We start from the raw sequence: 288,358 nt of genomic DNA, 5'->3' as shown, positions 1-288,358 counted from the left end.
CAACAAGCAGTCCTTTAACAGAGTTTCTAGAATGGAACAGATACATGCCACCCATTAGCTGTTAGTTCTATGGATCATTTTCACCATTTAATGGGATCCAATGGGGTGGATGAGGGAGCAGCTGGCTTTGATCTCCAGGCAGCCATGAAGTTCACTAGATGGCCTGGAATATTCTGTCCAGACTAAGCTATTCTTTAGAATTATTTTGAAGATCACAAGTATGAAATCTTAAGATTCTTTTTCCTTTACAAATCATGGAAGAAAAATTTAATATTCAGAAAAAGAATTTCCTATTTATAGACATTAGCAACTGCATGTCTGCATTTCCCAATTTCTTTATTTCTGAAAAAAAAACCTTCAGAAATTGCTAAGTTGTTTATATTTTTAGCTATTTTAAAACAAACTTCTTCATTTAGAACACAAAATCTAAGAAGGAAGAAAGACAGAAATTTTCATCAAGATTTGGGAAAGTGCCTTTATGGAATGCAATCTTTATTCCATTTTTCTTATAAACTGCATCAGAAATGGAGAAGGTGAATCTCCAGAATCAGCAGAAGTCCTGAAGGCCTTGAATGGAACCTCTAAGATTTTTTAAAGTTGTTGCTTCATCTTTAATTAAACAAAAGGGAAAAATAACATTAAAAATAAAGGACAAGATCAGATTAACTTTGTTAAGGAATTTGTTGTGCAGACGTCTCCTTGTGCTACCAAAGAGTTGCACAGACAAGGAAGGGTACTGAGAGTAGTAAAAGGCACACAAGAGTACACTGAGTTGCAAAAGCAAAAAGTAGTTTACTTGAAGGTGGTGTAAAAACAAAAATGCACAGTCAAAAATAAACAGTCCAGGTCATACACAATAGTAACAGTCCACGGAGTAATCCAAAATACAAAGTCTTCTTACCGGTCCAGAGGTCAATACACAGTTCACAGTAACAGAGCAAAAACAGTAATAGTAGAGAGCAGTGAATTCAGAGAGAGAAAGAAGCTACGTTACTAGCTCCCTCTTATGGCCATGAGAACACTTACACACCCATTGGCCAATTAACATCTTAAAGACATAGCATCATGGTTAATATATTTTCAACCTAACATTGTAGGCTAACACCATATGCCTAACATTCTCCCCTTTGTGTAGAATAATATATAACTCTTACAATCTTATGCACATTCTTTCACAATTAGCATTGTGTTTCACAGCACTTTGTACCTTCATAAAATGGTCTGCAATATTTACATCAGATGACCAATACTCTAGCTGTATTAATTTATCTTTGACACATTGTCTGACATTTAAATAACGAAGATCAGTATGTTTGGATCTTGTTCTTACTGCAGCATTGTTTGCCATCTTTATCGCAGCTTGATTGTCCTCATATACAATGAACGGATCATTTACATTTAAACCCATATCTAACAATAATTGTTTGTACACTAGCAGTTCTGTACATAACACTGATAGACATGAAAATTCAGCCTCCATTGTAAATAAGCTTATGTGTTTTTGTCTAATGGACTTCCATCCAATTAAAGAATCACCCAACATTACAGCCAACCCTGAAGTAGATTTACGAGTGCTTGTATCAGAGGCAAAACTCGCATCTGCATATGCAGTGAGGATTAACTCACGATTTGGCTCTAAATATAACGAGTAGTGAATAGTCTGCTTCAGATACCTTAATACTCATTTAGCTGATTGCCAGTGTCTAACAGTAGGTTCATTGTTGTACCTAGCTAATTGGTTTACACAGTAAGAAATATCAGGTCTAGTCCAAATACTCAGATACATAAGACTTCCTATCAAAGATTGGTACATAGTCTTATCAAATACAGGACTCTCAATATTAGTGTCCTTAAAATCCATAGCCATTGGAATTTTTGCTGGTTTACACATTTCCATATTGTATCTCTTTAATAACTGAGATATTTTACTGGCTTGCGACACCTTAAAACCCCTATTTGTTTTCACAATATCTAACCCCAAATAGTGGCTTATTTCTCCAAGATTCCTAATTGTGAATTTATTTTGCAATCTTGAAATGATGGTTCGTGCTTCTAACTCAGTTTTTGTTATTATTGCAATATCATCTGTGAATAATAAAAGAACAGATAATGCTCCGATGTGTTCTCTTCTAAACAAACAAGTGTCAGCATTACTGGCTACAAAACCTAATGCACTCAACTCATTAACTATACATGTATTCCACTCATAGCCTGATTGTTTCAGTCCATAGAGGCTTTTCTTTAATTCCCAACAATCACGGTCTCTATCATTGGTCAATCCTGGTGGTATTCTTAAATAAATAGTATGTTGCAATGGAGCATGTAAGTATGCAGTTTCCACATCTACATGGTTAACCATATATTGGTTTTTAGCCACCCATACTAAAGCTGCTCTTAAAGTAGTTGCCCTCAGACTGGGTGCAAACACCTCATCATAATCCTCAGTAGTTTGGGCAAAACCTTGTGCAACCAAACGTGCCTTATGGGTTACGGTCCCATCTACACCCTTCTTTATTTTATAAATCCATTTACAAACTATAGCTTGCTCACCAGGTGGCAGTTTTGCTTTCTCATAAACCTTAAGATCCTGCAAAGACTTCAACTCCCTGTTCATTGCAGCTTTCCATGATGCCTGTTCCTTTTCAGGATACATCCTGATCTCATCATAGTTAGAAGGTACTGAACTAACTTGACATATTATACTAGCTTCATAGCAATCAGGTGGACGTCTGATGCACGTTGAACGCCAAGGAATTACAGGGCTTTGAATGTCTGACTCCTTTCCTTCCTCTGATTCCTCTTTTATCTCCCCTATCTCCTTTTCATCTTTTATATTTACAGGAGATGTATTATCGTTACTAGTTACGTTAGCAGAGGAGTCCTCAAACACTAGAGGGTCAGTATTAACAGTTTCTTGCTCTAACCTATCCCAACCAACGTGCTCAAGGAATTTGGCACTTACACTGTTATATACATTGGTTGTGCCCTGTTCCCAAAAAGGATAGGATCTGTGATTAGCTTCGTAACCTACGAAGTATAATTGCCTAGCTCTATGTTGGCCTTTACTCCTGAGTTGTGCAGGAATGTGGACCCCAACTGAGGTGCCAAATGTGTGCAGGTAATCAAGGTTTGGTCTTCTACCATGCCATATAGTATCTGGTATTTTACCAGTAGAAGTATTAACAACTATATTCAGAACATGGTTTGCACATTTTGCTGCCTCCCCCCACAGTCTATCTGTTAAGCCAGAATCTTTTAACATGGTTCTCATCATGGCTTGTAACATTTGCCCACGTCTCTCAACAAATGCATTATGTTGAGGCCTATAAGGGGCTGAACGTTTATGCTCAATGCCAGCTGATTCTAGCATATCAACAAAGCGCTTGTTTGTAAATTCAGTGCCATTATCAGTAATTATGCACTGAACCTTTCTCTTTGTTTTTCTCTCCACAAACTTCAGCCAGTTTGCAAATTGTTGGAAAGTATCTGCCTTTGACTTAAGCAGATAACAAAAACCATATCGAGAGTAATGGTCAATGATACTCAAAATATAACATGACCCTCCTAAACTTGGTTTCATGGGTCCAATTAAATCTGCAAACACAACCTCCAAAGGTACAGTTGTTTTGAAGCCGTTTAACCTGTTTGCAGGAGTTGCCTTACTCTTTTCCTGATTACAGGCATTGCAATTCAAATACTTACTACATGGCTTCAGTTTAATTCCTTGTACTAACTCAACTGTTTTACGTTGTGAGTTAAAGTTCACATGCCCTAACCTCCTATGCAATAAATGTATACATTCGTCATGTGGCTTCTTGTTTTCACATATCAAGTTAGCTTTAACTGTACTAACCTGGTTACTTGTGAGAACAAAGAAACCATTTTTCAAATTAGCAGTTACACAGGTTCCATTCCTCTCAATAGTGCATTGCTCCCCTCTGAATGTTACCACAAACCCAACTTTAACCAATTCCCTTACAGATAACAGGTTGAATCTTAGTTTAGGTATAAATAACATAGGTAACTGTTCATTAATGCATGGACAATAGGAATTACCTTCACCAGAAACCTTCATCCTCCAACCGTTTGCCAGTGAAACATGTTGGTTGCTGTTTTTCAAAGTAACAAACCTCTTTTTCTCTTTAGTAATGCATTGTGAAGCCCCACTATCAACAACCCACAATTCATTATTCCTGGATGTTGGTTCACCAGAAGCAGCCAAACCAATGTTCTTCTTAGCCTTCCCACTGCTATTTACATTCTGTTTTTTACCCTTTCTACAGAATTTGGCTATATGCCCTCTAGCCACACAAGAATAACATTTCTTGACATTGTAAGCAGTGGTAAATGGCTGCTCCTCTAGTGGCTGTGTCTCTCTCAGCTGGTCTCTGTCATGCCTTCTTCTGTACTCTTCAAGCAGTCTCCCAGTAATGTTAGTCAATGTCAGTTCCTCTCTGGTCAGGACTTCCAAAGAAGAAACATACCCATCATAACTCTCATCCAAAGATGACAGAATAATGTAGACCTGATGCAACTCTGAAAAATCAGCTCCTTTTCATGAAGCTCTTGAAAAGTTGCTTTCATGTAGTTTAAATGGGTCAGCATATCACCATTCTTCTGCAGACGAGCCCTAAACAGCTTACGTGTACGGTGTATATTTGCACCCACACTGTCACAAACATAAAGCCTTCGCAAAATGCCCCAACACCTAGCAGCAGACTCCTCACCACGAATATGGACAAGCTGCTGGTCATTCAGTGTTAGCCCAATAATGCAAAGAGCTTTCTCATTGTTTCGTTTAAAGTCATCTATTTTCTTTGCATCCTCTTCATTATTTGCATCCCAAGCAGTAGTATCTGGTGGGTTATTTACAACAGTCCATAGTCCTTCCTTGCGCAAAAGCAAGCAGCATTTTGTGGACCAGGAAACATAGTTTGTCCCATTCATCCTGGGTTATCCAGGAGATGCCTGACAACAGTTCTTGTGCCATTTTAGACCAAATAGCTAACACAAACTCAGCTAGGAATACTGTGTGTACTTACTCTCAGTACAGTCCTGGGCCCATAACCAGTGTTAAGGAATTTGTTGTGCAGAGGTCTCCTTGTGCTACCAAAGAGTTGCACAGACAAGGAAGGGTACTGAGAGTAGTAAAAGGCACACAAGAGTACACTGAGTTGTAAAAGCAAAAAGTAGTTTACTTGAAGGTGGTGTAAAAACAAAAATGCACAGTCAAAAATAAACAGTCCAGATCATACACAATAGTAACAGTCCACGGAGTAATCCAAAATACAAAGTCTTCTTACCGGTCCAGAGGTCAATACACAGTTCACAGTAACAGAGCAAAAACAGTAATAATAGAGAGCAGTGGATTCAGAGAGAGAAAGAAGCTACATTACTAGCTCCCTCTTATGGCCATGAGAACACTTACACACCCACTGGCCAATTAACATCTTAAAGACATAGCATCATGGTTAATATATTTTCAACCCAACATTGTAGGCTAACACCATATGCCTAACAAACTTTTAAAAACTAATTTGAGTCCAGGAAAAGGATGTGCAGAGCTACTCTTAAAAAAAACCACAAGAGTTTGCACGGAAAAACAGGATTGTGAGAGTAATGAATTGTGTACAGCAACCACACAGATACACTGAGTTGTGTAAAGAGTTTACTTGTAGGATAAAGTAATAGCACAGTCCAAGAAACAGTCCAGGTCATACACAGATACTTAAAGTATAGCCGATAGCAACAGTCCAAGGATTATCCACTACAGAGTCGTCTTACCAGGCAGTAAGTCAAAACACATTAATCACAGTTCTTCAGGTTCTGCATACAGTAGCAAAGCAAACCACAAACCGCGACAAACAGTAATCAATAGCAGAGAGACATGAATTGTAACAGAGAGAGAGAAGCCGTGTCTCTAGCTCCCTCTTATAGCCATTAGGGACATTGCTGACCAATCAGCAGAAAGTATAGCGCAGTGCATTCACTATTAAAGGTATACATTACAGCTCTAACTGCAACCATACAGCCTTGGTTTATATATTGCCAACCCAACCAGTTAGGCAATAGACATAGTCCTAACATTCTCCCCTTTGGGTAGGACAATATATTGAGCCTTTACATTCTTAATCCATAGCACTCACAACAAGCTTTGTGCTTAACCGCACACTGAGCTTTAGTAAAATGTTCTGCAATATTATCATCAGTTGCACAGTATTTCAATTGAATTAATTTATCTTTTATACATTGTCTAACATTTAGATATCTCAGGTCAGTATGGTTAGACCGTGTTCTGATGGCTATATTCATTGCCATTTTGATTGCAGATTGTGTTATGTATGCAGGCATCTGCATAGCAACAGCCCTCAGGGGGCATTGGCCTGGACAGTTTCAGCGGGAAACCTAGGGCCAACCCCATTGGCTGTTAGCTTACCTGGACAGGTATATAAGGAGGCCAGGTAGCCCTCATTCCTCAGTTCACTTCCCCTTCCAATAAAGAGCTGAACTCACACACCGGCTGGCATCTCTCTTGCGTCGGACCCACTACACAATAGTGGCGACGAGGATGGGATTGCTGCCGACCAAGAGCTGAAGTCACTGGGGAAACGCTCCGCGAGCTGAAGGGAAAGGCATTTTCCTTCTTCCCCCCACGACCGCCAGCCGAACCGGCAACGCCAAGCACCACATCCACGACCAACTGCCGCCATGACTAGAGCCGGACAACCCCGCGAATTCGAGACCCGCTGCCCCGAAACCTGGACCCGTTACCTGGCTCACGTTGAACTGTACATGCGGTTCAATCAGATATCGGAGGACGGTGCAAAGGCGGCCGCCCTGCTCTGCCTTGGGGGACCAGCGCTGCTGGAAGTCGCCGCGAACCTGTTCCCCCAGGAGGCCATCAACACCGTCGCGTACCGAGACCTCGTGGCCAGGCTCAATGCACATTTCAGGCCCCAGCGCTCCAAGGTGGCCGCACGGTCACAATTCGAGAAAAGGGACCAGCGCCCCGACGAGACCGGCGCTGACTTCCTCGCTGCCCTACGGGAAGCTGCCATCACTTGCAGGTTCACAAATTTGGAGGAGCGACTACGGGACCGGCTGATTTGCGGCCTATGCGACAGGCGGTTGCAGGAGCACCTGTTCGAAAGAGAGGAGGTCTCTCTCCAGGAAGCCGAGGACGTCATCCTAGCCCACGAAGCGGCCTGCGGGGCCGTCCAAGCCTGCCAGGGAACCCGGCCCGGCAACCAGGCAACCAGCGTCCACCGGCAAGGGGCCACAGAGGAGGACGACCTGAGCATCGACCTCCTCCAGCGGAAGTCAACCCCCGACCAGCGAGCCAGACGCCCAGACAGGCCCAGGCCTCCCAGCAACACTGCCATTCCCCAGAGGTGCACAGGGTGTGGTGGGAACCACATGCACAGCCTCTGCAAGTTCCGGTCTGCCACGTGCCGGGCCTGCAAGAAAACAGGCCACATAGCCGCCGTCTGCCATAGCCGCCGCCCCCGAGAGGAGATCCACGAGCTGCAGCCGGAGGAACCGCCATTCGAAGGTACTGGGGCCCCCACCAAAACAAAAATTGGCTATGTCGAGAGCCGGCTGGCCATTAACCATACAGGTAGCCGCCGGCTGCTCAAACCCAAAATTAGATTAACAATCCGTTTGCAAGGTGTCCCTGTCAAGGTAAAAAAACCTTTGTAGAGGGCGAAGGACCGTGCTTCAGAGAATGCATGATACACTTGCAGGAAGGCAAGAAAAACACGATGCATAATCTTATTAAATACCTTTTACTAAATATATAATATACAGAGCTAGCTCACTACATCCTAACGTAACAGACAGTAACAGCAAAGAGAAAAAGACAATACAGATAAACACTGTGTGAACCTCTTCTAGACATGCGCACTAAACAGACTGAAACCATAACATAACTAGTCATATGGGATTCACTATGGTTACCAGATAAGTTATCACAACAGGTGCAGAGAGCAGGGGAAATGTACAGTTAGAAATGAATTTTTCTGACGAACAAAAAAAAACGTGCAGTGACATGCCCCTTCTTTCGTCAGCAAAGTGAAGATTCAAGTAAGGCACATCTTCTCACGCAGATACTCATGCTGGGCTGTAGGAAGTGGTTTGTTCAGCATGTCAGCAATTTGATCACGTGTAGGCACATACTGTAACGTCACAAAACCTTGTTTAACCAGTTGCCTTATGTTTTGATATCGGATGTCAATGTGTCTGGACCTTGAACCTGTAAAACGTGTTTTAGAAATATAAACCACAGATTCATTATCTTCCATTATTGTGATCGGTTGAATCGGATGTGTCCAGATATCTGTGACCAAAGCATCAAACCAGGTTAAAGAATTGCATGCATCAGACACACAAGCATACTCAGCTTCTGTAGAGGAACAAGAAACAAAAGTCTGTTTACTCACATGCCAGTAAACAGGACATCCATTTAAGAACATCATGTAACCTGATGTACTTTTCCGTGACTTCTTATCACTCGCCCAATCTGAATCTGCAAAACAACATAACTCTGCATAGTCAGTATGTGTTGGTTCCAACAACAACTTCATGTCTTTGGTGTGTTTTAGATACCTCAATAACTTTTTAACACATGTCCAATGAAACTGTTTTGCCTTGCCTACGTGTCGTGATAAAAGATTAACACTAAGTGCAATGTCGGGTCTAGTCCAACTACTAATATACAGCAGCGACCCAATGACTGAGCGATAGAGTGTTTGATCTTCGAATTCAGGACTTGGTTCATGTGCCAAAATGTGAAAGTCAGTTTGCATGGGTATACTCACAGGCTTAGCGTCCTCCATGTTACAGTGATGTAACAGTTGTTCAATCTTCTCTTCTTGTGTGAGACTAAACCCCTTCTGAGTCTTGGCAATTTGAACACCTAAATAAGTGTTAATACACCCTAAAAACTTCAACGTGAAAAACTTTTGTAAAGCTTTAGCAAAAACCTCACTCATCTGCTTATTTGGACCAATATAAACAATGTCATCGACATAAACAAGAATTATCTCATACCTATTACCGGATCTTTTAGTAAACACGCATTCATCTGTTTCGGACTTAATAAACCCCATTGAATTTAGTTTGTCAGAAAGACATAAGTACCACATCAAACCAGACTGTTTCAGACCATAAAGACTTTTGTGTAGAAACCAGGTATCCCCTTCTTGCTGTCTGAAACCTGGAGGACCTTTGACGTAGATGTCCTCGTCAAGATCAGCGTGTAGATAAGCCGTTTCAACGTCGAACTGGAAAACTTCCAGGCCAAGGATAGTTGCAGTGGCTAATGCAATTTTCACACTTTCAGTCCGCACCGTGGGTGAGTATGTATTTGTATAGTCCTCAGGATAACGTTGAGCGAAACCCTGGGCTACAAGTCTGGCCTTGTACAACGACTCACCATTCGGCTTCTTTTTGATCCTGTAGACCCATCGAGTACCAATAACTTTCTTGTTTGCTGGAGGGCTTACAGGCGTAAACACTTGGAGCTTCTTTAGACTGTCCATTTCAGCCTGCATTGCCTCAAACCATTTATCTTGTTCTGATTCAGGAAGATGTTTGATCTGTGTGAACTTCTCAGGTGGAAGTGTAACATTACAAATCAAAGGTACAGGTGTTTTTGTTACTTGCCACGAATACCGTTTTGGAGGGATTCCCTTTGTGGTCCTCTTGGAACGTCTCGGGCCAACCATCCATTCTTCTTCCGTGTCGTCCTCATCTTCATTGTCGCCAGCAGCAACATCAGCAGTTTGTGAAGACGGAACAGTAGGTTGAGAAGAACTCGTGGAAGGAACATTATCCTGTGAATCTTGATCATCAGGTTGCGTGGCATCAGCAACATCGTCTCTAGGAAAATAAACTCCAGGATCGTTAGAATGAATCCTGGACCAGTCAGCATCTTCCTCAAAAGTAGCAGATTGTGAAACCACAATAACATGATGAGAGTCAATGTATTTGCTCCATTTTGAATTATCATCAATGCCCATAAATCTCATCCTTTTTGCTGCAGGACCCCCTTTCTTTCTTTGGGCTAAAGGAATATTCACCATAGCATAGGAACCAAAAATCTGGAGATGTGAGAGATCAGGCTTGTGTCCATACAACATGAAATAAGGGGTCTGATTTATCACACTACTCCAAGTGTGGTTGATGATATGGTTAGCATATTTGATAGCTTCACCCCAGTATGGAAGACTGAGGTTAGCATCTTCAAGGAGGCAACGCATCATGGTTTGCAGAACTCCATTTCTGCGTTCTGCCACTCCATTCTGAGCTGGAGTGTAAGGAGCTGAGGTCTGGTGTAGTATCCCACTCTTACGCATCCAGTCCTGGAAACGCTGAGACATGAATTCAGCACCGCGATCACTCTGGATTCTGGCAATGTTGACCTCGAATTGGGTATAGACAAGACTAGCAAAGTCTTTAAAGATCTGAAAGGTCTCAGATTTTTCTTTCATAGGATATACATATCCATATCTAGAATAATTGTCAACGATTGTCAAGAAATATCTTTTACCACCAAGTGTTGGTGCAAAAGGACCAACTATGTCAGTGTGTACCAAATAAAAAATGCGTGTTGACAGGCGTGTAGCGCGTTTTGGAATTGCTGCTGCTTTGGATTTGGCTTTCTTGCAGACAGCACAGTCCAAGAACACCTTACACCCCTTTAGATCCAAACCTCTTGCGAACTCTGGCATCTTCTTCAGAACACGGAAACTGGCATGACCCAATCTTCTGTGCCACTTATGGATACACCTGGAATGCAAAGGTTTACCTGTTAGTGAATTCTCAACATTAGCATTTTTATTAGGAACCCCAGGCTTGCTGTGAGCAACCTGTGTCTTTTTTGTATTTTTATCATTATTAGGAACCTTTGGAGTAGCAACAGGATCTCTCTCTGGGACGTCTCTCTCTGGGCCTGTGCTTTTTGGAACGTGTATACTTGCCTGCTCTTGCTGCTTAGGCTTTGGTTTTAAGTAATAAACACCACCAATCAACATGGTTTCAGCAACAATATCTCCGTCTTTGACTATATAACTTGCTTTTTCAAGATGGTGGACCTGAAAATGAGAAAACCTAGACAAATGACTCTGACTAAGCAAATTACTACTGGCAGACGGAACGTAGTAAACATTTGGAATGAGAGCACCGAGCTCTTCAATGTAGACAGTTCCTTTTCCCATGACCTGAACAGGATGATTGGAAAAAGAGTAAAGTTCACGAAGTTCAGGTTCAGGCTCGTGCATCTCAGTGTAAAGCTCTTTTCTGTAGGTAACATGTAATGCTGCTCCACTGTCCAAAGTCCAAAGAAGTCGTCTGTCATACTCTGGTTGAGGCTGTGGATCGTTGGTCTCAACCAATGTGACAAGTGGAGCTTGTGGATCACGCCTGGAACCACGACCACGACCTTGTCGTCCGCCTCTACCTCTGCCTCCTCTGGAATCTGTTCCTCTGGGCTGGTACGTGACGGGCGCTGGAACTCGTTGGGGACAATCCCGGGTGGCATGTCCCACACGATTGCAGATGTAGCATCTTGGCATTCTTGGAACGTAGGTCCTTCCACGGAAGGCACGCCTCGCTGAAGCTCTTGATGCAGGTGGTTCCCTTAAATGTGGCGCAGCTTGCATAAGTGCCTCTTCTTCGGCTAAGATTCTGCATACATGATCCACTGTGCGTTGAGCAATAGGCACTTGATTGATCTTGGAAATAGCATCTTTCCACTCATGATTCAAAGAGTTAATGATAATGCTGATCATTTGAAAATCATCAATAGGATAGCCTTGTTCACCCAGTTCTTTTCTAATACCTTTCATTTTAGTCAAATGTGCTCCAATATGTTCACCAGGTTTTAATCTGGAACCATGGAACTCAGACAAAAGTAAACATGTAGACTCAATTGATGTAGGCCGATAACATGCCTCTAACTGAGTCCAAATTTGTTGAGCAGTTGCATCTTGTGAAAACGTGAGCTGCAATTCAGTGTCCATTGACATCAATAATGTTGTGCATGCTCTATTATCCAAGTCCCATATGTCAGGAGTCCATGGCTGGGCAGGAGGATTAAACACCATCATGTGAGTACCTTCTCTGCGTAGCAAAAGTCCAACCTCACTGACCCATGCCCTGTAATTCTGTCCTGACTTCTTTAATTTTGAATCACCAGCCAGTGGTACAATGGAAGGTGTTTGATGAGGAATATACAATTGAGGTACTGGCTGTGCAGGTTGTGCAATCCGACCATAACCTGCAGGGGGCACCAGTGGCGTCTGTGCCTGGACATGCGGCAGTTGCATTGAAGCTGCCGGTAGTCTTGGTGCTGGCTGTGACTGTCTTTGAGCTGCTATTCCACCCTGGCCAGCAGGAGGCGCTGGTGCTGGGGCTGGTGCAGTAGCATAACCTGCAGATGACACTGGCCTTCGCATATAAGAACCCGGTGGCAATTGCATGTGGGTTAAATATGGCTGTGCTCTGCCAGGTAGAGGGACTTGCATAGAAGCAATATTAACAGGAGAAGCAATAGTAACAGGAATCCTAGCACCATCAGGGACTGGAGCCTCAGATAACGGCAGAAATCTTGTATCTCTGAGCAAAGACTCCTCCATAGACAATTGCAAGAGTGAGAGCTCCAATGCATGTCTTAATGCAGCTTCACCAGTAGATGGTGCTATAACATTTGCTTCAGGCATCACTGTGGCTCTGTATGTCCTTTGGGACAGCCCATAATCATGTGACATAGGAGCCTCCGGTTCCCATTCGTCATGCATGACACTCAATGATGGGCGTGACTTTGGCTTTGGGGAAGAAGGAGGCAATATGGCTTCTCCTTGTGGGTGTGGCAATATGGCCGGTTCATGCTCATAATTCCTCTCATATTGCTGAACCATTGACACATATTCCTTTGCCTGCTGCAAACGCCTTTCAAAAACCCCAATTTGTTCACAGTAGCCTTGCATAGCCCTATCTCGCATAGTTTGCTTGGGGCTTGAGGGAGCAGAAGGAATTTTCTTCGGCTGGACTTTAAGTTTCGCTCCAAGCCTTTGAAATTCATCTTGAGCCCCTGGAGTGTGAACATTTCCAAAAACAGCTGCCAGGGAGCTTGGAAAAGTAGAAAAAGGAGTGACTGACCTTGCATCGTCGACAGGAGCAGGTGCGTCTTCTCCAAGGCGTGTGGCCGAAGCTATCGGAGTTTTTAAAGCGGAAGGGAGCTGCCCCACAGAAAGACTCCTTTCCAGCCGTGGCTTCCTTCCTGACATGTTTCAGCAGTTAATCACCGCTGCCTCGCTAGCACTAACTAACTGATAACAGCCGCAGAAACATGCATCTCCAAAAACATAAATCAAACCATTCTCTGCTACCAAAATGTCAAGGTAAAAAAACCTTTGTAGAGGGCGAAGGACCGTGCTTCAGAGAATGCATGATACACTTGCAGGAAGGCAAGAAAAACACGACGCATAATCTTATTAAATACCTTTTACTAAATATATACAAATATATACAGAGCTAGCTCACTACATCCTAACGTAACAGACAGTAACAGCAAAGAGAAAAAGACAATACAGATAAACACTGTGTGAACCTCTTCTAGACATGCGCACTAAACAGACTGAAACCATAACATAGCTAGTCATATGGGATTCACTATGGTTACCAGATAAGTTATCACAACAGGTGCAGAGAGCAGGGGAAATGTACAGTTAGAAATGAACTTTTCTGACGAACAAAAAAAAACGTGCAGTGACAGTCCCTTGCAGCATGGAGCTTGACTCCGGATCAGCAGTCTCAATTATTTCAGACGAGACCCTTAACCACATAATTAGCCGGAGCAAGCAAAGGATTAAATTACAGCCTACTAAATTAACCCTGACCGATTTTCAGAATTCGCCGGTCAAGGTGAAGGGGGAGGCCACCATTTCAGTGCGTTTAAGGGTCGCGAAGGGCACCTGGATGTTGTAGTGGTAGAGGGCCACAGAGCCAGCCTGGTCGGGCTGGACTGGTTTGAGGCCCTGGGAATCTCAGTATCCGGGATCCATCGGATCCAGGGGGACTCCGTTGAGGCTGTTTGCCGGGAGTTCGCCGACGTCTTCGACGGGTCATTAGGCAAGTACACCGGGGCCCCCATATCGTTCAAGCTTAACTCGAACGTCTCCCCCATTAGGGTCTGGCCGCGGCGAGTCCTGTTTGCGCTCAAACACAAAATCGAGCGCGAACTAGACAAGTTGGTGGCCCAGGGAACCTTAGAGCCTGTAGATGGAGGGGAGTGGGAAACCCCCATTGTGACCCCCCTCAAATCCAATGGGGAAATAAGGATCTGCGCTGACTATAAGTGCTCGGTGAACCGCGCCCTAAACCCGCACGCTTACCCAGTTCCCGCAGTCAGCCACATTCTCGCTTCCCTCCAAGGCGGCGCCATTTTTGCAAGGCTCGATCTTGCACAGGCGTACCAGCAACTCACGGTCACTAGGGAAACAGCTGACATCCAAACCATAGTAACCCATAGGGGGGTGTTCCGGGTGAACAGGCTGCAGTTTGGAGTCAGCGTTGCTCCCGGCATTTTCCAGGAGGTTATGGAAAAGACACTCAAGGGCATTCCAGGAGTCTGCCCCTATTTTGATGACATCCTGATCGCAGGAGCATCAGCAGAGGAACTGGCAGGGAGGCTTAGGGAAGTGCTGGCAAGGCTGCGCACAGCTGGCCTCAAACTCAAAAAGGAAAAATGCAGCATAGGCGTTCCTTCCACAGAATTTTTGGGGTTCAGAGTAGACGCCAGAGGAATCCACCACACAGAATCCAAGGTGAGGGCCATCAAACTAGCACCCACACCCAAGAACAAAGCAGAGCTTCAGGCATTCCTGGGTCTGCTGAATTTCTACCATACATTCCTCCCACACAAGGCAGCCATCGCTGAACCGCTCCACAGGCTGCTAGACAAACAGGCAACATGGGCCTGGACGGCCACCCATGATCAGAGCTTCAAGGCCCTGAAGGCATTGCTGTCGGACAAGTCCACAGTAACCCATTTCATCGAGTCCAAGCCCATTTGTATCGCCTGCGATGCATCCCCTTATGGTGTGGGCGCTGTCCTAAGCCACCTTGAGCCCAACGGGGCACAAGTCCCCATAGCATACTATTCTAGGACACTGTCTGGAGCAGAAAGAAACTACGCCCAAATAGACAAAGAAGCCCTGGCAATCGTGGCAGGAATCAAGAAATTCCACAATTACTTATATGGCAGGGAGTTCACTGTCTTCACAGACCACAAACCACTCCTGGGCCTGTTCACCACAGACAGGCAAACCCCCCAGATTCTGTCCCCCAGGATGCTCCGGTGGTCCATCTTCCTTGCAGCATACAATTGCAAGCTGGTACACAAGCCAGGGAAGGAGATGGGCCACGCAGACGGTCTAAGTAGGCTCCCCCTAGACACACACGACCCAGACCCAGCACCAGCCACACAGATCCTAGCCCTGCAGGAACTACCCGAGTGCCCAGTTCTTGCTAAGGACATTGCCAGCCACACAGCCACAGACAACATCATGGGCAGGGTGCACTCATGGGTTTGCACAGGGTGGCAGGACAAATCCCCGGGACCAGAGTTTCAGGCCTATTTCATTAGACGCGATGAAATCTCCACACACAAAGGGTGCCTCCTTTGGGGTAGCAGGGTCATCATTCCACCCACACTACGCGCCAGGGTATTGGACTCCTTACACGAAGGGCACCCGGGGGTGGTCAGGATGAAGGCACTGGCTAGGAGCTACCTCTGGTGGCCCGGGTTGGACAAGGAGATTGAGGATCGGGTCAAGGCCTGTTATACGTGCCAGAGATCCAGGCCAGAAGTGCCACATGCACCAGTACACCGGTGGGAGGCCACACACACGACATGGTCCCGCATTCACATTGACTATGCGGGGCCATTCCAGGGTCAACTATTTTTAATAGTAGTGGACAGTCACTCCAAGTGGTTAGAGGTAGTCCCTGTCCCCAACATGACCTCGGGGAGGACAATCCAGGTGCTCAGAGCTCTCTTTGCCACACACGGCCTCCCTGACGTAATTGTGTCTGATAATGGGCCTCAGTTTACTGCTGCGGATTTCCAGGCGTTCTTGAAGGCGAACTGGATTAGGCACGCCACCTCTGCGCCTTTCCATCCATCTACCAACGGGCAGGCCAAACGGATGGTAAGGACGACCAAAGACGCACTCCGGCGCATCATCAGCGGGGACTGGCACCACAGACTGGCCAAATTTTTACTAGCCCAACACACAACACCATGCGTAGCTACCGGCAAGAGCCCAGCAGAACTGCGATGGGGACGGCGCCTCATCACCAAGCTGGACCGCCTACACCCAGACCGGGTAGCAGCCGAAACCGGTAGGGCAACATCACCATCATCACCATCACCACCATCATCACTACCATCACCATTGCCATCATCATCCACACACAGGGTCCTCAACCTGGGGGACCTGGTCTGGGCAAGGAACTATGGGGCTGGACATCCTTGGGTTCCGGGGACAGTGGTCGGGAAAACAGGACCCCTTTCGTACATTGTAGGGGTAGAGGGGGACAGACGCATAAGGCGACACATCGATCAGCTCAGAGGAAGAGTCCCTGAGCACGTCACACACGCCCCTGAGCGCGTCACACACGTCCCTGAACTCAACGCACAAGATCAACAGGAGGACCACACTCCAGGAGGGGTCAACCCAGCTGAGGACGTCACAGGGCAGGGACCAGAGGAGGAGGACTTCTTGATGCCGGCTCCTTGCAGCCCTGCACAAAGGCCTCAGGAACCCACGGTCCAAGCCCAGGGGCCAAGCACACCCAGACGATCCACCCGTCCACACAGGACACCAGCCTACCTGTCGGACTATGTGTGCAAGTGATCCTCACACAAGGACACCACTGTTTTTTTATATATATACTCATAGTTATAGTAGTTGCATGTTGTTGTTGTTATGTGGGTCTTCTCTAAGGGGGGAGGGGTGTTATGTATGCAGGCATCTGCATAGCAACAGCCCTCAGGGGGCGTTGGCCTGGACAGTTTCGGCGGGAAACCTAGGGCCAACCCCATTGGCTGTTAGCTTACCTGGCCAGGTATATAAGGAGGCCAGGTAGCCCTCATTCCTCAGTTCACTTCCCCTTCCAATAAAGAGCTGAACTCACACACCGGCTGGCGTCTCTCTTGCGTCGGACCCACTACACAATAGATTGATTATCCTCAAAGACAATACATGGGTTATCTACGTTTATTCCCATATCAAGTAATAATTGTTTATACCACACTAGTTCAGTACATAACAATGACAAACTAGAAAATTCAGCTTCCATTGTGGACAGACTAATATGTTTCTGCCTAATGGACCATGGTATCTTACTGCGTCGTCTTGAGGGGCTGGGAGTGGGAGGCACCGTTCTGCGTTGGTTCTCCTCCTACCTCTCGGACCGTTCGCAGACGGTGTTGGCAGGAGGGCAGAGGTCAAGCCCTAGGCCTCTTAATTGTGGAGTGCCTCAGGGTTCGGTGCTCTCGCCCCTCCTGTTCAACATCTATATGAAGCCGCTGGGAGAGATCATCCGTAGCTTCGGGGTGAAATATCATCAATATGCTGATGATACCCAGCTATTCATCTCCACCCCGAACCAACCCAGTGATGCCCTTGATGTGATGTCCCGTTGTCTGGAAGCGGTACAGATTTGGATGGGAGAAAACAGGCTTCGACTCAACCCGGCCAAGACTGAGTGGCTGTATATACCGTCATCTCGTTTAGTCCAAGAGGTTCCATCTCTGACTATAGGAGGAGAGATGTTACCTCCCATTGATAAAGCACGCAATCTGGGCGTCCTCCTAGATTCACGACTCAGTTTTGAAGATCACATTGGAACCGTGGCTAGGGGGGCATTTGCCCAGATTCGTCTTATATACCAATTGCGCCCCTTTTTGGACCGAGATGCCCTACGTACAGTCACCCACGCACTCGTTACCTCCCGTATTGATTACTGTAATGCTCTCTACATGGGGCTGCCCTTGAAGACCACCCGGAGGCTTCAGCTGGTGCAGAATGCAGCTGCACGGGTTGTGATGGGAGCTTCCCGATACTCCCATATTACACCCCTCCTGCGTGAGCTGCATTGGCTACCAGTTGCCCTCCGGGTGAGATTTAAGGTGCTGGTACTTACCTTTAAAGCCCTACATGGCTTAGGTCCGGGATACTTGCAGGACCATCTGCTGCCGGGAACAAATTCCCATCGTCCAGTACGCTCACACAGAGAAGGCCTCCTCAGGGTACCGTCAGCAAGGCAATGTCGGCTGGCGACCCCCAGGGGGAGGGCCTTCTCTGTGGGAGCACCAACCCTATGGAATCAGCTCCCCCCTGAGCTTCGGATAGCCCAAAACCTCCAATCCTTTCGCCGCGGCCTCAAAACACACCTGTTCCACCAAGCTGACCTAGACTGACAGGCATTTCAATTAATTTATATTTAGTATTTTTAATTCATTTTAAAATTCTCTAATTTTTATTGCACTGATGTTCTCAATTTTCATTTTATCTTGATTTATGTACTTATTATATGTTGTATTGTGAGCCGCCCTGAGTCCTTCAGGAGATAGGGCGGGATATAAATCCCATCAATAAATAAATAAATAAATAATGTATTTCCTAACATTGCCACTATTCCTGATGTAGATTTCCGAGTAGTTACCTCAGTAGCAAAACTCGCATCCGCATAAGCAGTTAAGACCAGATCACGATCAGGTTCTAAATACAACGAATAATGTATTGTTTGTTTCAGATATCTTAACACCTGCTTCGCTGCCTGCCAGTGCCTCATAGTAGGCTCAGCATCACATCTAGCTAACTGGTTAACACTATATGAAATATCTGGCCTTGACCAATTACTCAAATACGACAGACTACCAATCAAAGACTGATAAACCACTTTATCAAATGCAGGACTTTCTATGTTTTCATTTTTAAAATCCTGTGCCATTGGAGTCTTTGCAGGCTTACAGAGCTCCATATTATATCGTTTAAGCAATTGGCTAATTTCCAGCTTGCGATATCTTTCCAGCTTGCGATATCACGTAACCTTTATTGGATTTAACGATGTCTAGACCTAAATAATGGTTAATTTCACCTAAATGTCTAATCTTGAATTTCTTCTGCAGTCAGGAGACAATGTTAAGTGCTTCTTGTTCAGTTTTAGTGACAATTGCTATATCGTCTATGAATAGCAACAACAAAGAAACTAAACCATCTTTTTCTTTTTTTGAATATACATGGATCTGCTATACTGGCAACAAAGCCCATTGCAACTAGCTCGTTTACAATACATTTGTTCCATTCATATCCTGATTGTTTCAAGCCATAAAGACTCTTCTTCAGTTTCCAATAATCAGTTTGTCCATCTGTTTCTAGACCTAATGGTTTTTTTCATATAGATAGTGTGTTGTAAAGACGCATGCGGATATGCTGTTTCAACATCTATATGGTTAATCATGTACTGATTCTTGGCTGCCCAAACTAATGCTGCTCTCAATGTAGTAGCCCTCAGACTAGGTGCAAACACTTCATCATAGTCCTTGTCTGACTGAGCAAATCCTAGAGCAACTAAATGTGCTTTATGGGTAACAGTCCCATCTACACTAGTTTTAAGTTTATAGACCCACTTGCAACCAATTGCATGCTCACCTGGTGGAAGTCTACAATTCTCATAAACATCCAAATCACGTAACGATTAAAATTCTCTATCCATTGCTGCCTTCCATGCATTTTGATCCTTTGCAGGATACAGTTTGATTTCATCAAAAGTAGAAGGCTCTATATTCACCTGACACACAATACTAGCCTCATACCTATCAGGTGGACGCCTATCATGAGTCGAACATCTAGGCAATACAGGACTTGGTGTTGGACTCTCTTCTTCTACCTCTTCTACCTCCCCTATCGAGTCCTCCTCTTTAACAGTTACAGAAGGTTCATCATCACGTCTGTTTTCAGTATCAGGGGTGTCACCAACACTTTCAGTATTTTTATTTGATTCCTGTTCAAGTTTATTCCAACATGTTCCAAGAACTTGGCTTTAGCACTGCAGTACACTCTAGTGGTACCAGGCTCCCAAAATCTAAACAATCTATGGTTAGACTCATAGCCAACAAAAAACAATTTCCTTGCTCTATGTCACAGGTCGGAAACCTGTGGCTCCGGAGCCGCATGTGGCTCTTTGAGCTGTCCCGTGCAGCTCCCAGTCCTCCTCCGCCATGTTTACTCCTGAAAAAAAATGGCACTAAAAAGTTTAATTTAAACTTCTCACAAAAAAACTTGCAAAGTTTAAATTGATTGGTTCAACTTTGGTTTGTAGGACCGCCCACAAGCCATTTGTGGGACTGCCCACAAACCTCTTTGTTTGTTCTAACTGCACTTGGCGGCAGTGGAGGAAGAGATGGGAGGACTAGAAAGGTGAGTAGGGGGGGTGGAGGCTTGCAGATCTGCTGCCTTTGCCACCTCTTCATTTGTGGGGGGGTTAGAGTTAGGGTTGCCTCCCCCTTCTCTCTGCCGAGGCTTGAAGCAGCCCTGCAAGCCCTCGCAGAGAAAACGGGTGGTTTGCCTCTCCCTCCTGTCTGCCGAGGCTTCAGCAGAGAGAACGGGTGGTTTGCCTCCCCCTTCTCTCTGCCGAGGCTTGAAGCAGCCCTGCAAGCCTCCGCAGAGAGAACGGGCGGTTTGCCTCCCCCTTCTCTCTGCCGAGGCTTGAAGCAGCCCTGCAAGCCTCCGCAGAGAGAACGGGCGGTTTGCCTCCCCCTTCTCTCTGCCGAGGCTTGAAGCAGCCCTGCAAGCCCCCGCAGAGAGAACGGGCGGTTTGCCTCCCCCTTCTCTCTGCCGAGGCTTGAAGCAGCCCTGCAAGCCCCCGCAGAGAGAACGGGTGGTTTGCCTCTCCCTCCTGTCTGCCAAGGCTTCAGCAGAGAGAACGGGTGGTTTGCCTCTCCCTTCTCTCTGCCGAGGCTTGAAACAGTCCTGCAAGCCCCCGCAGAGAGAACGGGCGGTTTGCCTCCTCCTTCTCTCTGCCAAGGCTTGAAGCAGCCCTGCAAGCCCCCACAGAAAGAATAGGCAGTTTGCCTACCCCTTCTCTCTGCCGAGGCTGGAAGCAGCCCTGCAAGCCTCCACAGAGAAAACAGGCGGTTTGCCTCTCCCTTCTCTCTGCCGAGGCTGTGGCAGAAAGAATGGTTTGCCTCCCCCTTCTCTCTGCCAAGGCTTGAAGCAGCCCTGCAAGCCTCTGCAGAGAGAATTGGGCGGTGGAGGCTTGCCGCACATTCTCTCAGCGGAGACTTCTTTCGGGGGATCCAGCCTCTGCTGCCCCTTCCCTCAGCTGGGAGAAGGGGTGGCAGAGGCTGGATCTCCTGAAAGAAGTCTTCACCGAGAGAAGGGGACGGCAAGCTGCCGAGAGAATTGGGCTGTGGAGTGCTCCGCCGAGAGAATCAGGTGGTGGAGGCTTGCCGCTCATTCTCTTGGTAGAAACTTCTTTCGGGGGATCCAGCCTCTGCCGCCCCTTCTCTCAGCTGAGAGAAGGGGCGGCAGAGGCTGGATCCCGCAAAAGAAGTCTCCACTGAAAGAATCGGGCAGTGGAGCACTCCGCCGAGAGAATCGGGTGGTGGAGGCTTGCTGCGCATTCTCTCGGCGAAGACTTCTTTCGGGGGATCCAGCCTCTTCCACCCCTTTGAAGGGGCAGCATAGGCTGGATCCCCCAAAAGAAGTCACCGAGAGAATCAGGCGGTGGAGACGAGGCGTCAGCGTAAGTCTGTGCACATGCACAGATTTAAACAGAGGCTTTCAAACCTGACAAGCATACATATGTGGATATCTGCAACTGGTTGTTGCAAAAAATAGGATAAAAAGGGGGGAAAGTGGCTGTGACTATTTAAAGACCCCTCCGCACTTTTCCTTTCCTTCCTCCTCTTTGGCACTGTTGACTTCTTCTCCTCCAATCCTGGCTGCTCCTAGCGGTCCCTGCCTGACAGCCGCTGCATTCAACTTTTATATCGAGAACTACCAGAAGTACAGGCAGGATTTCGAAGAGGCAGAGGAACTAGAGATCAAATTGCCAACATACGCTGGATCATGGAGAAAGCTAGGGAATTCCAGAAAAACATCTACTTCTGCTTCATTGACTATGCTAAAACCTTTGATTGTGTGGATCATAACAAACTGTGGCAAGTTCTTAAAGAGATGGGAGTACCAGACCATCTTATTTGTCTCTTGAGAAACCTATATGCGGGTCAAGAAGCAACAGTGAGAACTGGACATGGAACCACTGATTGGTTCAAAATTGGGAAAGGAGTCCGGCAAGGCTGTATACTGTCGCCCTGCCTATTTAACTTATATGCAGAGCACATCATGAGAAAGGCAGGGCTAGATGAATCAAAAGTTGGAATTAAGATTGCCGGAAGAAATATCAACAACCTAAGATACGCAGATGATACCACTCTAATGGCAGAAAGTGAAGAAGAACTAAAGAGCCTCTTGTTGCGGGTGAAGAAGGAGAGTGCAAAACTTGGGTTGAAACTTAACATTAAGAAAACCAAGATCATGGCATCTGGCCCTCTCGATTCCTGGCAAATAGATGGGGAAGAAATGGAGGTAGTGACAGATTTTATTTTCCTGGGCTCCAAGATCACTGCAGATGGGGACTGTAGCCAAGAAATTAAAAGACGCTTGCTCCTGGGGAGGAAAGCCATGGCAAATCTAGACAGCACACTAAAAAGCAGAGACATCACCCTGTCGACAAAAGTGCATATAGTCAAGGCTATGGTCTTTCCAGTTGCAATGTATGGCAGTGAAAGTTGGACCATAAGAAAGGCTGAGCGCCAAAGAATTGAGGCCTTTGAACTATGGTGCTGGAGAAGACTCCTGCGAGTCCCTTGGACTGCAAGGCGATCAAACCGGTCAGTCCTAGAGGAGATCAATCCCGACTGCTCTTTAGAAGGCCAGATCCTGAAGCTAAAACTCAAATACTTTGGCCACCTAATGAGAAGGAAGGACTCACTGGAGAAAAGCCTAATGCTGGGAAAGATCGAGGGCAATAGAAGAAGGGGACGACAGAGAATGAGGTGGCTGGATGGAGTCACTGAAGCAGTAGGCGTGAGCTTAAATGGACTCCAGAAGATGGTAGAGGACAGGAAGGCCTGGAGGAATGTTGTCCATAGGGTCACGATGGGTCGGACACGACTTCGCAGCTAACAACAACAAGACTGGGGAGAGAGGCGCTCCCCCACTTCTTTTCACTCCTGCCATGGCGATTTCCTCAGAGCGGGGAGCAGCTGCTTGCTGGGTAATTCCCGAAAGCTTTCTTCCTCTCCCCGATCTTGCCTTACTTGCTCGTCCTCTGATGTAGGCTTCTGCTGGGTTTCCTCAACCTCCCCCCGCCTGTTTTATTTTAACCCCACCCTGCCTCCCTCTTTTGCAAAGCCTCGGAAGATTCTTCTCCCCGTCAGCCTGCTCCTCCGCTTCTTTGGAACCTTCACAATAGGCGGAAAGAAGTCCCAGAGAGAGACACAGAGCACAGGGCAGAGGGAGAGCAGTCTTTTCTGAGGGAGGAAAAGCCAGGACGGCAGAGCCATCCATACCAGAGGTGGACGGGGGCGGGGCTGGTGCATGTTTTGCCTTGTTCTGTGCATGCATGTGCATGTGCACATGCGCACACACATTTTGCGGCTCCCAGGTTTTTGTGTGTGTGACGGAACCGGTTCCGAGTGGCTCTTTTGCTGTTTCAGGTTGCCGACCCCTGCTCTATGTTGTCCCTTTCGGCTCAGTTGTGACGGAATATGAACCCATGCTGGGGCTCCAAATGCATATAAGTAACTTAATTCAGGTTTCCTAGCATGCCAGCATGTAAATGGTAATTCACCAGTTGTTGAATTAACCACAATGTTTAAAACATGGTTAGCACACATTATTGCCTCATCCCAAAGTTTTTCACATAAACCAGAATCGGATATCATTGTTCTAGCCATAGCCTGCAGCATTTGCCCTCGTCGTTCAATAAAAGTGTTATGTTGTGGTCTGTAAGGGGCTGAGCGCTTATGTTTTTTATTTTTTTTATTTTAATTCCATTTATATCCCGCCCTTCTCCGAAGACTCAGGGCGGCTTACAAGCTTAGCAGTAGCCTTCATTCTATGTATATGCCTGCTTATTAGGGCTTTCATACACCCCCCAAACGGCATTATTACAAAGTCAGCTTAATTGCCCCCAACAATCTGGGTCCTCATTTTACCTACCTCGGAAGGATGGAAGGCTGAGTCAACCTTGAGCCTGGTGGGATGCGAACCTGCACTAATTGCAGGCAGATGGTGTTACTTAAGGAGGCATTAGCCCACTGCTCCACCAAGGCTGTTCAATGCCAGCTTCCTGTAACATAGTTACAAAGTACCATTATCGGTCACTAGGCAAAGAACTTTGTGTTTCTGTTTCCTTTCAGCAAACTTCAGCCAGTTTGCAAAATGCTGGAATGTTTCTGCCTTGGTTTTCATTAGATAACAGAAACCATACTGGGAGAAATGATCCATCATACTTAATATATAGCAGGCTCCACCAAAACTTGGTTTCATAGGGCCAATTATGTCCGCAAACACTACCTCTAAAGGCTCAGTGGTTTTGAAACCATTGGTTCTGTTTGCAGGGGTTACCTTGCTTTTCTCTTGGCTACACGCATTACAATTCCGATATTTTGAACAAGGTTTCAATTTTATCCCTTCAGACAATTCAACTGTTTTCCTTAACATCTTGAAATTCACATGTCCTAAACGCCTATGAAGCAGATGAATACATTCATCATGTGGCTTTTTGTTATCATAGACAGAACTTGTATTAGCCATAATTACTGGCTTGTCAGGAAGAACAAATAAATTGTTCTCCAATCTAGCGGTAACACTAGTACCATCTTTTTCTATAAGACATGTTTCTCCCCTAAATGTTACTATGAACCCAGCCTTTAACAATACTTTAACAGATAGCAAGTTATACCTTAGTTTAGGCACATATAACATCGGTACATGCTCGTTGATATATGAACAGTATGCAGGACCTTCTCCAGATGCTTTCATTTTCCATCCGTTGGCCAATGACGACATACTGTTTGCTATTAGTCATATTGACAAACCGTTCCTTGGTCCTGGTTATACAATGAGAGGCCCCACTATCAACCACCCACAAATCATAGTTTACAGTTGTTGGTGACCTAGATATGGCTAAACTAACATCTTTTCCTGCTCTCCTATTGCTGGCAGTATTCTGTTTCTTACCCTTTTTACAGAATTTAGCAATATGCCCTTTAGCCCCACAAGAATAACATTTTCTAACGGTATAGGCAATTATAGACAGTTTTTCTTCTTGTGGTTGTGTCTCTCTCAGCTGGTCTCTGTCTTGCCTTCTTCTGGACTCTTCCAGTAGTCTTCCAGTTATGCCGGTCAGTGTCAGGTCATCTCTGGTCAGGACTTCCAATGAAGAAACAAAAACATCATAGCTTTCATCCAGAGACGAAAGAATAATGTAGACCTGATGCAATTCTGGAAAAATCAGCTCCTTTTCATGTAGCTCTTGCAGAGTTTTCTTCATTAATGTTAAATGAGCTAACATATCTCCACCTTTCAGAAGACGAGCTCTAAACTACGTGTAAGGTGTATATGTGCACCCACACTATCACAAACATAGATACGTCTTAAAGTGTCCCAACACCTAGCAGCAGACTCCTCACTACGAATATGGACAAGCTGCTGGTCATTCAGTGTTAGTCCAATTATGCAAAGAGCTCCTTCGTTATCCCGGGTAAATTTTGCTATCTCCTTTGCGTCTTCATCATCTGCTGGATCCCAAGCAGTCACATCTGGCGGATCATGAACTACAGCCCATAGCCCTTCCTTTCGCAGAAGTAAGCAACATTTCATAGACCAGAAAACATAGTTTGTTCTGTCTAACCAGGTAATCATGGAGATACTGGTTGACTGTTCTTGTGCCATTTTCAGTTGAACAGATAACACAAACCCAGCTATCTGAATATGGTACTGTGTACACTAACTCTCAGTATGTCCTGGGCCCATAACCAATGAAAAGGATGTGCAGAGCTACTCTTGAAAAAAACATAAGAGTTTGCACGGAAAAAGGATTGTGAGAGTAATGAATTGTGTACAGCAACCACACAGATATACTGAGTTGTGCAAAGAGTTTACTTGTAGGATAAAGTAATAGCACAGTCCAAGAAACAGTCCAGGTCATACACAGATACTTAAAGTATAGCCGATAGCAACAGTCCAAGGATTATCCACTACAGAGTCGTCTTACCAGGCAGTAAATCAAAACACATTAATCACAGTTCTTCAGGTTCTGCATACAGTAGCAAAGCAAACCACAAACCGCGACAAACAGTAATCAATAGCAGAGAGACATGAATTGTAACAGAGAGAGAGAAGCCGTGTCTCTAGCTCCCTCTTATAGCCATTAGGGACATTGCTGACCAATCAGCAGAAAGTATAGCGCAGTGCATTCACTATTAAAGGTATACATTACAGCTCTAACTGCAACCATACAGCCTTGGTTTATAGAGCCTTGGTGGAGCAGTGGGCTAATGCCTCCTTAAGTAACACCAGCTGCCTGCAATTAGTGCAGGTTCGCGTCCCACCAGGCTCAAGGTTGACTCAGCCTTCCATCCTTCCGAGGTAGGTAAAATGAGGACCCAGATTGTTGGGGGCAATTAAGCTGACTTTGTAATAATGCCGCTTGGGGGGGTGAAAGCCCTAATAAGCAGGCATATACATAGAATGAAGGCTACTGCTAAGCTTGTAAGCCGCCCTGAGTCTTCGGAGAAGGGCGGGATATAAATGGAATTAAAATAAATAAATAAAATAAATATATTGCCAACCCAACCAGTTAGGCAATAGACATAGTCCTAACAGTCCACATCTGTTTTGTCCTGGCCCTGTGACTTATTTTTCTTTGCTCCACCTACATAACTGAATATATTATGCCAAGCAAAGACCAAGTATTCATGTTCACATTTCACCTCACTGCAGCACAAACATGTCCCTGCTTAAATGTCTATGTCGTCTCATCCTCAGCTCATAGCCGACATGGCTTTAACTCATTCTTAATTTTTCTGGGTTTAAGGTAATTCTTTTCCTCTGCTCCCAAAATGACCCCTTATCCTTCCAGGAACTGTAAACCATCCTATCTCCTGTTTGGCTTGAGAGAGATTGTTGACTCTTGCAGACTTTTGCCCACTAATATTTCAACATAATGTGTCAGGACCCACCCCAATCCACATCTTAAGAAAAAAGAACTCATGGAGACAGGATTGTCCAAACAGGAACTTTTACTAAAACAGGGTTGACAGTGGATAATCTAGACAGGATCTGGAAACTGTGTCACAGATTGATACTTTTAAAGTGTCCCCAAGTAAAAACCCCTCCCCTCAGTCCATTTGGTCAGTCCAGGATCAGTTAAGTTTCATGTGTCAAAACCCTTCGTGGGAAAAGGAATCTTCCATGCATTTACAACATTTGCTTCCTCCCCTTCAAATTCCAATCGGAGATACAAACCAGAATCTCTCCCTCCCCACCTCTTTCTTTGTTTTTCTCAGTTCAAAGGTTCTTCCCCTGGTCTTTGATGATGGCCTCCAGGCAGGCTGAATAAACAACCTTGCATCTAATGGATAGGGATGGCCTATTAACATCTTCTCTTCCCCTCCTTGGGAATGGCAGAATCCAGTAAGGGGGTGAGATTTAGGTTTGCACAGATAGGGGTTTAGGAATGGAATATAAATGGATTCTGACATAATGCTTCATTTGGAAGTATACTTCAGTTTTTAAAACAGTAAAAGCAGGGAAGTTGGCAGGCATTAGCAAACATTACCTCTGTGGATGCAAAATTGGAGTCACTTATCATTTACTCATTTGATATTTAAGCAGGTTACTTGTGCACAGTCTTTTTGTTCCTCTTTTCCGGTTGCTGCTATATGCTGTGGTATGCTGTAGCATTCTTGGTTGTAATTTACTGCTTGACACTGAGCCATTTGTAGTGGGATGTGCCACAAACTGGCATTCCTTCTGGTGTATGGATTTAGGCACTCAGAATTACCCAGACATTAAGGCCACAGTTGACGATTCTGAACAATTAAGCCTAACTCATTTTGCAGCACTGAAGCTGACGATGTGTGCCACAAATGCACTCATCATAATAAGTGCATTGCAATATCCAGACACTGCTAATGCAGGCTATTGGACACTATTACAGCCAAACCTAATTTAAATTTACCTAATGTAATTCATTATTTTGACTGAAGAAAAAGTAGATAGGGATGGAAGGGTTAGTACAGGTAATCCCCAAGTTATGAGCGTTCACTTAATGCTTCTGCGAACTTACGTGATGAGTGCCCCCTAGTGCTTATGAGCAAGTTCCGAAATTACAAATATTGCAGCACCACAGCAGTTGTTCGCCCTTATACATGACCACAGTGGCTCTGCAAATTTATCCTGGTTATTCCCTCCCTCCGAACCCTTGTTCTGGATCTCCCTAGGCAACAGGATTAGGGAGCAAATCCTTCACTTTCTTGGCTGCTCCAGACCTTTGGTGCGTTCGCAGAGAATGGAGACCTAAAGTAACACAAGATCACATGAGATCAGTAGGGTGAGATCTCACACTACTGATCTTGCGTGGCCTCATGATACTTTAGGCCTCTGTTTTCTACAACAGAGAACCGAAGTGAAGTCGGAGACGCTTCCACGTGCCTCTGGAGGCTGGATCAGGGCATCGGAGGACTTTTCCAGGCTGTTGCCACCCAGATCTGAGGCCAGGGAATGCTTATGTAGCCTTCTGATGGCCTGTTTCTAGGAGGCAATGGCCTGAAAAAGGCTTCTGGAGCTCTTATCAGGCAACCATGGGGGGGGGGCACGGAAGCATTCCCCGGGCTCAGATCTGGGTATTAACAGCCTGAATAAAGGCCTCCGATGTCCGGATCAGGCATCTGGTGGGCCGCGGAAGCATTCCCTGACCTCAGATCTGGGCAGCAGCAGCCTGGAAAAGGCCTCTGGAGCCCAGAACAGGTCACAGAGGAGCTGTAGAAGCATCCCCTGGCCTAAGATCCAGGCGGCAGCAGGAAACGTGGCAGAGAGGAGATGGATCTTTTCCAGGTGAGTCCGGTGTGGCAGGAAGGGAGGGGGAAGCATGAGGTATCGTAGTGGGTCAGGTAGGCCTTGGGGGCCTGTTCCATCACTAGGCCCTCCATGGCCTTCCCCACCCTTAGATACCTCAAGTTCACTTTATGAACCACATGCATTTTAACCAGCAAGGGAGTGATCTCATTCAAGGTACGAGATTCACTCTATGAGTTTTCGAGTTATGGAGTGGAAGGGCAGGCTCCATTCCACTCGTAACTTAAGGACTACCTGTAAAGGCTGAAGGGGGAAAAACCACCAACATTAGCTTCCACATAGGTTTGGATTGCTTTCGAAGAGATTGCATGTATACTGTATACTTCAATTCTTATTTTTTAAAAATTGCTGTGTCTGAAATTCTGCTTGACTAATGATTCCTGGCTTAGCAAAATTATATCTCTTCCAACTAATTTATTTGCTCCTCTTTCTAGCTGCTGTTTCCCCCCCATTTTTAACAGCTTTTAATTTCACAATATTAAGAGGACTTCATAAAAATATTTCTCCCTAGTATTTGAAACATTTAATTCACATATAAAAAGTTTGAGCGAACTAAAGCAAGGGAAATTCTGCTAGAGATTTTCATTGCTAGAAAGTAATTTATTATGAGCCATCCAAACTTCATCTGAATATCTCTCTCTTTTATTTTGATAGGTTCTCCTTTGTGGAGTAAGTATATCAAGGAGGATTTTTTAAAACACTTGGGATTCTTTTCTAACATGTTAATCCCCTAAAAAGCATTAAAGTCATTCAACTAGAAATCTATTATCACGTTCAGCTCTGCAAGAGATTCCCTTCTTTTAATATCAATAAGCTTGTTTATTATTCTTAGTAGTGCTGTATATTTAATGACTCAGATACTTTATAAAATATTAAGGAAGGATATACGCTTTGAAATTAAAGTTTTATTCATTTTAGCCAGTTTTTAAAAATGTACCTTCAAATTAATTGTAGGGCTCTATCCAATATCAGGATTTGTTTTGCTTACCAAATGGAAGCTCCTATTAAAATAAAAACACCAGATAATCACAAATGAATTTGAATCAAATAATAATAAATGTTAACTACTGACTTCAGAAGTTCTCAACTTCTATGAGAACTCATGTGAAAAAATACATTAATAATTTTAAATAATTCACACTTCTAGCATAAATTCTATTTTAAGTACTATAACACAAGATACCAAAATGAATGAAAATAGAAAGATGTTAAAATTTCATTGAATACAATGGATTTACATTCAGCCAACAAAAGCTAGAATTACATTGCACGTGCATCCAGTATCTTTGAATAGTTTTAGCATATTAGCAAATTCAGTGTTGAGTATGCAATGTGGTTTTATAGGCACTGAAGAAGAGGATATAGGTTCAGTTTGGCTATCTCTTGCTTAAGATTCCAGGATTTAATCCAGAGCAAATTTATGTCAAATGGAGAAAAGCCCTATGATTCTACGACTTGAAGTTCCTACCTTTCAAAACAGGTTGTTGGAAGGAAGAGAAATATTGCTGATGAAAAGTAGGGACTGGATGAATATAAATGCATATTATAAAGGCCAATGGCTTCTTTACTGAAGAAAAACTGCATCAGGAATAGGGAATCTGGTACTTCATCATTCCTTCTTACCTTTGGCCTTGCTGAAGTTCTATGAGAATTGTAATTCACTAAGGTTGAAGGGGCACAGATGTCTGCACTATGGCAACAGTAATCAATGAACTTATCACTATGCAATTAGATGAGCATACTGTGATGCTCTCTGTATAAGCCTGACTCTGGAAAAGATCTTAAGCTACCTTTGGGACAAAACATAGCAGCCAAGATGTTAGTAGGTGATATTCCTATTCAAAATGACTATTTAATTATTAATAGTGCTGCTTTTGAACATAAAATCCTATCTGGCTCAGTTCCAGGATAACTTAAAGAAATCCCCTCCAATTTATGTAGGAGAATAGGAAAAATAACACTTTGGATCCAGTGCCTGCAAGAAAACTAAATGAGGAAAGGACCTGAAGTTCTTTTTATCATTAATAGTGCATACTTACAGACATAATTGGAAAATGAATTAGAAACAGACATAATTGGACAAGTGGTCTTCTATGTATTAAGTACACATCTGTTTTTCTTTTTCCTTTTTTCCTTTATATTTATAAGGATTACAGTCTTTAAAAACTAAATACAAATTTTTGTATAAATTGGATTTCCTGAGAAAACTGAGCGATCATTTTTAAAAGTTGTTACAACTATCACTGGAAGATTTAAACTTTTACTGCCTAGATCAGGGGTGTCAAACTCAATTTCATTGAGGGCCGCATCAGCATTGCAGTTGCCCTCAGGGGGCCAGGTGGGTATGGCCAGGGTGGGCGTGGCCTACTGGGTGGGCGTGGCTAGAGTGCGTATGGCCTACTGGGTGGGCGTAGCCAGCTCTACAACGTTCGCATGAAGGGTGCCTATGGGTGCTTGGGCAGGAGTGGGACAGATCTGAGGGAGGGTCTCTGGGCTAGGGCCAAGGCAGTGGGGGCCATTCCCTCACTGTTTCCAGGATGGCTTCACGGGCCGCATGAAATCACTTCGTGGGCCGGATCTGGCCCCCGGGCCTTGTGTTTGACATGTCTGGCCTAGATTGTAAAGTTTATTGCCTTGATAATAAATGTTGCCCTGGGCTGCAATTATCACTCTACCCTCTTTTGTGAATTACAAATGATCGGAGACTGCAATATGTTTTGACTGGTAAACCGAACAGCATCGAAAGGTATAGAAATAGGAGGAGGAGGAGGAGGAGGAGGAGGAGAAGAAGAAGAAGAAGAAGAAGAAGAAGAAGAAGAAGAAGAAAAAGAAGAAGAAGAAAAAATAGTAGTAGTACTAGTGATGGAAAGGATGGAAAACCAGATACAAAGTAGGAGATATAAGAAACATACCCAAGACCCATAAAGAACTGAAATCCTATATATACCAGCGGTTCCCTTTATACCCCGCAACCATAGAACACTTCTGATATACCGTATTTTTCGGACCATAAGACGCACCTGACCATAAGACGCACCCAGTTTTTAGAGCAGGAAAACAATAAAAAAATATTCTGAACCAAATAGTACCGGTATACTAAAACAGGGCTTTTCAACCTTTTCATCCATTGTACCACTTTTAGGACAAGGCAATGTCCGAGTACCACCAGTCGCCCAGCAAGGTGTCAAAAACTTGACCCCCCCCAAAAAAGGAAAAAAATGATAAAGTACAGGTAGTCCTCGACTTACAACAATTCACTTAGTGACTGTTCAAAGTTATGACGGCACTGGAAAAAGTGACTTATGACCATTTTTCACACTTATGACCGTTGCAGCATCTGCAGGGTCATGTGATTTACATTCGGATGCTTGGCAATCGATTCATATTTATGATGGTCACATTGTTCCAGGGTCATGTGATCACCTTTTGCAACCTTCTGACAAGCAAAGTTGTGGAGAAACCAGATTCACTTAACAATCATGTTACTAATTTAATTTCTCTCTCTCCTTCTCTTTCTCTCCCTCTCTCCCCCTCCCTCTTTCTTTCTCTCTCCTCTCTCTCCCTCTTTCTCTCTTTCCCTCTCCCTCTTTCTCTCCCTATTTTTCTCTTTCCCTCTATTTCTCCCTCTTTCTCCCTCTATTTCCCTCCCTTTCGTTCTCCTTCTCTCTCTCCCTCTTTCTCTGCCTCTCTATTTTTCTATCTCCCTCTCTTTCTCCCTTTCTCTCTCTCCCTCTATTTCCATCCCTATTTCTTTCTTCTTGTCTCTCTCTCCCTCTTTCCCTCTCTCCCTTTCTCTCTTCCTCTCTTTCCCTCTCCCTCTTTCTCCCTCTATTTATCTCCCTTTCTTTCTCCTTCTCTCTCCCTCCCTATTTCTTTCTCCTCTCTCTCTCTCCCTCTCTTTTTCTCTCTCTCTTTCTCTCCCTCCCTCCCTCTCCCATTGTCCCTTCCTTCTTTCCTTCCTTCCTTTCTTCCTTCCCTCCCTCTTTGTCCTTCCCTCTCCACGTTAGAGCAGTACCCGCGGAGGCGGCCCTGTGGCCCGGCTTTCTCTTGCAGAAAGCAAGCTGAAACGGAGCGAGGGAGATTGCCAGGAACACGAATTGGCCGATCTCACGCTCCTGCAATCTCCCTCGCTCAGTTTCAGCTTCCCTTGCTACAAGAGAAAGCAGGCTGAAACAGAGCGAGGGAGATTGCAGCAGCGTGACATTCGCATTCCTGGCAATCTCCCTCGCTTCATTTCAGCCTGCTTTCTCTTGTAGCAAGGGAAGCTGAAACTGAGCGAGGGAGATTGCAGGAGCGTGAGATCAGCGTTTCTCAGCACGTGCCAATTCGTGCTCCTGGCAATCTCCCTTACTTTCCACTTGCAGAGGTTGGGGCTGGCCATACGGATCACCTTCGGACCATAAGATGCACCCTCATTTTCCCCCCCACTGTTTTTGGAAAAAAGTGCATCTTATGGTTCGAAAAATACGGTATTCTCGCACTCCTTACAAAAGTTTGAAATAACAGCAATGAATTATGAACATACACTATAATTTTGGAAACCCAAGTTTTTGTACCCCCTGGAATATCATCTTGCAACCCCAGTTTAGAGGACAAACAGAGTGAAGTTGAAGTACTAGTACATTAAGGTAAATATGATATTGTTGCCATTACTGAAACATAGTGGGATGTACTGATGGAAGGATACAAACTATTCAAAAGAAACAGACCTAACCAAAGAAGAGATGGAATTGCATTATATATAAAAGATCACTACATCTCTACAGAAATCTACAAAACCAAGGATGAAAACCTCCTAGAATCCATATGGATCAATATAAAATGAAAAAAGAACAACATTTCTATAGGAGTATACTACAGGCCACCCAATGAAGCAGAAGGAATAGATGAACTTTTTGCTAAACAATTAACAAATATATGTAGGAAATATACTACAGTAGTAATGACGCGGTGGCTCAGTGGGTTAGGACGCTGAGCTTGTCGATCGGAAGGTCGGCAGTTTGGCGGGTCGAATCCCGAGTGCCGCATAACAGAGTGAGCGCCTGTTACTCGTCCCAGCTTCTGCCAACCTAGCAGTTCAAAAGCACGTAAAAATGCAAGTAGAAAAATAGGGACCACTACGGTGGGAAGGTAACAGCGTTCCGTGCACCTTTGGTGTCTAGTCATGCCGGCCACATGACCACGGAGACGTCCTCGGACAAGCGCTGGCTCTTCGGCTTTGAAACGGAGATGAGCACCGGCCCCTAGAGTCGGAAACGACTAGCACGCATGTGCGGGGGAACCTTTACCTTTACCTTTAGTAATGAGAGTCTTTAACTACCCTGATATCAACTGGAAGGCAAACTCTGCAGCAAGTGGGAGCTCAAGCAAATTCCTAACCAGCCTACGGTAGCTGACAAGTTTTGTCATTCAAAAGGTAGAGGAAGGAACTAGAGGAAAAACTATACTGGATCTAATTCTTACCAATAAAGAAGAAGTGGTAGAGGGAGTTGAAGTTATCAGAACTTTGGATGAGAGTGACCACGTCATACTGGAATTCAATATAATGCAAGCACAAGCAATAGAACATAATTCAGCCAGTGTCTTAAACTTCAAAAGAGCTGATTTTAACAAACTCAAGAAAGTCTAAGAAAAATTCCATGGATGAAAATCCCAAAGGGGAAAACAACTCACAAAGCATGGGAAACTCTGAAAAATATGATCATAAAAGCAGAGTCCAACAGAAAAGGAAAAACAAGAAATCCAAGAAGACACAAGCTTGGTTGCACAAAGATCTCTCGGATAAACTGAAAAACAAAAAAGGACAAGTACAAAACATGGAAAAAGGGACACATAACTAAGGCCCAGTACTCTTCACTATCTTCCTTCACTTAGATGAGGGAATAAAGGGGAACTCATCAATTTTGTAGGAAAAGTCAACACCACAGAAGACAAGCTCCAAGACAAGTGTCATCGAATGTTATTGCTTGACAACAAGATCTTGACAGACTTGAATAATGGGCCCTATCCAACAAAATGAAATTTAATATGAAGAAAATAGGTTTTACACATAGGCAAGAAAAAGCAAAAGTACAAGTACAGATTAGGCAAAACTTGGCTCAAAAATAGTAACTGTAAGAAGGACCTTGGAGTCCTAATAGACAATCACTTAAAGATGAGCCAGCAGTGTGTAGCAGCAGCCAAAAAAGCTAATACAATCCTTGGTTGTATAAACAGAGGGATAGAATCAGATCATGTGAAGTGTTAATACTACTTTATAATGCCTTGGTAAGGCCACACTTGGAATACTGCATCCAGTTTTGGTCACTACATTACAAAAAAATGTTGATATTTTGGAAAAAGTGCAAAGAGCAACTAAGATTATTAAAATATATGAAGAACAGTTTCAGGATTTGGGTTTGTCTAGTCTAGAGAAAAGGAGGAGTGGGGGAGTTAGGGTTAGGGGAGACGTGATAGCAGTATTTCAGTATTTGAGAGGTTGCCACAAAGAGGAGGGGGTCAACTTATTTTCCAAACCACCAGAGGGCAGGATAAGAAACAATGGACGGATACTAATAAAGGAGAAAAGCAATCTGGAAATAAGGAGAAATTTCACAACAGTGAGAACAATTAAACACTGGAACAGCTTGCCGTTAGAAGTTGTGGGTGCTTCATCACTGGAGGTTTTTAACACTAGACAGTCACTTGTCTGAAATAGTATAGGGTTTCCTGGTTACTGTAAGCATGCATTGGACTAGAAGACCTCAAAGGTCCCTTTCAGCTCTATTCTGATTCTGATTCAATTATTTTTCTAACACTCACTGAATTTGGGAAGTTCTACCTGACCCCTCCCCCAGTACCTCTGGAAGTCTTCTTATTGATTTATAAAGACTATTATTTAGTTAGACATTTGGAAGATAACTTTTGAATTTTAGTTTTGACTGAGCTGTGAAGTTCAATGCTTTATGTTTTTTTGCTTGTATAATTTTTCTAATTAAATTATTGTGAACCAGACTTCCTGTTTGGCAGCCGTCAGGACAACTGGGAAAAGCCAGTTCTCGGCTTTCCAGCTTGGTTTTTCTTTGTCTAGTGACCCTTAAAGGGTCAGAAAGTTGCCCTGGAGGGCAATGAAGGAGGAGGGATACTTCAGGAGCTCAGATCAGGGGACACCCAATCGGAGCGAACTGTAGGACTCTCTGGAAAAATGAAGGAAAAGGCTGTTAAGATCTACCAGCCATAGTCGTCTCCAATAGGAAGAAAAAGGACTATAACTCAGCAGAATTTCAACTGCGTGCTGAAGCTCGGTGAGCAGGATTTTCTCTTTCCTTCTACTTGAGGATTATAAATATTGAGCCCCTGATGGGAAAGGGCTGAAAAGTAAAGACCCCCAGAAGGTTTAAAAGCGGCGAGTAATTATAAAGGGGGGAAAGATTCGGATTTGACCCAGATTAAGAACTATAGACCAATTTCATTGCTCAATGTGGATTGTAAAATTTTTACTTCAATAATGGCGGGGAGATTGAAAAAAATATTTGGTTGAATTTATACACCCAGATCAAAATGGCTTGTTACCAAAGAGACAAATTAAAAATAACTTAAGAGTGATAATAGATGCATTGGAATACTATGAGCTACATCCAGGGAAACAAATGGCATTAATATTTTTAGATGCTCAAAAGGCATTTGATAATCTTTCATGGCAATTTATGATTCATCAATTACAAACAATGGACTTTGGACAGAATTTTATAAATATTTGGTAAAAGGTAAAATATTTGGGTATATATTTATCAGCCAAGTGCTCAACAATAAAAGAAGATAATTATACAAGGTTATTGAAACAAATAAAGCTAGACTTGGAAAAGTGGAAGAATTTACAATTGTCATTATTAGGAAGAATTGCTACAGTTAAAATGAATATATTGCCTAAGATTTTATTTTTATTTCAAACAATTCCGATAAAACTTGGGAAAAAATCCTTTCAACAGTTGAATTCATTAATTTTGAAGTTTAATGGCAAGGAAAGAAAGCTAGAATAAAGATGAAAACCTTGCAAGATGCTAAGGAAAATGGAGGCTTTGGATTACCCGAGTGGGCTTTGTATTATCAAGCATCTGTATTAACATGGGTGAAAGAATACATAATGCTTAGGAATAAAAGGTTGTTATATTTGGAGGGACATGACTTACAATTGGGGTGGCATGCTTTTTTGTGGTATGGGACAAACAAAATCCATAAGTATTTTCAAAATAACTGTATTAGAAATAGTTTGATAACAGTATGGGAAAAAATTAAAACGGAAATATATGTAAAACTTCCAGGGTGGTTATCAACAACCAAAGCTTTCTCACACACAAATTTGTTAGATTTTGAAAAAACTTGGACAAATAGATATATTTTGAATACTGATGGGACATTAAAATCGAAACAATAGCTGGAAAATCAGGGCATCAACATGTCATGGTGGGTACTCTTACAAGTACAAAATAGATATGGAAAAGATATGAAACTATGGATTTTATAAAGAACAAACTGTATTTGATAAGATATTATTAACATCTGATGAGAAATTAAGAAAATGTATAGATTATATTCAGAACAAATATGGGACTAAAAAGTTCCATTTAGCTTATGAGTAGATTTTAGTGGGATACTGTTATTGGTACTTTGTAGGTAGTTATGTTAAAGGGGAGTTAAAGCACATTATGAATTTGGTTAATTCTATATTATGCATAATTTTTATTTAGAATATGATTATTATAACTATAATCCTGTATTTAGCTCTGGGAAGTGGGGGGGGAAAGTGGGGGGAAAGTGGGGGGGGGGTTGGGGTGGGGGGATTTGGGGATATATTGTAAAATCTTGTTTTTGTAAAACTCTTTAATAAAAAAAGAGAAATTAAGAAAATGTATAATTTTTGTTAATTTTGTTAATGGTTTGGGATTGACTCTTTTTGTTGTCTGCCTGTGTCTTGTATGCTTGTCTAGCTTCATCTAAAGCTTTCCTAACAATTGGCCAGGTGTTTTGTAATTGTGCAATCCATTCCTTCAGTGCTGGGATTATCGGTTCATTTGGGGTTAATTCTGGCATGGGGTTGAAACTTTGACTGGTAGCTACTTGAAAAGGAGTGTAACCTGTGCTGGAGTGGACTGCCTTATTATATGCCACTTCTGCAAAAGGTCCGTCCAGTTTGTTTGCTGGAAATTAATAAAGCATCTTAAATATTGCTCAAGTACTGAGTTAGATTTTTCACATTGACCGTTCGATTGAGGATGATGACTAGATGTCAGTCCTTTGGTGATTCCTAAAAGAGATAAAAATTCTTTCCAAAATGCCGACGTAAATTGCACCCCCGTATCAGATATGATGTGTTGTGGTGCCCCATGCAATCTGTAAATATGCTGCATGAAAAGTTTTGCTAAGGCTTTTGCGGTGGGGATCTTTTGGCAAGGGATGAAGTGCACTTGTTTGGAAAACAAGTCTGTGACCATCCAGACTACAGTGTTCCTGTTGCTTTCTGGTAATTTCACTATAAAATCCATGGCTATTTCTTTCCATGGGGCTGAGGGGTTCGCCACTCGTTGTAACAGTCCTGGTGATTTCCCTTGCAGCCTCTTAGCCATTGCACAAATTTGGCAGCTGCCCACGTAGCTTTCTATGTCCTTTTTCGTGGATGGCCACCAAAATTGCCTTTTAGTTAAGTGTAAGGATTTTACAAACCTGAAATGTCCTGCTGAAATTGACCCTCTGGGTGGCAGGTATGTATACTGTCTCACCCACCCAGGGTAGTCCATCTTTAATTGTGCACACATGTCTATTTTTTCTGGAACCATTCATCAGTTTCCAAAGACTTTCAGAATTCTATTCCAGTTTGGCTATCCACCCTTGGCTTCATTTTAGCTTGGGTCCTGGTGGTGACTGGTGCTGCCAGTTGTTGTTCAGGCATAAGTAGTTTAGAGTCAGTGACCCTATATTGGGGCATGTGAGATAATGCATCCGCCAAGAAATCCCCCTCGGTAAGTGTGAGTGAAATTGAATCAGTGAAAATGTTGGGACCAATGGGCTTGCTTAGGAGTGAGTTTCCTGGGTGTTTTTAGTGCTTCCAAATTTTTGCAGTCTGTCCAGACCTGGAAGGGGATTTTATTTCCTTCAAGGAACTGGCACCATGTAAGTAATGACCACCACACAGAGTACGCCTCTGTTTCCCACATGGGCCAACGTTGCTCTTTCTCAGACACAAATTTGTTAGATTTTGAAAAAAATTGGACAAATAGATATATTTTGAATACTGATGGGACATTAAAATCGAAATAAGAGCTGGAAAATCAGGGCATCAACATCAAAATAGATATGAAACTGTATGGATTTTATAAAGAACAAACTGTATTTGATAAGATATTATTAACTTTTGATGAGAAATTAATTAAGAAAATGTATAAGTTTTTGTTAATTTTAGAGATGGAAAGTGAACAAACTAAAGAGACAATGATAAGGTGGGAGAAAAACTTTGGTTATAATATAGAATTAGAAAAATGGCAAAAGTTATGGGAGAGAAATTATAAATTGACAATGTCAACTGCGTATAAAGAAAATCTGTATAAAATGTTTTATAGATGGCACTTGCCTCCAGCAAGATAGCAAAAATGTTTAAAAATGTGTCAGGTAAATGTTCGAAATGTAAACGTAATTTAGGTACGTATTATCTTTATACATACATACATACACACACACACACACACACACACACACACACACATATATAATTTTTATTCTTTACATACATATGTTAATTTTCCAAACAACGTGTGAACTGAGTTTATAATTCATTAATACCTATAGAAATCTCACTCTCTGGTTCTTTTTTCCAACCATTTATAAAATAAATTCCAGCTTTCATAATATTCTGTTTCTTCTTTGTCTTTTAGTCTCATAGTTAGTCTGTCCATCTCTGCGTATTCCAATATCTTCTTTATTAGCTCTTATTCTGATAGTACTTGTTCATTTTTCCAGCATTGTGCATAGCTTATTCTTGCTGCATTTATGATATGTAGAACGAAGTATGTATTTTGTTTATCAGTCTTTTCTGGTAATATACCTAATAAAAATAATTTGGGATTAAATGCTACATGTTCTCCTAATATATTTTCTAGCCAAACATGTATTTTTCTCCAATAGGCTTTTACTTTATCACATGTCCACCAAATATGGTAATATGTACCTATATTATGTTTACATTTTCAACATTTGCCTGATACATTTTTAAACATTTTTGCTAATCTAGCTGGAGGTAAATGCCATCTATAAAACATTTTATACAGATTTTCTTTATATGCAGTTGACATTGTCAATTTATAATTTCTCTCCCATAGTTTTTGCCATTCTTCTAACTTTATAGTATAACCAAAGTTCTCCGCCAATCTTGTCATTGTCCCTTTAATTTGTACACTTTTCATCTCTAAAGTTACCAAAAAGTTATACAATTTTTTAATTAATTTCTCATCAGACGTTAATAATATCTTATCAAACACATTTTGTTCTTTATAAAATCCATACATTTTCATATCTTTTTCATATCTATTTTTTATTTGTAAACTTACCCACCATGACATGTTGATACCGATATTTCAGTTCTTGCTTCGATTTCAATGTCCCATCAATATTTAAAATATCTTTATATGTCCATGTTTTTTAAAAATCTAACAAGCTTACATGTGAAAAAGCTTCAATTGTTGATAACCACCCTGGAATTTTTACATATATTTTCATTTTGATTTTTTCCCATACAGTTATCAAAGCATTTCTAATACAGTGTTTTGAAAATATCTATGAATTTTGTTTTTCCCATACCATAAAAAGGCATGCCATCCCAATTGTAAATCATGTCCCTCCAAGCATAACAACCTTTTATTCCTAAGCATTATCCATTCTTTCACCCATGTCAATACTGATGCTTGATAATACAAAGTCCACTCAGGTAAACCAAAAACCCCATTTTCTTTAGTATCTTGCAAAGTTTTCTTTTTTATTCTAGCTTTTTTCCACTGCCATATAAATTTCAAAACTAAAGAATCCAACTCTTTAAAAAAAAGTCCCCCAAGTTTTATCGGGATTGTCTGGAACAAAAATAAAATCTTAGGCAATATATTCATCTTAATTGTAGCTATCCTTCCTAGTAAAGACAATTTTAAATTCTTCCACTTTTCCAGATCTAACTTTGTTTCAATAGTGTTATATAGTTGTCTTCTTTTAATGTTGAACATTTAGCATATAAATATATACCCAAATATTTTACCTTTTGCACTATCTGTACCTCTATCACCTCTGATATTCAATTTTTTTGCTTATACGTAACATTTTTCACTATTATTTTAGCTTTTTCCTTATTAATTTTTAATCCCGCTACTTCACCATATTGTTCCAGTTTCTTCCACAATTTTGGAATCATCTTCAAAGGATCTTCCAAAATGAATACCAAATCATCAGCAAATGCTTGTAATTTATGTTTCACCTTTTAACTCCAAACCTCTAATTTCTGCATCTTGTCTTATATTTTGATTTAAAACTTCCAAAGTAAAAATGAATAGCAGAGGAGACAGAGGACATCCTTGCCTTCTGCCTTTCCTTATTTCAAAACTTTCAGTACAATCTCCATTCACAATTACTTTGGGAATTTGTTTGCTATATATTGTTTTTACCATATTTACAAAGTTCTGTCCGAAATCCATTGCTTGTAATTGATAAATTAAAAACTGTCATGAAAGATTATCAAATGCCTTTTGAGCATCTAAAAATACTAATGCCATTTGTTTCCCTGGATGTAATTAGTAGTATTCCAGTATAACTGTTATCATTCTTAAATTGTTTTTAATTTGTCTCTTTGGTAAAAAGAGACAAATTTGGTCCGGATGTATAAATTCAACCAAATATTTCTTCAATCTCTCCGCCATTATTGAAGTAAAAATTTTATAATCCACATTAAGTAGTGAAATCGGTCTGTAATTCTTGATCTGGGTCAGATCTGAATCATCTTTTGGTATTAAAGAAATATTTGCTTCAATCCATGTCCCTGGCATTTTAGCTTCTATTAAAAGTCCATTACAAACATCTTTCAACGGATCACTTAGTATCTCTTGCAAACTTTTATATAGTTCTGCCGGAAGTCCATCTGGGCCAGGAGCTTTACCATTTTTTTGTCTCTTTATAACCTCTGTTATTTCCATCATTGTAACTCCTTCAACTAACATATTTTTAAATGTCTCTGAAATCTTCAGAAGATTACTATTTCCTAAATATGTTACAATCTTCTCTCTCGGAATCTCCTTGTTATCATATGTCTTTATAAAATTCTTTAACTATATTTTTTATTTCTTCATTTTTATATTGTAAATAACCTTTCTCATCCAGCAAATTGTATATCATTTTTTCTTTCTTTCTGTTTTTTTAACTTTATAAGCTAACCATCTTCCCAGTTTGTTGGCGTTTTCAAAAAAAATTTTGCTTCGCTCTTTTAATCTGTTCTGCCATTTTTTCTAACAAGTTTAGTTTATATTTTACCATGTCCATATCTCTTTTTAACGTCTTTCTTTGCGGATTTTTTTGCAATTCTAATTCTAATTTTCCAAATTCCTCTCTTAGTAATGTATATTGCTGTTTTCTCTGTTTATTTTTCTTTACCATGTACGATATTGATATACCTCTGAAATATGCTTTAGCTGTGTCCCATAAATTTTGTATCTTAGTATCTTTTTTTTCTTTATAAAAAAAATTCCATTTCTTTTTTTAATTCTATAAATTCTTTTTCTTTTAATATAGAATGGTTTAAAGTCCATCTTAGCCTTTTTTGTATCTCTTTCCAAGTCATTTTCAAAGGGTTATGATCTGCCCATGTACCTATTTCTATTTCAATGTCCTGCACATTCATTCTCAGATCCGCGGTCATCCAAATCATATCAATTCTTGACCACGATTTCTGGCTATTTGAGTAAAAAATATATTGTAATTTTTGTGGGTTTATTTCCCTCCAAACATCTTGAATTCCAATGTCCTCTGCCATATCAAAAAATGTCTTAGGTAGTCTTCCTCTACCATTTTTCTTTATTTTGTTACTTTTGTAGTCAATTTTTCCATCTATTATTGCATTAAAAGTCTCCTAGTAAACAAATATTTTGATACTCCATTTCTATTATTTTTTATGTAGATTTTTATAAAATTTGTCCTGATTGTTATTCGGTGCGTATATTGCCACTAATAATATTTGTTTTTGATGCAAATAAATCTCTACCATTAATATTCTTCCTTCTTCATCTGAATACACCATTTTTGAATTTATTGTCTCTTTAATATATAGAGCTACTCCTCTTTTTTTGTGTCGATGCGTAATAAAGTTTTCCAATTTTTGGATATTCCAATAGTTTATAATGTTGTGCTTTTATATGAGTTTCTTGCAAACAAATTATGTCCAAATTTAGTTTCCATAATTTCCTAAAAATCTTGTTTCTTTTAATTGGAGAATTCAATCCATTTATATTTACTGAAAACAAACCACTTTCTTTATCCATTTCCATTACTTATATTTTGGTCTAACCGATCTGGTAGTTCTTTGTTCTCTAACAAGTCTTTCATCTTCCCCCTTTTGGAGACCTTCCTCTTTCTCTTCTTTTGTTTGTGTGGTTGCTCCTTGGATCTCCTCCTCTGTTTGTTTCTGTTCTTTACTTTCTTCTTGACCTCTTTTTACTCCTTCATCCAGAGTTGATCTATTCTTCTCTTCAAAGTCTTCTGCTTTCCAAATTGAATCAAGTCTGTATCTTGTATTGTTCCAATTTATTAAGATGCCTTCTGGTATCAGTCATCTAAAATTTATGCCATTAGCCATAAGTTTCGTGGTCAAGAAATAGTATTGTCTTCAAGAATCTCTAACTCTCTTGGGTATCTGTTTTAAAACCACAATTTCTTTATTTTTATATTGTATTGGTTCATCTCTTACTTTTCATAATATTTCATCTCTTACTGACTTCCTTACATGTACATGTACTTCTCTTGGTAATTTATTTTTTCTTGCATAACTTGAATTGAAACGAAAAGCCCTATCGAGCTCAAGTTGAATTTCCGATCTGTCTATTTTCAGAGCGTCCTCCAGGATATCAATAATGACCTCTTCTGTGTTTTCTGCTCTGTCCTCAGGAATATTTTGGAATCTCAAATAATGCTCCGCATTTGCGATCTCCAAGATCTTAATTTCATTGTCTAATTTTTCATTTTCTTGCAATAAAATTTCTATCTTTTTGTCATTATCACCTGTTTTTTCTTCAATCTTATTTATTTTCTGTTGGTTTTGTAATATCATTTGATTGTGAGATTCCAATTTCCCCTTTATATCTATCATTTCATTTAACTTCTCCAATGTTGCTTGTGTAATTTTATGATTCCCTTGTGTCTCCAAGCGATTTTTCTCCACCATCTCTTGATTCTTCAACATAAGATCCTGAATAAATTTTAATGAGGTCTGTGTTTCACTTTGAACTGTAGTCTTTTCCCTTTGCAACATAGCTTCAATGGATCCCTGTGTTGTAGGGCTGGATTGACCAACTGAGGGTGCAGAGGAAGTTTTTTTTGTAAGTCTAGTAATATTAGATGAAGTCATTTTGAGGTTTACAGTCTGTAGCAAAAACAATGTCTGTTTAAACTTATTCAAGTTCAACAAAAGTAGCTTAAAGTCTCAGTCTCATAACAAAGCAACTTTATCTTATTGCAGGTGTTCTTTCCAAGGTCACGCAACCAACAGAGGGAATTACAAAGTTTCATTCTTCTTCTCTTTTTTCCACCACTAGATGTCCTCCTTAGCTTATTTATCAATGTCCACTATTTTAAACGAAGAATCAATGTCCAATATTTTAAACAGAGAATCTCTTTTACCCCAGGTAATTACCCGCCGCTCAATGCCGAAGACGGCATTGGTCGTGCTGGTGAATGATCTCTGGCAGGCTCGGGACAGGGGTTGTCCCTCTGTCCTAGTCCTATTAGACCTCTCAGTGGCTTTCGATACCATCAACCATGGTATCTTGCTGCGGCGTCTGAGGGGTTTGGGAGTGGGGGGCACTGTTTTACAGTGGTTCTCCTCCTACCTCCTGGGCTGCTCGCAGTCGTTGTTGGCAGGAGGGCAGAGGTTGGCCCCGAGGCCTCTCATTTGTGGAGTTCCTCAGGGGTCGGTCCTCTCTCCCCCCTTGTTCAACATCTATATGAAGCTGCTGGGTGAGATCATTTGTGGTTTTGGGGTGAGGTATCATCAGTATGCTGATACCCAGATTTTTCTCTCCACCCCAGTGATGCCCTCAACATGATGTCCCATTGCCTGGAGGCGGTCCAGGTCTCTATGGAGAGAAACAGGCTTCGTCTTAATTCCACCAAGACTGAGTGGCTGTGCATACCGGCATCTCAGATTAACCAGTCTATTCCATCGTTAAGTATGGGGGGGTGAGGTGTCCTCCCCCGTAGATAATGCCCGCAACTTGGACGTCCTCCTGGATTCATGGCTCAGTTTGGAAGATCATATAGGAGCCATGGCCAGGGGGGCTTTTGCCCAGATTCGCCTGGTGCGCCAGTTGCGGCCCTATCTCGACCGAGACGCCCTACGTACAGTCACCCATGCGCTTGTGACCTCCCAGATAGACTACTGCAACGCCCTCTACATGGGGCTGCCCTTGAGGACCACTCGGAGGCTTCAGCTGTTGCAGAATGTGGCCGCACGAGTTGTGATGGGGGTTTCCCGATACTCCCACGTAACGCCTCTTCTCCACGAGCTGCATTGGCTTCCAGTTGCCCTCTGGGTGAGATTCAAGGGGCTGGTGATGACAAAGTAAAGGCCTATTTGAAAAGCCCTGCATTAGATTATGTTTTACATTGCCATCCTGTACGTCTTAAGTAGACCTTTGTGAAATTCTATTTCTTCTGAATATACTGTAGATTCATACTCAAATCTCATATCAAAGTCAGAACTGACCATTCCTATTGTATTAGCACCCATCATGATTAGAGAACAGAATCTTAAAATATTTTCAGTATGAACAATTTAATATGTATGTTTACTCTGGAGAAAAAATAGTTTTATAAGGAAAAAAAACAAAATATCTTAAGTATTTTAAAAAGCTTTATGAAGTCATTTTTCAAAATAGAAGTCATTAGTTCTGGCACTATATATTATGTTTGGATACTAGTCCATCAATATAGTTGAGTTCATCTGAAATGTTATATCCACTGTAGGTCTAATGAACATTCATGAAACAGAAAGCAAGAATGTACTGGAGTAGACATCATTATTTCTACATGCATGTAGGAAAGTTCTGAAGGAAGGCTGCAATGACAATTCTTAATTCTTGTCTTTTGAATGCCCACATGGAACATCCTAATTCCTATTGATATTTCAAGATTATTTCTGTTCAATAGGATTTCAAAAATTATTGCCATCAAAAAAATCTTGAGACTGCTAACATGACAAATTCTAACAGTAGTTTGACAGTTGAAGATATTCATGCAAAGCAGCTTTCGTTCACTGTATCTTTTTAGCTGCTAAAATGTTTTTATTGTATTTGTTTTTAAGTCAAGTAGGAATGTAACATGCAGTCTGCTTAGCTTTTTAGCATGGAATAGGAAGACTACTATAGGCAGGTGTCTTGTTAAAAACATGCTGTTGGGAAATCATATGCATGCTTATGTAAAGTAAGTCCTACTGGGTTGAGTAGGAACCACTGGCAGAATCAGCTGAGTTGGGTGGCCTTATAAATGCATGTCAAAAAAATAAATATCTGCAATTAATTCCCTAAACACAAATCTTGTCCCAGCTCTGATGCACATTCCTGAAATATATTGCCCTGCAATGTTTGACAACGTAAAAGTCAACTGGCAAACTGTTGCGGCAATCACTTGTTTATTTCTGATTGTCTATTCTCTGCTTAGCAACAGAAATTTTGAGCTCAATTGTGGTCGAACATTGAAGACTATCTACAGTTGCAAGAAAAAGTATGTGAACCCTTTGGGATTATGTGGAGTTTTGCATGAATTGGCCATAAAATGCACTCTAAATGTCATGTAAGTCACAATAAAAAAACACAGTCTGCTTAAAATAATACTACACAAACATTAGCTGTTGTCATGTTTTAATTGAACATAAGATGGAAACATTCACAGTGCAGGGTGGAAAAAGTACGTGAACCCCTAGCCTAATGACTTCTCCAAGAGATAATTGGAACCAAGAGTGAGCCAACCTTGACTCCAACCAGTGTGATGTTATTGGATGTGTTGCTGACAGCTGTCCTGCCCTTTAAAAACACACACCTGTTTTGGGTTTACTGGTCTCAAGAAGCACTGTCTGATGTGAACCATGCCTTGCAGAAGAGCTCTCAGAAGACCTACGATCAAGAATTGTTGACTTGCATGAAGCTGGAAAGGGTTACAAAAGTATCTCCAAAAGCCTTGATGTTTATGTGTCCACGGTAAGACAGACTGCCTACAAATGGAGAAAGCTTAGCACTGTTGCTACTCTCCCTAGGCGTGGTCGTCCTGTAAAAATCACTGCAAGAGCACAGCACATAATGCTTAATGAGGTAAAGAAGAATCCTAGAGTGTCAGCTAAAGACCTACAGAAATCTCTGGCACTTGCTAACATTTTTGTAGACACATCTACAATAAGGAAAACATTAAACAAGAATGGAGTACATGGGAGGACACCACGGAGGAAGTCATTGCTGTCCAAAAAAAATATTGCAGCACGTTTGAAGTTTGCAAAAGAGCACCTGGATGTTCCACAGCGCTACTGGCAAAATATACTGTCGACAGATGAAACCAAAATTGAGTTGTTTGGGAAAAACACACAATACTATGTGTGGAGAAAAAAAGGCACAGCACACCAACATCAAAACCTCATCCCCACTGTAAAACATGGCGGAGGGAGCATCATGGTTTGGGGCTGCTTTGCTGCCTCAGGGCCTGGACGGATTGTTGTCATTGATGGGAAAATGAATTCCAGAGTTTATCAGGACATTTTGCAGGAAAACGTATGACCATCTGTCCGCCAACTGAAGCTCCGCAGAGGATGGGTGATGCAACAGGACAATGACCCAAAGCATACAAGTAATTCAACAAAACAATGGCTTCAACAGAACAGAATACGCCTTCTGGAGTGGCCCAGTCAGAGTCCTGACCTCAACCCGATTGAAATGCTGTGGCATGACCTTAAGAGAGCGATTCACACCAGACATCCCAAGAATATTGCTACACTGAATCAGTTTTGTGCAGAGGAGTGGTCCAAAATTACTCCAGATCGTTGTGCAGGTCTGATCTGCAACTACAGGAAACGTTTGGTTGAGGTTATTGCTGCCAAAGGAGGGTCAACCAGTTATTAAGTCCAAAGGTTCACATACTTTTTCCACCCTGCACTGTGAATGTTTCCATCTTATGTTCAATTAAAACATGACAACAGCTAATGTTTGTGTAGTATTATTTTAAGCAGACTGTGTTTTTCTATTGTTGTGACTTACATGACGTTTAGAGTGCATTTTATGGCCAATTCATGCAAAACTCCACATAATCCCAAAGGGTTCACATACTTTTTCTTGCAACTGTATATTGCTTGTCTGCTACTGAAGAAAATAAATCAGTTATACAATGTGTAGCAGTTAGTACAGTAATATAAGGCGTCCCCAATAAAAGTATAGTTTAGTTTCTGACCACAAAAATCAAATGGTTTATTATAGACTGTAACATAATATGTAAGTAGACTTCCAGCATTTGATGTGAAAATAAAGGTGCTGCATGACTGAAGAAATACCAAGCATGACTATGCTTCTTGCTATTTCTTAAAAAAAGCTGCATAGCAGCCACCTGATTTCAGGAAAATATATATGTCTTTGAGGTATAATGCCATGCTTATCAATACCAGTTCCTCCTTAGTTAAATATGATTCTTTTTCTGAATCTTTACAGACCCTGAACAAGCCCAGAAAACAAATGCAGCATCATTAAGAAATGCTCAGATTCAGAATGTATGATCACGTCTCAAAAATACCATTTTTGCATCCCATCCAGAGCTGCATACCCTAATAATGAATCTATTTAAAATTAAAAAAATTGGTTCCTTAATGCCACAACTGAGCATTAAGGCTCAACAATGTCATTTAAATCATGATTCAGAGTAGGCATGACACAGAAGGCAAATCATGCTTGGAGTATTCAAACAAGTCTACATCAGTTTTAAATGCATACAGACTTTACACACAATAAAAAAATTGAGATGAAAAAACAAGCATTGTCTTTTATCATTACTTTCATCATACAACATAAAGGACAAATGGTGCAACCAAGAGCATCTGAGGTCATTCAGATCTGAAATCAAATATTCAAAATCATACAAAGACATCAAGGAATATTATAGTTAAATGTACTTATCCTTGATCAAACACTTTCATTATAAAATCTGTATGTATTTAAAAAGCATAAGCAACATTCAAATGGGTGAAGTGTGCTTTGAAAAACAAAAGTAGTTCTATTATTTACTTCAAAGTTCTTCCATTCCAAGGTAATAATCCTCTGCAGTTGCAATGCAGATGCAATAATCAATGAATTCAGACATCATACAAAACTACTTAGCATGAAACAGTTTGCAAACCAATGTTTCTCAGCCTTATGCACAAACAGGTATTAATTTAGTCAAGGGACAAATCTCTAGAATGGTAGTGTGGCCTTACATAATCTTTAAATTTTGCTTAGGAAGTTACTAAGGGTTTTAAAAAAATATACCTGAGAAAATATAAGAGCTCTAATGCATAAAGGCCTTAAAATATTCTTTGGATATAATTATTTCAATAAATGAAATGGAGATTTAATATTAAAGCTTACACAAATGTCAGATATTATTCAGATATAGGCACAGGAACATCAACAGTATTTATTTAAAATACTTTCATCATGGAAACCTAATTTATCAGAATAGCATTTTTCCCAAGAAAAATAACATCAGAATACTTTGAATACTAATACAAAGAAAGCTCAGCATATCCAAACCAGTGTTTAGGTTTGTGAGTCTTAATTTTGTTTATTTAGTGTACACTACTATCCATTTTTAGATCAGATTTGTTCTTGTCATTCTTCACTGAATAGATGAAATAGGTTAAGGTATCCTTTTCATTCACAGGAATAGTCCGAAAATGACATCCAATTATCTGGAGGGGGAAAAAAAGTATTTGTCTATATATTGAAAAAAAATTGGTCAAGGGTCTTGGAAGTAAGCCATTAAAATAAGAACAATTTATTAATATTTTAAGGAATTCATGCAACAATGGAAGCATTAATATACCAGTCTACTTGAAAAGTACATTCAAAATTAAAAACATAATTATCATGCTTTGATTAAGGAATAATAAAAAACTAAGATACCCATTATGCTATCTTAAATGAAATGGTGTAATATATTAAAAATGACCTAAGTAATCTGTAAAAATAAGCTTAATACATTATCAAATATGGATTTATTTCTCTATAATATTTTGGAACACTTGAAAATTCAACTACTCATAAATGCCATCTTTTTTAGTTAAAAAAAACTTTTCTTAGTTTTATATACGGTAGTTAAGGATCTAATATTAATTTATTTGTATCCCACCTTTATTATATACTATTCTTTTGCACAAATTTAAAAAAACATACACTGACATTCCAAGGGTCCATTTTGGGACAATTATGCGTTGATAAGGTAACCAAATTTTCAACTTATACCTATAGGACAAGTTTATGCTAAACAGAACGAAGAACTGGAGAAGTTTTCTAAATTTTTGAAATATCCTCAAGATACACAAAAAGTGAGCTTGATTCAATCAACCATTACTTGATGAAAACCAGAAGTATTGCTTCATATTAGAAGTACTGCTTCATCTGTGCATAAATTACAATTTATCAGTTTTCTTAAGAGGCACGGTGGCTGAGTGGCTTAATGTCATTGTTGATATTCTCTGCCAGTGGTTTGAATCCTAGCACTGCGTATGGGGTAAGCTCCCGTCATTCACTTCAGCTTCTGTTCACCTAAAAGTTCAAAAGCATGTTCTATGCAAGTAGATAAAATAGGCACCACTTTGGTAAGAGAATGAGCTGGTGCTCCATGCAGGCAGTCAGATTTCCACCCTCTGAATCTTCCCAGTTGCTGTGCCCTTTGGCGTGGCAGCTCTGGGGAGGGAGGAGACCTTGATGACACTGCAGGAAGAACCACTTGTCCTTCTTTCTAGTACGAAGCCAGCTTGCCTCTTGTGGCACGCCATGGGAAGTGTACAAGCATTTCCTGCAACAGAGCTGGTAGCTTGGCAGCCAAACTACTGTTATAGTATTGTTAGTATTGTGGTCTCCTGGCAATAATAATAATAATAATAATAATAATAATAATAATAATAATAATAATAATAATAATAATAATAATAATAATAATAATAATAATAATAAGAAGAAGAAGAAGAAGAAGAAGAAGAAGAAGAAGAAGAAGAAGAAGAAGAAGAAGAAGAAGAAGAAGAAGAAGAAGAAGAAGAAGAAGAAGAAGAAGTAATAGTAGTTTCTTTGGTAATACCCCTGGTTAAATTTTTTTTTTTTTTTTAATTCCATTTATATCCCGCCCTTCTCCGAAGACTCAGGGCGGCTTACAAGCTTAGCAGTAGCCTTCATTCTATGTATATGCCTGCTTATTAGGGCTTTCATACACCCCCCAAGCGGCATTATTACAAAGTCAGCTTAATTGCCCCCAACAATCTGGGTCCTCATTTTACCTACCTCGGAAGGATGGAAGGCTGAGTCAACCTTGAGCCTGGTGGGACGCGAACCTGCACTAATTGCAGGCAGCTGGTGTTACTTAAGGAGGCATTAGCCCACTGCTCCACCAAGGCTCTTTGGTGATATAATCTACTCTACTAATTATACTTAACCTATTAACCTATTTTAATATTTTTATTTCTACCAATTCTCTATATGCATTATTTATTTATATATTCCATTTACATAGCTACCCATACATATCTCCATTATGATGTCTAGGTGGATAACAGCATAAAAATATTTTTAAAAAATTAAACAAAAGATAATTGGCAATATACAGTTAATATAAGCAAACTTGACTAATTCTGTTTTATTTCTCCTTAATTCAGTTTTAAGGCATCTGAGAATGGACAGCCAATTCAATACTCTCCAAATGTCAGTGGCTAATACCTGCAGCTTTTTTTTCCAAATCTCTTTTCTGATAATTTCGAAGCCTAGGTTTGCTTTTCCACTGTTTTCCACTGTTTCTACAATTCTCATTTTTCACTGTTGTAACATTGTAAGCCAAAATTTATCAAGGAATTCTACTATGTCTTCAAGTTGTCTTTCTAGGAGTTAAATCCAATTCAGATTGTAGCCATTATGTATTTATGACAAGTTATAGTTGCTTGCCTCCATGCTTTTCATTTTGCAATTTTACAAGCAGATGAAGACATGTTTTTAACTTAGAATCCACCTCTTAAGTTCTTCATAATCTGCATAGTATTTCATTCAATTTTATGTATAAAACTATTTCTTATATATTAATTTGAGCTTCATTTAAAACTAAACTAAACTAAACTTTAAAGTTTAAAACAAAACTAAAGGTCTTTTGAAATGGCCAGTCTTGAACTACATTCTAAAGATCAAAGGAAAGTTATAATATAAGTGAGGATGTTACCCAAAGGACATTTTCTTGCACCTGCACATGATGCATAATTTCCAAAAGTGGAAACTTAGAGGAGAGCCTCTTCTACAGATTTCAACACCCAAGCAGGTACAGAGGAGGAAGATGTGGTACCGATATATGTCAAAGCTATAGACTCTTCTCCCACCCATATAGATCTTAACATGAAAGAATAGCAAAGATTTGCAGAAATATACTTGGAGAGAGACATAAGCAATCATCAGGACAAAAAGAAGCCCACAGAACTAAAACATTTAAAAGCTACAATTCAGAAAAAATATATGTATTATGGCACATTTAATTTTTTGTACTCAAAAGAAAAAATAAAGTTCCACTTACTTCAACAAGTTGTGCTTTATTAAGTCCTGGTCTGGTCTGTAATTTGAAGTGCCTTTTGTATCTTCTTAATGTGTTTACTTGCAGCTGAAACAGATCAACCTAGAAAGAAACATGATTCTTTAAGCTACAGTTAATTGTCAACCTGTTTTATCTTGCAAATATTGTATACAATTTTGAGCTAGGTGCTCATCATTTTGTAATGTGTAGCAAAATAGTGCCACTGTAACTCTTTGATTAAGGATGGTACATATTTTACACCAATGAAAGGTCCCAATTTCTGTCTGCAGAAACTGTTTTAAAATATTTCAAGTGAGAGGCACTGGTGGGGTGGGTGGGTAGTGCCACAAATCCAGAAAGCAGCTATTAGAATAGGCTACAAGACAATGAGTTTCTTGCGGTAAAATTAACTATGTCATTCAAGTAATGAACTTAAAATACAAAACTCTTTAACAATTCTTTATCATATAATCTGAAATGGATAAATGTGTTCTAGATATTATTGAAATACAGCTCTGTTCACCTCAAAAGTCATAATTCATATTTTACTGGCATTTATATTTTCTTACCTCAAATCATTCATTCTTAAAAGTAAACCTTATATTTGGAGTATATGACATGTCTGGAATCACAATTAGGCAAAAATTGGGATGGCTATATAAAACTAATAATACATGATATTTAGCACTAAATGAGATGCAACAAATATCTAAGCCACCAAGTTTTAGAACAAAGTACTGCTTTTGTATCACATACAAATTATGCAGATATTAATTCTGAGGAAAAAATGAATCTACCTCTGGAGTGTCAATGTCTTGCACTGGTGAATCAACATCATCATCACTGCCTTTTCTCTTTCTTCTGTTTCTGACACTCTGAATTAGGTTTTTGTGGAAATCACAAATATAAAGATGTCTTGCCTGAAAGTTTAGAGAGATAGTTTAACATGCCTCTCTGTAACATTTTCTGTAGTCACAATTCACATGCACATGATTTTATTAATATATAGTAAGCAAGGCAATGATATTAATCTGATTGTACAAGTTCATGTAAGAGGAAATTTGGTACCTTAGTTACTGCAGTATATCATGGCTTAACAAATGCCTTTTAACCCTAATTTAATCCTACTAGCTAGGTAAACTGCAAAGAAAATGAATACTGTTTATGTATATACAAAATGAATAGACAGAAAAATGACAATTGTTCAAAAAAAAGAAATGTTCATTTCTCAAACAACTTAGCAATTTTATTTTGCTTCTAATATGTTTTAGAATATTAAATTGCAAGTAAAATTCCTAACTGTATTCTATGCAAAATAGATACTTTGGTTTGAAAACAGTAACAAAAAAGTTATAAAGTGGTAATGGCCACTTAAGAAAAAAAATGTATGGGTAATTTAATGATGTATATACAATATTAGAATTATTTTTACCACAGAAACAAGTTGTTTCAGGAAAAAATGCTCACTTCAGTAAAGAACTAAAGAGTTTGGCAATAGATGCAACAAACTATATTCTATTGGCACTCACAACTATAGGGATCAATAGGATATTTACCTAAAGAATACTGAAGAGCCTCAAATCCCACAAGATTACAGTTTATATATTCTCTGAAATAATACAAAGGACTTTCAAAAGCTGAGTAAATGATAACATGATTTTATAGCAAGAATATAGAATCTGATAACATGGCTTGACCTCACAAGACCCAGACTCTTAGGTTTTGTTCTTCTAAGGAAGCTCTCACCCTTTCTACTGATATTAGCACCTCTACATGGGGCTGCCCCTGAGGACCACTCGGAGGCTTCAGCTGGTGCAGAATGCAGCCGCGCGAGTTGTGATGGGAGTCTCCCGATACTCCCATGTAACACCTCTTCTCCGCGAGCTGCATTGGCTTCCAGTTGCCCTCCAGGTGAGATTCAAGGTGCTGGTGATGACCTATAAAGCCCTAAATGGCATGGGCCCGGATTATCTAAGGGAGCACCTGCTGCCAGCGTCAATTTCCCATCGTCCTGTGCGCTCCCACAGGGAGGGCCTCCTCAGGGTACCATTGGTCAAGGATTGCCGATGAGCGATCCCCAGGGGGAGGGCGTTCTCTGTGGGCGCGCCTGCCCTATGGAATCAACTGCCAACGGAACTCCGGACTGCCCTCGACCTTCGTTCATTTCGCCGGGACCTAAAAACCTGGCTCTTTGAGCTATCTGGTCTGGACTGAGGGGTTTAATGTTTTTAAATTGTGATTTTAATTTTTGCGGCTAGACTTAATTTAATTTAATTTTAATTTTATATTGTATTGTTTTTAAATTTTGCCTTGTAAACCGCCCTGAGTCCTTTGGGAGTAGGGCGGTATATAAACCCAATAAATAAATAAATAAATAAATAAATAAATAAATAAATAAATAAAATAGACAGTGTCATTTAATGTTTGACTTCCTTCATTCCATGCAAAAGACAATAAGTTGATTTTGGTTTTTGTTATCTACTTCTGTTCAATAGTTACCAGACAATTTCAGTTTGCTTGCTTTCATATACATTTTAGGATCATATGTACAGATAGATAATTTATCACTCACATTCCTCAATTTTCCTTTCCCTCTTTTGGTGGACAATGCAGTGGATGGAGATCAGAATGACAATAGGCAGACCATCCTGGAGTCTTATAGTTGACATCAGGATTACAAATCATACAAAAAAGTTCCACAAGACTCCACACATTATGCATGCACGCACACACACACACACACACATCCTAACAGAAAGAAGAAAAATCCAATAAAGAAATATGCTTTCTCCACTAGGTATATATGACAGTCATTTATGCTTTAGGACCTGGGCTTTACTTATTTCTTCCAGAATGTGCACCTAATTTGTAGATCAACACAATGTTAGTTTGCCTATAGATATCCTGATTAATGCAAAGCAACATGAAAAATGCACTAATTTTCATACAGCACTCCCAGTATGGTATGAAAGCCGCCACAAAGTTCTAGAACAGATAAGAATTACACATCTAACTATATTTATTTGTTGTATTGAGCCTAACAATGCTTCCTGTCCAGAAAGTATTTAGCAGTGTACCATAAAGTAACAATTCTAAATCCATTTCCTAAAGACAGAATATCTCACTGAATTCTAATTTTCTAGTAAAAATAAATGTTCTAGTTGGGCTATTAACCTGAATCACACTGGAAGAGTTTATTATCACTGCTTTTGTTTTGGTTTAGGAATAAGTAGCATGCTTAACAAGCAATAAGATCACCCCTCCTTTTCAAAATGCGAATCTTCATGCGATTTCTCCAATTAACCATTGCATACACTGCCAACTTTTAACAACACTCTTTAATTGCATCAATACTGATAACGAAACATATTCCAGGCTTGTTCTTTCTGGTGAAAAAAATCACAATTATCCGCTCTACATTAGGGAGCTAGAAGCTGACAGACATCTGGATTAAGTTCTTAGGAATGTCTTGCACTAAAGGGATTTTTCTGGTTCTTTTGTTTAACAAGGTATGCAGAAGCGAGGAATATATTTTGGGGCATTTTGTATTTTAAAAATAAAGCTTTTCTAAAAGCTTGATGGCTGCCAAAAGGAAGACGACAGAATGGCAAAATGGGATGTACAACGCTGCAGCATGAGGCAGAGCAGTCAAGTACTGTCCTCTCCAGTGGGAAACAAATAGTGCTCCATGAAACACATATGCACACCAACAGTCGGTAGGAACAGTGATAAACAATATTTGCAATTTCTTGCTAGAACCATTCACAAGACTTTATGATAAATTCCACCACCATGTTCAAGGGGAAAAGAAGAAGATGAAGACAGACAAAAGCATAAAAGAGCAACAAGAGAAGCTACTTCCAACCACCCACAAAGGCCAGTACCTGGCCTTTGGCTCGGCTTTTCCAGCTTCAGCCCACAGCCAAACTACACAAACTACACAGCAAGAGCAAACAAAAACCAACAAAAATCTCTGTAACAGCTAACCCTTAAAAGATATGCAAGGAGGAAGACAAAAATCAGGGAAATCGCCACTGTCTTTTAGAGGTCTAAAGCCTTCTACATGCAAAGAAATATTTAATGCATACCCCTAACATGGACAAAACACAAGTGCCACAAAAAGCTAGAATGAGCTGTAAGAAAAGGACAATTTTCCTTCATTCAATAAAGCTGTTTTTCAGAGTGAAAACCAGCCAAATCATGCTAAAATTAAAGAAACTAGAAATGAACACAAGCAAAGCATAAAACGTTCGGTTTATCCGGAAAAGCATCTTTCCCATTTCATTTCCTGTAGTCGGTTCGCTTTTGTCTCCTTTACCGTGACCACCACTCCTGAGGGTTATATGGGGCTGGCGATGGCGGCTTTTAAAAGGGTCAAGGGATAACCCCAGGTCAACCAAAGCCAGGAGCCCCCCGCAGATTAAAGACACTTACACTTTTGTCCAGCTCGATCTTCACCTTCTTCTGCGAGATGCTCTTCTGGATCCGCTTGCTGAAGCTAGCGTTGCCCGCAGCTCGGCTACACCTCTCGCCCTCCTCCCGTAAGCAGCATAACTGCCCAGCACCGGGTCCTGCAGACCCAAGGGGACCGGCTGAGCCTGCGGCTGTCGCGGCAGCAGCCGACGAAGTCGCTCCCAGCCCGGCCGTCGGCTGCGGAAGGGGCGGCGGGGGCGGCAGGACTTCCACCGCGGCAGCGGCGTTAGCTACAACGGCCGGGACGGCGGCGGCTTCTCCCCCGCCGCGGGTCACTTCCTCGGGGCCAAAACCGTTCATTGCCCGCCTGCTTAAGCTGCGGGCTAGCTCCGGTAGGGCTGCCCGCTAAAGTGAAGTAACTCAACTGGGCGGCGTTCCTGCTACTGACGCTCCCCGCCCCGCTACCGGACACCGCCTCCGTCTCCTTTTGTGAGGAGGTGATCGGAAGACGGCCGCTCGGCCTCTTGCAGTCCTTTGGGCTCTTGCAGTCCTCTTGCAATGGCAAGGGCTACACTGCAATGTGGGAAAAACAAACCGAGTCCGACACGCCCCGAATCCTATAGATGAGAGTAGTAAAAAATGCCCGTTCCTCTTGGTCCCAAGACTGACACTGAGGGGAGAACGAGAAACGCCACCCTCCCGCCTCCTTTCTCTCTGTAAAAAGCAAAGCCGCGGCTCAGAATCTTGCCTCCCCGAAATAATCAAAAATCGTCTCCTTCCTTAGTAAAGCTGCGCACAGCTCAACTCTCTTTGCTCCTTTCCGCACTCTTTTCAACGTGCTGAATACTTTTCGGATGTTTCCAGATTGCAATAGCAACAACCTGCCCCAATGCTGTTTTTCTCCTTCGCCTTTCCTCATCTTCCCTGGGGCTTCACGGGAAAAGTAGTTTTCCCGTCTCGCATTCTATTAAAGGAGCGAGGGTACAGACTACAAATCCCAAAATGCATCTCTGGTGTTAAACAGGACTGTATTTACAAAGCGATCGAACCGGCGGCTTAGCGGTGTTCGCTTGGACGCGCGTGCGCAAACCAATTTACTGGCTGTGGGGAATAGCCTTCGGAAAAGCGCCGAATGCTCTTTTCTCTCCTGTCGCCTTACTAGGCTGAAGCAAGAAAACAAGATCTCCTTCGAGATCTTGGGATGGGTATGAAAAGATCTTACGCTGCTATACGCGCATTACCACGTGCTATGTCTATCCAACTGACGCTTGTTAGAGGACACCTGGTTAGAAGAGGCGGCGCTTCGTGCAGCAGTTGATTTTTGAAATCTGTACTGCCAGTTGGGGAGGGAGGGAGGAAAATAGAGCAGTTGCTTCGTCGTCTTTTGCTGCAGTCTGTCTCCTGGAAGCAATAAAGTGCGGAACTTGCCCTTGCTGTTGCTTTTCAACTTGCTGCATTGAAGCACCTTTAAAAGCGTGGCTCTTTAAGCTTGGTTATAGACTTCGCTCAAGACAGTTTTTGTGAAGCCTTTTCGCGGTTCAAGAGGAGGTAGTCTTGTAGAAAATGGGGCAAAACAAAAGTCAAATTTAGTATAATATTTCCTCCGTGCAGGCAAAATACTAATCATTTGGATAAAATCATTAGTCAACTAAATAACTTTAAAGGTAGTTCATAAATTTGAATAATTGTATTATTAACACTAATTTTAATATAGTGCAGTACATTCTTTCTAAAATATATTTTCTAATAGCTATACTAAAGCCATATGAAATAAGTATGTAGAATAAAAAAAGAAAAACTTAAAACATAATCTTATTGCTGCCTCATGATGACTATTCAGTCTTGTGTGACTTGGCTATTCAAAAGGCAAGTCTCTCCACATTTAGCGATCTTGCACTGCTTCTTTGAGTTTTTCTATTCTCTGGCTAGTGGCAGCTTTGACGATGTCCAGACACCATGTACTCTGATGGCCTGTTTTCCTTTTATTGCTAACTCTTCCAATCATAATTGATTTCTCCAGTGAATTCCCCCATATGACATGTCCATTGTTGCCTAGCAGTGTTAATTTGAAATACTTGTAACCTGGAACTTTAGGTTTCATTATTAGCTTTTCAGTAAAGGTGATGTTAGCATTTTAGCATGACATCCATGAATTCTTTTGAAACTTGTTTTCTTTTTAGCCAGCACCATTTATTTTTGTATGTGCAAAAACTAATCTTTTCAGATACTAAACAATAGGGAGCATACCTATTAGATTTGAGCCTCATTAATAAACTTTAATTTTGCTAATAATAATAATATTGGAAGGGACCTTGGAGGTCATCTCCTGCCCAGGGAGGGAAACCCTATACCTGTGGTGAACCTATGGCACGTGTGCCACAGGTGGCACACACAGAGCTCTCTGTGGGCACACGCGCCATCGCCCCAGTCCTAGGCCTTCAGTCCCATCCATGAGCAACCTGCAACAATACCCGCACAGGGTAAGGTTGCTGCGCCCGCCCCCCCCTCCCCAAGCATTTTTTTTACTAACCTGCCTTTCAGCTGCATTCTCTTTCTCCGCTTCTCAGCCTTCCCTGTATGTGGGACTTATCAGTTTAAAAAAAAAAGTTCCATCAGACTTTCTCGTGAGATCTCAAGAAGTTAGAAAGTCTGATGGAACTTTTTTTTTTACCAATAGTCCCACAAAAATGCGACGAAGGCTGAGAAGCAAACGGAGAAATGGAATGCAGCTGAAAGGCAGGTTAGTAAAAAGCTTGGGGGAGGTGAAGGCATCTGAGTGGGGGCGGGCATGGCAACCTTACCCTGCATGGTGATGGAAGGTATTTGTGAAAAAGGCAGTTCCAACTTCTTGTGAAAGATCACAAAGTTGGAATTGATTGACCTTTTTTTCCCCAAAAAATCCTTTCTTTGTTTCCCTGCATGCAGCGGTGGTGGATTGCGAAGGAGAAAAGGTACAGGGCTGGAAGTCAGGTAAGGAAAGAGGCAATTTCTGGGTGGAGCGAGGATTTCTTTCCTTTCCTGCCCCACTTGTTCCAAGGCCGCTTTCCGCTCAGACGCATTGCTCTTGCCAATGGTCTGACCACCCACTTTAGCACCCTCCCTCCCCGAGCCTCCGGTGCTCCACCTGTTGCTTTGGTGGCTCATAGGCAGAGCTGCGAAGTTCTCTGTCAGAGAAGAGAACTACGTAGCTCTGCCTACAGAGCCACCAAAGCTGAATGGGCAGGTGAGGGAGAAACCTGCCCCACTTGTTCCACGGCTAATTTCAGCTGAGCCGCATTGCAGCAGCATTGGGCGCAATATGTGATACACGCAATACGCCCAGTGCTGCCATGACACTGCTGAACAAGCCAGGCAGCTGTAAGAAACTGGTATACCAGTTCCTTACCTCCACCCGGCTTGTTCTGTGGCCTCATGGCAGCTGCATTGGGTGTGATATGCAAGGCAGCAAATGGCCACGACCAGAGACAAACTGCCATGTTGCGCCAAAACTGGCCGTTTGCCACCTCCTACCCAGTACCGCAGCTATGAGGCCATGAAACAAGCCAGGCAGCAGTAAGAAACTGGTATTCCAGTTCTTTACCTCTGCCCTGCTTGTTTCACGGCCCCATGGCAGCCTCATTGCGTGCGGCGCAGCAAATGGCCTCAGCTGGAGGCAAACAGCCACATCATGCTGAATTCGAGGGCCCAGCAAGCTGTGGCTGCTGATGGACACAGTTGGCCCCCATGCGCTCGCTGTGTGCGGGGGCCGATGGTGTCAGGCAGCAGCCGCCCCAGCCCCTGCCTTGTCTTGCCCACAGCAATGGCACTCCTGCCCTGCCCCCTGCCTTGCCTCTCCTCACCCTGCAGGACGAGCCTCCTGCCCACCGTCCCACCCACCCGAGACCCCCTGAATCTCCCCCAACCCTGCCTGGTCCCCACAGGTGTCCCTCCTCACGAGCAACATCAAGGTGGCCATGTCAACCCCACCCATGACCACCCAGCCTGCCATAACCCCCCAGCCATGCCCACCCAATGTGCCACACCCACTCACTTTTTTCATCATTGAATTTCATTTTGTTAGATAGTGCCCAATGTTCACTTCTGTCAAGGTCCTTCTGTATCTTAAGCCTTTCTTCTGGAGTGTTGGCTATTCCTGCCAGCTTGGTGTCATCTGCAAACTTGATGAATTTCCTATCTATCCCCTCATCCAAATCATTGGTGAAGTTGTTGAAGAGCACTGGGCCCATAACAGAGCCCTGGAGAACCCCACTATTCACTTCCCTCCATGTAGATGCAGTTCCATTGAGGACTACACACTGAGTACAGCAGGTCAGCCAGCTGTGAATCCACCTAATGGTGATGCTGTCTAACCCACATTTTTCTATCTTATCAAGTAGTAGGTGTGATCTATTTTATCAAATGCCTTGTTGTTGTTAGTTGCGAAGTCGATATTTACATCAGATGAACAATATTCCAATTGTATTAATTTGTCTTTGACACATTGTCTTACATTCAAGTAACGAAGATCAGTATGTTTGGATCTTGTTCTGACTGCAGCATTGTTTGCCATCTTTATCGCAGCTTGATTGTCCTCATATACAATAAATGGATCTTTTACAGTTAAACCCATATCCAACAATAATTGTTTGTACACTAGCAGTTCTGTACATAACACTGATAGACATGAAAATTCAGCCTACATTGTAGACAGGCTTATGTGCTTTTGCCTGATAGACTTCCATCCAATTAAAGAATCACCCAACATTATAGCCAACCCTGAAGTTGATTTACTAGTGCTATCAGAAGCAAAACTCGCATCTGCATATGCTGTAAGCATTAACTCATGATTTGGCTCTACATATAACAAGTAGTGAATAGACTGCTTCAAATATCTCAATACCTTTTTAGCTGCTTTCCAGTGTCTAACAGTTGGTTCATTATTGTATCTGGCTAATTGGTTGACACTAAAAGATATCAGGTCTAGTCCAATTACTCAGATACATAAGACTAACTATTAAAGATTGGTACATAGTCTTATCAGATACAGGACTCTCAACATAAGTGTCCTTAAAATCCATAGCCATCGGAGTTTTTGCTGGTTTGCAAAGTTCCATATTATATCTCTTTAATAACTGAGATATTTTACTGGCTTGCGACACCTTAAAACCTCTATTTGTTTTCACAATATCTAGCCCCAAATAGTGGCTTATTTCCCCAAGGTTCCTAATTGTAAATTTGTTTTGCAACCTTGAAATAATGTTCTGTGCTTCTAGCTCAGTTTTTGTTGTGATTGCAATATCATCTGTGAATAATAGAAGCAAAGATAACACTCCATTGTGTTCTCTCCTAAACAAACATGGATCAGCATCACTGGCTACAAAACCTATTGCACTGAACTCGTTGACTATACATTTATTCCATTCGTAACCTGATTGTTTTAATCCATACAGGCTTTTGTTTAATTTCCAACAATCATGGTCTCTATCATTGGTCAATCCTGGTGGTGTTTTTAAATAAATAGTGTGTTGCAATGGAGCATGTAGGTATGCAGTTTCCACATCCACATGGTTAACTATATATTGGTTTTTAGCCACCCACACTAAAGCTGCTCTTAAAGTAGTTGCCCTTAGACTGGGTGCAAATACCTCATCAAAATCCTCAGTAGTTTGGGCAAAACCTTGCGCAACCAAACGCGCCTTATGGGTTACAGTTCCATCTACACCCTTCTTTATCTTATATATCCATTTGCAACCAATAGCTTGCTCACCAGGTGGCAGTTTTGCTTTTTCATAGAACTTAAGATCCTGCAAAGACTTTAACTCCCTGTTCATTGCAACTTTCCATGATTTTGTTCTTTTTCAGGGTACATCCTGATTTCATCATAGTTAGAAGGCTCTAACTCAACTTGGCATATTACACTGGCTTCATAACGATCTGGTGGCCGTCTTTTGCGCATTGAATGCCTAGGTAGTACAGGGCTTTGTACTGGTATTTCCTGTTTCCTCCTTTTTCTCCCCTATCGCATCTTCATCTTTTAAAGGTACAGAAGATGTCTTATTATTTCTAGCTATGTCATCAGAGGAGTCCTCAAATACTAGAGGATCTGTGTTAACTGTTTCTTGTTCTAATCTATCCCAACCAACGTGCTCAAGGAATTCGGCACTTGCACTACTATATACATTGGTGGTACCTTGTTCCCAGAAACAAGAGGATCTATGATTAGATTCATAACCCACAAAGTATAATTGCATAGCCCTATGTTGGCCTTTACTCCTGAGTTGTGCAAGAATGTGGACCCATGCTGGGGTGCCAAACGTGTGCAGTTAATCAAGGTTTGGTTTATTACCATGCCATAACGTATATGCTATTTTACCAGTAGAAGAATTAACCACTACATTTAGAACATGGTTTGCACATTTTGCTGCCTCCCCCCACAGTCTATCTGTTAAGCCAGAATCTTTTAACATGGTTCTCATCATGGCTTGTAACATTTGCCCACGTCTCTCAACAAATGCATTATGTTGAGGCCTATAAGGGGCTGAACGTTTATGCTCAATGCCAGCTGATTCTAGCATATCAACAAAGCGCTTGTTTGTAAATTCAGTGCCATTATCAGTAATTATGCACTGAACCTTTCTCTTTGTTTTTCTCTCCACAAACTTCAGCCTGTTTGCAAATTGTTGGAAAATATCTGCCTTTGACTTAAGCAGATAACAAAAACCATATCGAGAGTAATGGTCAAGGATACTCAAAATATAACATGACCCTCCTAAACTTGGTTTCATGGGTCCAATTAAATCTGCAAACACAACCTCCAAAGGTACAGTTGTTTTGAAGCCGTTTAACCTGTTTGCAGGAGTTGCCTTACTCTTTTCCTGATTACAGGCATTGCAATTCAAATACTTACTACATGGCTTCAGTTTAATTCCTTGTACTAACTCAACTGTTCTACGTTGTGAGTTAAAGTTCACATGCCCTAACCTCCTATGCAATAAATGTATACATTCGTCATGTGGCTTCTTGTTTTCACATATCAAGTTAGCTTTAACTGTACTAACCTGGTTACTTGTGAGAACAAAGAAACCATTTTTCAAATTAGCAGTTACACAGGTTCCATTCCTCTCAATAGTGCATCGCTCCCCTCTGAATGTTACCACAAACCCAACTTTAACCAATTCCCTTACAGATAAAAGGTTAAATCTTAGCTTAGGTATATACAACATAGGTAACTGTTCATCAATGTATGGACAATAGGAATTACCTTCACCAGAGGCCTTCATCCTCCAACCATTGGCCAGTGAAACATGTTGATTGCTGTTTTTCATATGAACAAACCTCTCTTTAACTTTGGTGATACATTGTGAAGCCCCACTATAAACCACCCATAGCTCATTATTTCTGGATGTTGGTTCACCAAAAGCAGCCAAACCAATGCCCTTCTTTGCCTTCCAACTGCTATTCACATTCTGTTTTCTACCCTTTCTACAGAATTTGGCTATATGCCCTCTAGCCCCACAAGAATAACATTTCTTGACATTGTAAGCAGTGGTAAATTGCTGCTCCTCTAGTGGCTGTGTCTCTCTCAGCTGGTCTCTGTCACGCCTTCTTCTGGACTCTTCCAGCAGTCTCCCAGTTATGTTAGTCAATGTCAGTTCCTCTCTGGTCAGGACTTCCAAAGAAGAAACATACTCGTCATAACTTTCATCCAAAGAGGACAGAATAATGTAGACCTGATGCAACTCAGAAAAAATCAGCTCTTTTTCATGAAGCTCTTGAAGAGTTGTCTTCATGTAGTTCAAATGGCTCAACATATCTCCATTCTTTTGCAGATGAACCCTAAACAGCTTACGTGTAAGGTGTATATGTGCACCCACACTGTCACAAACATAAAGCCTTCGCAAAATGTCCCAACACTTAGCAGCAGACTCCTCACCATGAATATGGACAAGCTGCTGGTCATTCAGTGTTAGTCCAATAATGCAAAGTGCCTTTTTGTTGTTACGTTTGAAGCTGTCTATCTTCTTTGCATCATCCTGATTGTCTGGATTCCAAGCAGTACTATCTGGTGGGTTATTAACTACAGTCCATAGTCCTTCCTTGCGCAAAAGCAAGCAACATTTTGTGGACCAGGAAACATAGTTTGTCCCATCCAACCGGGTTATCCAGGAGATGCCAGTTGACTGTTCTTGTGCCATTATTACACCAGATAGCTAACACAAACTCAGCTACAGTACTGTGTGTACTAACTCTCAGTATAGGCCTGGGCCCATAACCAGTGTTATGGATTATTGTGCATAGGGCTCCTTGTGCTACCAAGGAGTTGCACAGACAAGGAAGGGTACTGAGAGCAGTCAGAGTCACACAGTAACCACAAGAGTACACTGAGTTGTGAAAACAGTACTTTACTTTTGAGGTGGTGTAAAAACAAAAATGTACAGTCAAAAATTAACAGTCCAGGTCATACTCAATAGTAACAGTCCAAGGAGAATTCCAAATACAAAGTCTTCTTACTGGTCTGGTGATTTGAACTTGTCTAGGCTGGACAGGTGCTCACTTATCATTTTCTTGCCTATCTTAAGTTGTTGTCAGAACCCACTCCAATCCACATCTTAGGAAAGAAGAACTGTTGGAGACAGGATTGTCCAAACAGGAACTTTCATTAAAACATGGTTGACAGTGGATAATCTAGACAGGATCTGGAAACTGTCTCACAGGTTGATACTTTTAAATTGTCCCCAAGTAAAACCCCTCCCCTCAGTCCATTTGGTCAGTACCAGATCATTTGAGTTTCAGGTGTCAAACTCCTTGTGGGAAAGGAGAGCCCCAGTACATTTGTAACATATTACTTCCTCCCTTTCACATTCCAGTTGGAGATACAAACCAGAATTGTCGGATTCAGAGACCAGTCATAGCAGGGTGTCCCAAAATGTCTGTCTGCCTACACAGAGTTTATTGTATTTATACAGTTTTAACAAGCAGGAAAGAATGCACAGCAAAACCATTGTTTATTGGTGTACTCCCTTGTCAGTCTTTAAGAACATCCAAGCCAGGGTAGAGTCCCACATATCTTTATGGTTCCTGGCAGTCCTTGGCAGTGCTAATTGTAGTGTGCTCATAGACATGCAATAAACAAGATACTAAGGCAGGCAGTTTGCTGCACACGGTCCCTTCATATTCTTTACCTCCATCTCTACATCTCACTCTTTTCTTTTTTGTTAGCCAAGGTTTTGTAAAAAGGGTTAATGGATGGGTCATAATCAGGAGAGGAATATCCTTGCAATTGCTTATACAAGGCATATACCTGACCTTGAGGCAGTGTGGGAGGGGGTTTAGGGCAAAAAGCTGTGATACATATGTTGCAAAAGTAAGGGAGACACTGAACAAAACAGCACCCACCAATCAAAATAGTACAAATAATGACTAAATAGCGTAGGACATTTCCCAATAAACCTGTGGGTAGCCAAGCCCAAAGGCTTTCCCACCAAGATCCTAAAGTATCAATTTTCAAATCAAATTGTGTAAAATATTGAGCTGGTGCTAGATGGTTTGTGATTCATCTGAAAGGTTGAAACAACACATTCCTTCAAAACTTTCACAACCCAAATGTTGACGCAGAAGCAAATAATCAATAGCAACACGATTTTGTAAAATACCTTTACGCAAAGCTTGCAGCTTGTAGTTGATTGCTGAAATAGCTATAGAAGTAGCATTAATTGTTTTTGCCCAATTACACGGAACAGCGTTAATGTTAAGATGAGCACGAGCAGCATGCACTGGCACACCTACAATAGATATAGTCAAAGCTACGTATTCTGCTTTATTAAGTAAAGCTGTTTCAGAGTCACAAGTGCTATCTAGTGTGACTCCACGTCGAGAATGGTTTGAGTGAATTTGCTGTTTGGAAAGCAAAACAGGAATCAACCAGCTGAGACAACACTGTGCTTCACTAATATTAGCAGGAATGTAATTAAAGGTTTCTTGATCACATGTAAAATCCATCCTTGCGGGAGCCAAACATGAGCAAAATTAAAGCAAGTTTCCTCAAAAGCTGTACAATTTAAAACAGGTGAACTAATACGAAAACAGTGAGGTTTTTTACTTGAAGATGTACAATTAACTATTTTAGCTCATGTTATATTCTCAGGGACTGCTACTATCGGGGTGTGCAATGCAATTACATCAGGGAGTAGATCATAGGCAGTCAACCCCCAACTAGATATAGTCCCATAGTTAAAGTTTTTATTCAATAAAAATTTGCTCAAGCCAGTGAAGTTTTGAATTGTTGCAGAAGTGGTACAAACAGAGATCAGACATGTAGAAAGCAAATTTTCCATGTCATACAATTCAGATAAACAAAAGACTTCATTTTGTGTGATGTTAGCTAGCTGAACCCATAGGTTTTGCTTCATTCGCTGCTTAAGTGGATGTTTGGGTGAGATGACAGCTGCTGTCACTAAAGGGCAACTACTAATCAAGCATAAACAAATAATGGCTAAGGAATTGGCAGTTAAAACCGCAAAAATGACAGCACATAAATTCTCGGGGGTTTGCGCCACATGCTGCTGTTGCAGCACTGCCTGCGCTTTAGTGGTCAGGCTTTTCACATCTCCCCACGTTACTGGATGGCTGGTCTGGTGAGATATTGGCTGCTGTGCTATCTGTAGAGTCATTTTGGCCATTTCTGGAACCAGACTCGGGGATTGGTGCCACGACATCCTTAGCTGGGCGGACGCAATGTGCTGGAATCCACAAAGATCCTGTAGGAGCAAGCACAGCAGCATATCCTCCTCCCCAAGTAATCAGAGGGACTGGCCCTAACCATATTTTGTCTGGTAATGCCCAATAATATACTAGAGGGGGAGGCAAACTTGTTTTCTGTTGAAAGTGTCTCTGATAAGCGGTCGAATTTTGAATAGAAACATTCAATTGTTTTAAGGTAAATAATTTTTTAATCTGTTGTGTTACCCACGTCATCCCTCCTTTTTTATTTGTTTGTGAAAACAGTCCTTAAAGGACCGATTAGCACGTTTCACAATGGCTTGACCTGTGGAATTGTAGGGTAACCTATGAGTAAGAACAATATTCCAGGTGGTACAAAATTGCAAAAAGGCCAATGAAGAATAGGCCGGGCTGTTATCAGTTTTTAAAGAGGAGGGTTTGCCCAAAGCAGTAATGGCTGAAAAAAGATGAGAAATAACATGATTAGCTGTTTCCCCTTGTTGAGGTGTGGCCCAAAGTGCTCCTGAATAGGTATCAATAGATAAATGAATATACTTCCAGGGAGCCAAGGAGGGAACATGGGTGACATCCATTTGCCATAGTTGATTAGAGGCAAAACCATGGGGATTAACTCCCGTGTCCCCCGAGGGGGATGGCCCAGAACATTGGGGACAGGAGGAAACAATTTGCTTGGCTTGGTTAAGTGGAATATGGCAAGCTTGTGCCAGCCCCCTGGCATTTTGATGGGAAAAAGAGTGAATGCGTATGTGAGAAACAAAATAAATATAAATGCTTTCGGTCTTGTAGTAGTTGTTGCAAAGTTAAAAACAGAGCCATGAGATTGGAGTCAATCCTGGGTGTAATGTAAGCACCTGGAAGATTAAAAATTAGTTGACACACATAATGAGAGTCAGAGATTAAATTAAAAGGCTGTTGAGAAAAGGTATGAAAAGCTAAAATAGCAGCAGAGAATTCTGAGCGTTGCAGGGACGACTGTATTGCAGTGTAGGACACCTTCCATGTATCATCATGAGAATCCTTGTAAGCAATCGCTCCTCTCATTCGCCCTCCATCTGAAAAAACAGTCGGAGCTTGCAAAAGTGAAGAAGACGAAAGCAATGGGCAGATAGGAAAAGAAGAAGTCATTAAACATGCAAGCTGAGGATCTTTAGGCAAATGATATGAAATACAGCCCATGTAGTCAGTTAAAGCACACTGAAGAGATAGGTTATTCTGAAAATAAAATTGAAAATCAGATTTCGGAATAGGAAAAACAATATTAATCAAATCAGTCCCATTTCTGCGGCAAGCTCGAGTGCATCCTAAAGTTATTAATTCAGCAACTGCCTGGATAAAAGGCAAAACATTTTGAGATGGGGTATGAGGTAAATAAAGCCATTCAATACAATATACTTTTTTGTCTTCTATTATAGCTAATACTCCCGTAGGCAGCTTGCTAGTAGGAAACACCAAGAGTTAACTGACAGTCTTTATAAGGAATACGATCCACAAACTGAACGCTCAAGATATTGTTAATTTTCTCAACTGTGGCGAGCGCTGCAGAGGGAACTGCAATGAGATCTCCAGGTTGTTTTCCTTTGGTTAATAAATCAAATAAGGGGCTAAGTGTGTAGGCAAGGAAAAATATGGGCGAACCCAATTAAGAGTACACAGCAATTGCTGTAAATCTACCAACAAAATAACTTTGGATAAGTTCAAGCGAGGAAAAGCTGGAGCAGAATAAGATTGCAACATTTTATACCCCAAATAAAGATAGTACTGTATTTTTTCCGGGGCAATCTGCAATCCATAGATACCTAAATCATTTTGTAGTTCTGAAAGCCAATTAGGTTGTATCTTTGGGGCTCCAATTAAAATATCATCCATCAATGTGTTCTGCACAGACACAAAAACACAAAAACAAAAAACAACACAAAAAAACCCTGAATGAGATATTCTGAGTTACTGAAACAGTTTTACCGTATTTTCTGGCGTATAAGACAACTGGGCGTATAAGACGACCCCCTACATTTCCTGTTAAATTATAGGGTTTGGGCTATACTCGCCATATAAGACTACCCCTCTTCCAATGCACACCAAATAAAAATTAAAAAACATCAGATTTGATTTTAATATGGTAATTTTAATTCAAATGCTTATGACATGCAGGTACTTAGTAGGAAAACTGTCACTTATAAACATAAGGCTGTTTGTCATCAAACATGTAAACATAAAAAAGTGCAAGTGGATTAAACATAATAATAATAATAATAATAATAATAATAATAATAATAATAATAATAATAAATAATAATAATAAAGTTGGAAGGGACCTTGGAGGTCATCTAGTCCAACCCCCTGCTCAGGCAGGAAACCCTATACCACTTCAGACAAATGGCTGTCCAGTCTCTTCTTAAAAACTTCCAGTGTTGGAGCATTCACCACTTCTGGAGGCAGGTTGTTCCACTGGTTAATCGTTCTAACTGCCAGGAAGTTTCTCCTTAGATCTAGGTTGCTTCTCTCCTTGACTAGTTTCCATCCATTGCTTCTTGTCCTGCTTTCAGGTGCTTTGGAGAATAGCTTGGCTCCCTCTTCTTTGTGGCAGCCCCTGAGATATTGGATCACTGCTATCATGTCACCCCTCACCCTTCTCTTCGTTAAACTACACATACCCAATTCCAGCAACCGTTTCCTATTTTCCTAATTCACTTTTTCACTTTTTGTAATTCACTCTAAAGCTTTCCCTGCGCAGAGCCTTAAGTAACACCAGCTCCCTGCAATTAGTGCAGGTTCGCATCCCACCAGGCTCAAGGTTGACTCAGCCTTCCATCCTTCCGAGGTAGGTAAAATGAGGACCCAGATTGTTGGGAGCAATAAGCTGACTTTGTAATAATGCTGCTTGTGGGGGGTGGTGAAAGCTCTAATAAGCAGGCATAAACACAGAATGAAGGCTATTGCTAAGCACATTGATTTGTGCTTTATTTGTAAGCCGCCCTGAGTCTTTGGAGAAGGGCGGGATATAAATGAGATTAAAAAAAAAGGCCAAATGGGAGATCCGCTCCAGGTTTTCCAGCCAGCCTGCCCAGTTCCTGAGTCAAATGTGTCCTTAGAGCTAAGCAGCTGCTCTGGCTGTGGCATTCCCCACCTGCCTTTCAAGTTGGGATAGACTACAGCTGCTCTTCAACTTTAGAAGGAAAGACGCCCAGACCCCAGCCTGTAAAAAATCACAGACTGCAGCTTCTACTCCAATTGGTCCCACTTTCCCTGCGCAGACTAAATGGGAGATCCGCTCCAGGTTTTCCAGCCAGCCCTGTCCCTAAAGTTTCAGCACCCGGCGTATAAGATGACCCCTGACTTTTGAGAAGATTTTCATGGGTTAAAAAGTCGTCTTATACGCCGGAAAATACGGTATATTAAACTTTAGTATTGCTTTCAATATAGTTAGTCAAATTCCAATTTACTCTTAAAGTAACACAGCAGGGGGGGGGAGAAAGAGACTGGAGGGGGAAAAGAAAAGGTAAAAGGAATTTTACAAAAATCTCACTACTAAAAAAAATAACTTGCTCTCCTTCACATGCCTTTTCCATAAATTCACTGACAGATCCCCCATAAAATTTTTCTCATGCAAACACAACAATAAAATCAGCAATTTACTGTTCCTTTCACAGCCTTGGACGGAGGGTGGGGGTGGTAGGTGGGTTTGAGGGCTAACACACACACATTTACACATCAGCAAATTAACTCATTCACGTCCATTCCAACTGCCTGCATAAACAAATTCACATACAAAAATTTCATTTCATACTTTCTCCAGGCAAACGAATCACTATTATTATAATTTCAGGGAGCTGTTCACAAGCCAATGAGCTCCTTGTTCCAAATCTTTTTGTTTGTTTGTTTTTAAATAAGGCCTTTTTGTTTATTGTTATTAGAGGGGGTTTAGACCCTCTTCCAAGTCTTGGAATAACACAGAACAACATAGACAGATATATATACACGAATACTAGTAAAACAACATTCATTTAGACATATGGCTTGTCCTGCAAGAAGCGAGAAAAATCAGGTGGTGATTCCAACCAAACATGGTTTTATAGGGTCCTTTAACCATCTCTCATTTATATATATATATATATATATATATATATATATATATATATATATATATATATATATATATATATATATATATATATATATATATATATATATATATATATATAAATACATGAAATTGATTTTAAAAAAACCAAAACTATCGCCAAAATTGAACATTTTAACAACAGAATAATCAGAGAAGCCATTGAGATAGAAAAACGCCCCCACAGCATAAACAAACGAGATGATACCTCTCGCCTACCAACCATTTGGAAACCCGCCTTGATTGACAGACGAGTCCCAACCACCAAGAATGATAGACCCAAACTCATGATAACACCACATGACATCACCACCACACAACCATTCAAAAAGCAAATCCGAACCCACAATGATAACGAGGCACAACCACAAAACAGAAACCTAACTACAGCTGCAACATCAGCCACTTTAAACCCCTCCAAACCACACAATAAGCAAACTGACACCCACTATAAAAACATGGCACCACCACAAACACGAAGCCGAACAAAAGCAGCACAACTCACCAGCTCAGGTCTAAGGCTGGCAGCTGAGACCAGCCCATCCACTCAAAACACCCCCCCACCCAATCAGAACACATCCACCATTCAAAACACACTCCCACCCAATCAGAACACACTTACTCCCCCACCCAATCAGAGCACACCTCCACCCACAGAACACACCCCCTCTGGCAGTTTAAAAAAGAGGAACAAACAGCCACATGCTTCTCCCAGAAGAAGGAAGCAGAAGCCACTAGCCTGATGATGACGGATGGGATTCCGTTGAAACGTCGCCCCTACACCTTTAGTTCTACGCGGGGAAAAACCCGTATAACCAAAGATCCACATACGAACACCCGCGAAAACCTCAGAAAACAAATATCTTACCTCTACGGGGAGGAAATCCACCAGCTAACTAGGACCTATGAAAAACTCGAAGTACGAAGAGCTTCCATTCTGTGTGACCTCACATTCCTACGCAACTGCCGAGATCAAAATTTAATCCCCACATCCTTCCAATTGAAATTCCACTCCAACTCTGCAGCCATCAAACGCATCCTGATAAGAACTGAACTGGCCCTAATCAGAAATGAACTCCACACAAAAAGATTCCTCCTGGACCGAATCAACAGAGACCTCCTCACACTTCACCTCAAACTCAGCAACAAGATCCACCCCACACTTTGGGACAAATTCAAACAAATTGCTGTCTGGAGAGCTGAAACAGAGACTGCCTACAAAACAGACACACACACCAATAAATTCCGAAGACTAAAGGAACGCCAGAAACAAACCCCTCCTCTCTCACTGCAACACATGAAACAAACTGTGCACAACATCTCAGATAGGATTCTCACCAAAGCCGAAACCAACGTCCTGTCTAAAGGATTTAATTTTGCAGTCGCTCCCAAACACATTCCCACGGAAACCATTATATGCGGAGTCGAATCCAGCCTGACCAAAATTAACCCTGATGACGCCAACAAAATCAGACTCGAAGTTACCAACATCCTCTGCACCAGCAAACCACCCGAAAGCAACTTACCCAAAGAGGAACAGACAGCACTACTTAACCTAAAAAATGACACCAGCATAATCATTCTGCCAGCAGACAAAGGCAACGCCACGGTGGTAATGAACTCATCTGACTACCATACCAAATTATCCAACCTACTCCGAAACTCCACATACAAACTCCTCAAGACAGATCCCACCACCTACCTGGAAAAAAACCACAAAATCCAAAATAAAAGCCATGCCCATCAGTGAAGAGATCCAGAAAACAATCATTCCCAGAGAAAAATCATCCAGATGTCCTAAGCTCTATGGTCTGCCCAAGATACACAAAGAAGGAACCCCACTCAGACCCATAGTCAGCTCCATAGGCTCACCTCTACAAAATCTAGCCAAATTTCTTGCCAAACAACTACAGCCGTACGCAAATTCCATCACCTCACACGTACAAGATTCATTCCAATTCATAGAGATCATAAGTAAACTAAACTTACAGCCCTGTGACCTACTTGTGAGCTTCGATGTCGTATCCCTCTTCACCCAATTGCCAATCAAAGAAGCCTTGACAGCTATCCTAAATAAATACAACCCCCCAAAACACATCCTAGATCTGACCAACCACTGCCTATCTAACACATACTTCATCTACAATGGACAAAGATACAAACAAATGGAAGGAGCACCCATGGGATCACCCCTTTCACCTGTCATCGCAAACCTCTACATGGAACACTTTGAAACCCTCGCTCTAGAAAAATCCAACCACAAACCCAAACTCTGGCTCAGATATGTAGATGACACCTTCGTAATCTGGCCACACGGCAAAGAAAAACTGGATGACTTCCTCACACACCTCAATAGCCTACACCCCAAAATACAATTCACCATGGAAACAGAAGCTAACAATCAACTTCCCTTCCTTGATGTCTTAGTCTACAAGAAATCCAACGGCTCCCTAGGACACACTATCTACCATAAAAAAACACACACAAACCGCTATCTGAACGCACTCTCACACCACCACCCAGCACAGATCAACTCCGTAGCCAAGACACTCATCTCCAGAACAAAACACCTAGCTGATGAACAACACCAAAAAACCGAACTACACACTCTCACTAATGTACTAACAGCCAATGGATTCCAAAGAAACACGATTACCAACTTAATCTGAAGAGAGACACCCACAAAAACCCAAGACAGAGAACAAGAAAATGGCAAAGCCCTCCTCCCATACTTAAAAGGGACCACAGACAGAATCAGCAAGGTCCTCCAAAAACACAACATCAAAACAGCATTCTACACAGACAGAAAAATATCCACCATCCTAAGAAACCCCAAGGACATAATTGGCTTAGAAAACCAAGGAGTATACGAAATCCCATGCACCACCTGCCCCACCACATACATCGGACAGACCAACAGAAGAATAAGTGCACGCATTGAAGAGCACAAAAACTCACTCAGAAAAGGAGAACAAACTTCATCCCTGGTCCAACACTTTGAAGCCACGGGACATGAAATTGATTTTAAAAAAACCAAAACTATCGCCAAAATTGAACATTTTAACAACAGAATAATCAGAGAAGCCATTGAGATAGAAAAACGCCCCCACAGCATAAACAAATGAGATGATACCTCTCGCCTACCAACCATTTGGAAACCCGCCTTGATTGACAGACGAGTCCCAACCACCAAGAATGATAGACCCAAACTCATGATAACACCACATGACATCACCACCACACAACCATTCAAAAAGCAAATCCGAACCCACAATGATAATGAGGCACAACCACAAAACAGAAACCTAACTACAGCTGCAACATCAGCCACTTTAAACCCCTCCAAACCACACAATAAGCAAACTGACACCCACTATAAAAACATGGCACCACCACAAACACGAAGCCGAACAAAAGCAGCACAACTCACCAGCTCAGGTCTAAGGCTGGCAGCTGAGACCAGCCCATCCACTCAAAACACCCCCCCACCCAATCAGAACACACCCACCATTCAAAACACACTCCCACCCAATCAGAACACACTTACTCCCCCACCCAATCAGAGCACACCTCCACCCACAGAACACACCCCCTCTGGCAGTTTAAAAAAGAGGAACAAACAGCCACATGCTTCTCCCAGAAGAAGGAAGCAGAAGCCACTAGCCTGATGATGACGGATGGGATTCCGTCGAAACGTCGCCCCTACACCTTTAGTTCTACGCGGGGAAAAACCCGAATAACCAAAGATCCACATACGAACACCCGCGAAAACCTCAGAAAACAAATACACACACACACACACACACACACACACACACACACACACACACACACATATATATATATATATATATATATATATATATATATATATATATATATATATATACACACAAAACACACATCAATTTGGAGTTTGAGGCCAAAACAGGCCTCCCCTTTTAATTAAAAGGAGAGGAACATTTATGGTTACTTACAATTTATCCCACCAACTTCAAAAGACAGTGGGGAAAGAGTAAAAGGAATATTGAACCTGTGATCTTTTGTAGGTGTGAAGTGGGAGGTGTCCTCACCTCCGACAAAAGGAATCAAATAGTCCAAAGAGCCAGATTAAAAGAAAAAGACAGGAAAAAAACTTGTTTTTGGTTTCAACCTCTGATACAAAGGGCTGTGAGATGCTGCAAACATGTCCCACCCCAGATCTTGACATTCCCTTTTAAAATGACCGGGTTTACCACAGTTATAACACTTTCCTTGAGGCTTGCTACCTTGCAATAAAGCGGCTGCCAATAAATTGGTTTGATAAGAGGCTGTTCCTATATCCTGTAATCTGTTAACAAAATCAGGATACGGCTCAGTAGCCTTCTGCCTGATGTTAGAGAAGGCTTGATGAGGCTTGCCAGAAACAGGCACTTTTCCAAATGCTCAATAAGAGACTTGTAAAGTTGCAGCTGGTAAAACAATCTGAGCATCAACTGGAGCAAAGGGACCAGACCCATCAGCAATTTCTTCTACATTTCCCCCTTCTTTTGCTAATTGTTCCTCTAAAATTTGCCCCATGGAGGTATACAATGGCCATGAAGAAGCGGAAGAATTAACCTCTTCAAGAGGAGCTGAAGGTCCAATTAAAGATGATTTAGGGGGAAAAAATTATTTTATCATCAGGTGGAGGTTTTGTGGTCAATTGTTGCCAGTTATAAAGTTTTTTATTATTATTTTTTAACCTCTACATACATATGTTAAGTTTTTCAAACAGCATGCGATCTGGATTTGTAAAACGCTAATATATAATCAAGTCCTATTCTTTGGTTCTCTCTTCTAACTATTTGTAGAATAAATTCCAGCTTTGGTAATATTCTGTTTTTTCTTTATCTTTCAGTCTCATAGTTAATCTGTCCATCTCTGCGCATTCCAGTATCTTTTTTATTACCTCTTCTTCTGAAGGTATTTGTTCATTTTTCCAACATTGCGCATAGCTTATTCTTGCTGCAGTTACAATATGTAAAACCAAGTATAAATTTTGCTTATTGATATTTTCTGGTACTATACCTAATAAAAAAAATTCAGGATTAAATACTACATGTTCTCCTAATATTTTTTCTAGACAAGCATGTATTTTTTTCCAATAGGCCTTTAACTTGTCACATGTCCACCAGATATGATAATATGTACCTAAGTTATGTTTACATTTCCAACATTTACCTGATACATTTTTAAACATTTTTGCTAGTCTAGCTGGAGGTAAGTGTCATCTATAAAACATTTTATACAAATTTTCTTTATACACAGTTGACATTGTCAATTTATGATTTCTCTCCCACAATTTTTGCCATTTTTCTAATTCTATATTATAACCAAAGTTTTCTGCCCACCTTATCATTGTCCCTTTAATTTGTTCACTTTCCATCTCTAAAGTTAAAAAAAGTTATACAATTTCTTAATTAATTTCTCATCAGAAGTTAATAATACACATTTTGTTCTTTATAAAATCCATACATTTTCATATCTTTTTCATATCTATTTTGTATTTGTAAGTGTACCCATCATGACATGTTGATGCCCTGATTTTCCAGCTCTTGTTTTGATTTTAATGTCCCATCAGTATTTAAAATATCTCTATATGTCCATTTTTTTTCAAAATCTAACAAATTTGTATGTGAAAAAGCTTCAATTGTTGATAACCACCCTGGAAGTTTTACATATATTTTCATTTTAATTTTTCCCATACTGTTATCAATGCATTTCTAATACAGTGATTTTGAAAATACTTATGGATTTTGTTTTTCCCATACCACAAAAAAGCATGCCACCCCAGCTGTAAGTCATGTCCCTCCAAATATAACAACCTTTTATTCCTAAGCATTATCCATTCCTTCACCCATGTTAATACAGATGCTTGATAATACAAAGCCCACTCAGGTAGGCCAAAGCCTCCATTTTCCTTAGCATCTTGCAAGGTTTTCATCTTTATTCTAGCTTCCTTTCCTTGCCATATAAACTTCAAAACTAATGAATTCAACTCTTGAAAAAAAATTCCCCAAAGTTTTATCGGAATTGTCTGAAACAGAAATAAAATCTTAGGCAATATATTTATTTTAACTGTAGCTATTCTTCCTAATAATGACAATTTTAAGTTCTTCCACTTTTCCAGGTCTAACTTTATTTGTTTCAATAACCTTGAGTAGTTATCTTCTTTTAATGTTGAGCACTTAGCTTATAAATATATACCCAAGTATTTTACCTTTTTCACTATCTGTACCTCTGTCACTTCTGACATTCTGCTTTTTTGCTTATCCGTAAGATTCTTAACTATTATCTTAGTTTTTTCTTTATTAATTTTTAGCCCCGCTATTTCACCATATTGTTCTAATTTCCCCCACAGTTCTGGAATCATCTCCAAGGGATCTTCCAAAATAAATACTAAATCATCAGCAAATGCTTGTAATTTATAGGTTTCACCCTTTATTCCCAACCTTCTAATTTCTGTATCTTGTCTTATATTTTGATTTAAAACTTCCAAAGTGAAAAGGAATAACAGAGGGAATCGAGGGCATCCTTGCCTTGTGCCTTTTCTTATTTCAAAGCTCTCAGTACAATCTCCATTCACAATCATATTGGCTGTTTGTTTATTGTATATTGTTTTTACCATATTTATAAAATTCTGTCCAAATCCATTGTTTGTAATTGATGAATCATAAATTGCCATGAAAGATTATCAAATGCCTTTTGAGCATCTAAAAATATTAATGTCATTTGTTCCCTAGATGTAGCTCGTAGTATTCCAATACATCTATCATCACCCTTAAATTATTTTTAATTTGTCTCTTTGGTAAAAAGCCATTTTGATCTGGGTGTATAAATTCAACCAAATATTTTTTCAATCTCTCTGCCATTATTGAAGTAAACATTTTGTAATCCACATTGAGCAATGAAATCGGTCTATAATTCTTAATCCGGGTCAAATCCGAATCATCTTTTGGTATTAAAGTAATATTTGCTTCAATCCACGTCATCAGCATTTTAGCTTTTAATAAAAGTCCATTACAAACTTCTTTCAACAGTTCACTTAATATGTCTTGTAAGTTCTTATATAACTCTGCCGGAAGTCCATCTGGGCCAGAAGTTTTACCATTTTTTGTCTCTTTATGGCCTCTGTTATTTCCATCATTGTAATTCCTTCGTCTAACATATTTTTAAATGTCTCTGAAATCTTTGGAAGATTACTTTCTTCCAAGTATTTTACAGTTTTCTTTCTTGAAGTCTCCTCTTTATCATACAGTTCCTTATAAAATTCTTTAACTATCTTTTTATTTCTTCATTTTTATATTCTAAATAACCTTTCCCATCAAGTAAATTATATATCATTTTTTTTCTTTCTGTTTTTTAAGTTTATAAGCTAGCCATCTTCCCGGCTTATTGGCATTTTTAAAAAAAATTTGCTTTGCTCTTTTTATCTGTTCTGCCACTTTTTCTGAATCTAACAGATTTAATTTATTTTTATTATATCCATATCTCTTTTTAAAGTTTTTTTTGTTGATTTCTTTGCAGTTCTGATTCTAACTTTCCAAATTCTTTTTTAATAATACATATTGCTTTTTTCTCTGTTTATTTTTCCTTGCCATATACGATATAGCTATACCTCTGAAATATGCTTTGGCTGTATCCCATAGATTTTGTATTGTAGTATCTTCTTTTTTATTTTCTTTAAAGAAGAATTCCATTTCTTTTTTTTGTTAACTCTATAAATTCTTTTTCATTTAATATGGAACGATTTAAAGTCCATCTTAGCTTTTTTTGTATTCCTTTCCACGTCATTTTCAAGGGATTATGATTTGCCCATATCCCTATTTCTATTTATTTTCTTTTTATTGAAAAGTTTTACAAAATTTTAATAATAACCCCCCCTCCCCATCAACCCTCCCCCCCGGACTTCCCAAAGCAGAATACAGGGTATTACATATAGCAATCTTATGCAAACATATGCTACATATCTATTACAACATTAACAAACCTTCCACCCTTTAACTCCCTTATAACAAAACTAAAGTAATTATAATTTCTATTTCTATTTCAATGTCCTGAACATTCATTCTCAAATCAGCAGTCATCCAAATCATATCAATTCTTGACCAAGATTCCTGACTATTTGAGTAAAAGTATATTGCAATTTTTGTGGATTCACTTCCCTCTAAACATCTTGAATTCCAATTTCCTCCGCCATATCAAAGAATGTCTTAGGTAATCTTCCTCTACCATTTTCCCATTTTGTTACTTTTATAATCAATTTTTCCGTCTGTTATTGCATTGAAATCTCCTAGTAAGCAAACATTTTGATACTCCATTTCTATTATTTTTCTATGTAGGTTTTTGTAAAATTTTTCTTGATTATTATTTGGTGCATAAATTGCCACTAATATTTGCTTTTGATGTAGATAAATTTCTACCATTAAAATTCTTCCTTCCTCATCTGAATAAACCATTTTTGAATTTATTGTCTCTTTAATATATAAAGCTACTCTTTTTTTCTGTTGTGCTGATGCATAATAGAGTTTTCCAATTTTTGAATATTCCAATAATTTATGATGCTGTACTTTTATATGTGTTTCTTGCAAACAAATTATATCCAAATTCAATCCTAAAAATCTTATTTCTCTTAATTGGAGAATTTAGTCCATTTATGTTTACTGAGAAGATTCCATTTTCTTTATCCATTTCCATTTATTTATATTTTGGTCTAATAGATCTAGTAGTCCTTTGTTCTCTGGCAAGTCCTTCATCCTTGCCCTTTTGGTCATCTTCCTCTTTCTGTTCTTCTGTTTGTGCAGTTGCTCCTTGAGTCCTCTTTTCTGTTTGTTTCTGCTCCTTACTCTTTTTACTCCTTCATCCAAAATTGACCTATTCTTCACTTCAAAATCTGCTTTCCAAATTGAGTCCAGTCTATACCTTGTATTGTTCCAGTTTATTAAGATACCTTCTGGCATCAACCATCTAAAGTTTATGCCATTGGCAATCAATTTCGTAGTCAAAAAATGGTACTGTCTTCATGAATCTCTAACTCTCAGATATCTGTTTTAACACCACAATTTCTTTATTTTTATATTGCATTGGTTCATCTCTAACTTTCAGTAGTATTTCATCTCTTGTTGTCTTCTTTGTAAACTGTACATGTACTTCTCTTGGCAACTTATTTCTTCTTGCATAGCTTGAATTGAAGCGAAATATCTCATCTAATTCAAGTTGAATATCTCCTCTATCTGCCTTCAGAACCTCCTCCAAGATGTCAATAATCACCTCCTCTATATTGTCCTCTCTATCCTCAGGAATATTTTGAAATCTTAAATAATGTTCCGCTTTTTCCATCTCTAGAATCTTAAATGCGTTCTCTAATTTTTCATTTTCTTGTAGTAACATTTCTATCTTTTTATCATTCTCATCTGTTTTTTCTTCAATCTTGTGTATCTTCTGTTGATTTTTTATTATTTGATTTTGAGTTTCAAATTTTCCCTTTATATCCAAAATTTCTTCATTTAACTTCTCCCGTTTTGTTTGTGTGCTTTTATAATTCTCTTGCATCTCTAAATGATCCCTCTCCAAAGTTTCTTGATTCTTTAACATAAGATCCTAAAGAAATTTTAATGAAGTCTGTGTTTCACTTTGAGCAGTATTTATCTTTTCCCTTTGCAACAGTGCTTCAATAGATCCCTGTGTTGTAGGACTGGATTGTCCTACTGAGGGTGCAGAAGAAGTTTTCTTCATAAGTCTAGTAATATTTGATGAAGTCATTTTATAGCTTACAGTCTATAGCCAAAACAATGTCTGTTTAAATTTAGCCAAATTCAATAGAAGTAGCTGTTTGGCAGCTGTCGGGACAAGTTGGAAAAGTCAGTGCTCGGCTTTCCAGCTTGGTTTTTCTTCATCTAGCGACCCTTAAAGGGTTGGAAAGTTGCCCTGGAGGGGCAATGAAGGAGGAGGGATACTTCAGAAGCTCAGATCAGGGGGCACCCGATTGGAGCGTATTGTAGGACCCTCTGGAAAAGTGAAGCAAAAGGCTGTTAAAATCTTCCAGCCATAGCCGTCTCCGGCAGGAGCAGAAGGACCATAAATCAGCTGAATTTCAACTGTGTGCTGAAGCTGGGTGAGCAAGCTTTTCTCTTTTCTTCTCTTTGAGGATTATAAATGTTGAGTCCTGATGGGAAAGGGCTGGAAAGTAAAGACCCCCAGAAGATTTAAGAGCAGCGAGGAAATATAAAAGGGGGAAAAGACTTTTTGTTAAAAATATTGGACATTGATAAATAAGCCAAGGAGGACATCTAGTGGTGAAAGAAGAATGAAATTTCTGATATACTGTTGTTGACTAAAGTTTAACCTTGAAGAACACCTGCAGACGATAAGACTGCTTTGTTGTGGTTTTGTGGTCAATTGTTGTCCTGCCAAAGCATCAGAGCCAAATTTTTCCACTCCTTGACAGCATTGAAACCATAGATGAACTGTAGCCTGGGGTTCAAGATGTAAAGTATGCCCTATGTTTACCCAGTCCTGTAAATGGAGCATGCCGCGCTCCGGATACCAAGGACAATGTTTCCCTATCTCTCCAACAAGCTTCCTTATCTCTGCCTCAGGTGCTGTAAGCTCTGACTTTTGTAACAGGAAGTGAAGCTCCTCTACATGCTGCTGCTGTTGGTGAGATAGATTGCAACCCATACTTACCTCTGAGGGGTCCCGTAGGATGAAGGTGCACCTTGGGGTCTATTCCAGATGAAGGTAATTTATGTTGGAATTTGCTCTCCCGGAGGAAAGTCCCTGCTTGTTTGTTTGTTATTAAAGATTTGTAGTCCCTGTTCGGGTGCCAGCTGTCGGATTCAGAGACCAGTCATAGCAGGGTGTCCCAAAATGTCTGTCTGCCTACGCAGAGTTTATTGTATTTATACAGTTTTTAACAAGCAGGAAAGAGTGCACAGCAAAAGCATTGTTTATTGGTGTACTGCCTTGTCAGTCTTTAAGAACATCCAAGCCAGAGTAGAGTCTGACATATCTTGATGGTTCCTGGCAGCCCGTGGCAATGCTAATTGGAGTGAGCTCATAGACATATGGTAAACAAGATACTAAGGCAGGCAGTTTGCTGCACACGGTCCCTTCATATCCTTGACTTCCATCTCTACATAGAATTCCCCCCTCTCCCTCTTTCTTTGTTCTTCTTAGTTCAAAGGGTTTCTTCCCTGGTCTTTTGTGATGGCCTCCAGGCAGGCTAAATAAACAAACCTTGCACCTAAGAGATAGAGATGGCTCTTAACAACCCTGCCTTCTCTTTCCCTCCTTGGAAATGGCAGAATCCAGTAAGGGGGTGAGATTTAAATTTGCACATATAGGGAGTTAGAAATGAAATATAAATGGATTCTGATATTCTGCCCTCCTTTCCCCCCCCAAAAAAAGATAGGCCCACCTGTGGAAGAAACAAAATATAATGTTAGCCTGGTTTGTTAGGATATTCTGTATGAAACTTAAGCAACTTGGGTGCTCTAATGTGATGTTTATTGACCCACTCATTTTCTGAGGAGGGGAGATGTTTCCAAGCTACTAAGTATTGAGTTGCTACATGGTGTTTCCTAGAATCCAGGATTTCTTTTACCTCGAAGTGTTGTTCTCCTTCCACCATGATAGGAGGTGGTGGTGGTGTTTTTGTTCATAAGGGTGACTGTTGTTCTCTTTTTAGTAAACTGCAGTGAAAAATGGAGTGTATCTGCCTAAGATTTTAGGGTAATTCTACTGTTACTGGGTTTATGATTCTTTTATTTGGAAAAGGTCCAATATTTTTTGGTCAGTTTTTTTACAGGGTTGTAGGGATTTAAGGTATTTTGTGGATAAATATACCATCTCTCCCACCCTGAAGGGTTTGGGATTGACTCTTTTTTTGTCTGTTTGTGTTTTGTATGCTTGTCCAGCTTCGTCTAAAGCTTTCCTAATGATTGGCCAGATGTTTTGTAATTGTGCAATCCATTCCTTCAGTGCTGGGATTACCGGTTCGTTTGGGGGTACATTGACTCTTATCTTAATACCTTAAGTAATACCTTACTGCTTTTAAAACACGTGTGAATACTTAAAAGTTATGAGTACTCTTCTACTAACAGACATAATAGTGTGCACACCAGCACAAATAGCAACTATTTTCAAGTGCAAATTGATGCAAGATTTGCCTTCATACAACAAACTTTTATTGACTTTCAGAATAAGATTTGATGCTATGTCTGGACATTTTTAATTCTACTTTAATGTTCTTGTCTTAGAAATAAACAAATTAGTCCATGTATGGATCAGATACTATAAGGAAACTTCTGCATGGATCAAAGCTTGTGTGCTTTGCTGGTTCAGAGCTGGATATTCTGCCAAAGGCATTGCAGGATGGGAGTACCAAGGAAAATGCCAGTGGTGATAGAAAGGCATGGGAAGTAAATGCAGGATGGTGAGGGTAAAAATATAGGGTGGAAGTGCAGTTAAGTAGAAGTTATGGGGAAACAAGGTGCTGGGAAGATAGGCAGCATAGGTATCCAGTGCAAAGGATAGAGGAAAATCAGTGGGCAGGATGCTGTACAAACCACATGCAAAAGGAAAGCATAAGTGTCCCAGCAATGCCCTATTTGCATGTAATATTGTTCCAAATTTGCCTCAGTTGAATCCTGGATTATTTGAATTTTGCATTAGCTGGGCCTGGGTTGACCACTGGAGTAACCACCAGCTCCACGTAAATTGGCCCAGCCAAATTCTAAGGCATGTTTTATTTCTATCCATAGGCCAAAACTCTTTTTTCACTTCATCTATGTTGTTGTTGTTAGTTGCAAAGTCGTGTCAGACCCATCACGACCCCATAGACAACGTACCTCCAGGCCTTCCTGTCCTCTGCCATCTTCTGGAGTCCATTTAAGCTCATACCTACTGCTTCAGTGACTCCATCCAGCCATCTCATTCTCTGTTGTCCCATTCTTCTCAATCTTTCCCAGCATTAGGCTCTTCTCCAGTGAGTCCTTCCTTCTCATTAGGTGGCCAAAGTATTTGAGTTTCAACTTCATCTATATCTCTCACATTATGTACTTTTCTTGGTAAAAATATGGAGTGATCACTGACTTCTCATGTGTAATATGAATTGATGCCTTTAGTATGATAATATGATATATTGCTTATGGCCAAGATTTAACTGTTAACTTGCTTTAACTCAGCAGCTAGGATGACCTTCATAAGTTGGGTAACCCTGTTGGAAATATATACTTTTGGCACACATTCCTGTTATTGTTTGTTCATCCCATCCAGAAACAACATCCACCACCATAATGAGGCAGCACAACAATCTATCCATTCATCTATGAATCCTTCTTTCATGTATGCATTACACACACACACACACACACACACACACACACACACTCACACACTTTTTCAAAGTATTTTGATGAATGATGAACATGATTAAGGGAAAATCAATTACTGGTGCAAATATATTATAAACCCACAAGTTAAAATTTATTTCACCTAAAAATAAGCAGCCCAGAAGATATACAGAAAAAACCCCAGATTATTCCCTGTAAAACGTTTGAAGATTTATACAATCTTTACAGAAACATACAGTGTATCAAAATCTGCATAAATCAAATTTATAAAATGAGTAGGAATGCATAGTGAACAACTTACAGAGCAAGGATATGGGATCTACTTAAAAAGCAGGTTACAGTATGAAAAGTCATTAGAAGTAACGGCTTATAAGAGTTATGTTTAAAAATACAGATCCATTCTCACATGTATTATTATTTTAAATGGATTGCACACAATACCCATTTAGCACATACACACTTGCACAACGTGCAATCTCAGTTATGCATAGTAATATGATTAATATATATTCCAAAAAAATGAAATACTCAAAGAAATATTAAATGTGCCCAGAAATTTTATCACCCTTTCCCCAACTTCTTCCACAAGTTATTAACACTTTTTTAATGGAATACCCACAGATGCCTCAAAAATAAAATCACCCTAAAACTAAATTATATGTATCTGGTCTTAAGGTCAGCATTTATCCTTTTAAATAAAGAATCTCCATCACTCTCTTTTAGGGATAGATAAAATCAGTGCCAACAATTTGCACTACTGAAATTATTTTTGTAATTTAATAAACTCCCTTTTTACGACCCTGTAATCCTTGAATTCGGGTTAGGATCAGGGCGACTGGATGGAACAGTGTTTACTGGCAGGATGCCCTTCCTGACACTACTTGGAGTTTGCAGCATATATTTTTTTTCTTTGCGCTGTAGGAAACATCTGCTGCTACGTAGGATTGAACTCTCAACCTTCTGAATGAGAGGTAAGCGTCTTTACCACTAGGCCACTTATTTTGTAATTCAAGAAAACCATTTTAAAAAAATAATTTTAAAATGAATCTGAATTCATTGATTCTATGCATAAAGTATTTCAGTAGAATATACGTGTGCACTACTTCACACTAGACCCACAATGTAATTATTGAAATCACACTTTAAGACTGAATATTTAATTTGGACATTTTTTTATTCTCTCCAAAATGCATTTTATTAACCACACATTTTTAAAAAAATATTCTTTACTTTTTTAATTAGTTAGGGCTGAGCAGTGCTTCCAAAATAGTTTGGGAAGGTGATTCAGGAAGTACAGGAGTGTGATTATAGAACCTACGTGCAACTCTAAAGCAGTTTTAGATTGCACAGCTTCCCTCTACAGCTCTTTTTTCCCTCAGGAAAAAAAATGCCTTAAAAAAGTGAAGACAGATATGTTTATATCACTGAATTCTCTCAAGTACACTTTTGAAATTGAAACGGTCACAGCACAATCCTAATGTGCTGTATATATTTAATTTTCTATGTTTGATTTTGTTTTCATGCTATATCAAATCCAATTGTTCAAAACATCTGTTAAACTATTTGGAAGAATGAAATTCTCAAGTTTACCAAAGAAACAAAGACCTACTCCCCAATTCTAGTGTACATGGATAGATTTACCAAATACTTCCTATAAAATAATTCAGAAATTGTTAAGAAATTTGATTCAATTTTATGAACTGAACTAGATAAATTTTGCTATTCCATATTAGGCAGATGTAGACACATTTTTCATTTCTGACCTATCTTGTTATGTAAGGGTTCCACAGCAGGGAAATCAGTGTATCTTTATGCAATTCAGTGCAACAAATTCCACTTGAGGCATCAAATTAGAGAAGTCTTAATCTGTTTCAATGCTACTTCACACAAATGGTTTATAGATTTATGTGCCACCCTTTACACCAATTTAATCCTTCAAAATGTTCAAGATGTTTTAACATTACTATTTTGGACACTCATGTTGCATTATTGGTATGCTTTATGCACCAATTATTTAATGTACTAATTAGGAGTGAAGAGTATACTAGTAAAGTTAGAACATTATTTAAACATAATGAGTGCATTGCACATTTTTTCCTGTTCCTAGCAAGAAAAGAGAGATTTCAATATATTCATGCTGTAAGAAATTTTCTCTGATTAGTTAAGGAAAAAAAATTAAGGAGGCACTAAATATACTGAGGATTTTTTTCTCAAAAAAGCAGCATGACTGTGAAAGAAGGCCACCTTGGCTATAAACCTGTGGCAGTGCTTGGTAAAATGTAAAAACAAAACAATATATAACAAGTCAATAATCCCCATATTATACTCCAAGTTTTTCAAGTGTTAATGTTGGAATTTAAAACAAAAACTGCCTGCAAACCCCTGAGTGTAATCCCAAAGAAGACAACAAATACTTGGATCCAATTCTTTTGCTTGTGCCCAAGTGAAAGGCACTTATACACACCTGGGAAGTTGCCCATTTTCAGCCCTTTACACCATACAGAAAGTTTACAAAAGGTCCCTAAGGAGGGCTCTTGGGATAGGGTTGTCACCATAAGAGGAAAAGGAATGACCCATGTAGAAACAATCTCCTACTTCTTTGGATCCAAGCTTGTGCTTCTAACTTTGTTCCAGTGAAACAAGTCAAAGCACTTTAAATGATAAGCCAGAGCATCTTAAAACAACACCCTAAAAGAAAGCAAAGAGATGTAAACATCTATTGACATTTAAGGTAAGAGCAGTTTTTGTAAACATTAACTGCAGATGATAAATCTATCACAGTTCATATAAATCCTTCATCCAGCTCAGGACATTCCAGGCTCCCAGCTATACAAGTTAACAGTTGCAGCAGTTTTCAGGTTATTTTCAGTTCTTTAAAAATTACATTTGTCAGTAGGTAGATGCAGCTATTTTGTCTACACACTTAGGATATTGTTCATTTCCCATTTTTGTGTTGCTTTATTTGAGTCACAATCTGAAATAAATACTTGATGTAGAACCTCTGAACGGTCCAAGCATTTCCCTGATGAAATGTGAGTAAATCTATGGAGATTCTGAAAAGCAAAAGCAATAAGCTATTAGTTTCCAATTAAAAACAACAAAACTAATTTATTTTTTCCTTAAGTTCTCAATAGCAGAGTAGGAATATAGCTTAGGAACTATTTGTTAGATCAACCTGCCTAAGTCTAACAATTCTATGGATCTTCCATTTTTGGCAGGCATCTGCTATTTACTATTAGATTTACAAGAAAAAATATACAAAGGAATATAATAATAAACCTTTATTGTCAAAGTACAACATGTGTACATTGAGCTTAGCTGAGCCTCCCCCCCGTGCTCTCTCCCCCCAACACACAACAAACCCTCCATCCCACCATACTATGTGAACCAACTACACCACACACCGGCCTCCCAAGTCAATTCTGCATAAGATTATGTCCCATTTAAAAGCCTAACAGCCACGGATAAAAGCTATTTTTCAGCCTATTGGTACAGCTGGCTATATTCCTATATCTCCTACCGGATGGTAGGAGAGTAAAGAGATACCATCCAGAGTGTGAGTCATCCCTGAGAATCTTCCTCACTCTTCCAAGGCAACGAGCCCTGGCGATGTCATCCAGTGGTGTCAGGGAACAGCCCACAATGTCTTGTGCTGTGCTCACTACCCTCTGTAATACTTTCCTATCTGCAGCTGTCAGACCAGCATACTAAACCACAATACCATACGAGAGGACGCTCTCTATAGTAGACCGGTAAAAGAGGGTCATTAGCTGTTGTTCTACCTTGTTCTTCCGCGAGACCCTAAGAAAGTGAAGCCTCTGTTGGGCCTTTCTAGCCACCTGAGTTGTGTTAACTTTCCAGGTCAGATCTTCACAGAGGTAGACTCCCAGAAATTTAAAGGAGGACACTCTCTCTACACAGTTCTCTCCGATGTAAAGTGGGGCAGGTTCCTCCTTTTTTCTCCGGAAGTCTAACACCATCTCTTTCGTCTTGCTGATGTTTAGGTGTAAGTTGTTACTACACCATATGGATAGTTTTTGTACCTCCGCCCTATATGCTGTCTCATCCCCACCTGTAATAAGACCCACCACAGTTGTATCATCTGCGAACTTGATTATCGCAGTGGATGGGTCAGATGACACACAATCATAAGTGTATAAAGAGTACAGGTAGGGGCTAAGCACACAGCCCTGTGGTGTGCCGGTGCAAAGCTTCAGGGGGGTGGACAAAGCAGAGCCGATCCTCACTGTTTGTAACCGATCCCTAAGAAAGTCTTGAATCCAATCGCAGATGGCGGGGGAGAATTTCAAGTCAGTCAGCTTCTCGATGAGAATGCTCAGCAAAATGGTGTTGAAAGCCGAGCTGTAGTCAACAAAAAGTATCCTGACGTAACTTCCAGGCTTCTCGAGATGACTTGCTACAGAGTGTAAAGCAGTAGCTATGGCATCATCTGTCGACCTATTTCCCCTGTAGGCAAATTGATGTTTATCAAAGTCCAGTGGGAGGCATGTCCTAAGATGTTGGAGAACCAATCTTTCGAAGCATTTTATGACTACAGATGTTAATGCAATAGGTCTGTAGTCATTCAGGCACTCAACTGCAGTTTTCTTGGGGACTGGGACAATGGTAGCTGCTTTCAAGCATGATGGTACACATGCCGTTTGCAAGGAGATGTTAAAAATCCTTGTCACGACCCCTGCTAATTGATCAGCACAATTCCTGACCACTATCCCCAGCACCCCATCTGGGCCTGCGGCTTTGCTGGGATTCACAGCTCTCCCTTGGTGTTCACACAGGGTGAGTGGCTGAGAGTCAGAAGGCCGGCCAGCAAAGGCTACGGGGTCTGGTCTTTTAACCTCATTGCGGGCGAAGAAGATATTCAGCTCCTCAGCCAACGAGGCATTGGTGTTTGCCATGTTCCTCGTGCTGCCCTTATAGTTGGTTAAGTGCTGCAGTCCCTGCAATACTTGCCTTGGATCGTTGTTCGCTAAATGGTTCTCCACCTTTTGTTTGTATTGTATTGAATATATTGTAGTAGCAATATATACACAAAAGAAAAAACAGACCCAATAAAAATATTCCTTTTTGAGCAACAAAATAAAATTGTGTGACTAAAACTTTGGGACTTAGGTAGGTGAGCACCTAAGTAAGAGTTGTCTGTTGGAAGATTCGGTTAGGAATAATGTGACCCTCCTGGTCCTCAAATGACTTTTGATGCCATCTATCACAATGTCCTTCTGGACCAGCTCTGAAGGGTAGAAGCATAAAGCTCAATTTTATAATGGTATTTTATCTTCTGGAGGGGTTGGTCTCAAATGACCATGGTGGAGGCTGAGGCATCAGATATGTAGGAGCTCTAATATGAGTCTTGCAGGAGCCAGCCTTTTGTCCCACTATTCAGCTTCTAAATGTACATTTTTTGGAAGATCATAAGTAGGCATAGGTAATGTATCACCAATATGCAAGTCATACTCAATTATACATCTCCACTTCTGATTGAATGACAGAATGCGCCCAGAGTCATTTCAAAATGAAATGGGTGGCAAATAAAGTTTAATAAATAAATGTGTGATACAGTGGAAGTCCTGATCTAGTAACTTGAAGAAAAATAAGCTCAGTATGAATCTTACCAAGAAAAACTTCTATAATTCCAAAGCCTATTCAATCAGGAAATATTTAATCTTTAACTCGAGAAGGTCACACTTACCAAATGAAGTTGGCTCACAATTTGGGGCTTTTAGAATCAAAGTTTCTGCCAGAACAGTAAGTAAAGGCTGTGGCTGGGACAGCCTTTGGTATCTTGTGTGCCAATTTTATGCTGCCCATCACTATTGTTATTCCCTCTATTTTTACTCATCGGCAATCAAATTCCCCATCCCTGAGAGGCTCTGTGAATCATAATCAAGCCAGTACAGGTACTCTTATGACTACAATTAATCCTGAAATTACAATTTTAAGTTGAGGCATCATGTGACTGGACTCAAGTCATGACTGGTTTTTTTATGACATCATTAATATAATGTGGCAGTCAATAGCTAACATAGCAATTGTTAAGTGAATTCATTTTCTCTAAAGGGTGGGTTTTTTGCTAGAAACTGGAAGTAAATGCGGAAACCAGCTAAAAATGTCACAAATGACATTTATGTGACTGTGGGACATTACAAACAGTAAAGTTAGCTGGCTATCAAAACTCCAAAACATGACCACAGCATTTTTCATCTGTATGTATAGGGAGGGAGAGATCCATTACATGTTGCAGTCATTACACGTTGCAAGTTAACACTGGGAAAATCTACTGGAACTTCAAGCAGTCATTAAGTTGAAGACTATTTTTAATTAATAATGCTCCTCTTCCTAATTCTAGATACACAACAATACATAACATATAAAACAAGATAAACAAAGCAGTGAACACTAACAAAATAACCCTGCCCATTTTATTCATCCACACAATCGATCCCACCACATACTGACTCAACCCTGTGAGATCAACTCTCCCCTCTACTCCAAAGAGAGAGTGCACGATGTCCTTTGTATTCTTGACTCTCTCATTTGCAGACTGAACTGGACTATGGAAAGAACTATGAGCTGGTTCAGGACTGTCGTCAATACCTTTTTGAAAGGAAATGCCAGAGGTCCTTAACGAGACACTAGTTTGCTGACTCAAGAGGCCAAGTCTGATACATTTTTTATTTATTTTATTTATTTTATTAGATTTATATACCGCCCTTTCCCGAAGGACTCAGGGCGGTTTACAGGGCATTTTAAAATCACATCAATACAAAATACAAAAGTTAAAAAACAATTAAAAAGATTAAATTATCCCTGCAAATAGAACAGTTAAAATTCTCATCCTGGGCCAGAGAGCTCAAAGAGCCAAGTCTTCAGGTCCCGGCGGAATGAACGCAGGTCAGGGGCAGTCCTGAGCTCCACGGGCAGCTGGTTCCAGAGGTCAGGCGCACCCACAGAGAAGGCCCTCCCCCTGGGTGTTATCCGCCGGCAATCTTTTACCGGCGGCACCCTGAGAAGATCCTCCCTGTGCGAGCGCACTGGACGAAGGGAACTTGATGCTGGCAGCAGGTGTTCCCTCAAATATCCCGGACCCAAGCCATTTAGGGCTTTATAGGTCATCATCAGCACCTTGAATCTCACCCGGAGGGCAACTGGAAGCCAATGCAGCTCACGGAGTAGAGGTGTTACATGGGAGTATCGGGAAACCCCCATCACAACTCGTGTGGCCGCATTCTGCACCAGCTGAAGCCTCTGAGTGGTCCTCAAGGGCAGCCCCATGTAGAGAGCGTTGCAGTAGTCTAAACGGGAGGTCACGAGCGCATGAGTGACTGTGCGTAGGGCATCTCGGTCCAGATAGGGTCGTAACTGGCGCACCAGGCGAACCTGGGCAAAAGCCCCCCTCGTCACGGCTCCTATATGATCTTCAAAATTGAGCCGTGAGTCCAGGAGGACGCCCAAGTTGTGAGCCCTATCAACAGGGGGTAACACCTCACCCCCCATCATTAAAGGTGGAATAGTTTGGTTATCCCGTGATGCCGATACGAAAAGCCACTCAGTCTTGGCAGGATTGAGATGAAGCCTGTTTCTCCCCATCCAGACCCGGACCGCCTCCAGGCATTGGGACATCACGGCGAGGGCATCGCTGGGTTGGTTCGGGGTGGAGAAAAAAAGTTGGGTATCATCAGCGTACTGATGATACCCCACCCCGAAACCACGAATGACCTCGCCCAGCGGCTTCATATAGATGTTGAACAGGAGGGGCGAGAGAACTGACCCCTGAGGGACTCCACAAGTGAGAGGCCTCGGGGTGGATCTCTGCCCTCCCGTCAACACTGATTGCGAGCGGCCCAGGAGATAGGAGAACCACCGTAAAACGGTGCCTCCCACTCCCAGCCCCCTGAGATGCCGCAGTAGGATACCATGGTCGATGGTATCGAAAGCCACTGAGAGATCTAATAGGACTAGGACAGAGGAGCAACCCCTGCCCCGAGCCTGCCAGAGATCATTCACCAGCGTGACCAATGCCGTCTCCGTGCTGTGCCCGGGCCTGAAACCCGATTGGTACGGGTCCAGATAATCAGTTTCCTCCAGGAACAGAGGAAGCTGATGCGCCACCACGCTCTCAACAACCTTCGCCAGAAAGCGAAGGTTGGAGACTGGACGATAGTTATTTAAAACAGCCGGGTCCAGGGCAGGCTTTTTGAGGAGGGGTCTCACCACCGCCTCCTTCAAGGCGGCGGGGAAGACACCCTCCTTCAAAGAAGCAGTTATTACTGCCTGGAACCAGCCTCGTGTCCCCTCCCGAGCCGCATAAACCAGCCAGGAGGGGCACGGATCCAACAAACAAGTGGTAGAGCTCAGCCTCCCCATGATCCTGTCCACATCATCAGGGGAAACAGGATCGAACTCAGTCCAGATAACATGATCAAGACCGTCCGATTCCTCCACATCAGACTCCACCCAGTCAGAGTCCAAACCAGCCTGGATCTGAGCGATTTTGTCTGTCAGATGATGACTAAACTCCTCGGCCCGTCCCTGCAAGGGATCCTCCCTCACCTCCTGGTTAAGAAGGGAGCGAGTCACCCTAAACAACGTGAATTAAACAACTTTCTATGTTTAACTTTTCTTTTTGGGTAGGCTACTGAACTGAAATGAAATTGTAGAAAATTCTAGAAGATGAAGATTATCTAGACTAGAGCCTTGGCAGTATAGGCAGCTGAGCCCAGGGATGGTATTAAAACAGGATTTTTGCTCTCTTATCCAGTTAGGAAGCCCTTGCTAAAAGATCCATAAGATTCATTTACCAGTACATATAGCAGAGTGAGCATCCTCTGTCACAGTTTCCTTCCTCTGAAGTAGCTTGTCCTGGAAACAAAGATCATCCCAACCCTCAAGGCTTTCCAATCCCTTTGGAGAATTAAATGCAACCACTGGTGCCAACATTCTATGAATGTGGTATTATTACTTTTACTGCTTAATTGCCAATTGCATTATTTAATTATTATAGTGATTTTGCATTGCATTGTATATTGGAAGCTCAGTAAGTCATGTAGAGGGCAGTAAGATTTCAGATAGTAAAAAATCTTATAAATAAATAAGTACAAAAGAACGAAATAAGTAGTTGAAGACATCACACTCCTGGTGTGCCTGCAAGCTCTTTACCCTTCCCTCTTGCCTTTTACATCACAAAATAATACATACATGCATATATTCATACATAGATAATTAGAATATGGTGGATAAATTCATTAAATCTTGTTCATAAACAGTAATGATTTCTATGATGGACAAAGGGTGAAACCATCATAATATTAATGTCTAGTTCAACCTGTTTTATGCTATTATTTAAATCTCTCTAAAATTCATAAACAGAATTAATCATTGTTATCCTAATGGGACTCTCAGCACTAATCAGGTACCTTGAAGTATTGCCACTCCTTGTATTCATTTAAATTGCAATGTGTAATCATAACTTTGGATCCATCAGGTCCTTTAATCAAGCATTGGTCATACTGCATGAGTTGGTTAGCTTCATTAATTCTGAAGAGCTAAAATAAATATTAAAAACAATGCATATTTTGTTCTAATAACTAAAAAATGTTAACATATAAAAGCTTATAAATATAATTAAATACGCATTGGCAAAAATAATTATAACAAAAAATTTAGAAAGCTATATGCTAAATATTACCAATTGAGGATAGATTTGAAAGTGTATCTATCTATTCCTAGCTAAGAACCTTAACTACTATAGTACACATATACTACACATTTCATGCGTATTTAGAATGCATGAAACAAGCACAATTGCAATACTTAGAATCTATAATTTGATACACACAATTGAAATAACTTGGATATGCATTGATCAATATATTTTATGGATCAACATTTTATTAATATTCAGAAAACCTTTGCATTCTTCTGAATATTAAACTGCAACTTCTGCATTTCAGCTTCTGCATTCAGAAACTTTCAGAATGAAAATTTGTTTGAAAGACTAAAAGAGAAGGGTACATAGAAACTGAACTGTTAAATCTTAAGTGCACCCAAATATAGAGTGAGAATATTATTCCTGTTTTCATGGCATGAAAATAAAAATATCAACTGCTTTAGTTTATTTGTCAAAATCATATAAACTGAAGCAGAATTACAGCCATAATCCCTTTACATATAGACAGCTTTTCTGTATATATTACATTCAAAGCAGATTTTTTTTAAAGAAACAATTTCAAATAAATAAAAAAGAGATTACAGTATATATAGTATTTATTGGGGCAAGGCATATGGAAGAGTAATAACTTTTATGATACACACATATACACACACAAGTAAGAAAATAAATCTGTGATATGATGTTTATATCACAAAAATGTCTCTTGGATTGGGAAGGAAGGCAGTTCCAATCTAAAAATCATAAGCAATTTATTTAATATTTTGGCTCACAACTGAAAACATTATCTGAGTCTACTTACTTGATTTCCTCCCATTCTATGGCATGGACCAAGTTCCACAAAGCCTCCATTGGTATGACCCATGCTATCTATGCAGTATGCTGTTTCAAAACCTCTAATCTGAAACATATTTATGATTTGTACTACTGTTACAATATAGTAAATTAATAATAAATAGAAATAATATGGAAAACTATTATTTGTAATCCACAACAAAACAGCTTAATATAACCCATGCATATATAAAGGTAAATAGCATATGAAATAACAAAATATTCAAAGTAAACCCTATAAATCTTCTTATAATTAATGCATGTTGTGTTCACTCTCAAAGGAACTTCAGATATGAGGAACCTAAGGATCTCCAGATATTGGTGAACTATAGCCACATTTTTTCTTTGTGGAGCCCAGTAGAAGCTGCTGAACTGTAGTTTACCAATATCTAGAGATCACAAGTTCTTTAGCCCTGAATTGTGGAACACTAAAATGAAAAACAAAGAGAATTTGTGCATATACCTAATCTTGTTTTCAACTCAATTATCAGCACAGAGAATCTTCCCTTTATGAATTCCACTGATTGTTTAAAGCATGATTTCCCAATAAATGGGATACATAAATGAATCTGTCCTAATATTCTCTACCATTGCCACAAACTGTATTATATATTAAAGATTATTTCACAACAGCAGCCACAATAATGAATGAAAGGTAATGAAATATATTGAAAATATCTGTTCCATGAGAATAAGAATTCTTTTTGTTAGAGGCAAAGAACAAGGAGGTTTTTTTCAAATAAGTAATCTACAGGCAATATGTTAATGATATGTGATATCATACTATTTAAGTAAAGCAAAAATGTAATTCCCCTAAATCATTTTCAGTAACTATTGCTAATTCTCTATACTTGGCAGTTGTCAGTGGCCAATTATTTGAATGGCAGTGAATGGCAAAATAGCCTTGGCAATAATTGCAATAACTTTACTTTTATTTATTTTTATTTATTTTAATCCCATTTTTATCCCGCCCTTCTCCGAAGACTCAGGGCAGCTTACAATCTAAGCACAAATTAAATGTGCTTAGCAATAGCCTTCATTCTATGTATATGCCTGCTTATTAGGGCTTTCGCCCCCCCCCCCAGCGGCATTATTACAAAGTCAGCTTATTGCCCCCAACAATCTGGGTCCTCATTTTACCTACCTCGGAAGGATGGAAGGCTGAGTCAACCTTGAACCTGGTGGGATGCGAACCTGCAATAATTGCAGGCAGCTGGTGTTACTTACCCAATGCTCCACCAAGGCTTTAAAATCTTCCAGATTTTTATCGTTTTTTCCTATTTTTTTTAAGAAACAGCATTTTGCTCTATTTGTCTCAATCTTTATCAATCTCATAAATGAGTATCATTATGAATAAACCACTGCTTTACGTACCCTTCTCTTTGCCATCTAAATTCAATTTCATAAAGACAATACTTACTTTAACTGCCGTTGGCTTATTTATTACACATGCTGATCACAAAACTGTCCTTTGGAAAAAACACAAGGGCCATTCTATCTGTAACAATTAGTTTAAAATGTAGGTGTTTTCATTTTTATAGTACCTAACCCTAGGAAACAATTTTCTATTCATACAATTAATACTAACATTTTGATTCTCTTCCAGATCATAATGCCTAAACTCTGATGTTAATATATGAATATCTGCTACTTTTTGCAATGGTTTACAAAAAAAATCTAAATTTTCAGTTTCAGCTCAGACAACAATATGGCATATGTATCGCTAGTTGGTTGGCAACTACTACCTGGAAAACTAGCCCTATTTTCTGAAAAACTGGTTTTGTTCAGAAGGCCTTAATTTAATTAAATATGGTTTAATATATGATCTAATATGGTTCCAACAGTTTAAATACTTTTTACATATAAGACACCTATTTCTTACAGGATTCCCCTATGCTCCTAATCCAATATACATTCTTAGACAAGGCTAGCTCAGGAGATTATTAAATATTGACTTAGTTGAAAGAACAGTTACCTCTCCCCACTCCACATTTCTAGGTGGTAGAGGATAATGAGAAGTTATATCATAGGCTATTTCTTCCATAAACCATTTAAAGCTTTTGCATTTGTGATCTTCACGAAAATTCTTCAGGTCTGATATGTCCCCATAAGCTAGTGCTTTTGTTTCAGGACGACTAGCATAGAAATAATCTTTGAATTCATCCCACCAGACCTCAACAACACGGACATAGTTCTGTAAAACACACAAAATTAATGCATACATTTTAAAAAATGGAAAGCAACTACAGATAGTCCTCAACATACAACAGTTCATTTAGTGAACTGTTCATCTGAAGTTACAACAGCGCCAATAAAAATGACTTATGGCAGTTTTTCACACTTACAACCATTGCAGCATCCCCATGGTCATGTGATCAAAATTCAGACACTTGGCAACTGACTCATATTTATGACAGTTGCAGTGTCTCCTGGGTACAGGTAACTCCCCTTTTGCCACCTTCTGACAAGTGGAGAGTTAGATTCTCTTAACAACTGTGTTACTAATTTAACACCCTGTAGTGATTTACTTAACTGTGGCAAGAAAAGGAATAAAATGGAGGAAAATTCACTTTAAAAATGTCTCACTTAGGAACAGAAATTTTGGGCTCAATTGTGGTCATATCTTTCTTGAATAATTTTATTCTTCTCTCTCATTCAGGAAAGGATATTATGAATGAAAAGAATGTCAATTTATATCTCCAGTGGCTCAAAGTGGATTTAAAGTAGTTCGCTCTATGAACTTAGGACTGGTATAAAGAAGGTTTAATCCAGTTACGTCTACTGTAACAATGTGAAAGTTGCAATCAAAAAAATATTGTCCTATTATCAATTTACAGTAAGGAATTATATCGAAAACTTTTTATGTATCTTTGTTTAATAAACTAGGGTTGGTGAAGCTTTTTACAGTTTAAAGACTGCATTTAGAACTTCACTGTCAAGTCAGCAGTACAATTTAGGTGGATTTCCAGAGAATGCAAAAAAAATGCCTGGGATCACTGAATGCTCACCTATTAACTAAATAGGGATAGATAATTAGAAAACATTTACAAGGATGTGCAAAATTGTCCAATTGCAGGATTCAAATTAGGTTTAATTTAATTTGATCTTACGGTCAGAGGCTGTCTATTCAATCTAGATCTGTTTAGCAATATATCTGAATAGTCAAATAGGAATTTTTGCATTCCTATTCATTTCTGGGGTGGAGGGGATGCAGTGCGTGGTCTGCACTCTGGTGGTTTGAGCCCGGCTCTGTGAGATGGAATTTGCTCCTGTAGCTTGATCCCTAGTTCCTGCCCACCCAGCAGTTCAAAACATGCAATATTGCAAGTAGATAAATGGTAGGAATTTATCTACTTGGGAAAAACTTAGCTGAGTTCACGTGTGCAGAGAGTGGAAGCCATGCTGGACCTGGCCAGATGTAAGGAATTGTGACCCAAGGCAAAACTGGTGGAGGAACCTGGAAAAGCTATCAGCCCATGTACTGCTAACTAATTGGTGTAAAGCCCCCAGCGGTGCACCAAGGATAGACACGCAAGTGCCAAACAGAATCAACTAGCAGTCTAGACTGTCAGGACTGCATTGTGTGTCTAGCATGTGTCAATTGTATGCAATACATTAAATAAGTAAATAAATCTAATGGGAACCTATAGAGCTTTAATTTAATTCAATTATTAATATGAAATGATATAAAATATTTACATTTATTAATATTTTAGGGACATAAGTATTACCTTTAAAGTAGGAGATGATCCAACATAAGCTGGAGGTGGATTCCCTTGCCATCCCTGGAGACGATATATGTGGCCAACACGAGAACAAGGCACAAACAGTAGCTGTCCTCCACACTGCCAAATCTGAATATACAAGGAGATTTTACCAAGTTAACATTATATAGAAAGAATTTAATTGAAATGCACTTTCAGCATTACTACCAAAATGACCAAAGAAATATGTCTTCCATAGTTAAATCTAACGAGCAGTTACATTTTATCTGGAAGAAAAAATATATAATAGTGTTCAATATTAATAAAATAGTCAACACTATAACAACTGGATTTATGCCAAATTATGAAGTAATGTCTAGAAGTTATTTTAGAGACTCACTTCATTTTGTAGTCTTATATTAAACCCCAAAACTAATGTAAATCTGAACCATATTATTTTTTCAGACCATAGTAAAATGCTCATTAGGTTTCAAATTGATGTATTCATTTTTAGCATACTAAAGAAATACAATTTGTGATTTTATTATTAGGATTTTGTTGGATTCTTTTACTGAAATAAACCTAGATGTGGCTAGAGACTTGGAAGATATTATATCAGTACTGTTTTTTGTTACTAAAATCTTGATATTATTCTGAACAGCTTAATAGAATAGATAATTTTACATTTTTAATATTTTTGTATCTGTGTAGGCTTACTCAGAAATATTGTTCCACTTCATATATGGATTTCTGCTTTTATGCATTTTGGTATTATTTCATCAAAAAGATTACCTAATAACAAACTACAACAGTTGTGTTGAAATTGAAAGCCTTCTATCTAGCAAACAATTGTAATTCACTTTGTAAAAATCTAGGTACAACTTTCAGGGCCACAGAAGTGGTTCAATTTGACTCCTGATTTGGTTAAATCAAATATATATACAATGCACAGCATTATTCAACCTGACCTTGTTCAAACTTCAAAATTACAAAGTGGTTATTGAAAAAAGGTGCCATATTTTAAGTCTCTTATTATATATGAGTTCTCCAACTTCATCTACTATAAGGTTCTGCCTTAGCTAGCACTCCCAAGGAAGCAGAACTCCTGAAACTGGCATCATTTCAAAAGGAATTTTTATTATTATTATTATTATTATTATTATTATTATTATTATTATTATTATTATTATTATTATTATTATTATTTTATTTATTTATTAAATTTATATACCGCCCTTCTCCCCAGGGACTCAGGGCGGTGAACAGGGCACATATAAATAACAAATACAAAAATTAAAAAGAGAATTAAATAATCGCCCAATAAAACAATACAGTATAAAAACCAATTAAAAACCCTAAAATCCCCCCATCAGGCCAGGCCAGCTTGTTCGAATAAGTGGGTCTTCAGACCGCGTCGGAAGGAGCGAAGGTCCGGTGCCGTCCGGAGCTCAACCGGCAGCTGGTTCCATAAGGCCGGAGTGCCCACAGAGAAGGCCCTCCCCCTGGGGGCCGCCAGCCTACATTCTCTGACCGGAGGCACCCTGAGGAGGCCCACTCTGTGGGAACGCACAGGGCGGAGGGAAGTTGACGCCGGCAGCAGGTGGTCCCCAAGGTACTCCGGACCCATGCCATGTAAAGACCATAACTAGAACCTTGAACCTCACCCGGAAGACAACTGGTAACCAATGTAGCTCACGGAGCAAAGGTGTAACATGGGAGTGTACCGGGAAACTCCCAAGACAACTCTCGCAGCCGCATTCTGTACCAGTTGGAGCCTCCGAGTGGTCTTCAAGGGAAGCCCCATGTAAAGAGCATTGCAGTAGTCCAGACGAGAGGTCCTGAGCGCATGAGTGACCGTACACAGGGCATCCTGGTCTAGATAGGGCCGCAACTGGTGCACCAGGCGAACCTGGGCGAAAGCCCCCCTAGTCACGGCCACTATATGGTCTTCCAGAGTAAGCCGTGAATCTAGGAGGACTCCCAAGTTGCGAGCCCTATCTACGGGGGATAAAAGCTCACCCCCCATAGAAAGAGATGGAATATTTTGAATGTCCCGGGATGCCGGAATGCACAGCCACTCAGTCTTGTCAGGGTTGAGCTGAAGGCTGTTCCTCCCCATCCAGACCCGAACCGCCTCCAGGCAACGGGACATCACGTCGAGGGCATCACTGGGGTGGTTTGGGGTCGAAATAAAAAGCTGGGTATCATCGGCGTACTGATGATACCCAACTCCAAAACCACGAATGATCTCACCCAGCGGTTTCATATAGATGTTGAACAGAAGAGGCGAGAGGACCGACCCCTGAGGAACTCCACAAACGAGAGCCCTTGGGGTCGACCTTTGCCCCCCCTGCCAACACCGACTGCGAGCGTCCCAGGAGATAGGAGAACCACCGAAGAACTGTGCCTCCCACTCCCAATACCCTGAGACGCCGCAGCAGGATACCATGGTTGATGGTATCGAAAGCCGCTGAGAGGTCTAATAGGACTAAGACAGAGAAATATCCCCTGTCCCGGGCCCTCCAGAGATCATTCACCAGAGCGACCAATGCCGTCTCTGTGCTGTACCCGGGCCTGAAACCCGATTGGGACGGGTCTAGATAATCCGCTTCATCCAGGACCAGGGGGAGCTGATGCGCCACCACACTCTCAACAACCTTCGCAAGAAAGCGAAGGTTGGACACCGGACGAAAGTTATTCAATACAGCTGGGTCCAGGGTGGGCTTCTTGAGGAGAGGTCTCACCACCGCCTCCTTCAAGACGGTGGGGAAATTACCCTCACTCAGAGAAGCCGATATAACCGCCTGGAACCAGCCTCGTGTCCCCTCCCGAGCTGCATAGACCAGCCAAGAAGGGCACGGGTCCAATAAACATGTGGTGGAGCTCAACCTCCCCATAATCCTGTCCACTTCCTCAGGGGTCACAGAATCAAACTCCTCCCAGATAACATCGACAAGACCGCCCGTGTCCTGATCATCGGACTCTGCCCAGTTGGAGTCCACACCGGTCGGAATCCGAGCATCCAACAGATGTTGACCAAACTCCTCGGCACAACCCTGCAAGGGTTCCTCCCTCACCTCCTGATTAAGGAGGGAGCGGGTCACCCTGAACAGGGCGGCCGGGCGATTATCTGCGGACGCGATGAGGGCAGACAAGTAATTACACCTCGCCACCCTCATCGCTGCGAGATAAGACCTAATATGGGTTCTTAGTCGCAACCGGTCAGATTCGGATCAGCTGGACCTCCAACAGCTCTCTAGGCCCCGTCTCCGGCGCTTCATCTCCCGGAGCTGCGCAGTGAACCATGGAGCTCGATGGGATCTGCACCGGGTCAGGGGCCGCAAGGGTACAACTTGGTCAAGTGCCTCAGTGGCCGCCCTTTCCCAGGCTTCCACTAGGGCATCCGCTGAGTTGTGAGCAACGGAGGCAGGTGGGGACCCCAGCGCTGCCTGGAACCTATCCAGTAAGCGCCTGGGGTGGTACCATCTAATTGGCTCCGTACCCCCACGGCAGGGGGTGGCAAAGCGGAAGACCAGCCGCAGGAGGTGGTGATCAGTCCATGACAGGGGCATGATAATTGGAGAGCCCCCACCAAGATCATCAAACCACCGTCCAGATAAAAAAACCAAGTCAAGGGTGTGGCCTCCCTCATGAGTTGGTTCAGAAATTACCTGCGTCAGGTCCATGGCCGTCATGGAAGCCATGAACTCCCGAGCTAACTCAGATGAACCTCCAAGGGATGGTAGATTGAAGTCTCTCAAGATTATGAGCTTGGGGAACTCAACCACCAGCCCAGAGAGGACATCGAGTAGCTCAGGCAGGGCTGCCGCTGCGCGACTAGGCGAAAGGTACACCAGCAAGCCCAACTGCGCCCCTGGACCAAATCTCAAAAAGAGCGACTCACACCCGACTATCTGGGGAACGGTGGTCTCCCGCGGACATAAGGTCTCCCTAATAACTACCGCCACTCCCCCGCCCCTACCATGAGCCCGAGGCCGGTGTAGCACCCGGAAGCCTGGTGGGCAAAGATCGACCAAAGGAACACCAGCCTCTGGGCCCAACCAAGTCTCTGTGATGCAAGCCAGGTCCGCATGCTCACCCTCAACTAAATCCCGAACGAGGGGAGCTTTATTAACCATGGACCTGGCATTCAGGTACACCAGCCGGAGCTCAGGAGGCTGCACATCCTCGCTCCCGGGACCCTGGGGAAGAAACAGAGGGTCGGAGCGCCTCACCGCTTGTAAGTAGCGGAGACGACCCTCCCGGTAACGATATGGCCCTCTGTTCATGCGCCTGCTGCCATTCCCCAACGTCGTGGGAATAGGTAGTCCCACGACCCGCTCATGAGCCCCGGAGGCAACCACACCCCGCTCTCCCCCCACGCGATCAGATCCAGGCCTGGCCTGAGCAGCGGTTGATAGACCACCCCCCATAGCCGAACAACCACAACCCACTCCCACCCCCCTCCCTAATCCCTTAAAAAATTTTACTAACAAATTAACCAGGGGCCTCTTATTAAATTTATATTGGAGGCCCCTGCCCCTACCCAGCCATCTCTCAGGGTCCCAATAATTGGGCCCTTCATCGAGGTTGGAGGTGGTAAAAAAGGCGGGTCGCACCCAGGAGAGGGCGAACAAGTCCATGCCGGTATACCGATACATGTTAGTCCTAGAGAGTCCAGAGAGGCAGTCTCGTAATTGATGAATTCAAAAGGAGGATCGAATCATAGGAGGTGAATATCTGGACCATCACCCAGCTTCACTGCCACTCAGCTGGGTGCCCCCAGGAACAGGCCACACCCATCCTCTCACGACGGGTTACAACTCTGTTCCCGGGGGTGGTCCAAGATATGCACCCTGGGTGAAGCACACCTCATAGAGCTCCCACCTTTATGGGGGTGCAGATGTAAATACAAGCCACTATCCCACCATGGCTATACCCAGGTCCATCCTATGGGGGAAGGGGAGGCAGGCAAAAAGTCAGTAAACAGGAAGACAAATATCCAGGCAGAGGGGCTGGTCAAGCCAAGATGGTAAATCATAGTCTGATAGAGGCTGACCACTCCAGTTGTCCCCATAGTTCCCTCGCACACTGTCATTTTGGAATCATTCCTGGCTGTAACTCCATAGGCCCCCAAATTGGGCCATCCAGAGCGCAGCCCCCAGGTCTTCAAGGAGGGAGGGAGAAAGAGCAAGGAGCCAGGGCAAATGGCGGGCCCCACCTTCACAGGACCCGCTGCCCAAACTGCTGCCGCTGCCAGCCACAATGCTGCTGTCGCCGTCGCCGGAGACGCCCTTGCTGCTGGTAGAACGGGCGAAAGGGTCCAAAAAAACGCCGTCAATCACCAGCGGCCCAACAGGTAGCGAGGACGCCATCGTCGCCGCCGCCGAAAGCGGCTCGAAAAACACCACCATCGCCATCGCCTCCGCCGAGATGAACCGCGGACACCCTCTCCGTCGCCGAAAATGGCCCGGAGACACCGCCGCCGCCGAGAGTAGTCCGAGGCGGCCCGAAGCGACATGAGAACGCCGCCGCTGCCGTCGCCACCGCAGCCAGGATGATCCGCGGACGTCCCCTTCACCGTAGAACGGCCCAAAGACGCCGCCACAAACGGCCCGGAGACGCCGCCGTTGCACCGCTGCCAAAGCGGCCCAGGCAACCCAAAAAGGCAGAAAACACCGGCGCCGGCAACAAACGGCCCAAGAACGACCGAAAACGGCACGGAGACCCGGAGACGCCGAAAAGCAGCAGACAGGAAGGCAAAGACGAGCGAGGAAAACAGACGAGCGAGGGAAACAGATGGAGACAGCAACCAGCAAATGGAAACAGCCGGCATGGTATAAACTCCTCTGTCTACCTAATTGTCTGCCTTAGAGCCTAGTAACCCTAACCCTCCACATGGAGGGCCCAAAGGGACCCCCGAGGGGCTCCTAAGGAACGCCTAACAGCTGGGACTCACGGAGCTCAGCCCAACACGTCCGCCATCTTGAAGAGCAGGAAATGCTCAATCTATTCTCCAAACTAGGATAGTTTGATAGTAATAACAGAATAGCAAGACAAGATATAACAGAATAGCAAGACAAGATATAAATAATTCCAGTGCAAAATGGTACATTAAAACTCTCCTTTCAAACCCCTCTCCAGTGCCGAACTGTACAGTTTGATTTCAGCCAATCCATAGGTACAACGTTTTTATGAGAACCAGAGTGATAAACCGTAGTTCACAGGCGTTTCACTTTCTTCCCGGCCTCTTCCCAGTGGAGTAGAGTTAAGACATATGGCCCAGGCACTTTTCTCTTCTCTTTCACACCCAGAGAGATGCATCAAAGGTGAAAAGAACAAAACAAAGGAAATACATCCCAGAGCCCACAGAGCTTCACCTCCCCGAAGAGCGAAACCTAACCCTCCTTAAAAGGAGAGGTCCACCTGGAGAAATAGAAAAGAATAAAATGGGGAGAAAAAGAAATGAGAAGTGAATCAGGCTTGTCCGGATAACATGCATGAAAGAGTTTGAGCAATCTTGGAGCTCTAGCATGCTTTTTATAGACCTACTCATTCTGGGGTGCTGGGAGATCCTTCCAAGCGTAGCTAGATACTGGGGCCTCCATGGTGTCTTCAAAATATTGCTCACCTGTCATAGGCTATAGAGGCGAGGTATCTTAGGTTGTAGCAAACTGCAATGAAATACAGGGTGGATCTGCCTTAATGCCTTGGGAAGTTCCAGTTCTACTGTAACTGGGTTTATGACGCATTTGATGGGGAAGGGACGCACAAATTTTGGTCCTAACTTTTTGGAGGGTTATAGTGACTGCAGAAATCTAGTAGACAGGTATACCCTGTTCCCAATGTGGAAAGGTTTAGGTTCCATTCTCTTTTTATCTGCCTGAGTCTTATAGGCTTCTCTGGGCTCACTGAGAGCCTTTCTGACCTTTCTGTTCTGCAGTTGATTCATCATTTCTTAAGGGAACGGATGGTGAGTTCATTGCCTGGCAGTTCAGGCACTGACCACTTGAAAAGGGGTGTACCCCGTGCTAAAGTATACAGCATTGTTATATGCCACTTCAGCAAATGACAAGAGGTCAGTCCAATTGTTTTGTTGGTAGTTGATGAAACATCTTAAGGACTGAGTTCGTTCATTCTGTCCCCCCATTCGAGGATGGTGACTAGAACTCAAGCCCTGTTCCGTGCCTAAGAGGTCCAAGAACACCTTCCAGAAATTTGAGGTGAATTGGACCCCTCTATATGATATTGTATTGTGAGGTAAAGGTAAAGGTTCCCCCGCACATGCATGCTAGTCGTTTCCAAATCTTTTCAAAGCCGAAGAGCCAGTGCTTGTCCGAGGACGTCTCCGTGGTCATGTGGCCGGCATGACTAGACGCCAAAGGCGCACAGAATGCTGTTACCTTCCCACCACAGTGGTCCCTATTTTTCTACTTGCATTTTTACGTGCTTTCGAACTGCTAGGTTGGCAGAAGCTGGGACAAATAACAGGTGCTCACCCCATGCAATTGATAGATATGTTGGAGGAACAGTTTTATTAAGAGTTTTGGCAGTTGGGATCTTCTGGTATGGGATAAAGTGGACCTGCTTTGAAAACATGTCAGTCACTGTCTAAATGAGTGTTTTCTGCTCTTTCTGGCAGTTCTATGATGAAATCCATAGAGATCCCTCTCAGAGTGCTGAAGGATTTGCTACCAACTGCAAAAGGCCAGGAGTTTTTTGTTGTCTTCATTTTGCTGCTGCACAAGTGGTGCAGCTGGCCACATAGCTTTCAATGTCCTTTTTTAAAGATGGCCACCAGAATTGCCTCCTCAATAAATGTAGGGTTTTTACAAATTCGAAGTGTCCCGCAAGTTTTGAATCAAGGGAAACTTGCATTGTTTTCAGTCTTTTGGTGGTGGGAATGTACAGCTTCCCACCTATCCATGCTAATCCATCCCACATCAAGCAGAGGTTTTTGTGGCTTAGGAACCACTTGTCTTTTTCTAGGGCTTGTTTAAGCGCAATCATAGTGGCGTTGTCTAGCGGTGAGGTGTCTTTTGCCTGTGCCCTGGTAATTACTGAAGATGCTATTTGCTATGCAGAGAGTAGAGGCTTAATTACTCTGCTTTTATGCTGTTATATTGTGGCATCCTTGATAAAGCGTAGCCAGAAAGCTTTTTCCTAATGGCAAGTAGTGGAGAGTAAAATTGTACTGATGAAAATGTTGGGCACACCGTGCTTGTTTGGGAGACAATTTTCTGGGGTCTTGGGAGCCTCTAAGTTTTTATGATCAGTCCAAACTTGGAAAGTGATTTTGCTCCCTTCCAGGAGCAAAATCTCCAGGTGAAGAAAGCCCACTGCACTGCATAAGCTTCCTTCTCCCAGACCGCCCAGCAGGTTCAGTCTCTAACAACGTTTTTGAAGTGTAAGTGCAGGGCTGTAATTGGTCCTTTACATTCTCTTAGATAAGTACTTCACCCACTGCTACATCGCTGGTATTGGTCTGAATTATGAATGGTTTCTCTGGATTGGGTGTCTTAGCACTGGCTCTCCTGAGAAGTTTCTTTAGCTTTTCAAAGGCAGCTTGGCATAGTACATTTCAGGGGCTGGCTGGGCTTTGGCTTATCCACTCCCTTAGTCTTTAATAGATTTGTGATAGGGAGCGCAATCTTGTGTGAAGGAGGGGATAAATTGCCGATAGAAATTCACAAAGCTCAGGAAGCTCTGTAATTGCTTTCTGGTGCAGGGGGAACCCACTCCAAGATGGCCCACACTTTTTCCGGATCCATCTCTACCCTCTCGTGCGAGATCTGGTAGCCTAGGTAGTGGATTTTTTCCTTGTGAACCCGCACTTTGACAATTTTGCATATACCATAGCTACACGGGGTTTGTTTAGGACTGCCCTGACTGGTTTCATATGTCAGTTTTCATTTTGGTATAAATTAATATATTGTCCAGGTACACCAAAACTCCCTTATATCCTCATGGAGCACTTCATTGATCAGTTGCATGAATACAGGGGGGGGGGAGAACCTAGACCAAATGGGAGAACCTTAGATTGGAAGCAACCAAAGAGGGAAGTTGAAAGCAGTTTTTCACTCATCCCCTTCCTTGATTCTGACTCAGTAGTACGCTTCTTGCAGGTCTAACTTAGAAAATATTCTTCCGTTTGAGAGATTGGCCAGAATATCTTTCATGAGGGGCAAGGGATATACATTTTCCACGCACATCATGTTTAAACCCCTATAATCCATGCAGAGATGAAGAGACCCATCTTTCTTCTCTTGAAACAATACGGGTGCAGCCTTCCAGGGTCTGGCCAACTGGATGAAGCCACAGGCCAGATTTTTATCTATGAACCGGTGCAGTTCGTCTAATTCCCTGGGAGTCATCGAATATAGCCTTGGTTTTGGCAGTTTAGCTCCCAGGACGATTTCAATGGCACAGTCTGTGGGTTGTTGGTGGTGGGGAATCCATCCCTACTCCTCTTGCTGAAAACCTCAGCTAGATTGTATACTCTCTAGGTATGTTGTCCAAGGTTTCACCGCTCAATGCAGTCATTACCTCTCAGGCTGGTTCCTTCTTTGGGCGGTTGTGCTTATTTGGTAAGGGAGTTTTCCCTTTAGGGAATTTCAAGCATCCTTCTCTCTAATACATTAGCGGGTTCTATTTCTTCAGCCAGGTCAACCTCAAGATGAGAGGCCATTCCATGTCAGGTGCCACTATGAAGGTTAGAGTCTCTGAGTGGCCTCCCATGACTAGTCCGAGTGGTTTTGTGGCAAAATTCGTTGGGATGCTCCCTGCAATGGACCCATAGAATTGGCAACATGCAATTTTCCTACCAAGGTTGGGCTGATTAGGCACCTGGTGCAACCCAAGTAGGACATTTAGAGCCACCTTTTCTTTCTTGTCCAGGATTAACAGATCTATGGGCATTGTCTCACTTACCAAGGCATCATCATCGTAGTTGCTTTCGGACATCCCCGGTCCGTCCTCTGGCAGGGTCAGAGTCCCCCTCCTTATTTTGGGGTTGGACAGAACTCTACAATTTCCGTGATCTCCAGGGCCATGTCCTTTTGTAGTTTTCATTTGGCTTCCCTCCAGACAGTTGGTCTCCCTTCTTGGCAGGGGTTTTCATGCAGCACTCCAGAGCAAGATGGCTTTCCTTGCCACATTTGAAGAAAGCAATTGAACGCAGTTGAGCTGCCATGGATTTGGTTGCCACTCCTTTCTTTTCCAGTGGAGATCGCTTCCAAACCCTGCCTGACCAGTACTTGCTGCGATTCTGGTTGATCTACACTTCTTCAGCCAGGATGTACCAGTCATGTAGGCAGGCTGGGGCTCTAGAACATGGGCAAGGAAGAATCCCAATTGCTGGGGATCCCCGTCAAATTTCATCCCAAGAGGACCAATTTTGGCTCGGGATGTGGGGTTCTTTTGCTGGCTGCTTGTGGGACATTCATCCCAAGGGGGGCAGCTTGCTGCAGAGCAGCTGGGGTGGTTACTGCTGTCTCGGTACAGCCACTCTCCCCCACTGCGGCTTCAATAGCTACAGACTTGCTCTTATCACATGTAGCTTCTTCAAGTTGTTCCTTACTTCTCCCTCTGCGCTGCCCAGATTTTACTTTCAGGTCCTGAAAAGCTTCCACCATGAAGTGTATTCCTTGTTTCAGGATCTGGTCAGTTGGATTCTGCTCTCCCTCGGTCTCCTTGTTGTCATAGAGCAGTTCCATTTTGCACCTCCAGCCCTGCTTTTGGCTACCCCAGGTGAAAGTTATCTGTTAGGTCCTTCTGTCTCAGTCTTCCCTTTTTCCCCACACTGACCATCTCGGCTTCGTAGATTCCTCCATGGCAGCTGTCTCCTCCATCCATCTCTTCAGGGTGTTTTGGTGGTGGACTCTTCCCACCATTCAGTCTTGTCCTGCTCACTGCCATGGAGAGACATAGTGTGCACAGTGCCCATGGTAGGATGCCTCTCCAGGTTGATCACTTTGCAGATCTTGCCTAATATAAGGTCCTGCCTCAGCTAGCACTCCCAAGGAAGCAGAACTCCTGAAACTGGCATTGTTTCAAAAGGAACTTTTATTGAGAGATAGGGATAGCAGTATAGCAAGAGAAGGTCTGAATAATTTCCATGCAAAATGGTACATTAAAACTTTCCTTTCAAACCCCTCTCCAGTACCCAACTGTCCAGTTCCATTTTAGCCAATCCACAGGTGCAAAGTTGTTATGAGAACCAGTGATAAACTGCAGTTGACAGGCAGTTCATTTTCTTCCTGGTCTCTTCCCAGCAATGTAGAGATAAGACAGATGGCCCCAGGCACATTCCTCCTCTCTCACATCCAGAGATGCATCAAAGGTGAAAAGAACAAAACAAAGGAAATACATCCCAGAGCCCACAGAGCTTCTCCTTCCCCAAAGAGTGAATCCCCCCTCCTAACAGAATGGCAGTACCCAAAAAATAAAATGAAATGAACAAATAGGTTGAGGGTATGACACTTATGCAAATTTCCTTTTAAGTCAATCTCCCAAAATATTAGGCAAATAAGGCACAAATTCAAGATCAATAAATGTACTATTTTTAAAACTCTTATAGAAAAACAGCTACACTTGGCTTAGAGACCCCCCAAAACCCCAAAACACTTGCTTTACACTATAAAACAAAGCAAAAATAAATTTAAGATTATTCACAATGAAGGATTACATGTGAAAGAGTATTACATAATTGTCTATATAACCTTAAGCAGGTTGCTAGAAAGGAGACTGCATTTAGTTCTTTTATCAATAAAGGTGAATGTGAAAAATGACCTGAAAAATGACCACACATTTACTTGAACAATGGTAATAGACTCTCTGGAATGACTGTTTACCTTGTAGGATATTTCAAAATTTTCACCACCCCAGATTTGTAGACCTGGATCATAGAGACCTAACTCAAAAAAGAAATCACGTTCAATGGCAAATAATCCACCAGCCATCGCAGGCGATCTAGAAGATAAACAAAAAGGGTTTGTATGCAGCATGGCATAAATGGTTATTTTATTAAAGAAACAAGGAATAATTTAGATATGCAGAAATTATAAAGCATTGATTCTGAAGTCACAATAAAATAATTAGAATTTAGGAATACTGAAACAGATTAAATGTTTAATTCTTTCAAGAATTTTAAACAATAACATATGGGGGAAATGCTAGAATGGAACAGTTCCTTTTCAAAGCTTAAAAGGAAAAAAGTATTAGTTTGCTTTATTTTTTACATATGGAGGCGTTATTCACAATGCCAATAGTTTTATCAATTCAAAATAGATTATAAACATGTAAAGGTTAAAAAAAGACCAAGTGACTGGAATGCTTAGCTACTGAAGTTTTTGCTATAAACTATTGAATATAGTGGGATTTGAGAATGGGCAAAAACATTTTTCTGCTAGAGAACCAAAATGTTTAATTAATTAATCAAAGCTTCATAATTTCAATAAAATATTTCAAACTTAATAAATCACAAAGTAAAAAAAACACATCCATTTTTTAAAACTGCGGAAATGATAAAAAAAATTCTTTAGCTAAAAGAAAAGTATCTTTCAGAATAAGCCTGGTTGCATTATTAGTGAAGAATAATTGAATTAAATCAGAACTATAGGCCTATTAATATGGGGACAGGAAAAAGGGACATTCCTTATTCCTTTCCAGGTAGGTATATTTTCTTTTTGAACTTTCATTTTATTGGTGAAAACAAATTAAAAAGAATTGTAAAAATCAACAAAATCAAAATATTTACACCTAATGTATCATGCATTTTGTTGTCATCAGTGTTAATAATTTATCGGGTCAATTTTTCTCCTGACACAAAGCTTGAGAGAGCTCTGGCCAAGGTGTTCTCCTGCCACAGAGCTGTTCTGCAGGAGTAACTTTGTCAAAACTCTTGGCCTTGGAAGTTTTGTCTACATTCTTTTGGGGGTAGCCCCAACACTGAATAGAAAAACTGGGCAATAGCTGCAAGCATTTAGAATTTATATTTCCCTTTCAGCATAGCATAACATTATATTTTTATAGCATAACTACTAAGTTATTGAAACTAATCTCAGTGTCATTCAAACCTGTTAAAATATACAACACAAAATAAAATAATATATAAGGCAATTCAGTACACTGGAAACAGGCCCAAGATGTCAGAAGGGCAGTAAGTTTACACTGATATCAACATGCTCTGTTATTTCCCATTTTGATCATTACTTTTCTAGTGAACAAGAATAACCATGCATTGAAATAGCAGACATTAATAATCTGAAGGATGTGCAAATTGCAACATCCATTCTAAGCAATTTGTAAAGCAGCAATTATTTATTATATAGTTTGCTTAGAAAATAGAGTAAATAAGCATGCTATTGACAAGTTGCAAAAGTTAATTTAGTTATATAAGAAATGCTTGATCACAGGTTAGTGAAAAATAAGATAGGGCTTATTTTAAAGCATTATTTTTAAGAATAAAATGATCATGCAAGTATTTAATAGGTCAGTACATCATTAAGAAAAAGAAAAACATTTAAGCCATTTAGTGATTACCGATACGGCTCAGTTTTTGTCTTTCTCATTGCCTTCTCACGTTTGGTCAGGGGAACCCTCTTCCAGAGCATGCTCCAATCCCATGCTCCTCTAGCAAACCCATCTTCGTCACCACCCCCTTGGGGTACAATATTATAAGTGTTGCCATCTATGACATCTATAAGCGGCACAGTACACGAGGTTCTGCAGGATTTTGGATGATGATGGTGAGGATGAAGGAAGGCATATGGTACATTTAAACGAACCATGGTTCATGGAAAAGAGGGGGGGAAAAATGAAAGGATTTAGGTAAGCATGAATTAATAAAGATCAGTATAACAAAACAGTGTTTTTTACCGATATGGCTCAGTTTTATATTTTCTTTTTGCCTTTTCCTTGTGGCTTAATGGAATACGTTTCCATAGCAAGCTCCAGTCCCAGGCCCCTCTGGCAAAGCCATCTTCATCCCCGCCTTGCTGTGGTTCAATGGAATAGTCATTTCCATCTATGTAATCTATTAGAGGCACAGTGCATGTAGTTCTGAAATATTTATGGAAGGGGAAGAGACAAGGTTAAGCTGTCTAATCTAATAGATTACACGCTATCTTTAATGCCTTATCCAAATATAGTTTGAATAACTACAATACACAGATACAGTACTTTTCCTGTAAAAGAAAAATGAGGAACAGAGATTATGAATTAACAGAATGAATTCAAATTAATGTTAAGAATATGTTTATTTTTTCCTGCACAGATTCTTGAAAATTAATTGTAAAAGGGAATGATGTAAGTTGCATGTTCTGCATTTGGACAATGTGGCATTCTGCTGTTAAATGCATTTGTCTTGTTTGGTTTCATGAGGCAGAGAGACTGTCAAGTGGTTTTGCCAGTTTTTTTTAAAAAATGTGTCTTCAATTTTGTAAAAAAAATGTAAAGCTTGCAAATATATTATTTTAATAGATACATTTTTAAACATGTCATAGATTTTTTTTAAACTTTAGGTCTGATTTAAAGCTAGCAAATATACTATTTTAACAGGTACATTTATGAATACTGGAACACTTTGAAACCAAAACTAGTGCTCTGCTGTAATTACCCAAACTCATTATTGAAAAGAAAGGAGGGAAACAATTTAAAGCAATATCTTTTATTTCTGACTATTCATATGCAATTCTGCTTTGCACACTGAGGACTACTTTCTCAGATTTTTATTCATTTTAATGTAGCCTTCATTTGTGTAAATATGGATGTTAACTTGCCAACTGTTTGCATTACAAGTGAAATCAATTATGCAATTAATGTCTTTAGGTAGTAACAGAACTTCAAACTATTTACAGTGCTAAGTATACTTCAGATAAAAACTGTTAATTTAAGTATTTTTCCTAGTTTTGTAGAGAAAACAGTTTTATCAGCCAACCTGCAAACTCCTATTTGAGCAGCTGATAAAATGTGTTAGAAAATTACCTATTAAAAATGATTATCTGTCTTGAATACTACAAAAGTACAATGTTTAAAGGATTCCTGAGGGATATAAATAAGCAAATTATTACCTGTCTTTAGATATAGGAGCTATTAGTGACGCATACCAGTTTACTGCCACCTCACAGTGGGCATCAAGGTAAATTAAAACCTTTAAAAAACAAAGAGGAAAGGAGATTTCAATTTAGTTTTTATTTTCTTATAAAAATACATGTTGTTTATTTTTAAAAATGTAATTTTGCAATTAAAGAACCGTGGTTACAATAATAATGTGGTTTAGGATCTATTAAAAGTAAAATTGAGATTATATGGAAAGAAGGATTTTATTTAGCAAACAGTATTCTACCTTTCCAAGTTTAGCCTTCTGGGCTCCAATGCTTCTAGCTTGAATTAAACCTTCTCTCCTTTCATTTCGAAAAATCTTTACAAGGCCATTCCACTGCTTAATATAATCCTCTAGTCTTTCTTTTAAGTGTTCTATCAAATAATAAAAAGAGGTATCCATGTATGTTATAAATATTTAAGGTTGAGCTGACAATACAAACTAAATCTATATTAAGAACAGACATATATTTGATTAAATATGTACATTCTCCAAAAATCAAGGATGTCAGATTCAATGTGTAATTTAGGTATATTTACTGATAAGTGCACACTTATTTAAGATTTCTTGATTATTCTCCAAAGTTATCGATGTCAAATTCATTATATAAATTTGGTATAGCTGCAAGCTCACTTAAGAATTATTTCTTGATTATTTCACAAGCATAAAACAAAACAGAAAGGTAACATTGTAACATTCAACAATTAACCTGTATTATATCACGGGCACAGATAATCTTTATATTTTAAACTCTTTTGCCAACAGAAAGGCAAAAGAAATATTAACCAATTTTCCAGCCATGTCCCAAATGAATATATGCCATTCTAAAACAATGATTTTAGGAGATTTCATTTTTAAATTAGGCTTCTTACCAGTGTAAAATAGACTCAATTGACAGAAGAAGAGTGATAAAATACTACAGCTGCTCTGACATACATCACTCCTCTCAAATCATCAAGACTTTAACTAACAAAATAAAAAGCTTCATTTATTAGCAATCAAGATGTGATGAAACGATATATGTATTAGTACCTACAATTCATTAGTACACCTGAGCCTGAAAACAAAAGATTCTAAGTTCTTTAAAATATCTTTAATACATAGAGACATGTAAAAAATTAAGAAGACACTATTAACATTTTTACTTCTTTCATCATATAGATATTTGATCCTTATTTCACTTATATTGATAAAGGGATATAACAAATGTAATGCACCATTTACACAATGTGTATGTGTCACTTAAATATTTGCATGTGGAAAAAGTAAGTACACCTTGCATGAGGAAAAGTATACTTTACAAAGTAAAGATATTCATCACTACCTCAAATTACCTAAAATTAGAATCAACTGCACCAGATGAGGTATAAATGTTTAGAACAGTGTTAGAGAGGATTTGCAGGAAGCTAAAACATCAGACATTTGGTTTCATTTGTTCTTTGTCACTGACATTTCTCTAATATCTTCAGAAAGATTATAGATGACTATGAGTCTAGGACAGGGCTTTTCAACCTTTTCACAGATTGTACCACTTTTACGACATGACAATATTTGAGTACTACCAGTGCTTAGCAAGGTATCAAAAACTTGATGACAAAAAAGGGGGGGAGATTTTGGGTTTTACTGATTAGATTCACTTGTTGTTATAGAAATGGCTAGTTTATAATATTATGGAAAAGTAAAAAGTTGAGGTTCAATGTTAATGCTTCCTTCCTACTACAACAGAGGAACTCTGTTCTTTTTCCCTGCTCCCCCTCACTTCCCCCCCCCCCGTTTTCCTTCCCACTGTGTCCTATTTGCTTTTGTATTTTATTCTATAATCTAATAAACTATTACAAACTGTAGAAAAAAGCCGAAGAGCCTTCAAAGAAAACTTTCTAAAAGCCACAGACTCAGTTAAAGGGGGTAAAACTAATTACATGTGTTTAAAAGGATTAAAGCTTTCCTGTTGTCTTTTTTCCCCTTCCCCCACCCAAACCATGTTCTTTTATAGCCTCTCCTCTCTCCCCACCTTTTTCTTCAGTTCACCCTCAGCTCCGAGCTCCTTCTGGAAACGCCAATCAGCTGGAGCCCTGCTGGCTTCTGGAGCTTCTGCCGAGCTCAGACAGTGCTGCAGCTGCAGCTGCCTCTCCCTCAGGCTTGGCTGCTTAGGCTCATTCTCCTCATCTGCTACACTTGGCTAGCAGTCATGTACCACCTGCCACATGGCAAAGTACCACAGGTGGTATGCATACCACCAGTTGAAAAGCCCTGGTCTAGGAAAGGATTTTAAAAGATTACCAAACAACTGGACAGCAATTGGTGAAAAACAAAGACAACACTCCACTATAAGAAATTGATACAACTGTAAAACAGGGGTGATTTAAAAAGAATTGGACCTCAACTAGAACTTTATTCCTTTTGAGAGAAAAAAAACCTTGTGGACTAAAAGCTTTTGAATATCTACTCTTTACTTTCTATCCTTATTTGAAAACCTGGCTCTGTTCTTCTAAAACAGAAGAAACAATTGAAATGAATTTTCTAAGCACTTGGGGGACACCTTGTGGCTAAACCTGAAATTGCAATCTGTGTGAGAGAGAGAGACTTGGCTGACATTTTAGACAAGGTAAGACTAACCTTGAACACCAGATGTGAGAGTACACCATGGAAGAAATACAAAAACAAATCTATGCTATGATGAAAATAACCTGCTAAACTTATCAGTTCCTTTCTTCAGCCAGTGACGAAATAAGAGCTTTTGGAAAAAAACTAGAAAGCATCTTGGATAAGCAAACTCAAATTGTGACTACAACTAATAATTTAGCGGGACAGAACATAACAGAAGAAATTGAACAATCAAATATTCTGACAGAAGATTTAACTACTCAACAAGCAGATAAAACTTTGAGAAAAACCTGACAAAATGGATGGAGGAAAAAATCTGTTACATAAAACAGAAGGAATTTGAAGATCAAAATGAGAAACAGATGGAAGAAAAAACAGATGGTCCAGGACAACAACGCCAAGAGGAGAAAAAAATGAGAAGATTTGGTACCTCTATCAGACCCCTCAACCCTTCAAAAATGGAGATTGGAGCGTCACTTCAATATGATACAACAACACAAGAACTCTTTGATGACCCTGAAGCAAAGAAACGGAAAATGATATGGCAAAGGAAAAAAGCTAGAATAAGATTGAAGAAGAATGGACATATTTAAGAGGCCTGAAACAGAAAATATCTAAATAGACAGGATTGTATTTGGATTATGAATTGTTTTGATGTGAAGATAAAAATATTGGCTAATTAAAAAACTTAGATGTGTGAATATCAACAGTTAAATTGAAATATTGAGCCGTTTAAATGAAATTGACTAAGATGTTTATATGTTAAGAGTGATGTAACGTAACTAATATATTTGGATGTAGTGATAAAAATAAAAATTATAAGTCTAAGCATGAGAAAGCAAATACAAAGGAAAAGGGAAAGGATGTATTAAATGTTGAAATGGGAGAAATTTTGGTTATTGAATTTACAGTATGTGGAAATTATAATGAAAACAAGAATATTATATTGAATTATTAACCTGTTGATATGGAAATAAGATAGATAAGATGTTTATCTAGATTATTAGGTATTGGAGAGAACTGTGATAAAGGGAAGTGGGGTCACTTAGAAATATGAAAATGAGAAACTTCAAACATTTAACTTTAATATTAATGTAAAATCAAAGCTGGGAAATTTATGTGATTGATGCTTTAAAGATGGAATGTTAAAATAAATAAAATATATAAAGGTACTGACAAATGTAAGAAAACCACTAAATAACTGACAAATTGTTAGATGTTTAGTGCCAGCCATTGGCAGTTCCCCAAAAGGGTCATCAGATGGAGGCAAAGAGGTTTCTTTGCTTCCACTGATGAGCCAAGGGTCTCAGACCCACAGCCCCATTGGTGAGAGTGTTTTATGGTCAATGAGGGGCCAAGACCCCCCATAAATACCTCTGCACGAGGGGCTGCTCTTTGTTCTTTCTCCAGTTCTAGTTTCTACTTCTAGTTCTATCTCTACTCCTAACCTCTATTTTAGTCATGTAATACTAGCTTGTTTTGTTTTATTTTATTTCTCTCTTACATGCAGGCATGAATGCTTTCATGCCAAGTATTTCTTTCTCTTTGATCTATCTTGAATAAAGCTAAATATGATTGCATCTCTGCGTGATGCCTTTGCTTGGAAGCTCCTTTAACGATTCATCGTGAGAAAACCTCACAAGTTGGTAGCAGAGGATGGTTTAAAGGAAAGCTTCCAAGCTTGCAGAAAATTTGAAACTGAAATGGATGGCCGGAGATCCCAGATCGTTACCAGAAGTCATCGATCGAAGACAGCCTCCCCGCCTACATCCAAGACTTCAGTTCCTGAGGCAACCTCAGCTGCAGATGAAAGCGCAAATGACCTTCATCCCGTCAGAGGATCCAGCAGAGCGTCCAGGACCCCTTCACATGCCTCTCTACAACTGAACGCCACAGAGGAGAGCATACAAGGTTTGCAAACTGTCCAAGGCTGCTCAGATGCTGCAGAGACGGACCTGGCTGAGACCAAACGCCGCGTGAGTAAACTGACTGCACAGGAACGTGAAGAGCTGCTTAAAGAGATCCTTGCAATGCAGGGGAAAGGGAGGGGGAAGGCAGCCCAGGAAACCGAAGAGACCACGAGGCTCCCAAATATGGTGCCCGCCACCCTTAGTGACCCCGGGACCCCAGGGCTTTTGGCGGGAACCCCCCCTCCCAGCCGTGAGCTACAGCTTCCGGGGGCAAGCGGAAACAAGATGGCTCCGCCCACGTGGTCTGGCACAGGAAACAAGATGGCGGCCCCCACACGGTCTAACAAAGACTTGACTTCTTTAAGTCTGGAAAGCCAGCAATCTCTGGCTTCCAACCAAAATAGCCTGCAGTCACTGGCATCCAGCCTGAATGACATGCAATTCCTGGCATCCGAGCAAGACAGCATGCATATTCCTGATTTCTCCCCCCCACAAAGCCTTAAATGCTATGATAGCAATGAGATCTGCCCAGCCAAAACTGTTACAACGGCTCTCCAGACAGCCATGCAAGCTCTGGCCACTGCCTTAGAGGCTAGCAAGACAGCGGCCACACAGACATCGGGGGTGCCCACCCCCCCTCCAAGGCCTCCCATCCTCTCCCCAGAGCCCAACTGCCGGGGGGAATCCAGCCTGCAGCCTTCCAACAATCAACCCCTGCGGCCTCCCACCTTCTCTTCAGGTCTTCAGAACCAGCAATGGGCTCCTCAAGGCAAGCCAGGCAATGATGAAAATCCATGTGGTTTTAATTCTCGGGAGGATCCATTCAAACAACCCCGGGCTGGTAAATCTGGGCTCCGCCCCCCCAATGCCTCATGGGAAGAAGGGAGAAACCCTGAACAACGCCCTCCCCCTGATCACATGGTCTCCGGGCACGCCCATATGGAATTGCTAAATAAGCAACAAGAAAAAAGAGTGTCCCCTTTCAATGCAGAAACAGCTTCAGGAGTAAGCGTTTTTCCGCTTCCTTTTACATCAATGCCCATCTCAGAATTCTTTAAATATGGGTCTGAGTTCCTGGTCACAGACCTACCTAGTGATTTTAAAAAACTGCAAATAGCAGGAGAAAATTATAGCAGTTGGAGTAAAGATATACAGCTATATCTCTTAAAGCATGGGATTCTACAGATGGTTCGAAAACCACCCCCTTCCCCATGGGGACGTCAAGAAGAGCTGCTACACTTGCAGGCTTATTCTGCTCTACTCAGTTCCCTGGATAATAACTTGTTCCCTAGTATCCCAGCTGGTCTCAGAGCTGCTCAGGTCTGGGATCTGTTATTCAAATTATTCAACAGCGATACCATTGGTTCCATCACCAGATATACAACTGAGCTTTATACAACCAAACTGAAATTTGGTGCCAGCATGCCTGAACATCTTGCAAAATTAAAGGCACTCAGGGCAGAATTGATTTCCAGAGATTTTCCTGTGTCTGATGTGAGCATGCTCTCCATAATTTTTACTTCCCTAGACAGGAGTTGGAGCAATTTCATTGTTTCACTCGAAGCGGTCAAGAGGGAAGACATAAATCTGTCCTACCTCACAGGGAGACTGATTGAAGAAGATCGGAGAAGGAGAAATGCTGGAGAATACGCTAGAGTCACCACTCAGCAAGCCAGAAGGGGCGCCACAACTCAGAGCAAGTTAATGCTCTGCTTAAATGTTTCATCTGTGGCTCTGAGGAGCACCTCAAGAAAGACTGCCCCCATCAACATCAAGCCCCTAAACGTGGTCCCAATCAAGTAAGAGGGAAGGGGCAAGTAAGGGGGCGTGGCAGGGGCAAAGGACATTCACTGCATACTTGTTCCCTCACCCCCACAACAAAGGCTGATAGCTCCACTGACTTATGGTTACTGGACTCTGGAGCTTCTTCTCACATTACTAATATGAGTCAAGGTTTTAAAAGGTTAAAGAAAATTACCTCATCTGTCAAGGTTGCAAACGGTGATACTGCCTCAGTTGTTGGGGAGGGTTTCGTTTCTCTACCTGGACTTGGGAAAGTAGAGGGTGTCCTGCACGCGCCTTCTATAGCCAACAACCTTTTGAGCATCACCAAATTGTGTGACGATGACAAAGTGGAAGTCCTATTTCGCAAGGGGGGAGGTCATGTCACCCGAGACCAGAAGGTCATTGGAGATATTACAATAATAAATGGCTTGCCATATTTTTCTCCCAAGCCACCACAACCTGCCCCAAGGCTTTCCAAGGGCAGTGTGGGCAAGGAGCCTGAATCTCAGCAGGCACCTACACCACCACTCAAAGCAATAAGAGCCAAGAGAGTGTCCATGGGAAAGCCAATGCACAATAAGTGCGTCCACCTCATGCACAGAAGGCTAGGACATGCAAGCTTCCCTGTAGTTAAAAAGATGGGAGAGTTTGCTGAGGGAGTCCAGCTCAAGGACTGTGACGTGTTTCTGGACTGTGCTGTTTGCAAGAAAACAAAGAGGAAAGCTGCTCCAATACCAAAGGTGTCATCCCGTAAGACTCAAGACCCTTACCAACTAGTACATATTGATTTGGTTGGGCCTTTTACACCATCCCTAGGAAAGAAAAGGTATTTTCTCACTGCCGTTGATGATTTTTCACGTTACGGTCATGTGTATACTCTCACAGAGAAATCTGAAGCCTTTGACGCCATAAAGTCGCTGTACAACTTCGTAGAGACCCAGTACAAGACCAAGATCGCACAATTGCAGAGCGATCGCGGGGCTGAGTTCATGTCTCAGAAGTTCCAGGACTGGGTAAGGCATAAGGGCATCCGCCATTTCCTAACTGCACCGTTCACCCCGTCGCAAAATGGTGTAGCTGAGAAAAGGAATGGAATCCTGCAAACCATGATGCGTAGTCTGATTGCAGACACGGGTGTCACAGAATCATACTGGGGGGAGGCAATTCATTATGCCAATTACACTTTAAACCGCACCTGGAGCAGTGTTGTGAACCAGACCCCATATTTCCTGGTTCACGGTAGGAAACCAAATCTGGCACATTTGCGTGTGTTTGGTTCCTATGCATGGGTGCATATCCCCAAGCAGCTACGGAAGAAGGGGAAACCTGTTTCTCAGAGACTAAGGTTCTTGGGCTATGCTCCTGGCTCCAAGGCCTATCGTTTCCTGGGAGAAGGGGGCAGGCCTGTGACTTCCCAATCTGCCTCTTTCGAAGAGGATTCCAATTGGACCCAGATCCACTCAAATGATCTGAGCCCATATGCCAACCGACCCAGCAAGGACACACCGACCGCGACATCACCAGAGGCGACCTCATACCCTGCCACCGACGAAAGTGAGGAACAAGATGAAGATGCGTCCAGTCCCACGGAGGAAGACACGCCATCTTCACCCCCAGCGACACCTCAGAGACCCGCGGAAGAAAAGAGCGGTGAGTGGCAGAAGGTAAGGAGGTCAAAGCGGTCCAACAAGGGGGTCCCGCCAAAGAAAATTGACATTGGCCACATAGCGTCTGTCAACAGCGTTGTGGTCACCCCAAAATCCTTCTCTGACATCCAGGAGCTGCCCATCGAAGAGCAAGAGAAATGGCAGCTCGCGATGGAGAAGGAAATGCAGAGCCTGAAACAACTTAAGGTCTTCATCCCCCAGCAACCTCCAAAGGAGAGGAAAGTCATTGGCACAAGGTGGGTTTACAAGGCAAAACCACTTGCCAATGGCCTCTACCTGTATAAGGCCCGTTTGGTAGCCCAGGGCTTCGCTCAGCGTTATATGGAAGACTACTCGGAGACTTACTCTCCAACCGTCCAGGCAGAGAGCGTCAAGGCCGCCCTCGTGACTGCAGCCGCTCTGGGAGAAGAAGTCTTTCAATTCGACATCCAGACGGCTTACCTCCACGCCAACCTGGACCGACAGATCTACGTGAGGGCCCCACCTGGCTACCAGCAAGAAGGGGGAAATACATGGTTGCTTCACAAAGGGTTATATGGTCTTAAGCAGTCAGGGAAATTATGGTATGACTGTCTTAGAAAGAGTTTAGAACGAGTTGGTTTTCATACATCTAATGCAGATCAATGTGTTTTCACACGCAATTCCAAGGGTACCACAGAACGGGTGTTAGTTTATGTGGACGATCTATTATATGTAGGGCCAAACAAGAAAGGGTGTGATGAATTTGCCAAGGCCCTGGAAGAAAAATTTACTCTGAAGTCTTTGGGGCGGATTGACAAGTACTTGGGTGTGCATATTTTGGCCACTAAAGGGGGGTTCGCTCTATCTCAAAAAGAAAAGATAGAGGAATTACTGGCCAAATGCAAAATGACAGAATCTAATCCTACGCATAGCCCAATGCAAACCGATTTTTACAACCACACCCATAAGGACGGTCCTGAGTTCACAGATAACACGCTTTACAGATCTGTGATTGGCTCCTTGCTATACATCAGCAATTGGAGCAGACCTGACATAGCTTTAGCTGTGAATCTATTGTCCAGGCATGTGGAACACCCAAAGCAATTCCACTGGACTGCTGTTAAAAGGGTGCTTAGATACCTAAAGGGCACAGCTGATGCCCTCCTTATGCTAGAACCAGAGAAGGGGAAGACGGCCCAGCTCTCCGCTTACTCAGACGCAGACTGGGCTGGCGACACCAAAACTAGACGGAGCACTTCCGGTTTCCTCATATTGCTAAATGGCTGCCCAGTACATTGGAATGTTAGGCAGCAAAAATTTATTTCTTGCTCCACGGCCGAGGCTGAATATGCCAGCCTGTCAGACACGGCCAATGATTTGACTTGGTTCAATGAGCTGATAACAAGCATCTGGGCATCTCCCCCTCTGCCCATCCAAATTCTAGAGGACAACACAGCTGCCATTGCAATCTCGGAGGCTTATGCAGTAGGATCTAGATCTCGCCATATAGACATACGCTACAAAAATGTCAGGCAGCTTACCAAAAAGGGGTTTATACATGTTGAGCACTGTAATACAGCTGACCAGATAGCTGATCTGTTTACCAAACCTGTTCCCATTGACCGGCACAACCTTCTGTGTAAGCGTTTGTGTTTGGCCTTCTGAATGTTTTCATACATGTCTATGACACCTGCTCGCCCCTTACATACATTCACTGGTCCCTGTCATTGGCTGGCAAGAAGGGGAATTGTTAGATGTTTAGTGCCAGCCATTGGCAGTTCCCCAAAAGGGTCATCAGATGGAGGCAAAGAGGTTTCTTTGCTTCCACTGATGAGCCAAGGGTCTCAGACCCACAGCCCCATTGGTGAGAGTGTTTTATGGTCAAGGAGGGGCCAAGACCCCCCATAAATACCTCTGCACGAGGGGCTGCTCTTTGTTCTTTCTCCAGTTCTAGTTTCTACTTCTAGTTCTATCTCTACTCCTAACCTCTATTTTAGTCATGTAATACTAGCTTGTTTTGTTTTATTTTATTTCTCTCTTACATGCAGGCATGAATGCTTTCATGCCAAGTATTTCTTTCTCTTTGATCTATCTTGAATAAAGCTAAATATGATTGCATCTCTGCGTGATGCCTTTGCTTGGAAGCTCCTTTAACGATTCATCGTGAGAAAACCTCACACAGATAAAATAAGAAGTATGTTAATTTAGATAAGAGACAATATGTATTAAAGGAAAAAAGAGAGGAAATACTGGCTACAACAAATTGGAGATTTGTAATAACATGTATTTGTATGAAATGGAACTATTGTAACCCAGACACCACGTTGCTTTTCAAAGATACAATTGTAATACTGGAAAATCAATTAAAAAATTATATATAAAAAGGAAATGTTATGCCTTGGAGCTGCTTTGCTGCATCATAGCCTGGGCATTCACACCACAGAATCAACTATAAATTCTTCATAGTACCAGAGGATACTTGAACATAATGTCAGACTATCTGTCAGAAAATTATTTTTAAATTCAAAGATAAAAGTGACATACAGTAAAACTCTGAAAGCTGACCACCTAAGGGACTGAACAAAAGTGGTTAACATATGAACCAACTGTACTGATATGTACACGTGCCTAATTTTATTGTACATTTTTTATTAGAGAATGTCATTTAGAAACACATATAGCGAAAACACATGAAAATCATTCATACAATACTGTATCATACAAAATCAATACATTTATGTACTGTTTTTTCTTGGTTTGATCATTCTTTCTGGAAAAAAAGAGTCAGTTTTAGTCTGTTTATTATTCTTTTTATGAAGGTAAGCAGAGAAAGCACTCTTAATACTGGCTTTACTGCTCAGTATACCTAGGCATTTTTCCATGGCAAATAACTTTAACTGCATTATCAAATGACTGACATCCTCTTTTGGAATATTTACCATTTCTCTGTCCTCCTCACTTAATTCACTTAAGTTTTGGTTAGGGTTAGGATTTTTCTTCTCTAGATGGACCATAGGTTTGCATTTTAGCAATGACCCATTGCAGAAGCTGGGCTCAATAGTGCCTTTTGAATGTTTTGATTATGCCTTGATTGAGAGGTTGAATTTTTGATGTAGTATTGGGAGGTAAAAAATTCAGTTTCACTTTTGTAAGATGATTCACAATTGTCCACTACAAGAATGGACTGTTTCTTCTTCTTCATTTCTCAGTGAATACCTGCTACCTATTCCTCAAATAGGGCACCAGTCACCCATGCAGATTTGTTAGATTTCCAGGTGATGGGAAGGTCTTTGTGCTTCAAGATCTTGAATAAGCATGGCTTTACTGATTTACCAATCACCAAAGGTTTTAGCTTCTCTCTGGTTAAGCTAGCATACAGCAGAACTATGAAATGGTCTTTAGAAAGTTTTCCACTCTTACATTTGTCACCCCTTATAACAAGGCTACTGCCAGGCATCACTTTGAAAAAGAGTTAACACTTGTCAGTGTTAAAGATGTCATCTTTACTGCTGAATCAAAGTAAAAAATATTGTATTCTTTTTGAAAGGAATTCATTTCACTTTTCTGGCCATTGTGCAGACTGGACTCAACTGGTCAAGTTATACAAATTAATACCAGGTGGTCAAGATACTACAGAGGTGGTCCATATAGAGAGGTTGGCTTTCTATTGTGTACATATAGTGTATGTCCAGTCTTCAAAAACAACTTAGGGTTTGGTAAATGTAGGGAGGTGGTCAACTATGGAGACACTATGAAAACTGACTTTGCAAAAAATATTCAAAATAATGATCAGATAAGCTATTTCTATGGAAAAGTAAGTATATTCTTGGTTCTAATATTTGGTATTCTCCTTCCTCAGATACTAAGAAAAATAGGTATTTCTTGTAACTGTCTACCAGTCTCTGACATTGAAGCTTTGGTTAGCAATGAATATGGCTGTGTGGACAGTTATGTGTATCTCTTCCATGGGCTGCATTGATTGCCAGTTTGCTTCCAAGTGCTAGGTTATTTGCATTTGCATTTAATCAATTACATGTATCCAACCCATCAGCAGAAGAACTAAGCTCTGGATTCTGTGCAAACGATTTCCATCTGGTGGGACCCAGGAAGTTTCAGCTATCATTTCCCTGTGATGAGGTTTGCCTTCCAGAAAGCCTTGAAAACCTGGTTCTTCCATCACCCTTAGAACCCCTGCTGTGTTTGCAAAATGCTTGAATCAGGCTAAATTATGATTGTCCTCCAGCTATCCTGGGATCCATTTATGTTTTATTCCTTTATGTTTTTATTTTTGTTGTTCTTTATTTCTGATGTTTTTTATATTGTAATATGATTTGGTATTTTGCTTTTAAGCCCCCAGAATCACTTCTTATGAGACGGGCAGCAATATAAACTTGCTAAATAAGATAATCAAAAATGCCAGCAAGGAGTGTGATGTGGATGCTATTGTACATCTTGGCACTAACGATCAGTCCCAAAAAGATGTACTCTCTGCGCAGAATGATTTCCAGAACTTGGGGCAGGAACTTAGCAGGATAGGCTGTAGGCTTACTTTTTCAGAGGTTTTACCAGTGCATAAGGAGCAAAATGGAAAAGGTAGCAGAATTCAATATGTGGCTAAAGGAGTGGTGTAAAGGGGAAGGCTTTGGTTATATTAGTCATGAATTGTCCAGTTGGTCCAATGAAAAAGTATACAAAAGAGATGGTTTGCATCCATCAAAGAAAGGGACTGAGTTACTTGGCAATAAATTCACATATTTTTTTGAGAAATATTTAAATTGAACAGTGAGTTGATACAGAACATTCCTGTTCCCGGCAATCTAGGGTTATGTACAGATGTGTGTGTGGACAAGAATATCAACCTTGCTGTCAAGAAAAATCAAGCTTTTAATAGCGAGTTCCACACAAAGTGTACAAATCAAACAGGCGGTAAGAAAATAGGAGAACTCAGGCACCACAAAGATTATGTAGAAAGTAAACACAGGGTTAATCATAAGGGACTCAAATGTTTATACACCAACACACAGAGCATGAGCAACAAACAGGGTGAATTAGAAATTCAGGTAAATGAGGGCAGATATGCTATTGTTGCCACTACGGAAATTTGGTGGGATGAAACCACAAATGGAAAACACAGCTAGAGGGATTTAAATTATTTAAAAAAAACAGACCAAATAAAAGAGGAAGTGGAGTTGCTCTTTATATAAGAAATAACTACATCTCTACAGAAATAGAGCAGAACAATGATGAAAACTGTTTTGAATGCATTTGGGTCAATATAAAAGGGGGGAAATGACATTGCCATGGGTGTATACTACAATCCACCAAACCAAACAGAGGTAATAGATGAACTTTTTGCTAGTCAGTTAACTAAGATATGTAGGAAGCACATCAAAATAGTAACAGGGGACTTTAATTACCCTGACGTCAACTGGGAGACAAACTCTGCACCAAATGGAAGCTCAGATTACCTGACAAACCTAGCAGACAACTTTGTCTCCCAAAAAGTAAAGGGAACTAGTGGATCAGCCATATTGGACTTAATTCTCACTATCAGAGATGAAATGATAGGTGTTGAAACCACAGGGACCTTGGGGGGGAATAACCATGCATTATGCAAGCACAAGCAATAGAACACAGTCAAACTAGAGTCTTGGACTTTAAGTGAGCTAATTTTAACAAACTTAGAGCTTGGGAAGGATTCCATGGATGAGAATTCTCAAAGAGAAACAACTCAAGAAGTTTGGGAAATTTTGAAAAGTGAGATCGTAAAAGCCATCTAGCTCAATATCAACGAAGAAGAAAAATAATAGCTCTCAAAAGCAACCAGCATGGTTGCATAAAGAACTCTCTGATAATTTGAAAGACAAAAAAGAAACATAACTAAGGCAGAATATCAGCAAATAGGCCGAGCCAGCAAAGATGAAGTTAGGAAAGCTAAGGCTCAAAATGAACTTGCAACAAGACTTGTAATAAAAGTCAAAAAATAACAAAAAAGCTTCTTTCAACATTTAAAAAAAGAGAAAAAAGTGAAGGAAATGATTGGTCTATTAGTGGGAGAAAGTAGCAAGAAGGTGACAAGCAACAGGAAGAAAGCAGAACTGCTCATCTCTTTTTTTGCATCCGTATTTACACAAAGGGAAAAAACAGTCCAACCTATCAAAAACAGTACCGTAAAAAACAGATTAGAAAAACAAGTTAAGATAGTCAAGAAAATGGTAAGTGAGCACCTGTCTACCCTAGATGACTTCAAGTCACCAGGACCAGATGGACTACACCCCATGGTTCTCAAGGAACTGGCAGATGTGATCTGAGAACCACTAGCTATATCTTTCAAAGATCCTGGAGCACCAGGGAACTACTAGAGGACTGGAAATGAGTTGGTGTAATTCCCATCTTCAAAAAAGGGAAAAAAATGGATCCAGGAAACTACAGACCTATCAGCCTGATCTCAATACCTGGGAAGATCTTTGAAAAAAAATCAAGCAATGAATCAACGGACACCTAGAGGCAAACAAAATCATTACCAAACAGACAAATCTTATTGCATTCTTTGACCAGGTGACAAAATTAGTGGACCAGAGGAATGTTGTGATATAATTTACTTGGACTTCAGTAAGGCATTTGATAAAGTAGACCACAACCTACTACTTGATAAGACAGAAAAATGTGGGTTAGACAGCATCACCACCAGATGGATTCGTAGCTGGCTGACCAGCCATACTCAGTGTGTACTCCTCAATGGAACTGCATCTACATGGAAGGAAGTATGTAGTGGGATGCCCCAGGGCTCTGTTCTGGGCCCAGTGCTCTTCAACATCTTCATCAACGATTTGGATGAGGGAACAGATGGGGAACTCATCAAATTTGCAGACGACACCAAGCTGGCAGGAATAGCCAACACTAGGGTTTCCTGCGTGAGCAGGGGGTTGGACTAGATCAGGGCTTTTCAACCAGTGGTACGGGTACTACCTGTGGTACATTGGCACCTAGCAGGTGGTACGCGACCATCCTAGAAAAGTGGTAGCGGGGGAGGGGAATGAGCTGAACCAGTGGCAGCATCGCACAAGCCTGAGCGAGAGACGGCTGGAGCTGCAGGGCTGTCAGGGCTCAGTGGAAGTGCCAGGATCAGTGCCAGGCTACAGCTGGAGCTCGGTGCTGATCCTGGTGCTTCTGACCCCAGAAGAAGCTCCAATCAGCTGGAATGTTGCAGCATCTCCATGGTCTTGTGATTTACATTCAGATGCTTAGCCACTGATTCGTATTTATGACTTTCACAGTGCCCCAGGTATCTTGCTCGGCGGGGCACTTTTTTCAGTGCCATTGTAACTTCGAACAGTCACCAAGCGAACTGTTGTAAGTCGAGGACTACCTGTACTTCACTTTTTTCCTTTTTTTTTTTGGTCATCAAGTTTTTGACACCTTGCTAGGCGACTGGTGGTATTTGGATGTTGCCATATCCTAAAAGTGGTACAATGGGTGAAAAGGTTGAAAAGCCCTGGACTAGATGACCTCCAAGGTCCCTTCCAACTTTATTATATATATATATATATATATATATATATATATATATATATATATATATATATATATATATATATATATATATATATATATATACACACTGTATATACAATATATATATATATATATATATATATATATATATATATATATATATATATATATATATATATACACATACACACACATATATATATATATATATATACACAATATATATATATATACACAATATATATATATATATATATATATATATATATATATATATATATATATATATATATATATATATATGCAAATTATTCAAATTGCTAATAAAGAATTTGGGAGGCCTCCCAAATTCTTTATTAGCAATTTGAATAATTTGCACAAATAATGAGCTGTCATAAGTTGACTAGTTCCTGTGGATAAGCCCTGAGCCGGGCCAAAACAGGAATGAAAGAGTTAATTAGCAAGGTCCATTCAAAAATACAGGAAAATATTTGCACTGATTACTATTTTTACTGGAATGCTGTGTTTAAAAAACAGCTAATCCCCTAGGTATGAAAGTTTATTTAGCGAATTTTTACAAAAGCAAATTAATTCAGAAAGGGTACTTACATTACAAATTCAAAACTGCGAGCAAAAAGAGGCCTGTGTAGCCATGTGACTTGAATTCAGTCCCTGCTGCAGCTGTGGCCATTTTGAACTCTGTGACTTGCCTGGGCAACAAAACAATTTAAAATATTTATAGAAGCAGTTCTAGTCTTGAACCCCAAGCAGCAGCAGATTTTCCACCAGCACCAACAAAAAGACTCGGTGACTGCTCTTGTTTAGCTGTGTGACCAGGGACCAAAGGCAGCGCTTTGTTTTTTGTCTCTGGTCACATGGCCAAACAAGAACCAAGCCGGCGCTGTTTTTTTGTTGGTGTGGGTGGAGAATCTGCTATTGCTTGGGTTTCAGGAGTAGAACTGTTTCTGTAAGTATTTTAAATTCTTCTTTTTATGTACTTACTTACTATTGTGTTTCTAACTATAGTACTTGTAGAAATGCTAGCCAGCCTCCTCACAAAGTATTCTATAATGTTGTGTTTTCCTACTTTTATTTTGCAGATTAGCATATATTACTGCCTCCAGAAGTTGTGGGGGCCCATTACTGAAAGCTTTTAATAAGAGACTGGATAGGCATTTATCAGAAATACAGTAGTCTCATGGGAAAGCCGTGGGTTAGACTAGATCAGAGGTCTCCAACCTTTCTCAGTTGGCGGACTGGAGGAAAAGGGAGGGGGGAGCATTTCATGCATGTGTGTGTGCACACACAAATGGAGCCACGAGCACACATGACGCAAATGAGGCAATGCTAGCGCCTGCATGACTTGCTAGCACTGCCCCATTTTTGCCATGCGGCACCCTGATTGCATAGTGGCAGCGGCTCCAGAACAAGTGGGGGTGAGCGCATGCACACACGTGTGTGCACTGTCCTGCCTGTTCCGTCGCCTGCTGGCCAGCAGGCCACAGCCCGGTAGTGGGCCGCAGCCCTCAGGTTGGGGACCCCTGGACTACATAATCTCAAGGTCCCGTCCATATGTGTTACTGTTGCAAGCCATCTCCCTCTGAGTGCCTGGCTGGAGACTTAAGCTAATTAGTGGCAACTGCAAAAATCTTTGCAAAAGGGGATGCAGCCTGCTTGCAGGCATTTAGTTCTTGAGCGGAAGCAAACAACTGATGGGCGGCCGGCAGCAGTGGGAAGGCCTCTCAGTTCAAGCAGAGATCAATTAACAAAGCAGAGGAAATAATAAATCATATCTTCATTCATTTAACGATCCATTTGATTTAATCAATGGAATTTGATTTTAAAAAATTGTAAAATTGAATCTGATTCATTTGATGAATTTTTTGACTTATGAACCTTAACTCCATTAGGTTCATACTTCAAGTACTACCTGTACTATATTAAAATGATCATTCACAATTCTGCATAGACTCCTTACAAGGAATTATGAATTATGATTTTGAAGGAGATAAGCATATCTTCCCAAATGCAATAGGCAGTATTTCATCAAAAGGCAATGACTAAAATATGTATGGTATTATTTAAATTGCTAGAGCCATATTCACTTTAGTTATCTACTTGGTTTAACTGTAATAATCTTCCCAAATTCTTCATACTATAGCTTTAACAGATCTAATGAAATATGTCTGTACATACAGCTATCTACAGGTAGTTCTCAATTTACAATCATTTAGTGAATGTTTGAAGTTACAATAGCACTGAAAAAAGTCACTTATGACCGTTTTTTTATACGTATGATCATTACAGCATCCCCATTTTCACATGATCAAAATTTGCATACTTGGCAACTGATTCATATTTATGATGGTTACAGTGTGCTGGGGTCATGTGATCACCATCAATGGGAAAGATGGATTCACTTAACAACTGTGTTACTAACTTAAGAACTACAGTGATTCACAGAACAACTCTGACAAGACAGGTCATAAAATGGGCAAAACTCACAACAACTGTTTCACTTAGCAACATAAATTTTGGGTTCAACTGTGGTTGTAAGTCAAGGACTACTTGTATTAACTGTTCCTGAAAAGTTTATTAACTTTGATTTAGGCTATCCACTGAATCCACTATTACTAATCCATTAACCATGCTCCTTATCCAATTCAAGGTCTTCAATTCAATTCAGTCACATAATACAACTCAAAACTGAAAATAATACCTAATTATCTCATTATTTATCAAATTACACCCTTATGTAAAAGTTCACAATAGTAGCAACATATAATGCAGTGCTAAATGAATTGAGTAAAGATATATTTATAAAGACCTAGTATTTAACTTATTTCATCTAAATGATATTTATGGGCAATACAAAGTACATAAATTTATAGTTACAGTGACAAGCATTCTATGATGTCTACAGATTAAGAGCCCAATACTTCTCAAGTTGCTTTCTAAATAGGAACAGAAAGAGCTGGATATCATCTCAGTATTTCTGCTACCTCAAGTTTGCTAGATCCAACCTTGGTTTCATACTGATGTTAAATGCATTTACCTTTATTACTAAAATCATCAATTAAAACAATTTCAGCCAGATATTTTCTTGGAGTTCTCTTAATGACACTATGAACTGTCCGCATGAGTGTAGACCACCCTTCATTATGGAAGACAATGATAACGCTGGAGGTGAGAAGGTTTACATCATAGTGCCAGTATTTGCACCTGCAAAAGACAATTTTGTTATTTATTTTTTTATGAATACTTACGTATTTTTTATGAATACCAAGGTTTCCAATATTAATTTCAATAAAACTAGTTTCAATGAAGAATATATGAATAGAAATACAAATTCAGAAATTTTTTTTAGCATCCATCAGTTGGAAAGTCTTATTCATGTCTATGCATATGATCTATTAAATAGATCAAAGCTCCATTCCCCCCTTGTAGCAGTTATCCATTAAGAGAAAAACCTGTTTTTATTTACAGCATAAAATTATACACCAATTAATGTAATATTGTGAATCAACTGAAATTTCAAAAAGCAGCACGTCTTCTTTCAATCAATTTCCACTGGTAAGTATATGGCAATAATATAGAATGATTTGTGATTGCCTTTCCAGTATATCCTGCAGCTCTGGTATTCTCTGGTGACTAAGTACTGATTAGGTCTGACATTACCTTCTAAGCCAAGACAAGATCCAACAGAATTTTCCAAAAATATTATCAAGGACTTCAAACTAGTTCAGCTTTGCTTTTGTTTAACTGACCTAAAGCTATCACTGTTTTAGTTCCATGCTAATATACAGTATTCCTATCTTTAATTCAATTCAATTCAGAAATGCTACTAAAAACACTAATTCTATCAACTTCTGCATTTTGATATGAAATTGGTACACTCAAATAATGACTTGACTTCTAGGTTATTATTTTAAAAAATCTGTAGTTTTAACATAAGCAGATGTGCTACTGATACCCAAATTTGCTGTGTCTGTATATTCTTTATGAATACTCTTTTTTTTATAAACAAAGAAATGTGCATTCTTCCATTCAACTGATGACAGAATTTTAAATTCAAAAGTCTGAAAGTTCAAGTTTATTATTCAGGGTGAATATTCCACTGTTTTATATTTTTTACATTCTACTAACAATGTATTTACAGTATTTTTAATACTGAACACAAAGCAAACAGCTATTTTTTGCAATACTGAAACTGATTATGTATACTCTTAACGAAGAGAAGAACTATGGGTGAAATGGTAGCAGTCTGCCAGTATTTCAGGGGCATAGAGAAGAGAGAGTCGACCTATCCTCCAAAGCACCTGAGGGCAGGACAAAAAGTAACTGACAGAAACTTATCAAAGAGAGATCCAACCTAGAATTAAGGAGAAATTTCCTGATAATGAGAACAATTAATCATCATCCCTGGAGGAGTTTAAGAAGGGACCGGACAACTATTTGTCTGAAATGATAGAGTCTCCTGCTTCAGCAGTGGTTGGACTAGAAGATCTCCAAGGCCCCTTCAAACTCTGTTATTCTATATTCTGATTTTTCTCTTTTCCATTATTCACAATATCCAGAATTTTAAAAATAAGGTATTAAAAGAAAAAAAATTAAGATTAACATCTATATCAGGCAAGTATTTTCTTTTAAATAAATCGTAAGCATACCTTTCTAAAAAAATCTGGTTAATAAACTGAGATGTCTGCTACTATTAAAACAAGTTCTCAAGCAGTTTAGAGTTTAATACAGTAAAAAACCCAACTGCTATTTCACAGAATAAAAGTGACATCTAGTGGCAAGTAAACTACCATCAAAAAGCATGTTATTGTATTTTCCATCACCACATTTACAAATATATTTATAAAAAGCCACAATGTCATTGCCAATTATCATTTTATGAATATTATATTAAAATGAGCAAGGTAGATAGCAACTATTTCACATTTAAGACTGAATACTAATATTGGTAGTTATCATATAAATCGCACTTCCGTGCATGTTTTGTATTAAACCTAGAATCATTCTGCCACCTAGTGTTAAATATTTTATGAGAACAAAGATTCTATTTTAACAGTACTTTAGTTACTACAACAAAGGCAGTGGGTGTGTTATTCCACTGTGGGGCAACCTGTGGGCCCCGGCCCACTACTGGGCTGTGGCCTGCTGGCCAGTGGGCCGTGGAACAGGCTGGCCAGTGTGCGCACATGTGTGCACATGCTCACCCCCATTAACGCTAGCGCCTCTGCTGCTACACAAACGGAGGGCTGCGTGGTGAAAATAGAGTGCCACGTGACAAAAATGGGACAGTGCTAGCACCCACGCAGCAAAAACTGTACAGAGGTAGTGTCATTCGGGCGCTAGCACCGCCCTGTTTGTGTGCACACATGTGTGCACGTAAAATGCTTCCCCCTCTCTTTCCCTCCGGTCTGCCAACCAAGAAAGGTTGGAGACCTCTGTGTTATTCAATTTTATTTATTTATTTATTTGTATCACGTCCCCCCCCTTTTTTTTTTACAAATATTCTTATCTTCATTCCATGTCTGCATACTTGGAGGCATTTTTAAGCCAGAAAATTGTGTATATCACATGTTCTGTTTATGTGCCTTTTTTACATACCAGAATGACTTGCCACAGGGAGAATTCCAAATGCTTTCACCTATACAATATTCAATCCTAATGTAAGGATTTTTTTTAAAAAAAGTTTACTGACAGATGATAAAAGCTATATACTATAGTATTTGTCAAGCTCCTCAATAGTGAAGCTAATCTGCATACCAGTAAAATACATTTCTATCCTAGAAAGACAGCATTTATTGAATTAAAGTATTTGCTTATCTAATACAATACTGTCCATCTTGGGTCACTGCAATTTCAGAATTTCTCACAGGTCTATTTCAGGATTGAATCCATGCTCTCTGAATGTCTATTTATGAATTTGTGGCAGTAGAAGAATTTGAAATGTTTCTCGTTATTTATGTTTATTATGTTAATGTATTGTAACAGGTATGGCATTCCAAACCAGACTGAATCTCAGAAAGAGGCCAAGTTTTAAAGACTTCTATACTGTATTCTAAGAAAGAGAAAGAGAAAAAGAAAAAAGTTACTTGTAAAGTTAATCTTGTAACAGAATAAGAGACAGTATTGTGATATGCTCAGTAGAACATTTTTTGCCAGGATCATTTGGCTTCTTTAAGGAACTACAAACAGGAGCTACACTATCTGCTCCTCACTTCAAAAGTACATTTTTGTCTTTGAATGTAAAGCACTGCAGAGCCATAATAAAAAGCACACTGCAGAAAAGATTTAGTTTGCTAATAGCACAATCAGGAAGTTGACAACTGCTTTATATTAATTAAATGTTTGATGAAAGGAAAAAAAGATTGTTTTATCTACTTAGAGAAAATGACAACATAATTTTCTCTATGAAAATGCGATGCTGATGTCATTGTCACATTAATACATTGCGTGAATACTGTAACTATGAAAGCTTTATAGAAAAGGTTTGTAAAAAATTGTTAAATATTTAAGCTGAATATTCCTAAACAATTCTCTAAGTAAGAAAATAGGTAAAGGTAAAGGTAAATGTTCCCCCGCACGTGCGTGCTAGTCGTTTCCAACTCTAGAGGCCGGTGCTCATCTCTGTTTCAAAGCCAAAGAGCCAGCGCTTGTCCGAGGACGTCTCCGTGGTCATGTGGCCAGCATGACTAGACACCAAAGGCGCACGGAACGCTGTTACCTTCCCACTGTAGTGGTCCCTATTTTTCTACTTGCATTTTTTACGTGCTTTCGAACTGCTAGGTTGGCAGAAGCTGGGACAACAAACAGGCACTCACTCTGTTAGGCGGCACTCGGGATTCGACCCGCCAAACTGCTGACCATTTGATCAACAAGTTCAGTGTCCTAACCCACTGAGCCACCATGTCCCTTAAGTAAGAAAATAGCATGTCATAAAATTATCAACAAAACATATATTGTAACAATTCCATGTTACACTATAGTCTTACCCTTTTTTTGTTAATATGTACTATGGATTCTACTTGTTTTCTCCTCCCAGCAATAATATATTCTAAAGCCACTTTTATTTATAATACTAATGGACCATCTAATATTTTTAACAATTTAACTATAGTACAAGAGAGGCCTTCACAATTCAATTGTCACAATGCAAAAATAAAGTATTATACAGAAATAAATATGTTAAATACAGAAAATGAAAAACAAACATTTAGCTGGTAACTTTGTCTTATTTCTAACAAGTGCGCTTAATAGAAAAGTTTAAGCAAGACCCTTTAGCTGATCATTCTCTGGTTAATGCAAATGTCCAAATTGGTTTAGTCCATGCCACAATATCCTCTGTAGGAGAAAAAGGATGCAACTTTCTATCCCCTGACAATATACTCTTCAATTGTCTGAAAATTATGGCCAAAATAAAAGGAACAGATCTTTACCAATTCCTCCCTTCTGCTGAGTGCATTTTTCCTTTGCAGTTCTCAATTCCAATTGCAGATGGCTGAATAGTGAAAGAATCTTCTATTGTTTTGACAATGGAAAAGCAAATGGACTGAAAACTTTATATGGACATAAGGAACTTCCACTACAAGAGGACAATACTAAGTTCAGCTAATCTGTCTTTGGTTTCGTGATAGATACAAAGAAATTCTTGTATTAAAGCTCCCAGCTAATAAGATGAAAAGAAGCCACTATTTCAGACTGAAAACCTACCAAAACAAGATGGCTATTAAAGATCCTTATACAACACAAATTAGCAGATCCCAAAGACCCTTGAAAGCTGATCCTCAAATTTAACGAGTATCTTGTTTGCCATATTAGGATGTCTTGAAACTTGATAGTCATAATCATCCATACACTAACTAACGGCTCGGGATGGGACACGAGGCTGGATCCGTGCAGTGGTAACTGCTTCATTGAAAGAGGGCAGTTTCCCCGCAGCCTTGAAAGAAGCGGTGGTGAGACCCCTCCTCAAAAAGCCTTCCCTGGACCCAGCTGTTTTAAACAACTTTCGCCTGGTCTCCAACCTCGCTTTCTTGCGAAGGTTGTTGAGAGCGTAGTGGCGCATCAGCTTCCTCTGTTCCTTGAAGATACTGATTATCTAGACCCGTACCAATCGGGTTTCAGGCCCGGACACAGCACGGAGACGGCATTGGTCGCTCTGATGAATGATCTCTGGTGGGCTCGGGACAGGGGTTATTCCTCTATCCTGGTCCTATTAGACCTCTCTGCGGCTTTTGATACCATCGACCATGGTATCTTACTGCGGCGTCTCAGGAGATTGGGAGTGGGAGGCACTGTCCTTCAGTGGTTCTCCTCCTACGTTCTGGAACGTTCACAGTGGGTGTTGGCGGGTGGGCAGAGATCGACCCCGAGGCCTCTCATTTATGGAGTTCCTCAGGGGTCGGTCCTCTCACTTCTCCTGTTTAACATCTATATGAAGCCGCTAGGTGAGATCATCCGTGGTTTTGGAGTGGGTTATCATCAGTATGCTGATGACACCCAGCTTTTCATCTCGACCCCAAACCACATCAGTGATGCCCTCGACGTGATGTCCCGTTGCCTGGAAGCGGTCCGGGAATGGATGGGGAGGAACAGGCTTCAACTCAACCCGGACAAGACTGAATGGCTGTACATACCGGCATGTCAGGTAATCAGATTATTCCATCTCTTAATATTGGAGGCGAGTTATTACCCCCCGTAGATAAGGCTCGCAATCTGGGTGTCCTCTTAGATTCACAGCTCTCCTTAGAAGATCATATAGGAGCTGTGACTAGAGGGGCCTTCGCCCAGGTTCGTCTGGTGCGCCAGTTGCGACCCTATCTGGACATGGATGCCTTGCGTACAGTCACCCATGCACTTGTGACCTCTCGTCTAGACTACTGCAACGCTCTTTACATGGGGCTGCCCTTGAGAACCACTCAGAAGCTTCAGCTGGTGCAGAGTGCAGCTGCACGAGTTCTTTTGGGGGTCTCCCGATACTCCCATATTACACCTCTGCTCCGTGAGCTGCACTGGCTTCCAGTTGCCTTCCGAGTGAAATTCAAGGTGCTAGTGATGACATACAAAGCCCTACATGGCGTGGGTCCGGATTACCTACGGGAGCACCTACTGCCAGCGTCAACATCCCTCCGTCCTGTACGCTCCCACAGAGAGGGCCTCCTCTGGGTACCACCGGTCAGAGAATGTCGGCTGGTGACCCCCATGGGGAGAGCATTCTCAGTGGGTGCACCAATCCTTTGGAACCGCTTACCAGCTGAACTCCGGATGGCCCCCGACCTTCGCTCCTTCCGGCGTGATCTAAAAACTTATCTATTCGAACAAGCCGGCCTGGCCTGATGGATTTGGGTTTTAAAATTATTTATCTAATGTATTCTTATTTTATTGCTCTGTACACCGCCCTGAGTCCTCCGGGAGAAGGGCGGTATATAAATCAAATAAATAAATAAAATAAATAAACTTAGTTGTACTCCTCTATACCTATCTAATGCTCCTTACCATCATTTGAAAGCTAGCACGTGTATTACTTCACTAGATTTTTATCCTGCCTTTATTACTTAAGGTGGCAAACATACTTAACACGCTTTTCCCCTATTTTCTCCACAATAACAATATGATGGCTTGGGCTGGGAGAGTGACCTCTCCATAGTCACCCAGCCAGCTTTCACGTCTAAGGCAGGATTAGAACTCACATGTTCCTGTTTTCTAGGTCAGCACCTTAACCACCAGATCAAACTGGCTATTGCTATTTTAAATCACATAATTTTAACATATGATTATACATTTTTAATAGAATAGTAGCTTTGTAAATACTGAACTATGAATAGATTATTATTTTTACTGAAATTAGAACCCACGTGACTTTTAAATAACATTTTAGAAATATATTTTTGTGAGGCTACTTTGTATACCTGCCATAACCAAATTATATTTTTAGCTTCTTATTAAGCCAAAAATAAAGCAATGTAAAAAAGTATTGGATATGACAAAGGCATATATCTACATCAGATAAAGAAAAAAAAATTACAGCAAAATCTCGTGAAAGACAAATTATCAAATTATATGCTTTAAGGCATGGAATTCATTACATAGAAGAGATAAAAGATAAATTCTGAAATTCTAACTAAAACTGTATAATGTCCAGGGATTTTGAAGCAAAGATTTTGTTTCATTTATTCAATAAAAAAATGAAAATTTGGGAAAAATTAATGTACAGGTCATCTTTATTTTTAAAATATTATTTACATGTACTTTGTTACTTCATAAAATCATAAAGTATGAAGGGATTATTTAGATGTCAAGTCCTACTCTCTGCTCAGTGTAGGAATTCAAAGCCATTCAAAACATATAGTTGTGTAGGCTTTGCAAAGAATGTTATAGTTTATTCAGAAAATAGTTTGAGTTTTTTAAGTCTTTTCAAATGATACACCTTCCAGTCAACTTCAGGTTTTGAACTGAAGGTTCTATTTAACAGTATTTTTTTTTCTTATATGCTCTTATCATTTTATTACTGCATATGCTTCTGAAGTTTGAATTTTGTCAACACTGAGGCAAGTTTCTGAATTCTTTCACAAGTCTATTTTATAATTTAATGGGAGTATTCTAAAAACAGATTTGTTTTGTATAATTTCTCTTTATCACTCTCTCATTTATTAAATTTATGTGACGCCTATCTCATCTACATAGCACCATGTATTATTTAAGATCCAGATGGCCCCCACGTCTATTGTTTAAGTCATAAAAAGCTGGCACTTCACCAGACTTTTGATGAAGAAAAATGAGCCCTCACTTCATTTCTTTTGTTCAGCTGTGCTTGCCATCTTTTATATTTTTCTTTTATTTCTTTTATTATTTCTTTGGTGGCTGTTAAATTACCAGATTTGTTAAGAGTCAGGGGTGTACTAGTTTTAAAAATCATTATTATTAGCAGAAGTGGTAGGAAGTATTTAGTTCTCTATTTTTTTCTATTTGGGGGGGAAGGATGCCTTGCAAAAACTGTTACATCCTTATCACAGTAAATACAATATAAGAATGGTGTCATCAGTTTTACTGAAATTATATTACTCTTGAATAAGTATAAAATAGAAGCAGAACTAAAACTTACTCTTCTTGACGTAAATCATTAATGCTCCGATCTAATGAGATCATATCACTTGCTACCATGTTGAACCCAAATTCTTTAATGCTGGTTTGAATAGATTCTTTATATTCTGGTCCTAAAACAAATGGCTTAGCTTCCTCACCAGGACCACCTACAACTCCATGGGATTCAGGTTCTTTGGGTTCAAAATTACCAAGAATTCCAGGTCGCAATACAGGGTCATGGTAGATATGTGTCTGTGGCTTAAAAGTAAGATACTGTCTCTGCATAATATTTTGCTGATCATTCTTTCCACCAGCATGAGGAAATCTCTCATTTTTTGCCTTATTCCTTCGTCGAATTGATTCCAAGTCTACTTCCACACCTTCAACATGAGGCCAGGGTAACACTGGCTTAAATTTGTCGTTTCCAGGAATTAGACCATTATCTCTGTTGTTTGGCATTAGATTGATGGCTTCTTTGTAGTCCTACAAACACACAAAAATAATAAACATAAAACAACATGAATTAGTTACATGGCAAGTTCAATTTCATTTTTCCACATTCTTTTCACTTTCAATTTATCACTATGAATATTTATAAAAATTGTTAAGATCAATCTATATTACAAGCAAGCAATTACAGAAATTACTTTCTCACAGTCATGTTTTATATTACAAATGAAGGTAAATATACATGTCCCAGAATAATGTTGAAGAAACCAGTCTGGGTCAGTCACCAAGACCAGAGGTTTACTTCTTCCAATCTTTCAGACTTGTGCTGGAGCCAATCTTCTGGGAATTCCTCTCTAGGAGAGTGTGGGCTTTGGGCTATTCTCTGTGTGCTATTCTTTGTAATATTCCGTTATATGGTGCCTGGATGTGTGAGGCTTTTTAGTAGCTGATTGGAATGTTGATGGCGGGCTATTACATCATCGTTGGTTGATATTTCCGTGTGCTGCCAAGCCCTCACCTCCTAAATACTTGATAAACTGATGGTAAATCAGCACTCCTGTGGACTGAGGAGGGACTTGTTTCCCAGGTTTCAATCACTTCCCTGGCTCTTTTGTGCCTGAACAGCCTTATCATCCAACTATCTTGGTACCCGCAAAATTGAATGTCTGTCCTTGTACATTGCAATGTGAGGCTACTAATGAGTTCACATTTCCTCATCTTACTGCTCATTTGTGTTTTGCAATCTGTTCTACATAGTCACAGGGGCAATCCATGCAGGTGATCCAGTAGATTATACTGGAAGTATCTCCCACCTCCAAGTGATCTTTGCAATGTATAATTGGTCATCGTATGGTAGCCTCAGGGTGGTGTGCGATGCCCACTTGCAGATCTTGGAAGCTGCATCCTACTGTTTCTCAACTGTTTTTGATGTATGGCAGGGTGTGCCATGTAGTTGGTTTTGTATCATGTTTCTTCCTTTCTCTCCCCACGTTGAAAAAGACATCTTGTAACAAATGCTTGTGGGTACCTATTCTGGCTGAATTGTTAACGTAGGTACCTGCTCAGTCTCCCACCAAACTAAAGAGAAGCTTTATCAGGAGCCTCGTTGATCTCAATCAATAAATCAGAATAGAGCTGGAAGGGACCTTGAAGGTCTTCTAATCCAGCCCCCTTCCAAGCAGGAGACCCTATACTATTTTAGACAAGTGACTGTCCAGTCCCTTCTTTAAAAACCCGTGATGAACCACCCACAACTTCTGAAGGCAAGCTGTTCCACTGGTTAATTGTCCTCGCTGTTAAGAAGTTTCTCCCTAATTCCAGGTTTTTTTTAATTTATTTTAATTCCATTTATATCCTGCCCTTCTCCGAAGACTCAGGGTGGCTTACAAGCTTAGCAGTAGCCTTCATTCTATGTATATGCCTGTTTATTAGGGCTTTCACACACACCCCAAGCAGCATTATTACAAAGTCAGCTTATTGCCCCCAACAATCTGGGTCCTCATTTTACCTACCTCGGAAGGATGGAAGGCTGAGTCAACCTTGAGCCTGGTGGGATGTGAACCTGCACTAATTGCAGGCAGCTGGTGTTACTTAAGGAGGCATTAGCCCACTGCTCCACCAAGGTTGCTTCTCTCCTTGATTAGTTTCCATCCATTGTTTCTTGTCCTGCCCTCTGGTGCTTTGGCAGCCTCTCAAATACTGGAATACTGCTATCACGTCCCACCCCTAGTCTTTTTTCCCCTCTAACTGGCCAAACCCAAATTCTGCAGCCATTCTTCATATGTTTTAGTCTCCAGGCCTTTAATCATCTTAGTTGCTCTTCTTTGCATTTCTCCAAAAGCGCAACATCTTTTAATGTGGTGACCAAAACTTGATGCAGTATTCTAGGTGAGGCCTTACTAAGGCTTTATAAAGCAGTACTACTTTTCTCCACATAAAGCAGTACATTTCTCCACATTAAATTTCATGTTATTGGATAGGGCTCATTGTTCAAGTCTGTCAAAATCTTTTTTGGATCCTGAGCTTGTCTTCTGGGGTATTGGCTATTCCTGCCAGCTTAGTATCATCTGCAAATTTGATAAGTTTCTCTTCTATTCCTTCATCTAATTCATTTATGGAGATATTGAAGAGTATTGGGCCCAAGACGAAACCACGTGTTACCCCACTGCTTACTTTACTCCATGTAGATGTAATACCATTAAAGACTACTTGTTGAGTATGTTTACTACTTGTTGAGTATGTCAGCCAGTTACAAATCCATCTGGTGGTAATGCTGTCTATCCCACATTTTTCTAGCTTACCAAGAAGTAGGTTGTGGTCTACTTTGTCAAATGCCTTGCTGAAGTCTAAGTATACTATGTCCACAGCATTTCGCTGATCTATTAATTTAGTTACTTTGTCAAGGAATAAAATAAGATTGGTTTGCATGATCTGTTTTTAACAAACCCATGCTGTTTTTTAATTATAACTTTATTTGTTTCTATATGTTTTTTGATTATCTTTTCCAGTATCTTCTCAGGTATTAATGTTAGGCTGATTGGCCTGTAGTTTCCTGGATCGTTTTATTTTTTCTCCTTTTTTGAAGATGGGAACCACTTCAGCTTCAGGTTGTAAAAATCAAACTGGGGCTGTGCCTGGTAATGTAAATAATGGCTTTGGTAATTAAACATTCCTCCAATTGTATCCCATTCAACTTATCATGCTACAATAAAGGTAGTCCTTGAGAAATGACAGGTCACTTAATGATGGTAAAATATGACTGTCGAAATCCATTCCTATTTCATTTCATTTCATTTCTATTTCATTCCATCTCTCCTGGGTTTTGCCATGTCTCCAAGGGGGAGGCGGGATGTACTTGTAGGGCTATTGCTATTGCTTTCGCTTCCTCCCTTCACTACAATGTAATCCCTTATTTTGTTTATTGGGTCTGTATCCTGTTTCCTGCTTATCTCTCTCTCTGAACTCTATTATTTAAACTGTCAATTAAGAACAAAGGAGAATAAAGAATATAAATTCAGTGCCTAGATTATGTCCACGCTTCCAGAGAAAGGTGTGAAGAAGCCGCCAACTCTCGCTGTGCGAACTGGAGACAGGGTGATGTTATCTCCCCGGTTCCCACAACGGACTTAACACTTGAGGATTGGCTATCCCACATTGGGCGGTTGATCCATGGGGTGGGGTCCTGGTTGGGGACACTATAATCTACTGCATTGCATGGGAAATCTCAGATCCTGTCTATTATGCCTGCTATCTCCTATTTTTAATAAAAGTCCCTGCTTGGAAGAAATTGTTTCCTAGAATTCTGTTTTCTTAAGATGTGGGCTTGAAGTAGGTCCTGACATTAGACAGGATCTGCAGTAATAGTCAACCTGGAAGGAAGACTTTTACCAGGGGACTTCGCAAAAACTACAATGTCAAACACTGAGTCAGAGAAAAAGGAACCCACCGCGAAGGGAGAGCCCTCCCTCCAGCCGGGACCCTGCCAGTTGTTGGGATCCAAGACGTCCTACTCCTCGGAAGAAGTGAGAGATATGCGCAACCACAAACCTTGGTGGTCAATGGGTGTTGGGAAAAAAGACAAGTGGGAGAATTGATCAAGGAAGGTGACCCTGAGATGTGGCAGCCACCAACACGGATGGCAGCAAGAAATGAAGATATCTTTTCACCTTAGCAAAAAGGAAAGAGATCGCGTGCAGCACTCAAATTGGATCCTAGAGAAAGCTATTGACCTGCGTTCTTGGGGATAAGAAACCTGAACCCCGTGGCCCCTCCACTACCTTCGACTGCAGAGAGACACTGAGGGGGAATCGGATGCTGAAGTCGTGGGGACATCCGCAAAGGCAGCAGCCACATCGGCAACCCCCCACTCCCTGCCGGCCCGCAACTGTTGATTGGGATGGGAGAAAACACCATCGGCAGCGAAGGTACCGATCCATCCAAAGATTCCCATTGCTGGATGCAAAATTCAGGGGGGAGTCGCAGCATTTGTGGTTCTTCCTAACCCAATTCCTGAGCTACATCCCCAGCGACAAAGGCTATTGTGCAATCCACTCTGGATGGGCTGGCTGCAGACTGGATGGTGAACCTGCATGATTCTGATGCCCCAGAGCTCCACAACTTCAACCACTTCATGTCCTCTCTGAGAAGGTCATTTGAGGACCCCCTGGCTGACCGGAAAGCCCACAAGAGAATCAAAATGGTGAGGCAGGGCAGATGCCCAGTGGCCAAATACACACAAGAATTCCAGGCCATCACCAACAAGCTGAACAGACCGGAAGATATCCTCCTTAGCCATTTCAAAGATGGGCTAAAATTCCTCTATGATGCTTGCCTGCCTACAGGTGACCCAAGCCGACTCAACAAATGGTATGTCCTAGTGGAGGAAGCAGAAATTGATCTACTGAAGAGACACCACTGAGGAAAACCGTGGGGCTGCTCACCTCCTGAGCTGTCGCATGAAACAGCAAAACCACTGGCCACAACCAAGAAATCAACAGACTGGTTTAAATGAGAGAGGGACAGTACTGCTCGAAAGTTTCTTCATGCAACCCAGACCGATCACTAGCCAGGAAGTCAGGGAAATCCCCAGCTAAGCCACAAGAGCCCACCATGAGGGCAACAGAAGCTGTACAGCCCCCACCATCTGCCACACATGGGCAGGGAACTCTGGCCTACATCGCAGGGGTGGCGGATACCTTTGACAACAACTCAAAAGATGAACCCCTGGTAAGTGGACCCATCGCTCCTATCCTCAAGACAGTGACTATATTAGCCCCCTCCATGCCCAAAGCTGTCAAAGTAAAAGCCTTAATAGACTCCAGCTGCACACGCTGCCTCATTAGCCCAATGCTAGTGGGGAACTTGGGCATCCCGGTGAGGAGGCTGAAACAACTGATCTCATTTGGCCAGTTAGATGGGTCCATAGCAGGGGGAGAATGCCAGCTACCCTAGCCACTTTACCAATACATCTATCCCTGGGGGACCACGAAGAAGACATAATATTTGTAGTGACCCCAGGCATGGAATGCCCAATGATCCTGGGGTTGGAGTGGCTAAAGAGATGGAACCCCTGGGTAAATTGGAGAATGGCAGAGCTCAATTTCCCAGAGGGGGATCATGCAAACTTAACACCCCAAAGGCCCCCACCAACCCTAGGAGAGGAGAAAGCATCAGTGGGAGAAAAGAAATGGTTACCAGAAATACTGGAAGAATACCGGGACCTTGCTGAAGTATTCAGAGAGGAACGGGTGGATGAGCTCCCTCCTCACCAACCCACGGACTGTGCTATAAAAATCAAACCCGGGGCAAAACTCCCGAAGCCCAGACTGTACTCCATGAGCCCTAAAGAGATGGAGGAGATGGAAAGATTCATAAATAAAAATCTAAAAAGGAGATTTATCAAAACTGCCAAACCCAAAGTTGCCGCCCCAGTCCTCTTTAGGGAGAAGGACGGCACTTTGCGTTTGTGGGTGGATTACCGCACCCTGAATGCAATCAGTGAAAGTAACCTGTATCCCCTACCCCTCACGAAGGACATGTTATCTCACCGATGAAAAGGAAAGATTTTTACGAAACTAGAAGTAAAAGAAGTGTGCTACCCCATTAGGATCAAGGAAGGGGATGAATGGAAGACCACGTTTAATTGTCCAAAGGGATGCTACCAATTCAAAGTTTTGCCATTCGGACTACAAGGACCCCCTGCAGTATTTATACAATTAATCAATGAAGTGCTAAGGGAGCACCTATTTAAGGGGATCCTGGTTTATTTAGATGACATCCTTATCTTCACCGAGTCCAAAGAGGAGCATGTCAACCTAGTCAGAGCGGTTTTTAAAAAAACTGCGAGCTGCCCACCTATATGCCAAGTTAGTGAAATGCGAATTCCACCAGGAAAGAATAGACTAACTGGAGTATTGCATATCCCTACAGGGCATCGAAATGGACCCCAAGAAGGTCAGGGCAATACTAGAATTGACACCACCCTGCACAAGAAAGCATTACAAAATTTCCTGGGTTTTGCAAATTTCTACCGCCAGTTCATCTCTTCGTTCGCCAAATAGCCCTGCCCCTCATGAACATGTTAAAAATGAAGGGGGGGGTTGTCCCTCAGTGAAACCCAGCCAGCTACTGAATTGCACAATTCAATGCCAAGCGGCATTTGAGAGGTTAAAGAGACTTTTTGCCAAACCTGTACTGAGACACCCGGACCTGGATAAACCTTTTGTAATAAAGGCGGATGCAAGCGATGTGGCGGTGGTGGCTGTATTATTACAGGAAAACGACGATGGGGCACTGCAACCATGTGCGTAAATGTCCAGGAAACTCGTTGAGAAAAACAATGCTGGGCTGTATGGGAGAAGGAAGCGTATGCTGTGAGGTGGTCATTAATTACATGGTGTCATTTCCTTTAAGGGAATAAAATCCCCTTCAAGGTCTGGACAGATCACAAAAACTTGGAAGCACTCAAAACACCCAGAAAACTCATTCTTAAACAAACCCGCTGGTCTCAGCACTTTCACCAATCCTGTTTGACGCTCAAACACTTGCTGGGGGGGGGAGAAGAACTTCCTGGAAGATACACTGTCTCGCATGCCCCAATATAACAGCATGCGAGCCGATTCTAACCCACTCATGCCCGAACCACAACTGGCAGCGCCAGTAACTACCAGGGCCCAAGCCAAAATAAAGCCGCAGCTGAATAGCCAAACCAGAATCGAATTCTGGAAGACTTCAGAAACAAACGAATGGTTCCAGAAAAATAGACATGTGTGCACCATCAAGGATGGGCTGCCATGGGTGGGGGAGAAGTTATATATTGGGAAATTGGCTGTGCCATGATACAAAATCAGCTGGGCATTTTGGATTTGTAAAAACTTTACATTTAATTAAAAGACAATTTTGGTGGCCATCCATGAAAAAGGACATAGAAAGCTACGTGGCCAGCTGCCCAACTTGCGCAGTTGCCAAGAGGTTGCAAGGGAAATCGCCCAGACTGCTACAACCAGTGGTGAATCCCTCAGCTCCATGGAAGGAAATATCCATGGATTTTATAGTGGAATTACCAGAAAGCAATGGAAACACTGTCATCTGGGTGGTTACAGACTGTTCTCAAAACAAGTGCATTTTATCCCTTGCCAAAAGATCACCACCGCAAAAACTTCAGCGAAACTATTCATGCAGCACATCTACAGTTTGCATGGGGCACCCCAACACATCATATCAGATAGGGGAGTGCAATTTACATCAGAATTCTGGAAAGAGTTTTTATCCCTCTTAGGAACCACTCAGGGACTGTCATCTAGTCATCATCCTCAATGTAATGGCCAAAGTGAACTGTCCAACTCAGTACTCAAACAATATTTAAGATGCTTTATTACTTTCCAGGAAATGAACTGGACAGACCTACTCCCTTTTGCAGAAGTTGCCCACAATAACGCAGTCTAGTCTAGCACAGGATACACTCCCCTTCAGGTAGCCACTGGTTAAAGTTTCAACCCTATGCCAGAACTAACCCCAAATGAACCAGAAATCCGATCACTTAAAGAATGGAAAGCACAATTACAAAACACCTGGCCAGTAGTTAGGAAAGCACTGGACGAAGCTAGACAAGCATACAAAACACAAGCGGATAAAAGGAGAGTCGAACCTAAACCATTCATTGTAGGAGAAATTTGTCTACAAAATACCTAAAATCTCTACAGCCCTGTAAAAAACTTGGTCCAAAATACATAGGATCTTTCCCAATAAAAAGAATCATAAACCCAGTAATGGTAGAATTAGAACTACCCAAAACCCTCAAGCAAATACACCCAATTTTTCATTGCAGCTTGCTGAAGAGAGAGCCACAGTCGCCCTTAAGACCAAAACTCCCCCCTACCTCCAATCATGGTTGAAGGGGAACAACACTTTGAGATAAAAGAAATCTTAGATTCTAGGAAGTGTCATGGGGCAACACAATACCCAGTAGCCTGGAAACACCTTCCCTCCTCACAAAATGAGTGGGTCCTCAAACGTCATGTCACAGCACCCTAACTGTTAAAGAAGTTCTATACAGAATATCCCAACAAGCCAGAATAACCTCTATAACTCTATATATGTTTTTGTTTCACTACAGGTGGATCTCTCCTATTTTTAAGGGGGGCAGGATGTCAAAACCCATTCCTATTTTATTTCATTTCATTTCTATTTCATTCCACCTCTCCTGGGTTTTGCCATGTCTCCAAGGGGGAGGGGGGATGTATCTGCAGGGATATTGCTATTGCTTTCGCTTCCTCCCTTCACTACAATGTAATCCCTTATTTTGTTTATTGGGTCTGTATCCTGTTTCCTGCTTATCTCTCTCTGAACTCTATCTTTTAAACCGTCAAGAACAAAGGAGAATAAGGAATATAACTGAGGGGTGACATGATAGCAGTGTTCCAATATCTCAGGGGCCGCCACAAAGAAGAGGGAGCCAAGCTATTCTCCAAAGCACCTGAAAGCAGGAAAAGAAGCAATGGATGGAAACTAGTCAAGGAGAGAAGCAACCTAGAACTAAGGAGAAACTTCCTGACAGTTAGAACAACTAACCAGTGGAACAACCTGCCTCCAGAAGTGGTGAATGCTCCAACACTGGAAGTTTTTAAGAAGAGACTGGACAGCCATTTGTCTGAAATGGTATAGGGTTTCCTGCCTTAGCAGGGGGTTGGACTAGATGACCTCCAAGGTCCCTTCCAACTTCTTCTTCTTCTTCTTCTTCTTCTTATTATTATTATTATTAATTATTATTATTATTAATATTATTATTATTAATATTATTATTATTATTATTATTATTACTTCAGTGCCCAGTTTATGTCCACGCACCCAGAGAAAGGTGTGAAGAAGCCACTGACCCTCACTGTACAAACTGGAGACAGGACGATGTTATCTCCCTGGTTCCCACAACGGACTTAACACTTGGGGATTGGCTATCCCACATCGGGCAGTTGATCCATGGGGTGGGGTCCTGGTTGGGGACACTATAATCTACTGTGTGGCGCGGGAAATCTCAGATCATGTCTATTATGCCTGCTATCTCCTATTCTTAATAAAAGTTCCTGCTTGCAAGAGTTCTGCTTTCTTAAGATGTGGGTTTGAAGTAGGTCCTGACAACAATCGACACCCCAAAAACTGCTTACGATCATGTTTCAAAGTTAAGATGTATGCCATATCCTTATGACAGACCACTGGGATCAGTAGTGTCCCTGGCTCTCTTCTCACCCATCATCTCCTGATAGGACCCACAGTGCTCAGGCCTGCTTCCCATGCCTCCTGAAAGCAGTCACCATTTCTGGAGTCCCAACAAGTCCTTGTGTGAATGGTAGTTCCTTTCAGAGTTTTCTGTAGAGGAAGTTACAGTCTAGCCTTTAAATCCTAGCAGTCAGTCAGAAGGACATCTAAAGCTTGCAGAGACCCAGTATCCTTAATTTTGCTGTACAAGTCTCTAGTCTATAGTTTTGGAGATTAACATTTTTTTCTCCAGTTCAAGGGAAAAGGCTGCATAAAAATTCTTTCCTTGCTTACTTCATTGCCCTATTCTTCAGCCTTTTTTTAAAAGGAATAGAGACTGGAAAGCAAAGTTTAGTTTTAGCACATAATTGGGATGGTTGAGAGTTCAATAAGTCTGTTCCTCCCAGCTTTTGTTGTTTTGTTTATTAAAGAAATGTTGCTTTCTGGGAGAGGGAGGGAGAGGTTAAGCAAAGGGAAAGTTTTGGGATGCTCACCCTGAAGCTACTGCCTTTTATGCAGGGTCTTGCTTCTAGCAGGAGTTAGGTAAGCTTTCCTGCCTCCTGATGGCCAGCTCATTGTGCAGAAAGCTCTGAAAAGCTAGAGAACTGGTCTTTTATTTTTGCCCAGAAAGTTGGGACATCTTGGCAGGAGGAAGGACTGAGAAAAGTTAGGAAAGGCAGGCATGCCCAGTGTATCTTTCCCCATTGTTTCTCACAAGACAGTCAGCTATGTGGTAGCCTGGCATGTGAGGCACTCAAGGGGTAGGTAGCGGAGCATGGCATATCTTGGAGTGGGAGAGGCCTTGAGAGGTCTGAAGCAGGCACACTTGTACCTGCACTAGGCCTCCAGGGTTTTCCCCATCCCCAAGCTCCATTTAATGATCTGTACATTTGTTTAACAAATGCACTGGGGGAAAAGCAGGGATGACTGGTCATTTCACTGTCTACCAAAATTCTAGAAAATGCATTACATTATACAGACCTGTCTGGGTAAGGAAAGGGAAGGGAAGAATAAAGAAGGAATGGGAAGAAGGAAGAGGGGAGGATGGGAAGGGAAGGGGAGAAGACAAGGGACAAGGGAGAAGAAAAGAGGTGAGAGAAGAGAGAAAAGAAAGAAAAGATAGAAGAAAGAGGAGAAAGCTGAGGGAAGAATGGAAGAGAGAAAATCCAATTTGTCATTTTATACTGAAAAGCAAAATTAGAAGGAATGAAATCCATAGAAAGCAAGAGGCAACATGGTTTTTGATGTACAAGGTTGGTGGTTTTCAGTTTCATACCTAAGGTGTTGACATTCACTCTACTTTAAAACCTGCATGAATGCATTTACTAAAAGGTAATTTTGAATATATACCACTTTGAGATTCAGCGCAATTTTCTTCAGTCTCATATGACAAATGGATTGTTATGGATGATATTCACTGAAGTAAATAGTAAAACATTATGTGGACTGGAGAACATGGTTCTGTTGACAGGAAATCTACAGTGGGTGCAGATTGTAATAGCTGTCTGTTGGAATGGTAATATATGGTAGAAGAGTTTCAGGTATATACTGAAGAACTTAATAACATTTTTCTTCAGGTACATAGACAATATCAAAAATGGAATGTTAGATGTGCTGTATTTAACCAAGCGTCCTAAGGATTTTAATTCTATATATGTGTAGGAAAAGAAAAAAATAAACTTAGCCTTTACTGCAAGGACATATGCTTCAACCACAGTGAATATAAGTGGCACAAGACATGTTACTTTTTCAATAAAAAGTTTTCTCATAGTTTGGAAATAACTAAATTTATAAAAAGGATCAAATATTGTCAATGCAAAGTTCAGCAACAAAACATGAGAGATACAATACACCAGGAGGACTTATATAACCTGACAACTCAGAGATGGGTATATTCCACAGCAGACTTAGATCTGGATCAAATGAACATTTTATGTCAGAGAAGATGTATTTATTAAATATATAAGGAACATAGATGTGCAGACTGCTTTGGTTTTGAACAGTTTCAAGTATATCTTGTACAGAACATTCCATTTCAACTCGAAATTATCTTGATTATTTGGGAAATGTTTTAATCTTGGTATAAAATAATTCCAATCCTGAAAAATCTGACAAAATTTTCAGTTATGTGGTTCACAATGTTTGTACAAGTCAGTGGGATTACTAATTTTTGCCCTATTCTCATTTATTTCTTTAGCCCTATTCACCTCCTCATTGTCAGGGCAGATCAAATAATTTGTTTATCGGTCAATATCATTAACTTACTATATATTATAATATTGCCAAGGTTAATAGATAAATAACATGGAGTGGGAAGAAGGGAACATGTACAGTCATATGAAAAAGTAAATACTAACATTTTTAAAACTTTTAGCATATTTCAACATAGATATATTTGATCTTCATTTGAATAAAACTGTTAAAGGATATATAACAAATGCAATATACCATTTATATTTTGAAATTTATTGTGTAATTTAAATAAACATACATGTAAATTTTGCATCTGGAAAAAGTAAGTAGATTTATCACTACCTCACAAATCTAAAATTAAAATCAGGTGCAGTAGATAAGATTCAAATTATGAGCATTGTTAGCATCTGAAAGGAACCTGTCATGTAGAAGCCTAAGGTATTTAACTTGAGTTATTCTTTGTTGCTGAGTGTGTGGTATTGCTATGCCTAAATCAAAAGAGCTTTCTAAGGCCTTCAGAAAGAGTGGGAAGAGGTTTTAAAAGACAGTTAAAGAGATGAACATTCATCATACCGTTGTCCAGAAGACCATCTACAAGTGGAGATTTCAAACCACTGCCACCCATCCTGGGCCAGGCTGTTCCATGCAAATTCAGCCCAAGAGATGAAGGATGCTGAAAGAATCTCTGAGAAACCCAAAATTTCATCATAACCAACAGGTAGTTCTCCCCATTACTGATCTCAAAGTGCATGAGTCTACCATGAAAAACAAGCTGCAGACAATAGATATGCATGGAAGAAATATGTCCAGGGCAAGGCTACAGTTTGCTCATGATCGCCAAGGCAAAGACCAGGACTTTTTGAATAATGTGCTATGGACAAGGAAAATACAGATCTATTTGGCCATGGTACTAGAAAATAGATTTCATGAAAAAGATAGCATTTCACCAGAAAAAAACTGATCCAAACTGTGAAGCATGGTAACGGACATGTTATGAGGCTGCTTTGCGGCATCTGGCTCTGGCCACCTTGCTATCACAAAATCTGTGTTCTGCTAAAACTCATGTCTACTTGATACTTTGTAACCTTCAATTGGGCAGAAAGGGTGGATCTTAGAACAACAGTACCTCTAGATGGGCTAACTTACAGAATGTATTCAAAATCTAGAAATTATGACTCTCATGGGGTTAAAGGTTGGCAAACTTGTGGCTGTTTCAGTACAGGCTTGGAGCCAAGGGCCTATTTTTCCATGAAAGGAAATGTCATATCCGTTAATTATTTGTTGAATAATTTTAATTTTTTTTAAAAAAAACTTTACATGAGAAACTTACCATGTACAGTGAGGGAAAAATTATGTTATCTCCTGCTGATTTTGTACATTTGCCCTCTGACAAAGAAATGATCAGTCTATAATTGTAATGGTAGGTTTATTTTAACAGTGAGAGACAGAATAACAACAAAAAATCCAAAAAAACGCATTTCAAAAAAGTTATAAATTGATTTGCATTTTATTGAGTGAAATAAGTATTTGATCCTTTCACAAAACATGACTTAGTACTTGGTGACAAAACCCTTGTTGGCAACATTTCTTGTAGTTGGCCACCAGGTTTGCACACATCTCAGGAGGGATTTTGTCCCACTTCTCTTTGCAGATCTTCTCCAAGTCATTAAGGTTTCGAGGGTGATGTTTGGCAGATCGAACCTTCAGCTCCCTCCACAGATTTTCTATGGGATTAAGGTCTGGAGACAGGCCACTCCAGGACCTTAATGTGCTTCTTCTTGAGCCACTCCTTTGTTCCCTTGGCCCTGAGTTTCGGCTTACTGGCATGCTGGAATACCTATTCATGACCCATTTTCAATGCCCTGGCTGAGGGAAGGAGGTTCTCACCCAAGATTTGACAGTATATGGCCCTGTCCATTGTACCTTTGATGCAGGGAAGTTGTCCTATCCCCTTAGCAGAAAAACACACCCAAAGCATAATGTTTCCACCTCCATGTTTGATGGTGGGGATGGGGTTCTTTGGGTCATAGGCAGCATTCCTTCAAATACAGTGAAGTTGATTTTGGTCTCATCTGACCACAACACTTTCACCCAGTTCTCCTCTGAATGATTCAGATGTTCATTGACAAACTTCAGATGGCCTGTACATGTGCTTTCTTGAGCAGGGGGACCTTAAGGGCACTACAAGATTTCAGTCCTTCACGGTGTAGTGTGTTACCAATTGTTTTCTTGGTGACTATGGTCTCAGCTGCCTTGAGATCATTGACAAAATCTCCCATGCAGTTCCTCACCATTCTCAAGATCATTGAAACTCCATGAGGTGAAATCTTGCATGGATCCCAGATCGAGAGAGACTGACAGTTATTTTGTGTTTCTTCCATTTGCAAATTATCACACCAACTGTTGTCACCTTCTCACCAAGCTGCTTGGCAATAGTCTTGTAGCCCATTCCAGCCTTGGACAGGTCTTCAGACTTGGCCATGGTGGAGTTTGGAATCTGATTGATCGCTTCTGTGAACAGGTGTCTTTTTTAATAAATATTTTATTAATTTTCTAGTTTTACAGTCAAATACTTAATAGACAACATGTTGTCTGAGTCCATTAGAAATTCAGTGGTATATATTAACTTCTTCAATCTAGATCCAATGTTACACCATCAAATATTTCTTCTTTTCTTCTGATAGTACCTGTTTTCCCACATTAGGCAAATTCAATTCTTACTGTTATTAATAAATATAGAATTTTCTTGTAGCTCCGATGACATCCATATCATGTCGACTCTCAACTATGATTTGTTCTTATTAGAGTAAAAGGTATGCTGTTTTTTCTCTGATTTTAATTCTCTCCATAAATCTTGTATTCTTATTTCTTCCACCATTTTAAAAGAGGTCTTTGGTAAAGTTCTCCTAACTTTTTGATTTATTTTACTTTACTTTTATAGTCCAATTTTACATCAACAATTGCACTGAAGTCTCCCACAATACAAATATTGTTGTTGTTAGTTGCGAAGTCATGTCCGACCCATCGCGACCCTATGGACAATGTTCCTCCAGGCCTTCCTGTCCTCTACCATCTTCTGGAGTCCATTTAAGCTCACACCTACTGCTTCAGTGACTCCATCCAGCCACCTCATTCTCTGTCATCCCATTCTTCTATTGCCCTCAATCTTTCCCAGCATTCAGTATCTCCTTCAAATTGACTATAGTTCATGGAAAACATTTGAAAGCAGATTACATGAAAGAGTAGTTTTAGCATTTACACTGTTTCTTAAGTCAATAATTCAAATTATGATTTTTTTTGAGCAAATACCATCCAAGCTCACACAATACTAAACACTAATACAATGAATTGTAGCAAGGAAACAAAATTTAAAAATGATTAAAATTATCAAACTAGTGTTCTGTTTAATGGGTGGAAATTTGAACCATGATGTCCCAACTCTAAAAGTGATAATAATAGAGAATTCATAGCATAATAGTACAATTTAATTCTTTTTAACATTTCAAAAGAGCTTTGTTGATTACCATGTGTGAATTCTCTGTCTAAGCAGGAAATAGATGGCCCCCACATCTTAGTGTTACATTTGATACAATTCATTGGTGTTACATTTGGTGTTACATTTGGTACCATTTATAAAAGAATAACCTTTTTTTCCTTTAATTCCACCCTTTTTCTCTTCTACCTGAATTATTCTTTTATACTTTTAGGAATTCATCATTTCCTAATTTTTTTTCAAATTTGTGTGGAAGCAAGTTATTGTATTCTGAATCTTCTTTCCCCAACCCTTGTTTTCCTACCTTCATTATTAACATTGTTTCTTTTTTCCCATTTTCAACTGAAGATGTTATTAAGGTCATACTTTTCATTGTTCGTCTTATTATTATTTGTATGAGAGGAATCAAACATGGTAAAAACATAATAGCCAAGAATCCTAGTATTGCAAATTTTGCTAGTTCTTTCCAATTTGCAAACCACCCTCCAAACCAATTATTTACCCCATCTAAGGTCAACCCCTTCCAGGTTTGGACTGGGACATGAGCTAATTTTATCATTTTGTCTGTAATTTCCTTTACTACCATACCACTCTCATCTACTTCAATGCAGCAATTGCTCAGATTAAATTTTCCACACACACCTCCTTCTTGAGCTAATAAGTAGTCTAAGGCTAACCGATTCTGCATAATGTAAGTTCGAGACTTTACACTTTCCTTAGCTAAATGCGTTAGAGTACTTACAGTGTCATTTGTAATTATTTCAAGCACTGCTTGTAGCCTAATTACCCTATTTAGAATATAGATGGGCTCTCTGGCACCTAAAGTGCCATCTTCCGCCCATGTAGGTGGTCCATAATAGTTGATGATCTTCTCTGGAGTCCAATCATCATCTTTCCAGGTTCCAATTTTCATATTGCTTGGTTGTATGGCTCTTTTCTTTCGGACTTTATCTGATAAATCATCATATACAGTTAGTCCCAGCGATTGTTTTTGTTCGATGGGAAGGAGGAAAAAACTTGGCTTTATTATTCCTAAGATACAAGATCCATACCACCCCTTGGGTAGATACCCATAGGCATATTTTCCACATATCCAATACATACCTTCCAGGGCTACCCAGTCCAGGGTGTCGTTTTCAGGATCTTTTAAATAAGCCATCTCAGTTATTTCACTTAATGTCTCTTTCTTTGATATTCCACTTCCTCCCCACCAACTGTCATTGTTCCATACAGCCAAGCAAATCATGTCTCCTACTGCGACTTTCCTATTCTTTCTTTGTCTCTCATAACATACTTTCCCTACTAAATTTGTGGTTAATGCCCATGTTCCCTCTTTTCCTTTTGTGAACTTTAGAGTTTTATTTTTCCACATTTCCACCACAATGTCATGTTTTAATTCTTGAGCCTCCCATGGCCATTGTTCTCCCATATTTGTTCCTCCACAAACAAAACAATTTCTTACTGTTAGAGTTTTAGCAATTTCTTCAGCCAATTGTACAAACATATTCACTGTTTTCTTAGGAAATTCAGGTAATTCTAATTTTTCGAATTCCTGATAATATGACCAAAAGATACTCTTGCGTATTGGTTTTATTTTAGTTGTTTCTATTTTTAATACTAGCCACCCCCACGGGTCTTTTCCGGTTCCATCTATTCCTATTCCAAAGTCCTTATATTGAATTCCTTTTTCTAATGACTGATTTATATGTATACACATTGGGTTACATTTTCCTTGAGTGCAATCAGTCCTGGTACTTCCGATACTAATATTCACTTCCTTTGGACCTATACTTCTCTCATTTGGGACCGTAGTAGTATACCAATAAGCTGTCCTGAGTCTTCGGAGAAGGGTGGGATATAAATGGAATTAAAATAAAAAAATAAAAATATTTGATGCCTATTAACTGGAAAAAACAGTACATCATAGGGGAACAACACAAATGGGCTAATTTACAGAATGTGTCCAGAATCAGGAACCCATGACTCCCAAATTATGTCTGTTTTAAGGATGACTCTGATTCTACCACACCTGCAATTCTTCTTGCATGTTGACAACCAAAACAGGAGGGGATGGAATTCTTGGGGGAGTTGTGTGGGATTGAGGGATTCAAGTGAGCCGGCTGAGCCGGAGAAAGTCCCTACACTTCAAGGTAATGAGAACTTTTCGAATGGTGCAGACTGTTCCTCAAAACACAAAGAATGCATTGGATTGGTGAAAAATGGACCGGGAAGGGGGGGTTAACTGGGAAAAGGAGAATTTACCTATACTGCTTTCCAGGGGAACCATTAGAATTGGCTTGGCTTCTTCTGTGCCTATATGGATCTATAGGCATATAGGAAAAGTTATACTCTTAGAAAAACTATGTCCCAGGAGTTTCTTTTGCTGTATATGCTAACGGGATGGTTGACTGGCTGCTCTGTTGCTACTGGCTACTGCCTTCATTTTCAACATTGTAACAGTTTCCAAGTCAGCCTCACAATCCCTCACTCCCTCACATACCCAACTTATCTGCTTGGTGGGACGGGAAGGGGTAAAAAAGGAACAATGAAATATGAACGCCTATGCATCCTTCCCAGCCCATGCTGCCTGACCTGTCCCACTCTCTCAGCCCTTCCTTGATCTACCTTCCTGCTTGCTTTTCCCAATTCATGCAGCACCTCATATGAACTTCCACATAATCTCCTGAGCAGCACTGCCCTACCATGTACCTTCTGACCCATGTGGCAGCTCTTACACAGTTCTGACCCAACTCACACGCATGGTAATATGTGCAAGTAGAGTATGTTTACTGCGCCACTCTACTTGTTATAGCAATATCCCCCAAAATCCACCAAGTCACAAACTTTTTTCCCAAGCAGTTCAGTAAGACCAAGCACACAGACATGAAGCTGAAGCAATAAGTTTTCAAACAAACATACCCCACAATGAAACTTCCTGAAGAAAAGAAAATCTGAACCCAGTTCCAAATCCAAGTTCAAGTCCAGGAAAAGCTATCAAGACAAACCCAAGGATCAAGCACTAAATCAGGATGCAGGGATCACTAAGCCAAAGACAACATGAAAATGAATGGTTGTCTTCATCAATGACTCCCTCCCACGTGCCTGACTAAATAATCCGCAACCTGGTATTTCTCATTAGGAGAGGCAAGGCTGCTTCCTCACAAACAGCCTCACTGACTTCCTCTGACCTCCCCATGTCTCTGCTCTTTACGCCTGCGGATCAGGTGGGAGTGGCAGCTGTTCCTCATGAGAGGCAGCCCGTTGCTGATATAAACTGCAGCAGCAGTGCCTCTCCTTCCTCTTCTTACTGTATGTGGGCAGCTGACAAGCCAGAATTAAAATGGTGGCACATTGCTTGGCTGCGGCTGCTTCAGCTCTCAAAAGTGTGGGGGCTACAGAGGGAAATGAACAATCCGGACTGAACCACTTTTCGGAAATAGGGACAACTAAGCAGAGTTGGGCTGCTAAAATTTCATACCAATATCAGTCCATACTGGAGATGAAGAAATTCAGCGTGAAAGGAATGGTGGAGAAAACTGTTTGGGAGAGTCTGCATGGCCTTTGATTACTTCGGAGGATAAAATCAATGACGGAGATGCCTGCTGCTGGCATGGAGGGTGAGAGATCAGCTATAATGTCTGGAGTAGCAGGAAGGAAGAAATGAAATTGCTGGAGGTGGGAACAGCAGTGTGCTCAGTGTTTTCAGCAGCGAAGGCAGAGTTTCAGGCCTCAGGAGCAGAGTGGAGGAGCAGCCACTGCAGCTGGGAAGTTTCTCTCAGTTGCTGACCATCTTCAGGGCAAAAAAAGGAGGAGGTGTGACCGTAAGAAGAAACAAACGCAGAGGCCTAACATCTAGGCCCATGGTGGTGAACCTATGGCATGTGTGCCACGTGGCACACAGAGCCCTCTCTATTGGCACACGCACTGTCGCCCCAGTCCTAGGCTTTCAGCAGGGTTTTATTTTATTTTTTATTTTAATTCCATTTATATCCCGCCCTTCTCCGAAGACTCAGGGCGGCTTACAAGCTTAGCAGTAGCCTTCATTCTATGTATATGCCTGCTTATTAGGGCTTTCACACACACCCCAAGCGGCATTTTATAAAACCTTTTCGCTTTAGGCCTCCATCGCTGCATGTGGGGGGGAAAAAGGTTCAATCAATCAATCAATTTCAACTTCTCATGGGGGGAAAAAAGATCTCGCAAAGTTGGAATTGGTTGATTGAACATTTTAGTCCCACCCAGTCTGCCATTATCACCACAGCCATGCCCACCCAATGAGCCATGTCCACCCAATAGGCCATGCCCACCCGGCACTAGATGATACATAACTGAGTTTTAGTTTGCAGTTTGGGCACTGAGTCTCTAAAAGGTTCACCATTGCTGATCTAGGCTAAAAGCTAGACTTTACAGAGTGTCTCTTCCATCGATTTTGTTTGCAAATGCTCACTCCTTGGAACCAAAAATGGATTACTTGAGGCTGGATTTAACAACTAACCTGTTGTGACTCAGGGCCAGCCTGTGGGTCCGGCAGCCGGCTCAGATGTCTTGGATGACTCAGATGAGGGGGAGGAGGAGGGTGTGGAAGACGAACTGGCTGATGATGGCTTGGAGGCTTCGCAGAGCCCCCAGCCGGGGCCCTCTTCTCAGCTGCGTGAGCCCGATAGTGCGGAGGATGATGACCCACAGCTGGCCCTGTTCAAGGACGCCCGACGCAGGAGGCAGTCGAGCAGGACCAAGCAGAGAAAGGCTGTGGGACTCCTCGGGAGGAGGCACAGGGAGACCACGCCCTGAACTCTAAATAAAAGGAGTGTTTGGGGAGGGGCTGGTTGCTGAAAGCAACCCTTCCGTTTGAGGATTCAAGTTCCAGTGTTTTGTTTCTTGCTCTGTTGTTCGTAATAAATCTTGGCAGACGCTTTTCAGCCTCAGACGCTCTCCAGTCTCTACTGTTTGAACAGGGGTTTGCCTTATTACAAGGCCGGTAGCAGGCTGGTTCAGAACAGTTTGCTTTCAGCCACCCACCCCTTACTACTACGATGGAGCAGCTACGTGCCGAGAATGCTCAGCTCACCCAGCAACTCACTTTGCTGGCAGCTCAGGTGGCTCAACTGCAAGCTCAGGTACATGCTGCACCCCCACCCAGGAGGAAATGTCAGATAGCAATGCCGGATAAATTTGCTGGCAATCCAGAACTGTTTCCTGCCTTCCTGGGACAATGCCAGCTTTTTATCAGCGTGAGAGCAGCTGATTTCCCCACTGACCGGGATAAGGTGGGATTCGTGTTAAGCCTTCTGTCGGGGGATGCAGCTCGTTGGGGCACGCCTCTGCTGGCACAACCTAGCCCTTTGTTGGATAACTTTGGGAGGTTTTGTGACCATATGCGCCTAATGTACGAGGACCCAATTAAGTCGCAGACTGCCACCCGATGCCTGAAAGCTCTGAGGCAGGGTCAGCGCCCCCTACAGGCCTATATCAGCGATTTCTGGCTGCTTAGCCAGGATTCCGCCTGGAATGAGGCTGCGCTCGTGGATGCCTTCCAGGATGGATTGTCGGAGGAGATGTTGGATGAGCTGGCCCGTGTGGACATTCCCTCAGACCTGAATGGGCTGATCCATCTTTGTCTGCGGATCGATGCCCGGCTGCAGCAGCGAAAGAGTCGCCGTGCCACCCCACAGACCCCTGCCGCCCCTGTTGAGCGTGAGCCCCCAGTCCAGAGGGAGGAGCCAATGGAGCTGGGTGCCGCCAGGTCCCGTCTATCGGTGACGGAAATGGACAGACGACGATCGGGGGGGTTGTGTTTTTACTGTGGGGACCCTGGACATTTGGCTGCTTCTTGCCCAAAGAAGCGTCAGCGGGCATCAGTGACCAAGCCTGCCCCGAGAAAGTCCCCTACTTTGCTGTCGGGAAACGGCCCGAGCCCGATCTAGACGGTGTGATAGATCGGGCGACCCACAACGACCACGCCGAGCGTCGCCGTTCCGACGGTGCCTGTGAACCTCCACGGCATTTGATTTTGGAGGCACGTCTGATCCTTCCTGGCAAGCCAGAGGGGATTCCGGTCCATGCCTTAATTGACTCTGGGGCTACCACTAACTTTATGGACTCGGCCTTTGTGGCCAAATGGGCTGTTCCCCAGTGTCCGGTGGATCCGCCCATGCTAGTGGAGACTATCGATGGTCGAGTGCTCCTGTCTGGGCCTATTACGGCCGCCACGCAACCAGTGTGTATGGCCATCAGTTCCCATGTGGAGGCCATCCAGTTCTACATCACTTCGGATCTGCACTTCCCCGTGGTCTTGGGACTGGCGTGGCTCCGGGCGCATGATCCACAGATCTATTGGTCTCAGAACTTGGTCACCTTCCCAAGTTTGCAGTGCGTGGACCACACCCGCCATATCTGTGCCGGCCAGGTGGAGGGTTCCCCAGGGGTTTCCTTGCCTCCCGAACTGTCCGACTTTGCTGATGTGTTCAGCGAGTCAGAGGCGGATCAATTACCCCCGCACAGGCCCTATGACTGCTCCATTGATCTAGTCCCTGATGTGCCTCTCCCAGTGGGGCGTTTGTACTCCATGTCGGAGCCCGAGTTGGCTGCATTGCGGGACTTCCTGACAAAGAATTTGGCTCGTGGTTTCATCCGGCCCTCGTCCTCGCCAGTGTCTGCGCCCGTACTCTTCGTCAAAAAGAAGTCGGGCGAGTTACGGCTTTGCTGTGACTACCGGAAACTCAACGCCATCACGGTGCGTAACCGTTACCCGCTGCCCCTCATCCCCGAGCTCTTGGACCGACTCCGGGAGGCTAAGATCTTCACGAAACTGGACCTGCGTGGAGCTTACAACCTCGTCAGGGTTCAGCCGGGTGATGAGTGGAAGACGGCGTTTGGTACTCGCTATGGACATTTCGAGTACACGGTGATGCCGTTTGGCCTGACCAACGCCCCCGCTGTGTTTCAGCATTTTATGAACGACATCTTTCAGGATCTGTTGGACCAGTTTGTCGTGATTTATCTGGACATCCTGATTTACTCCCCGTCGCGTGAAGTGCATCATCAGCATCTCCGTCAGGTCCTGCAGCGCCTCCGGGAACATCGGCTGTTTGCCAAGTTGGAGAAGTGCCACTTCTACCAGGTGACCATCGATTTCCTGGGTCACCGCATTTCTCCTGAGGGCATTGCCATGGAGCCGAGTAAAGTTGAGTCGTTGCAGAGTTGGCAACCCCCGCGTCGCGTGAAGGATGTTCAGCGACTTCTTGGATTTGCCAACTACTATCGAACATTCATCCCTGGCTTTGCTGCCTTGACAGCCCCCCTCACCGGGCTCCTGCAGAAGAAGACTCGGTTCCAGTGGAACGCCCCCGAACAACAGGCGTTCCAGGCTTTGAAGGACGCCTTCATGAAGGAGCCCATCTTGAAGCATCCTGACCCGCAACGGCCGTTTGTCGTGGAGGCGGACGCCTCCGACATTGCCATTGGGGCCGTGTTACTCCAGGCAACGACGCCCAGCGGTACCCTTTTCCCTTGCGCGTATCACTCTCGGAAATTGAACCCCTCGGAGCGCAACTATACCATCTGGGAGAAGGAGCTGCTGGCCATCAAGGCGGCGTTCGAGGCTTGGAAGCATCATCTGGAGGGGGCGCGGCATCAAATCGAGTTCCGGACGGACCACAAGAATCTGGAAAGCCTGCAGACCGCTCAGAATTTGAACCAATGCCAGATCCGGTGGTCCCTTTTCTTTGCGAGGTTTGACTTCCGGGTGCGGTACATACCAAGCAGGCACAACCAGAGAGCGGATGCTCTGTCCAGGAAGCCCGAATACACCCGAGTGGAAGACAAGCTTCTGCCCAGGACAGTGATTCCCGTCGAGTCTTGCTGCGGTGCGGGAGCCGGTTGATATACGGGCTCGGATCCGGGAGGCGCAGCCGCAGGAGGCGTGGGTGGCTCAGCGGAAGGAAGAGGTGGGGCCAGATTCGCCTTGGTCGGTCACGGATGGACTTTTGTATTATCGTGACCGGCTCTATGTTCCAGGAGGGCCACTCAGGGGACTCGTCCTCAGCCAGTGTCATGATAACCCAGCTGCGGGGCATTTTGGCCTGTTCAAGACTCTGAACCTGGTCTCCCGTACCTTCTGGTGGCCCCGAGTCCGACACGACGTCCAGTCTTATGTCACCTCCTGCATCCCATGCAGGCAGGCCAAGTCAGCGACAGGGGCCCCGCCTGGTTTACTGCAGCCCTTGCCAACACCCAAGAGACCCTGGGGGGCTGTGTCCATGGACGTTCTGACGGATCTACCCCCATCCTCCGGCTTCACGACAGTGTTTGTGGTGGTGGACATGCTGACCAAGATGGCGCACTTCATCCCCTGTCGCGGCTTACCGTCAGCTCGCGCCACTAGTCGCATGTTCATCCAACAGGTGTTTCGGCTGCACGGCCTCCCCGATAGAGTCGTCTCCGATAGGGGGGCCCAGTTTACAGCCCGCTTCTGGCAGGAGTTGATGCGGGCGTTGGACATTAAGGTTTGCCTCTCGTCCGCGCATCATCCTCAAACTGACGGGGGTACCGAGAAGGTCATCGGTATCTTAGAGCAGTATCTGCGCTGCTACGTCAACCTGCAGCAGGACAATTGGGTGGACTATTTGGCCATAGCCGAGTTTGCTTTTAACAACTCGCAGCACACCTCCACGCAGATGACACCGTTCTTGGCCAATGTGGGTTATCACCCCCGGTTTTTCCCCCTTTCTCCCGTGGACTCACCGGAGCCGGCAGCGAACGACTTCATGGCGGAGTTACAGGCGATCCATCGGTTGGTGCGACGGCAGCTGGAGAAGGCCAAGGCCGACTACAAGAGGTTCGCCGATCGGTCGAGAAGGGATACGCCTCCACTATCGGTGGGGGATCGGGTCTGGCTGTCCACCAGGAACCTACCATCCACACGGCCGGCGAGGAAGCTGGACCACCGTTACCTTGGACCGTTCCCAGTCGAGGCTGTCATCAATCCGGTCGCCTATCGTTTAACTCTGCCACGTTCCCTGCGCGTGCACCCCGTCTTCCATCGGTCCTTGTTGGTCCCCGAACAACCGGCTTGTCCACTTCGTCAAGCGGAACCTCCCCCATCAGGACCTCGTGATGGAGGCAGCACCCCCGAGTACGAGGTCGCCAGCATCAGGGATTCCCGTTGGTTGAAAGGTCGCTTCCAGTACCTGATCGAGTGGAAAGGGTACGGGCCGGAGGACTTCACATGGGAAGACGCGACTGCCGTTCATGCCCCTGCGTTGGTGACTGCTTTTCACGAACAATTCCCATCCCGACCGCATCCGGATCGGCAGCCCCGGGGGAAGGAACCTGCGGTGCGGGATAGTGTTGTGACTCAGGGCCAGCCTGTGGGTCTGGCAGCCGGCTCAGATGTCTCGGATGACTCAGATGAGGGGGAGGAGGAGGGTGTGGAAGACGAACTGGCTGATGATGGCTTGGAGGCTTCGCAGAGCCCCCAGCCGGGGCCCTCTTCTCAGCTGCGTGAGCCCGATAGTGCGGAGGATGATGACCCACAGCTGGCCCTGTTCAAGGACGCCCAACGCAGGAGGCAGTCGAGCAGGACCAAGCAGAGAAAGGCTGTGGGACTCCTCAGGAGGAGGCACAGGGAGACCACGCCCTGAACTCTAAATAAAAGGAGTGTTTGGGGAGGGGCTGGTTGCTGAAAGCAACCCTTCCGTTTGAGGATTCAAGTTCCAGTGTTTTGTTTCTTGCTCTGTTGTTCGTGTAATAAATCTTGGCAGACGCTTTTCAGCCTCAGACGCTCTCCAGTCTCTAATGTTTGAACAGGGGTTTGCCTTATTGCAAGGCCGGTAGCAGGCTGGTTCAGAACATAACCGGGAGGTGAGAAATTGTTGTGTCACCATCGCAACAGGAACTTGGTTAAAGCCCTCTGTCCCAGATACTGCTGTTAGCTTGATGGGATTTTCAACATTTCAGCTGGACAGGAGTTATACTCTTAGTGGCAAATCCCGGGGAAGGGGTGTCTGTTTTTATATAAATGACAAATGGTGTAATAATGCTAGGGTGGTTTCAAGTCTGTGCTCCCCAGATGTGGAGCTTCTGACCATCAAATGCAAACCCTATCTGCCTAGAGAATTCTCTGTTACCATTATCACAGCTGTGTATATCCCCCCTGATGCAGACAGAGAAGAGGCCCTGAAGGCTCTCTGTCATACCATCAGTGACTTACAAACTACTCACCCAGGGGGCGCATTTATTGTAGTGGAAGACTTGAACCAACTGGATTTGAAAGCTACCCTGCCACATTTCCATCAATATATGGACTTTGCAACCAGAGGAGACAATACACTGGATATTGCTTATCCCAACATCAAGAAGGCTTTCAAAGCTACCCTCTGCCCTCACCTGGGCTCCTCTGACCATCTCTCAGTGCTGCTTATTCCAGCATATAGTCAGTGAAACCTACAGTAAAGCAGGAGGGTTTGGACAGAGGGAACTATAGAAGCATTACAAGACTGCTTTGAGTGGTTTCATGTGGCCCGTGAACCCATCCTGGAAACAGTGAGGGAATAGCCCCTGCTGCCTTAGCCCCACCCAGGCCGGCCGGGGGCCAATGTACAATTTTGTGGTGTCCATCTATGCTGAAATACATTCAGTCATAGCTCCACAAGGCCATCTGGAAACAGTGAGGGACCAGCCCCTGCCGCATTGGCACTGCCCCCTAGGCGCGCTCTGGGGAGGTATCACCCTTTGTGAGGAATGAAGAAATTCACCATTGCCTGGAAGTGGCCAGCATATGGTCCTGCCTACTTCAGGCAGGCTAGGGCCTCGGCAGCGTTGCACTTCTCTTCAGATCCATGCCACCTGGCTCAGCCTCTCAGCACTATGTGGAGAGTGCCCCACTGGCTGCCAAAATCGGGCAGGCTGGAGGCTGGGCAGCATTGCGCAGGTAACATCAACTCATGGCATCCCCTCCCGAACAGCCCACCAAGCCGGATATGTGAAGTAGGCGAGGGCCATGTGCTGGCCACTTCCAGGCGATGGTGCATTTCTTCATTCCTCACAAAGGATGACACTTCCCCAGCTGTGTTTCTTGCCTGTTTTTCTCCCTCATCTCAAATATTTTCCCACCACTCAAGGAAGGAAGGAAGGAAGGAAGGAAGGAAGGAAGGAAGGAAGGAAGGGAGGGAGGGAGGGAGGGAGGGAGGGAGGGAGGGAGGGAGGAAGGAAGGAAGGAAGGAAGGAAGGAAGGAAGGAAGGAAGGAAGGAAGGAAGGAAAGAAGGGTCTGAGGGAAGTCCTGCCTTAGACCTTCCCTGCTGCCCTTTCACCATCCCCTTGCCCCCTCCTCCTGGCCTATCTTGGGGGGTCTCCCATCCTATTGCTAAGGAAGCTTTGGATACAAAGCCAGGTCTCCTCACATGGAGAGGGAGTGGGCTTCCCTCTTGACTTTGCCCTTGTACCCATCAAGAGCAACCTGGCTAAGGGAGCAAACACAGCAGCAGCAGCCTTGAGGAGGAGGTAAGTGCTGCTGGGCACCCCCTTGGGAAAGTGGTGCTGGGCTTAGTGCTGCGGGTGCTTGAGAGCTGGGCTGGGCATTTGATCTCCGTGCCACCATCCAGCCCCCCCCCCATGGCCTGAGAGGAACATTGAGGCTCCTCCAGTGGACCATGCCTTGGCACTTGCCCCGGTCCCATCTCCTTCTGCCAGAGACCCTCAGATCTGTCCCACTCCTGCCCATGCCCCCACAGGCACCCTTGACACGAACGATGTAGAGCTGTCCGTGCCCACCCAGTAGGCCACACCCACTCCAGCCACACCTACCCAGTAGGCCGTGCCCACCCTGGCCACACCCACCCGGCCCCCCAAGGGCAACCGCAATGCTGATGTGGCCCTCAATGAAATTGAGTTTGACACCCCTGTCCTAAACAAACTGAACACATTTTTTGGGAGATTTAAAGGCAGGGCTTTTCAACCTTTTCATCCATTGTACCACTTTTAGGACAAGGCAATGTCCGAATACCACCAGTTGCCCAGCAAGGTGTCAAAAACCTGATCCCCCCACAAAAAAAGAAAAAAAAAATGATAAAGTACAGGTAGTCCTCAACTTATGATTCACTTAGTGACTGTTCAAAGTTACAACGGCAATGAAAAAAGTGGCTTATGACCATTTTTCACACTTATGACCATTGCAGTATCCCCAGGGTCATGTGATTTACATTCGGATGCTTGGCAATCGATTCATATTTATGATGGTCACATTGCTCCAGGGTCATGTGATTGCCTTTTGCAACCTTCTAACAAGCAAAGTTAGTGGGGAAATCAGATCATGTTACTAATTTAATTTCTCTCTCTCCTTCTCTCTCTCCCTTTCTCTCCCTCTTTCTCTCTTTCTCTCTTTCCCTCTCTTTCCCTCCCTTTCTTTCTCCTTCTCTCTCTTCCTTTCTCTCCCTATTTTTCCTCTTTCCCTCTCTCTATTTCTCCCTTTTTCTCTCCCTCTACCTCCCTTTCTTTTTCCTTCTCTCTCTCGCTCTCTTTCTCCTTCTCTCTCCCTTTTTCTCTCCCTATTTTTCTTTCCCTATTTCTCACTTTTTCCCTCCCTCTTTCTTTCTTGTCTCTCTCTCCCTCTTTCTCTCTCCCTCTTTCCCTCTCCCTCTATTTCTGTCCCTTTCTTTCTCCTTCTCTCTCCCTCTCTCCCTCCCAATTTCTTTCTCCTCTCTTTCTTTTTCTCCCTCTCTCTATATCTCTCTCTCTCCCTCCCTCTCCCATTGTCCCTTCCTTCCTTCCTTCCCTCCCTCTTTGTCCTTTCTTCCTTCCCTCCCTTCTATTGTCATTTCTTTCCTTCCTTCCTTCCAAATCCATTTTTACCAAAAAACCTGACGCCCACTTAACTCTTCATGAAGCACTGGAGGAAAGTTAGGGAAGATCTATCAATGATACTTGGAGGTTGCTAGCTCATTTAATAAGCTTTATTCCAGCAGACGCAGCCGGAGTCCTGGGTGGGGGTAGATCCACGACTCAGGGAAGCACATGCTAGCAACTCACAACAGCTGCTCTTGGGGGACAGAGGCACAAAGCCAGCCAGATAGGGCTCGGAGTAGTTGACCGTCCCGGACTAGAGCTGAGCTTCCAACTTTCCCAGGGTGGCCCCCGCAGTGGGCTGCAGCGCAGAGCACCAGCATGCCCCACTGCCACAGAAGTGGCCCACCGGAGCAGCCCCAACTCCTTCACCCCCGACAGGCCCTCGCCCCAGAGCCTCCTGCTGCTGGAAACCTGTGGCGGCGGCATAACAGAGTGCTCCCAGCAAATAGGGCAAAGCTGCTCCTGCTCGAAAGCCAGGATTTGGTGGCCGGTGACGCGCTTGCGCAGGGCTCTCCCGGGGCTGGTGGGCCAAATGAGGACTGGCCTCTCCTTCTCCACTCTAGAGCAGCACCCGTGGAAGTGGCCCTGCTTTCTCTTGCAGAAAGCAAGCTGAAACCAAGGAAGATTGCAGGAGCACGAGATCGGCGTTTCTGAGCAAACGCCGATTCGCGTTTCTGGCAATCTTGCTCATTCGCTTTCAGCATGCTTTCTGAAAGCAAGCGCAGGAGGTTGGGGCCGGCCGTATGGAGTCGGCAGCTGATCAGCGGCCCCGGATGCTGCCTCCCGCGATCACAGTGTCGCACTGACCTGTTGGGAGCTCTGGCGACTCCATACAGCCAGCTCCGAACTCCACAAGCTGAAAGCGAGCGAGATTGCCAGGACCACGAATCAGCGTTTGCTCAGAAATGCCAATCTCGCCTCCTGCGCATCCCATTTGCTTTCAGAAAGCAAGCAGAAACCAAGAAAGATTGCAGGTGTATCAGATCGGCGTTTCTGAGCAAACGCCGATTCACGGTTCTGGCAATCTCACTCACTCGCTTGCTTGCTAAATGAGCTGGGCAGCAGCCTGGGATCACCATTTCTGAGTGGGATTTCTCAGCGTGACTCAGCTGATCCCAGGCTCCTGCCCAGCTCACTAGCTTGCAGAAAAGAGGCTGCTTGCTAAATGAGCTGGGCAGCATGCCAGGATCAGCGTTTCTGAGCGGGCTTTCTCAGTGTGACTCAGCTGATCCTGGGCTCACTTAGCAAGCAGCCTCTTTTCCGCAAGCGAGCAGGGCAGGAGCCCGGGATCAGCTGAGTCGCACTTAGAAATCCCATTCAGAAACGCTGATCCCCGGCTCCTGCCTGCTGAGACTCCGGATTTGAGCTGTGGACCAGAGGAAAACACCGCTAATCAGGTGGGAGTCTGGGCGTCTGGATCCGACGCCGCCAGTCAGCTGGAAGTCCCAGCAAGTGGCCCCGCTACTGCTGAACAGCCGGGAGCATCGGCAACCTTCTCTCGTGGCTGCCTCTCACCTAGGGGTGCTGGTGCTTTTGAGCAGAAGCGGCTGTCAAGCCCCAGGCTCCCAGCTGACTGGCAGCCCCCAGAGAAGGTTGCCGATGCTCCCGGTTGTTCGGCAGTGTCGGGGCCACCCGACTGGACTTCCAGCTGGCTGGCGGCATCGGATCTGGAATCCTAGCCTCCCACCTGATCAGCGGTGTTCTCCTCTGGTCCGTGGATAAAATCCGGTGTCTTAGCCTCCCAGCTGATCGGTGGAGCAACGAGCGGCCGGCAGGGCAGGTAGCCAGGTTGCTGCACGGATCCCCTCCGTCAGTTGATTGTCGAGCCCGGGGTTTGATAGCCACTCCTGCTTGAAAGGCAGGGATCGGAGGCTGGAGAGGCGCTCGCATGGGGCTCTCCCGGAGCTGGCGGGGGATGGGGGAGGAGCAGGCCGATTGCCTTACAGTTACCTGGGACTCCTACACGCCTTCCCGGCCATGTGTGCCCCAAAAAGCACTGCTCAGAAGTCAAAATGGTTGCTGCACAGGAAGTCCCTGGGGAGGGAAGGGCCTTGCTCTGCTCCTGCGTGCGCCCTCTCTAGGGTTGCTGCAGGCCGCTGCCAAGCAGCATGCTTTCCAGCAGCAAGTGAGCTGGGAAGGAGCGGAGTATGGGGATGGGGGTGGGGAGGAGGGGGCGGGGGGGAGGTAGGCGACGTCGCGTACCAGAAGCCAGGTGCTCGCGTACCGGTTGAAAAGCCCTGATTTAAGGCATCAAATAGCACTCCAGCTAGGAAATCTGTGCCCCATCCTGACGAGCAAGTGCTAAGCTTTGATGTCACCTCTGTCCAGAAGACACTGCAGAAAGTTAACATTCGGAAGCCAGCAGGCCCAGATAACAACCATGGACATGTCCTTAGGGAATGCGCAGATTTTATTTTATTTTATTAAATTTATATACTGCCCTATTCCCGTAGGACTCAGGGCAGTTTACAGGGAAGATTAAAAACATAACATACAAAAATTAAAATCAGATTAAAACAATTAATTAAATCAAGTCCCCGAAATTTAAAACTAAAACCCAGTAAAAATTAAAACCCCTCAGCCTGGGCCAGACAGCTGAAGAGCCAAGTTTTCAGGTCCCGGCGAAATAAGCGAAGGTCGGGGACAGCCCTAAGTTCCATGGGGAGTTGGTTCCATAGGGCAGGCGCATCCACAGAGAACGCTCTTCCCCTGGGAATAACCCGCCAGCATTCCTTAACTGCCAGTATCCTGAGAAGTCCCTCCCTGTGGGAGCGCACAGGACGAAGGGAGCTTGATGCCAGCAGCAGGTGTTCCCTCAGATATCCCGGACCCAAGCCATTTAGGGCTTTATAGGTCATCACCAGCACTTTGAATCTCACCCGAAGGGCAACCGGAAGCCAATGCAGCTCGCGGAGTAGAGGTGTTACATGGGAGTATCGAGAAACCCCCATCACAACTCGCGCGGCCGCCTTCTGCACCAATTGAAGCCTCTGAGTGGTCCTCAAGGGCAGCCCAATGTGGAGAGCGTTGCAGTAGTCTAAACGGGAGGTCACGAGCGCATGAGTGACTGTGCATAGGGCATCTCAGTCCAGATAGGGTCACAACTGGCACACCAGGCGAACCTGGGCAAAAGCCCCCCTGGTCACGACTCCTATGTGGTCTTCAAAATTCAGCTGTGAATGCAGGAGGATGCCCAACTTGTGAGCCCTATCAACTGGGGGTAACACCTCACCCCCCCATTGTTAAAGATGGAATAGTCTGGTTGACCCGAGATGCCGGTATGCACAGCCACTCAGTCTTGGCAGGATTGAGACGAAGCCTGTTTCTCCCCATCCAGACCCGAACTGCCTCCGGGCATTGGGACATCACGGAGAGGGCATCACTGGGTTGGTTCGGGGTGGAGAAAAAATGTTGGGTATCATCACCATACTGATGATACCCCACCCCGAAACCATGATCTCGCCCAGCAGCTTCATATAGATGATGAACAGGAGGGGAGAGACAACCGACCCCTGAGGAACTCCACAAATGAGAGACATTGGGGCGGACCTCTGCCCTCCCGTCAACACCGACTGCAAGCGGCCCAGGAGATAGGAGGAGAACCACTGCAAAACAGTGCCTCCCACTCCCAGCCCCCTGAGACGCCGCAGTAGGATACCATGGTCGATGGTATCAAAAGCCGCTGAGAGATCTAATAGGACTAGGACAGAGGAACAACCCCTGTCCCGAGCCCGCCAGAGATCATTCACCAGCGCGACCAATGCTGTCTCCATGCTGTGCCTGGGCCTGAAACCCGATTGGTACGGGTCCAGATAATCAGTTTCATCCAGGAACAGAGGAAGCTGATGCGCCACCACATTCTTAACAACCTTCACCAAAAAGTGAAGGCTGTAAACCGGACAATAGTTATTTAAAACAGCCGGGTCCAGGGCAGGCTTCTTTTTTTTTTTATTAAAAAGTTTTACAGTACATTTTAACTTTAACAACCTTCCCCTCCCCCCACCCCTACCTAGCCCTCCCTATCCCTCCCACCCATTCCCCTCTCCCCCCCAACTTCCCAGAGCTAAATACAGGGTATAAAAACAAAGAACAATCATAAGCATCCATATTCTAACAACAATAAACTATTAATTCTATCACCCTCTAGCTCATATAAAATGATTACAAACAGTCTTACTATTACATATAAAAAGAAAAGAAAACAGAAAAGGAAACTTACTCAAATGCTAAATGAAATTTCTTAGTCCCATATTTGTTCTGGATATAATCAATCCACTTTTTCCATTCCATAATATAACGTTCTTGCGAATGATCTTTCAGGTAAGCCGAGATCTTTGCCATTTCCGCCAGGTCAGAAACCTTTAGAGTCTATTCTTCTATAGTCGGCAGTTCCTCCTTTTTCCAATATTGACCTATTAAAAGTCTTGCTGCTGTAGTTAAGTTCAGCATCAACTTAATGTCCACAACAGTAGCATCTGTAATTATGCCCAACAAAAACAATTGCGGACAAAACTTTATCCTTTGCTTAAAGATCTGCATATTCCACCAAATTTTTATCCAAAAAGCCTTAACCTTTTTGCAGGTCCACCATATATGAAAATACGTTGCATCTTCGCCACCACACCTCCAACATTTAGGCTGATAATTCAGATACATACTTGCAAGCTTTTTAGGGTCTAAATGCCATCTATAAAACATTTTATAAAAGTTTTCTTAGGTTTTGGGCTTGCGTAAATTTTACGTTCCTCACCCAGATCTTTTCCCACGTGTCCATTGTAATAACTTCTTGAATATTCTGAGCCCATTTTATCATACAGTCTTTAACAAGTTCTGTTTCTGAGTCAATTTCTATCAATGCAAGATATATCCGTTTGATATGTGCTGGACCCTGGTTTCTAATTTGCTTTATCAAATTTTCATCGGTCATTGAAAAACCAATTTTCTGATCTTCTTTCCACCTGGCCCGTAACTGAGTATATTGAAACCAAGTTTGAACGATCTTCTCTTCTCGCAAGAGATTGTACGGCTTCAAACACCAGACATTTCTTTCCAAGCTTAAAATCTCCTTATACGTAGTCACATCATGTTTGAAGCCAACATTTATGTTTTCTATTGCGTGTTTTGGGATTGCCCACAACAGCATCTTGTAGTCTAACTTATGTCTATACTTCTTCCAAACTCTCAGCAATGCCTGTCTTAAAATATGCCCTTTAAACACATTATCTACCTTCTTATCATACAACAAATATGCATGCCAGCCAAATAACAAGTCATGGCCCTCAAGATTTAATAATCTCCCTTGTGTCAAATTAATCCAATCACTTATTCCTGATAACGCAGCAGCTTCATAATATAATTTAAGATTAGGCATTTTAAGACCACCTCTTTCACGAGTATCCTGCATAATCTTAAGTTTAATTTGTGGCCTTTTCCCTGCCCAGACAAATTTATTGATACCCCGTTGCCATTCTTCCAAATTAGAATCTTATTTAAGGACCGGTATCATTTGAAATAAAAATAAAAATTTAGGCAGGACGTTCATTTTCACTGCTGCAATTCTTCCCAACAAAGACAATTGCAGTTTTTCCTAGCTCTCCAATTCTTTTTGAATTTTTCCCCATAACTTTTCATAATTATTTTTATATAAATTTGTATTAGAAGGTGACAAATACACCCCCAAATATTTGACCCTTTTAACAATCTCAAATCCAGTTAGTCCTTGTAAAAGGGCCTTTTGCGGTGCTGTCATATTTTTGGCCAAAATTTTGGTTTTTTGTGCATTAACCCTAAATCCAGAAACCTTCCCATATTGCATTATTATCTCCATCAGGTCCACAACAGAGTTTTCTGGCTGAGTCACTGTAACAACCAGATCATCTGCAAACGCCCTCAATCTATAATCCTGATCTCTAATTTGAATACCCTTAATTTTTTCGAAACTCCGTATTTTTATCAATAATATCTCCAAGGTTAAAACAAATAATAAAGGTGATAACGGACACCCTTGTCTTGTGCCCTTTTCAATATTGCATACTTCAGTCAACTATTGTTAACTATTATTCGGGCAGTTAGTTTTTGATATAATGCCCTAATTGGTTGTAAAAATTTATCCCCAAAATTCATTTTAACTAAAACTTTCATCAAAAATTGCCAATTCAGTTGATCAAAAGCTTTTTCTGCATCTAAAAAAATTAGCGCCGCAGGGATCTGGTTGTTCTTTTCCAAAAACTCCACCACATCTACTATATGCCTCACATTATTTTTCATTTGTCTACCACCAATAAACCCAGTTTGATCCCCATGAATCGTCTGTTGCAAAACCCTCATCAACCTGTTAGCTAACACCTTAGCAAATATCTTGTAGTCTGTGTTTAAAAGTGATATTGGTCTGTAATTTTTAATTTGAGTAGCATCTTGATCTTCCTTCGGAATCAAAGAAATAAAAGCAGTTCTCCAAGACGGAGGCACCCTTCCCCCCCTCTGAATTGTCTGAAACAATTCCTTTAACGGCTTTATCAGCTCCAATTGTAAATTTTTGTAGTAAGCCATCCGTGCCTGGCACTTTATCCACCTTCAGTTCCTTAATTGCTATAAGAATTTCTTCTTCTGTTATCAATTGATTGATCTCCTCCTTTTGTTCTTGCTAGCATTCTTCAAATGCTAGCATTCTTCAAATATACATCAATGTCTGTTTCATTAATCTTCTCCTTAGCATATAGTTTAGAATAAAAATCCACAAAGGCTTCCTTAATAAGATCCTGTTGAAACACAACCTTTCCTTTATATTCAATTTTATCTATATTAGAAGCCCTTTGCTTTTTCCTTAACCTGTAAGCTAGCCATCTACCTGGCTTATTGGCATTGCAAAAAATATTATGCCTAGCAAACCATAAATTAGTTGCCACATGATCAGCCATAAACTTATCAAATTGTCCTCTTAACAGGTTAATGACCTCCTTAATCTTCACATCCAATGGGTTCAAAATTAGGGCCTTTTCTTTTTCCCTAATTTCATTCTCCAGTTCTTTCCGTCTAGCTTCCAAATTGCGTCTATATTTATTGTTCATATATATCAACACCCCTCTCATATAGGCTTTGCTAGCATCCCAAACCATGTCCATAGAGGTATCCTTATTCATATTAATTTCAAAAAAATCCTTCATCTGCTTTTTACATTCTTCCACATTTCTCTGGTTTCTAAACAAATTCTCATTTACGCGCCAGGAGCGTCTATCTCTATTGTCCTTGTTGATCTCTAACCAAACTGGACTATGGTCAGAGATAGTTCTTGCACAGATCTTTACCTTCTTGATCCTAGAAAAGAAGTCATTAGTCAATAATATAAAGTCAATCCTAGAAAAAGATTGATGTCTGTCAGAAAAAAAAGTATAACCCTTTTCATGTAGATGTGTATCGCGCCAAATGTCTTGCAATTCCAAATCATCCTTCATTTCAAAAAAAGATTTAGGCAATCTAGCATGACTCAGGGCACGCTTAAAAAAACAGCTTTGTCCATCTGTACGTCTAGGACACCATTCCAATCTCCCATAAAAATAAAAGATTTATAATCCAATTGGGTGACCTTTGTATGTAGTAAATTAAAAAAGTCAGCTTGTTGTTGATTAGGAGCATACAGTCCAACTAAAAGCGCTTTTTTACCTTCTAGCAGCAAATCTATCATAACATATCTTCCTTGCTTATCTACTTCAATTAGTTCCGCTGTCAGAGTACTCTTAACATAGACAACCACTCCATTTTTCTTATTCATTGCAGAAGCAATAAATTGCGTACCCAACCTTGAGTTCAATAAGTACTTTTGATCCATAACCCTAATATGCGTTTCTTGCAAGCAAATAACATCAGTCTTAAATTGTTTTAAATATTGAAAAACTTTCTTTCTCTTCGTGGTGAATTTAATCCATTGACATTCCAGGTTAGAAATTTAGTCACCATTCTTGGCATCCCGAAGCTTCTGGAGCACGTCTGCCAGGACCCCTGAAACTTCCTTAGGCCGCGCCCCTCCCACAGCTTCACTGTAAGTACGCTTTGGAGGTTCCATAACTTTCTGCTGGTCTTGCTCTTGCTCTTGTCTCGCTCGTCTTAAGGCGGCACGCGTCATCCTCTGCTCTCCAGCAGCAGCCGATGAAACTGTAATTTGATCCCCTCCAGCACCATTCTCCTCTGTCTGTATTCCTTCAGCGTCTTTAGGCTTTCCCCCACCATATCCCTTTGCAGCTTCCAAAAGTGATAGGGGGGTTGCTTTTAACACATTACTGTAAAAATCACGTGCCTGAGTCACAGTAACCAGACAATGTCTTTTACCTTCGTGCATCACCACCATTCCGACTGGAATCTCCCATCTAAACTTGATATCACATTTCTTAAGTTCCTGTGCAAGGAATGCAAAATCTTTCCTTCTCCTTAAAATCTTTGGAGGAATCTCTTTTAAAACCAGGACTTCTTGCTCAGCAACCACAAACTTAGTATCGTAAGCAGCTTGAATAACTTCATCCCTAATTGCTCTCTTTGTAAAGTAGACCACCACATCTCTAGGTAGCTTCCTCTGTCTTGCAATCCATGAATTTACACGAAAGATTTTATCCATACTTCCCTCAATTTCAGATGCTGGCTGGCCCAGTACCGCTTCCAAAGCCTCAGAGACCAGCTGCTTTAAATCTTCTTTAGGATTCTCTTTTAAGCCCCTGATTCTAATACCTTTACTTCTAATATAGAGTTCTTTTGACTAAGATCCTCCACTTTTTCATCCAAACGTTGCACACATTCAGCCACACTTTCAATTGTAGACAAAATGTCTGCCCTCATTGCTCTAAACTTCTCTTCCATCTTCTCCTCCAATTTCTCCTCCAGCTTTTCCATCTTTTCATCCATCATATCTGACATTAATTGTGAATGCTTTTCAAAGGCATCTTGTAAATCCTTAAGCGTCAATGCCGGAGGAGGTGCAGGAGGAAGCAAAGCTTGCAACGAGGTCTGTTGCACCGGGGAAGCCCCCGTACTCCGGAGAGCTTTGGAAGTTTTAGCCGCCATCTTCCCCCACTTTCACTTGTTGCACACTTTCACTTTAAAGCTATAAAATCCATTGAGCTAGAGAGTAAAGATAAAAGTCCACTTCACCTTGACCTCCTGTACCGCTCTGCCTGCTCCTTAAAACTCAAGAGTCTTTCCTTCTGGCAGGGGTGGTTGCTAACGCTTGGCTCTGCTCCAAAAATCACGGAGCAGAGACGCTGCGCAGCTCGGAGCTGACCCAGGCTTCGCGGGGGCTCGATCCTTCAGCCGCCCAAACTTTCAGCTCAGGCGGCCCCGGAGAGCTCAACCCCTACCTGGGGCCTCACCCCCTCCTCTTCTCCCGAGGAGGGGGCTTCGGATCCACCTAAACAGCTGATTGGCGCTGTTTTCGATGAAACAACAAAGCTGCGGAGCGGACAGCCCGGAGATGGCTGTCTTCAGCGTCGCGTCGCCACCGGAAGTCCCCCCAGGGCAGGCTTCTTGAGGAGGGGTCTCACCACTGCCTCCTTCAAGGCGGCGGGGAAGATACCCTCCTTCAAGGAAGCAGTTATTACTGCCTGGAACCAGCCTCGTGTCTCCTCCCGAGCTGCATAAACCAGCCAGGAGGGCACAGGTCCAACAAACAGGTGGTGGAGCTCAGCCTCCCCATCATCCTGTCCACATCAGGGGAAACATGATCGAACTCAGTCCAGATAACATGCTCAAGACCGTCCGATTCCTCCATGTCAGACTCTGCCCAGTCAGAGTCCAAACTGGCCCGGATCTGAGCGATTTTGTCTGTCAGATGATGACTAAACTCCTCGGCCCGTCTCTGTAAGGGATCCTCCCTCACCTCCTGGTTAAGAACGGAGCGAGTCACCCTAAACAGGGCGGCCGGGCGATTATCTGCGGACGCGATATAGGGCAGCAAAGTAATTAGCCTTCGCTGTCCTCATCGTCGCAAGACCTTATAAAGATTCTTTTTTTTTATTGAAAAGTTTTAACATACAATTTTTCTTTAAGAATCCCCCCTCCCCCCTCCCTCCTCCCCCCCTACCTCTCCCCCCTCCCCCCCGACTTCCCAGAGCTAAATACAAGGTATATATATAAAAAGCAATCATAAACAATCATATACTAACAACTATAAACTCTAAAATCCATCACTCTCTAGCTTATATAGGATAAAACAAGCCTTAGTAATATTAAATATGTATAAAAAGAAACTAAAATGAGAAAAGAAAAAAAATGAAAGAAGACTTATTCAAATGCTACATAAAACTTCTTAACCCTATACTTGTTCTGGATAAACTCAATCCATTTTCTCCATTCCATAATATAGCGTTCTTGCGAATGATCTTTCAAATAGGCCGAAATCTTCGCCATCTCTGCCAGGTCGGAAGCCTTTAAAGTCCACTCTTCTATGGTCGGCAGATCCTCTTTCTTCCAATATTGACCTATCAAAAGTCTTGCTGCCGTAATTAAATTCAACATCAACTTGGTGTCCACAACTGTAGCGTCTGTAATTATTCCCAACAAAAAAAGTTGCGGACAAAACTTTATCCTCTGTTTAAAAATCTTCTGCATATTCCACCAGACTTTTATCCAAAAAGCCTTAACCTTTTTACATGTCCACCATATGTGAAAATATGTTGCATCTTCATCACCGCACCTCCAACATTTAGGCTGATAATTCGGATACATACTTGCAAGCTTTTTAGGATCTAAATGCCATCTGTAAAACATTTTGTAAAAATTCTCTCTTAGATTTTGAGCTTGTGTAAATTTTACGTTCCTCACCCAAATCTTTTCCCACGTATCCATTGTAATAACTTCCTGGATGTTTTGGGCCCATTTTATCATACAATCCTTAACAAGCTCTGTTTCTGAGTCAATCTCTATCAATGCAAGATATATCCGCTTGATATGTGCTGGACCCTGATTTCTAACTTGCTTTATCAAATTTTCATCAGTCATCGTAAAACCATTTTTCTGGTCTTCTTTCCACCTGGCCCGTAACTGAGTATATTGAAACCAGTTTTGAACAACCTTCTCTTCTCGCAAGAGGCTATATGATTTCAAACACCAGACATTTCTTTCCAAACTTAGGATCTCCTTGTACGTAGTCACATCATGTTTGAAGCCAGCATGTATATTTTCTATTGCGTGTTTTGGAATTGCCCACAGTGGTATCTTGCAACCCAACTTATGTCTATACTTCTTCCAAACTCTCAGCAATGCCTGTCTTAAAATATGCACCCTAAACACATTGTCTACCTTCTTATCATAAAAACAAATATGCATGCCAGCCAAACAACAAATCATGGCCCTCAAGATTTAATAACCTCCCTTGTGTCAAATTAGTCCAATCACTTATTCTTACTAATGCAGCAGCTTCATAATATAGTTTAAAATTGGGCAATTTAAGACCACCTCTCTCACGAGTATCCTGCATAATCTTAAGTTTAACTCGTGGCTTTTTCCCTGCCCACACAAATTTATTGATACCTCGCTGCCATTCCTCCAAATTAGAATCTTTCTTAAGAATCGGTATCATTTGAAATAAAAATAAAAATTTAGGCAGGACATTCATTTTTACTGCTGCAATCCGTCCCAACAAAGACAATTGCAATTTTTCCCAACTCTCCAATTCTTTTTGAATTTTCCCCCATAGTTTTTCATAATTATTTTTATATAGCTTTGTATTAGAGGGCGACAAAATCACCCCCAAATATTTAACCCTTTTAACAATCTCAAATCCAGTTAATCCTTCTAAGAGAGCCTTTTGCGAAACTGTCATATTTCTGGCCAAAATTTTGGTTTTCTGTGTATTAACTTTAAATCCAGAAACCTTCCCATATTGTGTTATTATCTCCATCATGTCCACAACAGAGTTCTCTGGCTGGGTCACTGTAACAACCAGATCATCTGCGAATGCTCTCAATCTATAATCCTGATCTCCAATTTGTATCCCCTTAATTTTTTCCGAATTCCGAATTTTAACCAATAATATCTCCAATGTTAACACAAATAACAAGGGCGATAACGGACACCCTTGCCTTGTGCCCTTCTCAATGTTACATGCTTCTGTCAAGCTATTATTAACTATAATTCGGGCAGTTTGTTTTTGATATAATGCCCTAATCGGTTGTAAAAAATTTTCCCCAAAATCCATTTTGTCTAAAACTTTCAACAAAAATTTCCAATTCAATTGATCAAAAGCTTTTTCAGCATCTAAAAAAATTAGCGCCGCAGAGATCTGGTTGTTCCTTTCCAAAAACTCTAACACATCAACTATATGCCTCACATTATTTTTCATTTGCCTACCACTAATAAACCCCTTATAAAGATTCTTAACTGCAATCGGTCAGATTCAGATCGGCTGCATCTCCAACAGCTCTCTAGACCCCGTCTCCTACGCTTCCATTTCCCGGAGCTCCACAGAAAACCATGGAGCCCACCGGGATCTGCACTGGGTCAGGGGTCGCAAGGGTACAACACGGTCAAGCGCCTCAGTGGCAGCCCTTTCCCAGGCATCCACCAAGGCGTCGACCGGGCTGTGAGTGAGGGGGATATAGACCCAAGCGCCGTCTGGAACCGTTCCGGGTCCATTAGGCGCCTGGGGCAGAACCACCTGGTCGGTTCCACAGCCCAGCAGCGGGGGGTGGCATAACGGAAGACCAACCGCAGGAGGTGATGATCGGACCATGACGGGGACAGTAATTGGCGAGCCCCCTCCCAGATCATTAAGCCACTGCCCAGATAAGAAAACTAGGTCGAGAGTGTGTCCCCCCTGAGTCAGACCCTGAATTACTTGGGTCAGGTCCATGGCTGTCATGGAGGCCAAGAACTCCTGGGCTAACTCAGACGACCCTCCCAGAGAAGGCAGGTTAAAGTTGCCCAGAACTATAAGTCTGGGAAACTCAACCGACAACCCTGAGAGGGCGTCGAGAAGCTCGGGCAGCGCTGTTGCCACACAGCTGGGTGCCAGGTTTGTTAGCAACAAGCCCAACTGAGCCCTAGGGCCACACCTCAGGAGGAGGGACTCACTCCTGCCTATCTGTACAACAGGGACTCCCGCAGACATAAGGCCTCCCGTATAGGTACCGCCACCCCACCGCCCCTGCCCTGAGCCCTCGGGTGATGCAACACACAGAAACCTGGAGGGCAAAGCTCAGTCAGAGGGACACCTCCCTCTGAGCCCAACCAGGTTTCTGTAATACATGCCAGGTCCGTGCGTTCCTCCTCGATCAAATGGTGGACAAGGGGAGCCTTATTCACCATGGATCTGGCATTGAAGTACACCAGCCTAAGCTCAGGGACCTGATCCCCCGCACCCCTGGATAAACGGGTACCAACCGGAGGGTCGGAGAATGCCACTGCTTGAAGACAGCGGGGGCGTGATCCCAATGTCGATATGGCCCTCCGTGTGACCGCCTGCTGCCATTCCCAATCGTCATGGGGATTTGAGACCCCACCCCAATGCCAGGAAAACCAGAAGCCCCCAACCCCAACCCCCTCTTGCCGGGAACCATCTCAGGCCCAGACTGACAACCGGTTGAGGAAGCACATCCTAATTCTCTCCCAACCCTACCATTCCCCGCCTTCAGATGAGCTGGCTTGTGTGCTCACAGATATTTTCAATCTCTCATTGCAGCAGGTAGTAGTCCCATCGTGTTTTAAGAAGGCCATCATCTTGCCAGTTCCAAAAAAGGCCACAATTACAGGCCTCAATGATTACCGTCCGGTTGCACTGACATCCACCATTATGAAATGCTTTGAGAAGCTGATAAAAGACATTACCGTATCCAGCCTCCCACCAGCATTTGACCCACTTCAGTTTGCCTAACGACGAAATCACTCTATGGAGGATGCTATTTCTTCTGTTCTCCATCTGAGCTTGAAGCACTTAGAGGAAAGAAATACTCATGTGCATTTGTTGTCAACTTCAGTTCGGCATTTAACACAATCATTCTCCAGCATCTAGTAGGCAAACTGGGCCTTCTAGGCTTAAACGCTCCTTTGAGCAACTGGATTCTTGATTTTCTTACCAACAGGGCCTAATATGTGCGAGTTGGAACAAATACCTCTAATACCATTTTCTTGAGCACAGGTTCTCCTCAGGGCTGTGTCCTAAATCTGCTGCTGTTCACCATGTTGACCCATGACTGTTATGCTAGGTTTGCCACCAACCATATTGTGAACTTTGCAGATGATACAACAGTAGTGGGCCTTATTTATGATGACAAGGTGGAAGCTTACCACAAGGAGGTTGAGGGGTTGGTGAACTGGTGTAAGGAAAAAAGCCTAGTTTTAAATACTGGAAAAATCAGAGATCATTGTCAATTTGAGAAAAGGCAGGCACAGCCATACTTCTCTGTGCATAACTGATTCACCTGTGGAGATGGTTACCAGAATCAAATTCCTGGGTGTGCAGCTAAAGAGTAGGCTGGCTTGGTCACTCAACAGTGAGAAACTGGTGAAACGGGCACAGCAGCTCCTGCATTTTCTGTGTCACATGAGAAAAGCACATCTTCCTTCCCCTGTCCTGACCACTTTCTACAGGAGAACAATCGAAAGCATCCACTAATACAGCATCACAGTCTGATTTGGAAGCATCACTGTTTCAGATAGGAAGGCAGTGCAGAGAGTGGTGAGGATGGCCAAAAAGATAATTGGCAGTTCCCTCCCCTCCATCCAGGACATAGCACAGAAGCATTGCTTGAACAGGGTCCATAAGATTATCTGGAACACTACACATCCTCTTCACAACCTGTTTTCCTTGTTACCTTCTGGGAGGAGGCTTCGTGGTATCCGCAGCAGAACATCCAGATTCAGCCAGTTTCATTCCATACAGCATTAACCTTGTGAACTCTCAAGCTTCCTCCTTCCATTATATATTTAAGATGGACAGTATTTAATATTTACTTGTTATGTATATGTAGGGGTGTGGGTGTATACATATGTGTATATAGTATGGTTAGGTGTGTGTCATGTATATGTTCCACTTTGAGACCGGGCAAATAAATTTCATTTTTGACGTGTGTCGTTGTGCCCACAGTAAAAAAAATGACAATAAAGGTTATCTTATCTTATAATTGGTTGATCGTGCCCCTAATGCCTGGTGGACCCAGTGTCATGGTCCCGACTAATGAAACACTTCAAAGAACCTTCAGCTATTGTTTATTCTAAATAGTCTATAATAACGAGAACAAAGTGTCGGCACAGCATGTTGAGATGCCGAAATCTGAATTCCCCTCCCTTCAGCACCTAATATGTGGCACAGTTCCCTCCTCCAATTTGCAGTCATAAATCACATTCTCTAATCAGTTTGAAGGGCAAAGCTTTCCTTCCGTTCTATAATGCGCCATTTCTTACCTTATTAAAAACAACCGGGGTAACATTCTCTTCCTCACAGCTTCATCTAATTCTAAGAGCAAAACAATTTAAAGGAAAAAGCTGCCTCTTCTATTGTCAAAGGAAAAACATCCAATGTTTGCAGTGTTGACATCCAGTCCCCCCTTACAAAAAGGATAGATCCTTTAATGCAGGGGTGTCAAACTCAATTTCATTGAGGGCCGCATCAGCATTGCGGTTGCCCTCAAGGGGCCCGGTGGGTGTGGCCTGGGTGGGCATGGCCTACTGGGTGGGCGTGGCTAGAGTGCGTATGGCCTACTGGGTGGGCGTGGCCAGCTCTACAGCGTTCGCATCAAGGGTGCCTATGGGGGCCTAGGCAGGAGTGGGACAGATCTGAGGGTCTCTGGCAGAAGGAGGGTCTCTGGGCCAGGGCCAAGGCAATGGGGGCCGTTCCCTCACTGTTTCCAGGATGGCTTCGCGGGCCGCATGAAACCACTTTGTGGGCCGGATCCGGCCCCCGGGCCTTGTGTTTGACATGTCTGCTTTAATGGAAACAAAAGCATATATCAGGGATTATCTCTTGGTTGTTGGGGTTTTTTTCATGAAACTTTTTAATGAGTTTCCCTTTAAAAATTCTAGAGGCAAGAATACCTTTCACTTCATAGTGTGTCTGACCCACTACTACAAGGAAACCGGGTGCCTTCTTAAGGGGAAGTCTTAAGGTGGAGTCCCGAAAAGGTTTCAGCAGGCTGCAGTGGGAGACAGGGTGAACTCTCCCTAAAAGCCTAGAGAGTTTTAATTCTACTGTGACAGGGTTGATGATCCTTACAATAGGGAAAGGCCCCAAGAATTTCAGTCCTAATTTCATGCTGGGTAATTTGAGGCGCAAATATTTAGTCGACAGATAAACCTTTTCCCCAACTTGGAATGTTCTTTGGGGAGCCCTCTTTTTATCAGCCTGTTTTTTATAGGTCTCGGAAGTCTTTGACTTCCCACAAATCCCCCCTTTGTGCCATAACTGTATGAATGACACACTTACTGGCACAAGATTAAAACTGATCTGGTCAGGGAGACTTGGTAAACAAGTTTTAAACTGTTAAGCCAAAAAAAAAGAGGGGAAAGACAGTAATGGAGGCAGCAGAAAAAGATCACTGCAGTGGCTTCCAAAAGGGGAGCTTCCTACCCATAAGTTCTAGAAGTCAGGGCAAAAATTTTGTTAGGTGGAAAAGAAATTTATAGTTTCCAATATTCTGTCCCAATCATTTTCAAATGTTGGATGTCACTTTGAGCTTCCAGTCAGATTTGCACATTCCTCCCAAAATTCTTCACAGCCATGCTTTGTCTCAGTACATAACCACTGACTGCCCATTTTCAAGATTGTTTCTTGCCTTAGCTCTTAATTCAGTGCGTCCAGGTTTGTAATGTCCAATTTGTCATGGTTCCGATTAATGAGACAGATCAAAGAACATTCAGGCATTGTTTTTTGTAAAAAGTCTATAATAATGAGAACGAAGCATCAGCACTCATGGATGGATGTCAGAATTCTCCTCCCCTGAACACATCGTATTATACACAATTCCCTCCCTTAATTACATGTCATAAATCACATTCTCCAATTAGTCTAACATGCAGTTTCACTTCCTTTCTGTAGCGTGCCATTCCTTATCTTATTAAAACAACCAGGTTAGCATTCTCCTCCCTTGCTTTTGATTCAAAGCAAAAGTTTAAAGAAAAAGGCTGCCTCTTATATTGTCAGAGCAAAAACATCCAATGTTTGCGGTGTTGACATCACCCCCTTAAAAAAAATGATAGATCCGGTAATGTAAACAAAAGCATATGTCAGGGATTATCTCTCAGTTTGTTGGGGGGGGTTTTCATGAAACTTTTTGATGAGTTGGTCAGCCTTCACATCGCTAGATTTCACCCAAGTAGCTTCAGACAGCGAGTACCCCTTCCATTGTACTAGGTATTGCAATTTCCCTTTAAAAATTCTAGAGTAAAGAATGCCTTTCACTTCATAGTGTCTCTGACCCGCTACGACAAGGGTCCCGGGTGCCTTCTTAGGGGGAGGTCTTAAGGTGGAGTCCCAAAAAGGTTTCAGCAGGCTGCAATGGAAGACAGGGTGAACTTTCTCTAAAAGCCTAGGGGAGTTTTAATTCTACTGTGACTGGGTTGATGATCCTTATGATGAGGAAAGGCCCCAAGAATTTCAGTCCTAATTTGTTGCTTGCTAATTTGAGGTGTAAATATTTAGTTTACAGATAAACCTTTTCCCCAACTTGGAATGTTCTTTGGGGAGCCCTCTTTTTATCAGCCTGTTTTTTATAAGTCTAGGAAGTTTTTTTTAATGCTGTTTTCGTGTTTCTCCAAATTTCTTCCCATTCCCTCACCCATTGCTCAAGTGTCTGGGAAGCGGATGACACCTGAGTGTAGTCAGGCATTGGGCTGAACTCTTTTCCTGTGGCTACTCTGAAAGGTGTGTAGCGGGTGCTGCTGTGAACAGAATTATTGTAAGCCATCTCAGAAAAAGGATGGAGGTCAGTCCAGTTTGTCTGTTGGTAGGAAACATAGAATCTGAGATATTGTTTCACCATTTTGTTAGCGGATTTTGTAGCCCCATTGGTAGCCAGATGAAAAGCAGATGATAAGCCTTGAGATGATCCAATTAATTTAAGAAAACTCCTCCAAAATTTTGCTGTGTACAGCACTCCTCTATCCGAAATTATTCGCTTAGGGGCGCCATGCAGCCAGTAGATATGTTTCAGGAACAATTTAGTCAGTCACTGGGCAGATGGGAGTCCTTTGCAGGCGACAAAATGAGCCTGCTTCGAAAACAGGTCTATCACAGTCCAAATGGCAGTATTTCCTCTACTTTCGGGTAGGTCTACAAGAAAGTCAATAGCTATTTCTTCCCATGGTTGAGAAGGGTCTGCCACCGGCTGCAGTAACCCAGGGGGTTTACCCGGAATTCTTTTCATGGTGACACATACGGTACAACTCCTGACATAGTTATCCACATCTCGTTTTAGCCCCAGCCACCAAAATTGCTGGCTGATGAGATGTAGAGTTTTTAAATATCTGAAGTGTCCAGCCTGTTTTACATCATGGCTGTGTTTGAGAGCATTGAGACAGAGGGCTTCAGGCAGATACAGTTTCCCCCCTTGTATGCCAAACCCACCCTGCATGTTAAGGAGGACTGATTATCTTTGAACCATTGATCAGTGAGGAGCTCTCATTTTATCTTCTTTGCTCCAGGGTCATCAGGATTAGGGGTTCTGCGAGGTGTGAGTTGTGCCGCAGGTTGTGAACTGTGGATAATTGCCTCGTTGACCTCTTCGCATTCGCTTTTGTACTGGGGCAATCAGGATAGTGCATCACCTAGGAAGTTTTTTCCTCCCAGTATATACTTTAGAGTGAAGTTGAAACAATTAAAGTACTGTGCCCACCGCACGTTTTGGGGACAGTTTGCAGGGGGTGTTCAGTGCCTCTAGGTTTTTGTGATCTGCCATACTTCAAATGGCACCTTGCTCCCCTCTAGGTAGTGTCGCCAATTTAACAGACTCCACCTAATGGCAAAGGCCTCCTTCTCCCAGATTGCCCATCTTCTCTCGCTTTCAGTGATTTTTTTGGAGGTGTAGGCGCACTGTTATAGGACTCCACTTTTGTTCTTTTGCAGCAATACAGCTCTGTTAATTGTGTGACTAAAGTCCCTCCCATCAGGGAACCATCAGCTTTGGAGAGCAGTTTTGCTCGTATAACCAGTTTCATGGCAAATGGCAAGCTAATGATGCATCAGGAGCATCCAGAATCAACTAGCACCTTTAAATATACCTTTGCAGGGATTATGAGCTTGGCAGGTAGTGATAAAGGTGGGACGTGTCGGCCCACCATCAAGTCGTTCTCTCCTTTGTTGTCACTGCCAAAAGAGGGTAGAATAGGGGGGGATCCAGCCTGAGTCCTAGTGTCCTCCCGTGTGGGGGATGTGACCTGGGCAACAGGTTCCTGCATGATCCGGTTGGATTTCTCTCTCGTTAGCCACTGTGCAGGTTTCTTCCTTGCTGCTGGTCCTGGTTTATTTTGCATTTGGGGGTAGGGGACTGGGAAATTTGCTGCTCGATGTCCCTGCTGTCTGCACTGGAAACAATTTATTATTTTAGATTTAGATTTATTTAGATTTATATACTGCCCTTTCCCGAAGGACTCAGGGCGGTTTACAGGATATTTAAAAGAAAAATCAATACAAAAGTTAAAAACAATTAAAAAAGATTAAATCAATCCCTGAGAGAAAAATAAAAACCCCAGTTAAAGTTAAAAATTCTCAGCCTGGGCCAGAGAGCTCGAAGAGCCAGGTCTTCAGGTCCTGGCGGAATGAACGGAGGTTGGGGGCAGTCCTAAGCTCCGCAGGCAGCTGGTTCCAAAGGGCAGGCACGCCCACTGAGAAGGCTCTACCCCTGGGTGTTACCCGGCGGCAATCTTTAACCAGCGGCACCCTGAGAAGACCCTCCCTGTGGGAGCGCACTGGACGAAGGGAACTTGATGCTGGCAGCAGGTGTTCCCTCAGATATCCTGGACCCAAGCCATTTAGGGCTTTATAGGTCATCACCAACACCTTGAATCTCACCCGAAGGTCAACCGGAAGCCAATGCAGCTCGCAGAGTAGAGGTGTTACATGGGAGTATCGGGAAACCCCCATCACAACTCGCGCGGCCGCATTCTGCACCAGCTGAAGCCTCCGGGTGGTCCTCAAGGGCAGCCCCACGTAGAGAGCGTTGCAGTAGTCTAAACGGGAGGTCACGAGCGCATGAGTGACTGTGCGTAGGGCATCTCGGTCCAGGTAGGGTGATCTTCAAAATTGAGCCGTGAATCCAGGAGGACGCCTAAGTTGCGAGCCCTATCAACGGGGGGCAACACCTCACCCCCCCATCGTTAGAGATGAAATAGTCTGGTTGACCCGAGATGCCGGTATGCACAGCCACTCAGTCTTGGCAGGATTGAGTTGAAGCCTGTTTCTCCCCATCCAGATGGGCCTGTAGGTGGCCTGGGTCTTTCAGCCATCACAGTACTTGAAAGTTTTTGTGGGGGTGATTGCCATTCGGGTTGTTCTGGCCTCGGCTCGGCTTCAGGTGGGGGAGGCTTCTTATAATGGGCGAGCTGGACATCTAGTTTTATTGCTGTCTAGTACCATTCTTGCAGCTGATCAGGCATTGCTCGATAGATGCAGGCCTGAGAGAGGTGGTTGTCCAACCTTTCCCTGAAGTAATGGACTATGTACTGCTCAGGCAATCACTCTAATCGACCAGCTATCTTGCAAAACTCTCGTTCATACTCCAGGGCAGGCCCGCCAGCTTGCTTAATCTTATGGATATGTTCTGCTTTGAGAGCAATGGACGGGTCATCAAATCTTTCTCTTAGTCCTAGGAGGAAAAGGTGGGCATCCTCCAATTCAGGGGCTTCCTCATTGTATAAATTATTCAGCCATTCAGATGCCTCTCCCTCTAGGCTGGGCGCAATCATGTCAACCATAGCGGCTAGGTCTGGGTAGAAGTAGGCACAGTGGTTCAAATGAGAGCGCACTTGGTTGAGAAAGAAAATCAGCTTCTCTGGGTCCCCATCGAAGGCTGTCCTGAAAGGTGGATCAATCACTAGCTTCTGAGCTCCCCACTGTAGCTGTTGCACCCCTAGTTGCTGCTGGTCCCATCCTGACTGCTGCTGTATGCCCAGGGGTTGCATGTTCATGGCCTGTGGCCACGCCCCTGCTGCTGTAGGCCCAACGGTTGCTGGATGGGTAGGGATTGCTGTTGGATCTCCCTCATTTGCGGGCTCCTCAGCAGTTGCTGTATGTTCAGGGGCAGTGAACAATCTCCTTGCTGTGGTCGTCCTTCCACCAGCTGCTGATCTCCAGGCTTCTGCACCACCCAAAGTTGTTGCAAGGGCTCTATTAGCTGTAGCAAGCTCAGAGGTTGTTGGCTTTCCACTTGTGGGGTTCCCAAACCTCCCATTGCTGCAGGGGTCCCAGGCTGGGGGTCTCTTTGTGGGGCTTGAGGGCCTAGCAGGGGACTCTTGGGGCTGGAGGGCTCTCTGGTCTGCAGACAGGATTTTCCACTCACCCAACTTCTCAGTGGCAGACGATCTGGTAGCTCTCCACCATTCTGCTTTTGAAGTCTTTGAGGGCGGCAAGGCAGTCTCGAGGCGTCTGGACTCTCCACTGGAGTAGTTCCTGTCACTGCACGTTGTTTTTTTTTTGTTCGTCAGAAAAGTTCATTTCTAACTGTACATTTTCCCTGCTCTCTGCACCTGTTGTGATAACTTATCTGGTAACCATAGTGAATCCCATATGACTAGTTATGTTATGGTTTCAGTCTGTTTAGTGCGCATGTCTAGAAAAAGGTCTCACAGTGTTTTTCTTTATTGTCTTTCACTTTGCTGTTACTGTCTGTTACGTTAGGATGTAGTCAGCTAGCTCTCTTTATAATATATATTTAGTTTTTATATTTTAGTTTTTATATTTTTGTAATTAAAAGGTATTTAGTAAGATTATGCGTCGTGTTTTATTTCCTTCCTTCATGCACATCATGCATTCTCTGAAGCACGGTCCTTCGCCCTCTACTAAGGTGATTTATACCTTAACATTTTGGTATCAAGGATGGTTTGATTTATGTTTTTAGAGATGCATGTTTCTGCGGCTGTTATCAGTTAGTGCTAGCGAGGCAGCGGTGATTAACTGCTGAAACATGTCAGGAAGGAAGCCACGGCTGAAATGGGAGGCCAGGAGCTTGTCTGTGGGGCATCTCCCTTCAACTTTAAGAACTCTGATCGCTTCAGCCACACGCCTTGGAGAAGACGCACCTGCTCCTTTCGACGATGCAAGGTCAGTCACTCCTTTTTCTACTTTTCCAAGCTCCCTGGCAGCTGCTTTTGAAAATGTTCACACTCCAGGGGCTCAAGATGAATTTCAAAGGCTTGGAGCAAAACCTAAAGTTCAGCCGAAGAAAATTCCTTCTGCTCCTTCAAGCCCCAAGCAAACTATGCGAGATAGGGCTATGCAAGGCTACTGTGAACAAATTGGGGTTTTTGAAAAGCGTTTGCAGCAGGCAAAGGAATATGTGTCAATGGTTCAGCAATATGAGAGGTGTTATGAGCAAGAACCGGCCATATTGCCACACCCACAAGAAGAAGCCATATTGCCTCCTTCTTTCCCAAAGCCAAAGTCACGCCCATCATTGAGTGTCATGCAAGACGAATGGGAACCGGAGGCTCCTATGTCACATGATTATGGGCTGTCCCAAAGGCCATACAGTGCCACAGTGATGCCTGAAGCAAATGTTATAGCACCATCTACTGGTGAAGCTGCATTAAGACATGAATTGGAGCTCTCACTCTCGCAACTGTCCATGCAGGAATCTTTGCTCAGAGATACAAGATTTCTGCCGTTATCTGAGGCTCCAGCCCCTGATGGTGCTACGATTCCTGTTACTATTGCTTCTCCTGTTAATATTGCTTCTATGCAAACCCCTCTACCTGGCAGAGCACAGCCATATTTAGCCCACATGCAATTGCCACCGGGTTCTTATATGCGAAGGCCAATGTCATCTGCAGGTTATGCTACTGCACCAGCCCCAGCGCCAGCGCCTCCTGCTGGCCAGGGTAGAATAGCAGCTCAAAGACAGTCACAGCTAGCACCAAGACTACCGGCAGCTTCAATGCAACTGCCACATGTCCAGGCAGACGCCACTGGTGCCCCCTGCAGGTTATGGTCGGATTGCACAACCTGCACAGCCAGTACCTCAATTGTATATTCCTCATCAAACACCTTCCATTGTACCACTGGCTGGTGATTCAAAATTAAAGAAGTCAGGACAGAATTACAGGGCATGGGTCAGTGAGGTTGGACTTTTGCTACGCAGAGAAGGTACTCACATGATGGTGTTTAATCCTCCTGCCCAGCCATGGACTCCTGACATATGGGACTTGGATAATAGAGCATGCACAACATTATTGATGTCAATGGACACTGAATTGCAGCTCACGTTTTCACAAGATGCAACTGCTCAACAAATTTGGACTCAGTTAGAGACATGTTATCGGCTTACATCAATTGAGTCTACATGTTTACTTTTGTCTGAGTTCCATGGTTCCAGATTAAAATCTGGTGAACATATTGGAGCACATTTGACTAAAATGAAAGGTATTAGAAAAGAACTGGGTTAAAAAGGCTATCCTATTGATGATTTTCAAATGATCAGCATTATCATCAATTCTTTGAATCATGAGTGGAAAGATGCTATTTCCAAGATCAATCAAGTGCCTATTGCTCAACGCACAGTGGATCATGTATGCAGGATTTTAACCGAAGAAGAGGCACTTATGCAAGCTGCGCCACATTTAAGGGAACCACCTGCATCAAGAGCTTCAGCGAGGCGTGCCTTCCATGGAAGGACCTACGTTCCAAGGATGCCAAGATGCTACATCTGCAATCGTGTGGGACACGCCACCCGGGATTGTCCCCAACGAGTTCCAGCGCCCGTCACGTACCAGCCCAGAGGAACAGATTCCAGAGGAGACAGAGGTAGAGGTGGACGACAAGGTCGTGGTCGTGGTTCCAGGCGTGATCCACAAGCTCCACTTGTCACATTGGTTGTGACCAACGATCCACAGCCTCAACCAGAGTACGACAGACGACTTCTTTGGACTTTGGACAGCGGAGCAGCATTACATGTTACCTACAGAAAAGAGCTTTACACAGAGATGCACGAGCCTGAACCTGAACTTCGTGAACTTTACTCTTTTTCCAATCATCCTGTTCAGGTCATGGGAAAAGGAACTGTTTATATTGAAGAGCTCGGTGCTCTCATTCCAGATGTTTACTATGTTCCGTCTGCCAGTAGTAATTTGCTTAGTCAGAGTCATTTGTCTAGGTTTTCTCATTTTCAGGTCCACCATCTTGAAAAAGCAAGTTATATAGTCAAAGACGGAGATATTGTTGCTGAGACCATGTTGATTGGTGGTGTTTATTATTTAAAACCAAAGTCTAAGCAGCAAGAGCAGGCAAGTATACAAGCTCCAAAAAGGGAGAGCACAGGCCCAGAGAGAGACGTCCCAGAGAGAGATCCTGTTGCTACTCCAAAGGTTCCTAATAATGATAAAAATACAAAAAAGACACAGGTTGCTCACAGCAAGCCTGGGGTTCCTAATAAAAATGCTAATGTTGAGAATTCACTAACAGGCAAACCTTTGCATTCCAGGTGTATCCATAAGTGGCACAGAAGATTGGGTCATGCCAGTTTCCATGTTCTAAAGAAGATGCCAGAGTTCGCAAGAGGTTTGGATCTAAAGGGGTGTAAGGTGTTCTTGGACTGTGCTGTCTGCAAGAAAGCCAAATCCAAGGCAGCAGCAATTCCAAAACACGCTACACGCCTGTCAACACACATTTTTGATTTGGTACACACTGACATAGTTGGTCCTTTTGCACCAACACTTGGTGGTAAAAGATATTTCTTGACAATCGTTGATAATTATTCTAGATATGGATATGTATATCCCATGAAAGAAAAATCTGAGACCTTTCAGATCTTTAAAGACTTTGCTAGTCTTGTCTATACCCAATTCGAGGTCAACACTGCCAGAATCCAGAGTGATCGCGGTGCTGAATTCATGTCTCAGCGTTTCCAGGACTGGTTGTGTGAGAATGGGATAGTACATCAGACATCTGCTCCTTATACTCCAGCTGAAAATGGAGTGGCAGAACGCAGAAATGGGTTTTTTGCAAACCACGATGCGTTGCCTTCTTGAAGATGCCAACCTTGATCTTCCATACTGGGGTGAAGCTATCAAATATGCTAACCATATCATCAACCGCACTTGGAGTAGTGTGATAAATCAGACCCCTTATTTCATGTTGTATGGACACAAGCCTGATCTCTCACATCTCCATGTTTTTGGTTCCTATGCTGTGGTCAATATTCCTTTAGCCCAAAGAAAGAAAGTGGGTCCTGCAGCAAAAAGGATGAGATTTATGGGCATTGATGATAATTCAAAATGGAGCAAATACATTGACTCTCATCATGTTATTGTGGTTTCACAATCTGCTACTTTTGAGGAAGATGCTGACTGGTCCAGGATTCATTCTAACGATCCTGGAGTTTATTTTCCTAGAGATGATGTTGCTGATGCCACGCAACCTGATGATCAAGATTCACAGGATAATGTTCCTTCCACGAGTTCTTCTCAACCTACTGTTCCATCTTCGCAATCCGCCGATGTTGCTGCTGGCAACAATGATGAAGACAAGGACGACACGGAAGAAGAATGGACGGTTGGCCCGAGACGTTCCAAGAGGACCACAAAGGGAATCCCTCCAAAACGGTATTCGTGGCAAGTAACAAAAACACCTGTACCTTTGATTTGTAATGAGAAGTTCACACAGATCAAACATCTTCCTGAATCTGAACAAGATAAATGGTTTGAGGCGATGCAGGCTGAAATGGACAGTCTAAAGAAACTCCAAGTGTTTACGCCTGCAAGCCCTCCAGCAAACAAGAAAGTTATTGGTACTCGATGGGTCTACAGGATCAAAAAGAAGCCGAATGGTGAGTCATTGTACAAGGCCAGACTTGTAGCCCAGGGTTTCGCTCAACGTTATCCTGAGGACTATACAAATACATACTCACCCACAGTGTGGACTGAAAGTGTGAAAATCGCATTAGCCACTGCAACTATCCTTGGCCTAGAGGTTTTCCAGTTTGACGTTGAAACGGCTTATCTACACGCTGATCTTGATGAGGACATCTACGTCAAAGGTCCTCCAGGTTTCCGACAGCAAGAAGGGGATACCTGGTTTCTACACAAAAGTCTTTATGGTCTGAAACAGTCTGGTTTAATGTGGTACTTATGTCTTTCTGACAAACTAAATTCAATGGGCTTTATTAAGTCCAAAACAGATGAATGCGTGTTTATTAAAAGATCCGGTAATAGGTATGAGATAATTCTTGTTTATGTCGATGATATTGTTTATATTGGTCCAAATAAGCAGATGAGTGAGGTTTTTGCTAAAGCTTTACAAAAGTTTTTCACACTGAAGTCTTTAGGATGTATTAACACTTATTTAGGTGTTCAAATTGCCAAAACTCAGAAGGGGTTTAGTCTCACACAAGAAGATAAGATTGAACAACTGTTACATCACTGTAACATGGAGGACGCTAAGCCTGTGAGTATACCCATGCAAACTGACTTTCACATTTTGGCACATGAACCAAGTCCTGAGTTCGAAGATCAAACACTATATCGCTCAGTCATTGGGTTGCTGCTATATATTAGTAGTTGGACTAGACCCGACATTGCACTTAGTGTTAATCTTTTATCACGACACGTAGGCAAGGCAAAACAGTTTCATTGGACATGTGTTAAAAAGTTATTGAGGTATCTAAAACACACCAAAGACATGAAGTTGTTGTTGGAACCAACACATACTGACTATGCAGAGTTATGTTGTTATGCAGATTCAGATTGGGCGAGTGATAAGAAGTCACGGAAAAGTACATCAGGTTACATGATGTTCTTAAATGGATGTCCTGTTTACTGGCATGTGCGTAAACAGACTTTTGTTTCTTGTTCCTCTACAGAAGCTGAGTATGCTTGTGTGTCTGATGCATGCAATTCTTTAACCTGGTTTGATGCTTTAGTCACAGATATCTGGACACATCCGATTCGACCGATCACTGTGATGGAAGATAATGAACCTGTGGTTTACATTTCTGAAACACGTTTTACAGGTTCAAGGTCCAGACACATTGACATCCGATATCAAAACATAAGGCAACTGGTTAAACAAGGTTTTGTGACATTACAGTATGTGCCTACACGTGATCAAATTGCTGATATGCTGAACAAACCACTTCCTACAGCCCAGCATGAGTATCTGCGTGAGAAGATGAGCCTTACTTGAGTCATCACTTTGCTGACGAAAGAAGGGGAATGTCACTGCACGTGTTTTTTTTGTTCGTCAGAAAAGTTCATTTCTAACTGTACGTTTTCCCTGCTCTCTGCACCTGTTGTGATAACTTATCTGGTAACCATAGTGAATCCCATATGACTAGTTATGTTATGGTTTCAGTCTGTTTAGTGCGCATGTCTAGAAAAAGGTCTCACAGTGTTTTTCTTTATTGTCTTTCACTTTGCTGTTACTGTCTGTTACGTTAGGATGTAGTCAGCTAGCTCTCTTTATAATATATATTTAGTTTTTATATTTTAGTTTTTATATTTTTGTAATTAAAAGGTATTTAGTAAGATTATGCGTCGTGTTTTATTTCCTTCCTTCATGCACATCATGCATTCTCTGAAGCACGGTCCTTCGCCCTCTACTAAGGTGATTTATACCTTAACAGTTCCAGCTTGACGACCAGATAAGCTCTCCTAACTGCTTGGGATCCACTGTTGTGATTCAGTGTCAGCCTGTGGGTTCGGCAGCTGAATCGGACAATGAGGAGGAGGAGGAGGAGGAGGAGGAGGAGGAGGAGGAGGAGGGGATTGGAGACCCTGCAGAGGAAAGTTCTGAGGCATCGCAGGGCTCTCAGCCAGGCCCCTCCCATCTTGTTCCTCCTCAGACCCAGCTGTGTGAGCCTGAAAGCTTGGACGAAGATGTTTCACAGCTGGCTTTGTTCAAGGACGCCCTAAGCAGGAATGAACAAAGGAGTGCAATGAGGCACCTCGGGAGGAGGCAAAGAGAAGCCACGCCTTGAAACTGTGTTTAAAAGGGAATGTGTGGGAGGTGCTGGTTGCTGAAGGCAACTGTTTGAACAGGTTCTGATTTAGTTGTGGTTAGCATTTTGTTTTGCTCTGTTTTGGATCTGTTTCGTTTCCTTTGTGTAAATAAATTTGGCTGGCTTACTTTCAGCCTATTGACTTTTGAAAAGGGGTTGTCCCTGACATTTCTGCAAAGCCAGTAGTAGGCTGGAATAGAACATCCGCCTCCAACTGGGAGTTCTGCAAAAACTCATCTTCCCACAGCATGCCATCTGTTGCTTCCTCCTCTGGGGTGTCAGTAACTGCCAGGTCATTGTCTTCAAGCTGTTTCTCTTTTCCCATGATGAAAATTTTTCCCTGAGGGCTTCTGGTTTGCCAAGCCAGCCGACATGGACGTCTGGAGGAGGTCTCTCATCTTCCATGTCCAGTTTTGCATTGCTGGGGGGTCCTAAAAGGGCCAAAGAGTCGCCCTACAGGGGCGACCAGCAAGAAGGGGCTTTTGTAGAAACGTGGAGGAGCCGCAACCCCCCCGTTAGTGCCTGCATTCCCTTCAAACTGGAGGACAAAAGACCGGCCATAGTAATATGGCCAGTTACTAGGCTACAGATAGCCGAAGTCAAACTTACCACCAGGCAACATTAAAGCAGCGTGGAAGAGACGGGGATAAGATTCCTCTCTTATACCTTAATCTTCTTCTTTTCACCTAAATAAGCTGCTAAAAGAGCCTTGGTGGAGCAGTGGGCTAATGCCTCCTTAAGTAACACCAGCTGCCTGCAATTAGTGCAGGTTCGCATCCCACCAGGCTCAAGGTTGACTCAGCCTTCCATCCTTCCAAGGTAGGTAAAATGAGGACCCAGATTGTTGGGGGCAATAAGCTGACTTTGTAATAATGCTGCTTGGGGGGCCCCTGAAAGCCCTAATAAGCAAGCATATACATAGAATGAAGGCTATTGCTAAGCACATTAGATTGTAAGCCGCCCTCAGTCTTCGGAGAAGGGCGGGATATAAATGGGATTAAAAAAATACCTTCCCACCACAGAGAGGGAGGGGGGAATTCAACCCTCCCTTCAAATAAGAGGCGAGCAAGCTCAGGGATGTTTTTTTAAAAAAAATTGAAAAAAGAAATAGACCAAAAGAAAAGAACTTTCAAAGCACTTGGGGGACACCCAGTGGCTAAACGTGAAATTGCAATCTGACTTTCTCTTTAAAAATAATCAAGAAAATATTTAAGAAAAACAAGATAACATTAACCTTGAACACCAGATGCAAAACTCCACCATGGAAGAGTTTCAAAAACAAATCTATGCTATGTGGGAAATATCTTACCAAACTTATCAGTTCCTTTCTACAGCTGGCGATGAAATAAGAGCTTTTGGAAAAGAATTAGAAAGCATCTCGAAGAAACAAACTCGAACAGTGACTACAACTAATATTTTATCGGGGCAGAACTTAACAGAAGAAATTGAACAATAAAATACATTGGTAGAAGAATTAACTATTCAACAAACACAGACTTTTGAAGACCAAAATGAGAAACAGGTGGAAAAAAATTTATTCAGTCCAGGACAATTATATCAAGAGGTGAAAATGAGAAGATTTGGCACTGTTAACAGACTCCTCAATCCTTCAAAAATGGAGACTGCAGGGCTACTTCAATATGATATAACAACACAAGAATGCTTTGATGACCCTGAGGCAAAGAAGCGAATAATGACATGGCAAAGGAAGAAAGCAAGAATAAGATTGAAGAAATATGAACATCCTTAAGAGGCCTGAAATAGATAATACCAAAATCGACAGGATTGTACTTGGATTACGAGAGATTGTTTTGATGAGTAGATAAAAATACTAATTAAAAAAAATAAAACACAGATGTATGAATACTAACATTGAAATATTGAGCTCTTTAAATGACATGGATAAGATGTATATATGTTAAGAATGATACAATGTAACTAATATACTTGGATGTAGTGACATGAAAGGATGTATTAAATGTTGAAACGGGAGAAATTTTGGTTAATTTTCAATATGTGGAAACTATAAATAAGAAATAAGAATATTATATTGTCCTCCTCTTTCTCCTCCTTACAATTGGTATCCTAATGACTACCATTCTTATATTGTACTACTAACTTGTTGATATGGAAATGAGATGAATAAGAAGTGTATTTATATTACTAGGTATCAGAGAAAATTGTGTAAAGGGAAAAGTGGTTATTTAGAAATATGAAAATGAGAAACTTTAAACGTTTAATTTTAATATTAATGTAAAATTAAAGCTGGAAAAATATATAAGGTATTTGATGTTTTAAAGATGGAATGTTAAAATATAAAATATACCAAAGTTTGGACAAATATAAGAAAACTATTAAATGACTAATGGATAGCAATGAGAAGTATGTTAATTTAGATAAGAGATAATATGTATTAAAGGAAACATGAGAGAGGAACTATTGGTTACAACAATTTGGAGATTTGTAATAATATGTATTTGTCTGAAATGGAATTATTGTAACCCAGACACCACATTGTTTTTTAAAGATACTATTGGAATATTGGAAAACTAATAAAAAAGGGGGGGGGGAGAAAATTTTCCCCTGAATCTTTGCCAGCTTCCCTCAATCCTAGAGACAGTGGCTGGAGCTCAAGACTCCAGGTAGTTTGAAGAGAAAGTAGATTTTGGCATGATGTCATGGTTCCAGCTAATGAAACACTTCAAAGAACCTTCAGGTATTGTTTATTCTAAAAAGTCTATAATAATAAGAACAATGTGTCGACACGGCATGTTGAGATGCCAAAATCTGAATTCCCCTCCCTTCAGCACCTAATATCTGGCACAGTTCCCTCCTCCAATTTGCAGTCATAAATCACATTCTCCAATCAGTTTGAAGGGCAAAGCTTCCCTTCTGTTCTATAATGTGCAATTTCTTATCTTAAACAACCGGGGTAACATTCTCCCCCCCCCCAGCTTCATCTAATTCTAAGAGCAAAACAATTTAAAGGAAAAGGCTGCCTCTTATATTGTCAAAGCAAAAACATCCAATGTTTGCAGCATTGGTACCCAGGACTATGTTCCCCTTCAACCCCAGGCTCTCTGGGCATTTCTGGGGACCCTGGATCTCCATGTCTGATGGCTCTGGTTCTGGTTCATCCTCTTTCTCCAAGTGAGAAACCAATTGGGCCATTACAATACCCCATGTACCTTTCCTGACCCACATTCCTGGCTCATTATGCATCCCCACACATCATTCCAACCCTCTTCAACTTCACAGACTTACCTAAACTGCACAACACCTCTTGCACACTGCCAGCATCTTTCCCAACCCATGCCACCCATGACTGGCCCATCTCTCACACAGCCCTGAGATCCCCATGCATTCTTCTTGACCCATACCATCATCTTATTACACTCCATTGACTTTCATGGATCTTTCTTAATTTGTGCATTGCCCATGTCCTACCCAACCCTGACAACACCTCAAGCACCATTCGCAACTTATACCACCAACCTGCATGCCCTGCCTAACCCATATGATATGTCTGGTGCACACCACTACTATTCCCAACCCATGTGGCACCTCTTATGCATTCCCTAATATGCACCCCAATATGCACATGAAGATGGCAGTAAGGTTGGAAGTTGCTCCCAGTGCCATTGCTTTTTTGCCCACATGTTGTCATTTTGTTTCTCTGTTTAGGTAAGAAAATATCTCTGAAATGTTCCAACAAGGCACGGATTGCCTAGTACACGGGTCGGCAACCCGTGGCTCTGGAGTCGCATGTGGCTCTTTCAGCTGTCTCCTTTGGCTCCCAGCCGCCCGGTGCGCGCGCACCTCTTCGAATGGGCAGTGGTGCGCGCGCACCTCTCCAAATGGAGAGTGGCACCGCCCATTTGGAGAGGTGCACGCGCACCTCTCCGAATGGGTGGAAGTTCGCGCGCACCTCCCCAAACCTTTGGAGAGGTACACGCGCACCTCCGCGCAAACGAGCAGCGGCGCCGCTCTTTGAGAAAGCTGCCGTGGCACGTTTGCAAAGCTGCCGCTTTCGGCTGCCTGCAGACGGGCCGCGGCAGCTTTCTCAAAGAGCGGCGCCGCTGCTCGTTCGCGCGGAGGTGCGCGTGCACCTACGGTCGTTCGGAGAGGTGCGCGCGTACCTCCGCGCGAACGGGCAGCGGCGCCGGTCTTTGAGAAAGCTGCTGCGGCACGTTTGCAAGCTGCCGAAAGCGGCAGCTTTGCAGACGGGTCGTCGCCGTCGCGCAACCGGGAACCGGTTCCATCACACATTTAAAAAATGGCAACCACGCGCGTCCGCACATGCGCAAGAAAAAACGTTTTGCGCATGCGAAAAACTTTTTTGCGCATAGGTGTGCATGGACGCGCACATGCGCGTGCATGGACACACGCACGCGGCTCCCACTTTTTTTTATGTGTGATGGAACCGGTTCCCAATGGCTCTTTTCCTTTTTCAGGTTGCCGACCCCTGGCCTAGTACAAATTAAATCCTAGGCAGCCTAGCAGGTGATAGCACCTAAAAGCAACTGGCTGATCTCAAAAGAAGCTAATCTTGAACTAATTTGTTTTAATACTTAAAACACAACCTGCAAAGGCAAGAGTTTAATATTCAAAGTATAAATAAATAAACATCTCAATAGAAGAAAATATATGATACGTATTGTTGCCAAGAAAACACTGTTTTGACTCATTGCTAGTCAGATGAAGATAAAACTAAATACTATATACTAGGAATAATAATTTGGTAACAGCCAATTTCTTTCAAGTTTTCAAAAACAAATATAGTAAAAGAAAAGTGAGGAAGAATTATTTATTTTATTTATTTATTTTAATTCCATTTATATCCCGCCCTTCTCCGAAGACTCAGGGCAGCATACAAGCTTAGCAGTAGCCTTCATTCTATGTATATGCCTGCTTATTAGGGCTTTCACACAAACCCCAAGCGGCATTATTACAAAGTCAGCTTAATTGCCCCCAACAATCTGGATCCTCATTTTACCTACCTCGGAAGGATGGAAGGCTGAGTCAACCTTGAGCTGGTGGGATGCGAACCTGCACTAATTGCAGGCAGCTGGTGTTACTTAAGGAGGCATTAGCCCACTGCTCCACCAAGGCTCTTGTTATTATGTTAATATTATATTCCTAAGCCCTGTTCCCAGCTAGTGAAGGCTGAAAGAATATGGAGAAGACAAGAAAAGGTTGAGGCAAAAAGATTAAATATACCAAAGATAAAAAGGCAACTACATAGCTGCTTCTGTACTAGAAAAAGGTGCAAGGTATTATAAGAACACAATTCTTCTATAAATATCCAGGGTTACTTTTACAGCCTTCATCAAAGCTGTCCTTCAGAAATACATACTTTAAGGTGCTGGTAATTACCTTTAAAGCCCTACATGGCTTAGGCCCGGGGTACTTGCAAGACCACCTGCTGCCAATGTCAACCTCCCATCACCCAGTTCGCTCCCAGAGTCAGCCTCCTCAGGGTGCCGGCGGCCAGGCAATGCCGGCGGGCGACCCCCAGGGGGACAGCCTTCTCTGTGGGCACGCCGACCCTCTGGAATGAACTGCCTCCGGAGCTGCGGACAGCCCGACCTTAGATCCTTCCACCGTGACCTGAAGACATGGTTGTTACAACAAGCGGGCCTGGACTGACCATGGTTTTTAATTTGGTTTTTATCGTGTTAAATTGTCCCGTATTTCTTATATTCATTGTTTAATTCTTTTTTAATTATTGTATTTTATGTCTCTTAATTTTTATTGTTGTGAGCTGCCCTGAGTCATTAGGGAGAAGGGCGGCATATAAATCTAATAAATCCAATCCAATCCAATACTAACTTAATGTCACAAGAGCAAATTTTTGACCAAAGAAGGTTCATTCTTTCTATCTGGGATAGTTATGACTTGCCCTAGTGCACAACTTTGTGAGGAATAATGTACATATGAAATTGTGAGGGAAAGTGGATTTATCAGCCTAGATAGGCATCAACCTAGACATCTGTCACAGCTAGATTGGCCTCCAATCCAAAAACAAATTATCTTTCTCTTTTCCATGCAAGCCTGTACAAATGTAATAAATCTCATAAACTTCAGTTGACATATTTTAGCTAATGTAAAATTCAATTTTACCACTGTAAAGTATTGTAGAGTACTTCTGGCCTGGGTACATAAGGGTATTTTTATAGTAAGGAAATAAGGTATGTGAAATGGACAGCTATATAAACTGAACAAACAAACAAAAAATACTGTAAAATGGCCTGGGACTATTTTTCCATCAATCCTTTCTCTCCCAAAATTTCCTCATATCATATATTAGCAACATCTTTATGGATAAAGTACTTTTGTTTGCTTTCTTAACAATACTCTTTTAAACAGCATATTCACTCTTTTCCAACAACGCAAGAGACGGCTTTACACATGGACATCACCAGACGGTCAACAAAGAAATCAGATTGACTATATGCTCTGCAGCCAAAGATGGAGAAGCTCTATACAGGCAGTAAAAACAAGACCAGGAGCTGACTGTGGCTCAGACCATGAGCTTCTTGTTGCAAAGTTTAGGCTTAAATTAAAGAAAGTAGGGAAAAGCGCTAGGCCAGTCAGGTATGAATTAAATCATATCCCTGTTCAATATACAGTAGAGGTGACAAATAGATTTAAGGAATTAGATCTGATAGACAGAGTGCCTGAAGAACTATGGACAGAGGTTCGCAACATTGTACAACAGGTAGCAACCAAAATCATCCCAAAGAAAAAGAAATGCAAGAAAGCAAAATGGCTGTCTGAGGAAGCTTTGCAAATAGCTGAGGAAAGGAGGGAAGCGAAAGGCAAGGGAGAAAAAGAAAGATATGCCCAATTAAATTCAGAATTCCAAAGAATAGCTAGAAGAGATAAGAATGCCTTCTTAAATGAACAATGCAAAGAAATAGAAAAAAACAATAGAATAGGGAGGACCAGAGATCTTTTCAAGAAAATTGGAGAGATGAAGGGAACGTTTCATGCAAAAATGGGCATGATAAAGGTCCAAAATGGCAGGGACCTAACACAGGCAGAAGAGATTAAGAATTGGTGGCAAAATTACACAGAACTATACAAGAATGAGCTTAACGTCCCTGATAATCACAATGAGGTGGTCACTGACCTCGAGCCAGACATCCTAGAATGTGAAGTGGAGTGGGCCTTAGAAAAGCTGAGCAACAACAAAGCTAGTGGAGGTGACAGTATTCCAGCTGAGCTATTCAAAATCTTAAAAGATGATGCAGTAAAAGTGCTACACTCAATTTGCCAGCAAATTTGGAAAACTCAACAGTGGCCACAGGATTGGAAAAGATCAGTTTACATTCCAATTCCAAAGAAAGGCAGTGCCAAAGAATGTTCAAACTATCGCACCATTGCACTCATTTCTCATGCTAGTAAAGTTATGCTTAAAATTCTACAAGCTAGACTCCAGCAGCATGTGGATCGAGAACTACCAGAAGTACAGGCAGGATTTCGAAGAGGCAGAGGAACTAGAGATCAAATTGCTAACATACGCTGGATCATGGAGAAAGCTAGAGAGTTCCAGAAAAACATCTACTTCTGCTTCATTGACTATGCTAAAGCCTTTGATTGTGTGGATCATAACAAACTCTGGCAAGTCCTTAAAGAGATGGGCATACCAGACCATCTTATTTGTCTCTTGAGAAACCTATATGCAGGCCAAGAAGCAACAGTGAGAACTGGACACGGAACCACTGATTGGTTCAAAATTGGGAAAGGAGTCCGGCAAGGCTGTATACTGTCGCCTTGCCTATTTAACTTATATGCAGAGCACATCATGAGAAAGACAGGGCTAGATGAATCAAAAGTTGGAATTAAGATTGCCGGAAGAAACATCAACAACCTAAGATATGCAGATGATACCACTCTAATGGCAGAAAGTGAAGAGGAACTAAAGAGCCTCTTGTTGTGAGTGAAGAAGGAGAGTGCAAAACTTGGGTTGAAACTAAACATTAAGAAAACCAAGATCATGGCATCTGGCCCTCTCAATTCCTGGCAAATAGATGGGGAAGAAATGGAGGTAGTGACAGATTTTATTTTCCTGGGCTCCAAGATCACTGCAGATGGGGACTGTAGCCAAGAAATTAAAAGACGCTTGCTCCTGGGGAGGAAAGCCATGGCAAATCTAGACAGCACATTAAAAAGCAGAGACATCACCCTGTCAACAAAAGTGCGTATAGTCAAGGCTATGGTCTTCCCAGTTGCAATGTATGGCAGTGAAAGCTGGACCATAAGAAAGGCTGAGCGCCAAAGAATTGAAGCCTTTGAACTATGGTGCTGGAGAAGACTCCTGCGAGTCCCTTGGACTGCAAGGCGATCAAACCGGTCAGTCCTAGAGGAGATCAACCCTGACTGCTCTTTAGAAGGCCAGATCCTGAAGCTAAAACTCAAATACTTTGGCCATCTAATGAGAAGGAAGGACTCACTGGAGAAGAGCCTAATGCTGGGAAAGATTGAGGGCAATAGAAGAAGGGGACGACAGAGAATGAGGTGGCTGGATGGAGTCACTGAAGCAGTAGGCGTGAGCTTAAATGGACTCCAGAAGATGGTAGAGGACAGGAAGGCCTGGAGGAACATTGTCCATAGGGTCGCGATGGGTCGGACACGACTTCGCAACTAACAACAACAACAACAACAACAATTCATGAATTCAGATCATATAAAAGCTGGTCATAATGTGCAGTTACACTATTGATTTGGAATGGTTTTGTATAGATTCTAAATACAGTTAAAAGATGTAATATAAAAGTTCACACAATTTTAAACATGCACATTTCCTTGGCCTTGTCCCATAGAGTGAGATTCTGCCAACACAAATTTAGGAAACACTTTTGCAATCAAAATACTCATTGTTCCAGGATTTCATAAGCTCTTTAATGCTGAAAAGGTGATTTGTGGCCTTTTTGAACACTGCTCTTGCTTTATATTCTTTATATCAACAGAAATTATCCCCCAGAGAGCTGGAATTGAACCTCTCATGTATCATAATGAATGTTCAACACAGTTGGTGAGGATGTTATTTTTTCCAGTGAACTACTCGTTAACTAATGTGATGGCACACTTCCCCCAAAGCAGATAATTCACTGTTAAATAATTACTTTTAGAAAACAGCATTGTACTGAATGCTTATTTAAACACACTGTCTTTTTCTTGGAACTACAGCTATGATTACTAAAAAAAATCCAAAGTTTTTCTGTAGCATCATTAAACAGTGTGTTTTGGAAAGCTCATGATTAATGGAGGAGAGGGGTTAGCACCATAAATTAGGCAAAGCAGAAGACTACAGTGCATTATAGCAATTCAAGCTTTGATCTCCACTATTTGTTTCCTTGCATAATGAAGACAGTACAAAATATCACCCCAAAACACACTACTTGTAAAATCTACGACGTCCAGCCCACGATGTTTGATTTTCATAAAAACAGATGTATTTTTTTCTTCAGAATCCTACCTTTTTCTTTTATACCATTAGTTCCATTAAAGTGTTGTAACACTTTTCGAATGATAAATGTTCCAATTACTTTTAATGGCCAAATTGCCATAGTACAAAAGAGAACAAAAAGGACAATAGCCTAGAATACTTAACACTATTTGTGATCTTCTCTAGAAATTGATGTACATGCTATTTTGGGATTGAAAATTCATGAAGTTCTACTTACACCTCATTTATACTATCCTTCAGGAAAAGAAAATATCACTGGCAAACTTGATGAATCTACAAGCAAAACACTAAGAATACAGACTACTGCTTATTTAGGGGCAACTGAAATATTATTTTAATTATTTTAGAGAGATTCTGTGGAGATTAAGTATGTTTTACATGCAGATTTCAGGGTAGGTCACTTGTTCTTCAAATTAAAAAGGATCAAATACTAGGTGATAGGAATGTACACTTGCCATAAACTTGATACATTAAAAATAAAGCAAGAAACAAACACACTTGGATGAGCAAGTTAATCAGCACTTGCTGGATAGACTTATCTCTTGAATTAGTATAAAGTAAGTTATTACGTGGTGGCTCAGTGGGTTGCGACAGTGAGCTTGTCAATCAGAAGGTTGGCAGTTTAGCAGGTCGAATCCCGAGTGACGCGTAACAGAGTGAGCACCTGTTACTCGTCCCAGCTTCTGCCAACCTAGCAGTTCGAAAGCACGTAAAAAAATGCAAGTAGAAAAATAGGGACCACTACGGTGGGAAGGTAACAGTGTTTCGTGTGCCTTTGGCGTCTAGTCATGCCAGCCACATGACCACGGAGACATCTTCGGACAAGCGCTGGCTCTTCGGCTTTGAAACGGAGATGAGCACCGGCCACTAGAGTTGGAAACGACTAGCACGCATGTGCGGGGGAACCTTTACCTTTACCTTAAGTTATTAATGTTTTTTATTTATATAGTCTTCATATACATATTGAGCCTTTTCTATAAGTTTGTGTTTAAGATGTGTGATATGAAAATGTATTCAAGAAGCAGCTTTACATAAAACACACTCTAGGAGCAGTACCTACACAAGCAACATTCATATCAACAAAATAAGAATGTATATGTATAACTAATATCAACAGATATATGCACTATCTCTTTCCTTTTTTTTAATTTGGAGATAAATTACATCAACACATGTACTTCTCATGGCTTTGGAATTTGCAGGTTGTTAGTATCTACTATTCAAATAGTTTAGATTTTTAAAAATGTAAGTTTATGGAGCACATTATTGTCTTTACTGTGTCATTATTGTAAGTTTAAACATGAATTCAATCTCTTTAAAATTATTTTAAGTCAAAGGGCATTCTTTAAGAATTCCAATATATGCTGTAACTTGTTTTCAATCTTATTAGAATCTCATTTTAGAGCAAAGCTGCCTTATAATAGTATGGGAGCACATCTATACTTTTTTATCGTCCTAAACAGCTAGAATGTTTGGTGAAAAGGAATTAGTTGCTCCTGGTATTTCAAGTACAATTCCTGACTAAAAGTAACATGCTTCACAAAATATGATCCAGGATTTTGGTTTATATACAATAGTGTTGAAGTTATCATTCTGCATTTTCATTAAAAATGTCTTTTTTATATTTTATTTATTAATTTTATTTGTATACCGCCCTTCTCCCAAAGGACTCAGGGCGGTGAACAGGGCAATGCATGGTAAAAGACAAAATACAAAAATTAAAAGAGATTAAACAGAATGCCCACAACTCTTACAATAAGTTAAAACACAATAAGAAAAGTTAAAACACATTAATAAAACCCAACCCCATCCCATCAGGCCAGCCCAGCTTGTTCGAAGAGGTAAGTCTTTAGATCGCGCCGGAAGGAGCGGAGGTCGGGCGCCATCCGGAGCGCAACCGGAAGATGGTTCCATAAATCTGACGCGCCCAGAGAACGCCCTCCCCCTGGGGGCCACCAGTCGGCATTCTTTGACCGGTGGCACCCTGAGGAGGCCCTCTCTGTGGGAGCGTACTGGGCGGAGGGAAGGTAAGGTATTCCGGACCCATGCCATGTAGGGCTTTGTAGGTCATTACCAACACCTTGAATCTCACTCGGAAGACAACTGGAAGCCAATGCAGCTCGCGGAGCAGAGGTGTAACATGGGAGTATCGGGAAACTCCCAACACAACTCTCGCGGCTGCATTCTGTACCAGTTGGAGCCTACGAGTGGTTTTCAAGGGTAGCCCCATGTAGAGAGCGTTGCAGTAGTCCAAACGAGAGGTCACGAGCACGTGAATGACCGTACATAAGGCATCCCGGTCTAGATAGGGCCGCAACTGGCGCACCAGACGGACCTGGGCGAAGGCCCCCCTAGCCACAGCTACCATATGGTCTTCTAAAGAAAGCTGTGAATCTAGGACTCCCAAGTTGCGAGCCCTATCTACGGGGGGTAATAACTCACCCCCCATAGAAAGAGATGGGATATCCTGAATATCCTGAGATGCCGGTACGCACAGCCACTCAGTCTTGTCAGGGTTGAGTTGAAGCCTGTTCCTCCCCATCTAGACCCGAACTGCCTCCAGGCAGCGGGACATCACGTCGAGGGCATCACTGGGGTGGTTTGGGGTCGAAATGAAAAGCTGGGTATCATCAGCATACTGATGATACCCAACTCCAAAACCACAAATGATCTCACCCAGCGGTTTCATGTAGATGTTGAACAGGAGAGGCGAGAGGACCGACCCGAGGGACTCCACAAGCGAGAGGCCTCGAGGTCGACCTCTGCCCCCCTGCCAACACCGACTGCGAACGTCCCAGGAGATAGGAGAACCACTGAAAAACCGTGCCTCCCACTCCCCTGAGACACCGCAGCAAGATACCATGGTCGATGGTATCGAAAGCCACTGAGAGGTCTAATAGGACTAGGACAGAGGAATATCCCGTCCCGAGCTCTCGAGAGATCATTCACCAGCGCAACCAATGCCGTCTCCGTGCTATACCCGGGCCTGAAGCCCGATTGGTACGGGTCTAGATAATCCACTTCATCCAGAACCAGAGGGAGCTGATGCACCACCACGCTCTCAACAACCTTCGCAAGAAAGCGAAGGTTGGAGACCGGACGAAAGTTATTTAAAACAGCTGGGTCCAAGGCAGGCTTCTTGAGGAGAGGTCTCACCACCGCCTCCTTCAAGGTGGCGGGGAAACTACCCTCACTCAAAGAGGCAGATATAACCGCCTGGAACCAGCCTCGTGTCCCCTCCCGAGCTGCATAAACCAGCCAGGAAGGGCACGGGTCCAATAAACATGTGGTGGAGCTCAGCCTCCCCTTAATCCTGTCCACTTCCTCCGGAGTTACAGGATCGAACTCCTCCCAGATAACATTGACAAGACCACCCGTGTCCTGATCGTCAGACTCTGCCCAGTCAGAGTCCAAACCGGTCCGAATCCGAGCGATTTTGTCCAACAGATGTTGACTAAACTCCTCGGCACGCCCCTGCAAGGGTTCCTCACTCACCTCCTGATTAAGGAGGGAGCGAATCACCCTAAACAGGGCGGCCGGGCGATTATCTGCGGACGCGATAAGGGTAGCGAAGTAATTAGACCTCGCCACCCTTATCGCCGCGAGATAAGACCTAATATGGGTTCTTAGTCGCAATCGGTCGGATTCAGATGTGTACATAATTTAGTATTTTGGCTAACACTACCATTTTAGAAGGTTCTTAGTAAGAAACACTTTACCCATACTGTATTTGTTTCAGTTTTGACATCAGACTAATTTAAATCAAGAGAATATATAAATTTTAATTACTTCTTAAATAGAACTACCAAGGACTCACCTGGAAAAAGCAAGTAAATCGTGTTACAGGTGATCTCAAGTTATGACAGTAATTAGAACCATAAAAGTCTGACATCATGTGACTACACTGCTTAGCGATAGCAATCCCTTTGTTCTTAATCAAACCCTATCAGTCACTAGGCCAGGACCCAACCTGATCCAAGTCATTCCCAGCTTGCTCCCTTCCACCCCCAAGCCTCCATAAGGTAAGGAATTGCCTCCATTTCAACCCCAGCCACCCACCTATCTTCCCCATCTCTTTCCTTTTGATTCTGCTGCACAATGAAACTCTTGGCCACAGTGACACTTGCACTAAAGTTAGAGGACTGGGCCTCTACTTCAGCCCCAGTGCTGCTGCAGAGGAGCGCTGCTGTGCTGGGCAATCAAAAGAACAGAGATGGGGAATATAGGTGGGTGAGGGGACTTAAAAGTGTCCTGCAATTTTAAGCGTGGGTTACAAAACCCCAAATTTTGATCACAGGACAGTGGGATTGCTGCAACAACTGGACATAAGCACCATTTGTTGAACATCACCCATACTTTGAATGGTTGCTAAATGAATGATCATTAAGCAAGAACTATCTGTATTTATACCATTCTACTGCAAACCTGTATCTTTGTATTCATTCCAGACAGAATTCTGGAAATATTTGATTTACCTTTGCAATATCTTCCCTTTTGAAATTCAGCAGGCTTCTTCACCTTCCTAGCCTTCCAAAGAGCACTAAAAACTGGCTTTCCCCCCCCCCCCCAAGCACTGGGATATGATGAGACGGATAAGAGGATTTCATAAGGGATTGTATGTTGCAAGCTTAACTTTGGTGCCAGGGATTTTTTATGTTTCTGATTTTAATATATTTATGTATTATGTTGTTTTATTATTGATATTGTTTTGACTGTTCATTGGGAAGCATCCAAAGTTCAATAAAAGATGGATGGGTATATAAATGTTTTAAATTAAGATCAATGCCGAAAGCAACCCTAAGGTTGATGGAACACAGATCAGTATATACACCATTAGAAATTAAATGTATTAATTATGCTGGGTGCATATATTTCAGTCAAAGCTTTGCCATTATAATTAAAAAAAAGACTACCTAATAAACAAAAACAGCTGATGTTCATGCCACAAAGGCCAGCTAAAGAAGTGCCAAAAGGTAAGCATGCGCTATTTTAGTTCAAAAAGGCACAAGTGAGATTTTATCCAACTACAATACATGGACAAATCATCAAATTTACCAAGTTTCAGTATAACTGCTACCAAAATTAAAAGCCCTATCTTTTACTTTTACCAGCAATCAAAAATATTATTAGTAAGTCTGTTTTGGTTTGGAATTTTTTTTAAAAAAATATACATCTGAAAGTTTTTGCAGGACTCAAAGAAGCAGGACTAAGTGAACAAAAAAGTAAACACTCTGACATTGACTAATTTACTTCTGAAGCTTAAACATCTACATGTATTGTTTTTTAGAAATACGTTCTGGTGAACTCAAGAGCATAGCACTGGACTACAAGTGTGCAAGGCAGCACAGAAATGCACCACCTGCTGGACTACAAGTTCCTGGTATGTATGGTAAGGAAACAGGTTGACTGGTTTAAATAAGATACAATGCAAAGCCCTCTGGGTAAAATTTTCTTTTCTGCCCACGTTTTAATTTTTGCTCTGTGTTGAGATAGGGAGGCTCAGGTTCAAGTCCATCTTTAGCCACAGAAAATCAAGTGATGATTTTGCAGTCATTAATTCACAGCCCAACCTAACTACATGATTTGGGGCGGATAATAGGGGAGGAAATATTAAATTCATAACACTTTACAGGTGCAAAACAAACTGCTAAAGATAGAAATATCCCATTACATTTCTAGCACATTCCCACGGATCAAAAATAGCCTCCAAAGGATAGTAATTATTAAACTACATATATCTTTCTATAGGGATATATTTAGAAATACTAAAAAGGAAATATTTTATGCATCTCTGCATGTCATTGTTTCAGACAGAAGCACCTGACAGAAGATCCTGTGTTAAAGCATGCCACTTATTCCCACAATCTGGGGTCAGAGGCATCCTACACCTGCCATTCAAACTACAATATTACGGCTTTTGCACAGCCTTTTCAACCTTCCGCACACATTAGAAGGTTGCTAAGGGCAAAGACCCGCTTCATACAACATCAATAAAAGCATTTAAGTAGGCAATGTCCGGCTGCCTGAAGAAACGCCGCCCACCCGCTGCTGGGCGGCTGCTTGCCCACCACCGCCCCATGGCAAAGGGGAGCTCCCAGCTTGTAGCAGAGCCCCTCCAAAGCCACCAATGTCCTTTCGCAGGCCTCGCCAACGCCACAGGCCGCAGCCTGGGCAACAGAACAAACACCAACCAAAGCCGCCACCGCCCCCTCTCGGCCGGACCCAGATCGAAAGAGAGCTTCGGCCCGACACCCAGGCAACCGGCGGGAGTGGGCCGTCGGCCGGTGCGCGGACCTCACACCACCTTTCCCCCCGCAGGCACTCCCCCATCCCTTTCGCGGTAGCCACTTACCCGAATCTTCTCCCCCGGGCTGGGCTCTTCGGCCCGGGGGGAAAGCGAAGACCAGAGCAGCAGCAGCCCCAGGAAGGAACCGACCAGGAGGACAACGCGCAAGAGGAAGCCCAGCTTCAGCCGCATCTTCAGCGCCTGCCACAGCGGCTTGCCCAGCCGCCGCCGCCTCCACCGGGATCCTGCTCTCGCCCTCCTCCCGGCGACTGCTGTTGCTGCTCTTCACTTGAGCGCCGAGCTTTGCGTGGTTCCCCTTCCTTCCTCCTTTCGCTGCTGCCTCTTTTCCCTCACAGGCAGGCGCCTGGCGCCGAGCCCCGTTTTGCTCTCGCTCGCCTCCCCTGCAGCTTCGTTTCTCCTCCTCCTCTTCCTCCCCCTCCCTCGGCCTTCCTCAATTTTCTCCAATTGTTACCGCCTTTCCTTCTCGGTCTCTTACTGCGCGCCCGCTCCCTCCCTGTAAAATCACAAACTTTTTTTTGCTCCTCTTCCCTAATACCCTGTGCCTGTTTTTTTCCCTGGTTCTCTTTGAATATTCTGTATGTCTCGTTCCTTCTGCTTTCCTTGCTAATCTTTCGGCCAGCTTGTTGAAGCTGAGCAGGAAGTTACCTCCAGAGCAAAGGCTCCACGTGGCTTGCTTTGGATTGACACTAGAGAACTCGAGGTTGCCTCCTATCCCCTTTTTTTTTCATTTGACACGTCGCCTTAAGGAGGTGGATTTGCAACTGTAAACCTGACAAAAGTTGGGTAAATACTGGACTCTTTCTCCTAGCTCTGGTGAGGTGGGAAGGATTAGCACATTTGCCAATTCTTTCAGAGCTGGCCTTTTTCTTTGGACTGACACGGGAGAAAATTCGATCAAAAAGAAATGGTGCGCCCGAGAACTACATCATAAAAAGGATTCTTAATGTCGGTGGTTATCAATCATTACTACACAGGTTAAAAATAATATCCTAGGAGGTTATTTGGGTAAAGGATGAGGGGAGGAAAGTGCTCAAAGGCATTCTGCATCAGAAAACGAAATGCTAGTGTGGAATTATTTAAACAAATAAGCCCCAAAGGATTATTCTAGAAGGAATTGTACTCACTTCTGGATATGAGTGTCCCTAGTTGTCCTCTCTTGGTCAGATTCTGCTCTGGTAACTCAATTCTAAGTTGTCTCTCAAACCTGCAAAATGAAAGGCCAAATCAAGTAAATCGTTGTGTTGATCACTTCCTGAGGAGAGGGGAGGATTGCAATAGAAAGTGTTGTTTGATCTTCAGAATTTTAAATGTGTACTTAGACTCACTGATTTTTTAGAGTAAGAGTGAAATCTGGAACTAAAAAGTATCAAGGAAAATTTTGGCAAATTAGTTCCCTCTCTTGGTTCCCTCATTTTGGGGGGCTGTTGGGGGATATGTTTTTTGGGCAAGCCCTTAGAATAATTGTTAGCTGCTATTGAAAGTGCCTTTTCTGTCTTTTTGTTACATTATCCATTGCCTTGCCTTTTATTTTAAAAACATGGATGTTTCTATAATAATCTATTTAGTAGTTCATATGTGTCAAGGACATAGCCATCCTATACTGAAGAACAGAGAACCTCGAATGACTTTACATTTGTTTTTGATGTTTTTAAAAAATAAAAAAGCTGTTATAATCTACCAGTTCCTCTTTACATATCCCAATTAAATACTAGAGAGGTTTTATAAAACCCAGCTGAAGGCCTAGGACTGAGGCAATGGCACGCGTGCCCACAGAGAGAGCTCTGTGTGCCACCTGCATGCCATAGGTTCGCCACCACAGATCTAGAGCATGTCTTTTCTGCAAGATCTAATGGACAAGTTGCAAAAAATCTAATGTACTTGATAACGAAAATCTCATATTGACACAATGTTTATTCTACCTCTAAAAAAAAGGATAACAATATATATCATAAGTTAAAATTACATGGATATTGGCAACAGGTTCAATGTAATATATCCACAGAGCAAAATGTTAATTTGCTTCTACAGGTAGTGTCTGACGTATCCATTCTTTTAGTGACCATTTGAAGTTACATCTGCACTGAAAAAGTGTCTTAGGATAATTTTTCACACAACCATTGCAGCATCCCCACAGTCATGTGATCAAAATTCAGACACTTGGCAACTGGCATGTATTTATGATGATGCAGTGTCCCAGGGTCATGTGATCACCTTTTGCGACCTACCAAGCAAAATCAATGGGGAAGGGAGAATTTTTTAACAACCATTTTACTAACTTAACAATTGCAGTTATTTACTTAAGAACTATGGCAAGAAAGGTCATAAAATGGGACAAAACTCAACAATTGTCTTGTTTAGAAAACAGAAATTTTGGGCTGAATTATGGTCATAAATCAAGGACTAACTGTACATCTTGTTGAGCTTTATCAGCAAAATAGTTTCTTCTGGGTACAAAAAATGCTATGTGGAATAACCTTCATAAAAGGTTCATGCTGATTGTAAAGTTATCCATAAATAAAATATCTTCACTAGAATTGATTTTTTGTTTGTTTTTCTTTGCTTTGTTGTTAGCTTCCTGAGTCTCAATGATCAAATTGTGTAGTCATATTAAACCCATAAATAAATAAAATAAAGCAAAAAGGTACATCAGGTTTTTCAAGAGCTAAGCTAAATGGCATTTCACTAAGAATACAAAGAATTACTAGGCACTTAATAAAATTACACATCTTTATTATGACCTGATTCAAAGATAATGCCTGGTAGTGCCCATAATCTTAAGCACTCTTCCATCATGTAAACCCAAGAAAACTAATATGACTTACTTAAAATAAGATGTGTGTTAATAGAAAACTATATATAAAATTATTTTAATACTGTTTTTCACAATATAATTGTGATTGTAAGCCATAGCTGTTGAATATGCATATAATTATGGTCTCATCTCTTGAAATATTATGTACAGAAAGAAGCACACATACAACTTTTGAGGAGCAGATACAATATTATATAATTTTTGTTATTTATGTATTTTTATTTAAAATCTAAATAACACTTAAACTTGCATTACAGATTCATATATTTTATTGGCTACTGGGGTTTGTAATATAGATTCTGCTGTGAAGGTAGAAAACTCCATTGCTTCCACAATGATTACATTGTATTAGAGAGATACTAAACTAAAAATCTTCTCTGACGCATTGGCTACCTGTTTGAACAACTGCAGTATTATCATTTCTCAATATTTAAAAAATTGAACTGGTCTCTTCTCCTTTTGTTCCTAGGTCATTCCCACATACTTTTACAGGTATACATGCATGGATATAAGAATTGTGTAACTAAAACAAAATAGGGAAACTTGAATGAAATCTATTAGCCTAATTCAAACAATGAATCAGCAAGGCTTAAGGATAACCTTTTAAAAACACATTGCATGAAGACAATATTATTATCTGAGTTCATATCAGATTTTCATCAGGGGTATCCTTGCATTTATTCATGTCATTTTAATGTTTGCAATAGGTGTTTAACTTTTAACAGAAAACTGAGACACAAAGCATCATACAAACCATGAGACAGAAATTTGATAGTAGACAAGATTGGTACAAAGACTGGTTGAATATCAAGTTGTACTGGTTTATGCAGACTTAAAGAAGACTTATTGCAGGAAAAAAATAGCTCTTATGTTTCTTATGTGAATCAACAGTCATGGTAAACATAGACGAGTCTTACCAAAAACATGTTCTGAAAAAGAGATTCAAATATTGAAATTGTAATATTGTGTGTATTTATGTTTTTAAAAAATGACTTTGGTGTTGCTGGGAGCTATGGTTCATCAATAGTTAAAGGATCACAAACTGAGCGCTTATGCATGGATATATATTTACATCTGTGCATCTTGCTACACGTAATATTTGAATTTGGAATCTAATAGAGCAGATCTATCCTTTCAATCAAAATAATTGCTTCAAGATAATGCTTCACTAACTTAATATATGAAGGTTAGCTCTGGAACACAGTCATTCTTCCTACCCCCAAATTTCATTTTCCTCCAGATAGGAAATGTATTTCCAATTCATCGTTTCTTGAACCCAAGCAAGGTAGTTCTTTTTCTGCAGTAAATTAGTTTATTCTTTAGAATTCATTTTACTTAAGTCACGTGTTCTGTGTATTTTTATTTTAAGTGTATTTATTTCACATAAAACCATATCTAATAATATTAAGATTTCTGAAATTACAAGTCATGACAATGTTTGAAGATATTGTGAGAATGCAATTGTCATCAGTATAACAAGTGCCAGGATGAGAACACATGTATTGCATGCAGAATTCTGGCATCTCTTACTATGGAGAACTGCTGCTAATGGGTTAGATCAGATGTGCAAAAACCACTGCATGCATTTGTTTTTGAAAATCTCTTAGATCCTTATTATCACCAATTTTATATATTGGGGCAAATCTGTGTGAGGTTTTAAGAACAAAATAAAGTTTTGCATAAATGTAAGATGCCCATTTCATTCTTTAACTCCCCAACTCCCCTCCGAGTCCTGTGTGGTTTTTCTATGTGGAAGAGGTATGTTCCTGGTAAACATGAGTGAAGAACGTCAGGAGTGTATGCACAGAGTATGTATTCACAGCAGGCTTACTTGATTACAGGATAACCAAGATGATAGAATAAATCAATTCGTTGTCACTCAAGACACAATGACCAGGTTCAAATTAACCTACTTTGGACATATTATGCAAAGACCTAGCTCTCAAGAAGATTTTAATGCTGGGAAAGATTAAAGGAAAGAAAGTGGATGACCAACAGCAAGATTGATAGACTTAAGTTACAGCAACAATTAGTCTACCATTGGAAGACTTGAACAGTTAGTGGCAGATCACCATGGAGAAAATCTGTATGTGTGGTTACTAAAGTTGAGAACAATCTCATAGTATTTAATCAATAAATCAACATCTCTTAAAATATACAGTCTCCATCATTCTCCTGCTCCCATCCACTTTTGAAATATGTCTTTTCACATCCTCTGCAAAGCCTGCTCCATCCTCAAACCATCAGAAGCTGGACTAGGTGGGCAATAGTTTGATTCTCTAAAAGAAAACCTCTATCTTTCCACAACATTGTTTGTTGATATAAATAACATTATCTGGCTCAGAATGAAGCATCTTATGCTAATGATGTAAATAGCAAAAATGCTCAGAACAGAATAGAAAAATTCTGAAGCCAATATTTCTTTTCTCTTGATTTTTTGCCCAAGACTATTTAGCAAATAGCATATTACAATGGTAGCATAAGTCTGAATTTAATTTGTTTTAACATAACACAAGTGAGCAATTGCCAACTTTTAAATCTGTTTTTCTGTGCTGCTGATTTTGCTATTCTTTCTCTCTAACAATTAGCATCACCCACCTTTCATTATTTATTGTTTCTCTTGCTTTGACATAGGCATTAGACTAATTTCAACATGCTAAGAAGTAAAAAAAAAGTTTGTCTGGTTTTCATTTTAGCTTCTATTATTCTAATGATGGGATCTTTTGTTCAGATAATATAATTTGCATTTCAATGCTGCCTTCCATTTGCAGAGCTGAAATAAGTCATGTAAGTCTTAATGAATTCAGTGTCAAGAGCGGAAAATAAAATGCTATTTTCTTCATTTTACATAAAAGAAAAATACTGACACACAAAGAGTTCTCCTAGTAGAGCACATGTATGACTGTAGTAAGGTAAGAATAATAAATTACATGATACATACTGTGGAAAGTCAGCTCCTCAGAGAAGAAAATATTAAAAGGGCAGAAAAATATATTTCCTAAAAGATATTGAAGAACCAGAAAGCACGCCCAGATTTCTTAATAGTCCCAGGTCTCCTCTCCCCAAGCAGAAAAACCAGTTCTATTGATATGCAAATGTGAACCATCAGGAAGGTTGGAACTAGAACATTAAGAAGACAAAGACACCTAAAATCTACATACCCCAGCCCCAGGGAAGCAGGACATGACCTTTGGACATAATAGGATCAACCCATCACCATCAGAATGCCAGAAGAGCACACTCAGACTCAGGTCCAAAGTTCATGACACAGGAAATAGCTTCAAACAGGAACAGGAAGCAACTCTAAACAAAAGGATCCAGAGGGTATAAAAACCTACTCCTTACATGTGGTCAGCCCTTCTTTTCTGCTGCAACCATCTTTCTGTCTGGCTTTCCTGTCCAATAAACTACAACCTTCTTCCCAAAGCAGTTGCCATGTTTATTCCCAGCTTGGATGAACCATAATGAAGACTTTTCTTCCAACAATAGTCCTTTTCTGCACTCAGCTCTACAATAGCTATGGCTATTTATTATAAATCCCCTTCATGGATTACTGCCTTGTCGTGGCGAAGGGGCTTGCATAATTCAATGAAGCTATGAGCTATGCCGTGCAGGGCCACCCAAGACGGAAAGGTCATAGCAGAGAGTTCTGACAAAACGTGATCCACTGGAGAAGGAAATGGCAAACCACTCCAGTATCTTTGCCATGAAAACCCTATGGACAGTACCAAAAGGCAAAATGATATGATGCTGGAAGATGAGCCCCTCAGGTCAGAAGGCGTCCAATATGCTACTGGGGAAAAGCAGAGGGCTAGTACTAGTAGCGCCAGAAAGAACGAAGCGACTGGGCCAAAGCCGAAAGGACGCTCAGCTGTGGATATGTCTGGTGGTGAAAGGAAAGTCCGATGCTGTAAAGATTTTTTCTCCATAGGAACCTGGAATGTAAGATCCATGAATCAAGGAAAGCTGGACGTGGTCAAACAAGAGATGACAAGACTAAACCAGTGTTTTTCAACCACTGTTCCGCGGCACACTTGTTGCCTGGTGTGCCGTGGGAAAAATTGAAAAGTAATTATAAAATACTTTCTTTGTGTTTATTTGATTCCTATTCAAGAGAATTACTTTATATATAGTCAATATAGGCACAGAGTTAAATTTTTTAACATTTTCTAATGGTGGAGTGCCTCGTGATTTTTTTCATGAAACAAGTGTCCCTTTGCCCAAAAAAGGTTGAAAAACACTGGACTAAACATCGACATCTTAGGTATCAGCGAACTAAAATGGACAGGAATGGGTGAATTTAATTCAGATGACCATCATGTATACTACTGTGGGCAAGAATCCCTCAGAAGAAATGGAGTAGCCTTCATAGTCAATAAAAAAAGTAGGAAAAGCAATACTGGGATACAATCCTCAAAACGACAGAATGATCTCAGTTCGAATCCAAGGCAAACCATTCAATATCACAGTAGTCCAAGTCTATGCCCCAACCACTGGTGCTGAAGAGGATGAAATTGACCGGTTCTATGAAGCCCTACAGCACCTTATAGAACTAACACCAAAAAATGATGTCCTTATCATCATGGGGGATTGGAATGCTAAAGTAGGAAGCCAAAAGATAACTGGAATAACAGGCAAGTTTGGCCTTGGAGTACAAAATGAAGCAGGGCACAGGCTGATAGAATTATGTCAAGATAATACGATGGTCATAGCAAACACTCTTTTCCAACAACCCAAGAGACGTCTCTACACATGGACATCACCAGACGGTCAACACAGAAATCAGATTGACTATATGCTCTGCAGCTAAAGATGGAGAAGCTCTATACAGTCAGTAAAAACAAGACCAGGAGCTGACTGTGGCTCAGACCATGAGCTTCTTGTTGCAAAGTTTAGGCTTAAATTAAAGAAAGTAGGGAAAAGCGCTAGGCCAGTCAGGTATGAATTAAATCATATCCCTGTTCAATAAACAGTAGAGGTGACAAATAGATTTAAGGAATTAGATCTGATAGACAGAGTGCCTGAAGAACTATGGACAGAGGTTCGCAACATTGTACAACACGTAGCAACCAAAACCATCCCAAAGAAAAAGAAATGCAAGAAAGCAAAATGGCTGTCTGAGGAAGCTTTGCAAATAGCTGAGGAAAGGAGGGAAGTGAAAGGCAAGGGAGAAAAAGAAAGATATGCCCAATTAAATTCAGAATTCCAAAGAATAGCTAGAAGAGATAAGAATGCCTTCTTAAATGAACAATGCAAGAAGAAAACAATAGAATAGGGAGGACCAGAGATCTTTTCAAGAAAATTGGAGAGATGAAAGGAACGTTTCATGCAAAAATGGGCATGATAAAGGACCAAAATGGCAGGGACCTAACACAGGCAGAAGAGATTAAGAAGTGGTGGCAAAATTACACAGAAGAATTATACAAGAATGAGATTAACGTCCCTGATAATCACAGTGAGGTGGTCACTGACCTCAAGCCAGACATCCTAGAATGTGAAGTGAAGTGGGCCTTAGAAAAGCTGAGCAACAACAAAGCTAGTGGAGGTGACAGTATTCCAGCTGAGCTATTCAAAATCTTAAAAGACGATACAGTAAAAGTGCTACACTCAATTTACCAGCAAATTTGGAAAACTCAACAGTGGCCACAGGATTGGAAAAGATCAGTTTACATTCCAATTCCAAAGAAAGGCAGTGCCAAAGAATGTTCAAACTATCGCACCATTGCACTCATTTCTCATGCTAGTAAAGTTATGCTTAAAATCCTACAAGCTAGACTCCAGCAGTATGTGGATCGAGAACTACCAGAAGTACAGGCAGGATTTCGAAGAGGCAGAGGAACTAGAGATCAAATTGCTAACATACACTGCATCATGGAGAAAGCTAGAGAGTTCCAGAAAAACATCTACTTCTGCTTCATTGACTATGCTAAAGCCTTTGATTGTGTGGATCATAACAAACTCTGGCAAGTCCTTAAAGAGATGGGCATACCAGACCATCTTATTTGTCTCTTGAGAAACCTATATGCAGGCCAAGAAGCAACAGTGAGAACTGGACACGGAACCACTGATTGGTTCAAAATTGGGAAAGGAGTCCAGCAAGGTTGTATACTGTCGCCTTGCCTATTTAACTTATATGCAGAGCACATCATGAGAAAGACAGGGCTAGATGAATCAAAAGTTGGAATTAAGATTGCCGGAAGAAACATCAACAACCTAAGATATGCAGATGATACCACTCTAATGGCAGAAAGTGAAGAGGAACTAAAGAGCCTCTTGTGGCGAGTGAAGAAGGAGAGTGCAAAACCTGGGTTGAAACTAAACATTAAGAAAACCAAGATCATGGCATCTGGCCCTCTCAATTCCTGGCAAATAGATGGGGAAGAAATGGAGGTAGTGACAGATTTTATTTTTGTGGGCTCCAAGATCACTGCAGATGGGGACTGTAGCCAAGAAATTGCTCCTTGGGAGGAAAGTGCTCCTTGGGAAGTGCTCCTTGGGAGGAAAGCCATGGCAAATCTAGACAGCACACTAAAAAGCAGAGACATCACCCTGTCAACAAAAGTGCATATAGTCAAGGCTATGGTATTCCCAGTTGCAATGTATGGCAGTGAAAGCTGGACCATAAGAAAGGCTGAGCGCCAAAGGATTGAGGCCTTTGAACTATGGTGCTGGAGAAGACTCCTGCGAGTCCCTTGGACTGCAAGGCGATCAAACCGGTCAGTCCTAGTGGAGATCAACCCTGACTGCTCTTTAGAAGGCCAGATCCTGAAGCTAAAACTCAAATACTTTGGCCATCTAATGAGAAGGAAGGACTCACTGGAGAAGAGCCTAATGCTGGGAAAGATTGAGGGCAATAGAAGAAGGGGACGACAGAGAATAAGGTGGCTGGATGGAGTCACTGAAGCAGTAAGCATGAGCTTAAATGGACTCCAGAAGATGGTAGAGGACAGGAAGGCCTTGAGGAACATTGTCCATAGGGTCGCAATGGGTCGGACACGACTTCGCAACTAACAACAACAACAACATTTATTAAGATAAGATACCCTTTATTGTCATTTTTTACTGTAGGCACACTGGCACATATTAGAAATGAAATTCTGTTGTCCTCAATTGTGTACATAACAGACATATAAACATGCTATATACGACATAAGTATATACCTACACCCTTACATATAAATACATATGCTGTGGATATAATTTACTTGGACTTCAATAAGACATTTGATAAAGTAGATCACAACCTACTACTTGATGAGATGGAAAAATGTGGGTTAGACAGTATCACCACCAGATGGATTCGTAGCTGGCTGACCAGACATACTCAGTGTATGGTCCTCAATGGAACTGCATCTACATGGAAGGAAATGTGTAGTGAGGTGCTCCAGGGCTCTGTTCTGGGCCCACTGCTCTTCAACATCATCAATGATTTGGATGAGGGGATAGATGGGGAACTCATCAAATTTGCAGACGACACCAAGCTGGCAGGAATAGCCAATACTCCAGAAGATAGGCTTAAAGATACAGGAGGATCTGGACAGACTTGAACACTGGGCGCTATCTAACAAAATGAAATTCAATGGAGAAAAAAGTAAGGTTCTAAATTTAGGTAGGAAAAACCAAATGCACAGGTATAGTATAGGTGGTACCTTGCTCAATAGTAGTGACTGTGAGAGGGATCTTGGAGTCCTAGTGGACAACCACTTAAATATGAGCCAGCAGTGTGCTGCAGCTGCAAAAAAAAAGCCAACACAGTGCTAGGCTGCATTAACAGAGGGATAGAATCAAGATCACATGAAGTATTAATACCACTTTACAATGCCTTGATAAGGCCACACTTGGAATACTGCATCCAGTTTTGGTCACCACCATGTAAAAAGATGTTGAGACTCTAGAAAGAGTACAAAGAAAACAAAGATGATTAGGGGACTGGAGGCTAAAACATATAAGGAACGGTTGCTGGAATTGGGTATGTGTAGTTTAATGAAGAGAAGGGTGAGGGGTGACATGATAGCAGTGTTCCAATATCTCAGGGGCTGCCACAAAGAAGAGGGAGTCAAGCTATTTTCCAAAGCACCTGAAGGCAGGACAAGAAGCAACGTATGGAATCTAGTCAAGGAGAGAAGCAACCTAGAACTAAGGAGAAACTTCCTGACAGTTAGAACAATTAACCAGTGGAACAACCTGCCTCCAGAAGTGGTGAATGCTCCAACACTGGAAGTTTTTAAGAAGAGACTGGACAGCCATTTGCCTGAAATGGTATAGGGTTTCCTGCCTGAGTAGGGGGTTGGACTAGATGACCTCCAAGGTCCCTTCCAACTACTATTACTTCCTCCTCCTCCTCCTCCTCCTCCTCCTCCTCCTCCTCTTCTTCTTCTTCTTCTTCTTATTATTATTATTATTATTATTATTATTATTATTATTATTATTATTATTATTATTATTATTCACTATCCATCTTAACCTGTAGACTTTTAGGGGCATTCTGTCTTTCACCAGCTTCCATAGCACGAAGTAGGAGTACTTAGCCTCCTTCATACAAACATATTATGTTTATGCTATATACATGCCAGATTCTTATTTTTTTAGTGGTTCTGTCATTTATCTTGGGCCCAATCATGTTTTCCATCTCCTCTTTTAAATCACATTTTTACTGACCAAAAGGGTATAGATATATGTGTTCAGATAGATACTCTTCAAGGGAACACGTGTTTTCTCCCTATACATGTTTTCTCCCAAACCGCAATGCAACATACTTGGTAAAGGACATAGATAGTCACATTGATGACAAAATATGTCAGGGACATCATGACAGAAACTCCACCCTTTTATACTTGAATTGCAATAGGGCACATGAGTCTATTGGGGTAGAGTTTACGTTGTGAAATTGTATGTTTGTCACTTGCCCTCACTTGTTTTTCTCATGTAAGTCTGAAAGCAAGAATGCCATAGGATTGGTCATCTTTCTGATGGAAAGGAAGCTATCAGAGCATCTGTCCTTGCTTTTATGTCACCTCTTTCCTTCATTTTTGGCATTGCTGCTAAAGGATTGTCTGCTACCAATCAGATTTGCCATTGGCTGCTTTAATTTAGAGGTACCATTAATTTTAGTTAGTGGTATGACTGAACCATGGAACATGCTTACTTAAGTTTTGAATTTTTTCAAATGACACACCTCTCTGATTTGCTCTAAGAACATTAATTTGTACTCAATTAAAATGTCGTATTTTGGGATGAGTCAGTAACACACACGCCCTGTTTTTCTGTCATCCAAGTAATTTTTTAACAAGCTTGTGCTTAGACAGAACATTCAATTTGGGAGTTGCCGTCAAATAGGCAATACCTTATATTGTAGTCCTATGTAGTAAAATTTACCAGCATAACCTTACAAATACTGGCATTTGTATCCTAAATAACCTTGAGAAAGGGTTTTATTGATTTTTATAGTGTGTAAATATGTTTGTGCTGCAGCTGCAGGGATATTTTTGCTTTTTTAAGGAACTGGCATTTCTTCCAATTAAAGTTCTTCATGCTTAAATTTCTGATACTAACTGGCACTTGTCCCATTTACATGGAAATAAAGAATGTAGCTATGCTTGTAGGTAAGCATTTTTAACATTTGGACTTAGAATAACATTCACTTTTAAAGACAAACTACATTTATTTTTTATTATATTTAGTATACCATTTGTACTGTGACTTCCATATTTATTATGAAGAGATACTGTGAGCTGTTGTTAAGAGGTACATATTATATGCTGTGTATATGTCATGTACAATGTACAGACAGTTGTCTTTATTACATGATGAACTGATAACCTAAACTGCCTGGGGAATTCTGGGAGTTGAAGTCCACATGTCTTAAAATTGCCAAGATTTAGAAATGCTGCTCTAAATATTAGGTCATGAAAAAAATTAAGTCAATTCTTCTTTTAAAACTGGTAACATGAAGCTAAAATAACAAAGTGATTATTTTCCATTCTTTTCTCCTTGTATTTCTTCCTGACAGAGTGCTATGAAATAGGGAGCTGGGTCGAATGAATGCATACATGTTTCTCTAATCTGTCTGGAAACATTTAATAGTTTTGCAGAATTGTTGTAGCAGCTATTCCATCAGTTTACCTGACTGTCACCTGCTTTTACTCTTCTAGTGCAGCAGTTTAAGAAGCATGTTGCTTTAATTCCCCTACATGGTAAAGACTGATATGTTAATCAGTTGAACTGCAACATGGCTGTGAAATATTGATGCTAAGTAGCTTTGCTATGTGTGGTTTGAAAATCAGGAGAAAGTGGAATTATGGAATGTAACCTTTGTCAGAAGCATTTCAGAGACATGGAGGTAGCAGCCCTTAATATCCTCAAATAAGGCTTACATTTGTGATTGGGAAGATAGCAGGCAAACCCAAGGGAACTGAAACTATTAACTCATGATAAATACATAGAAAAATCAGAATGGATGAGATGAAGCCTCTATCTAAAATTGTGGCAGTTAGAATTTCTTTTCTTTTGTCATACTAAATCAACTGTTGTAGTAAGTGAAACACTAGTACTGGGAGAAAGAAAACCTAAAGTTTGTCAGAGTTCCAGTTCTAATCTTGTCTAGAACAGACATAGCCAGAACCAATGGAAGTGCCCCAAAGTGTGATGGCTCCAAGAATCACCAACTTTGTAAAAAAACAGAAGATGATCCAGCAATACTGGGAATAAATCCCACATTTTTGATTACCATAAGGTTAGACTTAAAACATCACAATCAGTTGACTTATACGTAGCCTGCAGAAATGATAGGGTAATTGGAACTGCACAGAGAAAGAGTGTGCTGTACACACTAATCTCATCTGATCATTTCATAACTGCAGTAATTGTATATATTCATTTTTCAGCCTACCTCTAGATATATCAACCCTCAATTTTTAAGCAAAATACTATGAAAAATATGCTACCTGCAGATAAGCCAACTCTTTAAAATTTTGTATATTTTAATTTTCACAATTACTTTGATTTATTTCAGTATTTTGGTTAAAAAGTACTTAAAGGGACAGCTGTTCTACAGATGGGCTTATTCCCAGATATCTACAGGTACGGTGTTTTTTAAAAAAAATATTGCCATATATACTCATGGATAAGCCCATATGTGGATAAGATGAATCTAATTTTGTATGTGTACTTGGAACCTATCCACAAGTATATAGAATCTAGAGAATGGGGCTTGTGTCTTTTTTGTGCTATTTTCAGTCAGTTCTTGGTTCAGTTCCAAATTGTGTTCTGCCTGAAGAATTATCCTATGAATATGACTCACATAAACAAGGGATCAAGACCTTTTACTCCATTAAGTAGCATTTGAGATAGGGTATTCTCTCTCCTGGAAAACTGCCAGAGTCACATAAGTAGTCTTTAGGCTAATGTTATGGACAGTTTAGTGTAAACAGATGAGCATGGTAGGATCTACAGCCACACTTTATTTTCACTGTGTTAACATTGTTCAGCATGCATTTGTCTGATAAGAAATTTTATGATTGTTCATTTTTAATTAATATTAAGGAAAAATTTAAGCTAGTCTTTTTAGGAATACTTTATGTCACATCAATAACGATCTGGTCCATTTAAATTTTTTATAATAGGTGTTAGAGCATGCATAGTCTTATTGTGTGAGGAGTAAACCCAGAAGTAAACACAGTAAATAGTGGTCTATATTAAATGGTGATTTATCTTACAGTATCTACAATATCATACACCAGGAACAATATACATGCACGTGCTAATATAGCAGGAGCCAACAAACCACAGTTACAGCAGGAAATGGAAGAGAGAGAACACATCAGCAGAGCCTTCCCTTTATATGAAGACTCTTAAAGAGACACAGACCCTGCTAAGTCATTCCCATCATTACATCTTAAATCTTATATTACATAAGCTGGTTAGTTGTTAAATCAATACCTTGACATTCATCCCATTTAAAGCTAAACAGCTGTTAACCCAAATGCTTTTATGTACTCATTTACACCCCATGGCCTTTTATTCTTCTGTTAATCTCAAAAGGGTAAACACCTGATACACATTCATAGACTCCATTTCCTGTCCATAGCCTCCTTCCATTTATCCTGTTCTACTTTAGGCAATGATAACATCTCTTGATAATTACGAGGTTCATACCTTACATTATATGCTCTAACCCCACCTGCTGAGAACCAATCAAGAGGTACACCTTTATTGCTACATGATATCATCTGTTCCTGTGTTTATTGTTCCTTGGTATCATCTGTTCCTGTGTTTCTGTTACTTCTCTCTTTACCTCAAGTCTATCCTCTTCTATTCCTACTATTTCTAACCTGCTATTCTGTTCTTCCTTCATTGGGCTTTGTGTAGTCTTTCCTTCCTGAGAACTAGCGCTACATGTTGGCATGAACACCTCGGTGTTAGCATGCACCCTGTCTCAATTGTTTTGTTCTGTAAAACTAGCAGACCTTTAAATCATAAACTTTGTTCCATCTGTGAATCAATATCCTTTTGAACCTGGCTCATATCCAACAAACCTAGGTTTCCTGGCCTTTTTCTGTCCTTTCCTTCTGGTGCTTTTGGGAATATGCACCTAGGCATAATTGCCAAATGTCCTTAGGTAAGCCAATGAAGGTTTCCTTCCATATAACAGGAAATATGGAGTTTCATTTATAGCAACACTCCATATACTAAATAGTTGGCTGTTTTCATGGCTTCCCCCGCCAGTATGTTTTACTCATTCCTGCATCTGCCAACAGTGAGTCTTTCATTGTTTGCAATACGCCATTCCTGCATTCAGCCACACCACTGTCTGCTGGCGAATATGGATTCATACATCTATGTCTTATGCTTAAGTTCCTCAGCCACCTTTGAAAGTTGCCAGACATGAACTCTGTTCCCATGTCTGTTTGCAGCTGGCATAATTTATGGCCATATCTTTTATTTATTTATTTATTTATTTATTTATAAACTGAACAAACATTAAATCAATAACAGTCTAAATCACAGTGTGAGGAGGAATAATATTGTCCTGTTACATATAAGAAAACAACCATAAAGAAAAGAAGAATAGTTCAATTAAAAGCTCTTTTTAACATCCAATTATACCATTGATTCCAAGATAAATAGTAATCTGTGTCCCCTCATCCCCTCAACATCATAGTAAGCCGATCTGATTCTGCACAGTTCATTATTTTCTGTATTACTATTTATTTATTTATTTTATTGGAATTGTATACCGCCCTATTCCTGTAGGACTCAGGGCGGTTTACAGGGCAGTTAAAACCATGAATACAAAAAATTAAAAACAAATAAAACAATTAAATTAAATTCAAGCCCCAAGAGTAAATCTAAAACCCAGTTAAATTAACAATCCCACAGTCTGGACCAAACAGATTGAAGAGCCAGGTTTTCAGGTCCCGGCGAAATGAGCGAAGGTCGGGGGCAGTCCTAAGTTCTGTGGGTAGTTGGTTCCATAGGGCAGGCGCACCCACAGAGAACGCCCTTCCCCTGGGAATAACCCGCCAGCATTCATTAACCGGCGGTACCCTGAGAAGGCCCTCCCTGTGGGGGCGCACAGGACGATGGGAAGATGATGCCGGCAGCAGGTGTTCCCTTAGATAGTCCGGACCCAAGCCATTTAGGGCTTTATAGGTCATTACCAGCACCTTGAATCTCACCCGGAGGGCAACCGGAAGCCAATGCAGCTCACGGAGAAGAGGTGTTACACGGGAGTATCGGGAAGCTCCCATCAAAACTCGCGTGGCTGAATTCTGCACCAGTTGAAGCCTTCGGGTGGTCCTCAAGGGCAGCCCCATGTAGAGGGCATTGCAGTAGTCTAACCGGGAGGTCACGAGCTCATGAGTGAGTGTACGTAGAGCATCTCGGTCCAGATAGGGACGCAACTGGCACACCAGGCGAATCTGGGCAAAAGGCCCCCTAGTCACAGCTCCTATATGATCTTCCAAACTGAGCCGTGAATCCAGGAGGACTCCCAAGTTGCGAGCCCTATCAACGGGGGGTAATACCTCATCCCCTGTTGTTAATGATGGAGAAGGCTGGTCAGCCCGAGATGCCGGTATGAACAGCCACTCAGTCATGTCAGTATTGAGACAAAGCCTGTTTCTCCCCATCCAAACCCGGACCGCCTCCAGGCAACAGGACATCACAGTGAGGGCATCACTGGGTTGGGTCGGGGTGGAAAGAAAAAGTTGGGTATCATCAGCGTACTGGTGATACCCCACCCCAAAACCACAAATGAGCTCACCCAGTGGCTTCATGTAGATGTTGAACAGGAGGGGAGAGAGGACCGACCCCTGAGGGACTCCACAAATGAGAGATCTCGGGGTGGACCTCTGTCCTCCCGTCAACACTGACTGCGAGTGGCCCAGGAGGTAGGAGGAGAACCACTGTAAAACGGTGCCTCCCACTCCCAGCCCCCTGATACGCCGCAGTAGGATACCATGGTCGATGGTATTAAAAGCTGCTGAGAGGTCTAATAGGACTAGGATAGAGGAACAACCCCTGTACCGAGCCCGCCAGAGATCATTCACCAGTGTGACCAATGCCGTCTCTGTGCTATGCCCAGGTCTGAAACCCGATTGGTATGGGTCGAGATAATCAGTTTCCTCCAGGAACAGAGGAAGCTGATGCGCTACCACACTCTCAACAACCTTCGCCAAAAAGCGAAGGTTGGAGACAGGATGATAGTTATTCAAAATTGCTGAGTCCAGGGTGGGCTTCTTGAGGAGTGGCCTCACCACTGCCTCTTTCAAGGCAGAAGGGAAAACACCCTTGCTCAAAGAAGCAGTTATTACTGCCTGGAACCAGGCTCGTGTCTTCTCCCGGGCTGCATAAACCAGCCAGGAGGGGCACGGGTCCAATAAACAGGTGGTAGAGCTCAGCCTCCTCATGATCCTGTCCACCTCATCGGGGGTCATAGGATCGAACTCAGTCCACATAACACTATCGAATCCTCCCTGTCAGATTCTGTCCAGTCAGAGTCCAAGCCGGCCCGAATCTGAGCAATTTTATCTGCAAGATGACGACTGAACCCCTCAGCCTGTCCCTGCAAGGGATCCTCCCTCTCCTCCTGATGAAGGAGGGAGCGAGTAACCCAAAACAGGGCTGCTGGGCGATTATCTGTGGACACGATGAGGGTAGTGAAGTAATTAGACTTCACCGTCCTCATTGCAACGAGATAAGACCTTGTAAAGGCTCTTAGTTGCAATTGGTCAGGCTCAGATCGGCTGGATCTCCAACAGCACTCTAGACCCCGTCTCCGACGTTTCATCTCCCGGAGCTCCGAAGAAAATCATGGAGCCCACCGGGATCTGCGTTGGGTTAGGGGTCGCAAGGGGACAACACGGTCGAGTGCCTCAGTGGCAGTCCTTTCCCAGGCATCCACTAAGGCGTCGGCCGAACTGTCAGTGAGGGAGATAGGAACAGACCCAAGATCAGGTGGGCTAACATCCATCTTCCAATATTGGGCCCACGCCAATCTTGAAGCAGTGGCTATATATTAAATTAAATAAATAAATAAATAAATATGTAGCAACAGGTACCACGCAGTTCTATTTATATCTTGTGGTCTTCTCCCCAATAAGAATACCTCAGGACACAATTGTATATGGTACCCCAACATCTCACTTAGCCATTTCTGAATATTCTTCCAGAATTTCATAGCCACTCGACAGGTCCACCATTGGTGGAAATATGTGCCTTCTATGACACCACATTTCCAACAAGTTGAGGATGTTCCCAGGAACATTTTGGCAAGCCTGGCCGGCGGCAAATGCCAACAATATAACATTTTATATATATATATATTTATATGCTATTGAGTTAATTTAATGTTCTTAATCCAAATTTCGCTCTACCTCTCAGTATCTATTGAGCAACCTAAATCTCTCACCCAGGCATGGACCAAAGTCTTCACATCTTCTTCAGCTTCTTCCATAGCCATAAAAAATTTATAAAATTTAGATAAGATCTTATCATCCGCTCCCAACAAAATCCTATCCAAGGTATGGAGCTCTCGGCAAATTCCAGGCCTCTGTCTGTCCTTCATGTATTTGCTACTAATTTGCATATAAGTCCACCAATCTAAATTTAGCCCTTGTTCCTGAAGTAATAATTTTGTTTTTAAATTCCCATTTGAATCTAATATCTCTTTATAAGTCAACTTTTTCTCAAAATTGTATAGTGTCAGATAAATCACAGCTTCCAGGGGTGAGGTCCAAAGTGGCACTTTATTATAATGTATTTTCCTAATTCCGGCCCAGATCTCAATCAAAACTCCACATAAGTAATGCCTAGTAAAATATTCTGGGAATCTATCTTGTTCCCACCATAGGTGGGCGTGCCACCCCTGCTGGAGATCGTGACCTTCAATTGGTAACAAACATTTACACGCCAATGTGACCCATTCACGAACCCATACCAGGATCGCCAAATTATAGTAGTATTGCCAATTTGGAACTCCGAATCCACCTTGTTCTTTCGGTTTCTGCATCATTTTTAATCTAATTCAGGATTTTTTGCCCTGCCAAATGAATCTACTAGTACTCCTATCTAAATTCCTAAAAAAAGTTTTATCCAGTCTAACCGGGGGCATCTGAAAAAAGAATACCAATCTAGGCAAGACCTGAGTCTTGATCAAAGCTATCCGACCCATTAGCAAAAGTTGTAGCTTACCCCATTTCTCTAAATCCTTCTCCAATTGTCCGACCAATTTTAAATGATTATCGACCTTTATTGAAGAACATCTATCAGACAGCCATATACCTAAATATTTGATTTTACGAACTATCTGGAAGCCCAAGGTATTTTGTAGTTCTAATCTCTGTGTTCCCGTCATGTTTTTGACTATAATATTCATTTTTTCTTTATTTATTCGTAGTCCAGCTACTTCACCAAATTTCTGTATCTTATCAATAAGTCGGCAGCCAGAAGTTAGTGGCTCTTCTAAGACAAAGGCCAGGTCATCTGCAAACGCCTGGATTTTGTATTCTTGTTCTCTAATCTTCAGCCCTTTTATACCCAAATCCTGTCTTATTGACCTAAGAGGTTCTAGAGTAAAAACAAACAGCAATGGAGAAAGTGGGCAGCCTTGACTCGTGCCTTTTGCTATCGTCACTTCATCCAACTCTTCTCCATTGACCAAGATCTTAGCCTTCTGTTGACTGTAAATGGCCTGAATTACATTCAAGAAATAATCGCCAGCCTCCATATATTTCAATTGTGATATAAGATAGTTCCAATTGACCCTATCGAAGGCTTTCTGGGCATCTAAGAAGAGGAATGCTGCCTGTTTTTCAGGGTGGGCTTCATAATACTCCAAAGCATCCATTATAATTCGCACATTGTCTTTTAGCTGTCTAGCAGGTAAAAAACCACTTTGATCAATCTGAATGAATTCATTGAGATATCGCTTAAGTCTAGCCGCCGTTATAGCTGCGAAGATTTTGTAGTCAGAGTTAAGAAGTGAAATGGGCCTATAGTTATGTATAAGAGTGTGGTCCGCCCCTTCCTTTGGTATCAAAGAAATATAGGCTTCCAACCATGACTTAGGAACTTTAGACTCCTTCAAGACCATATTAAAGATCTCCTTCATATATTTTATAAAGAGATCTGTGAAAGTTTTATACTTTCTCTACTGGTAAACCATCATTACGAGGGGTCTAATAAAAGAAGTTGATGTTTACTAACATCTACCGCTTCCTTAGCTTTAACATCTAGGGGGTTAGTCTGTAGACTTCTCTCAGCGGTCCGCAGCTTTGCTACCCACACTTCCCTCTCCTTAAATTTCTGTCTTTGTTTTCCACCTGTATATTTAATCGCTAACCCTCTCATATACACTTTAGCCGTATCCCACAAGGTCTGTATCGAGGTTTCACCATTATCATTGACCATAAAAAAGTTTTCCATTTCTCTCTTTACCATCTGTTGGAATTCTATCTCTCTCAAGATACTTGTTCTCAGCATCCACCTCTTATTTCTTTTAATTGTATCACCTTTCCATCTAACAAACAGTGGATTATTGTCTGCCCAAATACTAGGCTCTATCTCAATTGCTACCGTACAAGCTTTTAAATCCGTAGTTACCCACACCATATCAAGTCTCAACCACGATCCATGCCTGGGGGAAAAAAGTATATCGATTTGTCTGAGGGTGGAATGCTCGCCAAATATTCGTAAGACCCAGCTCGTCCCTCATATCTGCGCACATTTTCAGAAGTATTCTCCTGTTTCCTCTCGTTTGACTATTCCCCAGTTTATAGTCCAAATCCCTGTCAATTACTGCATTAAAATTGCCTAATATAGATACATGTTCTTATTGTAGAGCACTAAGCTTTTGATACGTTTGATAAAAATCAGATTGTCCATTATTTGGGGCATATATTCCCACCAAGAGGACCTGTAATTGGCCTATGCATATCTCCAACATTAAAATTCTTCCCTCATCATCCTTATAGATTAGTTTTGGTTCCAAGTAATTCCTAACATAAAAAATCACGCCTCTTTGCTTCTCATCCGCTAGTGCCACAAATAGCTGACCAAGTTCTGGGCAATGCAGAACAGATTCATGTTGCTTTTTAATGTGAACTTCCTGGAGACATATAACATCCATATGCAATTTCAATAAATTCTTAAAGACCCGCTTCCTCTTCCCCTGTACATTTAGACCATTTATATTTAACAAAAACAGACATATTTCTTCCCCCATCCTTACTTATCTACGTTCTTTGCTCTAGTAGTCTGTCTGGTTACCTGTTGGTTCCTCTCCTCGTCTCCTTCTCCTTCTCCTCCTCCTACCGCTCCCTTCTCCTCCAACTCTCTCTCTTGGCCATTGCTATCTAAATCTTCTCTTTCTCCATCCTTCTCCCAAATTTTAAATTCGCTCTTGGGGAAACCATCAGCCTCCTGGGGAGTTTCAATACGTATTCTTTTCCCCTGCCACATCAGCAAGAGCTCATCTGGGAGAAGCCATTTGTATCTCACCCAATATTTACGTAATTGTGTTGTCAGGGTGTGATAGTTCCGTCTTCGATCACGCACTTTCTTCAGAACCTGTCTCAAAATAATGACCTGCCTGCCCACATATTTTATCACCTGATTTCTCGATCTCTGATATACCTCCTCTCGTAGCAACCTCTTACTAAATTTTACGTGAACTTCCCTCAGGAGGTTCTGTCTCCTAGTAAATGATGTAAACACCCGGAAACACTCATTGATGCCATTGTGCACCATCTGCTTGTCCTTCTGCAGCAATCCTGCCATCATCTCCACCATCTTTTTTCCTAAATCTTTTCTGGCTCTTCCCTAACATTTTGGAATCTCAGGATGTGAGCAGATTTCTCCATCTCGAGCAGAACTATATCATCTTCAAGCTGCTTATTAACTAGTAGCTGTCACAGCTCACGCCTCTCAATCACCGCTTCAACCTTCTCAACCTTCATAACTACTTTGTGGATCTGGCCCTCCTGTCTTTCCATTGTCATACAGATGTCATTCAATGTTGCGGAGATTTGTTTCATATCTCCATGCATGTCCCCTATCTTTTGTTTCAATTCAGCCAAATCCTTCACTGTGGACTCCTGATTTTTTGTCATAACTTCCTGTATGGAATATAGCAGATTCTGAATTCCTTGAAGCGTAGGTGTCTTCTCAACTGCTGCCACAGCTTCTAGGTATCTTTGCGGAGTATGGGGAGTCATAATTGGAGCCGATGATGTAGATGTTGGAAGCTTCTTCCTGGTTTTAGATGAGGAGCTAGACATTTCTGTTACACAGAGGAAGAGCCTCCTCCAAACTAGCATATAATGCTCTCCTGCAGCTCCCCGTGGCTAATTAATAACCATAACTTAGTCACCATACAGTCCACATCCAAGCAGGAAGAGAGACAATAGAGGGTAGCTTCCTGTCACTTGCCAGCTTATTGTCGGACAAATTTATAAAAATTGCAGCGGCAAAGTAGATCGTAAAACTCCGAGGAGGTTCCCAAATACGCTGGAATTGGGGAGAAGGCTGCGCCCAGTCAATTCCACTAACTCAGCAAATGGTCCATTACCTGATCTCCCCCAATCTTCACACCACCTCTGAGCTGTTCGTAAAGAAAACTATTCTGCCACTTCCAGCCGCAATCAAGTCTTACACCTCCCGAATCCCTTCGAGGTCAATTTTAAAGGGGGAGATCCGTTCCTCCCTCGCAATTCAGTTAGTAAAGTGCCAACGCTGCTTTTGCTCCATTCCCCCAAACGAAAAAATGCTCTGTCATGGCAGTGGCCCTGATGTCCTCTCTGCAGGGCCCTCTTCTCTTACCAGAGATCAGGACCGTCCTTCACTTCACCGGAAGTTCACACTACCCCCAGCAAGCCTGGACATCTATCCTTCTTTACCGATCGCTCCACGATCAGCAATGGCACGTTTAGCCGCTCAGTAAAAAGAAAACAAAGCTCGGCGGTTCAGGAAAACCTTCCCTACTGCTCCGCTTGCCTCTGACGCCATGCCGGAGGTCTCGCCGTATCTTCACTCTACAAGGTTCACCCATTGCCTGAACTGTTGAAGAACTTCTGTTTTGCTCTTTAATAAATAGCAAAACCCATATCTGGTGTAGTCATCTACTAAGATTAGTACCTACCTAGCTCCTCCTAGAGAGGGCACCATAGGACCAATTAAATCAGAATGCACTACCTGCAAAACTCTGTTTGTTTGCCTTGAGGTTTTCTTACTTATAGGATACACTCTGGATTTTTTTTTGGCGGCTCTACGGAAACAACGGGGCTGACAGCCGAAATGGCTGCCGTCAACAAAGCCTTGCCACCCGGAAGCTCAGGGCAGGCTTCTTGAGGAGGGGCCTCACCACTGCCTCCTTCAAGGTGGCGGGGAAGCTACCCTCTCTCAAAAAAGCAGTTATTACTGCCTGGAGCCAGCCCCATGTCCCCTCCTGAGCTGCATAAACCAGCCAGGAGGGGCACGGTTCCAATAAATACGTGGTGGAACTCAGCCTCCCCATGATCCTGTCCTCTTCTTCCGGAGTCACAGGATCAAATTCTTCCCAAGTAATGTTCCCAAGACCACTCGTTTCCCCGTCATCAAACTCTGCCCAGTCGGAGTCCAGACTGGCCCGAATCTGAGCAATTTTATCCGCCAGATATTGACTAAACTCCTCGGCCTGACCCTGCAAGGGATCCTCCCTCACCTCCTGGTTAAGAAGGGAGCGAGTCACCCTAAACAGGGCGGCCGGGCGATTATCTGCGGACACGATGAGGGCAGCGAAATAATTAGCCTTCGCTGTCCTCATCGCTGCAAGATAAGACCTTATGAAGGTTCTTAACTGCAATCGGTCAGATTTGGACCAGCTGGACCTCCAACTGCTCTCCAGACACCGTCTGCAACGCTTCATCTCCTGGAGCTCCATAGAAAACCATGGAGCCCAACGGGATCTGCGCCGGGTCAGGGGTCGCAAGGGTACAACATGGTTGAGTGCCTCAGTGGCCGCCCTTTCCCAGGCATCCACCATGGCATCGGCCAGGCTGTGAATGAGGGCGATGGGTATAGACCCAAGATGAGGACCCAGATTGTTGGGGGCAATTAAGATGACTTTGTAATAATGTAATAATGCCGCTTGGGGTGTGTGTGAAAGCCCTAATAAGCAGGCATATCCATAGAATGAAGGCTATTGCTAAGCTTGTAAGCCGCCCAGAGTCTTCGGAGAAGGGCGGGATATAAATGGAATTAAATAAATAAGTAATTAAATAAATAAATAAGAGCCATCTGGAACCGTTCTGGGTCCATTAGGCACCTGGGGCGGAACCACCTGGTCGGTTCTGCAGCCCAGCGACGGGGGGTGGCATAGCGGAAGACCAGCTGCAGGAGATAATGATCGGACCATGGCAGGGGGAAAATGGCTGGCAAAACCCCTCCCAGATCATCCAACCACTTCCCAGATAAAAACACCAGGTCGAGAGTGTGACCCCCCACATGAGTCGGGCCCTGAATTACCTGGGTCAGGTCCATGGCCGTCATGGAAGCCATGAACTCCCGAGCTAACTCTGACAACCCTCCCAGGGAAGGCAGGTTGAAGTCACCCAGCACTATAAGCCTGGGGAACTCCACCACCAACCCTGAGAGGGTGTCGAGCAGCCCAGGCAGGGCTGTTGCCACACAGCTGGGTGCCAGGTATGTGAGCAACAAGCCCATATGGTCCTGAGGGCCAAATCTCAGGAGGAGGGACTCACTCCCGCCTATCTGGACAATGGTGGTCTCCTGCAGACATAAAGTCTCCTGAATAACCACCGCCACCCCACCGCCCCTACCCTGAGCCCGTAGCTGGTGTAGCACACAGAAACCTGGGGAGCATAGCTCAGTGAGAGGGACCCCTCCCTCCAAGCCCAACCAGGTTTCGGTAATGCATTCTAGATCTGCGCATTCCTCCTCGATCAAATCACGAATGAGGGGATCTGGCATTAAAATACACCAGCCTAAGCTCAGGGACCCTCATCCCTCATCCCCAGGCAAAAGGGTGCTAACCGGAGGGTCGGAGCGCACCACCGCTCGAAGATAGCGAGGGCGCGATCCCAGATATCGATGTGGCCCTCCGTGCAACCACCTGCTGCCATTCCCTATCGTCGTGGGGATTTGACACCCCACCCCAGCACACACAGAGCCAGCAGCCTCTACCCCAACCCCATTCCACCAGACCCCATAATGGACCCAGACTGAGTGCCGGTTATTAGTTCCCTCCCCTCCCCACTATTTGTCCCCCTCCCTAACCCCTTAAAATAACTGGCTAAAAACATATCAGGGGGCTCTTAGTGCATCTCCCCCAGAGGCCCCTAGGTAAACCCAACCACCTCTCGGGATCCCAACAATTGGGCCCGTCATCAAGGGAGATGGTAGACAGAAAGGCTGGTTGTGACCAGAAGGGAGAAACCCCCCTAAGGGCGTACAAGTCTGACCTAGAATATTGTAATCGGCCCATATAGAGCAAATATCCGTGTGAGCCATTGTTCACAAAGGAAAGTCAGATGTTATAAGATGTTGTAAGATGTTAAAAATGTTAAGATGTTAAAATGTTAAGACCGGAACACGTCTTCATCCATCCACTTTGACTCCTTACAAATAGCACAATCTAAATATGTGTTGCATTGCTTAATTTGTAGTTCTTCAGCTAGGACTGGCATCCTTTGCAGCACTCTAAAACTTGCATATCCTAACTTCCTGTGTAATAAATGTACGCAATTATTATGCATGGGAGTTTTTGTAAGTGTTCGTGCACAACCATCCTGCTTCTTTTCTAACATATATAAATTATCCAGCTTAACACCTTGTGCACAAATCCTCCCACCTTTTCTGATGGTGTATTGACCCTTTGCAAACAGTACTTCATACCCAATGTTATCCAAGCTCGAAATACTGAGTAAATTATGGTCTAACTCTGGTATATATAATACATTATCCATTTCTCCTATACCAGTTACATAAATTACCTTCCCCTTTAATAGCAGACCATTAGCCAAGCTAACAAATGTTTGTTTAGCTGGTCTTATGTTTGAAAACATTTGTCGGTCATTTGCAATATTCTGACTCACCCCACTGTCCAACAACCAAGTGTTTTTTTCAGTTAATGTTGCTGCCAGGGAAACGTCAGTTGTGTAGTTCTATGATCATGTTTCGCTGCTCCTCTGTTTCTCCTCTCAGGGCAGATGTTCTGTAGAACCACACATGAAGCAGTGTTTCACCATACAAAAATTCTTGGCTGCTTTACTGGCATCTTTGGACCTTGCAGTTGTAGGCCTGGTCTGTGCGTTGTCATCACCTCTTCTCTACTGCCTTTCCAGCCATTTCTGTTCCTCCTCCAGCAACTGGCCAGTCAAATAACTCAAGGTTAAGTCCCTCTCTTGCATGTACTCTAAAATGGTCACTAGGACATCCCATGAAGTGTCCAATGAACTGAGTGCCACATATACCTTGTGTGCCTCATTCCTCTTTCTTCTAACTCTAGGAATGTCTTTCTCATGGACTGCAAATGAGTAGACATGCTCTCTCCTGGTTTCAGCTGGGCCTTATATAGCCTTTTTGTCAGAATTACTTTGCTGCTCACAGTCTCTCTCACATACAAGTACGCAAAACTTCCCAGCACCCTTTAGCAGACTGGGGACCCCTCATATGTATCAGCTGGCTATACTTCAAACTCAGAATTATGCTGGCCAATGCTTTCTCATTTTTTTCTCCGGTCCTCATCATCCAGGGCTGCAGGTCGTTCAGCAACTATCATCCACAACTCCTCCCTTCACAGGTACATCTCCATTTTCAGATACCAGGAGAGGTAGTTTGTCTCATTCAGGTGAGATACTATGACACCTCCACCCATTATACTAATGGAGTCCATGTTGCCGGCTACCACCACAAACCACAGCTACAAGCCTTAACTCCTCTGGCTGTGGGTCAAGCTCTCACTGGGTTTCTCCTCTCTATGGGCCCATAATCTTTCAGAGCGTGCACAGTCTTATTTCGCGAGGAGTAAACCCAGGAGTAAACCCAGTAAATAGTAGTCTATATTAAATGGTGGTTTATCTTGCACTATCTACAATATCATACGCCAGGAACAATATTCATACACATGCTAATACAGCAGGCACCAACAAATCACAATTACAGCAGGAAACGGAAGAGAGAGAACACATACAAAGGCTCTTAAAGAGACATAGAGCATGCCGAGTCATTCCCATCATTACATCTTAAATCTTATATTACATAAGCTGGTTAGCTGTTAAATCAATACCTTGACAACAGAGAACATACAAGATCTTTTCAGGCAAAAGATATCATTCATTTCCAACAAGCAAGGTTTTAAACTATTTGTGGGATATGCTCTTTAGTTCTTTTTATCTAAAACAACTGTATCATGGCTCCCATATCACCTTTTATACACAATTCAACCCTATATTTACTTCTTTCAAAGTTCTTTTCTTACCAGTTCTTACCAGATTATATGGCACTTGGGAACATATTCCACTAAATCAAGGATCCTATTGGATTGGAGCCTGAAAATTGAAACACAGTGTATAATCATTACTTTATTATGAAGAGCACCATAGATCTCCTAGCATAACATATTCAGGTGTATTATTTCCAGTCTTTTTGACATGATACGCTGTCTTCCATGTAATGAAAAGCTCACTGTGATATGATGAATTCCAAAACTGGTTTAGAGAAAGGCTGACTTCTTGACTTAACTTCTACATTCCAATTCAGTTTAGATCAGATCCCAAATTTTTCTAATGAAATGAATCTGAAATTACTTCAGTTCCTAAATTTTCAAACCAATGCAGGAACTATTATCCTGCTATTGTTGTTGAATAAAACTCCCAGAAACTGTCACATTAGCTGTGCTGCGGCTGCTGAGCTTTGTACCTCAACACCCTTTGGAGAACTACATTACCAACTCCTGGTAAAAATTCTTACCACCATCCATATTTGCAGCTCAACAAACAAGAGCAACAAACAAGAAGTTACCCTGCAGTGATAATGCAAACACACACATGCACAATCTAATGTTTGCGAAGGAACCTCTAGGGCTAGGCTAAGCTGGCCCCCCACAATCTAATGAGAATTCCTAATTGTTTTTTTATTATTTGATTAATAATGCAATTTTCTTCTAAGAAATATATGAATATCCATCTGTCTGTCTGTATTATGTTTTTAAATAAGCAAACATTCCTTGTCCATATACAATATTGCAGATAAACAAGCAGATTCTTCTAGCTGCCCAGGAAACAAACACAAAAAATATTCTGTTCCCAGTGCTTTATCATTTGCAGATGTCAAGCTTTTTGTTCATCACTATGAAAAGGGAAGTTCTCACTGACATGTCTCTGATTATATAACCTGACTGATTACTGAAACCAGATAGAGTGACTGCTCAGAAATGATGCTGCTGGAGCAGTTGAGGCTTTTCTTCCACATTATAATTCCAGAAGAAATAGGGCTGAATAGTGGTATTGGTGCTGCCTGAAATTGCTACCAAAATGGAAGTCTCAGGAAGCATGTATGTATGTATGTATGTATGTATGTATGTATGTATGTATGTATGTATGTATTTATTTATTTATTTTCCCCTGAAACATAAGACAATTTTCTTCTGAGTAAACATGTATAAGATTGTAATATCAGGCCTCATTCTTATGCATAATGCATATTTTCCTACAAATAATTAGACAAACAGCAGCTGTTACTTTTCTGAATAAAAAGTTAGAAGGAAATCAGTTATCTCTTGACTGCAAGAATGTCAACTGCAAAACTAGTTCTTTTAAGTCCTGGAAATGTGCAGATGTAGGCTGTTTCTGACAGCACGATGCTGCATGATTACTTACAGTTGATCCAACATACCTATTGCAGCCATTAGGAATATATTAGGCCGAAGGGCTGTTAAGGCCTTGACAATTTTTAATTTGGACGGAAGGTGTCACCATCATGGATGGGTTGTTTGGTGCCTTTAGTCCTTTATTAGAGCCTTGGCTAATGTCCAGATGGGATACCTGAGAGCAGATTCTGTTTTGAACATATTTCAAAGCACAGATTAACAACTATTGATCTGTATTCACTATCAATTATGCACAGCAAGCTATTTTTATGTTGCCTCTCAATGATCAGTGACTTTCACCTATATAGCATCTAAACATTTAAAATAGTTTATTTCTTTAACAAAGACAGATGAAGAATAGTCCAAAGACTGTTCAATGACAAATACACTGTATTGAAATAAAACATATCAGATGGTAAGCCTAATTAGTACATGTGCAGTTCTTTTTATTGGTACATTTTATTTTAAAATGTGCCATCTTTTCCCATAAGAGGAAAAACTTTAATGTTTTATACTTTATTAATACATATCAAAATAACAATTCAAACACTTTTGTAGCATGTGTCATTTTTATATTTCCCCAGTACATCCTTTTAGAAATTAATGAGGGAAACCTCAGAGATTATTTTTAAAGTTTTCTGTTGCAATTTAAGCAATCAAGTTATTAGAAAAGCTATTTAAATAGCCTTAGCCATAGTCTATTTTTTTACTATAACATATTAGGCATATAAATTGGATGCAATATTTTTATGAGTTACTTCCATCATCATCACATGGTATATGGGTTACAGAAGATTTGATATCTTCTTGAATTTTCAAATGGTGAAAAAGCAACCCCTTTATGAAAAATTCATAATGACAAAATACTTTGATTAAGGTGTATCTTTTTTTACTGCAGGGACGCGGTGGCTCAGTGGGTTTGGATGCTGAGCTTGTCGATCAGAAGGTCGGCAGTTTGGCGGGTCGAATCCCGAGTGCCGCGTAACAGAGTGAGCGCCTGTTACTCGTCCCAGCTTCTGCCAACCTAGCAGTTCGAAAGCACGTAAAAATGCAAGTAGAAAAATAGGGACCACTACGGTGGGAAGGTAACAGCATTCCGTGCGCCTTTGGCGTCTAGTCATGCCAGCCACATGACCACGGAGACGTCCTTGGACAAATGCTGGCTCTTCGGCTTTGAAATGGAGATGAGCACCGGCCCCTAGAGACGGAAACGACTAGCACGCATGTGCGGGGGAACCTTTACCTTTTTACCTTTTTTACTGCAACAGAAAGTTGTATAGACTTTTAAAAAAATACAAAACCAGTACAAAGCCAGCTGGCCAAATCACATGTGGCTTCTCCTGTATTATTCAAAGAAAAAAAAGATGGGATGCTGAGATTATGCATGGATTTCAAGGGATTAAATGTAGTATGTGGGGAAAATAAGTACCCACTCCCCCTTATGAAGGACATGCAAGCTCACCTGGCTAAAGTAAAAGTTTTCATTAAACTAGACCTGCAGGAAGCTTATTACAGAGTAAAAATTAAGGATGGAAATGAATGGAAAACCACCTTCAACTGCCCACTGGGGAGTTTCCAATTCAAAGTGATGCCCTTTGGGCTCCAGGGGGCTCTTGTTTTATTTATGCAGTTGATAAATGAAGTGCTGCATGACCACCTATATGAAGGGGTTCTAGTTTACCTTGACAATATCCTCATCTTTACAGAAATGATGGAGGAACATGTCACATTAGTTTGCAAAGTACTCAAAAAACTATTAAAGGAAAACCTTTACACCAAACTATCCAAATGTGAATTCCACTGAACCCGCCTTGTCTACCTGGAGTATTGAATTTCAAATGAGAGGGTACAGATGGACCCCTCTTGAATTTGCAAGCAATTGCAGAGCTTTTTGGAGTTTGCAAACTTTTACTGGCAGTTCATTCCCTTCTTTGATGACATAGCCCTACTGATCACTGAACTGTTAAAAATGGGTAAAGAAAGAGCAAACCTCTAAAATGCACTATGGGATGCCAAGCAGCATCTGAACACCTCTAAAGATTGTTTGCAGGAGAACCAGTCCTCAAACATCCTAACCCTAAGGAACAGTTTACCATCCAAGCAAATGCCAGTGATGTTGCAGTGGGTGCAGTTCTTTTCTAGAAAACCAGCAAGGGAGACCTACAACCATATGCATATACCTCCAGAACACTCACTGACACAAAGAGGCAGTCATTAGACAAGGGGAAGAACCTTTGAACTGAGAAGAACAAAGAAAGGGAGTGGGGGAGAGATGTGGTTTGTATCTCCAATTATAATCTGAAAGGGAAGAAGGAAATGTCATAAAGGCATGGAAGATCCCTTTTCCCTTGGAAGGTTTTGACACCTTGATCCGGGACTGACCAAATTGACTGAGGGGAGGGGGTTTCACTCGGGGACACTTTAAAAGTACCAACCTGTAACACAGTTTTCAGATCCTGTCTAGATTTCCCACTGACAATTATGTTTTAGTAAAAGTTCCTTTTTGGACAATTCTGTTTCTAAGAGTTCTTAATACAGCCATAATACAGACTGTGATATGTTGGTGAAAAAAGTTCAGAGGTAGCCTAACGTTATATGCTCTATGGGTTGTCTTCTTGGAAATGTATTCTGACTTATCTTCTGAATCCCAGCTGACCTAAAGATATGTACACAAGGACACAACTCATCTATAATCCTTAACTTTCTATTTTAATTATCATTCTAATAATAATTTGCAGCTTGGGGGCTTCCCTTACATTTTTTTTTCAGCATCCAAGAACTGAAGGGAGTGGCTTGTGGTGCAGTGGCATCATTGAGTGGGTGAAACCATGGGGATAGGGGGAATTGTTTGAAAGAGCAAAATGAATAAAGCAGAATTTTCCATCTAGATTTATGTAAGTTGGGAAACTGACAATCCCTATACCAATATTCCTGGTTTCATATTTAATGATTTTGTAACAGTGTCATCAATCTTCCTTCCTATCATATTCATGGAATATTTATTGTGAGAAATGTATTTGCTTTATCAGCCATTCCTGTGCATTTAAATAGTTAAGGTTTGTTTCTCACTTTTAAAAAAGTCAGCAGAACTGTCTGTCTTATAATACCAAAGATTTTTCCTGCTGTTGTTGTTTGATTCTGCCAGCTAGTGATTTGGCAATCAAGTCACCATTATTAACTCTCTCCAGTGTGACCATCTGTGCTTTACAATTGTATGAATTTGCCATAGCAGCAGTATATTTATTTCCACAGAAGATTGCTGTTGGTTGAAAATATGAAATTTAGCATTGAGTAGATCTAGCTCCACAGGAAATGGTTAATCCAAGACTATGGTCTGCATTATCTACATGAGGGCTACTGGCAAGAATGGACTGTAGTTCACAACAACTGGAAACAATATATTCAGAAAATGACTGGCTCATCTTATCAAAAGGGCTTTAAACTAAAAATGAGGGATGAGGGGGGCAATCTTTACAATCTATAGAACCTAATTCCAAGCAAAAACCATTAGATAACCAATCACATAAAGAGGAAGGGAGTAAAAAGAAATAAAAGAAAAACATAATGAAATAGAGTGTGGTTTTCTCCCGCCAGGGGACCCTGAAGAGGGTCGGAAGTGGCCTTGGAGGGGCAATGAGCGTGAAGAGAACCCCTGAGTGATTACGGAAGGGGAGCAGCCCTCCCGTTTGTTCCAGGGCAACTCTTTGAACTGACAAGGAAAAGATCGGCCATTTATGGCTCAATATCACGCCGCTGACAGCCAAGGCCAAACTCACTACCAAGCACCATGAAAGCAACGTGGAAAATTGGGTGAGATTTTACTTTCTCTCTACCCCAAGTATCTTTCCTGTTAAAAGCATTTTGAAAATCTATCCTCTTCAGAGGAGAGAGGGAAGGGAACTCCATTACCCCACTCTTTGAAATGGTGGCTCCTGCTTACTCAGGGGAAATAAAGCTTTGAAAAGATTAACTTACCACAATTGGATATCTGTCTTCTGTTTGGAATTTGGGGACCCAAAAAGTTTATATTCTCACTGGAATCTGCTATCTTGCTTTATTTGTAAAAAGAACTTAAACCGGATAAGAATCTAGACCAGGATCTGAAAAAGACTCTAAATGCTATTGGAGACATCTTGTGTTGAAGATCGGTACAGCAGTTTTATTCTCTGACAAAGAGACTTGTTTACTGCCCAGATCTGACCTTGGTATTATCTATGAGAGACTTAATTTTGAGAGAGTAGCTGGGTAATGCAATTGGTAGGAACAGTGGAGGTGAACACTTATAGACTTTTGTTTAATAAATAGCCTTCACTAGAAAGACTGTCTATAACTGTCGGAAATGGAGGAGGATCAAAAAAACATCTCGAATATGCTAAAACGTATACTTGAAATTATCTTGGCAAACACTGAAAAACTTAAAACTAACTTGAAAGACAAAGGTGCCAGCTTACCTCCAGAAAGCAAAATCCTGATTGCACCTAGAAAACAATTAACTCAAAAAAACAACAGGAGTGCAACAAGTGGATACCAAGACAGAGGACTTTACAGAACAACAAGCACAGTCTACTGAAAATCCAGACAATGAAACAATAATTCCCAAACTGGAAATGACCTTCTATGCAAACCAGAAGAAATTTGAGAAAAAAAGACCAGATCGAATTGAAGACAACTATATCAGAATAAACACGGGGATCTGGGATATCAGGGTGACAGCCTAATGATTATAAATGGGCCAGATTTTTCAGAAAGTTGGCAATGAGATGGTCTCCCTTAATTCAAATAATACATACAAGAATGAAGGGAGATCGGACTTCCGGTGGCGACGCGACGCTGAAGACAGCCGTTTTTGGGCTGCCCGCTCCGCAGCTGTGTTTTTCCATCGTAAACAGCGCCGATCAGCTGTTTAGATGGATTTGAAGCCCCCTCCTCGGGAGAAGAGGAGGGGGTGAGGCCCCAGGTAGGGGTTGAGCTCTCCGGGGCCGCCTGAGCTGAGAGTTTGGGCGGCTGAAGGATCGAGCCCCCCTGAAGCCTGGGTTGCTCCGAGCTGCGCAGCGCCCCTGCTCTGGGATTTTTGGAGCAGAGCCAGGCATTAGCAACCACCCCTGCCAAAAGGAAATACTTTTGATTATCAAGATGCAGGCAGAGCGGTACAGGAGGTCAAGGTGATGTGGACTCTTATCTTTACTCTCTAGCTCAATGGATTTTATAGCTTTAAAGTGAAAGTGCGCAATAAGTGAAAGTGGGGGAAGATGGCGGCTAAAACTTCTAAAGCTATTCGGAGTGCGGGGTCTTCCCTGGTGCAACAGACCTCATTGCAAGCTTTGCTTCCTCCTGCACCTCCTCCGGCATTGACGCTTAAGGATTTACAAGATGCTCTTGGAAAGTATTCACAATTGATGTCTGACATGATGGATGAAAAGTTGAAAAAGCTGGAGGAGAAAATGGAGGAGAAATTGGAGAAGAAGATGGAAGAGAAGTTTAGAGCAATGAGGGTGGACATGTTGTCTATGATTGAATCTGTAGCTGAATGTGTGCAACAGCTGGATGTAAAAGTGGAGGATCTCAGTCAAAAGAACTCTATATTAGAAGCAAAGGTATTAGAAAATGAAAATATAAGGGATAAAATGGACGAAGAATTGAGCCTTGTTCAGTATCATCAGATGCAGTATGCTATTAGAATCAGGGGTTTAAAGGAGAATTGTAAAGAAGATTTAAAGCAGCTGATTTCTGAGGCTCTGGAAGGGGTACTGGGCCAGTCAGCATCTGAAATTGAGGGAAATATGGACAAAATTTTTCGTGTAAATTCATGGATTGCAAGACAGAGGAAGTTACCCAGAGATGTGGTGGTCTATTTTACAAAGAGAGTAATTAGAGATGAAGTCATTCAAGCTGCCTATGATACTAAATTGGTAGTGGCTGAGCTAGAAGTCTTGGTTTTAAAAGAGATTCCTCCGAAGATTTTAAGGAGAAGGAAAGATTTTGCATTTCTAGTACAGGAACTTAAGAAATGTGATATTAAGTTTAGATGGGAGATTCCAGTTGGACTGGTGGTGACGCACGAAGGTAAAAGACATCGTCTGGTTACTGTGGCTCAGGCACGTGATTTTTATAGCAATGTGTTAAAAGCAACCCCCCTATCATTTTTGGAAGCTGTAAAGGGATACGGCGAGGGAAAGCTTCAAGATGTTGCAGATAGACAGAGGACAATGGTGTTGGAGGGGATCAAGTTACAGTCTCATCGGTTGTTGCAGGAGGCCAGAGGATGACGCGTGCCGCCCTAAGAAGAGCGAGACGAGAGCAAGAGCAAGACCAGCAGAAAGTTATGGAATCTCCAAAGCGTACTTACAGTGAAGCTGTGGACAGGGCACGGTCCAAAGAAGTTATGGGGGTTATGACAGACGTGCTCCAAAAGCTTTGGGGTGTCAAGATTGGTGATTAAATTTTTAGATTAGAATCTCAATGGATTAAATTTATCATAGAGGAGAAAGAAAGTTTTTTTTTAATATTTAACACAATTTAAGATTGATGTTATTTGCTTGCTAGAAAAGTATATTAGGGTTATGGACTAAAAGTATGTGTTGAACTGAGAATGGGTACGCAAGCTCCTAATTAACAACAAGTTGTCTTAGAGACTGCCTAAACCTTTTTTTATTCTTTTTACTTGAACTCAAGGATGATCTGGAACTGCGAGACATTTGGCGTGATACATGCAAGAACTATTTTTGATCATAGTTTAGTTTGGTTGGAGATTATTAAGGTTAACAGAGATAGGCGCTTTTGGTGCGTAATTGAGAATTTGTTTAGAAATTAGAGAAAGGTGGGAGAATGCAAATAGTAGGTGAAATTTTTTTTTCTTTTTTTTGAAATTAATATGAATAAGGACTGGGATTAAGAAAATCTATTCTGAGTAAAGCTCTTTTTCTGTTTTCTCTTTTTCTTTTTTACTTTATTTGTAATATTAATATTGTTTGTATTCATTTTATATGAGCTAGAGGGAGATAGAATTAATAGTTTATTGTTGATAACATAGGGGTGTTTATGTTTGTTTTTCGATTTTATACCCTGTATTTAGCTCTGGGAAGTCCGAGGGGGGAGGAGGGAATGGGGGAGAGGGATAGGGAGGGCTAGATAGGGGTGGGGAAGGGGGGATTAAAGTCAAAATGTATTGTAAAACTTTTTAAATAAAAAAAAGAATGAAGGGAGATCTATTTGATGATTTAAAAACACTGGTATGGAAATTCTGGTTGGCAAAAGAAGAACACTAGAATTAGGTTGAAAATTGGGGCCTTTTGATTTATTAGAGAGGACCCTAAACTGTCAGTTAGTGGACTAAAGGGAGATTTTGAGACCAAGAGAAATTTGATTACTAGATTTAAAATAGTTGGAAAATAATAAAAAGTAAGGGATTAATGTGTTTAATATTGAAGATTTAGATTTACAAGGGAACTGTAAACTAACTATTAGAAAATAGGTTTGAATTATTGACTAACCCAGACAATATAATCAAGGTGGTGATGTATTAGGGTGGGAAGTAGAAGGTGTTTATGGAATAGAATAAGAATATAGTTAAGTAACTAATATGTGTATTTTAGATTTTATAAATTTCATGAAATGAGATAAAGGAAATTTGGGTTACTTGAAAGTTAAATACTATGGTTATTAAAGATTAAGCTGGAAATATGTAATTAAAAATTAAAATTAGATAAAATTTAATAACAGGACATCGATTGTTCATTGAAATTTATTAAGATATGTATAAGCAAAAAATGTATTTATAACTGCAATAATGAAGTTTATACTAAGTTTTGATACAATTAGAAATTTGTTAGCTTAAATATGAAATAGCAAATGTTAAGGGAAACAGATAAGAAATATTTGATGATGTAACCTGAGATACCTACCAAAGATTGTATTACTGAATTATTGTTCAACCCAATTACCATGTTGCCTTCTAAATACTTATATGTAAAACTGGAAAATCAATAAAATATCTTTTAAAAAAAGAAACATATACAAGAGACCAATAAAGAACTCAAAGGCCTATATAGTGAGGCTCAAAGTTCAGGGGCAAAAACAGGGTGAACTTGAAGTATTACTGAGACATAGTGGGATAAAATTCATGTTGGAAGGATACAAACTATTCAAACGAAACAGACCTAACAAAACAGGAGGTGGAGCTGCATTATATATAAAAGATCAGTATATCTTTACAAAAATCCACAAAACCAAGGTTAAAATCCTCCTAGAATTCATATGGGTAAATCTAAAAGGGGAAAAAATAACATTGCTATAGGCATATACTACAGGTCAAAGCAGAAGAAATAGATAATTTTTTTTACTAATCAAGTAATAAATGTATGTAGGAAACAAACTACAGTAGTAATGGAAGACTTTAGCTACCTTGATATCAACTGGGAGACAAAATCTGAAGCAGAAGGGAGATCAAAGAGATTCCTAACCAACTTAGCTGACAACTTTGTCATCCAAAAGGTAGAGGAGGGAACTAGAGGAAAAACTATACTGGACCTAATTCTCACTAATAGAGAAGAAGTGATGGAGTTGAAGTTGCTGGAACCTCGGGTGAGAGTGACCACATCATATTGGAATTCAATACAATGCAAACATGAGCAATAGAATATAATCCAACCACTGTCTTAAACTTTAAAAGAGCTGATTGTAACAAACTCAGAGACAAACTAAGCAAAATTTCATGGATAAAAATTCTAAAGAGGAAAACAATTCAAGAAGTGTAGGAAACACTTAAGATACCTATATGGGCAATACCGAAACACGCAATAAAAAATATAAGTGTTGGGTTTAAACATGATGTGACTACATATAAGGAAATTTTAAGTTTGGAAAGGAATGTATGGTATTTGAAGCCATATAATATCTTAGGAGAAGAAAAGATCGTACAAACTTGCATTCACAACAAATATCAGACATTATAGATGAAAAGATGGAAAAACTGGAGGAGAAGCTGGAGGAGAAGATGGAAGAGAAGTTTACAGCAATGAGGGCAGACATCTTGCCTGCACTTGAAGGTGTGGCTGTATGTATTCAATGTTTGGATGAAAAAATGGAGGATCTTAGTCAAAAGAATTCCAGACTAGAAGCAAAAGTTTTAGAGAATGAAAATACAATGGATAAAATGGATGGAGATCTGACTCTCGTCCAGTACCACCAGATGGAGTTTGCTATCAGAATCAGAGGCTTAAAAGAGAATCCTAAAGAAGATTTAAAGCAGATAGTCTCTGAGGCTTTGGAAGCGGTACTGGGACAGCCAGCAGCTGAAATTGAGGGAAGTATAGACAAAATCTTTCGTGTGAATTCATGGATTGCACGGCAGAGGAAGCTACCTAGAGATGTGGTGGTTTATTTTACAAAGAGAGCAACTAGGAATGAAGTTATCCAAGTTGCTTATGATACTAAGCTTGTGGTTGCTGAGCAAGAAGTTTTGGTTTTAAAAGAGATTCCTCCAAGAATTCTAAGGAGAAGGAAAGATTTTGCTTTTTTGGCACAGGAACTTAAGAAACGTGACATCAAGTTCAGATGGGAGATACCAGTGGGCATGGTGGTGATGCATGAAGGTACGAGACACCGCTTGGTCACAGTGATCCAGGCACGTGATTTTTATAGTAAAGTTTTAAAAGCAACCCCTCCACCACTTTTGGAATCTGCAAAGAAAAATGGCGAGGGAAAGCCTCAAGATGCTGAAGGAACACAGACAGATGAGAAAGGTACTGGAGGGGATCAAATTACAGCTTCATCGGCAGATGCTAGAGAGCAGAGGATGACGCGTGCCGCCTTAAGACGAGTGAGACAAGAGCAAGAGCAAGATCAGCAGAAAGTTATGGAACCTCCAAAGCGTACCTATAGCAAAGCTGTGGGAGGGGCACGGCCTAAGGAAGTTAAGGGGATCGTGGCAGGCGTGCTCCAGAAGCTTCGGGATGCCAAGAATGGCGACTAAGTTCCTATCTTGGAATGTCAATGGATTAAACTCACCACAGAAGTGAAAGAAAGTTTTTCAATATTTAAAACAATTTAAGACTGATGTTATTTACTTGCAAGAAACGCATATTAGGGTTATGGACCAAAAGTACCTGTTGAACTTAAGGTTGGGTACGCAATTTATCGCTTCTGCAATGAATAAGAAAAATGGAGTGGTTATTTATGTCAAGAATACTCTGACAGCGGAACTAATAGATGCAGATAAACAAGGAAGATATGTTATGATAGATCTGCTGTTAGAAGGCAAAAAAACCCTTTTAGTTGGACTGTATGCTCCTAATCAACAACAAGCTGACTTTTATAGATCACTACATATTAAGATTACCCAGATGGATTATAAATCTTTTATTTTTATGGGAGATTGGAATGGTGTCTTGGACGTACAACTGGACAAATCTGGTTCCTTTAAACATGCCCCGAGTCATGCTAGACTGCCTAAATCTTTTTTTGAAATGAAGGATGATCTGGAATTGCGAGACATTTGGCGAGAAATACATTTACATGAAAAGGATTATACTTTTTTTTCTGATAGACACCAATCTTTTTCCAGGATTGATTTTATATTATTGACTAATGATTTTTTTCTAGGATTAAGAAGATAAAGATTTGTGCAAGAATTATATCTGACCATAGTCCAGTCTGGTTAGAGGACAATAGAGATAGGCGCTCTTGGCGCGTAAATGAGAATTTGTTTAGAAATCAGAGTAATGTGGAAGAATATAAAAAGCAGATGAAGGACTTTTTTGAAATTAATATGAACAAAGATACTTCTATGGACATGGTTTGGGATGCTAGTAAAGCTTATATGAGAGGGGTGTTAATATATATGAATAATAAATACAGACGTAACTTGGAAGTCAGGAGGAAAGAATTGGAGAATGAAATTAGGGAAAAAGAAAAGGCCCTAATTTTGAATCCATCGGACGTGAAGATTAAGGAGGTTATTAATTTGTTAAGAGGACAATTTGATAAGTTGATGGCTGATCAGGTGGCAACTAACTTATGGTTTGCTAGGCATAACACTTTTTGCAATGCCAATAAACCAGGTAGGTGGTTAGCTTACAGGTTAAGGAAGAAACAAAGGGCTTCTAACATAGATAAAATAGAACATAAAGGCAAGGTTGTGTATCAACAGGATCTTATTAAGGAAGCCTTTGTGGACTTTTATTCCTAATTATATGCTAAAGATAAGATTAATGAAACAGACATTGACGTATATTTGAAGAATGCTAACATCTCGGTTCTTACACAAGAACAAAAGGAAGAGATTAATCAATTGATAACAGAAGAAGAAATTTTTTTAGCAATTAAGCAATTGAAGGTGGATAAAGCGCCAGGTACGGATGGACTGACTGCGGTCTATTACAAAAATCTACAATAGGAGCTGATAAAGCCATTAAGGGAATTGTTTCAGACAATTCAAAGGGGAGGAAGGGTGCCTCCGTCTTGGAGAACTGCTTTTATTTCTTTGATTCCGAAGGAAGATCAGGATCTTACTCAAGTAAGAAACTACAGACCAATATCACTTTTAAATACGGACTACAAGATATTTGCTAAGGTTTTAGCTAATAGATTGATGAGGGTTTTGCAACAGATGATTCATGGGGATCAAACTGGGTTTATCAGTGGTAGACAAATGAAAAATAATGAGAGGCATATAGTTGACTTGGTGGAGTTCTTGGAAAGGAACAACCAGATCCCTGCGGCGTTGATCTTTCTAGATGCTGAAAAAGCTTTTGACCAACTGGATTGGCAATTTTTGATGAAAGTTTTAGATAAAATGAATTTTGGGGATAAATTTTTACAACCAATTAGGGCATTATATCAAAAACAAACTGCCCGAATAATAGTAAATAATAGTTTGACTGAAGTATGCAATATTGAAAAGGGCACAAGACAAGGGTGTCCGTTATCGCCTTTATTATTTGTATTAACATTGGAGATATTATTGATAAAAATACGGAACTCGGAAAAAATTAAGGGTATTCAAATTAGAGATCAGGATTATAGACTGAGGGCGTTTGCAGATGATCTGGTTGTTACGGTGACCCAGCCAGAAAATTCTGTTGTGGACCTGATGGAGATAATACTGCAATATGGGAAGGTTTCTGGATTTAAGGTTAATGTACAAAAAACTAAAATATTAGCCAAAAATATGACAGCATCGCAAAAGGCCCTTTTAGAAGGGTTAACTGGATTCGAGATTGTTAAAAGGGTTAAATATTTGGGGGTGTATTTGTCACCCTCAAATGCAAAGTTATATAAAAATAATTATGAAAAGTTATGGGGAAAAATTCAAAAAGAATTGGAGAGTTGGGAAAAATTGCAATTGTCTCTACTGGGAAGAATTGCAGCAGTGAAAATGAATGTCTTGCCTAAATTTTTATTTTTATTTCAAATGATACCGATTCTTAAAAAAGACTCAAATTTGGAAGAATGGCAACGGGGTATCAATAAATTTGTATGGGCAGGGAAAAGGCCACGAGTTAAACTTAAGATTATGCAGGATACGCGTGAAAGAGGTGGTCTTAAAATGCCCAATCTTAAATTATATTATGAAGCTGCTGCATTGTCAGGAATAAGTGATTGGATTAATTTGACACAAGGGAGATTATTAAATCTTGAGGGCCACGACTTGTTATTTGGCTGGCATGCATATTTACTGTATGATAAGAAGGTAGATAATGTGTTTAAAGTGCATATTTTAAGACAGGCATTGCTGAGAGTTTGGAAGAAGTATAGACATAAGTTAGACTACAAGATACCATTGTGGGCAATTCCGAAACATGCAATAGAAAACATAAATGTTGGCTTCAAACATGATGTGACTACGTACAAGGAGATCTTAAGTTTGGAGAGGAACGTATGGTGTTTGAAGCCGTATAATCTTTTGCGAGATGAGAAGATTGTTCAAACTTGGTTTCAATATGGTCAATTACGGGCCAGGTGGAAAGAAGACCAGAAAATTGGTTTCTCAATGACTGATGAAAATTTGGTAAAGCAAATTAGAAATCAGGGTCCAGCACATATCAAACGGATATATCTTGCATTGATAGAAATTGATTCAGAAACAGAACTTGTTAAAGAGTGTATGATAAAGTGGGCTCAGAATATTCAAGAAGTTATTACAATGGACACTTGGGAAAAGATCTGGGTGAGGAATGTAAAATTTACGCAAGCCCAAAATCTAAGAGAGAACTTTTATAAAATGTTTTATAGGTGGCATTTAGATCCTAAAAAGCTTGCAAGTATGTATCCGAACTATCAACCTAAATGTTGGAGATGTGGTGGCGAAGATGCAACGTATTTTCATATATGGTGGACCTGTAAAAAGGTTAAGGCTTTTTGGATTAAAATTTGGTGGAATATGCAGAAGATCTTCAAGCAAAGGATAAAGTTTTGTCCGCAATTGTTCTTATTGGGCATAATTACAGATACTACTGTTGTGGACATTAAGTTGATGTTGAATTTAATTACAGCAGCAAGACTCTTAATAGGTCAATATTGGAAGAAGGAGGAACTCCCGACTATAGAAGAATGGACTTTAAAAGTTTCTGACCTGGCCGAAATGGCAAAGATTTCGGATGGGACTAAAAAGTTTTACTTAGCATTTGAATAAGTTTTTTTCTTTTTTTTCTTTTTTCCTTTTTTATGTATATTAGTATTGCTTGTAGTCATTTCATATGAGCTAGAGTGCGATAGACTTAATAGTTTATTGTTGTTAGCATATGGTTGTTTATGATTGTTTTTTGCTTTTACACCTTGTATTTAGCTCTGGGAAGTCGGGGGGGAGGGGGAAGGGGGGGAGGGATAGGGAGGGCTAGGTAGGGGTGGGCGGAGGGAGGGGGGAGGGATTGTTAAAGATAAAATGTATTGTAAAACTTTTCAATAAAAAAAAAGATTGTACAAACTTGGTTTCAGTATGGGCAATTACAGGCCAGGTGGAAAGAAGATCAGAAAATTGGTTTTTCAATGACTGATGAAAATTTGGTAAAGCAAATTAGAGATCAAGGTGAAGCACATATCAAACGGATATATCTTGCATTGATAGAAATTGATTGAGAGACAGAACTTGTTAAAGACTGTATGATAAAGTGGGCTCAGAATTTTCAAGAAGTCATTACAATGGATACTTGGGAAAAGATTTGGGTGAGAAATGTAAAATTTACGCAAGCTCAAAATTTAAGAGAGAACTTTTATAAAATGTTTTATAGGTGGCATTTAGATCCTAAAAAACTAGCAAGTATGTATCCGAACTGCCAGCCTAAATGTTGGAGGTGTGGTGGTGAAGATGCAACGTATTTTCATATATGGTGGACCTGTAAAAAGGTTAAAGCATTTTGGATTAAAATTTGGTGGAATATGCAAAAGATATTTAAGAAAAGGATAAAGTTTTGTCCGCAATTGTTTTTACTGGGCATTATTACTGATACTACTGTTGTGGACACTAAGTTGATGTTGTATTTAATTACGGCAGCAAGACTTTTAGTAGGGCAATATTGGAAGAAGGAAGAACTGCCGACTATAGAAGAATGGACTTTAAAAGTTTCCAACCTGGCGGAAATGGCAAAGATCTCAGCGTACTTGAAAGACCATTCGCAACAGAGATATATTGTGGAGTGGAAAAAAATGGATTGATTATATCCAGAATAAATATGGGACTAAAAAGTTTCACTTAGCATTTGAATAAGTATTGATGTGATATTTATAGTGCTTGTAGTTATTTTATAAGAGTTAAAGTGCGATAGATTTAATAGTTTATTGTTGTTTGCATATGGTAGACTATGATTGTTTGTACTTTTATACCTTGTATTTAGCTCTGGGAAGTCGGGGAGGGGGGAGGGGAGGGAGGGAGGTGTTGGGGAGGGTTGGGAAGAGGGGAGGGGGTTGGGAGGGGTTTTGTTTTGTTTTGTTAAAAATAAAATGTATTGTAAAACTTTTCAATATAAAAAAGAAGTGTAGGAAACACTGAAAAATATGATTATAAAAGCCCAGTCCACCACAATACCACTAAAAAAGAAAAACAAGTAATCCAAGAAGAAACCAGCATGGTGAATGAATGAATCTTTATTGTCAAAGTACAACTATGTATATATTGAGATTGGCTGAGCCTCCCTTTGTGCCCCCCCACCACAACTCACAGTGACAACAAACCCACCATCTTGTTACACCATGTGAGCTAATTGCACAACACATCAGCCTCGCAAGTCAATCATACATAAAGTTATTTCCCATTCAAGAGCCTGACAGCCCATGGATAGAAGCTGTTCTTCAGCCTGTTGGTACAGCTGGCTATGCTCCTTTATCTCCTACCCAATGGTAGGAGAGTAAAGAGGTACTGACCAGGGTGTGAGTCATCCCTGAGAATTTTTCTCACTCTTCCAAGGCAGCAATCCCTGGCGATGTAATCCAGTGGTGTTAGGGGACAGCCCACAATGCTTTGTGCTGTGCTCACCACCCTCTGTAATACTTTCCTATCCATGGTTGTCAGGTCAGCATACCAAACCACAATACAGTGCGAGAGGATGCTCTCTATAGTAGACTGGTAAAAGAAGTTCATTAGCTGTTGTTCTACACTGTTCTTCTGCAAGACCCTGAGGAAGTGGAGTATCTGTTGGACCTTTCTGGGTACCTGGGTTGAATTGACTTTCCAGGTAAGATCTTCACAGAGGTAGACTCCCAGGAATATAAAGGAGGAAACTCTCTTCACACAGCCCCCCCAATGTAAAGTGGGGCAGGTGCCTCTCTTTTCCTCTGGAAGTCTAGCACCATCTCCTTTGTCTTGCTGATGTTCAGTTGCAAGTTGTTCTCTAAACACCATATGGATAGTTTTTGTACCTCCCCCCTGTATGCACAAAGATCTCTCTGATAAATTGAAACACAAAAAGGACAAGTACAAAAAATGTAAAGAGGGACACATAACTAAGGCAGAATATCAGCAGATAGCCCAAATCTGCTAAGATGAGGTCAGGAAAGCAAAGGTCCAGAATGAACAAAGTCCTACAACAAAAGTGAAATATAATAAAAAAAAGTTTCTTTCAAGATGTAAATTATAACAGAGATGTTGAAGCCACCTTGTGGGGGGGGAATGATCATGCAATATTGGAATTTAACATTATGCAACCACAAGCAATAAAACATAGGCAAACTAGAATCTTGGACATTAAGAAAGCTAATTTCAACAAACTTAGAGAGAGCTTGGGAAGGATTCCATAGATGAGAATCCTCAAGGGGAAAACAACTCAAGAAGCTTGGGATATTTTGAAAAGTGTGATTATAAAAGGCCAGTCTAGCACAATATCAACAAAGAAGAAAAATAACTGCTCTCAAAAGAAACCAGCATGGCTGCATAAAGAACTCTCTGATAAATTGAAAGACAAAAAAGAAAAGTATAACAAGTGGAAAGAGGGGCACATAACTAATACAGAATATCAGCAAATAGCCCAAGCCTGCAAAGATGAAGTGAGGAAAGCTAAGGCTCAAAATGAACTAAGGCTTGCAACAAAAAATAAAAATAATAAAAAAGCTTCTTTCAACATGTAAAAAACAAGAAATAAGTTAAGGAAATGATTCGTCCATTAGTGGGAAAAAGTGGCAAGAAAGTGACAAGTAACAGGGAGAAAGCAGAACTACTTAACTTGTTTTTTGCATCCGTCTTTACACAAAGAGAAAAACAGTCCAACCTATCAAAAACAGTACCATAAAAAACAGATTAGAAACGCAAGTTAAGATAGGCAAGAAAAGTATAAGTGAGCACCTGTCCACCCTAGATGAGTTCAAATCACCAGGATCAGATGGATTACACCCTAAGGAAGTGGTGGTGATCCTATGGCACATGTGCCAGAGGCAGCACTCAGAGACTTTTCTGTGGGCATGCTTGCCACCACTGCCAGCAACTTGCACAGGTCCATTAGGCCACCGCCGCTGCCCAGAGCAGCAGCCCCACCCAGCACAAAGGAGGCAAAGTGACCAGCTAGCAAGCTCAAGTAGAGTTGGTAGAGTATGCCTACCCCCAGCAAGCCAAAGGCCACCCCAGGCAGGGTAAGCCAGATCCTCATCGGCACCATGGCCTCCCAGTCTCAGCTAGGATTGTGTGCCTCTCCCCATCTATTTTGGTCCTCCTTCTCACCGCCTCACCTGCCAGAGACCCCCTGTATCTCCCCCAACTCTGCCCGGCCCCCACAGGCATCCCCCCCATGAGCAACATCGAGGTGGCCATGCCCACCCCAGCCATGGCCACCCAGTTTGCCATGATAACTGCAGCCATACCCACCCAGTGGGCCGTGGGCCACACCCCCATGCCCCCCCGAGGACACCACAATGCTGATGTGGCCCTGGCACTTTCCGATAAATGGGTTTTCGGTTGTGGTTTGGGCACTCAGTCTCTAAAAGGTGCTGAAGGAACTTGCAGATGTGATCTCAGAACCACTTAACTATATTTTTCAATTATCCTGGAGCACTGGGAAACTACCAGAGGACTGGAAAAGAGCTGATGTAGTTGCCATCTTCAAAAAAAGGGGGAAGAAATGGATCCAGGAAACTATAGACCAATCAGCATAACATCAATTTCAGTGAAACTGAAATAGTGGAAATACTCCTTGGAGAAAGCCTATGGAGTATCAACTTTGAATAGTAGGTCTTGGTGGATTATAAACTTTGACTGAGGGACAATTTTGGACTCTGAATAATCATCCTTGGAAGTGAGCCCTACCTACAGAAGTGGATTATAAACTTTTTTTTATTAATTTCTTTTTTCTCCTTTTTTCTCTTACCTTTTTAGCTGAGAGAGCCTAGTGGTCTAGAGACTACAGATAAGAACTACAAGAGTTATTTAAGATAATTTTAAAAGATATATTGTGTTGAACATAATACTAATGGTTTGGTTTAAGGCAGATATTGGGGGAAAATGTTAGAGTTTGATAAAAGATTTGGGAAGTAGAAATAAAATGAGTGTTCTGAGTTTAACCAAAACTGGTAAGAAAGCATCCTCAGCCCCGTCCTCCACCTTTGCAAGCCCGGTGTATCAGAGTTCAATTGACACAATGCTTCAACAAGAAAAAGCTAGTAAGTTCCAGAAGGAGATGCAAGCGACACTACAAGAGATTCAAGAGCCAATTTCCTCCCACAAGGAAGATACAAGGAAAAATCATGAGGAGATGAAAGATAACCTTGATAAAATGAACCAAAAAATTAATAACATAGATTCTCAACTAGAAAACTTTAAACAGATGATCACAAAAACTGAAAAAAGAATTTAAAAAGTAGAAGACAAGTTGGAAGAACTAAAACATGAAAACCAGAAGCTGATGCAGATCAACAGAGATTCAGTTGGAAGATTCAATGGCAGTTATGGAAATGGAAAAGGCATCTTACTTCCTAAGATTCCAAAACATAATAGAGAATAAGGAAGAGGATCTCACAGATCTGATAACAGAGCTATTGGCTGAAGCACTGGAAATTGGGAAACAGGAAATTGAAAGAGAGTTAGATTAGATATTTTGAGTCAATTCAAGCTATGCACAAAGAAATAAAGTCCCTAGAGAAGTACATGTTAGATTCATTAAAAGATCTATAAAGGATGAGATTCTGAGAAGAGTGAGAGATGACTCTTTGATATAAAGAAAAAGAAATTGTAGTCCTGAAGTAGATTCCCAGGAGAATAAGAGACGCACATAGAGAATATCAACTTTTAATTAGAAAATTAATTGAAAAGGAGTAAATTTTAGATGGCTGATTCCAGAAGGGATCCTAATTAACTGGGATGTGAAAAGATACAGACTGGACACACCACTTAAGGCATTGGAGTTTTATGACAACCATAAAGCATTTATGGAAGGGGAAAGTCCGGAATTTCGTACAGAGAGAGAAACAAGAGACAGGAAGAAACAGTAAGAGAAGAAGCAGCTAAGCCAAGGAGGAAGAAGAAACTGAAAATACAAATACAGAAAAAGGGGTAAGAGCAAGAGAACAGAGACAGATAAGAACAACTATAAGATTAAGACCTAATATAAATGGAAATGGAGAAGGAAAATGGGATTCTTTCAATGAATATAAATGGATTGAACTCCCCTACAAAAAGGATTTTTTAAAAAGATTACAAAGATTAAAAATGGACATAATCTGTCTCCAAGAAACACATATTAAGAGAAAAATTCTATCAAAACTACATAAAAAATAGGGAACTGGAATAACAAAACATTTGTCTAATGGAACAATGAAATAGTATTGTCTAATGAAATAGTAGACGGAACACTAGACTACAAAAGTAGTAAAATAGGGGGAAAAGGAAAGAATATACTACCTAAAACTTGCTTTAAAATGGCAGAAGAAATCTGTATTCAGGACATATGGAGAGAAAAGAACCCCCCAAAACCATAATATACATTTTATTCAAACAGACACAAATCATGGTCCAGAATTGTTATGATATGGCTATCTCCTGAATTAACCATGATTATACAAGAGATCAAGATAGAACCAAATTATATGGGCAGATCACAACCAATAAAGATGACTTGGAGAGGAACCAAGGAAAGATTAAGATGGTCCCTGAACAAATCCTTATTGAAAGAGAAAGAATTTATACAAATAGCAACAAAGGAAATGGAATTCTTTTAAAAAATAAATTTAAAAAAGAGACATTGCTTTAAAATGCGTGGGACACAGCTAAAGCATACTTCAGAGGGTTGGCTATAACCTACATGGCAAAAAAGAATAAAGAAAAAAGCAACATCAGAAAGAATTTATGAAATTAGAATCAGAACTACAAATAGATCCACAAAAGAATAAATTTAAAAAACAAATGGAAATAATAAAACATAAAATAAACCTAGCAGAGGCCAAAAAAATGGCACAACAAATTAAAAGGGCCAAACATATTTTTTTTGAAAATGCTAATAAACCAGGGAGGTGGCTAGCATACAAATTGAAAAAAGAGAGAAAAAATTGATAAATAAACTGCAAGATTCAAAAGGCAATTTACAGTTCTAAAATGATATAATTCAAAAAATAATCAAAGACTTTTATGAGACACTTTATGATACAGAGGAAACCTCTCAAGAAAGCAATATATATATAAAAGTGGACAAAAAAGTGATAAAACTCCAGGTCCAGACAGGTTACCTGCAGAGCTTTATAAATGTCTACAAGACACACTAAATCCAATAATGAAAGAACTGTGTAATGAAGAACTTTTAGAGGCTAAAATACCAAATACATGGACAGAAGCTAACATCACTTTAATACCTAAAGAGGACTCAGACCTGACACAAATAAAGAATTATAGACCAATATCCCTATTAAATGTAATTACAAAATTTTTGCCTCAATAATAGCAGAAAGATGAAAAAAAATTGACTGAATTTATACATACAGACCAAAACAGATTCCTACCTAAAAGACAAACAAAAAATGACTTAAGAATGATCTTAGACATTTTGGAATACTATGAAATCCACCCAGGGAAGCAGATGGTGTTAATATTTCTAGATGCACAGAAGGCTTTTGACAATGTAAATTGGCAATTTATGATTCAACAATTAGATGAAATGGATTTTGGAGAAAACTTCATAAATATAATCAAAACAATTTATTATAGACAAACAGCTAAAGCAATTGTAAATAGAGATTTTACAGAAAGCTTCAATATTAAAAAGGCACAAGACAAGGATGTCCATTATCCCCATTATTATTTATACTAACACTGGAGATACTAAACAGAAACATTAAGCAAGACACAGAAATTAAAGGATTGGAGATAAAAGGTGAAAAATACAAATTACAAGCATTTGCAAACGATGTGGTCTTTATATTAGAAGAATGTTTGAGACAAGCTTTAAGCGTATGAAAAAGATAGAAGAATTTGGAGAAGTGGCAGGTCTGAAAATAAATAGAGAAAAGACCAAAGTGATAACTAAAAAGAAGAGCAACTAAGATGATTAAAAGCCTGGAGACTAAAATATATGAAGAACAGTTGCAGGATTTGGGTATGGCCAGTCTAGAGAAAAGAAGGACTAGGGGGGGACATGATAGCAGTGTTCCAGTATTTGAGAGGATACCACAAAGAGGAGGATGGTCAACTTATTTTCCAAAGCACTAGAGGGCAGCACAAGTGTAGTGTATGCTCTTAAAGCATACACGGAATGTCAGCACAGCAGGGGTCTGGACAGCTCCAGGCTATAACCGCTTTTGGTGGGAAAGCCTGAATAGAGCAAGTCGTTGACAGCCCCAGGGCATGGTCAGCTCTGGCGGGAAGCCAGGGTTTAAATCCATTGTCCACCTGCACTGGCGGGAAGCCCAGGTTTGAATCTATTGGTTGCGATTCACCTGGGCAGGTATAAAGAGACGCCAGGTAACCCCTTTCCTCAAGCTTCATTCCTGATCCAATAAAGAAGTACTACCCAGCTCAAGTGTCCATCTCTCTGTGTGACCACACGACTTTGCACTGGCGACGAAGGTGGGATCCTGCACCGGACAACGCTAGCCGCGGACGGCATCCTATCGGCAGCCCCGGATCCAGACGCAGGACGACCGAGACGGCGGAATGGCACAACTGGGTCAGTATCCCCTTTTCAATAGCAACCGCCCAGAGGCGTGGGAAGCCTTTGTGGGGCAGCTTGAGTGCTACCTAAGGGTGAACGTGGTGAAAGATGATTGGCAGAGAGCAGCGGCGCTACTCTGCAGCTGTGGCACGGAAACGTCTCTGCTCACCCGACGACATCCACACCGTGGGGTACAACGAGCTGCTAGCAAAGTTAACCGAGCACTTCAAGCCCGAGACGTCCAAGATCGCATGGCGGTATCGTTTTGAGAAATGGGACCAGCGGCCGGGTGAGTCTGCCAAGCAATACATGGCCACCCTGAGGCAGGCTGCTCGCCTCTGTAACTTTGAAAACTTAGAGATCCGGCTGCGGGATCAGATCGTCTGTGGGTTGAGGGACAGGAAGCTGCACCAGAAAATCTTCGTGAAGCAGAAGTTGACCCTGAGGGATGTCCAAGAGGAATTCCTACCCTGGGACGTGGCCGAGGAGTCCGACGCAAGAGAGGGCACATCCATCCACCAGTTGAGCAGTTGCGGCGACACGGAAGGGCCAGAATCCTAAGTGGACGCCATACACCGGCAACAGCGACCCGCCACCCCCAACCGTGACAACGTGAGGGAGCCAAGACCAGCAGCAGCGGACCCGAGGTGCCAGGAGTGCAGGTGCGGAGCGAATGGTCCCCGGTCTACCCAGTCTCCCGGCTACAGCACAAATCGGCACCGGTCTACCCAGCATTGCGGTTGCGGCTCCCGGTCTACCCATTGCGCCAGCTGCAGAGGTCAGCATCCCCGGTCTACCTGCCGTTTCAAGTCGGCCAAGTGTCGGGCATGCGGGAAAACTGGGCACATCGCGGCGGTCTGCAGGAGCAAGCAGCGGGATAGCCTGCACGAAGTGGAGGTGGAGTTCCAGTTCGCTACAGGTACTGGGAGCGGTTGCTGAGCCTGACGGTCAGCCACACAGAGGGACGGCCGGACGTTTGTTTAACAGGGGGCCCTGCAGCACTAACCCCAAAAATAAAATTGAGGGTGAAGCTGCAAGGGGTTCCCTGCACGATGGAACTGGACTCAGGGTCAGCCGTGTCAATCATCTCTGCCGGAACATTTAAAGACATTTGCAAGTGGAGCGGCCAACGGGTTCCCTTGAGGCCATCCAGGCTGACCCTCTCCGACTTCCAAAACTCACCCATTAATGTTCGAGGCATCGGGGGAGGCATCATTGTGGGTTCAGTACAAGGGGTTAGCGGGCAAATTAAGTGTGCTGGTCGTCAAAGGGCAGCGAACCAGCCTCATGGGACTAGGGAGGTTCAAGGCGCTGGGCATTGGAATCACGGGGATTCACCAGACGCGGAGTTGCCTTTCGCTGGAAGGTATCTGCAAGGACTTTGCAGACGTGTTTGACGAGCAGCTGGGGAGATACACTGGTTCCCCAATTTCATTTAAATTAGACCCCCAGGTTCAGCCCATCAGAATGAAGGCTAGGAGAGTTCCGTTTGTGCTAAAACACAAGATAAAGCGGGAACTGGATAAGCTGGTAGACCAGGGGGTGTTGACGCCAGTCGATGGAGCAGAATAGGAAACCCTCATCGTAACGCCGCTCAAGGCAAATGGCGAAATTAGAATTTGAGCCGACTATAAGGGGACCATTAACTGAGCTTTGAGTGCCCATTCCTACCCGGTCCCCGCGGTCAGCAGCATCCTGGCGTCCCTGCAAGGCGGGGCGGTGTTCGCAAAACTGGATCTTGCCCAAGCTTATCAGCAACTGCCGGTAGACCCAGAGGCTGCTAAAGCACAAACAATAATCACACACAAAGGGGCATTCTGGGTAGACCGGTTGCAGTTCGGGGTCAGCGTGGCTCCTGGAATATTCCAGGAGGTGATGGAAAGGACCCTCAAGGGAATACCAGGGGTTTGCCCTTATTTCAATGACGTCCTGATCGTAGCCAGCTCCGAGGGCATTTTGACAACCCGATTGAAGGCAGTGCTGGAGAGGTTCAGGGATGCAGGGTTGAAACTCAAAAGGGAGAAATGCAAGATTGGGGTAACTGAGACAGAGTTCTTCAGGATTGATGCTCAAGGCATCCACCCATCTGCATCCAAAGTCAGGGCAATCAAAGAAGCCCCAACTCCCAAAAACAAGTCTGAGTTGCAGGCATTCCTGGGCCTCCTCAATTTTTATCACACATTCCTGCCACACAAAGCAACAATTGCAGAACCCCTACACAGATTGCTTGACAAGCAAGCATCCTGGGACTAGACTGACAAACACACTAACACATTCAAGACACTGAAGAACCTGTTAGCAGGCAATGCTACAGTCACACACTTCAGGGAGGACCAGCCAATCTGCCTTGCATGCGATGCATCCCCTTATGGGATTGGGGCAGTTCTCAGCCATTTAAGGGAGGATGGAACTCAGGCCCCCATCACCTACTACTCCAGAACCCTGTCAGCTGCAGAGAGAAATTATGCGCAGATAGACAAGGAGGCACTGGTAGTGGTTGCAGGAGTAAAGAAATTTCATGACTACCTTTATGGTAGGGAATTTCTAATATATACTGACCATAAGCCATTGTTAGGGCTATTTACAACAGAGAAGCAGACACCACAAATCCTGTCACCCCAGATGTTACGCTGGTCCATATTCCTGTCAGCATATTCATGCAAGCTGGTACACAGGCCGGGCAAAGAGATGGGGCACGCAGATGGCCTCAGCAGACTCCCCCTAAGAGATACTGAGCCGGACCCAGCACCTGCTGCCCAAATATTGGCAATACAGGAACTGCCAGAATGCCCCCTCAATGCAAGGGACATAGCCACAGAGACCCCCAAGGACAAGGTTCTGAGCAGGGTACAATCGTGGGTGAGCAGTGGGTGGCAGGACAAATCACCAGGGCAAGAGTTCATTGCATACTTCTCTAGAAGGCATGAACTATCCACACACAAGAGATGTCTCTTGTGGGGGAGTAGAGTCATCATCCCCACAAGGCTTAGAGAAACAGTTCTCCAGTCGTTACACGAGGGCCACCCAGGAATGAAGGCCCTGGCAAGGAGCTACCTGTGGTGGCCAGGGTTGGACAAGGAGATAGAAGGGTTAGTCGCAGGGGTTTTGGTCATGGCCAGAACAGCCACATGCACCAGTTCACAAGTGGGAGGAAACACACTCTCCATGGTCCAGGGTGCACATAGACTATGCAGGCCCATTCCAAGGTCACACATTTCTGGTAGCAGTAGACAGCCATTCTAAATGGCTGGAAGTAGTGTCTGTGGGCAACATGACCTCACCAGGAACCATCCAAGCATTGAGGGGGATGTTTCCAATGCATGGTCTGCCAGATGTGATCGTGTCAGATAATGGAACACAATTTACCTCCTCAGATTTCCAGGTGTTCCTGAGGACCTTGGGGATTAGGCACGCCACCTCGGCTCCTTTCCACCTGGCCAGTAATGGGTTGGCAGAGCGATTCGTGCAGACAACAAAGGATGCCCTCAAGCGCATAGTGCAGGGGAATTGGAAGCAAAGACTGGCCACCTTCCTCCTACACCAACATGCAACACCCTGCACCGCCACAGGCAAAAGCCCAGCGGAACTCATATGGGGCAGACGCCTCATAACAACTCTGGACAGGCTTCACCCAGACAGAGTAGCAGCAGACGCCGGGACCCCTAACATCAAAACAATTCTCAACACAGGGGACCCCATCTGGGCTAGGAACTATAGCACAGGTCACCCATGGGTGCCAGAGGAGATACTAGAGCAAACAGGACCCCTTTCCTACAAAGTAAGGGTGGAGGGGGGACTCCTTTGGAAGAGGCACCTGGACCAGCTGAGGAAAAGGGCTCCTGAAAGGGTTGTTGAGGACACACTGGGGGCTGAGGAGGAAGAGCCAACACAAACACAAACACAAACATCCAGGAGGGTTACCGGAGGGGCACAGTGGCAACCCCACCCCAGGCAGGAGACTGACAGCGGAACCAGGCAGTCACCAGAACCCAGCAGAGAACAAAACCCGGGCACCGCAACACACACACACACACACCACAATCCACCACAACAATCACAGCAATGAAGAGAGTCTAGACACAGCACCACACCACCGGGAGAACCAGTCCCAAGAAGATCAAGCAGGCGGCACAAGGCTCCAAGCTACCTCGCGGACTATGTGCGTTCTTAGGGGGGTGGAGAAACAACCAAGGGATAACAAATGTAAATTTTGTATATAGTGTAAATAAGTGTATATAGTTATGGGAGACAGAATGACAGGGGGTAATTCCTCACTATGGGGGAAGGGGTGTAGTGTATGCTCTTAAAGCATACACGGAATGTCAGCACAGCAGGGGGCTGGACAGCTCCAGGCTATAACCGCTTTTGGCGGGAAAGCCTGAATAGAGCAAGTCGTTGACAGCCCCAGGGCATGGTCAGCTCTGGCGGGAAGCCAGGGTTTAAATCCTTTGGCCACCTGCATTGGCGGGAAGCCCAGGTTTGAATCTATTGGTCGCGATTTATCTGGGCAGGTATAAAGAGACGCCAGGTAACCCCTTTGCTCCATTCCTGATCCAATAAAGAAGTACTACCCAGCTCAAGTGTCCATCTCTCTGTGTGACCACGTGACATTGCAACAAGAAACAATGGTTGGAAACTAAACAAAGAGAGAAGCAACCTGGAATTAAGGTGAAACTTCCTAACAGCGAGGACAATTAACTAGTTGGAACAGCTTGCCATCAGAAGTTGTGGGTGCTTCATCACTGGAGGTTTTTGTTGTTGTTGTTAGTTGCGAAGTCGTGTCCGACCCATCGCGACCCTATGGACAATGTTCCTCCAGGCCTTCCTGTCCTCTACCATCTTCTGGAGTCCAGTTAAGCTCACGCCTACTGCTTCAGTGACTCCATCCAGCCACCTCATTCTCTGTCGTCCCCTTCTTCTATTGCCCTCAATCTTTCCCAGCATTAGGCTCTTCTCCAGTGAGTCCTTCCTTCTCATTAGGTGGCCAAAGTATTTGAGTTTTAGCTTCAGGATCTGGCCTTCTAAAGAGCAGTCAGGGTTGATCTCCTCTAGGACTGACCGGTTTGATCGCCTTGCAGTCCAAGGGACTCGCAGGAGTCTTCTCCAGCACCAGAGTTCAAAGGCCTCAATTCTTTTGCGCTCAGCCTTTCTTATGGTCCAACTTTCACTGCCATACATTGCAACTGGGAAGACCATAGCCTTGACTATACGCACTTTTGTTGACAGGGTGATGTCTCTGCTTTTTAATGTGCTGTCTAGATTTGCCATGGCTTTCCTCCCTAGGAGCAAGCGTCTTTTAATTTCTTGACTACAGTCCCCATCTGCAGTGATCTTGGAGCCCAGGAAAATAAAATCTGTCACTACCTCCATTTCTTCCCCATCTATTTGCCAGGAATTAAGAGGGCCGGATGCCATGATCTTAGTTTTCTTAATGTTTAGTTTCAACCCAACTTTTGCACTCTCCTTCTTCACTCGCAACAAGAGACTCTTCAGTTCCTCTTCACTTTCTGCCATTAGAGTGGTATCATCTGCATATCTTAGGTTGTTGATATTTCTTCCAGCAATCTTAATTCCAACTTTTGATTCATCTAGCCCTGCCTTTCTCATGATGTGCTCTGCATATAAGTTAAATAGGCAAGGCAACAGTATACAGCCTTGCCGGACTCCTTTCCCAATTTTGAACCAATCAGTGGTTCCGTGTCCAGTTCTCACTGTTGCTTCTTGGCCCGCATATAGGTTTCTCAAGAGACAAATAAGATGTTCTGGTACTCCCATCTCTTTAAGAACTTGGAGGTTTTTAAGAAGAGGCTATACAGTCACTTGTCTGAAATGGTATAAGATCTCTTGCTTTAGTAGGGGGCTGGACTAGAAGAACTCCAAGGTCCCTTCCAGCTTGATTCTGATTCTGATTCTGAACTATTTTGTGGTTTCAAATACTACAACATGGTCTTTTGAAAATGATATTCACTTAATATTAGGCAGTGGAAAATATATTCTTTTTGGAGGTTTTTTTTTAAAAAAATAAAGCATGTATGCCCTTTCTTCTACTCACAAAAAGATAAACTATTACAGGTTGTCCTTGATTTACAACCATTCATTTAGCCACTGTTTGAAACTACAATAGCAGTAAAAAAAAGTAACCTACAACCAGTCCTTGCACTTAACAACACCACATTTGCAGAACTTCTCCTTTCTGTTAAGAGGGGGGTAGATGTCAAGGCTGCGACAATTAAGAAATTGCAGCCATTTTACCTTTTGCTTTCCTTGTGCTTTTTCTGTTGTTTGGGATTCTCAGATGTAAAAGGAGGGAATGCTTGAGCATTTTCATGTAGCCTAAACAATTGCAGCTGAGTGAGCTTCAAGGTCAATTCTAGATAAATTTGGCCGGCTGAAAAGTTGGGAGGAGAGCCCGCATTTTTGATTAATTGGTGAATGTGATTTATGACAGCCTTTCTGGGGTGGGAATTGCAACTTGTTAGATTGTATCAGGGGGGGGACTTTAGTCTTGGGTTCAGCTATGTAAGTGCCAATACTTTGTTTCATGAATAAAATGTTCTTTAAGGAAGAAATCTTTGCCTTGAAGTTCCCTTAAATGGTTTCATCTACAGAACCAGCAACAGCTGCTTGATGTAGTCCACATTTAGATAGAATGGAAGCAAGTGTGATTCTTCTCACTTCCCTCCATTTGCTCATGATCCCCACATCCAAAATTTAACTACTACCTTAGAAGATGGTGTAAAGATAAATGATGCAATATATATCAAGTATTTCAATAAATTATGGAAAAAGCTAGATGTAACTATGTATTTGCCAGAGTGCTATGGATGACATGGAAAACAAGGTTCTTCAAGCTTGGTTTGATTAGCTCTGTTTAGCATGGCATATAACTTACAACATTTATTTTCTTTTCCTTATGCTCAACAATTTGAGCCTCAAGATAGCTGGATCCTGTTTACTGATTATTGCAAAGTCCTAGGTGTTCTCTGAGCTTGGTTGTTTGCTTGCAGACATTTCATTACTTGCCTGGGTAACACCATCTGTGCATCAGATGGTGCACAGTTTAAGCCTAAGCTACAAATATTCTTTTCTACTGTTTCTGATTACTATTGTTGCATTTGTACAGCACTTTTGATCATTCAGAATTTTTCTCATGCATTCTTTTTTTTTTAGCAGACTAGCATAAACAAAAATACTGGTGCTACTTTGTATAAATTTCTGATGACTGCTTCTAAGCTGTGAGGAATAAGGTCTTCTTCCTGAACTTACTGCAGATGTACTGTATTGACTGTGTTTCTTAGGAAGACTACACTAAGAAATGTGTAGATAATGATGGCACAACCATGGCAATATATTGCTGTTCTGAAAATATCTGCAATATTCTCTTCTCCAAAAATAATCCTCCACAAAGAAGACGGGGACAAATAGAGATACCAGTGGGAGCCTCTGTGAAATATAATTTAAGGTAACTTCAGCAGCCACTGTCCATTTTATTTTTCTTCCTGATTGTGCTGTTTTCATTCAACACTTGTAACTTCTCTTGTTAAACATCAAGGGTTGCCTGCTGATATTTTAATAATATAATATGTTTTTCCTGCTGAACTTTAAAAAATATGAAAGCCTGGTAACTCATTTCCTTTTCCCATAATTTGTACAGGAAATTGTTACAATTTCATGGATCCCAGTAACTAATAGGACTTTCTTTTATCTAAAGTGCTAGAACTTCCGTTTAATGGCTGCCTTCGTTTGTTTCCTTGTAGGTATATCAAATACAGCTGGTGGTTATATCAGTTGTGTATTAACCTATTTTATATTTTTTTACTTCATTATAACTGCCTTTCCAGTATTCCTCCAGAAATATTGAACAACTCCTAACATTCTAAGTTAATCTGTCTCAGAAGCACTGGAAGGCACCAGACTGGATAAAGTTGCTTTAAACTTACAGTGAAATGACCTTAATAGTCCTAAATCTGAACTATCCCATTAGATATTAGTTATATAGAAATTTCCTGGTAGATCAATCTACTGTATAGGCACCCCTAGACCTATAGATATATTTCTCTAGAAATCATAGGGCTAACAGACTTGGAATGAAAAATCCAGATGACAAGACATGGCCATAAAGACAGGACTTTGTTATCATCTTGCAACTGCCCTGTTTTTGCAATGCAAATATGGTAGTCAAAAGCCACTCTCTCTAGATTTATTTAAACTTAGAGTCAGAAACAAGTTTCAGGCTAAAAGCCACATAGATGGGGAACTCATCAAATTTGCACACGACACCAAGCTGGCAGGAATAGCCAACACTCCAGAAGACAGGCTTAAAATACAGGAGGATCTGGACAGACTCGAACACTGGGCTCTATCTAACAAAATGAAATTCAATGGTGAAAAAAGTAAGGTTCTACATTTAGGCAGGAAAAATCAAATGCACAGTTATAGTATAGGTGGTACCTTGCTCAATAGTAGTAACTGTGAGAGGGATCTCGGAGTCCTAGTAGACAATCACTTCAATATGAGCCAGCAGTGTGCTGCAGCTGCCAAAAAAGCCAACACAGTGCTAGGCTGCATTAACAGAGGGATAGAATCAAGATCACATGAAATATTAATACCACTTTACAATGCCTTGGTAAGGCCACACCTGGAATACTGGATCCAGTTTTGGTCACCACGATGTAAAAAAGATGTCGAGACTCTAGAAAGAGTACAGAGAAGAGCAACAAAGATGATTGGGGGACTGGAGGCTAAAACATATAGGGAACGGTTGCTGGAATTGGGTATGTGTAGTTTAATGAAGAGAAGGGTGAGGGGTGACATGATAGCAGTGTCCCAATATCTCAGGGGCTGCCACATAGAAGAGGGAGTCAAGCTATTCTCCAAAGCACCTGAAAGTAGGACAAGAAGCAACGGATGGAAACTAGTCAAGGAGAGAAGCAACCTAGAACTAAGGAGAAACTTCCTGACAGTTAGAACAATTAACCAGTGGAACAACCTGCCTCCAGAAGTGGTGAATGCTCCAACATTGGAAGTTTTTAAGAAGAGACTGTACAGCCATTTGCCTGAAATGGTATAGGGTTTCCTGCCTGAGCAGGGGGTTGGACTAGATGACCTCCAAGGTCCCTTCCAAATAATAATAATAATAATAATAATAATAATAATAATAATAATAATAATAATAATAATAATAATAACAATAATAATAATAATTATTATTATTATTATTATTGTTATTATTATTATTATTATTTTATTTAATTTATTAATATTTCTATACCGCCCTTCTCCCGAAGGACTCAGGGCAGTGTACAGGGCAAGAATAAAACACAGAATTACAAAAGTTAAAAAGTAATTAAATACATGCCCATTAAAAACAGTTAATACATAATAAAAACCCCAATAAAATGACAATAAAAACCCCACCAATCCCCCTCAGGCCAATTATTATTATTATTATTATTATTATTATTATTATTATTATTATTATTATTATTATTATTATTATTATTATTATTATTATTATTATTATTTCTGAAAAGGGAATAATACAAAGAAGTGAATAGGGAAAAGGCAAAATTAATTTAAAATGATCATAAATCAAATTAATGAATGTGATGAGTCTTCATGCATAATATTTTTTTCTGTCATGTTAAACTTTAAATTGAGCATTCAATTGTTTTTGTATAGCAATCTAGTTGGTGCCATTGGTAACCCATAAGCAGATCATGAAAGCAATTTTCTTCTTTGTCTTTTTCTAGCAATTTGAATACCATTTAATTTATAATTTTTACTCCCAAAGTTTGTTCATAATAATTACTTAGAATTCATTTTATCTCCTTTTGAAAAAAATGTGACCTGCCCTACTTCTTCTAGGACTTAGAGTTCTACCGAAGGAACTCACTCATGCCCCCAATATTACCTTTCCACCCCTACACCCATCTCAAAATATTCCTGCTAGTTTTAATACTGCTTTCCCCAGTCTGAAGTCTTTCATGGCTGTGGATGATTACTTCCATCACTCCTACCCTATATGGTAGCTCAGTATATTATGTCTGCAAAACACCAAGTGAGGAAAATTTATTATATCACCTGTGGATCAGCATCAGTTAGTAAAGCTGGAATGGGATTGCTTGTGAACACAAAAAATATTTTGTGGCTGGACATGAACCTTTATAAAAGATATTCAGTACTTCTGAACCAGCCTCCAAGTCTTCTGTGTTGCAATAGACTTCACTGCTTATACTGTAATTGGCAGTCACCCAGTTCAGGTGGCATGAAAAAAGAAGTAGGTTCCTGTTCCTGGTAAAACTTCCGTGTTAGGAATCAGTAAGCAAAGGTGTGTTTGATTCTAGGAGAATAGTAGTTCTTCTTACCTTTACCTTTGTTCTCTTACTATGGAGGAGTAGTTAAAAGTAATTGAAAGGTTGGCAGGACTTTTCCTGATATGTTTTTTTCTCTCCTCCCATTATAAATAGAAGTTGCCTTTAAAATATGTGACTTTCATGGGAGTTTCAGTCTCACCATATTTGTAGAATAGTACATAAATCAATTTTGAATGACCAACTATCTTACTAGATTTTCTAAGTGAATTGTATTTATTGTCCCTGAGATTTGATGATACAAAATAGAGACAGCCAAGTTTTTTTGTGGATAGGGGATGTATTATTAAATATTATTTTGTAAGTCTGCAGGAGGCATGGCAGTGATAAATAATACCACTGGCCAGGAAAAGAAAGAAATTTCAATGCTTCTTAGATGGTATTTTGGGAGTCTTGATCTTTTATGTAAGAAGCTTTACTTTTACAAAAAATGTAGCAATAACAACAAAAGTATAACTAAACATTGACAATCTCATGATGAATTTTGCTGATATATTCTTGAAAAGTTCAACAGTGGCGTAGCGTGGGGGGTGCAGGGGGGGCCGGCCGCACCGGGCGCAACATCTGGGGGGGCGCCCATTAAGCTCGCCGGAGGGGGACGATTCTGCTTCACCGAGGGTCGGAGGAGCGAGCGAGTGGGCGGAGCATAGAAAGCAACTGCATTCACTGCGCCCAGCCAGAGCGGGATCCCGTCCTCTTGCGGCTGCGGATCGCCTCCTTTCTCGGGTGGGGGTGGGGAGGCTTGGCGGCGTCTCGCCTCCCTCTCTTTCTCCCGCTGCGGCTCTCCTCCGCTTGGCTCTCAACCTGCAAGCTCGCCCCCCCGACCCAGCTCCCGCCCCCGTCTCCTCCTTTCCCGGAGGTAAAGGTAACAACTGCAGCCACCACACCTGTGGCTGCTTGCTGCTCCTCCTCCTCCTCCTTCTCCTCCTCCTCCTGCCGTATTGACTCTCTGTGGCCACTCGGTTCCCCCTGCAGGAGGCGATCAGGACGCCCCCCCGACACATGTCGCCAGCAGCGAGAGTTTCCAGCCAGTCCGGCGAATCTTTGGGGCGAGGTGCCAAAGAGAAGGAGGCGGCTTGGCTTGGATAAGCAGCGTCTGGGCAGAAAATAGGTTGGGCGCCGCAGCAAGTACGAACTCCTGGGGTTCAGCCTAAGCAGGCAAAGCTACAGGGTGGGTTGGTTGGCTTTTCCGGCTTTGGAATAACCTTGGGAAGCTGAGGCATTGTAAGTTGGAAGTCATTGTTTGTCGCCTAACATGTTGGGTCACCCCACACCACATGCTAAGCCATAAACCGTGGTTGGTATCCAGGGTTTAGGACAAGATGGAGAAAGCTAGCCAATTGTGGGATCATAAATCTTGATGAAGCCCATCATCGCTCCATGTGATGTATGCACTCAATCTACAAACGTAGTCCAAGCCTATTCACATCTGTTGTAAGGTCATTCTCTCGTGGGGTTTATCTTGACGTCCACTAAGAGTGGAACAAACATGCCCCATTAACCATTTTCAACGCCATGTCCTCTCTTTGTCTCATCCTAAATCACAGCTGAGGCACCTTAAAGTTGCCTTGTTTCAGTTTTAAACTAGCATTTTCCCTCTTCTCCAGAGACCCTTTTTTGCCTTGAACCTAACTCAAGGGTAGGCAACCTTGGCTCTTTTATGATTCATGGACTTCAACTCCCAGAATTCCTGAGCTAGTGGAAGAGACTCGAGTGCTAAAATCCACGGGTTAGGGGGTGCAAATTACTTGCCTTGCCCCGGGTGCTGACAACCCACGCTACGCCACTGAAGTTCAAGAACTGCAAAAATGGAGCTGTGGGTTGCATGAGACTGTGGGTTACAGCTAATAGGCTACTAGTCATTGTTTTCAATATGAAGCATTCAGGTCCTTCTGTACAAGCCTGGTAAACTACCCTTAGCTACAGCTGCTAAGGATTAAGATGTATATAAGGGCTAATGTCTTAGGTTTGCACTTCTAATTTCTAATTTCTATTTTTTTCTTTTTTTATTGAAAAGTTTTACAATACACTTTTGAATACAAAAACCCCCCTCCTCCCCCTCCCCTCTCCCCAATCCCTCCCTACCGTCCCCTCCCCCCTCCCCGACTTCCCAGAGCTGAATACAGGGTATAAAAATACAAACAAGCATAATCTAAAATATGCTAATAACAATAAAACATTAAATTCTGTCGCACTTTAACTCTTCATCGTCAAAATATTAATAAAATAACTATTAACTAGTTATACATCATATAGATCCACTACTTATTCAAATGCTAAATGAAACTTTTTAGTCCCATATTTATTCTGAATATATTCAATCCATCTCCTCCATTCCACAATGTATCTCTGTTGCGATTGGTCTTTCAAATACACTGAAATCTCACCCTCTGGGTGAGATTCAAGGTGCTGGTGATGACCTATAAAGCCCTACATGGCAGGGGGCCGGAGTACCTTAGGGAACACCTGCTGCCGGCGTCAACTTCCCTCCGCCCTGTGCGTTCCCACAGAGAGGGACTCCTCAGGGTGCCACTGGTCAGAGAATGTAGATTGGTGGCCCCCAGGGGGAGATCTTTCTCTGTGGGCGCCCCGGAGTTATGGAACCAGTTACCGGTTGAGCTCCGGATGGCGCCCGATCTTCGCTCCTTTCGCCGCAATCTGAAAACATACCTGTTCGAACAAGCCGGCCTGGCCTGAGGGTGGGATTGCTGGGGTTTTTATTATCATTTTATTGGGGGTTTTATTAATGTATTTATTGTTTTTATGGGCATGTATTTAATTACTTTTTAATTTTTGTAACTTTATGTTTTATTCTTGCCCTGTACACTGCCCTGAGTCCTTCGGGAGAAGGGCGGTATAGAAATATTAATAAATTAAATTAAATTAAAATTACCTACAGGAACACCTGCTGCTGGCGTCAACTTCCCTCCATCCAGTGCGCTCCCACAGAGAGGGCCTCCTCAGGGTGCCACCGGTCAGAGAATGTCGACTGGTGATCCCCAGGGGGAGGGCGTTCTCTGTGGGTGCGCCAGACCTTTGGAACCGCTTACCGGTTGAGCTCCAGATGGCTCCCGACCTTCGCTCCTTCCAACGTGATCTAAAAACTTATTTATTTGAACAAGCCGGCCTGGTCTGATGGGTTTGGGGTTTAAACATTGATTTTAACTAATGTACTGCATCGGGCACAATTATTTAATGTTTTAAAACTTTTGTATCTTGTATTTTTGATATTTATTGCCCTGTACACCACCCTGAGTCCTTCGGGAGAAGGGCGGTATAAAAATCAAATAAATCTAAAAATCAAAAATCAAATAAATCTAAAGAATCACCCAACATTATAGCCAATCCTGAAGTTGATTTACGAGTGCTTGTATCAGAGGCAAAACTCGCATCTGCATATGCTATAAGGATTAACTCACGATTTGGCTCTAAGTATAACGAGTAGTGAATAGTCTGCTTTAAATACCTCAATACTCCTTTAGCCACTTGCCAGTGTCTAACAGTTGGTTCATTGTTGTACCTAGCCAATTGGTTTACACAGTAGGAAATGTCAGGTCTAGTCCAATTACTAAGATACATAAGGCTTCCTATCAAAGATTGGTACATAGTCTTATCAAATACAGGACTCTCAACATTAGTGTCCTTGAAATCTACAGCCATCGGAGTTTTTGCTGGTTTACAAAGCTCCATGTTATATCTCTTTAATTTTTTTTATTGAAAAGTTTTACAATACATTTTTGAATACAAAAAACCCCTCCTCCCCCTCCCCTCTCCCCAACCCCCCCCCTCCCCGACTTCCCAGAGCTGAATACAGGGTATAATAATACAAACAAGCATAATCTAAAATATGCTAACAACAAAAATAAAACATTAAATTCTATCGCACTTTAACTCTCCATAGTCAAAATATTAATAAAATAACTACTAACTAGTTATACGTCATAAAAATACTACTTATTCAAACACTAAATGAAACTTTTTAGTCCCATATTTATTCTGAATATATTCAATCCATCTTCTCCATTCCACAATGTATCTCTGTTGCGATTGATCTTTCAAATATGCTGAAATTTTTGCCATTTCCGCCAAATTAGAAACTTTCAAAGTCCACTCTTCTATAGTCGGCAGTTCTTCCTTTTTCCAATATTGCGCTACTAAAAGTCTCGCTGCCGTAATTAGATTCAACATCAACTTTGAATGTATAACAGTATTATCTGTAATAATACCCAATAAAAACAATTGCGGAGAAAACTTTATCCTTTTCTTAAATATCTTTTGCATATTCCACCAAATTTTAATCCAAAAAGCTTTAACCTTTTTACAAGTCCACCATATATGAAAATATGTTGCATCCTCACAACCACACCTCCAACATTTGGGCTGGCAGTTCGGATACATACTTGCTAATTTTTTAGGATCTAAGTGCCACCTATAAAACATTTTGTAAAAATTTTCTCTTAAATTTTGGGCCTGTGTAAATTTTACATTTCTAACCCAGATCTTTTCCCAAGTATCCATTGTTATAACTTCTTGAAAATTCTGAGCCCACTTTATCATACAGTCTTTAACAAGTTCTGTTTCTGAATCAATTTCTATCAATGCATTATATATCCTTTTTATATGTGCTTGACCTTGATCTCTAATTTGTTTTACCAAATTTTCATCAGTCATCAAAAAGCCAACTTTCTGGTCCTCTTTCCATCTTGCCTGTAATTGCCCATACTGAAACCAAGTTTGTACAATCTTTTCTTCTTTTAAAATATTATATGACTTTAATTGCCATACATTCCTCTCTAAACTTAAGATTTCCTTATATGTAGTCACATCATGTTTAAATCCCACATTTATATTTTCTATTGCATGTTTAGGTATTGCCCAAATGGATATCTTATAATTTAACTTATGTCTATACTTTTTCCAAACTCGCAACAGAGCATACCTTAAAATATGTATCTTAAACACATTATCCACCTTCTTATCATACAATAAATATGCATGCCAACCAAATAGCAAATCATGACCCTCAAGATTTAATAATCTCCCTTGTGTTAAATTAAACCAGTCACTTATTGATGACAAAGCAGCAGCCTCATAATATAATTTAAAATTAGGCATTTTAAGACCACCTCTTTCACGCGTATCTTGCATTATCTTAAATTTAACTCGTGGCTTTTTCCCTGCCCAAACAAATTTATTAATTCCTTTTTGCCATTCCTCCAAATTTAAATCCTTTTAAAGTATAGGTATCATTTGAAATAAAAATAAAAATTTTGGCAAAACATTCATTTTCACTGCTGCAATTCTTCCCAATAAAGATAATTGTAATTTTTTCCAACTATCTAATTCTTTTTGTATCTTTCCCCATAACATTTCATAATTATTTTTATATAACTTCACATTTGAGGCTGACAGATATATCCCCAAATATTTAATCTTTTTAACTATTTCAAATCCCGTTAGCTCTTCTAAAACAGCCTTTTGTGATACTGTCATATTTTTAGACAATATTTTAGTTTTTTGTATATTGATCTTAAATCCAGAAACTTTCCCATATAACATTATTATCTCCATCAATTCTACAACTGAATAATCCGGTTGAGTTACTGTAACAACCAGGTCGTCTGCAAACGCCCTCAATCTATAATCCTGGTCTCTTATTTGAATTCCCCTAATTTTTTCCAAGTCACGTATTTTAATCAGTAATATTTCCAATGTTAAAACAAATAATAGAGGTGACAACGGGTACCCCTGCCTTGTGCCCTTTTCAATATTACATAGTTCAGTCAAACTATTATTAACTATTATACGGGCTGTTTGCTTTTGATATATTGCCCTAATTGGTTGTAAAAATTTATCCCCAAATTCCATTTTCTCTAATACTTTCATCAATAATTGCCAATCCAATTGGTCAAAGGCTTTTTCAGCATCCAAAAATGATCAACGCTGCGGGGATCTGATTGTTTCTTTCCAAAAATTCCAATAAGTCTACAATATGTCTCACATTATTCTTCATTTGTCTACCACTTATAAATCCAGTTTGATCACCATGAATCACTTGTTGTATTACCCTCATTAATCTATTAGCTAAGATTTTTGCAAATATCTTATAATCAGTATTCAAAAGCGATATTGGCCTATAATTTTTAGCTTGGGTGACATCCTGATCTTCCTTCGGAATCAAGGAAATAAAAGCAGTCTTCCACGATGGAGGTACCCCTCCTCCCATTTGAATTGTCTTAAACAATTCCCTTAAAGGTTCCACCATTTCTAACTGTAAGTTTTTATAGTACACGGCAGTCAAACCGTCAGTACCCGGCACTTTACCCACTTTTAATTGTTTGATTGCTAAAAAAATGTCTTCATCAGTTATCAATTGATTCATCCCTTCTTTTTGTTCTTGCGTAAGAACAGGAATATTAGCTTTTGTCAAATAATCATCTTTATCTACATCTCTAATCTTATCTCTAGCATACAACTTAGAATAAAAATCAACAAAAGTCTTTTTAATAAGACTCTGCTAGTACACTACTTTACCCTTATGTTCTATTCTATCTATATTAGAAGCCATTTGCTTCTTCCTTAACAAGTAAGCTAACCATCTACCTGGTTTATTAGCATTACAAAAAGTGTTATGTCTAACATACCATAAGTTAGTTGCCACTTGATCTGCCATTAACTTATCAAACTGACCCCTTAATAAAGTAATTACCTCTTTGGTCTTCCCATCAGATGGATTCAGAATTAAAGCCTTTTCTTTTTCTTTAATTTCATCCTCTAATTCTTTCCTCCTAAATTCCAATTTACGTCTATGTTTATTGTTCAAATATATTAATACACCTCTCATATAAGCTTTACTTGCATCCCAAACCATCTCAATAGATGTACCTTTATGCATATTAATTTTAAAAAATTCCTTCATCTGTTTTTTACACTCTTCCACATTTTCCTGGTATCTAAACAAATTTTCATTTAAACACCAAGACCGTCTATCTCTATTATCTTTTACTATCTCTAACCAAACTGGACTATGATCAGATATAGTTCTTGGACAAATCTTGATCTTCTTAATCCTAGAAAAAAATCATTAGTAATTAATACAAAATCAATCCTAGAAAAAGATTGATGCCTGTCGGAGAAGAAAGTAAAGTCTTTTTCTTCCAAATTCCTTTCTCTCCAAACATCTCTCAATTCCAGGTCATCCTTCATCTCAAAAAAAGATTTAGGCAGTTTAGCATGACTTGGGATGCTTTTAAAAAGACCACCCTTGTCCATTTGTACATCCAAAACACCATTCCAGTCTCCCATAAAGATACAAGATTTATAATCCCACTGAATAATCTTGCTATGTAATAAACTGCAAAAAATCTCCTTGTTCTTGATTAGGAGCGTATAGTCCAACCAAGAGCGTTTTCTTGCCTTCTATTAATAGTTCAATCACAACATATCTTCCTTGTTTATCTGCTTCAATTAAAGTCACTGTCAAAGTATTCTTAACGTAAATAACCACTCCATTTTTCTTATCAGTCACAGAAGCGATAAACTGTGTGCCCAACCTCAAGTTTACCAAATACGTTTGATCCGTTGCTCTAATATGTGTTTCCTGTAAGCAAATAATATCATTTTTAAATTGCTTTAGATATTGAAATACTTTCTTTCTCTTATGTGGTGAATTTAGACAATTAACATTCCAGGTTAGAAGCTTTGTCGCCATCTTTTGCGACCTGAAGCTTTTGGAGTGCCTCTTCCAAAATCACCTGCACTCTCTTTGGTTGCACTCCTCCCACTGCTTCACTGTAAGTAAGTTTTTGAGGTGCCGTCAAACCTCTCTGCTGTTCTTGCTCTTGTCTCATTCGTCTAGCAGCAGCACATGTCATTCTTTGGTCTCTAAGCTCCTCCGATGATACTGAAATTTGATCCACTCCTGTAACTTTCTGGAATTCTCCATCTTTCGGCTGCATAACTCCTTCAGCACCTTGTGTGCTCTCACTTTGTGGTTGACGCTCTCCTTCACCATTCTTCTTTTTAGATTCCAAAAGTGGTATAGGAACTGCCTTTAAAATATTAGCATAGAAATCACGTGCCTGTAACACTGTAAGCAGACGATGTCTCGTGCCTGCATACATCACCACCATACCCACTGGAATCTCCCATCTGAACTGAATATCCCGTCTTAATTCTTCTGCCAGAAAAGCAAACTCCTTCCTTCTCCTTAAAATTCTTGGAGGGATATTTTTTAAAATTAAAACTTCTTGCTCTGCAATTGCGAATTTACTATTATAAAAAGCTTGAATAACCTCATTTCTAATTGCTCTCTTTGTAAAACAAACCACCACATCTCTAGGTAATTTCTTTTGTCTTGCAATCCATGAATTAACATGAAATATTTTATCTATATCCACCATAATATCTTCTGCTGGATGCCCCAAAACGCCTTCAAGGGCTTCTGAAACTATTTTTTTCAAATTTTCCTTAGAATCCTCTTTTAACCCTCTGATTCTCACTGCGAACTCCATCTCGCGGTACTGCACCAAGGTTAAATCATCATCAATCTTATCCATCAGAGTTTCAGCATCTGTCATTTTAGCATCTAATCTGATATTATTTTGGCTAAGTTCTTCCACTCTCTCATCCAAACGTTCAATACAAACGGCCATGCCTTGAAATGCAACTAAGATGTCTGCCCTCATATCTGTAAGCTTCTCCTCCATAAGTTCAGCTAATTGTTGGGATTGCTTTTTCAAAGCCTCTTGCAAAACATCCTGCAAATCTTTTACTGTCAAAGCTGGTGCAGGTGCAGGTACAGGGGGGGGGGCATTAAAGCCTGTAACGAAGATTGCTGCACCGGGGAAGCCCCTGCGCTTCTGGGAACTTTAGATGATTTGGCAGCCATTTTTGCCCACTCAATTCTGTTGCACACTTTCACTTTTAAAAGTCTCCACAAAGTCTACTGAGTTAAAGACATGATTGCTTTAACTGACATGATTCTCCTGTACAGCTCTGCCTGCATCCAAGTAATCCAAAGTTCACTCTCGCTGGCAGGGATGGTTGCTGTGTCCTGCTCTGCTCCAAAGCCCTGGAGCAGAGGTGTCCCAAGGCCCAGAGCAAACTCAGGCTTTGGGGGGGCTCAATCCTTCAACCACCAGAGTTTCAACTCTGGCGGTCCGGAAGAGCTCTACCTCTGCCTGGGCGCTCACCCCCTCCTCTTCTCCCAAGGAGCGGGCTTCCGAGCCACCAAAACAGCTGATCGACGCTGTTTTTGGCGGTTCTACGGAATGACGGGGCTGACAGCCTAAATGGCTGCCGGCAACGGAGCCTTGCCACCTGGAAGTCTTCTAATTTCTATTTTCCATGACAGGATACCCAGAATAATAAAAGATGTATGTGCAATGTACATTTGGGCAACCCAATCTAAGCTTCCAAACTCCAGCAAACATAAAGAGTTTGAATCTTCTACATGTCTCTGCTCATACATCTCTCTAGCTGTCACAGAATTTTGTAATCCAGATGGGATAACTCAGGAAAGTCAGGAAAGGGAGAATTTCCACATTACAATAAGTAACCCTGTTCTTAATGAAAAGCCTCTTTCACAGTCAAAGAGTAATGTGGAAATATCAACTTTCCCCATAGCGTTTTTTCTGGATATTTATATCAGGTAAATTAATAGCTGATTTGCTATAGGGAAGACTGTAGTTTTACGTGCAACTGTAATAAAATGATTTTTTTACTTAACCTAATTATACAATTAAAAACATAAATGATTAACAAGAAGTGGACTTTTCAATTGAAAAAAATTGTGAGTATCGTGCATTCAAAATTTATGGATTCTAATTTTTTTTAATTTGAAATTCTCTTGAAATTAAAAAATAAAGTTAAAATTCACTTACACCAGAATCCATATAGTAGGATCCTGAATGTTAATTGAATGCAAAACAGATTCCACAAAGTACTGTAGTTTATTAATTCATTCAGAGGAGAACTGCAGTTCAGTCTCTGGCTTCAGTAGATACAGGTGAAGTATACTGAGGTGCTGTAGGTGAATCTATATCCTTAGTCAATATAGCAATATTTATTCCTAAAGTTTGCCTGTAGCTAAATAGCCTGTAATTTACATTTTGAACATACTCTCTGTGGTCCCTTTAATACTATCATTTGCATATAATAGTTTGAATGAGGCATACTGTCAGGACCCACCCCAATCCACATCTTAGGAAAGAAGAACTCTTGGAGACAGGATTGTCCAAGCAGGAACGTTTACTAAAACATGGTTGATGTTTTTTTTTATTGAAAAGTTTTTCAATACATTTTATCTTTAATAATCCCTCCCCCCTCCCCCCACCCAACCCTTCCTAACCCTCCCTAACCCTCCCCCCACCCCTTCCCCCCTCCCCCCTCCCCAACTTCCCAGAGCTAAATACAAGGTATAAAGGTAAAAACAATCATAAACAACCATGTGTTAACAACAATAAACTATTAAGTCTATCGCACTCTAGCTCATATAAAATGACTACAAGCAATACTAATATCACATCAAAACTTATACAAATGCTAAATGAAACTTTTTAGTCCCATATTTGTTCTGGATGTAATCAATCCACTTTTTCCACTCCATAATATAACGTTGTTGTGAATGGTCTTTCAAATAAGCCGAAATCTTTGCCATTTCCGCCAGGTCAGAAACTTTTAGAGTCCATTCTTCTATAGTCGGCAGTTCCTCTTCCAATATTGACCTACTAAAAGTCTTGCTGCCGTAATTAAGTTCAACATCAACTTAGTGTCCACAACAGTAGTATCCGTAATTATGCCCAACAAAAACAATTGCGGACAAAACTTTATCCTTTGCTTGAATATCTTCTGCATATTCCACCAGATTTTAATCCAAAAAGCTTTGACCTTTTTACAGGTCCACCATATATGAAAATATGTTGCGTCTTCGCCACCACATCTCCAGCATTTAGGTTGATAGTTCGGATACATACTTGCAAGCTTTTTAGGATCTAAATGCCACCTATAAAACATTTTGTAAAAGTTCTCTCTTAAATTTTGAACTTGTGTAAATTTTACGTTCCTCACCCAAACATGGTTGATGTTAAATAGCGGGTTCTTTGGCACAGGAATGTAGACGCGGAACAGAGTACAGGGTAACTCATCATTTATTTTGTGCAGGAAATGTACTGGGGAAATGGCTGCAACTAGCTGCAATATATAGTCTAGCCACTAGGTGGCAGCCAATAGGCTTGAATCAACCTTTGCTGCCTGGAGATAGCCAATTGCAGCACAGGAGACTTGTAGTCTGGGTTGCTGGAGAGCCGTTAGCTGCTCCAGCAACCCACGTGGTATTCCTCAAAGAGCCCAGTACATAACAACCCTCCCCTCTTAGATCAGACTATAATAACACCAATTAGTCTCAACAATTGTCAAGACTCATTATCCAACACACTAAAGTAAAAGTGATAATAATAATAAAAATAAAACAATGTAGGTTACAATGTTATTAAACAACTTCTCAAGTGAATAGGCTTCAAAAGATGGTACTTTTAGACAGTTACATCATAGCACTAGTTTCTGTAGTCTAGTGGCAACAGGAATTACAACAATATATAGCTCTTTATTTTACAATGTAATCTGCAAGATATGAAGGAGGCTTGTGTGCCCTAGAGCAACATCTCAGAGTTCTCAACACTTTGTGGTCTAACAGCTTACCAAGTGGGCTGAGTAGACTTGTGTCCCTTTGTGCTCCTGAGTCAAGGGGATTAGATGCACTCTGGCTGGCCTCTCCAGGTTGGCCCACCCCAGAGTCAGACTGTTCAGCAGAGTAGCCACAGCGGTTGCTGAGCTTTGGTTGGTTTGCTCCTTCAGGGGACCCATGTTGCACTCCAGGGCTCCACAGTTCTTCCTCAGGTTCTGCCTCAATTAAGAAGGAAAAGTCCTGATAGTCCATGTGAGGACTGGCTTGGCTGCAAGTTTGAGGACCTTGGGAGGGACTTACAATGCAGTCCTCACTTAGTGGCCATTCTGGAACCCATTTCCTGAGCTGATCAATGTGTGATCTGACAACTCACCCTCCCTCCAACCCCACTTCATAAGATAGAGGTCCGGATGCCTTGGTAATTTGACCAGGAACCCATAGATTCCCATGACCATAGTTCCTGGCCCAAACCCAATTGCCCATATGCACCCCCCTTGGGGGTTTTGGTCGAGAGGCTTCTGCTGCCACTCTATCTGGATGCAACCTGTCCAGTTTAGTGATCAAATGCCTCCCCCAATGTAGTTCTGCAGGCTCAGGGAATGAGCCCACTGAGCACGAGGTCGCTAGCATAGCTTGCTAGCCAACCTTGAGACGTGGGGGGGGGGAAATGCCTTTTCCCACCAGTGTGCACTGCCTTTTCCTTGTAGACTTCCACTCTTTATTTGGTGAAGCAGGATCCCACCTTCGTCACCACTGTTAAATAGCGGGTTCTTTGGCACAGGAATGAAGACGTGGAAGGGAGTACAGGGTAGCTCATCGTTTATTTTGTGCAGGAACTGTACTGGGGAAATGGCTGCAACTAGCTGCAATATATAGTCTAGCCACTAGGTGGCAGCCAATAGGTTTGAATCAACCATTGCCGCCTGGAGATAGCCAATTGCAGCACAGGAGACTTGTAGTCTGGGTTGCTGGAGAGCCGTTAGCTCTTCCAGCAACCCATGTGGTATTCCTCAAAGAGCCCAGCACATAACAGTTGACAGTGGTTAATCTAGACAGGATCTGGAAATGTATTACAGATCAATACTTTTAAAGTGTCCCCGAGTAAAACGACTCCCCTCAGTCCATTTGGTCAGTCCCGGATCACTTATGTTTCATGTGTCAAAAACCTTTGTGGGAAAAGAGAAACTTCATGCATTTACAACATCGCTACTTCCTCCCCTTTACATTCAGTCAGAGATGCAAACCAGAATCCCCCCCTCTTCCTTTTGTTCTTCTCAGTTCAAAGGTACTTCCTCTGGTCTTTGATGATGGCCTCCAGGCAGGCTGAATAAACAACCTTTCATCTAATGGATAGGGGTGGCCAATTGACATCTTCTCTCCCCCCTCCTTTTGGTTGGCAGAGTCCAGTAAGAGGGTGAGATTTAGGTTTGTGCTGATAGGAAATTAGGAATGGAATATAAATGGATTCTGACAATCTGCCCTCCTCCAAAAAAAGATAGGTCCATCTGCAGAGGAATTAAAATATAAATGTTAGCCTGGTTTGTTAGGATATTCTGTATGAAACTTCTTAACCAACTTAGGTGCTCTAATGTGATGTTTATTGACCCACTCATTTTCTGAGGAGGGGAGATGTTTCCAAGCTACCAGATATTGAATTGCTCCATGGTGTTTCCTAGAATCCAGGATTTCTTTCACTT

General features: G+C 41.7%; 2 protein-coding genes across 4 annotated transcripts; both read right to left on the bottom strand.

Moving 5' to 3' along the window:
- Nucleotides 1-48,956: 48,956 nt before the first annotated feature.
- SAP30 (Sin3A associated protein 30) lies at nt 48,957-58,686 on the bottom strand. Its single transcript, XM_083367296.1, has 4 exons — nt 57,699-58,686; nt 54,062-54,184; nt 53,268-53,366; nt 48,957-50,412 (listed from the first exon to the last, which is right to left on the bottom strand). The coding sequence occupies exons 1-4, from the start codon at nt 58,035-58,037 to the stop codon at nt 50,290-50,292; spliced, it is 684 nt and encodes a 227-aa protein (XP_083223422.1). The 5' UTR covers nt 58,038-58,686; the 3' UTR covers nt 48,957-50,289.
- A 27,327-nt stretch (nt 58,687-86,013) lies between these two features.
- GALNT7 (polypeptide N-acetylgalactosaminyltransferase 7) lies at nt 86,014-214,497 on the bottom strand. Of its 3 annotated transcripts, none has more exons than XM_083367284.1 (12): nt 213,920-214,497; nt 141,771-142,234; nt 133,713-133,879; nt 115,459-115,589; nt 115,184-115,263; nt 113,991-114,173; nt 111,965-112,082; nt 100,140-100,262; nt 98,384-98,602; nt 96,377-96,475; nt 95,321-95,449; nt 86,014-88,942 (listed from the first exon to the last, which is right to left on the bottom strand). In XM_083367284.1, the coding sequence occupies exons 1-12, from the start codon at nt 214,043-214,045 to the stop codon at nt 88,805-88,807; spliced, it is 1,977 nt and encodes a 658-aa protein (XP_083223410.1). In that variant the 5' UTR covers nt 214,046-214,497; the 3' UTR covers nt 86,014-88,804. The 3 variants fall into 3 exon arrangements, with proteins under 3 accessions (XP_083223410.1, XP_083223409.1, XP_083223411.1); XM_083367283.1 differs by lacking the exon at nt 113,991-114,173 and adding an exon at nt 113,655-113,837; XM_083367285.1 differs by lacking the exons at nt 96,377-96,475; nt 98,384-98,602; nt 113,991-114,173 and adding an exon at nt 113,655-113,837.
- Between the last annotated feature and the right edge of the window lie 73,861 nt (nt 214,498-288,358).

This window comes from Vipera ursinii, assembly GCF_947247035.1.
Source record: "Vipera ursinii genome assembly, chromosome: 7".
Lineage (NCBI taxonomy): Eukaryota > Metazoa > Chordata > Lepidosauria > Squamata > Viperidae > Vipera > Vipera ursinii.
This window is presented reverse-complemented; position numbering and strand designations above follow the sequence as displayed.

What these genes read in the sequence shown, in the direction of transcription:
- SAP30 (XM_083367296.1), bottom strand. Translation starts at nt 58,037, where the DNA reads ATGAACGGTTTTGGCCCCGAGGAAGTGACCCGCGGCGGGGGAGAAGCC. An exon ending in AGATCGAGCTGGACAAAAGT is followed by an intron (nt 54,185 to 57,698) that starts GTAAGTGTCTTT and finishes CTAAACTTTCAG; the next exon opens with GCAAGACATCTTTATATTTG. An exon ending in ATAAAGCACAACTTGTTGAA is followed by an intron (nt 50,413 to 53,267) that starts GTAAGTGGAACT and finishes TTCCCCCTCCAG; the next exon opens with ATAATTGGATGTCATTTTCG.
- GALNT7 (XM_083367284.1), bottom strand. Translation starts at nt 214,045, where the DNA reads ATGCGGCTGAAGCTGGGCTTCCTCTTGCGCGTTGTCCTCCTGGTCGGT. An exon ending in GATCATCTCCTACTTTAAAG is followed by an intron (nt 98,603 to 100,139) that starts GTAATACTTATG and finishes TGTGTTTTACAG; the next exon opens with AACTATGTCCGTGTTGTTGA. An exon ending in AGGAGTGGCAATACTTCAAG is followed by an intron (nt 88,943 to 95,320) that starts GTACCTGATTAG and finishes TTTGCTTTTCAG; the next exon opens with AATCTCCATAGATTTACTCA.